At 41.1% G+C, this 243,793-nt stretch overlaps 1 protein-coding gene across 8 annotated transcripts; it reads right to left on the bottom strand.

Annotated features, from left to right (window-relative positions):
• Positions 1–59,890: 59,890 nt before the first annotated feature.
• Positions 59,891–240,210, bottom strand: Sv2b (synaptic vesicle glycoprotein 2B). 8 transcript variants are annotated; one of them, XM_074062050.1, is made up of 14 exons: positions 239,142–239,507; positions 173,927–173,994; positions 126,700–127,549; positions 99,844–100,024; positions 99,343–99,494; positions 93,708–93,841; positions 92,483–92,572; positions 87,502–87,612; positions 86,472–86,560; positions 83,070–83,234; positions 73,884–74,017; positions 71,366–71,566; positions 64,859–65,018; positions 59,891–62,739 (listed from the first exon to the last, which is right to left on the bottom strand). In XM_074062050.1, exons 3-14 carry the CDS (start codon positions 127,238–127,240, stop codon positions 62,556–62,558), a joined length of 2,142 nt encoding a protein of 713 aa, XP_073918151.1. In that variant the 5' UTR covers positions 127,241–127,549; positions 173,927–173,994; positions 239,142–239,507; the 3' UTR covers positions 59,891–62,555. The 8 variants fall into 8 exon arrangements, with proteins under 8 accessions (XP_073918151.1, XP_073918152.1, XP_073918150.1 ...); XM_074062051.1 differs by lacking the exon at positions 173,927–173,994 and adding an exon at positions 225,228–225,286; XM_074062049.1 differs by lacking the exon at positions 173,927–173,994 and adding an exon at positions 225,203–225,286.
• Positions 240,211–243,793: the final 3,583 nt, after the last annotated feature.

A 243,793-nucleotide genomic window follows, 5' to 3' on the forward strand; every position in this document is an offset into this window, starting at 1 on the left:
CTAGAGAGAGAAGAATGAAGAGAGGCTTGTTCTTTTTATGTGCTTTAATATTGTATGTTTTCATGAATAGCTTACATAGTTTTCATAAATATATTTTACTTTTTTAAACATTTTTATTAGCATACATTGGTTATACAGGAGGTTTCATTGTGGCATCTCTGTATATGCTTATAATGTACCTTATGTGTGTTCATCCCCACCATCATTCTCTCTCATCCCCCTCCTCCCTACTTAAAATGATTTTAACAGGTGTCATGGTTCTATTTTCATACAAGTATATAAAGTACCTCAGCTATATTCACCTTCCTTTACCCTCTCCATTCACCCTCCTCCTCCCGCTAGTACCCACTCCCAAACAGGAGCTGTTTTACATTCCTGTCCTTCATTTTTTAAGTGTTTATTCTTTGTTCAAAGGGATTTCCCCGTGGGTATTTCACTTGTAAATATATCATACTTTAATCGGATGAATGCCAGTTATAAATATATTTGAAAACCTGTGTGGTTACTAGGTAAGAAGACGACAGAGGTATTTGATGAAACCCCTCCCATTACTGCAAGATTTCTACAGTGAGAACCTTCCCAGATACTGATGAAGGAAAACCCTGGAAATGGAACACAGGAATGTCCTGATGCAGGAGGGATTGATTTGAAGAAGGCAGCCTGAGGACTGGGATCTATCAGCAGCCTACAGCAGCAACCTCAGGAAACTATTTTGTAAGTGTTGGATTGACAACAAATCCATGACAGTTTGAATTAGAAGTAAAGGCTACGCTTATCATCAGTAATAAGGTAAGTGGAAAATATAAAGATTACCAGAAATCATAAGGCCTAGATTTGCAAAAAATAAGACATTTTAAGTATAAATATACTGTATGTGTATAAGCACAGAGATAGATAGATAGAGGAGAGAGAGAGAGAGAGATGATGATAGACAGCAAAAGCTACACAAGTATTTTAGTGTTGCTTTTGAGAATACAAATTTTTACAACTACTTTAAACAATTTGCTAATTCATAGGAAAATTGAAGACAGGCTTACCCTACAACTTAGCAATCCTGCTTGTAGGTCCAGAATAAGAAACATTCTTCTCAAGAATACAGTAGATCCCCTTATCCATGATTTTGCTTTTCATGGTTTCAATGACCCATAGTCAACTGTGGTCCAAAAATATGCAATGGAAAACTCCAGAAATAAGTAATTCATAAGTTTTAGGTAACTTTTATTGTAGTATATTGTTATAAATTATTATTACTCATTATTGTTTATCTCTTGCTGGGTACAATTTACAAATTAAGCTTTACTATAGATATGTATGATTTGGAAAAACTTAGTATACATAGGGTTTGATGCTAGCCAAGGTTTTAAGCATCCACTGGGGTCTTGGAAAGTATACCCTGATTGGGGATGGGGTCTCCTGTACAGGAATATGTATGGCAATTTTCCTTGTAATAATGCTTTGTTGTACTTCCACATAAAAGAATATTATTCAACAGAGAAATTAAGTAAACCAGAGCAGTACATTCCAATAGGAATAAATCAAAAGATAAAATTGAGCATAGGCAACTTCAACCATATCTATAGAATTTGGTTCTTTAGGGAGAAAAACTAAAGAATCCTACAACTGAGGTTGTCTATGATGTGTGTTGGATGAAAATTTTTTATAAAGTGATTTAATCTCAAGTATATGTAGAAAAAGATCAGCATTTTAAAAGTTTCTATGAAGGTACCTGGATATTTGTTATGTTATTTTCAGTCAATTCCCTATGTTTGAAGTAGTTAATAAAAAAGAAATAGAGAAAAGGCATAGGAAGAATACTCTGAAAAAATACACTAAAATCTTAATGTTTATATTTCTAACTGGTAAGATTCTGAATGACTTTCGTTTTCCTGTTTATACTTTCTTATATGTTCTAGTTGTTCATAATAAACATACTTCATTTATAGCAATTATTATTTAAAAATTAATATAGTTTATCTTAGGGCATGTGATAAGACTATATGAAACATAGACATAGCAAAAAGAACTAGAATATACCAAGATATTGACAGCTGTTGACTTTTGGAATTTAGCTAATGGGTGACTTCCCTCTTCTATTATTTCTAGGCTCCAATTCTCCTATAGTAGTAAGATAAAAATATTTGTGAAAGATGGCCAGAGCTGGGCACCGGTGGCTCACATCTGTAATCCTAGCTACTTAGGAGCCAGAGATCAGGAGGCTCATGGTTCAAAGCCAGCCTGGGCAAATAGTTAGAGAGAACCAATCTTAAAAACACCCATCACAAAAAAACGGCTGGTGGAGTGGCTCAAGGAGTAGACCCTGAGTTCAAATCCCAGAACTGCAAAAAGAAAAAGAAAAGGAAGTTACAGGTTTTAAATGAAACAAAAACAAATAATTTTGCAATATTACAAAATTTTCATATCCTAATGAAAAGTGTTGCAAAAAATCTATACTCTTAAAGAAAAATTAGATAATTTTTAAATGAAATCTCTTATGATATCGCAACTGATATTGATATTTCATGTTCATTAGCTCTGCTAATCAGACTACTAAGTTAAATAGCATGCACTATTCCAGAAATAGATTCTACAAATGGAGATCATTGAGACAGAGGGAAGAGAAAGGTTGAAAATGGCCGAGTGACCTGAGTTGTTTCCAAAGATGGAAACATTGGAGTCATTTAATCAATGCAGTATCTTTTATAAACCTTCAGGAAGTCTCATAGGAAGCCTTTATGGAGATGGATTCCTTATTACTTCTGATATATGTTCCAATTGAATCTTTGACATTGCTCTCATGGGACTGCCCAGTCCAAAGAAAGGATGGAGATGGGATTCCAGACTACTGACGCCCATCTACAAGATTCTTGCACGCTGGGGAGGCATGACCAGCTCATTGACTGAAATCTGTGATGTAAAATGATGGTACTGCAAAGCTCTGAAAACCTTAGAAATTTCTATATGCCTAGGCAGATAGATGTCTTCAAATATAAGAGCAATGTCATTTTCTAGAAAAAAAATAAAAAGGACTTTTACACTTGTCTCCTCTCCATTCCACCCTAGTGTAACAGCCAGGTTCCAGCAGGTAGGTGCGCTAGCCCCTATAATTGAGATTGTCTGTGATGTGCATTGGACGATCCTTTTTATAAAGCACACATACAACTAATTATCTTATGAGATATGAACAGCAACAGCTCAAGGCAGAAAAATCAGGAACTGTTGCCTCAGAGTAGAGCAGGGAGGGGAAAAACAATGAGACAAAGAGAGTTTAAGCAATTTGCCAAGCTCACCCTTGTAATGGGTAAGCCAGAGTTGGCCTTTGGCAGGCTAAGAAAATGTCAGGGTGGTAACAAGAATGTTTCATGGGGAGAAAAGCAAGTGCAAATGAACTTTACAGTTTGCATCTGGTTTAGCCCTTTCTTTTTTTTTTTTTGCACTTTCTTAGGTAAAATAACTCAACCCTACATATACATTCTCACCCACAGTTTTGCCTCCACAGTGCTAAGAACTCATATCTAAATAACAAAAGGAAATCATCAACCCCTTACCTAGCAATTCAATGATATTCTATGCTCTCCTTTCAATTTCCTTACCCAATAAGGCATACAAGTATTATTCTGCAGCTTCAGCTAATTACCCCCAACTGAAAAATGACAGTTCTGTATACTCAGAGATATATGTTAATCAAGCAACTAAATGCCCCTTTTGCTAATGACATGTTTTTTCAATATGTTCAAATGAGAGGTTCATCAGAAATTATTCACTTTCTTCAGAGTTGCAAAGGAAAATGAAAGGCAAATTGTGGCTATATAAGCACGTGTTTGCATGCATCCTTTTCCACTGAATTAATTTGCCATCCACAGAGCTGTTGACAGTGAGCTCCTTCCTCTTGCCTTTTCACTCACCAGGTGGAAATGATTAAGGAATTAATTTCTTGAAGGGGTTATTTAGTTGGAAATGGCACTTTTTTAATACAAGAGTCATAATGTCCACCAGAAAAAGTAAGACAACAGTAACTTCCAGCGTTTTCACCAGTGGAGACAGAGAACCGAGTATCAGATTCAAAAGGAACTCAGAGCAGCAACACCTGGTTTTTCCAGTTGAGGAAACTGAGATCTACAGAAATTAAGGAAGTTGACCAAAGTCAGTCTGTAGCAGCACTGAAATTAGGAGCTAATATTGCAATGTTGTCCTGCTTCTCTCTTCTTCTCCTCCATCCTGCCTCATGCACATTTAAGAAAATGTGTCCTTAGGAAGGGGACCCTCAGACAAAATTCCAATGCACCCTTATTCTCTACACATTTCCTAATTACACAACTTCAATCATGCACAGAGGCTGCTCAACTCCTACATGGCCCAACACACACACACACACACACACACACACACACACTCTAACAGAGATAGACTGTCTTTTTTAAAAAAATATCTTTATTAGTACACAATAGTTATACAGAGGGTTTCATTGTGACATTTCCATATGTACATATATTGTACCCCAGCTCAGTTCATCCCCTCCATTATTCTCCCTCTTCTCCCACTCGCCTTCTCAAAGTGACTTTGACAGGTTTCAGTGTTCCATATTCATACATGTATAGAAAGTACATCAACCATATTCACCCTCCTTTACCCTCTTTATTTGCCCTCCCCTTCCTGATATTACCCTCCCCTTAACATGACCTGTTTAATATTCCTGTCCTTCATTTTTTTAGTGTCTGTTCATTGTTCAGTGGGGTTTTGCCTTGGTATTTTGCCAGTAAATAAATTGTACTTTCATTGCTATCTTAATGTCCCATGGCTACCATTTTAAGCTAAAGTGATGAACAGCAGAGGGTCAAAGGAAGCTTAGAAGGAGCCTCTCTCTCTCTCATTCCCCAGCCCTCTACCCTCCCCTATCATCCCAGGTTTTCATTACATTTCTCCTTGAGAAATTCAGAATCCTTGGTCAGGTATCTCTTATCAATTCTGTTCATAATAATCCATCTTTATCAAACTTCATCTGATGGAACCAAAATATTTGATCTTAGTATAAAGTACGCTTATCAGTCCTACTGCTAAGATGGCATTGCCCAAAAGTGAATGATGTTAAGAGCAAAGCCTTTGGAGTCAGAAAGAAATTACTTTAAGTCCCAAATCTATTCCTCCCTAGCTACCATGCCTTGCCCAATTCACTCATTCATTAAAGGGTGTCTCACCTCTCACCCTACACTATAGGAAGGCAAACAGACACGTGGTCTGCTTCTTCCCTGCTCCACTTTTCCAAAGCAGAGCCAGACAGGAATATTAAACAGGTCATGTTAAGGGGAGGGTAATAGGAGGAGGGGGAGGGCAAATAAAGAGGATAAAAGAGGGTGAATATGGTTGAGGTACTTTCTATACATGTATGAATATGGAACACTTAAACTTGTCAAAGTCACCTCTAGAAGGGGAGTGGGACAAGAGGGAGAATAATGGAGAAAGTAAACCAAACCAGGGTACAATATATGTATACATGGAAACATATCTATTACCAAAGTTAGTGTAAAGTGTTAGTGGTTACAAGTGCTTGCAATAAAGTTTCCTGGAACTATGTGCACATCCAGGAAGAAGGATTCCCCTAGGTACAGAGATCAGGAATGGCTTCCCAAGAAAGGGCAAGGAGAGCTGAGATCAAAAGAATAATAGGCAGTGAGTAGGAGAAGTGGGAGGAGTATGTAATTCTGGTAAGACCATGTCCAGTCCAAGATACCAAGTCTGTTTAGAGAAGAGGGACATAGTGAGCTTGGACACATGGAGAGGGGCTTGTGGCCACAGTCAGGAAGGTTCACCTTCATTCTAAATTGAATTAGAAGATACAGGATATGAGCAGGCCAGAAGACAATGTAGACACAGGTGCACAGGCAGGAGGCCAGGATGACAATGTAGATGGCAAGGGTAAATAGAATCTAGAGATTATTTAAGAGCTAAAATCAGGAGGGCTGAATGATACATTGGATATGGGAAGTAAGAGAAAGGGGCATATCCAAGGGATCTGGTAGGACTGAACTTGTGAAGCTGGATAAGTCATGGTGCCATTCTCTGAGAAATAGAATTCAAGGAGGGCAGACTGGTGACCTTGACCTCTCAGCTTCAGATTTTTGACCTGTAAAATGGAGATAACAACACTCAAATGGTCACATTGTTGAAAGCATTAGAAATGGTTCCTAGCAAGTGACTAGTGTATGGTATCCCCCAAATGAATGGTAGCTATTCTCAGAGGCTATTTCTTTCTTGATCTATTCGTAAATTCAGAATTCTAAGCATTTATTTTTTTTCCCTTTCTTCTCCAACTGCTCTATCAAATTGCCAGTTTACTGATCTAATCACCCTAAATAGACTCTATTACACCACACTAGTAAAATAGGCAAGGTGGCAATTGCTTTTATAAACGTATTATTGAAAATGTCACTGCTACAGTTTAGCTCACAGTGTCTCACTTTGCTGTTCAAGGAAAAACATTGATTGTAAACACAGTTCTCATTAATAGCCAAATGTTCATGCACAAATGCATTTATTAACCAGGAGTGCAGTGCTGGGTCTTTTAAAGTAAGCAGAAAAACACCACTTCCGAATGGAAGAGAGGAAAAAAGTAACACAGTACTTTGGAATTAATAAAACCCCATACACTGTATCAATGGAACACCTTTCTGTTAGGGGTGAGGGGAAGGATAGGTATTTTCATTGCTATTTTTACACATGATACTAACTTAGAACAAGTAACTGACTTGAGCTCACAAAACAAAACAACTGATAGACTTCCATGAATAAAATACAAGTCTTGTGGTCCCTGTTCTATGATACGACTATATAACACACCATATAGACCATACAAATCACGCAGCTACCAAGGGGAGGAAAGAACAAGGTCACCCAGCCTTAGATGGCCAGTTCAGAGGTTCCAGAAAAGTCCAAGTCAGGAATTCAACGGGGTCCTCGCCTCCCTGCAGAATCTCAGCAATGTGCTGGAGAAGGTTGGTTTGAGCATGCTTGCCTACCACCCTGTACATATGGTGACGTCCTACTGTTTGTGAATGTGTTGCAACTCCAGATGTGGCCTGAAAGAGAATGCCGTGAGCAGGGGACTGTTCTGTGATGCTTCCACTTGCTGTGACAGGTGTGAAATTTTGGTGGATATAGCAACAGAGTTTTAAGAAGCTAGTCCAGTGGTTGGCAAGCTATGACCAATAGGTAAAATGTGCTCCCTGGCATGTTTTTGGAAGACCCATGAGCTATGAATGGCTTTTCTATTTTAAATGGCTGGAAATACTCAGAGGATAAGATTTCATGATATGAAAATTATATGAAGTTCAAATGTAGTGTCTATAAAGTTTTATTGGAACACAGCCACAGTCATTCATTTACACGTTGTCTGTGGCTGTTTCTCTGCTTCAATAGCAGAATTCAGTAGTTGCAACAGACTCCATATGGCCCACAAAACCTAAGTTCTGGCCCTCCACAGAAAACCTTTGCCAACACCTGACCTACAGCACATCACAGTGCAAAAACTACAAGTCTCCTTTTCCCCCGATGTGGGTCAACACTAGCCTCCTTTCCTTACAGCCTGACCCACCACCTTAGCCTCCATGAATGTACTATCTCACAGTGGCCTATTTTTATAACACATTTTTCACAACCTTCTCTGTGCCACCTCCCTGTTCAAAAGACTTCTCTAAACCAAGGGTGATGGTTCACTTCTACAATTCCAGCATTCAGAAGTCTGAGTCAGAAGAAATACAAGTTAAGGCTCACCTGGGCTACTTAGTAGGCCCTGTCTCCAAAACAAAAAAAGTGAAAGAAAGAAAGAAATCAGGGTAGTTAGCATTTCTTATCATTTCTTTATGTTTAGAGATTTAAGCTACTTTTTTCTAGTTCTTCCTAAAAAATGTATTTTAAATGTATTTTTAAGGCCAGGCATGGTAGTACACACCTGTAGTCCTAGCACTCAGGAGGCTGAGGCAGGAGTATCATAGTTCAAGGCCAACCTGGGCCTTGAACAGCACAAGCCCCTTTCTCAAAAAACAACTATATATATATATATATATATATATATATATATATATATATATATATTGTATTTGGTTATCTATCTTTTATAGATAAGTCCAACATAATTGTGATATGTATAGCAGGTTGTCCAAATCCATCCCCTGACTCCCCATGACTGCTGGAACAAGCATCCTCCTGCTGCACACCCCACATTGCAGACATACCTGGACCTTCACCTGCCTAACAGCTCCTTCCACCCTGGACCTCAGCCCCATGTCCCTTCCCCTTCCTCACAGCCTCAGTGAGAAGACTGTGCCTTGGTCATCAACTGCCCCCAAACCCATCCTTCTTATAAACTTCTGCTAAAAGACGTATCATACTACCTTGAAATTATTGGCCTATTTTCCGACCTGACCTACCCTCTCCATGCACAAATAAGCTACACAAAGTGAGGAACCACAATTCCTTCATCTCTATGACTCCAGTCTCTGACATAGGAAAGGAGTTTATAGAATTTCATGTTACTAATAGTTTTGATTTGTTTTATTGTCTTTCACCTCAGTATTCTAGAGCACAATTTCTGAAACAAAAAAATCACCATAGACCATAGACATGCCTTTTTATTTTCACCCTAAGTAGATTTCATCCCTTAGATAAGCCACTTATCTTTCTTAAGATGCAAATTCTTCAAGTGTTAAAAGATAAAGATGAAATCTAACCGACTGACTTTACGTCTTTCATGAAAGGGAGTGATAAGCAGTCATGAAAATAACAACCAGCATGAGTATATTTCTAAAAAAGTACTAGTTTAAAAAGTACTTTCATAAACAAGATATTTTATACAGGCAAAAAAAAATGAGGCCTAAATAACATAATGTCAGTAAAAATCTCTTTATAAATTGTAAAGCATGCATGTGAAATAATACTGCTTTTAGTTTCATTATAATAACCACCTGGCAAAGCTCAAAAGATTGCAACCTAGCCTGGCAGATAGAAAATCCTGTGTGGGGGTTCATAATGCATTGCACAGAAACAGGTAATTTTATTTTCATGATAATGGTACTGCCTTCTGACTTTCTTTGCTTCTGTTTCTTTATGGGGAAATAAAATAACATCTTGCAAGGGCACAGAATGTAGATGTGCAAAATACCCTTTAGCTCTTTTAATCCTTAGGACTGACCCTGCCCTCAACAAATCTGAAATCTATCCATCAGAACTGGAAATGACTTGTCTTAAATGTTCCAGCAAATTGAGAGGGAGCTGGACTTGGAACTGAGTTCCTTGGAGTACAGCCTTCCCAACTTTCCTCCATACCAAAAGCCCAGATTATTGGATTTGAGATTATCTATTCTGATATCTTTAGAGATTAAGAAGTTCGGACCTGGTAAGAAGAAAGGAAGGAATCCAGCCAGGACCAGAACTCAAATACCCTTCCTGGTTGCTAGATGGTTATGTTCTGTATTTTGTGATATTCAAACTCCAAGTTGGCCTCCTGATTGTCAAGGGAGATAGATGGCAAGTCCTTGGTCTCAGAGAAGAAAGAATTCAAGGGTGGACACACAGAGGAGTTTTTAGCAGAGAAGACATATTTAAGCAAAAGCTAGATTTTATTAAGGCAGAAATGATTGCAAAAAGTCCACCCCAAAAGGAAACTGAGGACAGGCAGCTTGACCAAGCAGTCAAGTGCCCCAAGCCCCCAGTCTTAGGTACTTTTATGGATAAAGATTAATGATTGTGTCAAGGATCAAGGATATGTACATAATTGTGTCATTTCCTATTAAATGGGAGGACATTTCCAAGAACTGGGGAATGGGAATAGTTTGCCTAATAAAGTGTTCTCAGAGCAAACATGGCGATTTTAGGGGAGGCGTATGTATGAAATTGCGATGAGATGTAAATGAGGCCTCTGACTAACCCCTAGAGTTTGGAAAGTCCCTGTTGGGATGTTGCTGGGGACTGTGGGGCCCTCTGTCAAGAAGTAGCTCCAACTGTAGCCAAACAGTAATTTAGGACAAGGGTGAAGTGGGATGTTTGGCAAAATATACTCAGATATGATGCTGCACCTGTTCCCTGGCACCTTTGTGTTACTTCCCCCTTTCTACCTGCCTACCCCATATCACTGATGCTCCCTGCCTGTGAGTAGTCACACTCTTGTGCAATCCCCTCCACACTGAACAGGACAGGCTTGTATAGCAAGAGAATTTTATAGAAATGACAATAGGTGACTTCTGACGCTAAGCCATAAAAGACTTTTTGTCTTGTGGCTTTTGTCTTGTTCTTTTGGATCATGTGTACTGAGGGAAGCCAACCATCATGTTGTGAGAACACTTGAGAGTCCTTTGCAGATGTACACATGGCAGGGAGCAGCCATCCTGCCAAGAGGCAGCACCAGCTGTCCAACTATGGGAGAAAGCCTTCAGGAAATGGATCCTGCAGCCCCAGTGAAGTCCATATCAATGCCTCGACTTTAGCCTCAGAAAAACCCTTGAACTCAGCTAAATCGCTCAGAATTCCTGACACAGAAATTGTGTGTCATAAATAAAGTTTATTATCCTTTAAGTCACTTAGTTTTGAGGTAATACATAATGAAGTAATAAATACCTAATGTATTTTCCATTCTGGCCAGTAGGTGCTCCAAGGGATAGGCACATTCTCCTTTCTTCTAGATTTCAGGCTTATTTTCCTAAAACATAGTCATAAATCTGTTTTTCAGCAGCTCTTTAACATCACTCTCAAGGGACTTTAATAAAAGGAGAGAAGTTACTTTAATAATCTGATTTTTTTATGACCTTAACCCAGCCGCCTCAGAAGTTTTTTTTATCTTGTCCACAAGCAATTTCCTCAGAGCTACTCATGTCTAAAGTCTAAGATAAGGTTGAGTAAGCGATACAAGTGTCACATGCTCTGTATCCAATCCGTCCTCTGAGGATCACCTAATAGGATCTGAGATGGCTCTGGGTGAAAAATTGGATCCAGAAATGATATTCTCATGGCACTGAAGTATATTCTTGTTTATTTACTCTTGGTCATACGTTTTCCCCTTCTTTAAATCCTTCAGTCACCTTCTTATCTTTTATGATTTATCATCCTTATTACTGAGACACTATAACCATAGAAGCTGGTTATTTATCCTTTCAAAAAGTGTTTATAATACAGAGACACTCATTTTTTCCAGAAAAAATAAGTTGTACAATGGCAAGTCCCCCAATGACTGGTCCACTTGTACAACATCCTTATGAAAAGAAAATAAGGGATGAAAATCCTGAACTCATCTTATCTCTGCCCCAGGAAATCCTATGTTGCCTATCAAGAAGAAGGGAGCAATATGCTATCCTATCAGGGGCTTGCTCCTTATCCTGGCTGCATCAAGTCCTTTGCACTGGGAATGAAGATGAAGTGGAGTCAGCAACACCTGCCAGAAGATTCCTCGGGAGATCCAGGACAAACAGACATCATTCCTTCCAAAGTATAGCCACAATGGACAGCCAAGAATTTAGGAAGAACTCACACTCTCTGGGGTGGACCAACATAAATGCCATGGCAAAAGAGAATCTAGAAATCTGAAAATAACAAACCAAAGAAGAGAAGGAAGAGAGACGCTCACTAGCACACACTTTCTCCTGGGCATCCATGGGCAATTGACTCTGTAGAACTATGCACAATCTCTCATATGCTTTAAATCATTTCTACATGGCTTACCATACCTAATATAATGTAAATGCTACATAAATGTTATACTGTATTATTCAGACAATAATGACAAGGAAAGAAAGTACAAACATGTTCAGGACAGACACTTTGTTCTCAATATTTTTGATCCATGGTTGGTTCTAAGAATGCAGAACCTGTGATTACAGAAGACCAACTGTGTTGTTCATCTGTTGTGAGCCAGGCCCTGCAGTAAGTACTCACCAGGTACTTAGTCTCATTTCAACTTCTCAACTGCACAGTGGTGAAGGGTATTTGCTTCAACGGATGCCTAGGTTCAACCCCCCCTCTTTCTGTTTTTATGACACCAAGTGAGCTGTTTGACCTCTGAGTCCCAGTTTCCCTCTGTGTAAAGCAGGGTAGCTATAGTTTAACCATATATAATGAGTATTACTTAGTATATTGAGGGAGATATTAGGTCATTGCATTTTTCAGACTTTCCAGAATATACTAATTACTGAGGGATTTTGATGAAACACGGATTCTGTTATTTAGGCCTGTGCTATGGCCTGACATTCTGCATTTCCACCAAGCTTCTAGAAAATGCTGGTACTGCTCCTCCGAGGACATTGACCATATTTTGAATAGTGAGGTTCTAAAAGACCCAAAATTCTTAGTGGTTATGTCAGTATCATCTCCATAGCAAGAACAAGAGAGCTAACAGGTGGCAGAGCCAGGATGCAGAACCACGACTCACTCTCCACCTTCCCTCACCCCCATGTCACCTCTTCAAAGGAACAGGATAGTCTTGGAGCAGGGCCAGGCACTGACTTCATAGAGCCATTGTTCTAGTAGTCACCAACCCAATGACTTCTGTGTGATATTCCTTCCCCGACATCACAAAGGCTCCAAGAAACACTTCCAGCAGAGGCATTTTTAATGTGTTACAGCTTCCATCACACTATTTCATGCTGAGGACTTTCCGGGTTGCCCAGAAAACTTCTGTCAGCAAAGATAGATTCAATCAAAAATGAAAATTAAAGCTTAATTCTGCCTGAGGATGAAAACAATTAGCTAGACAATGGGAGATTAACCCCCTGGGCCACATCTCAGGGAAGCTCAGACCTGAAGGTCCCACGTTCATTAGAATTAATTAAGCACTGTCTGCCCCAGGAAACCCTGGGAGAAGTTTCTCTCCTAAGATTGAACAGAGACATGAACATGGAGTTTAATCTCAATGGCTCTCTATGGACGGTTGGACCTGAATAAGCAGATATCTAGCTTTATAGAGGGTACAGTGTGGCTTCCGAGATGAGCCTGGCATGATTATTTTACACATACAGCACTTTTGAGGGAAGGGTGCTTTGCATTTTTATGTTAGTTTATTTTAAATATATCAGAACTCATGGGAAAAGGAAGCAGAGACCAATTCCGAGAAAGAAGTAAGCAATCTGTACATTCTAAAACCTAGACGTAAGATCCTTCAGAAACGGTGTGCACTGGAGCTGGGAGTTGGTACAAATGCATTGCCAACTAGTTGTGGAAGTTTGAAGCCAAGTGATGTAATCACAGCTAGTTTAAAATGGCACCAAGAATAGTTATGACAATTGAGAACTGCATTCTGCCCCAGCACTGTGCTGAGTGTGATAAATGCATCATTGCAGAATTCTCTCCAGCAGTCTTGTGGAGGATGGATCTGTTACCCCTGTTTTACCGAGTCAGAGTGGTATGGCTTGTCTATTTCTCTAGGCAGAGCCAATGCTACAAACAAATCTAATTAAATCATTTGGTACAAGCAAGAAATTCAGCACCAATGACAGCACAGAATTTGAGAGAGACTATGAATAAAAAAGAAAATGGGAAGGCTGTGTTGTTATTGTCTAAAATATAAACCCTATTGCCCAGCATTTTTAGTTATACAAAGAACTTGACATAATTCTTGTGGGGTTATTTATGAACAGCACACTGAAGGTTCAAATTCTCCCCTCCCTCCAGGGCTGGGGATTGAACCATACTAGGCAAACGCTGTACTATGGAGTCCAGTCCCTTTATAGTTATAGTTCTTTTCTCCTTTCTGTGGGACTTGGGTTTGAACTTGTGGCTCTCCACTTGCAAAACAGACACCTTACTTTTTGAGCTACATCTCTAGTCCACTTTTCTCTGGTTAGTTTGGAGATGGGGTCTCACAGACTATTTGCCCAGGCTGGCCTTGAACCACAATCTTCCTGATTTCAGCCTCCCAAGTAGCTAGGATTAAAGGTGTTAGCTCTCTTTATAGTTCTTAGATCCTTAAGAATGGATGCCTCCTGCCCATGGGGGAAGGTGGTGATGATCTCGTAAAATCTTCACTAGGCTTCATCACAAAGCCTGAGTTTCCCCTCAAATCACAAATGTGCCCTGAGAACTTGGGGAAAGCAATTGAAATCAAGCCATAAAATGACAACTTCCCTGTTTGAAAAGGTGTTCCAACTTTTTATCCAGACCAAACACAGAACTTAGAACCTGACCTAAAATTATTTCAAAACCTGGTGGACAAAGGCTCTCCAAGGAGAAGAACATGAGGAAAGAGAACTGAGCCTCATGGACCTAGATTAGAAGTGAAAGATGTGTTCAACAATTTCAGGATTGACCAGAATTATCCACAAATTCCATGTGAACCCAAAGTGCTGGTGTCAAAAGTTTCAGGATAGACTTGAGAGGCAGAGGTAAGAGGATTACAAGTTTGAGGCCAGCCTGGGCTACAGAGGGAGGTCCTGTCTCAAAAGAAATGAAAAAGGATGGACCAGAATTATTCACAAGTTCCACCATGACCAGTGTACCACATGGACTATTCTACCCAGACACCTGAGTACAACCAGTCAGTCTCTATGCCCCTTGCCTTTCAACTCTATCTTAGGGAGACAGAGAAGGAATCTGGTGCCTTATCAGTTGACCTTCAATACACCTCTTTAGCTTTGCAAAACCTGTGCCACAGTATTGACTTCTGCATCCATCAGGAAGCAAGCCTCTGCTTGGTATCACAACTAACTTATATGATTGTGTATCCTCAGCTGTAAAAGGGGACTAATGGTACTTACAGGACCATTGAGATGAACAAACAAAATAATACCTACAAACTTAAACATATTGCTCTCTGTTCTGTCCCCAGAGCAATATGCAGCTCCATCAGTCTTTAGTGCCCAGTTCTCATTCAGAGGGAATTGCTAGGAAAACACAAATTATCAGAACACTGATTTTGCTTGAGCACTCCTTCATTCTTAACCACACATTCTCTTTAGGAAGCAATGTGACATGTCTTCCTCCAGTATCCTGAGAGAGAAAAACTAACATAAAGAGAATCTACAAGCACATGTGGCCCACTTAACACATTTATACCTGACATAGATCTAGAACTGCCCTCAGAAATCTCAGCAGCAAACACAAGCACACATTCATGCGCACTTGCACACAAGACAACATCATCAGTAGGTAAGAATCTTCTGCCATGCATCCTACCTCCTATCAAAGGAGTCTGCACAAACTTCACTAATGGCTAGAGGACAAAAGCTGGAAACAGAAAGTAAGGTCATGGAAGTAACACCTCATCAACTGAGCACAAACAGAATTAAGGATAAGCTGACATTTGCTAAGAGCAGGGCTTCCTAGCTGTGTGAACCAGACCCTGTGCTAAAGCACTCTTGTTTCTGGGCATGTTGATCTCAGCACTCCTGAACATATTCAGGCAAACACTGTAAAGTTACATGATAGGAAAATTTCCAGGAAGGATTGGAATCTTCACTTTTTTATGAATTCTCCAGAACCTTCGAACATTTGTCTTGTTCTCCCTAGAAGAAAACCCAGTAAAGAAAACATGAAACTTGGTTCTACACATGGTTTCTGTTCTCTTCCAACTTGGTAATTGCTTTCTCTTATCTTAATCCTGTTTCTTCTCCCTCTCCTTGACGTTTTTCCTTCCATTCTTTTCCACTCTTATTCTTGGGAGTTGGAGAAGTTGTGCTGATAATTTAAGAAAAAGAAAAACACCAGAGGCATAGTTTTGAATCCTAAATCCTTATGCCAGTAACTTCTTAGCATGTATGCCAGACCTCTTGGACTCTTCTTCTGTGATAAATTTTGATCTGGAGTTATTTTTTAACCTAACAACCATTTCCTTGCCAAGGAATTACAAGGGTGTCTTGAATATGTTAATACTGCATATTACAGGCATTTTCTGTTGTGCAGGGAACAGTCTCTGTAGTAGAATGTCCAAAAGGAAACATGCAGCTTGACAATTCCCATATTTTGTCACTGCTTTGAAAAAGTCTCAGTTATCCTTTATATTTAGCTATGGCAATGTTGAAAAATAAAGATCAAACCCAGAAATTTGAGTATGTGGAGATAAGCAAACATTATTGAAAGGTAAAGGAAGTGAGACTTAGTAAGTAAAGCAATGCTTTCTTCTGAGTTATTGCATGTAGGAATACTCCAAATACCTCCCTCAGTCATGCCCAATCTGAGAACCAATGAGAGGAGAAGGATGGCCCTTTTGCTGACTCAAAAATGCATGTCTTCTCCATGGAATTGTGATTACTAATAATGACAGACAGGGTCCTAGATTGTAGGGGCACATGAAGCCAGAGTTTGAAGTGCTGGGTAGCAGAACGATTTGCCAGTTGTTTTGGTTTATTAGTCCAGTGTAATTTTTAGATTTTTAAATTTAGTGGTATCTATGTATCATCAGCCATTCAGGGGCTGTCTGCAGGAACTCCAACCCTGTCACACAATGCAGCCTCACAGGGTTTCCTTTGACATCTAGGTGGAAGTCTTCTTAACCCTGTCATTCTTGCATTGTGCATGCCTGCAAAGCCAGCACCATGGGGATGCTGCAACAGTCTGCCACCAGCTCAAGCAATAGTTGGGCCTCATTGGACCAGTGACTCGGCAGCTGAAAATGGCAGAATGAATCTTTGGGTGAACACCTTCTTTGGCAGTAAGGTGAGCAAGGTACACCAGTGATGCGCTCCTCATGGGAAAGTCTTTCAAATGAGTTTACTCTTTCAAACCCTTGAACCTGCAATGGGTAAAGTCTGGCCAATTCCTGAGATTGCCTCACGGCATCTTTCCTATTGTTCCAATGCAGAGCACTTTTCTTCTTTTTCATGGTGCTAATCTCTTCAGAAACCGTGCCTCACTGTCCTCATTCACATAGGCATTTTGGTCTTCTGAGTTTCCTATCAGAATAACCCATTAATTTCTGCTTATAGCCTTCTAGGCTTTCTCTAGCCTGGTTTTCTAAACATGTCTCAATTCTTCCCACAAACCAGTTCCAAAAAATTATGAACCACATACTCAGGCCCTGTCACAGCAGTGACCTTGCTCCTGGTACCAATTTCCTGTGTTAGTCATTGTGTCACTATAACCAAATACCTGATAGAAACAACTTAAGAGAATAAAGATTTGTTTGGGCTCATGGATTCAGAGGGCTTAGTCCACAGTCCTTGGCTCTATTAATTGTGAGACGACGTAGTGGCAGAAGCATATGGAAGAGATTACTCACCACATGGCAGACAGGAAGCAGAAAGAGGACCAGACACCAGGTGTAACTATCAAAGGCACCACCCCCTGCTGCCAGCAACCTACTTCCTCCAGTTAGGCCTCACCATCTAAAGTTTCCACCACCTCCCAAATAGTTGCACTAGCTGGGGAACAAGTATTCAGCACAAGAGCCTGTGGGAGACATTTTATATTCAAACCATAACATTCTACATTTAACAACCTGCATGGAATTGCCACCAACAAACCAGAATGGACACAAGTGACAAGAGCAGACGCCAGCTATGAAACATCTGGCATGGCTCAAATGATGCATCCTGGCTGAATGTCAGTCATGAATGGCCAACCATGTGGCAATTAACAAGAACGGGACCTTTCCAGAGGCACAGCTATGCTCCTACTTTTAAAGTTGATTTGAGATCATTGTCAGAAAGTTCAGGCTAAAAGTTCAAACACATTGCCTTCAATTCTCATGGGTAAATTCTATAGCAAAGAATGTTGATGTTCATTTGAAGAAAGTATGGAAGTTTATATCAATATATTAGGCTTATTATACAGTCATTAGTAAGAGGTGGGTTCTTTCCCAGTTCCGATCTCCATTTTATTCTAGACGTTTAATCAGTTGATTGAATTATCATAGGGATGACCAGACCTCACAGAGTTCAACTAATTCCACAGCAGGATGACTTCATCTACAAAACTGATAAATCACACTCAGCAGGGATTTTTCTTCTTCCTTGTAGCTTTTCTCTGAGCTTTAATACTCAAACAAAATCAAATCAGCTGGAGAAAAAAAAGTGTTTGTAACCTGGAAGATTCCTCTATGGGAACCAAGAGCCTAACTAGCTATCTCCAGACCCATCTCAAACACACTTCACCATCTGGTCTCTGCATTCTCCATCTTTGAAGGCAGAAATTACTCACCAGCCCAAACAAGCCATGCTGTACTTTTACATTTCAAGAGGGACTCAACCAGTATCCCATCCCTAGACCCACAGCTGAAATTTGAGGTGAAAATGCAATTCTGGTCCTGGATTGGACTCTCCATGGGAGTTGGTTCACCATGGGGGATCTCCCTTGCATCCACTTATACAGTCACTCCTCTCCTGCCTTCAACTTGCTCCTAGCCATGGGTAGGATGTCAGCATAGTGGGATGCACCAATGAAACCACAATAATTTAGACTGTTAAGGAAGCAAAAAGCAAATCTACCAATAAATCTGACTAATGTCCTATAGTCTTTCCCACTAGGGGAAAATACAAGAAGATAAAAGGTAAAAGCTCCTATATAGGGCTCCATTCCAGAGTGGTGAGAATTCAGCAGACTCTAAGAGGAGTTCTGTCCATTGAAAACCTTTCTTCAACTAGATGTTTTATGAAGGACTGTGAACAACCCACAAAGTGAGTGCATTTGCATTTTTTCTATTCGTAGAATACTGCTTATACACCACAGCTTAAAACAAAGCTATAGTGAGAAAGCTCATTTATCACAGTGACAATGACTACAAGAGAATTTCAAAGAGCTGGACTCCATTTAGTTGTGATCCCACAGACTGAACTTTTGTCTTTAATAGGGATCATGGAGCTCAAGGAGCCAAGGGGAGTCCTGGGGTTGCAAACAGAGGTGAAGAAGTTTATTGGGGGGAATTCGTGTTGTATTAATCTGTCCCCATGACAATTACTCCAAGTTTAGTGTCTGTTTTTCCCACCTATGTCTCTGTACTTTACTTGTATACAAAATATAAAAATATTATTAAACAATAATTAGCATTATTTTGCATGTTTTTAACTTTTAAATACATATATGTATTTTCTTCTGTATTTGATATTTACCCATATGATAAGACTACCTCATTTAATTGAGCTGCCATTTAATAATCCATTTTATGAATCTGCCATAATTACTGATCAGTTCTCTTATGGGTAGATAGTTAAGTAATTTTGTATTTTGTACTCTTAATGATATTGCTACAATACACATCCATGGACATTCTTGGATTTGTCTCTTGTGCACATGTGACATGTTTTTAATAATAAAACAATACATCTTACAGATCTTTTCATACCATTACATGTTACAGCTCGTTCTTTTAACATTTGACAGTATTCTAGCATATGAAAGAACTACAAATGTATTGATCCCAAGTTAGGTATCTTTGTAATATTTCCGCACATATGTACAACGTACTTTGGTGAAATAATCCACTCTACTACTCTTTCTTATCTATCCCCCCTTTAAAACAAGCTCCCTTTGTTTTGTACTGTCAACTGCAATGCTCATCTATCTCCTTGGACACAAGTGAGAGTTGCGCCAGAGTACATAGCTAGAATTGCACATTGCCTAATCAGACAGCGGGTGGCCTTCTTGCCACATCCTACAAAGTTGCTCTTTGGCCTTACTCATTTGCACACCAAGGGTAAGAGTGTCCAAGGGTATCCATTGCTCTACCACCTCACTATCTCTTGGCACTTTCAGTCAAATTTCCTCAAATTGATAGATTTGAGATGATATCCCATAATATTCATTTTGTTCAACATGGTTACTTGTAAGATTAAGCACCTTCTCATGTGCTTATTAACTATTTAATTTCCATTTTCCATCAGTTTTGCGTCCACATTTTTTCCCATTTCATCTTAATAACCATTAGAAGAGTCTGTTTTCAATAATCCCTGTATTGTATTTATTTTAGAAGAAAATTCCATTGAAAGCTGGAATAAGAAAAATTGAGTAAATAAATAACATAAAATAAGTCTAGACAATAAAATAATTTTAAAACCTAGTAGGTAAGTAAAATTAATTTATATCTGCTTCTCAGAGCTTTGGGAACTCAACAATGATAACTGTAACTATAGGTGAGCAATATTTCCAGGGATATGGGTCTTTCTAGTGGGAATCCAACACTACTTCATGTCCTGTTAGCTAAAGGCATAGAAAAGAAGCTAATCTTATTGAATATTGACCTTCTACTCAGAGTTTAATGGAATCATCTCATCTACTCTTGAAACAAAACTGTGAAGTACTATTATTTCCCCCATGAAAATAAGGAGACTCAGAGAAAGTAAATGTCTGGTGTGAAATGATAGAAATTGTAATTGGCAGAGCCAGTATTTGGAGGTTTGTCTCCCTCCAAATCACAACTCTTTCTATCATACAAGAGACTCGTCAACCTTATGAATGAAGTTATTTGAAGAGAAGGTGGCTATTGAGGAAATGTATAAAACTTAAGAGTAGTGGATGGTAGCCATTCTTTCAGATAAATATTTGGGGAGCTAAAGATTGTGCCTAATCTTTCCTGACATCCCACCATTACAGATCTTCAGAGGCACACTCTTCCTACTACATCTCCAGGAGAAAACTCTAGTCATCACCTTATTGTTCAAATTTGTTCATGCTGAGGGGAACTGATATGCATTCTATTCTCTTTCCACTACTTGTCCTCCTGCTAAGAAAAGAGTGGTCAGTTGTTCAGGAAGCAATTTCAACTGCTTCCCTGGGGAGGTTGATGATTTGACAAGGCATGGTAAGGGTAAGCGATGAGTCAGACTTTGAGATACAATAAAGCATGGTTTCATTTTTTAAAGTGCTACAATTTATTCTGGAAATTGTTAAATAAAACATACCCTCAATGAATACGTTATACTTTATGTTACCAGTGTTTATTTCCCACGTACAATTGTTGGGTAATTACAGAAGGAACACAAACTGAGCTCTGACAATTTGCAGTTATAGGAACTTGAAGGAATTTCTGGTGTGGTTTTCAAAGCTCTTAATATGCTTTTAATCCTAGCAGCCTTCCCATGAGTTTCAGGGCAAAGCATTTTTGCTAAACTCCAATGGGGAGATGGCCACACCCCTCTGCATTGTACATTATTACCTTGGATGTGGTTTCAGTTGAAGCTCCGCTGGACAGCTCCCATTGCACCCTCCCATTTCCCCATGTTCTGCTTTTGACTCTGAAGCCAAGGCAGCTTTGCTCAGCCTTCATACAGAGCCAGAAATGCTAGAGAGTGAATGCCTCTGGAGACAACCCTCATCCCATAGCAGAGTAAGTCAACAGGCAAATGCCCCAGCCTCTGCTGGTACTTCAAGTACCCTAAAGGGTGCTGTATATCCTGCCCATAGCAATACCCAGCTCAATAATGCACCCTTTCTTGGCATTTCTTCCTTTGCTCCCTCACTTTCCTTACTCTGTTTCCTGGGAGCAACTTCCAAATAAACAGATATAGAGGTCCTTATTCAGATTCACTGTAAATCAGCCCTCAAAATCTCCCAAGAGTTTAGTGTGCAACGATACACACACACACACACAAACACACACACACACACACATACAGATGATGCACCAAAGATGTCTATACTGATTTCCATAACGATCAGATTAATTTACATTCCCACTAACCAACTAATAATGTATAAGAGTTCCTCTATTCCCACATCCTGGCCAGAATTTATTGTTTTTTGTATTCTTAATGATAGCCATTTTGAATAGAGTGAGATGAAATCTCTATGAAATTTTGACTTGTGTTTCCCTGATGACTAAAGATGCTGAAGTTTTTTTTCATGTACTTATTGACATTTGCAAGAAAATGGATGGAATTAGAGACTATCCTGCTAAGGGAAATTGCCAGGAAATTCAGAAAGGTAATTATTGCATGTTTTCTTTCATATGTAGAATCTAAGAGAGAGAGAATGAAAGTAAAGAATGGACTATAAGAGAAGAGGAAGGGGATCAGAAAAAGGAGAAGGAAGGACAAGGAAGAGTAATGGGGAATAAAAACAACCAAAACATGGGTTTGTGTGCATGTATAAAATTGTCATGATGTAATCCACTACTCTGCATAATTAATATATGCTAATAAAAACAACAAAGATCTCCAACAAACACCTGGTCTACACATATGAGGAATTACGTGAAAGACTATTCAGTAATTAGAAGATAACACAAAATATTTCAAGACTGAACTTCCAAATCAAGACTTCAAATATCCTCTCAAAATACGACAAAATCTGCTATAGAAACAGAGTGTCTCTGTTTCATTCTCAATAGAGCGAGACTACTACTGTGAAAATTTCATTTTCCTTCAAATGAAATTGGTGATGTCTGCTTATCAAACACTGAGTTAATGACCTATTATGTAAGCCATTTTGTAAAGGTGAGAAGGAAGGGAGGGAAGAAAGGAGAGAAAGGGAAAGGTGGGTGGGAGGGGCACAAGGGAGGGTAGAAGAGAAGGAAAGAGGAAAAGGGAAAAGAAGAGATGTTTATCTTCTAATGAGAACAAGTGTAGCTGCAGAACATGAATAAATAAATAAAGTCAATGGTAGGGAAATAACATTCACTTTCCATGAAAAGGAAAAAGGAAATTTCTGACATTACCTCTGCCCTGCAGGACACCAGACAGGAGAGAAAACACCAGAGAAGAAAAAAAATATCTTTACACTTATCTGAAACACAGCGCAGATAGGTGAAAAACTGGGATCTTCTACTGGCCCAGATACAGCATAATTGATTAAGCACTGAAACTGGAATGAAATGAGAAACTCTGCTTTATACTATGCTATACATAAATGAGAAACTCTGCTTTATATTCTTAAAAAGAATAGACCTAATATGGAAGATAGCAGATAGCAGATAGGACTGACAGGAAGTTATTGATGCCTTACCAAAGGTCTGTTAACAGGATCTTAGAATGAGAATCGGGCTTTGAGTTTGTTTAGCAGAAGACCATAAGAACCTCTTCCAGTAAGACCCTAATGCCCATGGGATCAAAGACAGTGACCACACCATATAAAACACAACCCATATTTTATGGAATGCTTTCTGACAAAGATCTCAGGCATCCCCTGAGGGGTCAACAAAGCTGTGATTCCACATTACTTGATACAAGGATTCTGTTTTCCAGATGACCTCACATCTAATTGAATGAGGCAGACACACGTACCTCAGTAATCACGTTTATTGCATGCATTATCATCACTTAGCGTTTTTCACTGTTTACTAGCAGTGTATGACAGTTAAGAGGGCGAACTCTGAAATCTAACAGGCCCGTGCCTATTAAAATTAAGCCATGTAAGTTTAATCATGTTTAAAATGATGACAAAAAATTGTACCCATCTTGAAACATTATTGTAAGAGGCTAAAGCATGAGAAATCTAGTATTTGGCACACAGTAAACATTTATAAACACTTGCATTTTCTGAAAGAATTGTGGATGGGTTTATTAGCTAGACTTTAGGCAAATTCAACTAATATTCTTTCAATCACCTATTTTGTGCACAATACTAAATTCTTTCACAAATGCTTTTGGTTCCTCACAGCATTTCAGTGAGGTAGATATTATTATTCCTATTTAAAAGCTAAGAAAACCAAAGCCCAAATAAAATACAATAATTTCCTCTCATCCCTTGACCAAAAAGTTATTAAGTTTTTTATTTAAGGTTTCTCTAACTCCACAACACTATACATAAATTTTATAGTTGATGTTCTGATAAATTAGCTCTCAAAAAAAAACAAGTCAAGACTTGTCACATTTGCCTGTTTCTGTGGTCAGGACTTCCACCATGGCCAATTTCAAGCTACCAACCACAGTTGGTAGAATTTATTTACACTTAACCATCAGCTTACATTGACCATTATTCTTGAAACGGTCATGAAGACCATTCCTGGGCAATTTCAAAATGCCTGTGACTGAGGAAGTAAAGGCTGAACCTATTCCTCTTCCTGCATAATGTTGGCTTCCTGCCTATTTTGGATGCTGACTTTCTCAGGCCTTGTGGATACAACCTTGGAGACTTCTGTGCGAACATAAGCAAGTTGGAACCACCACTTAGAAGGGCCAAGCTACAAACCAAAACTAGGAAAAGAGCAGAATGCAAGGCAGGGTTGCAAGAGCAGTGATTGAGAAGCAAGACTGGCATCCATGGGTAAGGGGAATTCAGATCCCAGACACAAATGGCAGGCCTGAGCAACTGAAGAGACATAGATTAAAGAGATATCCACAAAGTGAGCGCAAATCTTTGCTAGCTACACACCTGGCAAGGGATTAATAACCAGACTATGCAGGGAGCTTAAAAAACTGCACTCCCCACATTCCCCCAAAATCAATGGCCCAATGAAGAAAGGTACAAATGAACTGAACAAAGGAAGAAGTCCAAATGGCTAAAAATCAGTGAAGAAATGCTCAACATCCCTGACCATAAAGGAAATGCAAATCAAAATCACATTAAAATTCCACCTCACTCCTATTATAACGGCTACCATCAAGAACACAAGCAACAACAAATGTTAGCAAGGATGTAGGGAAAAAGGAACCCTCATACACTGCTGGTTAGAATGTAAGGTTTTACAACCACTATGGAAAACAGTATAGCGGCTCCTCAAAAAACTAAAAATAGAACTGCCATATGATCCAGAAGTACCACTCCCAGGGATACACCAGAAAGAATCTAAGTCAGGTTACATTAAAGGCACCTGCACCCCCATGGTTTTTTGCAGCACTATTCACAATAGCTAAGCTATGGAAATAGCCAAGATGCTCCACAACTAATGAATGCATTAAGAAAAATGTGGTATTTATATACAGTGGAATTTTATTCAGCCATAAAAGAGTGAAATTTTATCATTTGCAGGTAAATGGATTGAACTGGAGAACATTACCTTAAATGAAGTTAGCCAGGTTCAGAAAGCATGTTTTCCCTCATCTGTGGAATACAGACCTAATACAAATACAAGCAATAGTATGAAAAACAAGACTGGCTAAGGGAAAGTCAGTTATGAGAGGAGAGTAAAAGAAGGAAGTTAAGAAGGTGAATATGGCTGATATACTCTCTATACAAGAATAAATATAGAATTTTTAAACCTACTGAAATCACCAAAAGAAAGGGACTAAGGTAGAAAGGAGAAAAATGGAGGGGATGAACTAATTTGGACTATAATACATATATACTTGGAAATGTCACAATAAAACACCCTGTATAGCTATCTTAAACAAACAAAAATGTCTTTTTTTTTTAATAAAAATAGATAACAAGAAGGTAAAATAGGCCCTGTCTGGGGGGATGGTACCAGTGAGAGGGGAGAGGAGGATATAAGGAAAGGGTGTAGGAAGTGAATATGGTAGAAATATTACGTGCTCATGTATGTAAATGGAAAAATAAGATGAAACTATTCCAGGAGTGGGGGGAGGGGGATAAAGGAGAATGAAGGAGGGGGTGAATTCAACTATGATATATTGTAAGAACTTTTGTAAATGCCACAATGTACCACCAGTACAACAATAATTTTAAAATAGATAAAAAAGAATGATCTAACGGAGTTGCCAAAGTGCATCCTGGAGGTAGTCAGATTGGGATTCCTCTGCCCAACCCCTTCCTGACTGAGCACTGGTTGAAGTTTATTGACATTCTTTTTGCCTCAGTTTTCCTTCCTATACATGGACCAGTGGTATCTTCATATAAAGGATTAAATGATATGAGAATTTATCAAATGGCTTCATTTAATAATATTAGGTTTTTAAAATAGATATCATTACTGGTAAGAAAGTCAACCCTATCTCAACCAGGAAAGATCATTTTTCTTTTACTTTATCCTATATTTAGAGCTTGAGTACAAGTTTGAATTGATTGCCTTCCTCATAATGTAGGATGTATATCATCTGTCCATCTGTTCATACCCCTCTCTTTAAATTGTTGTCCATTTTACTTCTGAGTTCTCACAAACATCTGTACTCCAGGAGCCAGTATGCACATTTCTCAGCCGCACATATATTTACTTGGTTATCTTTGTGTCTATGGAAAATACACACTATAGCTTCCAAGTGAACTTCTTACTTTCATGTAAATAGTTTCATAGTAGTTTTTTAGGACTACCATAACAAAATAGCACAGACTGAGAAACTTAAGCAACATAAATTTATTTTCTTGTAATCAAAGATCAAAGTGTTGGCAGGGTTGATTTCTTCCAAGGCCTCTCTCTTTTGTTTGTAGATGGATGTCTTCCTGAATCCTCACAGCCTTTCCTCTTGTATATACAACCCTGGTGATTCTGTGTGTGATTTTCTCTTCTTATAAGAACACCCACCACACTGAATTAAAACCTAATATTTAATAGTTCAGCCTAAAGTTCTAATTGTAACAAGATTACCTTTTTTTAAAGACCTTTTCTTCAAATATGATTATATCCTGAGATGCTGGGGGTTATGGGTACAACATATAAATTTGTGCATGGGGGTTGGGAAGACTGAACACAGTTTAGCCCATAGTAAGTATTGTGCTATTGTGGTAGACTGCTGCAATCATGGCAGCCAATGAACTACACACTTCCTTGAACCATGGCCCTCAGACCCCTCTGTCACTGACTTCAAACTTGGCAAATAACTTACTCTCAACAATGGGAAATTAGAGAACATGATCCATGCAAAAGCTTAAAAATATCCATACATTGAGGCAACCCATCTACCAGAGACAACCTGAGCTAGACTACCAGTTACTACAGGCATGATGTCCCCTCAAACAGGAGGAGAAAAATGCCAATAGCTAAGTGAGTGGATGAAGCCATTTTAGACAATCCCTAGCAGTTATCACACTGTCAAACATCTTCAGGGCCATACATGAGGCCAAGAGAGACCAGCAGAATTTCCTTGCTAAGCCCAGTGTAATTAGCTCAAAATGTTGAGCTAAAAACAGTTGTTGTAAGCCAGTTAGCTTAAGATGGCTTAGTAGCAACAATAAATATGATAAAGCTACAGATCTCATTCTGTTTCTTACTTTTTCCACCTAATGTTATTATATATTTGAGATATTACTATTTATAGATCTGTTTTACTCCTCTAGCTGCTATATCCCATTCTGTCGTATGCACATGTCATATTTCACGTATCCATTCTTGCAGGAATGAACAGTTGGGCTGCCTCCAGTTTTTTTGCTCTACAAACATCTCACATATCTCACGCCTATGTGAGCATTTCTCTGAAAACACTATTCAGAAGTGAAATTGCCGTGTTGCAGGGCATATGCACAATCTAATTGCACTAACTGGCATTGAATTGCTCTTTGAAATAGTTGTAATAATTTACACTCCTTCTAGAATGAAGGAAGGTTGGCCAGGGGACTTTTATATGCCTCTTCTTCTTTTTTTTCTTTTTTTTTTTGCAGTACTCTCAGGCTTGAACTCAGGGCCTTCACCTTGAGCTACTCTACCAACCCTATTTTTGTGAAGGGTTTTTCAAGATAGGGTCTTGCAAACTCTTTCCCAGGCTGGCTTCAAACCATGATTCTCCTGATCTCTGCCCCCTGAGTAACTAGGATTACAGGCATGAGCCCCTGGCACCTGGCTATATGTCTCTTCTTAGAGCAAGAATTATTCCCTCATAGTTGCTAGCATTAGGCTTGAAAAAAGTAAGTAGCAGTACCAAGCCAGAATAGAAAGGGGCGGTACAAAACTCAAAACCCAGCTACTGACTTGTGCACATCTTAACATTCTGTCTATTTCTCTTCTTCACTGCCTTACCTGGAATTGACATACTGGTTTTATATATATATATATATATATATATATATATATATATACATATATTCAGCTGTTATATCAGTTGAATTTGGCTTTATGTTCTCCATTCCTAAGTGAAAATTTGTGTTTTTTAATATTTTTATTGCTCCATTATACAAGATCCAAAGAATAACCAGAACTTACTGGTGCTAGAAGAATTGTTTAGAAAACTTTGTAAAAGTTATCAATGTGCTTGAAAACATGGTAAGATAAGGAATAGTTTTTATAAAATTTGAAAATAATTATATTATGAAAGAATATCAGGATATTTTGCAATACATAGGCCAAAACTGTGATGACTGAACATTTGTTCTGAGACTATTTGCCAATGTTGACTGCTTAGACTCTGGTCCTAAGATTTTGCAGAGAAAGAAGGTAAAAGTCCAAGTGCAAAGGTTGCCCAAAATTGATATTCTTTCAAGAGTCCTCTCCCTCAGTAAGCATGATTCCTAAGAATAGGGACACACCACTCTAAAAGCCACCTGCTATCCTCCTATCCACAATCATGCATACCCTGTAATCAGTCAGGAAAACTTAACCTTCCAAGTGCTCTGAGAAAAGCCATAAGATACACTCATCCTTAAGCTCAGAAATCTAAGCAAATAATTTTCCAAGGTAGAGAAGCAAGTTATCAGAGATAACCAACTGTACAAGGAAGCATGACAGCATGTAAAAAAAAAAACAAGCAGAAAAAATAGGTAGATAAATTACAATCTAACTATAAAACAACCATGATCCATGATTATTATATCTACAGAGGTAGTATGATGATAACAGGAAACAAAGTGATATTGTAGATTGAAAGTGATCAACATCCAGGAGGAGAAGAAAGAGAAAATGGAATAAAGGCAATATTTAAAGAAATAATATCTGACATTTTTCAGGATTGATAAATGAAGTCAACCAACATATTCAAAGAATTCAAGCAGGATAAATGAAGATAAAGCTGTAGTTATATGTATTGTGACCAAACTGTGACAAAAGAAAAAAAATGACCAAAAATGGGTAAAAAGGAAGTTTATTTTAAAAACGAATAAATAAAGGTAGATTACCCTTAATGTAGAGTAGTGGACAGACAACTTACTTCAAAAGCAACAATGAAAGTCACAGAGGAGAAAGCTATTTTCAATGTGCTGAAGAAAAATTAGTGACAATCTACAATTCTATATCCAGCAAACCTATCTTTCAAGAATGTGAGTGAAATAAAAACGCATCAAACAAGCCAAAACTGAGATTCATGATAGAAAAACTCTCACTGAAGGAAACACTAAGATAATATATTTCAAGCATAAGGAACATGATCCCAGATGAAAAGCTGAGATTTAAGAAGGAATAGGAAACCGTGGACACAGGCACCAGTCAAAGGCATGGGAAGAGTACCTCCTATGCACGCAGAGTTCAGAGTCAAAATAATGGACTTTAAACATAGTCTAACCTGCCATTTACCACAGAGTTTTGGGAAAAATTACTTAACTACTGAATAGTTAATAGTTTCTTCAGCTATAAAATGGGCCCTATTAAAACCTGATTTTCAGAACTGCTGTGAAGATAACAATATGTGCAAAGCTCCTCACATAGTACTTGGCACATGGAAGACACTCAGTAACTGTTCCTTTTCTATGCCCCCTTCCTAAATGTGAACTCCATTTGGGGAGGGGGTGTCTGTGAAATGCTCTTCTAAGGTGAGCATAATAATGTTAGAATTTCAAAAAGATAGAACTATTTCTCTTACTTTCAGAGAAAAATAATCAGTTGTCAAATCTCAAATATAGTTGAGATATAGTTGCAATAAAATCTTTACAAAAAAGAAAACAAAGTAGCTGGCAGAGTGGCTCAAGTGATAGAATGCCTACCTAGAAAGCATGGGGCCCTATGTTCAAACTCCATTAGCACCAAAAAAATAAGAAAACAAAGTAAGATATGCATAACGTAGCTAAATATAAACTAAACAATGTACAGTGATATACACACATCCACACACCTGAATATGCAAACACAAACACACCTGGAGTTAATATACCATCTAGCAAAAATATGGGAGAAAGATAACTCAAGTTTAAGTATTTTAAGGTTGATCAAGAAGGGAGTTTAAGGATTTTATTAAATTTTGCTTTTTTATATTAGGTATGCATATTGTCCTTTCTATGGCACTACTAACATGGTCAAAGAGAAAACAATGTAATGAAAATCTATTGTCTATGTTAACAATTCTGGAACTGCTACACATGTAAATAGGAATTGAACAATTAGCAAAAGGAATACCAGATGGTGGCAACCAGCTTTCTCTCTACTGGAGTGGGAATTTCAAGATAAGCAAGAGAGGATCCTAGAATGATCCATGTAGTAAAGAAATAAAGTTAGAGACACCAATAAGAACTCATGTTAATCTTGATAAAGACATATATGATGGCATGATATCAATATTTATGGATATGTGTTTACCAGTTAATATGAGCTTATATATTCCTTGGCTTTGCCAGCTAGGAGGGCATAAAACAAATGAAGAGCACAGTTAGAGCCCAGATCATAGTTTCTAAAAACATTTGCCAATAAAAAGAACCAGGGCTCCTTGGAGAAATGGCTGACTCTACAATTGCAGAAGAAGCCAAAAATTAATTTATTTGAGCAATAAAATTAAGAAGCATTGAACTATAACCCAAAATATAAAATAAATATCCACAGGTCAACATTGACATAAGTATTATTGAATACATTAATAAATAGGGAAGAAGAGAGTAGCTTTCTGGGCAGAAGAATTACAAATACTTGATGGAGTTTATCTTCCCTAAAGGAGGGGAGCATTATGTATCCTTTAAGGGTGGGTTGCATGAAGTATCTTCCTTCCAAAGAGTATAGTACAAGAAGGAGAAAAAAAAAAGATTGACCTTACAGTAGAAAAACTCTCAGCCTGGTAGCGGACCTTCAAGGTCAACATCAAAGTCACAGCCATGTTAATGGTATGGTAAGGGGACCCTTTGGATGATGAGATGAAAATAGCACTTTGCCTATATTATTCCCCTCCCCCCAAACTCAGAATTCTGGACTAACCAGGAGGCAAACACCAAATAAATTCCAGTAGAGGAATATCCTACAAAATTCCTGACCAGTAGTCCTGAAAACTGTCAAGGTCATCAAAAACAAGGTGTCCTAGTTACTTTTGCATCACTGTGACCAAATACCTGACATAAACAACTTAAGAAAGAAAGATTTATTTTGGCTCACAGTTTTAGAGGGTACACTTCATGGTCACTTGGCTCTGTTTCTGGGTCCAACACGAGGCAGAACATCATGGCCGGGAGCACATAGAAGAGGAGAGGAGGCTGTCACTTCATGGCAGATAGAAAGCAGAGAACAAGGAAAGGACCAAAGACCAGGTCGAACCTTCAAAGTCAGACCCCAGGTGATTCACTTCCTCCAACGAGGCTCCACCTCCCAAAGTTTCCACCACTTCCCAAAGTAGCACCAGTAGCTGGAGACCCAGAATTCAACACAAGAGCCTGTGGAGGACACTTCATAGTCAGTCATAACACTGGTCAAGAGTTATAAAAACCTCTCACAGCCAAGAGGAGCCAAGGCAGGTAGAGATTAAAAGGAACGTAGTATCCTGAATGGGATCCTGGAGCAGAAATTGTAAGAAATCTGAATGAACTGTGGACTTGAGTAGATAATAATGTATCGATATTGGTTCATGAATTGTAACAAACGTACAATATCAATAGAAGGTGTTAATAATAGTGGAAACACACACACATGTAAAGGTAGTAATGTTATACAGAAAACTTTTAAAACACTGGTTTTCCAAGGGAAAGGGAGGAGTCTATGGTCACAAGAGACAATACTATATTTCCTGACCTGAATGAGAGAAAATTTGATGTTAAAACATGGTTTAACGCAGAGAAACTAAAGCAGATACCTTAAAGCAACTGAGGCCAATAGGAAAAGGGGAACAGGAACTAGAGAAAAGGTTAGATCAAAAAGAATTGACCTAGAAGGTAACACCCACGCACAGGAAATCAATGTGAGTCAATGCCCTGTATAGCTATCCTTATCTCAACCAGCAAAACCCTTGTTCCTTCCTATTATTGCTTATACTCTCTCTACAACAAAATTAGAGATAAGGGCAAAATAGTTTCTGCTGGGTATTGGGGGGGGAGAGGGAGGGGACGGAGTGGGTGGTAAGGGAGGGGGTGGGGGCAGGGGGGAGAAATGAACCAAGCCTTGTATGCACATATGAATAATAAAAGAAAAATGTAAAAAAAAAATTAAAAAAAAAAAAACATGGTTTAACCAGGTGCCAGTTGTTCACATTTGTAATCCTAGCTACTCAGGAGACAGAGATCAAGAGGATTGCAATTTGAAGCCAACCCAAGCAAATAGCTCACAAGACCCTATCTCAAAAATACCCAACACAAAAGAAGGGTTGGTGAAGTGGCTCAAGTGATAGAGCATCTGCCTAGCAAGCATGAGGCCCAGAGTTCAAATACCAGTACCACCCTCCCCAAAAAATAACATTCATTAAGCTTCATTACTATATGCTGTGCCATGTGTATCTGTTTCATACACTGGTGTTACCATAGAAATGTAAAGGGAAAAAGAATGAAGTGAAATAATGAAAAAGAATTTCTCAGAGTGCTGAGATTATGGTCATCCTTATTTCTCCTGCTTCATAAAATATCTTCTATTTTTTCTGTAATGAATAAGAGTGATATTTATAGTCTGGGAAGAATAAGTTCTACCTATTAAAGAAGAGAAGAAAAGCAGACTTGCAAAGACAATTTGCCCAAGAATAGCCTTTCTCTTCCCATTTATAACTTTATGTTCTGCTAAAAGTGACTAGAAATATACCAGTTATGGTAATTTAATTGCACATCAAGTAGAAATATAAGATGTAGTGTAATGTCTGAAAAATCTAGAAGCTATGTTATAGTTTACCAGAAGTGCTTTACAAATCATTTTCATAGCTTCCAGTTTGGATACAAGCTAACCAACAACAAAAAACAGGATGACTTTGGAGGAGGCACAGTGACCCTCAGAAAAGATGGAGAAAGTCACTTATCACCCAGCAGTCTCCACTGGGAAGCAGTTGAGCATCTGGCCTGGTGCTTTGGTTTGTGATGTCAAATTCCAAAGGGGAAATTACACGGGAAATAAGACAACAGCCCCAGCCTGATTTTATGCAGGTATTTCAGGGAAACCACTCCCCGAGTTGTGGATCCTTAGAGAAGTCCAGTACTGGAGAACTTGCTTGATTATATGTGACCTTCTGCAAGTCCCATAAGCGCCCCTGGGCCTCAGTGTCCTTGTCTGTAAAATGAGGGTGTGAGAGAAATGACCTCAAAGGACCCTCACAGCATTAAAATTCTGTGTGTGATCTGGCCACGATGACTCACACCTGTAATCCTAGCTACTCAGGAGACAGAGATTGGGAGGATCTTGGTTGGAGGTCAGCCCAGGCAAGAAATTCATTAGACCCCATCTCAATCAAAGGCTGTGTACAGTAGCACATGCCTGTCAGTCCAGCTATGCAGGGAAGCACAAATAGGAGGCTGGCCTGGACATAAAGCAAGACCCTGTATTATTGGAAGGAGCCAAAGGACTGGCAGAGTGGCTCAAGTGGTAGAACACCTGCCTAGCAAGCACAAAGCCCTAAGGTCAACCTCCAGTGCCACAAAAAAAGAAAAAAAATCCTATGTCTGAGCCTACTCGAGTATACAGGAGGACAGATCTTATGATAAAGTCAATGGAGAAGATAATAGTATTGAATATTCTATAACGTTTTGATCTATAAAAGTACTTTCAATTGATGTGCAATTTATACTCAGAAGGCTGTATTTTAAGTAGGAATATAAATGTCATTAAACCTATTATAAGAATGAGAAAATTGAGGTGAAGTGGATATTGACATGAAACAATAGAAAGTACAAAAATTCAGTGTATCCTGAAATTTTATATAGCTGTGTGTTCTTTAGTCACCAAAGTTTTGTTTTTGTTTCTTTATCTGAAAAGTGAATAGGTCAAACCAGACTAGATGAACTCTTGGATTCTCTTATTTTATGGCTACAATAAATTCATCCTCTGGTAAGTAGAAGTGCCTGGGCTTCCGGATTGCAAAAATGGCTTTTCTCTAATTGATGGTCACTTCATACAGCTTATTTACCTTTGATGCAGGTAGAACAGGGCTGGAGGTCACTCATTTGGACACTTCCCACTGTCCCTCACCAATCAACACAGCACACTTTGCTGTAACAGAATTGAGTCTATGTTTTAATTCCAATTCATGACCTCTGGACCTCAGTTTCTTAATCTGTAAAATGAAGGATGTAAAGCAATGCCTAGGCTGTGGGAGGTCTTGCTGGACAGTATTGCCACACTCTGCCAGTGTTTTATAAGGCAATGTGACGAGGCAGGTGGCATTCTTGGTAACAATATGGGTGCTCTGCCAGAATGTATCCACCATTTCCATTAACTGGACTTCATCCTCCACTGGATGGAGGGTATTGGAGTCCAAGCTCCCAGCACTCACACTGCACTGAAAGCCACGTTGCTTAAAGGCAACCTGACTTAATAGCAAGTTTTTTCCTAACATACTTCAATCTGCCCCCCCCACCCCCCATGGCTTTTCATCCATCCTTGCTGGTTCTGCCCTCTGGTGCAAAATTGAGGAAATTCACCCTCTTCTATGTGAATGCCCTTCAAGTCGTTGTGGCTAATTTTCCTGTCTACCTCCATGACTTTGTAATCACTTCTAACTAAGCAGACTACCATAGAATTTATTTGAAATTTTTTTAACTATTTACTTTTGTATCGTGAGCAGTAGGGATTGGCCATGTCAATAACAGCAATTTTATTTTAAAAAATTAAATAAACACAAAGTAACAAGGCTAATTCATGTGGCTTTTCTCCAAATTCTAGAATGATTAAAAATAGTCATTATATCACATTCTGCATTGTATGATTGCTATATCTGCTAATTTAATTATATAGGTTATAGTCTGAGCTCTATGACTAATTACCTTTTGATACTGGGTGAATTTTCAAACTCTCTGGGTAAATTTGAAAACTCATTTTTCTGTTATGGTGGTTCTGAGGACCAAAATGAGTATACACACACACACACACACACACAGCAGAGAAGAGCAGTAATAACCCCTATATGTGTTTGCTGTTATTGTAAGCTGCATAGGGGAAAGAAGGATGTTAAATGGATATTTTTTCAGTGAACAGTTGTCTGATAAAGGAATTGATTCCTCTACGTAACCAAATTCAATTAATAATAGTGTCTAATAGCTCATAGATTAAAAAGCTACAACTCACTTCCTAAGAAAATGAATTGACTTAGCTTAGTGGAACTGATGAGTTCAGTGTTTGCTTAAGGAATGGTTTGTAAATATATCAACACGTTTCTTGATTTTAAACCTGTTTTTCATCTTCTGAACCCCCCAGCCTTCTTCTGAGGCTCACCTACCATATCTGATGACTGGGGCTGTATTGATGCCATGTGAGTGCTATGAATTTGGCCCCTATCCTAAGGTAGGCCAACTGCAGCACTGTCATGGAAGTGGTGGGGAGGAACCAAGAAAGAAGGCCACTACTTAAGTGTTCACCATGGCATAGGAAGCTCAGATACACATATTCTAATCTTTTGTGACATAGACTAGCAATGAAAGAAGTCTGTATACATAAACAAGAGGAAGAGAGAAGTTGGCATGTACAAAAATTGGAAATAAAAGTAATAATGTGAATTCTAAGACCTTTGGAGTTCCTGGCCACTGAGGTCCTCAGACCCAGCCCTAATTTATTCTTAGGTTCGATGCTACATGACAGAATCATAAACTCAATCTCCCCTTTGCTTAATTTAACTAGTGTTATTTTCTTCCACTTGCACATAGATGATCCTAAATACTAACATGTCCTTATGGCAGTTACCTACTCTGAGATCACCATTCAGTAATGTATAATCTTAGCAGTAACCAGAACTCTCTCTAGTGAACGTTTAGGTTTGTTTGTTTGGTTTTTTTTGGCAACTGTTTGTGTATAGTATAAAATTTCCCTGAGTCAGATTTATTGCCACTAGAAAAAGAAAATTAAAGATTTAGAGGTAGGATTTGCCTGTAAAGATAAATAGAATTTCTATTCTTTTTTAAATTAGCATATATTAATTATACAAAAGGGTTTCATTGTGATACTTCCATACATGTGTATAATGTGCTTTGATCAGAATTATCCTTCTATTATTTTTTTCTTATTCCCTCTCCCCCTTTGTAAACAATTTGTAATTGTTTCATTATTCTTTTCATACATGTATATAGAGTGCCTTGATGATAATCAACCCCCTTTACCCTCTCATTTCACCTTCACTCTGCCCCCTACCCCAAACAGTCCCCATGTTACACTCATGTCACTCATTTTTTTAGGTATGAGTTTCCCATATGAGAGAGAGCATTCAGTATTTGTCTGAGTCTGGCTTATTTTGCTTAACATGATGATCTCCAGTTCCAACTATTTTCCTGCAAATAACATAATTTCATTTTTCTTAATGACTGAATCATACTCCTTTCAACGTAGGTACCCATCAACAGATGAATGGGTAAAGAATATACTAATATAATTTTTAGATTTTAAAGTGACAGGTGAAAAATGTACACACCTTTTATAATACTCATCTGAGATGTAATAGCCAAGAATGTTCAGGCTCAAAAAAGAAAATAAAGTTACATAAAATTGCAACAACTCAAAGTCTGAATTATGTATAAGCTCCCTCCCTTTAGTAGGAAGAGATTAATGCAAGAGACAAATATAGCCAAGACATAACCAGCCTCATTCATCAGCTCTGAGATTCTGACCTCAGCATAAGGAAAAATATCTCAGCCTTTGAGAGGTTCTCCAAATATATGTCTTCAAGTCCTGTCCTATTCACATGGGAACAACCAGACTATAACAAGAGAGAGAGGGGTGATGTGATAGAGAGAGGGAGAGAAGGAGGGAGGAAGAAGAACTCTAAGTTGTGGGGAGATGAATGAAACAGACACTGCTTTTTGGATGCTCTTGGGAAGTCTGCAGGTCCTCTGTCTGGGTAAAGCAGTCAGAAGGCATACCTCAGGGGTGGACAATGATGTTGAGGAAGCTCTGTGGGCCAGGCTTGGAGCTGCTTCTGAGCAGAACAGTGAGCAGTGCCCTTCCATCCCTAGCACTGCCCTGTTTTCTTCATTGTCTAGAACAGTGTTAGATGTTGGCAAAAGAGACCATTCCTGAGCTGACAAGTTAATCTTGGTTTAATGGTTTCCTCCTTATCTTCAAAGAAAATTTACCAAAAATAATCATGAAGGCTAGCCATCCAGGTTGTGGTTACTATCAACTGACGATGATGTGGCCTTGGACTCCAGTTTTCAAAGGACAAAAAGAGGGAATCCCATCTGCTTGGCTGAGACACTCCATCTCTCTGACTCACCTGATCAAAGACCTCAACCCTAAGTGAGCCCGCAGAGGGAAACTCCCAAGGAAGCGCAGGAGCGCAAATCTTTTGCCTCATCGAGTCTCTTAGGCGAGTTCTCACCACTGGGCTCACAGCCTGTAGACAACTACTTAGGCTCTGATAGCCCTTCAGCTTCCCCGTGATGAACGTCACTGCTCATCTAGCTCCCCTTCGTTGGATCACTGCCTTCACAAGTCTGACTTTAATCGATTTCTTTTAATTGTCCTCTGTAGGGTGTGAAAGTGCAAATTCTCCCACAGAGTATGAGGAAAGAGAGAGACAGAGAGAGAGAGAGAGAGTTTACCCAAAGCTATCATATAACTGGAGATGACCAGAGAGGGATGTTAAAATTTTTATAATAAAAGCTTTCCCTTAATGTAAAGTCATCCCAGAAGATATCTGTTTATCTCAATTAATATGAAAAAAAAAATCATGCGATCCCCTTGATAAAATGTTGAAGTGAGTAGGGAATGGGTGGGTCATTTGTAACTAAAACACGTATAATAAGAAGGTTACAGCAACTATTTCTATTCATCCTCTGAGTTCTCTTATTTAAGGTGGGAGTGGTGGCACATGCCTGTAACCCCAGCACTCCATAGGCTGAGGCAGGTGGATAGTGGTTTGAAGGCCAGACTGGGATGCATAGTGAGACCCTATCTCAAAAAAATTTAAAAAAGAGAATTGTCTTATCTACCTGATGAACCCTTCAGGGAAGAGACTGGAGAAAGACTCCATGAACACTTCAGCATTACCATTGTAATTCTAGGTGGGCATTCTTGGGTCCCTGATTCCTAAAATTAAGGTTGAAGCCCCAGATCTACCACTGACCACTTATATGACACGGGCCAAGTCTGTGAACCTCCCCAAGCTCTGCTATCCTCACTTTTAAAAAGTCAACAGAGGATTAACGCCCACCTGAACAATGGTGCTTCTCTGTGTTCATCTATTATCTTTTTAATATGCATTTTATTAGCAAGTATTAATTGCACAAAGGTGTGACCCCATGACATTTCACACATGTGTATATTGGTACATTGATCAGATTCACTCCTTTTGTTGCTCTCTCTTCCCTCTCCCCCCGTTCTACCTATTTTTCAACAACTTTCAGTAGATCGCATGTGCCACCTTCATACATAAACACAATGCATTTCAGCATTGTTCCCTAATCCCATCATTCCCTTTTCCTCTCCCTTATGTCCTCATCCTCCCCGAGACAGTCCCTCAATCACAATCATGTTTATATGTGTGACTATATATACATTTTATATTATGTGTAATCTAGATTCCACATATGAGAGAGAACATGCACCCTTTGTCCTTCTGAACCTGGCTTGCTTAACGTGATGATCTCCAGTCCCATCCATTTTCCTGCAAACTCCATAATCTCATTCTTCTTTACTACCTGATAATTCTCCACTGCATACATGTACCACAGTTTCTTTATCCACACACCAGTCGAAGGTGAAGTAGGCTAACTCCAAAGCCACTGTGGACAGTGCTGCATTGAGCATGGCAAGGAAGTTCTCCATTGTATCCTGACTTATGCCCAAGTCATCCATTCTGTCTTACACCAAACAATTATAACTCAATGTGATAACTTCAACAAGTGAGTTTGAATAAAATTCTGTGGCAAGAGAAGCAATGATTGACTTGGGAGAAGTTGGGAAGCCTCAGGAAAGACAAACTTGAACTTGTAAGACTCGTCAAGTGAACTCTGAAAATGATTCAGCATGAGAAAAGGCAGGACATCCCAAAAACAGAGTGAGTTGGGAAGGAGGTGGGGACAAGAGGAGAACCAAGGCACAGACGCTGGAGGGAGTTAGCCTGGACTATACACATTTAGAATCAGATAAGAAAGTGCATGGGAAGCACTTTCTAAACTACAGCACGAATGTAAACATTTGCTATCAACTGTTACTTCTTTTCATGTTTTCTTCCCTAATTTCCGTAAATGCTGCTGACAGTGCTATATTCCCCCATCACAGATTCACAAAGTGATGTTTTGAAGCCCTCAGACCTGAGCTTGAACCTAGGCTCTGCAGACTTACTCATCTCAGAACCTCAATTTCCCCACCTCGAAGCTGGGGATAGTCATACCTGCTCTGCAAAAATTTTATGAAAGTTAGAAATAATTCATACAAAATGTCTAGCATGCTCAAGTGGTCAATAAATGGCAGCTATTAATATATTTTTATTAGAGTTAGTATATCTGAAGTGCCAGGATCAATGGCTGGCACAAGGAAATAATAAATCCCATCACTTCTCTTGGGGAAGAGAAGGGCAGCTTCTTGATTAGCATTGAGAAGGGTTCAAAATTCTCCCTTCTCCAATGATTCTCCACATCTGAAACTCCAACCCTCCGTCATTCAGTGCATTATAGGAAAACTTCCAAAGCAAGTTTTTATAGGCAAAATGATCTGAATGTGTATTAGAGGAGAGAGAGAGAAAGAGCACCAGCTATGCAGCCCTGTCAGAACATATTTCATCACAGAACACTTTCCTCTGCAGAGCCAAACTTAATAGGGAAAAAAGGCAGGTTAGGGTTTTATCTACAAGATACCTCTGTTATACTCAGACATTTTATTCATGAGGAGATAACTGTAGTGGTGGTGATAATAATGTATGATGTTATAGAGATTGTGTATTACCTATAATACTATCTATAATTCATGGTCCTCAATACACTACAATGTTACATGCATTATCTCATTTAATCATTGTTCATTAAAATCTTCAGGTCTTAAATAAGAGCTCCATTTACACACTACTATGTGCCAGAAACTCCTCCAAGCACTTTACATAACCCTTCTGATTCTTGTGACAATCCTATGAGGTATGTGCCTTCATTGTTCCCATGTTAAAAATGAGGAAAGGAACGCACAGTGATTTGCCAAAGGTGACAATATCTGAGTAACAAAGCCAGATGTCAAATCCAGACAGTGTGCCTCCAGAGTCCATGCTCTTAACCATGGCTTTGTTTATCCATTCTTCCAGGATGCCTTGCTAGGCATAAGAATAGAAGAGAAAGACATTTCACAAGGAAACAAAGATGCATACAAAAATATGAATAAATACTCAGATCATCCTCTGAGACTCTTCCAACCACGGAATTTCTAGACACACCTACCATATAATTCTTTCTGGAGAGTTGGTTATTATGTGGTACAGAATGAATGACTCACATTAATTAGTGAGCCATTGTCATCTTCAGAGGACCACAGCAAGTTACAAAGATTTTATTAGTCAACCCTAAACAAAAGAATTTCCTTTTCCTGCCTAAACTGAACTCCTAGCTTGACACAGATCCTCATAAGTCTAGTCACGAAACGTATCTCAACAAATAGTTCCTTACCTTATGGGCCCCAGAGAGACCAGAAGCTTGATGATAAATCCACCCAGGGACCCAGAGGTCAGAGCCTACCTGGTCCCCACTGGCCTTATTTAGCCACATCTTCATTAAGTCAATTCTAAATCCACTGCACTTACTATTTTTAAACTTAACAACTGATCTGATAAGGCTCCTTTATCACATTTACAAAGCGACAAGATTCAGTTCTGTCTGGCTAAAGTATTTTAGACCACAGTCAGGTGAGTGGAGTGAGAGCATGTTATTGACACCGACAGCACCTGCAGATGGCTTTGTTCTTCCTCCCACGGGCAACAGTCACACTAATATAACATAGAGGACTTTATTACTTTTCCAGTACACTTGCTTGTCTTCTCAGAGAAGGGATGATTTATACACGCTTGAGAGCTTTCATGCCCCAGCATCCTCCCTACCATCACTCAGCAGGTGTCAATGCTCTGAAACCAACCAGACACCAGCTGAAGGTTTCGGAATCTCTCTGTGAAATTATGAAGTCTCATCATGGCCCAGTGAGATGACAAACAACCACACGACAGAAAGAAGGGCTTAGTGGGAAAAAGATATGGAAGTATGCAGTGTAAGGCAGTGTTTTGATAGAAGAAAATTTTTAAATTAAAAAAAATCAGAATAGTCATCCCGTTGATAACAACCGTGCAAAAGTGTTTATGCAAGTGGGACCTAACAGTGGGGATGTGCTAGGCTTAATAGACAAAAATCTATTTTGTACTAGTGTGTTAGGGAAAGAATTTTTTTAATTATTGCATACTCTTCTATTGTATCTATTCAATAACATTAAAAGTTTGAATATCAACAATTCACATTTCCATGATAGCTTGTATAAAGGAAATTAGTAGTAGATTATTATGAGATATTGAGGGATGAGTGTACAATATTACAATTAATCCTCACAGCAAAATTACAAGGTGGATCACACTATCTTGGTCTTTCAGATAACACAAAGTGGCTTGCTAGCAAATAACTACAATCAAACAAGTTGTGGTTTCAAATCTTTATTCCCTCTCCAGTAATAAGCTCACACACCCATAACTTTTGCCACAAGACTTTGTAGTGCCCTTTGACTCCATTTACAGAGGGTAGCTTGTTTGGCTCCTGGGATAATAGCAGATAGAACATAAACAGAGCCCTAGAACATCCTTTTGTAGTTGAACTCACTCTCTTATCCTTCTGACATCACCAGTCCAGTCTTCTGGTCCCAAAAAGATACCTTTAACAGCTGAGTCAGTCGACACTACCCTCTCAATCCCTAAACTAATCCTTATGATGTTGGGGGAGTAAATTAGGTTTTTTGTCTTTTAACTGACACCCAATAACTGTACATATTTATGGCATGATGTAATGATCAGATCATGGTAATTATTATCTATATTTATCATGTTTTTGTGATAAATATGTTCAAAATCCTCCCTTCCAGTTATTTTGAAATATACAAAGCAGAATTGTTGACTGTATTCAACCTACTGTGCAATAAAACAGCAAGGCTTAGTTCTTCTAACTGTAACTTTGCACCCTCTGACCAACCTCTCCCTCGATTCTCTCCCAACCTCCAGTCTCTGGTAACCACTCTTTTATTCCCTACTTCTGTAAGATCACCTTCTTTAGACTGCACATACGATTGTGTGCCACTGAAATTTTATGACCTGTTGTTACTCAGCTATACTGTGACCAAGCTTAACTAAAATAGTGACTCAGTCAGACTGCCAAAATCCATACTTTCTTTCTGTGTCATCTTATCACAGAATCTAAAACCTTTTCACATTCACACGTGACTTATGGGAAATTGAGCTGAACTAAACAGAAAACTGAGCAAGTTAATCTTTGTCATTCTTTCTCTTTTCCCACTATGACTTCTCACACCTACGTATCCAAAATGGGCTGATCCATGCCTTACAAATGACAATAAGTTTGTAAGCTCTAGTCCAATACAAGTTTTGCCCTGGACATCTAAAATTAGATTCAATGTGTTTGGGAATAAGTTTTACATAGTAATGTCTGCTATTAGAGAAACTTGATCATAGTTGTTAAAGATCTTAGCAGGGAAATAATTTAATAGGGAAATCACTAAATAAATAAATGTGTCACATCCAAACAAAAGAATATTATTCCTCTATTTTATACATAAAAACTTAGTATGTTTGCTTCTTTTTGCATAAGAGTGAAAAATTACAGAAGAATACATACTAAACTCCACATTGATTCCCTCAAGTTGGGTGGAGAGCACAGTTGTGGGCTGCAGGAACCCAGCTTGACCTAATCACAGCCATCTTGAGTTGCTACCACCATGATTGCCTGGTTAGTTTTCTCCACATCATTTCCCAGAATACTGTAAATAAACAACACCATTACTGTGGTGTGTGGTGCTTTATGACTGGACCCAAGTGTCATCATCTCCAGGATTGTGCCTGATATTCACTTGAGATAAACCAAGCACGCTCCTGCTTAGATGATAATCACTTTTGTCCTGATCACTTATAAACTCGAATCCCAACCCAAATGACCTGGGGATCCACTGGTCTTGCGACTGCTCTCAACCACACTTTTGTCAGTAAATTTCCTATAAATTTCATTATGTGCAATCCTGGATCCATCTGCCTCTTCCTTTAGTCTCAGGACACCTTACAACCAGTACTCATACAATGGGACCGGAGTTTTTTTCCAGAACATAGTTGAAAGATTACCAGCATTTGCTTTCTACATCACTTTCTACATCAATGTTTCTTACATCACTTTTCAGCTTTGCAGCCATTATTTCTTTGAACACTTTTCTCACTTCTTCTCTGTTCCCTTGCTGGTACTCCTGGTAATGTGTATGTTGGTGAACATGGTTTCCTATAGTTTCTGTTCATTTTTCTTTGTTCCTTTTTCTTTTAAGTCTCTTGAATGGTATCTATTAATATATCCTCAATTTGGGCCATTCTTTTGTCTACCACTTCAAATCAACTTTCAAGCCAATGCTGGTAAAGGTTTTATTTCAGTTATGTACTTTTCAACTCCAGAATTTCCATTTGGTTCTATTTTACAGCTCCTGTTTTTTATTAATATTCTTTTTGTAATGCTACATTGCCATTCTACCTTCTTTTACTTTTGAAATCATATTTTCTTTAGTTCTGTGAACAAATTTATATAATAGCTATTTTGAAGTCTTGCATCTGGTCACTCTCAGAAGCAGTTTGGATTACTTTCTTTATTCCAGTGCATGGTTCATATTTTCTTGGTTTTTTTTATATACCTCATAATTTTTGATTGGAAGCTAGAAATTCCAGATAGTATATTGTAGCAACTCTGGGTACTATTTGTCCCTCTAAGGCTTGTGTCGTTATTTGCTGGTTTGTTATCTAGGGTCTGACCTGATTTTGGTGAAGTCTTCCCCCAAGTCCCTCAGTGTCAAACTTCTGACATTTGTCCCCAGGGATGCACAGATATGAGTGTGTCCACAGCTACCCAGATATTGATAGGGTGCTCTCTCTTTCCCAGCTGTCCAACTGTACTAGTTGTCTTTGATTATTCTATTGTTTTCAACAATTCCCTAAGGTATAAATTGTCCTATAAATCAATCCAAATTGGAACTCCATTGGAACCTGAGGTTTATGGTTGAGATTTAGCCCATTTCCAGGAGGGCTCTTCCCAGATATCTTATTCATCCCCCAGTTCTCTTCTGCAAAGTAGCTGGCCAGCAGCCTAGGCCATATCAGCATTAAATCCATGAATCTATTGCCTTTCATCACAACCTCCCCTGCTCTTGAGAAGGTTCTTACATTTGAACTTGTCCACACTCCACTGCAAATGAAGTCAGTTTCTTTTGGAAGATATTGGAAACTATCTGTTTTATGGCTGGCTTTTCTCCAGACAAGATCTCTGAGACCTGGCTCTGGAGCATGAGACAAGGATGATGTCAAGCTTCACTCTGCTCTAGAAGTTGATGCTTGGTGAAGAGGAGCACAGTAGACTAAAGTTTTCATGGCTTGCCTCTCCTGACATGGAAACATCACCTCACAAGCTGGGGCAAGGGGCATCAGGACCCTAATATCATCAACCTACCCTGTTCCACAGTGCTGGCTGAGCATAAGGAAGCCTTTACCTCTCACCTGCACTTGGCTTGGACTCAACTCCAAGTGGGCAGATGGCAACAAGGTGAGAAATGCTGGTTTCCTGCTTCTCCCAGGAAGAAAGTGCTCTGTCTGGGAGCAGAGAGGAGAGGGAGCCCATGGTTTTCCCTTTCTGGAGCAGAGCCCTTACTTTGCTGGGCAGAATTGACAAGTAATGGGGCTTCACTAGGCTGGGAGGGAACAAGAAGGGAGAGCCTTGGTTCACACACCACAGACTCTCCATTTTCCAGATGAATTTGCTTAGGTTTTCTTAAATAGATTTATTCATTTGCTGTTGTCTCTTAGGACCACTTCCAAAGGCTTTCAGATTTTTGCCACTGGTGAATGGGTCCCTGGAGTTTCTCGTGCCATCACCAGAAGTTGATCTCCAGTCACTTAGCTTTATGTAACTTTTGTAATTAATTAATGTGTAAAATTATTATCAAAAGTCCTCAAAGATTGTTTTTACTCTAAACCTACTCATGTACAGATGTAGAATCTGAGGGCCAAAAAGTCATCAATTCAAGGTCATCCCCATTAGTTAGTAGCAGGGCTTAGACCTATGTCCGTTTATATTCAAACTTGTGTTCTTTTTCTTAGATCACCATCATATTACATGACTATCTGTTTGCCACACGCAAGTTCTTATACCGTCTTGACCCTCTTCCAGTACCCAAATTCCCCCTCTGGTACTCATCACACCTCTCTTACCATTGGATAACATGTCCCAAGGTTTCCTGTTACTCTTTTACCTAATCCAGGGAACTACAACAATTTAATAAACTCAACAATAGTACCAGTCCATACCCAGTCCTACCTGTACTCAACAGATAACAAGGTATTAAAATCAATAAACTTCCATGTACAAGAAAATTCATGCCTGCTCATAATAAAAGGAGATGTGATCACCATAAAGAGTGCTTACAGAGCCTAGAGGGTTTTTAGGCCAGTGGAAAAGCTCTGTGTGGTACAATGATGATGAAACATCCATTTCAATGGACATTTATCCAAGCCCCATTGAAGGTATAACACCAAGAAAAACCATAGATCCTTTTGGGTAATAACCATGTGTCAATGTAGGTTCATCACTGTGCCACTCTGGTTCGGGGATGTTTATGAGAGTGGCTGTGCACATGTGAGGCAGAGTATGTGGGGAAAATCTCTATCTTTCCTTCCAATTTTGCTGTAAACCTGGAGTTGACCCCAAAAATTTAAATCTTAGAAAAAAATGAGTATCTTCCTAATGACACAAGAACAACACCTCAAATGTATGCAGGCTGAAATTAAAATTAAAATTATACTGAGATATCATGACATCCCTATTAAAGTAGCATATAAAACAGAAGCAGTGCCAAGTGTTGGTGAGGATGTGGAGCAATCAGGACTGACACTTTGGAAGTCTGTTTGGTATCTGTCAGACCTGAGTGCATGCTGGTTCTGCAACCCAGCAATTCCGCTCTGAGACAGAGACCCCCACTGAAATGTGAATGCATATTCACCAGAAGACCTCTTCAAGAACATTCACAGCAGCAACACCTGCAAAAGCTGAAAGTCTGAAATGACCAAAGCCCACTGCTCTCTGGAAGCAGTGCTAGTGTGCTGGGCATTTATCCAGGAGCTCTCAGAATCATCACCTCAAGGGCAAGAAGTGAATGTCATGAGGCAAAAAGGGAGAGAGACTGCAGTCAAAACAAAGCCTCAGCAGATCCCATGAGAGCTCTGAGGCTGGGATTGCACATTGGGGTGAGAGGCCAAGACTTCCTGACCCTATATTAACCAGAGTTGAATATGGCTGTCTCAGCCAAGATTTGTGACCTTGGGCAAGGCAGCTCTCCTTAGACTACAGAGCAGGGGAAATTGTTCTTCTATTCTGAAAAGGGAAACTGGTCATGGCAAAATAACAGAATAGATAAAATGAAGTGTATTCACCCAACAAACAAACCAAGGTAAATTCACCTCAGGAAATCCAAGATAGTAATGAGAATAAGTGAACCACACAAACCATACATACTGAAGAGGATATGAACCCAGAGCCAAAGGGAAATAAATGATAGGATTCCATATGTATAAAGCTCAAAAAGAGATATGACAAATCTGTGAGTAGAATGGTGGTTACTCTGATAGGGGCTTGGAAGCAGAGGGACCCCAGGCAAAGCTGTGAATAGCTCATTTTGATCTGAGGTCTGGGGCTACCTGGTGAAAGTCTGTATGACTTGTATTCTTTTCTATACCTCAATTAAAAGTTTTTTAAAAACAGGAAAAAAAAGGGGAAGAAGATTCATATGAGTTGGGGAAAGATGGAGCAATGGAAGAAGAGGAAAAAAGAGTGAATTAACCAAAAACAGCATTGAGTTATAAGCAAGAAATTATTTAGATTTGTGACGACAAGAAATTCACTTGCTTCTCTCTTCTCCCCTGTCAGGTTCTCATGTGTGGGAGGACAAAGAAAAGTGAAGTAAGAATTAAAGTGGTCAAGGTGGCCTTTATCCCAGCATCCATCCTTTTGTTATCTTGGGGACCCAGGCAGGGAAGGAAGAGATACAGCAGGTGCAGTTTTGGAGGCAGACTAAGGGAGAATGATAAAGCAAATCTTCCAGTGTCACACATCCACTCTTCTCCAACCAAGTAGCTCTCATTAAAGGGACATTTTATTTAGGTGGCACATGCTAGTTAAATCAAACATTACTGTGAAGTCAAGTCTTTAGAATTTAGGTTTCTTTAGAATTGTTCCCTTAACTCCTGGCTCTTTTAATCTTATTTGACTAAAAATGACTCTGCTTTGTTGGATAAAGATGCATCTAGAGTACAGAAGCTTACAAGAAATTATGCCCAGATGGTAAAGGTATTTAAGGAAATACAGTTTTCCAATTTGGGAATTTGTAAACCCCACCCCTCTGATTTCATTTGTGTGATTTACTACCCCTCCCCTGCTTTGGCCTTTACACGCTGCTCAAGAAGCAAGGGAGTTGTGTGATGTAGTCATGGTAACTCTATGCTAGGAGTACACACACACTCACTCCAACACTTCACCCACCAGCCACCACTCACTCAAACTCCAATCATTTATATCCTGAAAGTGAGCTCAAAATAACAAATGCCAAAGTTGTATGAACTTCCACATGTTGTGTTTTAGTCACTGTCTAATTACTATTCACCCAAAGGTAAAAGCTAAAAATGGGATTCAGTGGCAGATTGCTTGTAGTTGAAGACTTCCTTTTTAATAGAGAATGGGGAATGCATCCATACCCCCTCTCTGCTAGAAGGAAATTTGAAATTGAAGGTGCTTTAAAGATGTCCTCTTTCCTGATTGTTTTCACTTTCCTTGCAGTAATAATTATTCTTGGCTAATAATGTCGGTCTTTAAGGCAGGTAATTAGTGCTTTCCACATTGTAATTGAATTTCCTGAAAGCAAAGACCCTCGTTCTACAATCCAGGCCTGTGAATATAAATGAGGGGAGGTAGAAATTCCTGTGTGTGCCTTGTTAGGACACAGCTGGGTAGAGGTGGCCAGGTCACAGGAAACGGGTCTCCGGAGAACATTAAAGAATAAATCCACATTCAGGGACAGGAGATCAAGTCAGTGGGAAGGTCTGCAAACCTTGTCTTAAAACAAAGATCTTTAAACTAGGCACCAGTGACCCATGCCTGTCATCCCAGCTACTTGGAAGGCTGAGATTGGGAGTATCATGGTTCCAGGTCAGCCCAGACAAAGAGTTCACAAGACCCCATCTCAACGGAAAAAAACTGGACATGGATGGTGGTATGCACCTGTCATCCCAGTGACAGCAGGAAGCATAAAATAGGAGGGTCATGGTCCAGGTTGGCCCAGTCAAAAAATGACACCCTACCTCCAAAATAACCAAAGGCTGGAGGCATGGCTAAGTGTAGAGCACCTGCCTAGCAAGTGTGAAGCTGTAAGTTCAAACCCCAGTGCCATCAAAATTTTTTAAAAGCTCTACAGAAATGAGGAGTGTTTGGTCTACAGAAGTGAGGCATTTGCCACCCTCCAAAGTAAAGAATGGAGAAAACACCAGTATCACACTATTTGTCCTGTTTGCTCACTGCTTGTTCCCTGTAGTGACATGGTAAATTTAAGACACCTCCGAGGATTCGAATCCCACTGTTAGGCTGTCGTTTTTCTAGCTTGTGTTACTGGGGTAGATCCTGCACTGAAGTTTTGTGTAAGAATAGTATCTCTGAGAGAGTGATTCCAGGGATCAGGAAATATAGAGAAAGGAAAGCCAATACCAGGATGCATTTGTATTATCTAAGTGGTTCTCATTCTGGGGCCACTCCATTTCATAGACTCACCTGAGTTCCCACTGTGTCATCATCTGCTTGAGTGAGGAAGAGGAAGCCATTGATCCATTGCCTCTGGTCCCCTGTGGGTCCAGGGTCCCTCATGGGCCATGAACTTTCATCCAGTTTACAGGTGAGTATTGGTGAATGCAGAGCAGTCTTCAGGTGTGCCGTGCTGTGGATACACAAGTCCCCAAGGCAGGAAGCAAGAAGTCTATGCTGCAGAAAGCTTGTCAAATCCTGTGCAGATTGACTGCATCAGCAGCACCCATGGGAACAAAGGTAAGGCCAAGAGAATTTGAACTGGTGTAAGGAGGCATTTATGCCCACAGAAGGTAACTTACAGTCTAGGCAGAGAGCAGGTAGACACTCCTGGACTTCTCTGTCATCTCTTACCGGGTAAGTAGTAAAGGCCTGACTGTCCATTTCTGACCCAGGGATACAAGTTCCCATTTCCTTCTCTAGTATCTTCTCTGACCATTGCACTGTGCGTGACTTACATCCAGCTAAAACTTGGCCTGCCTCCTTGGGATCACCTTCTGTCCACTGTCCTGTTGGGATGCTTGGTGCCAGCACTGGCCCATCACCTAACATTCTGCACCTTTTCTGTTTCCTGTTGCAGGAAGCGGGATCTCTGAACACACTCCTCTATATTCGTAGAATTTCTCATGATGACCTCTTTTTCGCTTCTGTGTGTACTACTTTGCTGTCTCCTGCTGACCTGGTCTTGCTTCATGTTCTGGCCTTCTTGCCTTCTGTCTCCTGTCTCTTGATGTGAGCCATTTTCTCTTTTCCTCTCCTCTCCTCTCTCTCTCTCTCTGTCTCTCTCACTCTTACTCTCTCTCTCTCTCTCTCTCTCTCTCTCTCTCTCTCTCTCTCTCTCTCTGTCTTTCCTCTCTTTATCATCTCTTTTTCAGACTTGGCTTCCCTGGGGGAAAATCCTATATGCAGTGTAAATTAGATCTGAGAACTTGATGCAAATACATTATTGATTTTATAAGCAAGTTTATATAAATTACTGATCATCTATTATTTTGTGTGCTGAAATTCCTTTACCAAAATTATGAAGTAGAAGTTCTTTAATATGAGGCAACTGAAAACAGTAAATACACAATGACCAAACCACAAACACGTGATTTTTCAACCATTCTTTTGGTATTTCAGGCATTATATTCAGACTCAGTGAAACCTTAATGCCATAATTTTGGAAATAATGTAATTTCTGCAAAATTTTTTCCTTGTTCCCCCTTCTTCCACGGCCTACAACTATTCATTTCTTATATATTTCATTTTTGGCAGTACTAGGGTTTGAACTCAGAGCCTCATGCTTGCTAGGCAGGTGCTCTACTACTTGAGCCACTCTGCCAGCCCTCATTTCTTATATATTTCTGAGTCTCCCTAAACTAGATCACAATTGCAATTTTCTCCCATGATTCTTAGGATTTCCTTCAGGCTGTTAATACAGGTGGTCCTCAACTTACAATGAGGTTGCATCCAATAAACCCATTGTAAGTTAAAAATATCCTAAATAGAAAATACATTTAATACACCTAACCCGTGGCTGACTGGGAACTGTAGCTCACTGTCAATTCCAACATGATAAGAAAGTAATCATACCACATATCACCAGACCAGAAAAAAGGTCAAAATCAAAGTTCAGTTACTACTGCTTCCTGCAGTGTGCACCAAAGTATATAACATGTATCGCTTTTACACCACCAAAAGTTTGAAAAATTTTAAGTCAAACTATCTTAATTTGAACCATTGTAATTCAGAGGACATCTGCATAGGATTCCCATTAAAGAGTTTTTCCTGGTTATTTCCAAAGCCCACAAGGGGTGCCACACAGTTTGTTTTCTCCCTGTTCTTCTGCCTATTTGGTTCCCCATATTGATGTCAGTGCACCCCCACAAAATCCCAGGAAGGTGACCTTCCCCGCTGTCACCATTGCTAGGATGGCTGCCTCACAGAGTCTGCAGCTCACCTGCAGACTCGTCTTTTACAGGGTTTCCCTGACTCAGGTCCAGAGAGGCAGCCCAGTGTCTGATCTCCAAGATGGTATTGACTGCTCCACTCCTCTTTCCCCAGGCACACATTTCGTCTCTGCTCTTCTCCGGCCAATAAGAATTCTGCCTTGTAAAAGATACACCAGGAAGGCCCATTTAGGGAAACACAGAAGAACTCACACTCAGGTAACTTCCATGCCCCTCCTCCATCTGTCTTTTCTGGTCTCCTTTCTCTGTGTGCTCATCTCCTTCTGCAGAATATTCTGGAAATAGTGTTATCTCCTTTTGGCCAGACTTAGGGTACCCTAATTCTTTTGGCATCCTTTCAACTTGTTTGGATCCAGGGAGAAGTATTCGTACTGAGTTTATAAAACATGGAGATATTTTTTCCCTTTGAACTTCAGATTCAAAGAATGACAAAGAAGGGAATAGCAACTAATATTTATAGATATTGGATGAGAGAAAGCATTTCAGAGTGGTCCCTTACTTAACAAAGGTTAGCCATAAATGACGGAGCCGGAGCCAGGAACCAGGATGTGACTACAAATCAAATCTTTCTCTCTCTCTGTCTCTCTCTCTCCCCCCTCTTCTCACCCTCTCTCTCTCCTCTCTTCTCTCCCCCTCCCCCTCTCCCTCTTCCACCCTTTCTCTTCTACCCCCTTCTCTCTCTCCCTCCCCCACTCTCTCTCTCCTCTTTCTCTCTCTCTCTCTCTCTCTCTCTCTCTCTCTCCCCCCTCCTCTCTCCGATAGCAGGCCATTTCCTCTTCTCCCTCTTTTTCAGTCTCCACTGATGTAAGTAAATGCAAGTGTCCATCACCACTTTGCTGGTATCTCAGTTATGATTTGAATATAAATTAAACTCCATTTCTCTGGGGACATTTTATTTTCCTCTTTTCTTTAAGTTAATCCTGAGCCCACATTTCCTCTTCCAGGTTACACTTTCAGATCACCTGCTACTTGCTCCATCTGCAGAAGTCACTGGTGGCATATCTCATGATAAAACTTAGGTAACACTGCATTCTCTCTCTCTCTCTCTCTCTCTCTCTCTCTCTCTCTCTCTCTCTCTCTCTCTCGTATCCTAGAAGACTCACACACAGGAAATTCAATGTCTGCGTTTTGCTTTACATTTCATTCCTGAGTGGATATTGTTCTTATTGTAGACAGCCAAAACCCAAAGGGATCCTGCAGCCATTTTGCCTGTCTCTTCTATGTTAAAGATGAGAAAATTGAGGTTAAGCAACCAGCCCAGGATCTCAAGGCCTTTCTCTAGGTCACACAGGTTAGGGGTAAAGCCAAGAACCTCACAGGTTTCCAAATTGAACTTGTCCTAGTATAGTTCTTTGTCTTTATGTGAAACTCAGTGGTGCTGAAAAGATCCCCTCTCATGACCTCCACTCGGTCAGTTACTGTACATTTTTATACAATCAATGCCAGGAGCCCCTCCCATATGTGGAAGAGTTCAGCATCTCAGTAAATGAATACTCACTTCTGCATTCTACTTTATAATACATTATCCTCAAAAAATTCCCAGGTACATCCAGAAGTTTTTGTCTATATGAAATTAACCAGCAACAGTTAATAGTGAAGGACTGTTAAAAATAAGCTGAGTTAATAGACGACTCTCTGCTAAACTGGTGCAGGGCATTCCCACACATATGCTTAATAAGTGGTTGCTGAATGTGCAATTCCCCCAAAGTCAAAAGAAGCAGATCTCCCAATTATTCCAAACCTGAGCATATTATGACCCTGAAGGAAACCCTAGGCCTTTCAACAAATATCTTCTGGAATCATCTCCACATTCAGATACATTCTAAAGAACAGAGGGAGAACTACTAGACACTTCCCACAAGTTGTGTTATTCCCTGGACAGGGAACAGAATACAGAGCTAATTAACTAAGTTTAAAGTAGAAACCTATTTTGCATCCACAATGTAGCTACTGCCCTCTAGTGTTGATATGGTGGTAAAGCAATCAGCATGCCTCATGTAATCTAAAGGCAACTTCACAAAGTTTGCCAATTGGCCGCCTTGGTAAGTAACTTGGAAACCAATCCTAGAACAGGCTCCTGCCCTGCGGTTCACCTCCCAGTGGCTCCCAAGACTTCTGTTCAGCCAATTCACAATGGTACTTCCATGCCAGTTAGCAAGAGTTCTCCACCCTTAGCCCCCTGGGTAACAAAACCAGAACCCGGCCCCTCCTCTGGACTCCCAGTTCTCTCTAAGACCAATAAACTAAAGTCTTAAAGTTCAGAAAAGCCCTTGCTTTTCTGGATCACCCTGACGCAGAGCTACAGCTGCACTGCGTTAGGTCAGGTGTTTAAATCAATCTATTGATTAAATATTTTGAAAGTGACTCTTAAAAAAAAAAGAAACCATGGAAATGATTTATTTCTTCTAGAATGAAATTTCCTTTAAAATATCTTGTTTTATCATTTCAGTTAGAGTAGGTATTTTATTTTACAGTTTTTACATTTACTTACATGTGTATACATTATATGGGCCCTGCTCCACCATTTTGTTCTCCGATTTTATTGAAGAGAAAACATAAGAAATAGTAGCATTTTTGCTAGTTTGAGATAAAGATAGTTATACAGAGAGATTCCTAGCATTGCTTCCATGCACTTACGTATTACAACCCATACTGGTTCATCCCTACTGACCTCTTCACTACTTCCTGGTCCCCTGCCCATAGTGACCTCTGCCAGTTTAAGATTACTTTATTCACTCCTCTACAGTGAGCACATCAACCACATTCAACTTTTAGGTTTCCTTCCTTTCCTTATTCCTCCAGTGCACATTCTCCCCTTAGTGTGTGACCTGTGTCCAAAGTTACTGCATTTGTTTTAGGTCTAAAATCCGCATATGAGGGAGACCATGCAATTTTTGGCCTTCTGAGCCTGGCTAACTTCGCTTAAGATGATGTTCTCCAGTTCCATCCATTTATTGCGAATGACAAAATTTCATTCTTCTTTGTGGCAGAATAAAATTCCATTGTGTATAAATACCACATTTTCTTGATCCATTCATCAGTAGTGGGGCATCTTGGCTGTTTCCATAGCTTGGCTATTGCTGAATAATGCTGCATAAAACATAGGTGTGCAGGTGTCTTTAATGTAACCTGACTTATATTCTTTCTGGTATATCCCTAGGAGTGGTATTGCTGGATCATATGGCAGATCTATACTTAATTTTTTTAAGAAGGTCTCCATATTGTTTTCCAAAGTGGTTGTACCAGCTTACATTCCCACCAGCAGTGTATGAGGGTTCCTTTTTCCCCACAGCCTCACCAACATTTGTTGTTGGGGGTGTTCTTGATGCTAGCTATTCTAACAGGGGTGAGGTAGAATCTTAGTGTGGTTTTGATTTGCATTTCCTTTATGGCCAGGGATGGTGTGCATTTTTCCATGTTTTTTTAGCCATTTGGATTTCTTCCTTTGAAAAAGTTCTATTTAGTTCAGTTGCCCACTTCTTTATTGGTTCATTGATTTTTGGGGAGTTTAGCTTTTTGAGCTCCCTGTATATTCTGGTTACCAGTCCCTTCTTGAATGTGACTCTTTAATTGGCCTTTAGCCTTCAACCTGTGTGTTCCTTCACCTTTCCATTGATCATTTATTGACACCTACTGTGTACCAAACACCATATTAATCAATGCATAAGGAAATGAGGAAGATTCCTATTAGGTCACAGTTTTGTGGAGTCTTCTGCCCAAGATGGTTTCTAATTTGGTGAACATTGGCCTGATGGCTCAGAAAGAGCTGCAACTGATGACCAACCTACACTCAAGCTTCTTTGGGAAAAAGGCCAGTGGAATTATTACACTGTGCCCAGTGATGAGGGTTCTGACCTAGTCTCCAACTCTTCATAGCTGTTTGACCTTTGGCAAGTTACTTTACTTATGTTTCAAGTTTCCCCACTTTTCTAAAGGAGTAATCCTTTCATCATTGGGTTATTGCAAAGACTAAATGAGATAGTCTATAAGGTTGCACAGTCCTTGCATACAGTAAGTTTTCAGTGTTTGCTAATTCCTGGATCACAAAGATTTAAAGATTAAACATTTATTCACCAGTCACCAAGTCCCATATTTCTACTACTTTGGTGTAGCAAAGAACAAAAAAGCTTAGATCAACTTTCCAGCATCAGTTGGAACAGAAAAGCGAAATAAGAGCATGGGGACTATGAAGAGGAATCCAACATGGCTCTGGTTGTACATGCAGCATTGGTTTAATCCTTCAGTAGCTGCATTCACTATACCTGGTGTTATTTACCAGGTGATATGAATAACTCTAGACAGACATATGGTCAAACCCATCCAGTTAGTTGTAAAGTCCTTGCAAACTAGTTCATGGATCCCTTTTGTCCATCACTTGAAGACTTCTTCATGGCTCCCAGAATGTAGCTCAGTGTCTCCCCTCTTCACCATGGGGCCACAGGACTGGTCAGGATGACAGGAAACTAAGATAAAACCATCTTTTAATCATCTTAACTGGAAGATGCTTTATAGAAAGATGGCAGGCTTCCAAAGGAACGTCACCTTCCTTCTCTGGCTATGAGTCAGCACATTTCATCTAGCAATAGCATTCCAACAAATTATTCTTTGCATTCTTAGAACACTTCACAGAGCCGCATATCTGGAGATGCCTGGATTCTTGGAGAAACTTTCGTCATTAACTCTGTCCTAGGTACCTCCATTCCAGAAGCACACTGCTATAAAAGACACTGCCACTCAACAGCTCACAGGTAAAAGGCTAAAGGTAGAGTCCCACCTAATCAAAGGACTAAGATGGTCACTCTTGCAGCAATTGCAGGAGGAATGACTCCAGCAGTCACTGCTATGGCTTGGATATGGTTCAGATAGTAGAGCACTTGAGGTCCTGAGTTCAAATCCCAGTCCTGGGCATCTTTTCAAAATCATCTACTAAACCTACTGGATAAGCATCTGTACATCCAAGGATACCTGAAAAATATCCTTTTTTCTGGTTCATTTGTCACAGTTTATCAATGTATTACTGAAATTCTTTGCAAATCTTCAGTATGTTATAAGGTTGATAGTCCCACCATAAAATATGTAGAACAGAGGTTTCTGAAAACTCTCCTTAAAACCATGACTACTAACACCAGTAAATATACCACAAAATACTTTTTAAAGAAGCATAGTTTTATAGCTCTCAGAATTTTGGAGGTCAGCAGAATTTACTTGGCAATTTTGGGGGTGAGATGCTTTAATATATACTTCATTTTAAACTTTTTCATCAATTGCTTACCAATTATTTTTCTAAGTATTTTAAAGCAAGTCTTTTGTGATAGTCAAAAATATAATATTCCTGAAAGCTATATTTTATTTTTAGTTATTAAAATTATATATATATATATATATATATATATATATACAAACACATATATATGGCAAGCAACATGGTGTTTTGATATATAGTCATGCACTGCATAAAGATATATATTTATTCACATATCTAAATTTTTATTTATTTATATAGACATAAATATATATATTTATATAAATATAAATATATTTATATGTACTTTTTATATATTTCTATATCAATTTATATAATTTATATATATAAATAAGCATAATATGTCATCTGATCATGGAAGTAACTTTGTATTAGCACACTCTACGATGTTTGCACAATGACAAAACACCTAACACGGTTTTTCTCAGAATATCCCTCCCTTCCTGCTGCACAAGCCTGTATGTATACATTGCGGAGTGACTAAATCAAACTATTTAATATGTGCGCATCATTTTTTTCTTTTTGTGATGAGATGGAAAGCTATTTTTATAGGCCTCTACTGAAATGATCACAAATGCTGATCTAGAAAAATCTGAATTAACTGAGGTTATATATTGTAGGCAAGAAGTGAAGGTCAGAACTGTCATTTTTGAATGGCTCACTCTCCTGAGTGACAATAACTGAGATTCAATAACCCTCCCTCCTTACCTAGCAAAATTATCAAAAGCAGTGACCACATTAACTGGAAGAGGACAGCTCCTGAAAGACCTTTGCTTTCTGAAGGGATACATGTTTATAGCCTCTGAGATTTTCAAATATTTTCAGTCGTGGGAATATTGTGTGTTCAAGGTGAGGTGATGTTGACTCCTTGCTCTCCACATATGAACTGAACTTTCTGGAGAGGGTGGGATGGGCCTGGTAAATAAATCCCCTGCCCATTCAGTAACTAGCAATGGCCACCAACTTTTTTTTCATGAAACATCTGTGGATAGCTTCGGTCTGTTTCATTATTAATCTTTTGGGAACCCTTGATGCCATCATACAAGTCATGCATATAAATTCCCTACCATAAAGTATGCTTAAAGCTGGCCTCATATTCAAAGGGTCTTGCAATTGATTTCCACACTATTCTCAGAGCTGAGTCTTAACATGACTGAGCTACCCACAGTAAAACAAGTTTTGAATGGGGGAAATCCACTTAGGATCAGGTACCCAGCACAGCACAGTATCCATGGTAGGCATTCAGTGAGGTCTACATGTCAGGATTTACCCCAACCTTCCTTTTCCTTCTCTAAAGGAAAAGCTTTTTACCTTCTTCAAGAGGCAAGAAAATGACACAGTGACTGTCACCAGATCAGGTATACATCTGATCAGATGTGTATCCCTAGGTAGGGGAAAGCTTTCATGATCAAAAGCAATTTGGAAGGAGACTGGCTCAACTAGAAGATGCAATCCCTTTGATCCTTGTCCCTCCTTCTGCTCCCTGACTGTATAGTGGATATGAATACTGGCACTTCAGCAGCCATCTCAGCCTAGGAGGCAGCCTCAAAGATGGAAACTGTGTACTAGAGTCTGAAGTCAAAACAGGCAGTGATCACATCACAAAGCATCCATGACTGTCTTTCTTCCACAATGGTCACAAGTTTATTTCTTTATGAAATTTGATGTTGGGTAGAAATAGCCAAAACTGAGATCACTAGCCCCAGGTGGAAGGGCTCACCCTCTGCTGGGCCTTGGAAAGTGGTTAGTGCCCTGCAAAAAGAAAGGGGCCCATGGACAAGGCCTGAGGGAAGCCACATGGTCCCTAGGGCAGGACATCCCATCCCTGACACTTTTGAGTTACTGACATACTGCTGCTAGTTGGTATCTTTGAACTCTTGGAAGATGATTTTTGTTTTTCATAGCTTTCATGAGTTTCTGTTTGTTTGGGGTGATTTTAAGTTATCAGAACAATGGAACTTACTCCAAAACTCCATGTACTTGCCTATTGGCAGGTTGTCAGTGCTACTAAAACATAGTTCTGAATAAACACCATACACATCAACTTGAAGTTTGACAAAAAGGCAAGTTTCATTCCCCATCCAAGATTCACTGAATCAGATTCTGAATCAGACTCAGGAATCAGGTCTCAGTGTGAGTTTTAACACACTGCCAAGTTATTCTTCTGTGCCCAAAAGTTTAATAAGCACCGATTTTCCAGTCCTTTCTCCCTTCTACCAGGATCAACTTGGAGAAGTAAGGGCTATGTTCCCAGTAAACACCACATTTCCCTCCCTCCAGGCAACATGGGGAGAGCAATGACGTCCATTTCAATACAACTAGGAGGGGTTTCAGAAAAGCAATTTTGAGGAAGGCTGGTTCAACTAGGGGGTGCAGCCCTTTTGCTCTGTCCTTCCTTCTGCTCCCTGTCTGAACAGACAACTCAGCCAATGAGGCAGTCTCAAAGATGAAAACTATATACTAGAGTCTGAAGTCAGAAGGAGCAGTTTCCCAATGATCATATCACAGAGAAGCCATGGTCACCTTTCCTCTATGTTCCCTTCATACAAGATAGAAATAAACCTTTAATTTATTATACTATTTGGGAGTTTGATTATATCCCATCCCATCTAATCTTCACTAAATCCCAATTGCTACATCAGTATAATCTCAGTTAGCAAAGATGCCAAGTAGAAAAGCCAGATGTGTAGATAGATACATCTTTTCCAGGGGTACTGGGAGCCTCACCTCATTAACCAATGTCCCACTCACATTCCTGAACCCTGTCCTTTCTTCCCTGCAAAGTTTGTGCAAAATCCCTTAAGTAAAAACCAATTAAGTCTGCAGAAAATTCATCTTTTCCCTTACCTGGTTCATAAGGACAAAAAACTGGCACATTCCTACATCAAAAGAGAACCTGGAGAGAGCAGGAGCCCACAGTCAGCTGGCCGGGAGTGGAGGGAGGTGGACAGGCCTCACAAGCAGGAGGTGCATTCTGCCCACTGAAGGCCTGCACTGTGCTATGACAATAGCCATCTCACCACCCATGTATGTGGAACAAGGCAAGGGAATGACCAGGTTTTTCACCACCGTAACCCTGCGGTCTAGCACAGACAGTGGTGTGCAGTAGTAGCTCAATGAGGAGTTGCAGAAGGAAGGGAGGGAGGGAGGAAGGGAGGGATGGGGGAAGAGAGAGAATGAGAGAAAAAACAATAGAAAAAAGAAAGAAGGAAGGAAGGAAGGAAGGAAAAGAAAGAAGGAAAGACGGAAGGGGGGGGCAGGGAGAGGTGGCTAGGTAGATAGATGAATTCTCATTGCTTCATGATTTTGCTGATCCTTCCAACTAGTTTTAGTTAAAGCAATGATGTGAATTTTCAGTGAATGGTCCAGGAGAACAGAGGGCAACTATTGGTTGCCCCATTCCACGTAGACATGTGGCCTTGGTCACATCATTTGACCTCTCAAATTCCCCATATGCAAAATAAGAAGATAGAAGGAACTGAGTCAGTCAATTTAGGAATAAGTCCTTAGGGCCTGAAAAAAAAAAAACCCTCTAATCCCAGTTCTTAGAGATTTGCTTACAGTCATTTTTAGTCTTATTTTTATGGGCTAACATCAGGTATCAGAGAACCTTATTTATCATGCAACCTCAAGCTAATGTGCTACAAACTTCACACACAGGCACACCTTTTTCAAGAATTATTTTTAATAAAACAAACGATCAGAAATCAGCATCAGAAGATGACATGATACAGCTGAGACTATGGAAAGCAACTACCCCCAAACTGGGCATCACAAAATACATCACAAACAGTGAACAGATTTGCTCTCATCCCTTTCACCCTCCATGGATGCCGTTAGGAGTTTCTCAAGATAGAATATGAACTGAAAAAGAAATAGATGCCCAAGAACACTGGTGATCCCCCTGGTGATCTGCCACAGAGACTATTTTTAAAGACACATTTATCTCAGCAGGAGTGACAGCATTTAGGCAGTGGCTAGGTACCAGTGCCAGACAGTCCTTCATGAGAAAGGCGCTGGCCATAGCTGTACCCGTCACATGTGCCCTCATGATGGATGACAAGGAATGGCCCTTGGTTGATTAGGTAGTTAGTTTAAGGAACCATAAAGACAATGAAGAAATTAGAGCTTAGATACCAAATGGAACTAACTCACCAATTATTGCAGCCACCTCTGCACTCAAATATTAATCACATTTTAAATTTACCAAGATCTATCAAACTAGAAATGCAGGCTCTGTCTTGTGAGTTTCTTCAAAGGCAGCTGCTCGCTGACTCATTGAATTGCATTATTCCACTGAAGAAAAATGTTATAAGGAATATGGCAATCCCAAATTCACCGAATTCTCTTTGATGATCCTACCCATTGCATTTCATATCACGGGAATATGGAAAGTATCTTACAGTATATTACATAGTCTCTCGTTATCAACATAGTATTACGCTAGCTAATACCTATAAAACAGTCAGAGACATATTAATACGCAGTGATATATTTATATATATTTATATTGGGGGGAACCATGAATTGATGTGTCCTCCTTCCCTGCACAGAAAAAAAAAGGTGGTTTAAATAAAGAATTTGGGAAAACAGAAGAGTAAACATTTGAACCACTCAGATTGAGGGTAGAAAGGTGTTGTGAAAATTTTCTCTTTTCCCTGCTCACCTGTTAATGAAGAGGACTGCAAGGGTGGCTCGAGGTATCACAGGACCTAAGCATTATCTCCAGAACTGAAAACACTTAATGGAGCCAGTTTTATTCTGTTTTAAGTTTCTGGAGCTTTCTGATAAAGTGTAGCACTTTACAGTCTTTAAGCTTGCTGTGAATCAACTCAGTGAGCTAGTTCTTGCAGACGATTTTCTCCTGGTCTGCAAGTTCACCTCCAATGGTGGGAACTTCCAGTTCCCTGTCACTTCTGCTGCTAGACAGATGGAAACCCTGCTCCTTTTTCCCTGAAGTCAAAATTTAAATCTATTCCTTACCCTTGCCAGGGTGGTTTGCCCCGGCTTCCTCCCCCCATCCACTGTCCTGTTCATATTCCAATCTAGATGTCAGGTAAGAGCTTTCCTAGAACATTGAAGAAAGATTTATTGAACTACCATTTTATTCTCTAACTCCCATGTTAATGGCCTGCGTTTCAAAAGCCCTGAACCAGGACCCATAGCAGAGATGCTCATGGGTCCTGACCATCATAACAAATATGCATTATGTTTTACTGCTAAAACAAGTAACAAGAATAGACACTTTGAAGAACAGTAGCTACACATCCCATCCCCCACCCCCAATTCCTGCTGTTTTATTCTCACCTACAAAGAGCCTTTCAGAGGTCATAGAACACTTTTGTATTGTTTCTGGTAAACAGCAAAATCAAATGCCTGTACTGAAGCCCAGGAACTTGAGCTTCATAAGTGACCTGTGTCCAAGAGAAGAGTGACCATTCCACCTACACAAAGAAAAGGGCCGGAATTAAAGGAAACTCCCTGCAGCAAGTTCAATGGCTATAAGAAATTTTGCTTGCATCTCACTTAATCAGACCAAATTTCTTGAGAACTCAGACACCAAGTTCACCCAAAATGTGGCTGAAATTCTGGCAATATTTGCAGTACCACTTGTGGAAATAAAACCCAAAGAAAGTTATGTACAAACTTAGTTTACAGAATACCTAGCCCATTAAATTTCTTTGAATAGAGCAAAACAGGAATAAATATCATTCTTAAATGTATCACCTCATCATCATGGAAAAGTGAGGACACTCAGGGAGCAGAGTGGTTCTCTCTATATATTGTTTATTTGGTTTTCTATATCAGAATATCTTCAGTGCTATTGTGCCAGATTTCAAATGGAAAATATGATAAGTGATACTTTGAAATGCAAAAATATATGGGTACTATTTTTCAATAATTGTGTGATGATGCTAACTTCTAGCCAAGTTGATTTGTTAAGTCATTGGGCTCCTTGATGAATGAACTTAGATGTTTCTTACCCTCAAACTCATTCTGAAATGCAAATAAGTCCTTGCATCTCAGGAAAACACACAGTCCTTGCTCAGTGTGTGTCCTCACTCGAGGCTCCACCCCCTGCCTTGAGCTAGGAAGACCTGAAGCCAAGCACACAGCTTTGGCATCTTAAGGGTGGCAATGGCACCCCCAAATCAGTCACCTGAGTTACAAACATATTGACAGCTGAAGTATGTCCTAAACTAGGAATCACAAAATCAACTTCTCCTGCTGGGCTGTCCAAGGTGTCTTGTGGACAGTGGTAGGCAGGAAGTATGGCTGTGTTAAGTTTCCTGGACAAGATCCTTTCCATCTTTCCTTTGCCTGTAGGTCGTTCACATCAGAACCTGTTCACGAGTCTCTGGCAATCGAAGGGCAATCAGGCCACCTCCAACCAGAGAAGCAGCAGCCAGAAGGATGGGGACCACTTTGGTTATCCCAACGAAAGAAGCAAAGATAGTGTTTCCCAAGATGGCGCCAAATTTGCATAATCCATTGAGGATGCCAAAGGCTGTTGCCCTGCAAAAGAAGAGGAAAGTAAATAATCCTGAAATTCTAGACCTGATTAGATGAATAAGGCTGGGTTATTTCCTTGTTGCAAGAGGAGGAAGTGTGGGAGAGAATTGTTTCCTAAATATAAAAGCAACACATTCTCATTTTCATCAAAACAGGAAATACAGAATAATATGAAGTTGTAAGGGATGTCTAATGAAATCACTACTTGGAGTATTGCCTTCGAGCTCTTATTATCTTCTCAAATATATCATGTCTTAAAATGTTTACAGGCAAATTTTGCTAATTTTGAAATACTGAAAGAATAAAAGCTATATCCAAAGCAGAAAGTGCAAGTGTTCCCCCTTCATAACACCTTCTTGTAGCAAAAACTGCTAGTTGTTCCTACATGTTCTTTCTTCAAATGTAAGATTACATTTCCCAGACTCCTTTGCTGCTGCTGCTGGCCATGTTACTTAGTTTTGGACAATGAGATGTAAATTCAAGTGGCAGCTACTGAAAAACTTCCTAAGAGAGGTCATGAGTAGGCCTTTGGTCTGCCTTCCCTCGTGTTTTTTTCTTTCTATCCTGCTTCCTAGAACAAAGATGGTCTCATCCTGGAGAAACCAAGCAAGAGAGAACAACAACCTAAGATTCTGAACTGCCTGTTGTATAGTTCTATAGAAGAGAAGACCATGGTTATTTGGGATCCTGATTACTATCCCTCAATGACACTCTCTTAATTATTATTAACCACTCATCCTGTCATGACCCCATCTTCTACAGGCACCATATTCCACATTATCACTTTCTAACTAAAGTCAAATGTTTCTTTTCCATACCAAAAGTTTAATAATGTCGGTATGTTTTTATACTTCAAATTCTTTACATATTTCTATCTTTAACTAGACCAAACTGTAGCTTTATAGTTAGCAGCACCCAATCCTACTCGCTTTGATTTTAGCATTTTCTTATATTTTTCACATGCATGTTTTTCCAAATAAATGTTAGAATAATTTTTCCAAGTTCCCAGGGGGAAAACATTTCATTGAATTTTGAATACACTCTTGTAAGTTAGAGGAAACTAAATGAAATTTGGCATTTTATATGACTGAATCATCCAAAATGAAGTGTATCTTGATATATATTTAAATCTTTTATATCTTCAAAGACATTTATGGTTTTATTAGTTGTGTTTCAAATTTATCCCTAGGTATTTTATGATCTCAGCTATTATCCACTGGACTATCAAAAGTTAAAAATTGCATTTGTAACTCTTTCAATCTTTTTAAAAACCTATGTTATTAAATTGGTTTATTAATGACAATGTATGCAAACTGTTATTGTTTCTAATTGTCTCTTTACTTCATTCTCTTATATTTCCTAGATATAAGATAACATCCCATTCAAATAATCATTTTTCCTCCTGTTATTTTTTTTAAAAACTTAATGGTTTTTCGTTCAGGATAGTGGGGCTCCAAATTTGGTATGCCATAATATTCTATAGCAACCCAAATCCCAGTACTGCTATCACTAACTTTGGGAACATCATTCAGACATTTTTCAGACTTTCATTTGCTCAACTTTCACATGACTTCACATTTCTTTTTGGCTACAGAACCACTTAAGTGCTGTCCTTAAAGTTCACAATTCCCTCTCCATGCAGAGAAACAACTACAAGGAATGGCCTTGACCCTATGCCTTTAAACCAGGCTCTTTCCCATATGGCTTGCAGAAAATAGAAGTAGACCCTGGGCATCCAAATTTCCTGAACCCTCATGCCTTGTTCCCACCTGTTCTTCTCTTGACCTCTACCCTGAATTATTCTAGTTCACCTTTTCCCTTTATCCCAGTGGCAAGCCCATTCTTACTTCTCTTGAGGAGTACAAGGCACAGAAGGTTTTTTCACTGTTATCCCCTCTTTCTTGAGCATAGTTTTCTCTTGTACTTTGCCATCTACCCCAACTATCAATCCCCTGACCTCCACCATCCCTCATGCAGGGAAACTGAATAACCCGAGATGCTTGGTGCATGAAACACCAGGGAAACCAAGATGGCTGTGCCTGGTTCAGGAGTTAGTGGGAAGCAGCCTTCTGGCCAAAGAAGTCTGAACAAGTCCTAGAGGGGAGCCAAAGGAAGAACTGACCTCTGGTTAGTGGGATACAGCTCTACTGTGATCACATCTAGGGCATTCCAGGCTGCAATGCTGGTCCCACAGAACAGGCATTGCCAGCCAATCATTGCAGACTCACTATTGCCAAAAAACAGGAAGAAGCAGCAGACAGCTGAGATTAGCATGGAGCCACCTGTGGAGGAAGGTCAAGGACAGAAGAAGCATGAAGATCATGTCTTGAACAAGGCCATCACCCACAAGAATAGCCCCATCTCATATCCTCATAGCCACACCAGATGAGTTACCTGAGGAATGAGGTCCATCCCACACACAGAGAGAGCACAGTCTCAACCACACATGGCATCCCAGCCATGGGACTGGAGCCCTTTGCATGGATCAGCTCACTGCAGTTTACCCCCAGGAAGGACTGTGGACTTGCCTCTCTATGGCCCTCCCCAGCCCAAAACACTGGGAATGGGGCTGATGGAGGGGGTTGTTGACAATCTGTTATGTGTCAGGTATTATTCTAGTTGCTTGAGAGATAAATATCAGTCAAAAAAACCCACTGTATGTTTGAAATAAGTAGGTCAAAGAGATAGCTTCCCTCCTGTGTTCATCAGCACTATTCACAATAGCCAAGACAAAGAATAAATTTTGAGGCCATAAAAGATGTGCAGGGTGAAATTTACATTACCACAGCATAATTCACCAACACTCCAGGTTTCCTATGAAAATGTCCATCAGCGGATGAAAAGAAAAAGAAAATGTGGTATATAGAGAGAGAGACAGTGAATATTATTCAGTCCCAAAGAAGAATGGAATATCCTTTGAAGCAAAATAGATGGAACTGGCGGATACTACCTCTGTTAAGTGAAATAAGCCAGATGCAGAGAGACAAATACTACATGATCTCACCTATATGTAGAATTTTTAAAAAGTGGAACCCAAAGTGGAAAGTATAACTGGGATTTACCATGGACTAAGGGAGTGGGGCTGGAACAGGGAGATGTTGGTCAAAGGATACAAAGTTTCAGTTAGATAGAGGAAGAAGTCTTTGAGCTCCTTTGCTCAGTAGAGTGATTACGGTTAGTAACACTGTGTTACCTACTTCAGAACTGCTGACAGTGGAAACTTCAAATGCCTCCCCACGAAAGGGAAGAATGTGAGGTGATGGATAACATGCATTCATTTGATTTAATCACTTCTCTTGTATATATCATAACAACACTTTGTACGCCGCTGTAGATGCAAATATAATTTTTAATTAAAAAATTTTAATATGATTTTTAATTTTTAAAGAAATGTCAAAAATAAATTTAAGAAAAAACTACATTCCGGTAGGAATACCTGTGAACATGCTACCCAAAAGAAACCTCCAGAAGGTTCATGCTGTTCCTTTCCCACTTACCCCTGCTACAGTTTGAATTTTATTTTATTATTTTATTTTATTTCATTTTAGTGGTACTGGGTTTTGAACTCAGGGCCTCATCCTTGCCAGGCAGGCAGTCTATCATCTGAACCACACCCCCAGACATTTTTACTTTAGTTACTTTTCAAAGAGTCCTGCATTCTTTACCCAGGGCCAGCCTCAATCCGTGATCCTTCCTCCTTAATGTCTCCTTCATAGCCGAGATTACAAGTACATGACACCACATTCAGCCTGTGTGTTGAAAAAGTGTGTATTACTCACTTTTTGCCCAGGCTGGCCTCAAACAATCATCCTATGATCTCTACCTCTTAAGTAGTTGGGATTACAGGCATGAACTATATGCCTAGCCTGGTTTGAATTTTAAACATCCACTGAGGGAATGCAAACTAGTACAACCACTCTGGAAAAAAATTTGGAGGCTTTAAAAACCTAAACATAGATCTGCCATATGATCAAGCAATACCACTCTTGGGGATATACCCAAAAGACTGTGACACAGGTTACTCCCGAGGCACCTGCACACCCATGTTTATTGCAGCACTATTCACAATAGCCAAGTTATGGAAATAGCCAAGATGCCCCACTACAGACAAGTGGATTAAGAAAATGTGGTATTTATACACAATGGAATACTATTCAGCCATGAAGAAGAATGAAATCTTATCATTTGCAGGTAAATGGATGGAACTGGAGAACATCATCCTGAATGAGGTTAGCCTGGCCCAGAAGACCAAAAATCATATGTTCTCCCTCATATGCGGACATTAGATCAAGGGCAAACACAACAATGGGATTGGACTTTGAGCTCATGATGAGGCGAGAGCATACAAGGGAGGGGTGAGGATAGTCAAGAAACCCCCAAAAAACAAGATAGCATTTGATGTCCTCAAAGCAAAGGAACTAATGCAGAAACTTTAAAGCGACAGAGGCCAATAGGAGAAGGGGACCAGGAACTACAGAAAAGGTTAGTTCGAGAAGAATTAATGTAGAATGTAACACATATGCACAAGAAAGCAATGTGAATAAACTCCCTGTATCCTTATCTCAACTAGCAAAAACCCTTGGTCCTTCCTATTATTGCTTATACTCTCTCTTCAACAAAACTAGAAATAAGGGCAAAATACTTTCTGCCTGGTAGTAAGGGATGGGGGGAATGGGGAGCGGGGTGGGAGGAAGGGAAGAGAAATGACCCAAACATTGTATGCACATATGCATAGAAGAAATTTTTTAAATAATTAAAAAATAATAAATGTTCACCAAAAGCTCATGTCTAGAAGGCTTGGTCCCCAGTGCAGCAGTGTTCAGACACACATTATCAGTTGAGAGAAAGGGGGTCTGGGGTACTTCTCCCCAGCCCCTACCCTGCTTCAACAGCCCCTTTTCTGGCAGTGGCTGCACCCGTCCGGGACCCCAGCTCTTGTCCAAGCCCCATTCAGTTCTGTTAGTACTACTGTCTCCCCCCTACTGTGTCACCCTGCCACTATGGTGTATGGACTGCCTCCCACTGTTGCTAGTATCCGAGTCTCTCAGCTCCCTTATTTGTTCTCAGAAACCTTCCAACACCTTAAAGATAACCCATCATTACAGTCTCTTTACTGGATCATCTGGAGAGAATTCTTCTCCTACCAGGACTCCAGCTGATGGAGTTAATGATAAGAGATCCTATCAAAAAAGAAAAGAAAGACCATGCTAGGTGCAGTGGGTCACCCTGGCAATCCCAGCCACTCAGGAGGCAGAGATCAGGAGGGTCACAGTCCAAGGCCATCTCAACAAACAAGCCAGGCGTGGTGATATGCACCTGCAATAGGAGGCATACCTGTGTGACCTTGACTGAGCCACTTAGCCTCTCCATGCTATCTCACTTTTCCCATCTGTAAAATGTTGATTAAAAATAGTTCCTGCATCATAGGGTTGCAGAGGGAGTTCAATGTGTTGAGATTTATGAAATGCCTGGACCACAGCCTGGCTCATATTAAGCATTTCAGTGTTTGTTAAGTGAAATCTCTAACTTATGTCTGCCTCTTATGATCTATCATTTGCCTTTTGAGCATGGGGATGTTGACATTCTCAGTGACTGCTGTGTCCCACTCCTTCTTGCAAAGTCACACACAGAATGGCTATTGCATAAATAAGTGTTTATTGAATGAATAAGCGAGTGAGTAACAGCCTCATTCAAAAAACTACTGTGCCACTGTTAATAAGAAATGACTTCCACCCAGCCAAGAGCCCAGCAGCAGAGTGAGCAGGACAAACCTGCTCCAGCAGGTTCCACAGTGATCTGACGGCCATGGGAAATGCCACATCCCATAGTGACAATGTGCAGTGGATATTTATTGAGCATCTAGGATTTACTGAATGCCGAGAATATCACTGCTGACCCACAGGATGCCAGGATTTACTGAATGCCGAGAATATCACTGCTGACCCACAGGATGCCAGGCCCTCCCCTAAACACTGATAGTCACAGAGACAAAGAAGATACTGTCTGAGCGGTTAATGAGCTTACGACCAGCTCAGAACACAGCAGAGACATCAGTTAGGATCAGGCAGTGGCTCACACCTGTAATCCTAGCTAATCAGGAGGCAGAGATCAGCGGGATTGCAGTTCAAAACCAACCCAGGCAAAAAGTTTATAAGACCCCATCTCAACAAATGCAGGTGCAGTGGTGCACACCTGTCATCCAAGCTACATGGGAAGCATGCATAAGAGTATCACAGACCGGGCCAGCCTGGACAAAAAGTGAGACTCCCCCACCATCTCAAAAATAATCAATACAAAAAGAACTAGTGGAGCAGCTCAAGTGCTAGAGTGCCTGTTTAGCAAGTGTGAGGCCCTGAGTTCAAACCCCAGTACCATCAAGAAAGAAAGAAAGAAGGAAGGAAGGAAGAGGGAGGGAGGAAGGGAAGGAAAGAGAGAGAAAGAAGGAAGAAAGAGGGAGAAAGAAAGAGGGAGGGAGGGAAGAAGAAAGGAGGGAAGGGGAGGAGGAAGGACAGAAAGAAGGAAGGAAGGAAGAAAGGGAGGGAGGGAAGAAGGGAAGGAAAGAGAGAGAAAGAAGGAAAGAAAGAGAGAGAGAAAGAAAGAAAGAGAGAGAGAAAAAGAAAGAAAGAAAGAAAGAAAGAAAGAAAGAAAAGAAAAGATAAATTACTAAGTGATAGTCCTAGGCCTCTAATTTAAATAGTGGGCAGGCTTTTATTAGGCAGACAAAAATCAGTTGTGACTGGGATGCGTGCAGATGACAAGAGGTGCTTCACAACAAGAAAGATATCCTCTCTGCCCAGCCTTGCCTGGGATCGTGTGGCTTGTCATACACACACTCCACCCCAACCTGCAGACCCTGCCTCTCCCAGGCTTTCCTCAGCTATATCAAGACTTGGCCATAGACTCTGGACTCAGGAAGCTAGTGACAACATGGCAGAAGTGTCACCCCTCTGCTGTCTTTATCTCATTTGTGCAAATAGAGATGTTATTTTAATAGCGATAGAGTGGAAGCTGAGAGAAGGAAAAGAAGCTGTACACACTTAAAAGCTCAGCCTGGCAGAGACGACCCCCTGGGTCTTCCAGGGCACCATCCCACAGTGCCTTCTGGTGACAGCCTAGCACTTCCAGCCATTGTAGCACCAGGGCCATCTTACTGGCTCTGATGAGTCCAGCATCATTACCAAAGTCAGCTCTATGGTGGTCACGGAGCTTGGCCTTGAGGTTACAGAAATTAGTGTGCCCCTGTCCCTTTTCTCCTGTGACTTCAGGACTGATGAGTGCCCTGCTTCTAACAGAGATAGAGCTTAGTCAGCCACACCTGCAAGATCACTCTTCACCCTCCCCAAGAGATTAAAAGGCTGAAATCACAGGCATTTCTTGTGCCCTCCATTCTGAATATTCACGCTCCTTTTTATAATAATAATATTCAACATGAGTCAAATGCCAGGAAAAGATTTCCTCCCCATGAAGACCTGATCAGTTTTCTCTTCTCCAACAAAGTGACTGTGATTTCTTTGTTTCCTTTTGGGTTTTGCTACTAGAAAACTTGGTATTAATTGTTCTGATCTACAACACCCCTAAGACAGACCCTTACTGACATTTTTATTAATATGCCTCCTGCTTGCCCACCCCTGGCTTTTACTCATATTCTAACACACATTCTCCCTCGCCCTCAGTGTAGACGTTTTGCCTCTGTAACAAATGGCTGCAAATCCTGATAGAATGAAGCTAGGCACATATGGATATAGCCACCATTTTTAAAGAACCTCATAAAACCCTTCCAGCTGTCTATAGGTATCCTCATAAACAAGTAAGTCAAGTCCAGATGCAGTGATTCACACCTGCAATCCCAGCTACTTGGGAGGCAGGGATAGGAGAACCACAGTTTGAGGCCAGCCTGGGTAAAAAGTTAATGAGACACTATCTCAAAGAACAAGCCAGGATTCGTGGTGGCATGCCCTGCAATGCCAGCTACGTGGTAGGAATAGGTAGGAGGATCAAGGTCCATGGTCAGTTCTGAGCAAAAGTGAGAGTTACTATCTAAAAAAATCAAATAAGTGGGGGGGAGGATCGTTGCTCAAGTGGTAGAGCATCTGCCTAGCAAGTACAAGGCCCTGAGGTCAAATCCCAGTGCTGCAAATAAATGAAAGAAAGAAGGAAGGAAGGAAGGAAAGAAGGAAGGAGGGAAGGAAGAAAAACCTAGAGAAGTAAAGAACATGTTCAAAGTCAAACAGCAGTTAGGTGAGATTTCAGCATGGGTCTGTCCAACTCCAAAGCCCAAAGTGTTATTAACTATTAAATAACAAAAGTAATATCTATGTTAAATCATCAAACTTCCAAGAACATTTTCTATTTTTTTCATAGTAATCTTACACAGCAAATAGAGTGGATAGATTTTAATATCCTTATGGAAACGCTAATAAAACAAGACTGGAAATGACAGAGTCACTCCCCAGACCAGAGCTATCCAGAAGCCTCCCAGGCTCTGGTAACAGTAGACTCCATCTTTCCTGGTAGGTTTCTCATGCATGATTTCTTTAAGAAAAAAAAAAATCATTCTACTACTTCGATGCCCTTAAGAGCCACTGTCCTAGCTCAGGGAAGCCCAGTTGCCCCATCTCCAGCAACTCACCCATCATCTTGAGTCTTCCAACTCTATCCATGAGCAGGGCAGAAACGATATTCCCAGGCAACACAGACAGGCTGCCCAGGAAGCTGACGAGGTAAATCAGGAAGTCATTGTCCTCCTCAAAGTCCATGTGGCAGCCCTCCTTCTGCTCCAGAAAGGTGGAGTTGATGAACCGACAGTTGATGAACTTGTGTTTGTAGAGATCTGGGGAGAGAAGGAAACTTTTGGTTCATGAGTGGGCGGGGCATAGGCAGGAATAAAGTCATGCCCCTTCCATGGACAGGCTATGACCTCAAAGTCAGGATGACATATGTCTAAGAATGGATGAATAGAAATACTCCCAAAAATGTAATGACCTATTGAAGCTCCCATAACAAGAAGAAATAAAGCTAACAATGTAAGGGACATTTTTAGATACATCATCTCTCCAGTTGGATAACAGTCCTATTTGTACCAATCAGGTGACACTGAAGGCCATAGTGACTGGGCTGCTCAGCTACCCAGTGTAGGGAAGCAAAACACCGAAGAGTTGGGTCCAGGCTAAGCCATCCACTGCAGAGCCCAGGTTACAGTCTGCAGAAACCCGAACAATCTTAAAAATAACATTTGCTATAGAAACAGTCCACATCTTCTCACACCTTCAAAGACCAGCTGTCCTTGCAGAAAAGATCTACATAGAGAAAGGTGGGTTTGGAGAGCTGACTCTGCCACTAACCTTTTAAAATTTTCCTGTGACTCTGTCTATAAAATTAAAGCCATACACCTGATTACCTCCATTACTTCTCTGAGCTCTGACATTACCTGACTACAATTGTTTGCAAAAATCTCAGGTTCAGAGTTCGCAAATGAAGAGGCATCATTAAAACTTAAAAGAATAAAAGGATATGCCAGTTTTCACTGACAAATAGTCAATTTCTTAGACTCATTATTTTTTAAGGTCAAGCTAACAAGAAATTCAGGAAGGCAAGTCTCTGAAAGGATTATTAATGAGGGATATTTAGAGACAGTATTAAAAGTGTTGAAGCTGAGATCAAGGAGGAAAAAGACGTTCTTATATATATAAACTATCTCTCGGTGCTGATGCCAGGGAGAAGGCCTAAATCAGGAAATAATGCAAGCCATTGAGGAATGGATCCTAGCTCTGTCGCCTTGCTAGCTGTGACCTTGGTAAGTTGTTGTAGTTTGTTTCCTTAGCTTAAGATGGGTATAATAATAGTACTTGTCTCAAATGAGACAAAGTGAGTGACACCCTGCTAAAGCTCGGTTAGTTTCCTTATGTCCAACTGCACTTGGCACGATGTTAATCTATGATGAAAGGAGGAGGAGTAACAAGGAGTGGTGGAGTAGGGAAATGTTGTGGGTTTTGTTTTCTTTTTTTAATCATGTAATCAGAAATAGTCTGATTGTAAGATACTCTTAGCATCTGGCTTTATGCATAAAGTCTAAACAGGGGTAATTTTCCTTTTTCATTTATCATCCCAAAAGCACAGTTTTGGATTGTGCAAGGTTCAAATTATACATCATATGCAACCACAGATCATCATGTTAAGTGAAATCACTAACCCAGACTGAGAAAGACAAATGTCACATGTTCTTTCTTCAATGCAGAATCTAGACCTTTAAAAAATGGATGAGAGAAGTGTAGAATGGGGACTACTCAGCAGTGGGGATTAGTGCACTAGAGTGAAAAGAGAGGATGAAGATGGGGGGTGAATATGACCAAAGTACTTTATATACATGTATGAAAATAAAATAATGAACTGGTCTCTAGTGGCTCATGCTTGCAATCCTAGCTACTTGAGAGGCTGAGATCAGGAGGATCGTGGTTCAAGGTCAGTCCAGACAAATAATGTGAGAGACTCCATTTCCAAAATAACTGGAGCAAAATGGGCTGGAGGTATAGCTCAAGCAGTAGAGTGCCTGCTTTGCAACATGAAACCCCAAGTTCAAACCCCAGTCCCACCAATAAATAGAATAATGAAACCTGTTAAATTTGTTTAAAAAGTGGTTGGGGGGAAATAAGAAAGAGTAATACAATGAGTGAATTTGATCAAAGTACATTATATACATGTATGGAAATATCACAATGAAACCCCTTTGTACAATTAATACATCCTAATAAAAACTAGAAAAATAAATAAATAAATGTCAAAAAAAAGAATAGCCATACGTAAAATGCAGCCCTGTTAGGATGCTGGTTTTTACTGGTGTCATGCATTGTTCCTACCAAAGACCCTTAAGCATATAGCATCAGTTTCATTCAGATGAGAACACGTGGTCAGAACTTGGGCTTCTATTTTCTATGTGATAAAAAGCTGAGATGCAAATAAATTAAATGCTTGGGTGAACGCTCTGCATCTAACTTATGCCATCCCTGGGGCTGGAATCCATTTCTGTACGCTGAGCCTTGGCACTGGTATCTATGAATACCGCCCTCCTCCTGAAGCTCCTGACTGTGTGTATTGGTTCTTAAGACACCAGCCCACCCTGTTGCATTCTACCCAATCTCCTGTGTTCTTACCTGTGTTATAAAAAAAGGTTGATTCAATGGTGCAGTTTTTAAAATAGGTATCAGTAGATGTAACGTCTTCAAAGTAGCACTTGTCAAAGTACGTATCCTCAAAGAGTACATGTTTAAAGTACATCTTTGTGAACCTGTGGAGAAAGACATTATCACTAGGTGATTCATCCAAGGCAAAAAAAAGGAGAATTGAGCTGAAGTGGAAAAGACAAAAGCAAAAACAAGAAGAGCTGCCCAAGAAAAGGCTCCAGACCATCATTTTCAAGGCAGACCAGTTTCCCATCACTTCGCTGTTTATTCACAGGACTGGCTTCAGGTCCGTGGACAATGGTGTCTAGTCCAGGTACGTAAGGAGGACTATGTGCCAACCTGATGGTCCCCAAGTGAAAGTCCATGCGCCTTCTGCCTCAAAATGACAGAAATGTAAACTAGTATGCAATGAAAGTCTGGACATGTCACTTTCTCAGGAGCCTTAAAAACATGCAGGTACCTAGATTGACCCTATAAGGTCTGAAAGCAATAGATTTGTAAAGGCCTTTGAATTTTCAGTTTTAAATTTACTCATCAAAGATGTTGAGAAATGGGCACTGTCAATCACCCCAATGGTAGAATTTAAACAATGCAGCCTCTTCAGAGAGCAATTCTGCAAAATTTAAAATACACATTCCAAGGAATGGTGGTGCACACCTGTAATACCAGCACTTAGGAGACTGAGGCAGAAGGATTGCAAGTTTAAGGCCAGCCTGGGGTACATAGAGAATTTGAAACCAGTTTGGTCTTGAATTTTGAGACCCTGTCTCAAAAAATAAATAAATAAATAAATAAAATGAATAAAATACACATTCTCTTTGACCTAAGAATACCAGCTGAAATACCAGTAGAAATTTTGTCCTACATACATTTGCTCATTTATTCAAAGAGATACATTTATGGCCTTCAATGCATTATTGTTTATAATGGCAATGGATTACTACATACATACATATATACATGCATGCAAACATAAATAATAGATGGTCAGACAGATGATAGATACATACATATATATATATATATACATATATATACGTATATATACATATATATATGTATATATACATATATATATGTATATATACGTATATATATGTATATATATATATATATATGATAGATAGATGTGATGAGGACAGAAATGAGATAAACGTAATGGTCACTTCATACCAAGTGCATCTGTTACTTTTTCACTTACAATCATTTAGTCAATGAGTGGGGAAGGCACCTAGATAATTATGAGGAACAGATGCACTTTGGAGACACTTGCAGTGCTCTGATTCTTGCATTAATTTAGGGGATAGAACAATAATACATTTACAAATCTATCTCACATCTGTTAACATTACTCTGTTGCTTAGTCAAATTTTTAGGCTGGAAGCCATTGGATAAATCTTCTTTTATGAATAATTACAACCCTTTTATTCATTTATCTATTTGTTAATTTACATATTCAATTTAATTCATTAATTTTTTTCATTTATTTTCATATTCAGTCTTCAGAAAACACCCAGCATGGTTCTTCGTGCTGTAGGTACAGAGAAGAAATCATGGTCCCTGTCCTCCTGTCTATGTGGAAAAAACAAACAAGTAGTCAGACAACTGTAATACAGTGGAAATTATAGGGATAGAGTAGTGCCAGGCATTCTGGGCATTATTCTTCTCCAGGCCCTGAGATAATTCACTCCCTGTCCACATATATTGGCCATTACCCAGCATCCTTTATGCTACACCCTATACCACGTTCTGCTCAGAGCCTCCTAGAGCCACATATCATTAGCTTCTACAAAAAGACCTCCCACCCAATAAGACCTGGGCAAGTGCTTGTCAAAGAGATCCCCAGACCACCTGCCACAGAGTGAATAGGTGTTGTTAAAGAACCCAGGTACTACTTTCCAACCTTGCCTCTTGAGCCATAATCACCTAGACAGAGACCAGATTTTTATACTTGCAAAAATTTGAGAATTGCTGGTCTAGAAAAATCAAATTATTTTAAATAATCTTTCCTAAGAGCAAACTTGCTATAGACAGTTAAACTGGGGCCTCCAAAAACTGTCCTAAGTTCTTCAAGTTTCCATAGAAAAACTAATTAGTAATCATTTTATTACAGGAAGATGCCTGTGATTTCAAAATTTGCATGTCAGATGTGTTTATTCAAAATGGCTATTCCTGGGGACTGTCTCGGGCCATTTTCTTAATTTATCCTTCTCTTTAATATAATAATAGGCTGGTAATGTGGCCTTTGGTGATATTTTAATATTCTTCTAAGGGTAGGTAAGAAAACAGCCATAAATCACAAATGAGTCTGACACAGGCAGACCTTAAAAATGTATCTCCAAATGGGCTATAAAAAGCCAAAGTTATAAGGGAAGAGGTAAAAGGAGAAAGGATCAACACATATTTTATGAGTCCTTTGATAAATCATCTCTAATCTCTAATTCATATACTGAATGTGACCAATGCTATTCATTCAAGAGAGTTCAGAGGCTGAAAGAAAAGTTAGCAAAAGTCTGAGTATCTACTTATCCTTTAAAAAAAAAGGAAGCCACTGGTGACCCTGAGGTTCTATGACAGGATTATCATTACAAATATTTCATGTCAGCTCTACCTGGTGATCTAAACCACTCCAAAGTCACTTATCTGGTCACCATGTTTAGGTTTAGTGGTATCACCCCCAACAAACTCAGTCTAATGGAAGAGGTAATGAGAAGCTGGTGATTAAAATCTAGTGTGGTAATTACCAAGATAAGCACCAGGTGACATCCTGAGAGACAGAAAAGCTCTCCAAGAGGAGGAAGTGCAATCCAGGCAGAAGGAACAGCAGGTATAAGGTAGAGTACAATCCCAAAACCCTGGCTTGCCTTCTTTTTAAAGTAGAAATTCTCTTTCACATAAATTACAACTGCCACCCCATCTACCACATGGTCACGTATATCAGCTCCTACTCTGAAGGAAAGCAAACCAGAGGGTCCTTTACTTCACAAAACATGTTCTTGGGCCCAATTTGCTTAAAGAACAGGGGAAGCAAATTCTTGCCTGATGCGCTACATAGCTTGTTACCTTCTCCAAATGTAGACACCAGGTCTTTACCCCAACTTTGATGCCATTCTCCCAAAGCTGAAGAGCCCAGCTTTCAGGACTTAACCACCAACAGATCTCAAGCAAGTCTGCTCTCCTGCCTAGGCCAGCATTTAAAGATTTGGAAAACAGGTGTGAAAAGGAGCTAGCCTTTTCCAGCTTTAGGATACAGTTCTACACTCAGGCATGCCTAAACTGTGTGTATCCCTGAGGAAGAAATCAGTAAATGGACTTAGGCAATGGCTGACTTCTGCAAATTCTGAAATATTATTTCATAGAGAACGAGAAAATGTTTATGATGGGAAATCCTAGTGCCAATGTCAATCAGATATGCTGCTGAAGGACATATATTTTTGTATCTCAGTGGATCTGGCAGTAAATCCAACTTCCTCTCCCCTTCTCTTACAAGTGCTAAAATCATCATCTTTACACTTTCCCTTTTCAAAGACCCTCGCACATGTACTGCCTTTGGGACTAATAACTGAGGCAGAATCCAAAAGCTGGAACATAAGAAAAAAAGGAAATAATGAAAATAAAAGCAATTGCTAAATTAGCATCAGTAGAACAAGTTCATATATAAATATTGTTGCATGTGTCCTAAGTAAAAAAACAAAACAAAAAACTAATTATTGCAAACTCTAGAAATAACCCAAAATCCCTTCAACTGTTAAATGGATAAGTAAAATGAGTGGTTCATTCATATCATGGAATACTACTCCATAATACCAATAAACAAACTGCTATCCATGCAGCAACGTGGACAAATCCAAAATTTATTATGCCAAGTAAACAAGGCAAGTCCCAACAGTTTCATAAGATAGGGTTTCATTTATATAACATAAACTAGTTACCAAGAGTTAGGGGTCAGAGAAGGAATAACTACAAAATGGCAGGAGAAAATGTGGGGAGCAATGGAATTCAGCTACTGACTGGATTGACTCAACATCCCACACACTATAAAAGCTGGCAAAGGATGGGTACCCATTTCTTGGGCTCTATTGTCCTATGCAAGATATTTGGCTTGCAACCCAAAATTAAAAGATACACAAAGAACCAAGAATAAACCACCATGAAGGCTAAGACATAGTAATTGATAAAACAAAACTCAGGTATGACATAAATACTGGAGCTTTCAGGGGGAAATTTAGTATGATTATTACTAACATATTAAATCCTTGAAGGAAAATGTGGATAATAGGCATGAACAGTTAGGTAATTACATCAGAACAATGCAAACTGTAATAAGAAGAAAACTAGAAATGCTAGAATTTATTTATTTATTTATTTTGTGGGACTGGGATTTGAACTCAGGTCTTAGTGCTGGCAAAGCAGGCACTCTACAGCTTGAGCCACACCTCCAGTCCATTTTGCTCTGGTTATTTTGGAGATGGGGGCGGCTCTCATGAACTATTTGCCCAAGCTGGCCTCGAACCATGATCCACTGTGAATCACCGGTGCCTGGCAAATTTAATGCAATACCAGACATTAAGAATATGTTGGATGGACTCATCAGGAGATGAATCATGGCAAAGAAAGGAATTACTGAAATTATATATAACTAAGAAATGAAACACAAAGAGAAAAATAGAAGGAGACAGAAAAGAGTATCTAAGAGGTATGGGAAAATACCAGTCTAACCATGCAACTGGAATGCAGCAGGAAAAAGAGAGAATTTGGGGGAAAACACAGTTGAAGATATGATGATAAATAATTTCCCTAAAGTAATGAGAAAGACCAAGCCATAAGTCCAAGAAACTCAGAGAACCTCAAATACAGTAAACACCAAAAGAAGAAGAGGAAGAGGAAGCCAAACATACTATGTGCAAACAGATGACTAGCAACTGTAAAAGGAAAATATTGAAAGAAGTAAGATCTTTAAAATTACATTACATACAGAAAAACAAAGATGGAAACACAAAAGACTTCTCGTGAGAATGCGTCCAAGACAAAAGACTCTTTCCACTCAGCGATTCGACATCTAGGAATATAGGCTAGAAAAACTTTCCTAAAAAGTTCTTTGGGCAGCACTATTTGTAATAGGAAAAAAAAGTCAGCTATTTAAATGTCCATCAAAAGGAGAATAAAAAAATACATTGTGGAATATGAATGTCACGAAATTTAAATTAAATGAAATGAGTTACATAGCTACAATAACCAACACACAGATTTCTCAAAACCCTAATTTCATACAAAAAACAATTTGCAAGATGTATAGTATGATAATTAACATGAAAATAATTAACATACACATATATAACATAGTATGATGTTTATCTAAAATTTGAAGCATATAAGATTATTTTGTGATATTTCCACTTACACATAAATATGTTAAATATATAATAACTCTTTATATTTATATAGGAAAAGTACAAAAGCATGCATGAGCGTAAAGTCTCTCCCTCCAGAGAGAGAAAGGAATAGAACTAAGAATGTTAACACAAGGGCTGGAAGGCAGAGCACGTGCTTAGCGTGCTTAAGACCCTGGGCTCAATCCTCGGCACCAAAAAAAAGGAAAGAAGATTAACATAAGGATTTTAACCTATTTTCAAATGGGAAGTAAATGTACCATGGTTTACGATTTTATAAAGCCAGGTGTTCTGAATAGAGTTGTTTGTGTTACTTTCTAGTCTTCACAAATTTGAAATATTTAATAGCAAAAAAAGAAGAAAGGAAACAAAGCAATAGTAATTTGCAGGTGATGAGATTATATAACAATAACAAGAGAGAAACCATTAGAATCATAAAAAAAGATCAGTAAGACATGAAATAGACACATAAAAGTCAATGGGATTCCAATTTTTTGCAATAACATGCAAACATTTGACAGGAGGAAAGAAATCCTATTTTGTGTGGCCAAAGTACAAAATATCTGACTCTCCACAAGAACTATGTAGGACCTATATTGAGTGACTATGAACTGTGGTACACATCCTATATTAATATCATCAGTTTCCAATGTGGAGTCTGATCCTTGCACAGTTCAGGCATGTGCCCAGGATGGCTCAGCTAGCAACTGATCATCAAGGCTGGAACCCAGTCCTGGCTACTTTCTCAAACCTAGAAGCCAGAAAATGCCTTGCTCACTGGCCACCACTGGCATTTCCAAGGAACTTTACTGTACTGAAATTGGCCCCACTGTAGCTGAAAAAAAATTTATTCATGCCCCACTAAAAAGAGCCTCAGCAGTGAAGGTGACATTTCAGTGCAGTGTGTGAGGTCAACCTTCTCTTTGCTGCTTGTTCATTGCTGTCTTGTGCTCTCTTGCTCTCGCTCTCTCTCTCCCTCCCCACCCCCACACACCATGGGTACTGTACTATGGCCTCATTTTAGAGGTGAATCTTGCAGGCTTCCTTTTAATCCTCAGCTACTCACTTTTGACGTTTAATCAAAACTCAGGAAAGCGTTTCTGTTCTCCACCTGTAAATCATCTGCGAGGATCCAACCCTGGGTGCTCAAAACACAGAACTGACTTTCCTTTCTGTGATGAGGAAACCCAAGGATTAGGACATTGCTTCCAGGGTCATGACCCATCACACACACAGAATTCAGGCTCATCTGCCTGATATCCAAGGAGTTTAAGTCAAGAGAATGTCTTTCCCCTCCTATTCCTCACAGAAGTCAGCCCTATGAAACAGAGATTTCTCCCCAACAGGAGAGGATAAGGTAACTAATTAATTAGTTAATACATACTTAAGAATGAGAGTGATCCTGTTTTTAATTAATAATAATAAGGGAGATTTGCCCTGACATTTTTGACTCAGGATATAAAACATGAACTTATTCTTTTGCTTTTCTTCCAAAAATAAACCTGAAGCAAAGGGTATTTGGAAACTCATTGCTAACAGGTCCCATAAGATGCCCCAAGGGGGCAGAAACTGGCCAAAACCAGTCTGTAGCCTCTCATTTCTCCATGGGACCAAAGAGATTACTTTCACAGCAGAATGAGGTTTAGATTTCAATAGGATTTCCTGTATTGACAAATACACAGATGAAGTCTGAAGCCCTATTTACACAGAGGCCATTTCCCCCTATGTGTGATAGTCAATAAAATAAATAATTTTCACCCAAGTTTTAAAACAGCAAAGTGTGGGTAGTGTAAAAAGGGAATACTCCCCCAAAGGAAAGAAAGCCCATCCCCCAAAGAAGCTAGAGACCAACTAGTTATTCATATTTAACTTCTCAGGCTTGGGGTTTTCAAAAATGAGGTGTCTTCCACCTCATCACCAGCAGATGGCTGCACATGGCAAGAAAAGTGTATTTCTTAAATCAGTTTCAAAGGTTCCTAATCACCCCAAGGAGAAAAATACGTTTTGTATCAAACAATTTTCTAGGAGGAAAAATTACAGACTCCAAGCAATAGTGGATTTACTTTTATATTGGCTGGTTTAAAAACATAGAACCTACAATGAACTCATTAAAAGTTTTGAAGGAATTTATATTTCAATAATTACACAAAACATCTATGTGCATTAGAAACACAGAAGCCTGGTGAAATATGTGTATGAAGAGTATTTACGTCTACACTCAGACACTTCTTGCAATATCTGTGCATTCTGAGCCCTTGACACTTAACTCCATGGTCCCCAGGCATCCTAATCTGCAAAGTGAAATCACTGCTTTTATCAGATCTCACTTCCTTCTCACCTCCACCCAGCCACTTGCTAAAAGCCTAGGAAATCTGAGAGAAGTTTTGGCAATACTGGGATTTGAACTCGGGGTCTTGCACTTGTTAGGCAAGTGTTCTATCATTTGAGCCAAGCACCCAGCCCTTTTTACTTCATTTTTTTTCAGAGAGGGTTTCTTGCTTTTGCCCAGGACCAGCATTCAGATCCGTCTCCCAAATAGCTAGTGTGCACCACCATACCTGACCCCTGAAACTGAGAAAAGCCAAAAAGACAGAGTGGACCCAAAGTCCCACTTCTGCAGACCTAAGTCTTAGAACTCCAAGACCTGGCACTGTGGTTAATTTTTGGTTTGGTTGGTTGGTTTCTAGAGACAGAGTCTCACTATGTAGCCCAGGCTGGCCTTGAACTGGAGATTCTCCTGCCTCAGCCTCCCAAACACTGGGATTAGAGGCATACACCACCACGCCTGGCCAGTTAATTTTTTAAGGCAGAAGGTGTATGAATCAGGACCCTGTGGGAATGGAGGGTTCCCCAGCGAGACAATATTTGTAGTTGATGGTATTCTTATAAAATCTAGAATCTGAACACCTGGCTGGGGTGGGAGAGAGAGCTTCTTATTTACATAAGCTATGTGACCTTGAGAAAGTTACTCAGCTCTTTCGGTTTCTGCTTCCTCACCTGTAAAACAAAGAGCATATTTCTGATCTCTTGGAGTTTTTTGAGGATTAAATGAGAATTTTGGTCGGGCAGCTATGACAGTTGACTGTCACAGAGAAGTAAGTGCTCAGTGACGTTGGCTTCCATAGTTATTGTAATTGGCATTATTGTCATTACTCTCGTTTCACTATCAAAACAGAGCATGACTCAACTTTGGGAGCTTCATAAATGAATTCACTGAGCTCATCTCTGCAGAGAATGACATCATATCATGTGACCTCATGGTGGTATCTACTCACCCATGATGTCTGTTAGTTTTCAACATTTCCAAAGTGTTCTCATAAAGCCAGAACAACATTTCTTCCTTGGTGTGTAACAGTGGCTCTCTGGACTTGTATGACAGTGCTCAGAGGGTGAAGCATCTTAAGGAAACAGCCCCTTAACCCCAACCAGCCCTGGACCTTCCACCCTAAAGTATCCATTCTCTGCATGTGATAGTGACTCCTTTTAATGAAAGGATCAGGTTCTCAGGAAAGATGGCTTGAATACCTCAGTCAAATGGCTCCACCTTGGATGAATTACCTACAGCCAGGGGATGACTAGGGTCAGCATAATACTGACTTCACCACCAGAATTATTGTGCCTCTAGCCACCATGATGGGTAGTGATGAATGCAACACTTTCGGAGCTCATTCCCTCCCTTACTGAACTCTTATCTTTCCCATGGCTCTCCCGCAAGGGCAGCCCAAGGGACTGTCACACTGAGGAAAGCCTATGGTCACACACTTACTTATCATTCACAAGTTTCCCATGTTGGTGAATCTGATTTTCCATCGTGAAGTTGATGGTGGCACCATACACATGCTCACCAAAAAACACCTTCATTTTAGATTTGTATTCTTCATCTTGAAAATACCGGATCATATCAGGGAACCAAACCGTCAGCCCATAGTAACTGTAACAGAGAAGACAGAATGTCTAAGCAATAAATGATTAATTCCTTCCGGGTCACAGTCTGCATTCCTGACTTGATGTAGATCAGAGGTAGTGATTTGGTTCCTAATTAGAAAATCTAATAATATAAAACTCATCACATTAGTAGGGCAAAGGAAAAAATCATTACAGTCTTCACAGATGTTGAAAGGGCATTGATTGGAAAAAAATCCTTCCTGATTAAAAAAACACACACTAATAGATTATGGGCTGATAGACACTTCCTTAACACAAAGGAAAAAACAAATCTCAGCTCAAAAACTAGAATCTTAACGAACAAGCAAACACTACAGACCTTCCCTCAAATGTCAGGAACGAGAGGAGACGCCCATCAGAACTACGGCTATTTAACACTATACTGTAGATCTTAGCCAACTCTATTAGACCTGAAAAGAACAAAGGAATATAAAATTGCAAAGCAAGAGGTAAAACCATCCTTACTGACAAATTATATGATTTTATGCCTGAAAAATCCAAGATAACCAACTCCAAAAACATATAAAAAAAGATGCTCAATTCTATTGATGATAAGAAAAATACAAATTAAAAGCACACTATTGCTATTCACAGCTACCAGATTGTAAAAACCCCAAATTTTGCTAAAACACTCTGTTGGTGAGATTGTAGGTTGACAGGTGCTTTCCTAAATTTCTAAGAAAAGGACCTAATTATACAATACCATATGGAGGAGAACTAGTCAATGCCTAAAATATTACTGATGGATTTACCCCTTTTTGGCCCTTAATTTCACTTCTAGGAATCTATTCTAGGCTGATGAACCAGCCCAAATACAAAGTGGCTTGCAAACATGGCTATTCATTGTAGCATTGCTTGCAATAACAAAAATCTGGAAACTTCCTAAGGGTCTAGCAGGGAGGCCATGGGTGAATAAAGTGTGATAGTGTACCGTGGGGTGGTATCGGAGGGACTATGCCACTGTAAAGAAGGAGCCAGGTGCCACACCTATAATCCTAGCTATTTGGGAGGCTCGATAGGGAGGATTGCTGTTTGAGGCCAGCCCAGGCAGTGTTCACAAGACCCCATCTCAATCAATAGCTGGGTGCAGCACCACACACCTGTCATTCCAAACTAGGTGGGAGACTAAGATCAGGTGGATTGAAGTCCCAGGCCAGCCCAGGCCAAAAAAAAAAAAAAATTGCAAGGCCCCCATCCCAGTGGAAAAAACCTAGACATGGTGGCATGTGCCTGTCATCCCAGCAATGGTGGGAAGAATAAAACAGAATGGCAATCAAAGCTAGGCAAACAGCAAGAGCCTATCTCCAAAATAACCACAGCAAAAAGGACTGTAGGTGGGGCTCCAGAGATGGAGTGCCTGCCTCACAAGCAGAGTCCTGAGTTCAAACCCCAGTACCACCAAAAGAAAAAAAGAAAAGAAGAACGAAAACCTTGATTTACTAATAGGGATAGATTTCCAGAACATACCATTGAATGCAAAAGGCAAATGTAAAATGTGTTCCTTTGAATAAATATATATAATTATTTGCTTACATCTGCCCAAAGAATCACTGGAATGATAAACAGGAAAACAAAAGGTGATCACATACAGGAGGCAGAAGGGAGTGGGTGGAGAGAAAAGGAATAGATGAAAGATTTCTTTGTTGTTTCAATATTTGAAATGCATTACCTTTTCAAACAAAAATTAAATTAAACATAAATATAAATAAAACATATTTAAAAAAACTGTCAGTGAACTAATTCCTAGTGCCCATCATATTTGGCTTTTCAAATGTTCTCTCCTAGTTGGGATTTGAGTGGACAAGGGTCCAATTAGTACCAGCACCTTTTCTGAGGGTTGACACCTGAACAGAATAATTTACTTCTTGGGTCCAGAAGGACAGATCTCCACGATTAAGTGTGAGATAACATTAGGCCTCCCACATTTCTCCCTATAAGCAAAGAAGTCATCAGAGCTCACTTGCTCTTCTGGGTTGAGGGAATGTGTTTTGGGGGCACAAGCAATTTTATAGATGGAACTTCAAAATCTTGCTAATAGTTCCTAGTTAATGATAACAATCTATTGAGCACTTATTACATGCCAGAAACAACTGCAAGTACTTTATCTAAGAGAACAGCCCCAAAATGCTGTAAATGTGCTCCAAAACTCATAATGTAAGAAGGTGGTATTATTGAGAGGTTAGTGAAATGACTAGAGTGGAAGTCTGTAGTTTAAGAGAGGAGCCAGCTACTCACTTATTTTATTTTGACTTTCTTTAAAATAAAAGAAAGAGAAGTTTTTTGGGTTTGGTTTTTTGTTTTGTTTTGTTTTGTTTTTCCAAGGGCACAGAATCACAGAGTTTCATTGCTTTATTTAGCTCATATTCTCAGCAACACTGATGGGTTGCCTGCTTCTCTGCTTCCTTCTCACGAACTGAACCTTTATTCTGTTCAGGTGTCAACCCTCAGGAACAGCGCTGGTGTCCTCAGCTCAGAGGCAAACCCTGAGTCATCTAAAACCATTGGGAAATTGCATCCCGTAAGCAGTGAGTACTTTAGCCATAGGCATGTGAGCCCATCTGGCTAATGGAACAGGAGGAAAAGATGGCTGGAGGGCAGCTGAGAAATTTTCTGTTAGTGTTATTAAAAAAAAAAAAAAAGGAAGCACAGTAATTAACAATTAGCTAACAGTAGCAATTCCCAATACTGTGCTTTTTACTTGAAATTTGCTAAGGGGGAAGACCTAAGGTGTTCTCAACACACATGTGCGTGCATACACACATGCACACACACAGATACTAGAAAATAGTAACTTTATGACGTGAGAGACTAGTTCATTGGGTTGACTGTGGTCATTACATACACATATACATTTCACAGTGTATATCAAGACATGAAGTTGTATACTTTAAACATATGCAATTTCTATTAGTTAATTACACATCAGCGTAGATGGAGGAGGGAGCTCAGGGAAGGCAGCTTCCTCTTTGAGACATTTTCCCTTTCAACAGGGTGCTCAGGTGATCCCCAGTCATGAGAACTACCATGAGGCTGAAATGCCTCTTATTAAGAGAAGAGGTTTCCTCTCATAGAAGCCACTAGAGCGTGTACCTGTTACTGGCAGCCCAAGCACCCACCCTGATTAAAAAAAAATGTGAGTTCAGCCAGTTATAACCCTCAATGTATAAATGATGCAACCAAAGAATGGGGAGATTAAGGAACATTCAAGTAAGACAGAACTTACCTTACAGCCATGGTGAACCAGACCACAGCCAGAATCAGGGTGTTCATTCTGTAGGGCCCCAATACACAGTACAGAGCGTTATCCCAGACCTAAAAACCATATCAGAAAAGGACAGTTAAAGGAAGGAACATGGGATATGGACAAGCTCATTTGTCAGATTTTCTAATAAATTGCCTGGGGCCTCATAGAAAGAATGGGCAACCCCGTGTCTCCCAGAAGGGGCAGTTCCAAACAAATCATAACAAAATAGGATTTTCTCTTCTCTTCTCTTCTCTTCTCTTCTCTTCTCTTCTCTTCTCTTCTTCTCTTCTCTTCTCTTCTCTTCTCTTCTCTTCTCTTCTCTTCTCTTCTCTTCTCTTCTCTTCTCTTTCTTCTCTTCTCTTCTCTTCTCTTCTCTTTCTTCTCTTCTCTTCTCCTCTCACTGGCTGGCCTCATACTCATTTGCCCTGGAAACATGGTGCTCCAGGAATGTGACTGAAAGCACACTGAGCTAGGATTCCCAAGCATTGAGTAACCTGAGTAGCAAGTTCTACTCCCTGCTTATGGGCAGGGGTCAGGAGCACCATCCAGTCTAAACAGACTCAATAGGCTGGCCAGCTGCCTCAGTGCCTGACAGATGACTCATTTCCTGCCTGTAGGACCAGTACCCTGGAAAAATACCCTGCCACTGATGAAGAATCCTTCTCAAAAAATCACTGAAAATTCTCAGGGAGCAATTGATTTCACTCACTTCTTCCTACCTAAGGACTGCTTAAAGAGAAGTCGCTAGAGAGAAGGCTATTTATTCAGGTTAGCCAAAATCCTGGCCTTGAAAAACAAGAACAGAGAAAAGACACGAGCAAAAAACAGTGCACACGGCAAGTTTGAGACAGACATGGGCAGGACCCAAACATCCCCAACCAGGACTCCTTCCTCTCCATCATGCTACCTTGCTTGCTGCTGGTGATGACAGTCTTTATTCTTTACTCAGTAAGGTTTTAGACTCCCATAGAGTCACCCTCTCATTCAACACAGGGTCCCTAAATCATACCTGCTTGAAAGTGGTCGTGAATCTGACCAGCCAGCGCTGGTACCAAGTTCCTGTTGAACTTTGGATCTCAATGAATTCATCCATTTGCTTGGGAGTTTTGATGTGGGAAACCTGGAAAGCAAAGACAGGCATGTCTTTTCAATGTTTAGTTTAATGTAGTTGACTTTATTGACTTATCTAAGCAAGCTAAAGGAGTGTTTGGTGACCCTCTAGTTCTGTGATTTGGCCACAAGTTAACCAAAGGTGGACCTGGCGTCTTCCAGGGATCCTTCTCAGGTGGATATGAACCACTGCAGACAAACTGGAACCTTTTAATTAACTCATGCCTTTGAGAAATTCATATTAGTGGGTCCCTAATATGTTGAATTCCCATTTGCATCTGCTTTGCCCACAATGAAGTTGACATCACCTTAAAATTTACAACTCTAGCTCTTTCTGTAAGGGACCTGAAGTAACCTGTGTGGTTGGTTATTCTCTTTACCCAGAAAACATCATAAAATCATGCAAATCTGGACAGCTCACTCATGCTTGAGCATGAGGTCTGTGAGAGCTTGGTTATGCTACTTTGAACCCTGGTCATTAGGCTCTTAAACTTTTGGGAGTGCAAGAGTTGGGCTAAAGCCAAACTTTCAGGAAGTTCCCAGTCTACAAACCCACCATGAACTCCCTGGGCTCGCCCTACCATTCCCAGATAAACAGCCTCTGTAAATGCTCTTTTGTCTGGGGTCAGCCAGGAAACTGGAGAACTTACAATAGACTATGCAGTAGAAAGCTTGGCTGGAGCTCAGCTTTAAGTAACCCTCTCTCCCAAGGATATCATGAACCCCAGCTCCTGCCATAGGATGCCAGCGGGAAAGACTGACACCAAATCAGAAAGTGCCTTGTAAGCCAGCTCATTAAGACACTCAGATGGAAATTTTTCTTTGCTTTGCTCCTTAGGAAAATAACACCCCATACCCTAAGGATTTGGGAGTGGGTGTGTTGATGACTTCAAGCACAGCTACACTAATTTACAATTAATTAGAATACTTGTTTTTAATTCTGTCTAGATTAGCATATGGCCTTTACCACCACCATCACCCATCCCTTCAAAACACAGGTTCTCAATGAAATGTGTCAACTCCCTCCCCTGCAAAAGTTTCTCTGGGGACACCTTCCAGGTGTGGTTATTCAGAAGCTCGTGAGGCAGAGAATGGAGTTTGTGAAACCTGGGGCTCATAGGAGAAGTGAGGAGGAAAGCACCAGCCTTAGCCTCGAGCACTAACTGGAACTCTGAGCTGCCCTGGGCTCGGCCACTTAGGCTACTGAGTATATTTATGAGAGATACATGTGAGAAGGAGCACAAAGGGACCAAGCAGCTTACTCCATCAAGTTGGGCTGATAGAGCTACCTGAGGTCAGTCAACACTTTCTGGTTCTTTCTTCTCTCCTTCTTTTCTTCCCTCCCTCCCTTCTTCCCCACCCTCCCTCCCTTCTTCCTTCCATCCTTTATTCCTTCCTTCTGTTGGGTCTGGAGGATCAGAAGACAAAAATGAGCCCGTGTTCCCACCCCCCATGAGAGCACTGTGAGCCCTACATCCTGTAAAGGGACATGCAGTGTCACAAGTCATGGCCCCCTGGGGACGCCTCAAAATGCCACAAGGCCGAGAAACAGGAGGCTTTCGCAGGACTGAGTACATGTTCCTACAGAGATGTGTTAAAAGACCACTCCACCCCGACTCCTGACTCCCTCCCAAGCAGAAAGAACCAAATAAAAAACCTCTCTATGTAAACAACAGAGAGCTACCGATTTCTGGGTTCCCTGTCCATCTCTAGGGGCAGCTTGTCCTTTCTCTCTAATAAATCCTACTTTGTGTGCAGTCTTGTTGTCTCATGAGCCAGTCCGCTGCCTCACAAACCAATTCTTTGACCCATGGAAGCATGAACTCTTGACATCAGCCCACAACACTTCCTTTCCTCCCTCTTTCCTTCCCTCCCTCCATCCTTCCTTCCTTTCCTCCCCACCTTCTTCCTTCTTTCCTTCATCCCTGGCCCATGCAGTCACCCACTTCTACACAAGTCATGTGATCATCAAGTTAGTATGGATTACTGTACTTAACAACGTTTTTAGTTCCATTTTCCTGTTGGGTAAAGAACTACTAAAAGCAACAGTTATGCTCAGGACCTTAGAACCGATGTGTATGCTGAGATCACACACAATCCTAACATTTCATAACCCTCAGCTCATTAATTTCTCCCTGAACTTTCTTCTCTGGGATGTACTCCAATCCCTGATGTGAGGAACTCTCCTCTTGGAGTGAAGGCTTACCTTTGCATTTGGAAATTGGAGTTTTTATTGGTTTGCAAGCTGAGATCCCATTCCTCAACATCAGTCTGCTTGCATTTATTAAAATAATTAAACAGGAGGCCATTAGACCGAGGTGACTCTAATGTCCATAGCTCCACAGATGGAGTCTAACTCAGAATTCCAAAGAAAATGATACTTAAAACCCAGTCAACCACAGGCATCCAACTGGCACTGATTATATCACTTCAGCTTCCCACCAAGATAGTCCAAATAAGGCAACTGTTCAGATGTCAACCGATCTGTTTCCACTGTCACCCTATAAAAGGGTGAGCTCTTTCAGTGGACCCAGAACCATTTGTGACTTGGAGTTGCTGATTCATAAATCACTTCCTGCTCAGATAAACTTTTAAAAATTTTAACATGTCAGAAAAAGTTGTCAAGAGAGAATGTGGCATCACTTTTTTTAGAAAGGATTCCCTGGAGGGCAAGGCGAGTTGGTTGATCTGGAAGTGGTCCTTCCAGATGCAATAAGCAGGAAGTGTAGGAGAACACCTCTGTAAAGCAGCTGCAACACAAGGTGATGAAGGACAAAATGAAGGTCAAGAAGAGGTTATAGTTTACTTGGGAAAGACAATGGCAAACACACAGAATGGGTATGGAGGAATTTTCTACCAAGACTCCTTTAGGAGAATCTCTGTTAGTTTTGAATAAATCTGTTTGGTAAACTACTTGAGGTACTGAGGAATCACAGGGGAGACTCGCTCAGTCTTGAAGGACCATTAATTCATAAATGTTTGTATGGGTGATGTGTGTCTCTGTACCTGTATGTGTATTTCATATGAGGCTGATGTGTTATAAAAAATATCCAGCTGATGTGGACTCAGAGGCTGCAGGCAGAGAAAGAATGCCTATAAAAATGTTTCCCAGGAATAAGGAGGAGCTCAGAGAGAAAGTTGGACTTCTCCCAGCTGTGGAATGGGGCGGGGAGGAGGGCTGCTGGAATAACAAAAGTGTATCCGGATCCCAGTGGGCAAGGGGCTCCTACCAACATCTGGTTTCTGCGCCTGCTGTTGCACCACAATCCATTACAGAGAGCGCTGGGAGTGAATGAATTGGGAGAACCATTTTTACCCATGACATCTTTCACCTGGAGTGGTTCTGTTAATTGTACTTCTTAAATTTGTGTAATAAAAGTATTGATCTCTTATTTTAGATATTTTAGGAGCATTGGATTTGGGAAAAATATGATCAGGTTTCTATGAAGTTTATAATGAGATAATTTATGAAAATGTCATAACTTTAAATAGTTAACATCTTATAACACTCTAAGTCAGGCACTGTTTGGATGCTCTATTTAATCTTCACAATAACTGTACTCATAGATACTGTTATGCTGCCTTTCCCAATGTAGAAACTGAGGCACAGAGAGCACCTTGCTGAATTCCATACAATGAGAGAGAGTATCAAATTACGATTTGAACCCAGACTGCCACCATATGATCCTGCCTAAGATTCAGGGGTCTTTTGGATAGGCTAACAAGGGCAAATATTTCACTATAGACTGTGATTATGTTAGCTAAAGAATCAAAAGCATTGAATCATAGTTAGGTGGGAGTTAATCCCGGGAGACTTCCCAGAGGAGATGGATTTGAAGTGAGTGTTAAAGGAAATTATGGAAACAGGTGCACAGAGCTGCTGTTCCTTGGGGTTGGTCACAGAGCATGGCAGGTAGGAACACTGATTTCTGTAACAGGACATCTTCATGGAAATTGCCACTTAGTGGTTTCCTACTTTTTAAACAAATAAGAAACAAAAGTTGGGCTAACAGCCAATGCTGGTAAGAGTATTGCTGTGACATTGAAAAGTGACAGAACGCCAATGAGATGCAATTAGGTGATATAGTTCAAGAACTCTAAAAATATCCAAGTTCCTTGAGCCAGTAATTTTATTTCTAAGAGACTACTCAGAAAATAAACTCGGAACATGAAGGGGAAGGAGCCATGTGCCTGAGAAAGTTATTGCAATAATGTTTATAGAAACAAGGTAATAAAACAATTAAATAAGACTCTAACATTAGAAACATATTGAAGAAAATGTGCTAATGTTCCTAATATTAATGTTGATTAAAATGATGGTTAGGAGAGGGTAACGAGGGAAATGATGGGTATGAATACAAAATGCTTATAAGTGCTGTGGAATATGCAGATGTAAATATATATATATATACTTATGCCCATTTGAATATAGCTAGTTCTTTGGGGGCTTTTTTGTTTTGTTTTTGGTAGTACTGGGGTTTGAACTCAGGGCTTCATGCTTGCTAGAAAGGCACTCTACCACTTGAGCCACTCCACCATCCCTGTTTTGCACTGCATATTTTTCAAGATAGGGTCTCGTGAACTATTTGCCCAGGCTGGCTTCCTCCTGATCTCTATATCCTGAGTAGCTAGGATTACAGCCGTGAGCTACCAGTGCCCAACTGCTAGTTTTTTCTATTGTCATTTTCTAACAATTCTACCTAAGGAAAAACCTAGACAGATATCCATCAAAACGTAAAGAATAATTATGACAAAATGATATGAATATAAGGTATGAAGGTGATATAAATATTAAAAGAATAATTATCTCTTGACAAAACTGCTGTTTCATGAAACCAAACAGCAGAGAAGCCCCCTTGCTGACATAGGCACACACTCACCGTGAACACCTTCTCCGGGGCCCCTTTGGCTCTCATGTTGGTGTCGTGAACTTGCTTGAGAATCATCCAGGCTTCGTCATGTTTGCCCATCTGGTAAAACCAAAGAACGATGCATGAAAACCCATTGCTGAATATGCTATGTGATCATTAGGGGTGGAAAATCCCACAAAACCAAAAGAGGATGCTGAAGCCTGGGTCTGGGGAGATTGGACCCATTCCTTCCTAGGGTTTGTGAAAGACTAGGTCAAGTTTTCAACTCCAGCCATCTTGGAAGGATAATGAGGCTGTACCATCAAGATGTAGGTGCCAGATATTACTATTGTTATCCACTATGAACTACTGACAGTTAATAAGGTCAAATGGATGGAGGGATGGGAGCCGTGCTCCTCTCAGATTGGTATGTTATGGGTTGAAGTCCTAACCCCAACAACCTCAGAAGGTGACCTAATTTGGAAAGAACATTACTACAGATGTAATTAGTTAACATGAGGTCATCCTGGGGAGGGATGGGCCTCTAATCCAACTTGACTGGTGTCCTTATAAGACAGCATTATGAAGACCCACAGACACACAGGGAGAACACTACAAATTGAGTGATGCTGCTATAAACAGGGAACAGCAAAAATTGCCTACAATCCACCAGGATCTGCAAAAGGGAAGGAAGGACTCTCCCCTGCCTGTATCAGAGGGAGGATTTTCTTGCTGATACCTTGGTTTGGAAATTCTAGCTCTCAAACTGTGAAATCAATTTGTTATTTAAAGTCCATCCATTTGTGGTACTGTGTTACAGTGTCCCTAAGAAACGAATATACAACAAAAGGTAAATTTTGAGGTGGCCAGGTTAGAAAGCTCCCTGTGTGTGTCTGATCAATAGGACGTTCAACATGGAGGATACTCTGCAGAAAGCTCGGGAAGGAAGCAGTGCAGTGGACTCTGTGGACTTGGGCTGTGAGAGCCTAACCTACCCTGCCAGCTCCTATCTTCTCTGACCACTGCATGCATTAGAGTCCTCCAGGATGGAAAGGGCTGGCAGGATCATCTCTTGGGCCCTGGGGCAGCTTTCTAGTGAATAGGTAGCACTGCACCGCTAAGAGTGCTGAATGCCCTGGGAGCAGTGACAAGTTTTACCATACAGCTCAATGCCACTCATCTGAAAAAACAGCATGAAGATTAGAGGGCCTACCAACCAGGACCTCTTGGCGGGGGGGTGGGGGGGCAGACTCACCTCCAGCAGAAACCTGGGGCTCTCTGGCATGAACTTCAGAGCTACCATGGACACGGTGCAGGGCAGAGCACAGACGATGACAAACACTCTCCAGCTGTGGAAATGGTAATTGGTGCCCATGCTGAAGCCCCAGCCTGTGAAGAAGCAGAGGGTTTGTAGCACTCGGTGTTTCCTGCTGCAAAAGCCACAGCACCAGCTCTTAAGCTTAAGGGCATTGAGCATCGCCCAGGGAGCTGGTCACAATGAATACTCCCAAGCTGCACCCCCAAAGTTGTGCTGCATAGTCTGGGATAGGAGCTGGGAATCTGCATGTGCAAAACCCCAGGTCCAGGCCTGACCTGACATTTACAGAGCCTTGGATAAGAGTACAAATAGAACATCACATATATCTATATAAGCATTAAATTTTAAGTAAATGAACTAAATGCTAAATAAAAGATGTTCTTGACATATTTTGACAAATGACAGCCTAGAATTATACCCATCATAGTCAGATGCCCTTTTCCTTTCCCAGCTCCTCCTGCAGAGCAAAGACCCCATGTTGACATGTGTGGACACTCTGTACACTGCCAAGATAAGAGGTGCTCTTGCTTCAGTCCACTTAGTGGGAATTTTGGGGTCCTGAGCATGATCTGGTTGGGAGGTGGGTCAGGGCTTCAGGAATCCCTTTGTCTCATCAGAAGGACAGGGCAGGCCCAGAACTAGGGGAGGCCTCCCACTTAAGTCAAAAGATGATACATCTCCAGATGACTACAATGCAAAGGACCACAGGACCACACCTTAAAAAATATAAGTCTCAATAGGACTGCATAAATTCTTTTCTGAGAAACTGAACAGCTCCATTCAAAGGAATCTCACCATCATTGAAACAGGAAGCCACTAAGTCCCTATTCAGCTGTCATTATGAAAAGCATTGCTAAACTTCGTTTTCAAAAGTTACACTCAAGCACTATTTTTTAATACCCTCGTGGGTGGCCAGCTTCCCTTTGTTAAGGGGCAGTAACACGCTGGGAAGAGCCTGGGCTTTTACAGTCCTAAAATCAGAGTTGAAATCCTGGCTTTATCACATCAGCATCATAGCAGGTAGAATGCAAACAGTGAGAGCTCCACAGATGTGCTATGTGTGAAAGATCCTGGAAACCATAACAACTCACCTGCCTTTGCAGGTAGATCTGATTTTTTTTTTTCTCTTCAGAAATAGATACAGGACATTTAGTGTCAAGGATGTTGAATAAAATGGATGGATTTCAGCAGAGATCAGCAAAAGAATTATTTTCAAAAAGAAAAAAGTCAGACTGAGGTTATAAAATAAATTGATGTAACTCAATGTATCTTTGAAAACAATTCCAACAGCATTTTTAAAAGGCAAAACTATATAAGTAAATACATTGATTGCTAAAATTTAGAGGGTAATAATTATTTGGATATAAAATTTCTAGTTCCTTTACTTGATAATATACCCTATGGCTGACTCCAGTGGTGGGAAGCTTATGTCGAATTTTCTATGACTCCCCATTATGGTACAACTTGTTCTACCTGCAGTTGACCCCTAACCAATGCCTGCTGTACCTACAGATGTTTTTTTCCCTCTACCTTCACTGTTAAAGGACCAGGCAGAAGGAATCCAGGTGGTGAGATGTAGGACTGTGTGTGGCCACAGCAGTGGAACACACACCTCATCCAACACTCAACCAGAGTCAAATCTCTTTCTGTACGCTTGGTCTCGTCTCATCTCACTGGATTTTGTTTGTTCATTTTAATTTTAATCAAAAACCCTTTCCTTCTTCCTGGGAGTAACACTAGAAAGAGGAACATAAAACCATAGCAATATTCATACATTTTTCAGGCATCATTAAAAGTAAAGTTGATCAAAACAACACAGCAAACTCAGGATAGCCAGGAAATAGGGACAGAAGTGAGGATATTTATAAAAATCTGCCTTGGAAAGATTTTTCTCTTTATGATTATATGTATAAATGATCCAAAATCAATTTTTCCCTCATGTTTCCATGGTTTTTATGGTGATTTCAGTAATCTGCATGTATTGCATTCGTTAGGCACATCTTTCAGGTTATAAATTGAATAAAATTAAATGGTGAACTGCTTCCAAATATTTGGAACAATATTAATTTCGAGGCAGGCATTGTTCTGTTCACTGACCTTTTCGCTTGCCCTACTTTTCTTTGTCAGGATTTCACAAACATCTGGTGATCTGGCTACAATGAAAATTAATCTTCTATACTGTATCCATTTTTTTTCTGGGCTGTGCCCATGAATTCCTAGGCAAACATTCTGAATTTTGTAATTTTCTGTCTCAATGAGTCAGTCATTTAAATTTCTGATGCCAAGACCCTCCATCATTCATTTTTGCAAAAGGAACTAAACTGTTTACACAAGCCATCCTTGAACAAACATTAGTCTCCTTTCTACAGTTACCCTTGCATTTGTTAGAGGATTAATGTCTTAGACATATTGAGAAATATCATCACATGTCTGGCTTCTTGTGGACAAAACATCTGGTCCTGATAAAATGGAACTTAAAATAAATAATCACTCTTGTTATTCTGTGACTCCAGTTTACCATATTTCTAGAATGGGTTTCCACCCAGCTGATGCCAGTTTTGATTAAGTCTCTATTTCAAAACAGAGTGGTTTCTTACAGACATATAAATAAGAAAATGCCCTGTCCATTTGGTATAAATTATTTAACCACAAGCGCTATTGTTGGTCAGCAGTGATCAGCCAACAGCCATGTGGCCCTTCTGCCATGGGCTCTCATTTGGTCTCCATGCTGTTCTTGCTTTCTTAGAAACCAGACACTTAGATATTGCAGTGTGTGTCTGTGTATGTGTGTGTAAAGTGAGGCTAAAAATAATGCACTTAGTAGTGACTACTGGATATCTACCCTCACAACTTCCTTCCTTCCCTTCTTCCATACTTATGTGGCCGTCATATGGTTTGGGTGAGACTGATCAGTACCAGGGATAAGGAAGAAAGTTTATGTAAACCATTCAGGACCTGCATCCTGTGGAATATAGTGATTGGTTGAGATGGGCACACAACCTAACTGACCCAGTCATAGGGAAGTCAAAGACCTCTGGTCATTGGATGAGTGTGAGGACATGTTTTTTTGTGTGTAGCAAGCACCAAAACCTAGAATCGCTACTGCTTAATGGAGGGAAGCTAGCCTGAGTACTAGAACCATCTTAAAAATGTTCTCAACAGTTTATGCATACTGGGAATTGGCTGAATGCATAGGCTGGCAGGGACTGTGCAGTTAGTTGCTATTGCTTCCTCTTCTCCATTGTATAGGTGAAGGAGCCAAGGCTCCTCTCCTTCACCTATACAAATGAAGTCAGTCATTTGCCTCTCATCACACAGCAGCACAAATTTGATTCAGCTTTTATTCAGATTATATTATGTCTTCCCCCATATGAATGAAGTTTTTCATTCACTTCATTTAAATGTGGAAATAGTTTCTTGGTGTTAACACAGTTGGATAGATTAAGAGAGGAAATAACACATCAAGAATTGTGGGGAATAAAAGCAATTTCTCAGAACAAAGTGACCCACAGCATAGTACATGAGAAATTAAAATGTGCATTTGTGTGAAGTATGGAATGCAGAACCTATACTAGAAGGGCACAATTTTGTATCTAAAATTATGGACAGCTGACTAGTGACAGAATTAGTGGCAAACTCCTCAACTCTATTTCACTATTCCTATGCATAATTCTCTGTTTCTGATACAAAATCCAGCAGGTTCTCAAATACCAGACTACTAGACATGGCAAAGACTACTTGATGTTCCAAAACTCTTTTTCTACTTTCAGGACACAGTTGGACTATACTTCCCAGCATCCATTGCAGTAGCGTGTGTCGTATCACAGAGGTGGGGCCATTGTAACATGAGCAGAAATGATGTCCTCCACCTCCTGACCTGCCCTTTAAAACACCAACACAGAAAGGCCCATGCTCTTTTCTCAAGCTACAGAACTGTGAAGTTAAAGATGGTGTGATCAGCCAGGCATGGTGGCTCACACTTTTAATCCTAGCTATTCAGGAGGTAAAGATGGGGAGGATCATGGTCCAAAGCCAGCCCAGGCAAAAAGTTCACAAAACCACACCTCAACCAGTAAAAAGCCAGGCATGGTAGTGCATGCCTTCAACTCAGCTACTCAAGAAGTACAAATAAGAGAATCACAGTCCATGCTGGCCTGGATATAAACTCGAGACCCTATCTCAAAAATAACCAAAGCAATAAAGGACTAGGGTGTGGGTCAGGTGGTAGAGAACCTGCTTAGCAAGTTTGAAGCCCTGAGTTCAACCCCACACTATCCCTCCCCACCAAAAAAGACAGTGAAATCAGCTGATGGAAGGAATTTGAGCTCCAGCATTACTGAAGGAGCAGAACCATCTGCAGACCAGAAATACCAGTGAGAATTTACAGCAGAGAAACTTCTATTGTGTTTAACCACTGAGATTTTAGCATCTATCAATTGATCACAGTAATATACCAATATACCAGGTACTGTCCACATCCAAGCTTTTTCTTATAAAGATATACGTACAGCTTCCATTAGCATACAGTAGAGAGAGTCAGATTTAAAATGAAGAGGTAAACGGACAGAGAAATATTGGTAATCTTCAGGGAAAGTTGTCTGCTACTCCCTAGGGATCTGCAGGATTCTAAATCAGGACTCATAATCAGTGGCTTACCAAAAATGCTTTTGACGGATTTGATGGTACTACCAGTATTCTCAAAAGGCATAACGAAATTCAAAACCACTGTCTTCTCTTCACTACTCTCAACAAAACCAACAGTAACCGTTCATCTTCCCAGGTCTCTGTCCAGAGATTACAGTTTTCACGACTGTCTAGGATAAATAAGATTGTCCCAGCTGAAACCAAGACATCATCTACAAGGGCTGCCCCACTTCAGTAGCTACACAAGAGTGACATTAGGCACAAGAATGGAAGGTGTGCAAGTGTGCCACACCTGGAGGGACACCAAGATGCTAGATCCTGCCCACCACATGCTAGAGACAAGTCATCGACTTCTCTTGACTTTTTGTTACATCTATCATCTATAAAATGGAGTTATCAAAGCCTGGCTTGCTAGAGGGAGGAAGACTGGAGGAGATAAAGGATAAAAAACTTTCAAGGTGAACATGGTGCAAACATTGTGTAGATTATGTTTCTAAATGGAAAAATGAGAATTGTTGAAACTATTCCAGGAATGGGGGATGGAGAGGAATAAAGGATGATGATGAAAGGGATGAATCCAATTATGATATATTGTAAGAATTTTGTAAATGTCACAATGTACCCCCAGTACAACAATAATAAAAAAATAAAATTAAATTAAAAAAAACCTTTCAAATAAAAGGAAGAAAAAGGGAAAGGGAGAGAAGGGAAGGGAAGGGGAGAGGACAGACCATATTATTTCTAAAAAGGCATGTGTACTGAAATTAATAACATGTCTGAAATGTGAAACACTCTTTAGGAAGATCAAGGTCATAAAGGAGCTATGTGTGAATACAGGGAGTAAGGCTGAGATCACACATTTGTGTGGATACAGGTACCAGGCTGTATAGAAACCAGGGCCCAGAGTTATTTTAAGACCAAGGCTCACCGTAGTGCGGAATGATGCTCCAGGCCATTGCAGATGCATAGATTCCCCCGGCCATCCAGAAGATGCCCAGCCAGCTGACGTGTTCTCCTCGTTTCTCCCGAGATAAAAATTCAGAAAAATAGGTAAAAACAATTGGCAGAGAGCCCCCAATCCTGCAGATAGAAAATGCCAGAAAGAAAGAATCAAGGCACATACTAAAAGTGATCATAGCAAAATCAAAGTTGCCTTATACTCCACCCTTAGATTCTGTAGTGAAATAACCCAAGAATTTGAAAGAGCAGCCAAGGAAGTTCCCTCTGTGTATGGCTATTGGGTTATTTTGACTTTATATTCTGACATTACAGCATAATTGTGCTGCTCACCTAAGGTTCAACTCTACTACAGAATTGTTAAAATAAAAAAACTCAGTTCAAGGTTTTCAGGAGGTACCAACAGAGCTAGAGTGCCAGAACAGATGGATCCTTGTTCTGGAAAGGCCAAGTCAAGGTCTTTGAGTCATACCCTATGCCTGAGATGAGTCGGCAGAAGAGAAAGGCGCCATAACCCTGCACGAAGGAGGAGAGAGAGGCGAAGGAGGCATTGATGGCGAGGGACATACTGAGGACTCTCTTTCTTCCCAGCTTATCGGCCAGACCCCCCAGGATGAAGGCCCCTGCCATCATCCCTAAGTAGACTATCAGCCCTGTGAAGAGAGGAGAGAGAGAGAGAGAGAGAGAGAGAGAGAGAGAGAGAGAGAGAGGATGGAGAGAAAAGACAAGACATTAGTGACTGTTTGATGTTTAGAAAATCTAATGATCCAAATTTTAACCCAGCCTAGAAATTCCATATCATAGACATAAAAAATGGGGTGTGTCAAGTTATCTATGGCAAATTAGAAGCTATAAAGTTGAGTTTTTACAAATGTTATTTCAAAAAAAATAGAATCACCAGTTTTCCATATATGTACACATGCCAACATAGGTTAACTGAAATCAGGATAGCTGTACCATTCTTAAAGAAAGATAATTCTTTTAGATGCATAATCCACAAAAGAGGGAAATGCTGTAATTTTACTTTTAAGCAAGAAAAGTGTTTGAACTAAAAAGTCCTCACCTGAGGGGTGATGTTTAAGTAGAAAATTTGGGAAGGAAGATAGCAGTGCAAGCGAAAACCACAATGGCCAACAGATCATTACCATCTTATTATCTTATTACACAACCATGAGTGGCCATTTCCAAGCCACAACCAATGCTCAGACCTCTTAGAGGAATATAGCATAAATGTACAGGATGTGAGATAAGCATCCAGTTTTTTATTCTTTTGTGTATGGATATTCAGTGTTCCCATTTATTGAAGAAACTGACCTTTCCCCATTCTGTTTTCTTGGCACCTTTGTCAAAGATCAAGTGACCATAAATTTGTGGACTTATTTCTAGATTCTCTATTCTGTTCCATTTGTCTATATATTTTATGCCAGTACCTTGACAGATTTATTGCTGGTGTTTATTTGGTTTTTTAATTTATTTCTATTTTGGAGGCTTTTTGGTTCTTTTGTGGGTTTTCATTTATTTATTATTTTTTATTAGTATATATGAATTTCACAAGGGGTTTCATTCTGATATTTCCATACATGCATAAAATGTTCTTTGATCAAATTCACCCCTCTACTGCTCTCCCTTATCCCCCCCCTTTTTTTACAATTTTAGTGCATTTCATTATTCTATTTTCATACATGCATTTAATGTACCTTGATCATATCGACCCTCCTCCCACCCTTTCCTTTCACACTCTACAGCTTTGAAGTGCATTTGAAATCAGATTGTGTATTGACATCAACTTTGTTCTTTTAGCTCAAGATTTTTTTTTTTTTTTTAGCTATTTGGTGTCTCCTGTGCTCCATAAAAAATTTAGGATTCTTTTTCTATTTCTGTGAAAAATTCCATTGGAAACTTGATTAGTATTGCATTTTAGGTCATTCTGGGTATTTTGGACATTTTAAGTACTAATTCTTCCAATCTATCAATTGTGTCTTCTTCAATTTCCTTCATCCATGTTTTATGGTTCTCAATGTACAGATCATTCACATCCATGGTTGAATTTATTCCTAAGTATTGTATGCTACTGTAAATGGCATCATTCTCTTAATTTCTTCTTCAGATAGCTTATGTTTGGGTACAGAAATCCTACTGAATTCTGCACATTGGTTTCTTATTCTGTTACTTCACTGGATTTGTTCACTAATTCTAACAGTTTTTTTCGTGGACTTTAGGATTTTCTGCATATAAAATCATGTTAAGCTGTCCTTGAAGGACAAATAAAACTTGGATTTCCATTTGGTGACTTCAGGAGTGCATTAAAGACAGTGGCTGCTGATATACAAAAGTCAGAAAAGGAAAAAGGAAGCCCAATGTGTTTGAGCAACTACTGGCCAGGAGTTTGGTGTATTCAGAGCATAGTAAGTGTGGGAGACACTGACGAGGGTTTGAGATTGAAGTATACAGCAGAACCCAGATCATAAACAACTCTGTGTGTGTGTGTGTGTGAGAGAGAGAGAGAGAGAGAGAGAGAGAGAACGTGCACGTATGAGTGTGTGTATGTGTGGGATATGGATGCTTGCTTGTATGTGCGTGAGTCCATAAATCTGAGAGAGAGAAAAGAGAGACGGAGTTAGATGAGTGATCCAGAGATTGGCTGAGAACGAGTCTCTACACTGGCCCCACCTGAAGAAAAACACTAGTATTAAAAGTTCATTTTTCTTTTACTTCAATAAAGGCATCTTCAGCACTTCTCAAACTTTACTGTGCACCAAATCACCTGGGAAATCGCTTAAACTGTGTTTAAGTCATATTCGGAATCAGCAGGTCTGGGTGGGGCCTCAGATTCTGCAGCTCCTAAAAGCTCCCAGGTGAGGCTGGAGCTACTAGTCCAGGGACCAGACTTGCAGTAGAAAGAGGGTGGGGCTCACCTGTCCCCATTTAACCACAGTAAGGGATGATGATGATTGAGGATGCCAGCCTTGGGAACCAGAAATCTCATTTACAAGTTGTATGATTTGAGAGAAAAACCTCAAATGCACCTCATTCATAGACTGGTTACTGACCTCTAAGTTGCCTTCCCATTCTTCTAATATATATATATATATATATAAATCATAACAGATGAAAGTCTGTGGATTTCCTGGTTAGAAGATCTTCTGATTTAAAAACCTAAGTCCACATAGAAATGTCTAATTAAACTACGAGGGCCACACAAGATGTGTTTTGAATTGCTAAGCTACCCATTTGCAATTCCCACCATGAACAATGTGCTAAGAATTCAGTTATTGTCTCTCAGTTCCAAAGCCACCCTTCTAGATCCTATTTCTGAACCCTGGCTTTGTCAAGCCCTTCTCTGCTAGGCTCTTCTAGTAGGGGGCACTAGAAGGATGATTCTTTCTAGAAAAAGGAAGGCAGGACCTGAGTTTCCTTTCCTGTTAAGCTTCATGGAGAATTACTTCTCCCTGGCAGCTGCAATTCCTTCCATGGCAGTAGCTGAATCCAGTTAGCAGAAGCCACATCAGGCCCTACTCTCCCCTCCCACAACAGAACGAGCCAGCCAGGATCCCCTCTTCTGAGATCTGCAATACAGCTCCAGGAGACCCCTTCTCTGAGCTGCTAACTTACAATAAATCCAATCCCTCTGGTTATTTCTGCAGTCCTGCAGGTGGTAACTGCTCTCTGCTTTCACTCCCTCAGTGATGCTTTTTCAAAACATTTCAATTACCCAGTTAATAATTTTTATACCAAAGTCTCCCTTTCGAATAACAGGCATGCTTTCTGTCTCCTGTATTCTCTTTCTGAATTAGACACTTAGGTAAATTGACAAATCTTAGCAATTAGATATTGAATCCAATATCTGAGCCCCAAGAAGGCCCAGAACCTCCACGATGTCCCAGCATCTGCTGTCACTGCATTACTGGTCTCCTGGCGCAAAGGCTGGTGCTTTCACCAGCAAACCTTCCTGTCCAGGGCAACAAAGGTACCAGGGAGAACAAGAAGAGCTTCATAGATGTTCTCTTTGGAGGCCAAGGAAGGAGGGATGGAAGAAAAACGAGTCTACCCACAAGGGAAGAGAAATATGAAATTAATGATGCCTCTGAACTGGCTGTGCTATTAAACTCATTTAAAATCTGTCTTTAGCAAAGAAATTAAGATAATAAATTTGGGAAATCGGAGTGCAATAGAGTTATCAAAAATTACTTTTGCATGAAGGAGATGAGGGACTAGTGAGAAAGCTGGAACTTCTCTCACACTTCAATTCCACTCAACAAGCTGAGTGCTGTATTAGGGAAACACCCCCCAGTGTGCAGAAATGAAAAACTATGATTGCTACTTGCAGAGTAGAGGCAATGATGTCAAAGGAAGGAAGGATGTGGAGGGATGGGAAAGGTTGGGTTCTCTGCCAACCCCCTCCACCCAACCCCAGTGGTGGGAATCAAACCCGCTGATCTACATCTCTGCCCCTTTTTCTTTTTTAAATGGGGTCTTGCTATGCAGCTCAGGCTGGCTTTGAACCTTCCTCCTTCTTCCAAGTGTTGGGAGGAAAGGTTTTTAATCAGTGATAATGCAGCTAAGGAAATAGAACCTCTGTCCCTGGAGGACAGGGGAGCTTGCTCTGACAAGCACCATAAAAAGAAGAGCCCAGTCTTGAGACTGGGACAATCGAGTTGGGATCCTGACTCCATGACTGCCAGTAGTATGACCACAGGTACCCCATTCAATTTCCCTGACCGTTGTTGCCTCTTTGTAAAATACAGGCAATAATAGTCCTTTTGCAGAGTTGTTAGGATGACATAGGAGAGGGGCCTGAATGTATTGAGCAGGATGCCCGGCACAGTAAAAAGCAAATGCACAATCCATAAAAGACACTCTTGTTATTAGTAGTGCAGCTAAGAATTGTCTGTGCCGCTAGAAAACCACAGGCTCAGACAAATGGATATAAGACAGTAGCATTTTAAAACCAAACCAACTATGTATTAAACAGATTTGAAGAAAGGGAATAGAGAACAGCAGAAGGACTTATTTATAGCAGCGTGCCCTTTAAATACCTCCCTCTCTCTGTACCTGGAGAAGAAGCCAGGTTCCAATTAAATGCTTTCATGGACTAAAATGTTTTTCAAGTTTTCTCTAATAAAGCTTTAAGGGAGAAACTATTTCCCCTTAATCCTTATATTCCTAAATTCCAGACTAAATATAATCTCTTTAGAGAGACAACTCTGGTGCTCCAAATTGGAGCCATAAAATTAAAGGACCAGAGAATAAATACTTTACTTGTAAAATCTCCTATGGTCTCTTGTCACATCACTTTTTTTTTTTTTTTTTGGTGGAACTAGGGGACTGGAGTTTGAACTCAGGGCTTCATGCTTGCAAAGCAGGCACACTACAATTTCAGCCACACCAACAGTCCATTTTGCTCTGGTTATTTTGAAGATGGGATCTTATGAACTATTTGCTCTGGCTAGCCTTGAACCGTGAGCCTTCCAATCTCAGCCTAGCAAGTAGTTAAGGAACAGGTGTGAGCCACTGGCACCCAGCTTACTTTCTTCTTCTTTCTAAATTCTCTGTATAGATATCTTAAACAAAAATGTCTTTTTTTGCAAAAATGGAGGCCAGGAAAGTAGAACAGGTCCTGTCTAGGGTTTGATACCAGTGGGGGTAGGGGTATAAGGAAAGGATGTAGGAGGGTGAATATGGTGGACAATTTTGTACTCATGTATGAAAATGGAAAAATGAGACCTGTCCAAACTGTTCTAAGAATGGGGAGGGATAAAGGAGAGGGTGAACTATGATATACTGCAAAGACTTTTCCAAATATCACCATGTACCCACAGTACAACAATGATACAATAATAAAAATAAAAATAAATAAGTGCGTAGCCCTCCTAACTAAATTACACTTAGATAGGAGGAATAAGAGCTAGTGCTTGACAGCACAGAAAGGTATTGTTTATTTTACAAGGAACCAGAGGAGAGCAATCTGAAGATTCCACCACAACAAAGTGACAAATATTTAAGGAGATAACAGATGCTAATTATCCTGATTTGATCTTTATATGTTGTTTACATGTATTAAATTATTACACTGCACCCCATAAATATGTACAATTATTATGTATCCCAATTAAAAATTTAAAAAGGAAAAAAATTGTGCAGCACTTTAAATATATAAAAAATAAAAGCAGGCCACAGGCCTGAGGCCATAGTTTGTTGATCCCTGTTTCAAACAAAATTTGGTTGTCCTGCTCAACGTTCTGTGGCATGCTGTCCTTTCCTTCATATCACATATCTCTATTCGCTGTTAGCTATCTTTTTCCAATACTTGTCCAATTCCTTGAACTGTCAACTCCTGGAGGAGGGTTGGTGTCGGCTCTGTCTGACAGAGTTCCCTCCTTTGTGTCTTGCACTTAGCACAGAATAGGCACATACAGGGTGCTAAATTAATATTAATTTAATAAATAAATAAAATGGTATGAAATAATTCATAGCCACTATAGAAAAACCTGCAAAACATCCAAAAGTACATAAAAGATAAAGCAAAAGCTATGTGCCACCACTCAAAGACTATTAGCATGTTTTACTTGTGAATTTGTGTGTGTGGTGTGTGTGTACACCTTCACACTGTATTTACATTTGCATTGAACGCCTCACAGTCTTGTTTTCCTAACTGACCCAGGAAAGGGTACCTTTATGCACCTGTCCTTGTCTTCATTGCTCATTCTGCTCAAAATAGATTCTAAGAAAAGGAATCAAATTCATGTTGCTGTTTTCCCTTTATTGTTGTGCTGGGTGGGGGTACGTTGTGGCATTTACACAGGTTCATACAATGTGTCAAATATGTCATACATGACATATTTCACCTCCTCTACCATTCTCCTTATCCACTCCCCCCCAATTCCCGGAACAGTTTCAACAGGTATCATTTTTGCATTTATTTACATGTGCACACATTTTTTTTGCACCATATTCCCGTTCCTACCCCTTTCTCCAACACCTCTTCCTTCCTACTGGTGCCAGCCCTTTCTCCCCGAGCAGGACTTGTTCTGCCTTCCTGCTCTCCAATTTTGGAGAAAAAAGAGAAAAGATAAAACAAAAAACATGACATTTTAGCTTGTTTGAGATACAGGTAGCTACACAGGGAGTTTCCTTGTGATATTTCCATGTATGTATATGTATTACAGCTCCAATTGGTCCATCTCTAATTTTCTTCATTCTACCTTAGTCCCTTTCTAATGGTATTGTCAGGCAGTTTAAGATTTCTTTTTTTTTTTTTTTTTTTTTCATTTTTCTTTTATTATTCATATGTGCATACAAGACTTGGTTTATTTCTCCCCCCTGCCCCCACCCCCTCCCTTACCACCCACTCCACCCCCTCCCGCTCCCCCCCTCAATACCCAGCAGAAACTATTTTGCCCTTATCTCTAATTTTGTTGTAGAGAGAGAATAAGCAATAATAGGAAGGAACAAGGGGTTTTGCTGGTTGAGATAAGGATAGCTATACAGGGAGTTGACTCACATTGATTTCCTGTGCGTGGGTGTTACCTTCTAGGTTAATTCTTTTTGATCTAACCTTTTCTCTAGTTCCTGGTCTCCTTTTCCTATTGGCCTCAGTTGCTTTAAGGTATCTGCTTTAGTTTCTCTGCATCCCAAGCACTGAGATTACAGGCATGACCCAGCATACCCGGCTCCTTTTGTTTTAATAGGATATGCCACTGATTTTAACCCAAAAAAGATCATCACTGTGTATTTCCAATTACTTTTTAATTTGAAGAGTGTTCTCGTTTGATTTTTAAAAAATGAATTGAGGGGGAAATCAGAAGTATAGTCTGTTTTTCTCCTTATTTCTTAGCTCTCATCATTGAGCACTACTTTTGCAGTCTGAGTCAAAATACTTATCACCTTTATTTTGCATTTTTATTTGTATTCTTAATTCTAAATTTTTCTTTAAGAAAACCAATAAAATCTCATGTAAAATAAAAGATTTTACAAATTACATACCACTTAAAAAAAAAAAAGGAAAGGGAATCATGAGATCATGAGGTAGGTCAAAGGGGATAAAGAGATTTGTGGTTCCTAAGCTGTGATGCCCGATTTCCTTGCAGAGAGCTGGCACACATCCCAAACCTCTCCCTGGCTCTCGGTAATCTTCATTCACACAGAGAGGATATTTTCTCTCAGCACCGGGGCCAGCGGGATGAGATGTGCAGTCACACCGTATAAGCAGTGACCCTGCATAAGCAATGACCATCTTTATTCCTGGCTTCTTCGACATACATGCACAGACATTAAGTCAGCTAATTATCCTGGGAGGAGCATGAGCTCCCATTTCTTGCAAACACCTCAATATTTCTTTGACAGTGTGCATATACTTCACAAGAATAAAAATCAGTATCTCCCACCTAAACTCTCTCCATTCCAGCTCCCATTTCTAACAGGTAGTTCCTGACAACTCCCTGACATTTCTTCAATCCATTGCAACGTGGTCTTTTGTTTTTTTGTGGTATTGGGGGTTGAACCCAGGGTTTCACCCATGCCAGGCAAGCACCCTGCCTCTTGTGCCATGCCCTGAGCCCTAAAGTGTACCTTCTTGAAGGATAGTATTCTCTTGAACTGTAGGATTCACAGGGCTTACCCTATCCTCCAGAGCAGGACAGCATCTGGCATATCCCTTGGGCTGAAAACAAGAGGCATTAAGAGCCACCAGAGCCAGGTGCTGGTGGCTCACACCTAAAATCCTAGCTACTCAGGAAGCAGAGATCAGGAAGATCAAAGCCAGCTCAGGCAAATAGTTCTTGAGACACTATATCAAAAAAACCCCACAAAAACAGGGCTGTTGGAGTGGCTTACGTGGTTGAATGCCTGCCTAGCAGCTCAAAGCCCTGAGTTCAAACCCCAGTACTGCTAAAAAATAAATAATAATAATCCCTGGAAATACTGTAAGATCATGGAAGTTGCTTGTTCACTTACAACCATGACAGTGATATTTTAGAAAAGCAGTTTCCCTTTTGGTACATCATTTTCAGAATAACTGCAGGTGAGAGGTGTCAACTGGGCCAGTGGACATGTGACATCTCTGATAGCTGTCCTGGGCATCTCAGCTATGATCATTCCCCAGTGAGACTCAGCAATGCCTCTGTCATTTCACTTAAAGCTATGTTGTGACTGCACTTGTGGTCTATGCTACAGGGTAGAACCCTGTATCTGATGAGATATAAAAAACAGTCCAAGGGCCAAGTGCAGTGGCTCATACCTGCAATCCCAGCTACTTAAGAAGCAAAGTTTGAAGTGACTGTGGTTTGAGACCAGCCCTGGCAAAAATGTTCACAAGACCCCATCTCAACCAATGTCCAGGTGCCATGGCATATGCCTATCATCCCAGCTGTGCAAAGGAACACAAATAGGAGGAATGAACTCAAAAATAACCAACACAAAAAAAGGCTGCAGGAGTGACTCAGGTGGTAGAGCGCCTGCCTAGCAAGAGTGAGATCCTGAGTTCAAACCCCAGGACCACCCCCCCCTCAAAAAAAGTTCAGGGAATCACAACAGAGCCAATTATAGAGTACAGCTGAGAGCTTGCAGCTAAGGCAGGGATATATAAGAGATAGTGTGGAATTTGCTAAGCCCTGTTCCTTCTCAGTGAGTCGCAACAGGGATGTGGAGATAAATAGGTCTTAATCCTCTGCTTTCTGGAAACTCACAACGTAGCAGAATTTTTTTTTTTTTTAAGTAGAAAAAAGGGAAATTGCAAGGGCCAGAGAAGGGACACAAGAGCTCTGGCAAGTTGGTGACCAGAAAGAGGGTGGAAGGGCAGCTTGGCTGCCTTAGAATAAGCAAATGGTTGTGGGGAGAAGAGGATGGCAGGACTGTCACAGCAAGGGATCAGAAAGTGACAAGGATGGTTAAATCTATGATCCGGGTCATATCAGTCCTTCTAGAACTTAGATGCTTTTTTTGGTACAGTGGCTCTAAATAAGCTGCCTTATCTCCTGTGTTAAGTAGAACTGATTTACAGCTGGGAAAGGCCTACCTTTATCTCTGGGGTCACATGGATATCTGACTCTGGCTCTTGACCAAGATAAGGGTAGTGAGGTGTGTGATGTACCATTTGAAGTCTGAAATCCCCCTACGGTCCCTAGGGTGAGTTTGTTTACTAATGCTTTTCAGTGGAGTAACTGGTGAGTCAGACCACCTGGCATGAGGTGAAAACACCCCTGGGCACCTCTGCCTCAGCTCTTCCGAAGTTAAGTTAAGATTTCTCACACGGACTGGAGACAGGTGCGTGCACAAATAAGACACTGAGAAACTTGTGCCTGGATGTCTCTTGAATGGCTAGGGTTTACCCACATTCTCTTTCTCGTGTCCCACTGTATTCTTTGCCTTTAAATAAAAGCCTTCTGGGAATATACTTGATGGAGTCTTGTGAATCCTTTCAAATATTGGATTTGATGAACTCTTATACCCCTGATCTTAGGGTTACAAAGTCGGATGCCCACAGAAGCAAGACGAGTAACACAGTGGGTGAAGTAAGCCGGGCACATATTAGGGAGTGGTGGCAACAGTGGAAAACTGGGGAGTATAAGCCCCATCTAAAGGAACCAGCCAGTGCTGCACTATAGAAGACAGACAATATTTTATTTTCAGTGCTGAGGATGGAACCCAGGACCTCATATAAACTAGGCAAGCAATCTATGCATTTAGCCACATCCCCAGCCTGAGATCCTGTTGTTATAGCTTCATAAATTCAAAAATTCAAATTGCTAAATAAATTTCTCAGCTTTTAAAATACTCTGCTAACCAAACAACTATTTTCATCCACTTTTTGAGATTCCTGTTTGATTTATGCAGGCTTTCATAGTATTTTAGGAAAGTGACTATTCATATTTTTCAAATAAAATGTATCTCTTGTTCTTCCATACCTATGACAATTCCTCTGAATTTGCTATTTCCCCTTTTCTTAACGAGGTATTGAGCAGTCCCTGGATGTTCTATGCGGGTTCCTTCCTCTGAGACGTCAAATCTCTCATCCACATGCCGTGTGGTGTTCTCTGTTCGGATCTTTGCGTGGCTGGCTCCCTCTTATATTTCAGGACTAAGCTCTGAGAGGCCCTCCCTGACCTTCCTTCTACAATACCTCTCCTCCAACGAAAGGAATCAGAAAGCCCAGTTAGAAAGCCATTTCATATTCCAAGTGACTGAGGTTGACATCTTGGGCCAGGGTGGTAGCAGCAGAAGTGGTATGAAGTGGCTGGATTCTGGATATATGTTAAGGGTAACACCAAAAAGAATAGTATTTAAAGGAGATCTGAATGAGTTGTCTAAAGGAGGTGTGGCAATAGGAGGGGATTTGGGGACTGAGCCCTAAAATATACCAATATTTAAAGGGCAGGATGATGAAGAACCCAGCAGTAGACCATGAAAAGGAGCACCCAGCGGGCCAAGCAGGAAAGTGGACACAGCAATGGCTGAGAAGTCCAACAGAGAAAGTGTGTCAAGGAAGCAGGAGTGGCCACTTGCCACAGGTTAGAACATCTGAGAACTGACATCTGACCATTGGATTGAGCGAGTAGAGGTCACTAGTGGCCTTGGTCAAGAACACGTTCATAACCAGGTAGTGTGGTGCATGTCTATAATTCCAGCTATTCAGGAGCAGGCAGGAAGATCATGAGTTTGAGGCCAGCCCTAGCAAAATGCCTCTCCCAAAAACAAAATACAAAGAAAAGAGGTAGGGGCATCGCTCAAGTAGTAGAGCCCTTGTCTAGCATGCACAGGCCCTGGGCTCAATACCTACTACTGCAAGAAAAGAACAGGCTTTTAAAGAGATGAGGACTAAATCCTGAAAGAGGAACTGAGTTCCTAGCCTGAGAGGCTAGGAAGTGGAGAATAGTGGATGAGTTGTTAAACAGCCATCAATGACGGTGAAAGAAAAAGGAAGGATGGTGGCTGGCAGTACAAGTACTTCTGGAAGTTCCTGCTCATGAATTTAGTTCTTGATCATGACTCACGGGGCCATTGGTTAACGCTGTGTGTTTCTCACCAGCCACACTCAGCGAAAAGGCACAGGGACTGACTGATGCAGATAGATGACACTAGGGCTGGATAACTCAGTAAGAAGTGAGGCACAAAGAAATCAGGGGTGTGTTCAGAGAGCGACTACAGTTCTGGACCATGAAATTTAAGTCCGTGAAGATAAGAGGGCAATAAGAGAGAGTTTCATCGAAATGCTCTTGGATGGAAGGTAAAGCAATTGAGGGGCCAGGATATTGGAAAAATAATTATTGAAATCAACAAGACTTATAACAGAACTCTGTTGGAATGTGGCAGTGAACTTGGGATTCAAATTTTCCAGGAATGAGAGGGTTTAGTAAATGACTGTTACATGAATTTGTAGGAAAAGATACACTCTGATGACAAGGGATGCAAATATGGTATTTTTTTAGTGAGGAGAGAGAAAGGAGAGAGAGAGAGAATAGTCTGGCCGTGTCAGTGAGGAGCAATAGTACTGGGACTGCATCGCTAAATAATATCCTCAGAGGAGAACAAGTTTCATTCCCAATCAGAAGGTACATGGCATCAGAGAGAAGCTTAAGGGGGAAAAAGTCATGGGACTCTCATGGTGACTAACAAAGACAAGCAAAATAAATTAGTCCTGATTTTGGTGACAAGGCTATAGGACTGTAGAGAAAGAAATGTTGCAGGGTGGGGTCCTATCAAGAATACATTGACCTGGGCATCGTGATGCATCCCTGTAATCCCAGATACGCTGGAGGTGGAGATAGGAGGATTGTGGTTTAAAGCCAGCCAGGGTAAAACAGTTAGCAAGACCCTGTCTAAGAAAAGAAAAAAACTGGATATGGGAGGCACATGATCGTAACCTCAGTTACTTGGGAGGCAGAGGTAGAAGAATCATGAGTTTGAGGCCAGTCCAGTTTGTTTGAAAAACAAACTAAATAAAGCAAAAAGAGCTAGCGACATGGCTCAAGTGACAGAGTGCTTGAGGCCCTGAGTTCAAACCCCATACCATCTAAAAAAAAAAATGAGTTCAAGAATTCCCATCACTCCTATCAGTGAAGGAATGAAAGATGGAGGAGGTCATCTTGTTTATTATGTTTCTGTATTAAAATGTTTGCTCCATCAGGGGAGGGACTTGTGTATCTTGTTTATCAAGAAGCTAGTGAAGAAAGAGTTGATTCCTTGAAGAGTTATTGAATAAAATAGATAAATAAAAAATTACAAGCATGAACTCACTTTATGTGATGAGTCTTTTATGTGCATAATTTAATCCTCACAATAGTTTTATGAGGTAGGCACTGATAATATCTTAATTTTATAGATTAAAAAACTAAGTTTCAGAGAGCTGAAATGACTTGTCTAGGATGGTAAAAACAGCTGTGTAGCCAAGCTATTAATTCAAGTCTATTTTTTTTTTTTGGCAGCACTGGGGTTTGAACTCAGGGCCTCACACTTACTAGGCAGGTGGTCTTACAACTTGAGTTACTCCACCAGCCCTTTCTTTGTGATGGATTTTTTTCAAAACAGAGTCTCACAAACTGACCAGGCTGGCTTCGAACTGTGATCCTCCTGATCTCTGCTTCCTGAGTAGCTAGGACTACTAGTGTGAGCCACCTGCCCCCCGGATAAGTCCATCTTTAATAAACTCTTGAATGTGGTAGATACTGTTGATCAAATTCCCAGAAGCTTTTTTCTCTCTTCTTCTTTGTTAGGGAAGCCATGTTTCTTACTCAGATACTAAAATGTGTTCAGAAAAATTGCCCTACGAACCCACTCAACCCTAGGGGATGAGTCATAGTTCATTTAAGATGGTCATCTTCAACCAGTTCTTCTGGTCAGTGATTAATCCAGAAAGAGTAATAAGACATGGGATGACCTCTTCCAGAGAGGATTCTGGGAAATATTTTCAAACCTACTTAAAGAGAGAACATTGCAGAAGAGCACTTTCTTGTCACCATCCCTCTCCCTCCCTTCTGAGAAAGCCATTATTGGGGAGGGACAGAAAACTTAAAGTGGCAATCTTGTAACCTTAATAAAAAGGGAAAGAGAAGCACCAGTGATGCCAGCCTCACACCCTGACATCAGCAGGTCATTGAACCAACCCTGGAATCACCTACATTTAGGATTCTTGACCAGAAAATAAAATACATCTTTATAATTCAAAGCCATTGTTAACAGAAATCCAATTCATCCCCTGGACAAACTGCCTCCTAGAAAAAATAAAAGATCATATGATTGATTTATGTAGTCCATCCTTAAAAGACAAAGGCAAGATGACTTGGTATAAAAAGTTCTGTGCCAGTAGCTAGGAGATCCAAGTCCTAATCTCAGAACATATGACCTTGACCAAGTTGCTTCCTCTGGAGCTCAGTTTCCTCAAGCCAGAAATAAAGGGCTTGCCTAAAGTTCTCCATCCCTTTTACTTCTAATGGTTCTATAGTATTGTAACTCAGGCCATAAATCTTATAATCTGCTGTCATATCTCCTTTCAAGGATAAGATTGCCCTATCTAAAGACCTAAGTAGAGGTGAGACAGAGAGGCCAAGGAAAGGATATGCCTTCTTTGCGTTATTATCTGCACACACCCAGCAGAGATTAATGTGTGCCTCTGAGTCAGCAAAATCTCCAGCAGAAGCAGAAAACGCTCACTCTGCACTTTTGGGCAGCTAGGGGCCAGCCCACATGCAGACAGGGTGCCCATATTCAGTTTGTTCAGTGGAGGCAAGTCAGAGGCTGTTACATTTCCAGAACTATCGACTGCCCTTTCCCTCGTCCCCTGCTCTTATCTCTCACTTGCCAGTCTCCTTCCCTGGAAACTAGATCAATCTTCTGCAAGGTGAAAATCAGCTCATCTGGGTTTGTCCTGCTCTACGTTTCTAAATAAAGAGGGAGTTTACACCCATCAGCCGACACGGGGCCATTTTAGCGGTGTGATCATGGAACTCTACCCAGGACCTGAGGGCTCTCTATCTGACATGATTGCTGGAGGAGGGAGTGTGGAGGAGTCTTTTGTGCCTCTGCTGCTCTGGTCTACACTGGCGACAGATGGGGCCTTGGGACACTATTCACAGCCCAACTCAGCAGGATGGCAGTGTTACTCTTCCCCTTACCAGGCAGTCTATTCTGGGCTGACACTCTATGTCTCAGGGATTACTGAAGATCTTGGCAGTGTCCCTGGTCCCCTTGTGACTGCCACACCCTCTAGTCTATAGAGATGGTCTGTCATGAATTCCAGTGCTCTGCTGGAGGGCCAGCACCAGTTTACACATGTTACTTATCGGAACAATGCATTTTTGCACAAAAGGTTGTTCAAGACGAGATATGTTATGGCACCTGGAAAGTCTTGTATGAATGGTACAGCAAGGTAAAAGAGAAATAAAAGGCACATATATAAGATCTGTCACCAACATGTCTTAACAATTGAACTGAATCTTTTTCTCTACTGAAATGATACTTTCATACTTATAAAGAGGTTATTAGTATTTATTTTAAAGGTGCTACATTTAATTTTCTTTGCTATACAATTGAGATGCTTGTGCCCCACTTAAGAACAGCAAGGATTTTTTTAAACAACCTGCACTTAATGTGAAATTAACAGATAAGGGATATTGGGACTATTTGATATAAGAATTTTGTGTGCAACTTTTGTGTGCAGCCATTAAAATATTCTCTGTTCTGTGAAAAATAAAAATTACTTTGACCTCTTAGGGCTTACATTTTCTCACCTGTAAAATAGTGAAGACCTTGCAGGTTTTAATAAGGTTTAGAAATGCCATGTACAAAATACCAAGATGCAGAATGGATGCAATGAAAGAAACCATCAAATAATAAGTCTTGGTGGTTGTGTTACACTTTCTATAATTTGCTTTTAAGTTAAAAGAAAGATAACAGAGGTTGTCCCACACACTGGAAAATCGTGGACTCTTTAGCATCAGTTCCTTTTCTCTTGAATAAGAACTCTGCACATGATAAAATAAACCTTCTCACTTCATTAGTATGAAGCAACCCATGGTGAAAACGTATAGCAATGAACAGAGCACAGGGCAAGAAAACTTCATTAGGGACCAGAGCTAAGCATTCATCACTAAGGTCTCCAAGCAACACTGCCCATCATGGAAACTGTGGATTAATACTCTGTTCATCTTACTGGATTATTTAAAGATCAAATAACAATGTCCAGGAAAACTGACAATCTGTAAAGCTCTGTACATAATTTTCAGGGGCAACTCCAATTGATCATGCCAGTCATGATATGTAAATATAAAAACCGTCACTGAAAACAAGAAGCAAGCCACGTGAGAACAGTTCCTAAGCTTATATGGCACATAAGCAAACACCCTGGCTTCTCTGTGCTTCTACCGCCAGAGTCTCTGTGTGAACTTCTGACTCTCTATGTGACTGCACAGCAGACTCCCCATTATGCCCACAACCAGCCTGTAGTTTTCTGACTTAACTCTTCTGAAGCCGGCTCTGCACAGCTTCTCAGGTAATTCTAATGGGAAGTCATGGCTGAGAATACTCCTCGCCAGCAGTGGTTCTCAATTGGAAGTGATTTTTGTCCCCCTCTTCCCTTGGGGACATTTGTCAACGTCTGGAGACATTTTTGATTGTCACAACTGGGAGCAGAGTATCATGGTCACCTAGTTGGTAGAGACTGGAGACGCTGCTAAGTACCCCCAGTGAACAAGACAAACCCCCAGAACAAGGAATTTTCCAACCCCAAAGTCAGAAGACAGCCAGGAGATAACTCAACTACACAAAATGACTCTCCTGTCATCAGGAGATGGAATCTATTGTCCTATCCTTGAAATTGAACATGCTTTCATGACTGCCAAAACAAACAGAATGCAGGGAAATGACCGTACTTGACTTCTGAGGCTAGGTCACTAAGGCGATATGGCCTCTTCGTGTGTTTTTCTCTTGGGAGCTGCACCACGGAAGCCTTGAACTGACAAGTGTGAAATCTAGCTACCTTGAAGCTGGCACACAGGAAAGATCACCTGTAGAGGTCACACAGACACAGAGAGAGATGCCTAAAAGGAGTCCCAGCGGTCTGCACTTTCCCAGTGTGGGCAGCAAAGTCAGAACGAACCTTCTGAGGATTCCAGCTGCCACCTTCCAGCTGCTCCAAGTAGAGCAGAGGCCATGTGTCCACCCAGACTGTGGACACATGAGCCATGTAAATGGTGTGGGGGTTTTGATTCTATAGGGACAATATGTTTATTTGTTTGTTTGCTATGGTGAAGGCCCTGAGTTCAAGCCCCAGTACTGCAAAAAAAAAAAAAGAATCATACTGGGCCACCAAGTGCAATGCTTGCATATACTCATTCAAAGAGTGAGGAGCGATATTCACAACCCCCACCCAACACTACAGCCTTCTGTCCACACCCAGTAACTATGCCAGTTCACTTATCATTCTTCCCATTCATGCTTGTTGAGTTTTCATGATCTGAAGGTCGTATTTTCAAACATGCAGATTAAAAGCATTCTGGGTCTTTTTTCTCTTTTTTGGGGGGGGGTTTGAACTCAGGGCTCCACCACTTGAGCCACATCCAAGCTCTTTTTGCTTTATCTTATTCTTCATATAAGGTCTTGCTTTTTGCCCAAGCTGGCCTGGAAGACAATTCTTCCATATAGCTGGGATGACAGGTGCACACCCCAACACCTAGCTTTTTATTGGTTGAAATGGGATCACTTGAACTTTTTTGCTGACCTCGAAACATGATCCTCTCAATCTCTACCTCCTGAGCAGGATTATTGTCTGGAGCCACCAGGCCCAGACCCTCTGAGTCTTGGGTTTTTTTTTAATGCCTGATGAAATTTTCTAAGGTGAGACTAAATATAAAAATGTAGATGAATCCACATAAATAAATAAAATATTTTATTCCAACAATTAGTAAATCAATGGTCACTAAACATCTTTTATTTACAAGGCCTTCTAGGAGTGTGTATATAACTGTGGAGAAAACCAAAAATCCTTAAGTTTTTCAACTTAAAGATGTCTTAAGTTGATATCCTTGCCCAAATATAAAACTAAAACATAGTGAAACCAAAGCATTAGGTCTCACCGTTAGCTCAGAGGAGCAGGATGAATGATGGCTGAGTACCTACTGCATGCAAATCCTGAGTTGGATGGTTAGCATGGGTATCTTCATTTAATTCTCCTCAAAATTCTGGGAGCCAAAAATCACCCTCTTTACCCACATGGCTCTCTCCTCTCCCCTCCTCCACTCCCCTCCCCTCTCTTCTCGTTTCTCCTCTCCTTTTCTTATTGTTCTTCTTCTTCTTCCTCTTCTTCATCATGTTCTCCTCCTCCTCTCCTTCTCTCTCTCTATTACTCTATCTCTCTCTCCCTCCCTCTCTCTCTCTCTCCTCTCTTTCTCTCTCTTTGCTCCCTCCCTCTCCAGACAATGCCCTTTACTCCCAGTAAGACTAAATCTACAAACACAAGCTTCAAGCTTCAAGTATCTTCTTCAATCTTTTTCAAAATCTAAGAAATTACCCAGAAACTGTAAGCTTTAACAAGAATTTAATAATTTGAAGTTATTGACACAGCACTTTTGAGACTGTGGTAATGGGCTCTGTCCTTCAATATAGGAATAAATAAAAAGGCACAAAAAATAGCTGTAGACAAGTGGGAAAGCATCTCACTCAAAACTAAATCCACACTTAATCTGTATCCTATATCATAAAAATTGAGTGTTTTGTTTGTAAAATCTCTTACATTTCTTTAAAACCCCAATGGTTAATTGTGAAATAACCCTTAATCTTGAGACCAACATTCTTGGGTTTCGCTTGTTGGTTTTTTTTGGTTGTTTCGTTTGGTGGTTGGTTGAATAAGAAATCATTTCTGTTCATCTTATGTTAGTTACGGAAAACTGAATTGACTCATCAGCTTTGTAACAGTCAACTCTCTGACCATGAATTCACTGAGTTTTTTTAGTGTTTTGTTTTTGTGGGACTGGAGTTTTGAACTCAGGGATTTGCACTTGCACAGCAGGCAATCTACCACTTGAGCCACACCTCCAGTTTGTGAGAAAGGGTCTCACAAACTATTTGCCCTGGCCAGCCTTGATCCACAATCTTCCCAATCTTAGCCTCACAAGTAGCTAGGATTACAGGCAGGAGCCACCAGTGCCCTGCAAATTCACCAATTTTGTAAGAAACAATAAAAATTTTCAATTTCTTGAAGTTAAGAAGGGTTTTCTTCCTTGCATAAATTGTACAAGAAAATAATGTCACGTATAGATGAATTATTGCAAGTCCTGTATTAAAGTCTCAATTTTTCAGAACATTCAAACAGTGTCTCAAATAACCTTCTTTCAGGTCTCCCACAGCTATGAAGAATGGACAACCCATTCTTCACAAATGTGAGGATTCTGCCAGTCACTAGAATGTCTGTGCATATTGTGCACTACAGAACTGGAGAATAAAAAAAAAATCACAGGTCACCAAACCCACTTGCACCCACAGTGATTCAGGTTTGAGCTAAACCTCCACTGATGACCATCTGACCTCCACAAGTCCCTCTTGGTCTAGTGTACCACAGTGAAGCTTTGGCTCTCCCCAAATTATTAGTCTTAGTTCAACCCAACATCAATAATTCCTCCAAAGGCTCCATTATTTCCTTTCTGTCAATGCACAGTCACCCTCATAAAAAGTTGTAGGTCCCTTTGTGACACATTGGAGGAAAGATTAACAGCATAAATTTTTGGTAATTCACTGAGATCATTTTTCAAGGGAACCCAGTGTCCCCTTTATTCAAGGCGTCCTGGGTCTATAAACTGGCTCAAATCTGGGAAAGGGCTGAGGGATCCTGATACTACTTTTATGACTCAAGTTAGACTTGTCCACTTACCTAGGACTTTTCTGCTTACTCAGAGCCAGTAAGAACTTAGTAGACCTCCTACTTATTTCACTCCGAGGAATGTCATAATCCATCAGCCAGTGTCATAGTTCTCTGCAAGTGACAGGATTCTGGTTGTGGCTTTGACTCTGTTGTGCACTACAGTAACCACAACTGCCTTACCTTTGGTGGTTGAGTGCCACCAGTGGGTTCCTGCACTCCAGGATCTAATTACTCCCATTGCACTGAAGTTTTTTATAGTTCTCAGTACAAGGTGTGGAGTAGCAATCACAGAGCCCTTCAAGGTTGCAGGGCTCCCCTCACAAAACTATTTCTCAAACTGTTGGACATCCCAGGATATGTGAGCAGGTGTTACATGACAAGTCCTCTTGAACATTCCAATATCCCTATGCTTTGGAATCTCTTCCGCTATGGTAAACTGGGGGATGTCTGGCATTTCAAGTTCATATACCATAAACATTTTGTTCTGTATTTCAGCCAAACAAACTCTTAGAGCCCTTTCTAACTCCACAAAATACAACATGCAGAATTGCTGTTTAGTAACCCATGCCAATAAATCTGGACTGATCCAACTTTGTGTCCTCCACATTTATCCCATTCCCACCTATGTTCCCCAGGTGTGTAAGTGTGTGTAAATTAGTAAAATCAAGTAGTTCTTTTGCAGTGTAGTATGGGTCATACTTTGTGCCTCATTTGTAGGGAAGCACCTGCTTCAGGGGAGGCCATTACCACTTCCTTTGACAATGTAGGGTCGATCAGATGAGGTGGAGAGACTGCTGATATTGTGTAAGAAGCTTCATCTGAATTTAGGGGCTCAGCACTCCCAATTTCATCAGGGTCTTCCCACAAATCACCATGCCAACTTTCAGGATCCCAATTCCTTCTCAATGCCCTCAGTTCCACAGCAGGCATTCTGCAAGGCTTGGCATTCAGTTTTCATCATAATTCAGCCACTTCCACTCAGAGGACAAGATTTTGGGTTTGGTTTCAGAAATTTCAAGATAGAGAGAAGTGTTCAAATCATTTACACAGCACTTGAGTGGGGAATTCAAAGCTCTGAATTCATCATTTTCCTTCCCAAGTCCAGAACACCTGGAACGAACAGCCAATCTCAACTCGGTATACTCATTAGTCAGGCAGAAATGTTTAACGGTATCATATGCACAGCCACCCAGACCCTTTCCTCTCATAAGTGTGTGATTAGGAATATCCAGTCATTATTCACAATAGCCAAGCTATGAAAATAAGCCAGGTGCCCTACAACTGATGAGTGTATCAAGAAATTGTGGTACATATACACAATGGAGTTTTACTCAATGGCATATCGTTTGAAGGGAATGGAGGCAATTGGAGGACTTCAGGTTAAGTGAAGTAAAGCAGGCTCAGAAACACAAAGGCCACATGTTTTCTCTCATACATGGATGATAGAGCCAAAAGAGAAACATATACACAACAAATAAGCATGATCTATACAAACTCAGATGTAGAACATGTTTGTATTGTTGGAACTATTTTATGGAACTCAGGGAAGGAGGGAAAGGAAAAGAGAATGACAGAGCATCAGTAATATTGTAAAACATAGCATCTGTGAAGGTAGAGGATATAAGGTGTATTGAAATCTGTTGAAAAAGGGACGGGGGAGGTAAAGGAGTAAGGGAGTTTTGGAAAGGGTTGAACAGACCAAAGTAAAGTACACCTACAGTGGGATACATGGAGAAACCCCTTTGAACATCAACTTAAATATTAATAATGAAAGACAGGACTATAAAATAGGTATAGTGTGGTGGGTACTAGTGGAAAGGGGAAAGTGAATAAAGCAGATTAATGTGAGCGTATATGGTTGATGGACTTCACAAACTTATATGAAATAGAACAAAGAAACCTCTTGCAATTGCTTTTTGTGGGGCAAGGAGAGGATTGAGGGGGAGAGAAGATGGGGGTGACCTAACCAACGTACAATGTAAGCCTAATTGGAATTGTCACTATGCATCCCCCCATATAACAAATACGTCCTAATAAAAATTATTTTAAAATAGGAATATCCAGTCATGATATTTTGCATCACCTCTCTAGCATACCACACTAGGGACTATCAGTGTTCTCTTTGCTACTAAAAATAATATCAATAGTGTCTTTAAATCTAATCAGATTAGACAGCCAATTCCAGAAACCCCAGAACCAATTAAAAAAACTGGTCTGTTAGACTCTGTTCCTCTAAAAGCACTCCCAGTACCAGGGTCCCAGGCACAGAGTGATCATCCTAACCACAGGTCTCACGTTACTATTGCTTCCTCAAGGACATTAAATAACGTCATTCAACAGCTTCCATTGCCCGTGGCATGAAGTCCACATTCCTATATACGGAGGTCAGTAAGGGAGCCCTTAGTTTCATTCTACTCTTAAAAAACCCTATGATCTAAAAATGAGAAATAAGAACAACTGAAATAAATCAACCACAAAAGGAATATATGAAAAATACTGGTCATAGATTTCCGCATCAGGTAACTATTGAATATACATTTTCTGCCACATTTTGGGACACAGTGTGGTTCCCCTCCTTTTAGGAGCTGACACACTGAATTTAAGACAAAGGAAAAAGTAGCTAATAAACTAAACGGTCTTCCCTGACTTTCAGCTATCATTTGCATATAAAACAATTAAAAGATAATCTTTCAAGACAAAAGGGTAACACATCCATCTTTGAGATGCTAGGAAAATTCAGTCCACAATTTATGCCAATGAATTCACCCCATCTGACATTGGTTTATGCCCTCTATATAGTTGGCATAGACCCCAGACCCCAAGATCCCGTTAGGCTTTAAATCACTGTCTGAAGCACAGAACTCCCCACATCTTCCCACTGCAGATGGTAAAATAAAGTAGCAGCCAATAAACTACATGCCAAGAGAGGAAACCTGCCAGGAAACCAAAACTCTTCAGACGAACATGGATCTCTTGCCTGTACATGGGGTTCTCTTTCCTTAGGTCATCATGACAGTAGGGAGTAGCCCATTTATAGGGTAAGGAGTAATTTTACAACTTTGGGGAAATATTGGTGTCATTTTACCAAATCCAGGCAGAGGAGGATGTCATTGGTTGGTTTTAAATGTCATCCACGTGAAGTGTCAACCTAGCTGAAGGATGCTGGCTCCAAGTTACCAATAATTCGATGGCATTTGAAAGAACCAAATGGTTTAGCATACCAGGCAGCCAGGCAGCCGTGTACTAAATTCACTTCTTTGAGTGTTTTTTTCCACAAATATCAAAAAATGTAAAAATATCACCTTAAAGGAGATTTTTAGAATGTTGATTCAATCATCAGCCACCTAAAATCATGGTGATTCAGAAGGAAGACTTCAGATTAGTCCAAGGTCACACAGCCATTCAACAGTGGGGCCTCTAACTTGAAAGCCTCCCCTTCTCAGATTCTGTCTCTTACACTTCTTTATTTCTTTCCTATCTGAATAAAAGCAATGCCATTGGATATTGCATTGTCCCGCTTTTATAGTTCATGTGTTAGCCCTATTTCTGCCATTAGAACTAAGCTCTCTGAGTGCCAGGACTTGGTCTGCCTTGCATTGTTATAACTAGAGTCACCCTGAGAACCTAATAATGTTCAATAATGTTTAAAAAAAAAAAAGAATGAAGAAGTGGGCTAGGGATGTAGCTCAGTGGAAGAGCACTCAGTGACAGAGTATGAGGGAGACCTGGGTTCCCTTCCCAGCATGGCAAAAAGAGAAGAAAATGACTGAAGAAGAGTTTGGGGATCAATGGCTGGATTCTAAGCAGGGCTGAGACTTCAGGGCTAGCGATGGGCTCACAAGTCCTTTTTACTCCCCAGGTGAGACAGTTCAAGGTCAGGAATCCACTAAAGCATGATGCCTGACAGAAATACTTACATCTTCTCCAAAACTCAGAAAAATGGGCCAGTAACACCCAAGTATCTTTGCTGCCTGGCCAAGGGACACTTCTTTTATTTTATGAACTGATTCATTCTTTTCCAGGAAGAAAGCCAAGCATCCTATGATTTGAGGCCTAAATTTGAGGGTGAGGAGTCCTCATACTGTGTTCTTTTCCTGGACCATTGACTGGGGATTGACCCTCACAGCATCAGCTCAGAGAATTTTTAAACAAAGAGATAGGAAAGGGGAAAAGAGACTGCACTCGGTTAGTTAGTGTTGAAATACAAAGCATCTTTTCTACAGCTAAGGTAGAGCAGCTTGACCTTCAAAGTTTCCAATACATAATTTTGGCTGAAAGAAATGTGCAAAGTCATCAGAGAAAATCCGGTCCTGAGCTTGGGTGGTTCATTGTGATCAAACAGTCAGATTACTACTAATAGCAACTTCAGTCAACAATAATAATGATGAAATATCTTGAACCCCTCTGACATGCAGGCACTAATTCAGCCAAGTTAGTAAGCTCAGTGATTCCTCACAAAACCTCTGGGAAACAGATATCACCATCATCCCTAAGTTTCAGATGAGGAAACTAAGGCACAGAGAAGAACTTTCCTGCAGTCACCATACCCAAGTCTTCAAATCCAACCAACCGGCTCCAGCATCCATATCACCCCATTATCTCACTGCAGTTCTAATTCCCTGTAAATGCTAGAATGGAGATTGTCATAATACTAAATAAATTAATAAATAAGCTGGTTACTCGGAAGGCAAAGATTAGGAGACTCAAGGTTCGAGACCAGCTCGGGTAAGAAGTTAATGAGAGTCCATCTCAACCAAGAAAGCTGGGCATGAAAACATGTGCCTGTACTCCCAGCTATGTAAAAAGCTGAAGTATATCCAGGTCAAGTCTAGCCCAAGTAAAAATGTGAGACCCTACCCAAAAACTAACCAAAGCGAAAAAGGATGGGGGCATGGCTTGAGTGATAACCTGCTTAGCAAGAGTAAGGTCCTGAGTTCAAAACCCCAGTACTGCCAAAACAAAATTAAGTTGTTTAGAAAGCACTGGGTACTGTTGTTTTATTTGCATTATCTTAATTATCACAACAAATGTATTAATGCCCTTAATTATTCCAAAGATGGGAAAACTGAGAGTTAGAGGAATTGTAACTATCTCAAAGTCACTGGCTGATCAATGACAGAGACAGTTGTTAAACTCTAGTGGTTAAATTCCAGTACCCAAAAACTGCTATTCATTGTACCAGGCTCCATTTCTGTCACAAGCAATCTGTGGTGCACCAGCAATCTATGGAGAGAAGTCTGCATGTGGCCTGACCTCTTTTCTATAGACCATACATAGATAAAGACAGTATGACATAGAATAAGGAGCACAGGCTTCAATATCAGACAGACCTGGCATCACACCCCTGCTGAGCACCTCCTATCTGTTGGGTGCTAGATAAGACTCTCTGAATCTATTTCATGATAAGTCTAACCACCAAGGTGATCCTGCAGCTTAGGTGTAGCCTCATGTGGAAATTCTGGCCTCAGAGATACTTGATCCTCCAACTCCCCAGATCCACTTACACACACATTTTCTTGACCACAAAGAAGTCCCACAAGTGCACAGAAGTCCATATTTACTTAAGAGTTATGTCTATCCCTTTTGGACTGAGTCAAAGCATCTTCTAACACTAAGAGCAAAATTGTACAAATGTGAGCTTTTCAGTTCAAAACTATATTCCCTTAACTCCCACCCAACATTCGCCCTGGGAGCTGGCAGGAGCTATAACCATTCTGCAGTTCTGTTAATGAGGTGGCCAGGCACTGTGCTGCCAGAGAGACCAGCAGGGCATGAAATTGTTACTGACATTGCCAGCTAGGACTAACAGGGACCCAGGTTTCAGTTGGGAATACAGCAAAATGAATTAACCTCTTAGAAATGCTCAGATCAGTTGGGAATGGTTTGGTTTGGTTTGGTTTTGAATTTTTGCTTATTTGTTAGTCTTTTTAAGATATCTACTATTCAACAAAAAATGCACCTTACAGAATATATATATTTAAGCTGTACTAAAATTCTGCTGCTTTTTAAAAACTCAATGATATCCTTGCTTGTTAAGTCACTGCTTTTGTTTGTATATACTCAGTCTCTTTTGGTTTCCTAATGGACACGTCTGACTCAGTTCTAATCATTTTAAGTGGCACTATAGTTAAACAGAAATGTATAAAAACAATTTTAAAGCCCCCAGTGACAATATTTTTTGCAAATGCTTGCTTAATATCCTATCCCAATCTTATTTATAGTGACTCTAGATCAGAGGCTGGCAGACTACAACCCACAAGCTATACCTGGCTTACTGCCTATTTTTGTCAATAAAGTTTTATTGAAACACAGTCACATCCATTTGTTTACATGTTGTCTATGGATACTTTTATGCTATAGCAGAAGACTTAAACAGTTGTGACAAAAGCCATCTGGGCCCACAAAATCTAAAATATTTACCATCCAGACCTTTCCAATTTCTTCTCTAATGCAGATGCCGAGGACCAGATGACACAAGGCATTTCATAGTGCTTATCCCTATGGCAATTAAATAATTCATGAAGGCCTTCTTGTCCTGTGATATGTAAATTCTTTGAGAGACAGGGGCTATTTTCTCCCCAGGCCTTATCACAGAGACTCACACAGTGTAGACCAGAACTGTGTACCAATAAGTTGGATAAATGAGCTACAATGTTAGATAGATTTTGAGCTCCCAAGAACCATTAAGTGTTCTTGGTCTTGAATGCTAGCTGAACTCTAAATTGCATAGACTCTAAATTTAGAGAGTGGATATGTTTTAGAGGATGTGTGGTGACCAAGACAAATCCATGAGCAATCATAATATGATGAATTTCTTCCATGTGTCCCCATCCTTTCTCTGACTTTACAAAATCCTCTCTGCCTTAAGCCCTGATATCTGAGTCTTGGCTCTGATGGTGTTAGTCTCCTAACTGACTTGCAAAGCTGGTCCTCTATCCTGCAGAATCCATCTGTGCTTCACAGCATGGTTCCCAGCAGCCTGCAGGGCCCCCGCTGCTGTGTTCAAGTTCATCACTCGTTCCCAAGGCACACAGGAACTCAGCCACTAACACTTAGATACAAGAGAACCTGGAGTACATGCCATTGGACTCTGGAAAGACACAGAAAGATGGACTGGATAGAAAAGACTTCTGTCCAGCTCCTCCCAAAAATGTACTTATCATTTGGACATGGAAGAAAGTTCAATATGAAGAGAGAAATCTGCTCTCAAAGAAGCAACAAGATTTGGGAAACAAAGAGCTCAAGAGTCAAACAGACCTGGGAAGCTCCTGTACTTTCTAGCTGTGTTGACTTGATCCACTTGATTTCTGAGACCCCCCCCAAAAAAAAGATCTTAATGGCAAAATGAGTATAAAATGATAACTTTGCAGGGACACTGATAAATTTAAGGTGTCTAATACTGGCAGGCATTTGTATATATCCTATTTATCCTTCCCTTTCATATTTTTAATGGCACAAGAATGATCTTTGGAAATTTCCACTTACCCAGCATTCCTTTCTTGGAACTGGACAGGCACATGTCCTTCTCTGCACTGGGCAGGGCAAAACTCACCACGAACACCTCCACTCCATCAGCCATCAGGGCCAAACCCAAAACAAAAAAGAGGATCCACTGGAAGCGCCCATGGCCACACTCCTCAATGATGGTCTCATATTGGTGGGCCAACTGCTCCTCATCTTCCATCCTCTCCGCCATCAGGTCTGACTGGCCCCGAAGGCCATCTGCCCTGGAGGGTGCCATCTTGGTCTGCTTGGCTTTGACATCATCCGGATGGGGGATGCCCTGGTACTCGCCCTCATAGATCTCATCCTCCTCATCATGGCCTTCTGTGACATCACTCTGTGCGTCTTCTTCCTGGTTGGATTCATTGCCTCTGTAATAGCCATCACTGGGGGAATAACCCTCATAGTTGTCCTGATACTTGTAGTCACCCATTCCTTGGTTCCTGGACTGCCTAGCTGCCTCTCCAGCTATATCTCTTGCTCCGTGGTAGATGTTTGGGCTGTTCCAATAATGACCATCCATTTATGGTTTAAATGTGGAATATGTTCATGTGACTTCTTGAAAGTCACACCTGTTTTTCTCCTCCTTTGTTTCTCAAATCAAGCAAATTCATGCAAAGACAACCTAAGTTTCCTTTTCCACTCAATGTCTATTAGAGGTCTCTGGAAAGTTTCTAACTCTGGCCTGGTCTCCTTCAATGACCCAGAGGCATTGTTTTGGGAAGTGCTGATTAAAAATGAGTTCAGGTGCTGTCCTTGACAAGGTGCAAACAGTACTTGGCAGCTTGTTTGCTGTCTGATCTGTTCTTCCACTGAAGGTTAAAGTTATCCCCTGAGAAGAGAGATGGGGAACAAAAAAGAAAGTTATGGAAGGCTGAAATTCTGATAAAATGATCTCAGAATTATACCAATATATTTAGCAATATCAATGCTTCATGTACAAGATGGAGGTAACTTTGATTAGACATTTCAATTCATATAAGTTGAATGAGGATTGAATCAGTGGAACTGAAGGGAGAGGGAGGAGGGACCATGGTCAGGGAGGTCCTTTAAGCTCTGATTAATGCATGAAAGGGGTCAAACTGTATGCATGGATGAAGTATAAAGGGGTCGACAGACTTTCAGTACAAGACAATTTTGTGTTACAGATTTCCTCTTTGAGGCTTTAGCAATAGTGGAGGTTATTATAGCTCAATTTCTGTTGTGAAAATGCCAGCCTTTCTAATGCTGGAATGAAATGGCTGGGCAACTTTTCATCTAGAAATGCAGAGCCCAGAAATACCCAGGAGCATTTTCCCTGAGGCCCAGCTTGCTTTTGAGACTCAGCATTATGATTCAAGGGCCACTCTGACCATACATTTGACTTAAGTGGGCAGGAACAGGGGGTCAAAGGCCCATAGCCAAGCAATTTGGGTCTAAAATATGATTCTACAGTGTAATAGGTCTTTCCCAGTCTCAATTTTTTCATCTGTAAAGGGGGGATAACGATAGTGTTCAACTCACAAGGTTATATACAAAGTGCCCCCTTACATATAAACAATATTGACATTCTTGTTGCTTTTTTCTAGTTCTAATCCTGGGAACCAGAAGCCCGTATTACCCAGAGCTAAGGTCCTGTCTTATATTTCAGTTGCAAACACTGGGTCCCTCTGTTGAGTCCAACACCCAATGAACTGTTGCCCTTCCCTAATTATCACCTTAGAATCTCAAGTATCACAGGCTTTGGAACCTTTTTGTAAGGATGCCTATCCTGTCCCAAAATGTGTGGTAAAAATGTGCTACATCCTTATCTTATCCCTAGCTCTGAGAATAAGAGAGAGAGAGAGAGAGAGAGAGAGAGAGAGAGAGAGAGAGAGAGGGAGAGGAAGAGAAAGAGAAGGAGAAAAAGAGAAAGAGAAAGAGGAAGAGGAAGAGGAAGAGAAAGAGAAAGAGGAAGGAAGGAAGGGAGGGAGGAAGAAAAGAAAGAGAGAGGAAGGAAGGAAGGAAGGAAATGTCTTTGTCCAAAGATAACTTGGAATGGGTTAGTAACTCACGATGAAGTCCACTGATGAAGGCCACTGAACTAGGATTAACACAAGGTCCACTGATTCTGAAACTCGTTCTTTCCAGACCCTTATACTTCCAAAAGACTGTTCAGAGGGACTGTAACATTAGAACACCAGGAAGCTTTAAAAATAGATTCCCAGAGCTTGAAGAAGGTCTGGTAGGAGCTCAGATATCTGAGTTTTCACACAGACACCCAGATGGCCCTGAGGCCCCACCTCGCTGAGCATCTCCACAGGGTAAAGGCTGGGCCCCTCCCTCATCTGTTACTCTAATCCAACTTTGCCCAGGTGCCAGACCTCTGATAAGAATTGATGCCAACTTCTCTACACACTTGAACTGCCAGAAACCCACTCCCCACTTCAAACCACAAGCCATCAATCCTTTCAGGCCTCCCTATCACTCCTGAAATCCACTGTCCATTTCCCATGCTTAGAAGATGTCACCTCACAAAGAACCAGACACACTTGGACAAGTCATGGATGCTGAATTCCTCTCCCTGCCTACAGCTATTCACAGATCTTTAGTCCCACACCTGCCTCTTGGTGTTCTTTCCTTGCCCTCAACCTTGGATAGAATCCAGCTCTACAAATCATCCGACCCCCAAAATACAATGCATTCCTCCTGGAAGGATGCCAGAGATCTCAGACTCAGGATGGGCCAGACCACTCAGAGTACAGGGTAGGGACCCATTAGAAATGCAACTCCCAGGGCCCCTCCCCCAAAGACACTGCACCTGGAGAGTGGGACTGGGACCTGGACATTTGCACTTTCCATCAACACCACAGAGAATCCAGGAGACTGCACTTTGAGAAACAGTGCTGAAGAAGCCAGCAAGAAATATTTACCAAGAATAATTCTCACTCTACCCTTTCAGAATTTTCACCTTCCCCAGTAAACAAACTAATATTAGACCATGCTAGCTTGGATCATGTCAGATTAATATTCTAAATCTATTCGTATTACCTGCATTTAGAGACCACAGGAGGAATACGAATCATATGCAAACAGCCTGAGAGTTTGCAGAGTGCTATGAAACGGAGAAGGAAAGCTAGCTGCCTGAGGTCTGGTGTGTCATTTCCATTCTGGGCGCCCTACTAAAATGTCAGGAGCCAGAAACGATAAATTTGCAATTCCAAAAGCACATGCGAGAAGCACCACGTTGGACAAAGTTTCTAGGACAGGGTCTTCACAAAGGTTAAGATGAGGTCACTCAGGTGGTCCTAATTCAGTATGACTGTGTCCTTATAAAAAGGGGAAATTTGATTTGGTGTGGTGGGGCATGCCTGTAATCCTAACTACGCAGCTGCCTGGAAGGCAGAAATAGGAGGAATGCAGTCTGAGACCAGCCCAGGCAAAAAACAGGAGCCATATCTAAAAAACAACTAAAGCAAAAAGGGCTGGGGAGTAGCTTAAGTGGTAGAGAGCCTGCCTAGCAAGCACAGGCCCTGAGTTCAAACTTCAGTACCACCCCCCAAAAGAAGGAAGGGCTGGGGGAATCTGGACATTGAGATGGATATTCATGGTGGGAAGGCGATGTGCAGAGCCAGGCAGAGTATCATCTACAACCCAAAGAAGGTCTGAGGCCACCAGCAGCTGGAAGACAGGCCTGGAACAGATCCTCCCTCATAGCGCTCAAAAGGAAGCAACCTGGTAACACCTTGACTGTGGACCCCTAAGCACCTCCAGACCTGCAAAACTACCAAACTCTCTTGTTCAAGCCACCTGATTTGTAGCATTTGTCACGGCAGCTCTAGGAACAAACACCTTCAACAACCCTAAACAGCAATGGAGAAACACCCATAAGAGCCACTGTAACTAATTAATCACTAAGGCAAGTGCTTTGCAAGCACACCTCAATTACGCTCATGTTTCACCAATAGTGAAATAAAATTCTTCTCTCCATTTCACAGATAGAGAAACTGAGGACTGGGAGAATTAAAGAATGGAGGTAAGTCAAGGTCACATGCTGAGTTGCCAGCAGAGCTAAGTTTGGAATCTGGCTCTAGTCTCCTAAGTTAGGGTTTGTCGGCTCATCCTCAACAAGTGTTTTCCAAAGTCTTTGGTGCTTGGGTAGTAGAGTAAATATGGCATGACTTGATCCTCATTCTCAAGAGGTCTACCATTTGTGAGAAAATCAGATTAAAATAACATAAAGTAGAAAGCAGTAATAAAACTTAAATCTTAATTATTAATAATTCATGTATTCAAAATTTGCCTTGTGGCTCTATTCTGCACTACATTTATTATACATTTTATCTCTTTCAGCCACACAACAACCCTATCCGGCAGAACTATTATTACCTCACTTTACAGGAAATAAAAAGGTAGGTAGGTGACCAGAGCTGCAGAAATAGGTCCTTTAAGAGGCTGCAGAGGAGAGAGTGGTTACTGTGGGCTGGGATCTACTGACATAGCACCCTGGAGGTAGGAGGCACGTTCAAGGGCAGGGAAGGACTCAGAGAAGCAGCTAATGGGCAGGAAGGCACCACAAGCTGAAGAAGGACAAGGATGAGCAAAGGCTTGGAAGTGGGAAGGGCTTTGCTTGCTTTGGAAGCAGTGACAAGCCAGTTGGCCAACAGCAGATGAACCAGCAGGGGAAGTGTGGGAGGTTGGAGGGGAAATAAATCCAGGTCAGTCTGAATGCCCCACTCAGGATTCTGAGTTTCCTTCCAGCAAGGGAAGCCAGTGAAGGCAGTTAAAGAAGTGAGAGAAGTGTGCAGAGCTGGGACACTTCTCTGGTAGAGATGTGAGTCCCCAGAAAACCTTGGGACTGTGAAACCAGAGAGAAGTGTGGTGTGTGTGTGTGTGTTAATAGTCAAGAGGTGAGATGATGCTGGACAAAGGTACAAGCCATGGGACTGGAAGGACAGACACAAGAGGAAGAAGTGGGACACTTCCCATCAGGTGAGAGGAGCCAGGATGACTAGAACAATGACAGCTCTAAACAGTCACATCGTAGACTGGGAATTTCTCCAGCACCCTATAATTTCTGTGTAATTAAGAAAAACAAAATCTTTCCTCAGATGGATCTGCCCTTTTGGTGATGGTGAGGTATGTAACAAAGACTCTGGTGTCAGAGGGTCCCAGTTCAAATCCTGACTCTGCCACTTCCAGCTACTAGTATACAAACTGCTAACCACTCTGTGCCTCTGTTCCCTTATCTGTTAAAATGGTTATAGTAACAGTACCTGGGAAGTAGAGTCCTTGTGAGGATTCACTGAGAAAATGAGCATGGTACCTGATAGACACTGTGTAATCCACACAATTTGATCACATTGTCATTGCTGTCATTATGATTATTATCTGACTCAGTTATTGATAATTAAAATGTTGCTAGAATCTCAGCTTGAGCCCAGCCTTGTTCCCCATGAGATTTGGGGTCCATCTGGGCTGGGCGAGGGAACCAAGGACTCAAAAGAACAAAGTGAAATTTAGTTATTCATGAAAACAGCTGCCTCTCAAGTATATCCTAGTGCTAATCTCTTACATGTCTTCCTTTAATTCTTATAGTCTATTAACCTCTGCGTCTCTGCTGCTCAATTCAAAATCACTGAGCAGTAAATACCTGTTCATAATTAAATATCACAGGGAACAAAGTTAAAACTATTAAGATCAAATGATGTGATGTTACCCTTACCTGTTCTGTACAACATTAGGCCTTAAATGTGTTTATTTAAAAGGAAAAAAAAGAAGATTCCAAGCGCAAATAAATTTGGGAGACTTTACATACTTTACTTGGTACTTCACAATGAGTATCGCTATACTAAAGACAGTGAGAAGACCTGAACAAACATCTGTTTAACACTACAATGAGAGAACAGCCATAACCAACAAGTGCTGGCGTGGATGTGATCAACTAGAACACTTGCGTGGGAGTGTGAAATGGATCCACCACTTTGGAAGACATTTGGGCTGGTTCTTAAAATGTTAAACATACATTTAACAAATAATCCAGCAATCCTAGCCAAGTAAAACCATATGCCTCCTCTAAGACTTGGACGTGAATGTTAATAATGTCATCTGTAACAGTTCCAAACTATAGACAAATCGTGTGTACATCAGCCAATGAATGCAGGAACCAGAAGTGGTATATCATATCCATACAATGGAATACCAATTGACAATAAAAGAAACCAAATTAGACATGCATACATACTCAACTTGGATAAGCTAAATAGCTAATCACAAAAGGTGACATATTACATCATCCCATTTATATGAAATGTCTCCAATAAGCAAATTAGAAGTGAAAGAAAATAGATGAGTGGTTGCCAGGGCCTGTGGTGGGAGTGGATATTGACTGGAAATTAACTTGAGGGAACTTGAAAGGGCAGGAGTGGTGGGAATGACCTACAATTAAATTATAGTGATGACTGTACTTTCACTAAAAACCACTTAAGGGTCGGCAGAGTGGCTCAAGCAATAGAACATCTACCTTCCAAAGCCCTGAGTTCAATTTTCAGTACTGCCCCCCCAAAAAAACTTCAATCGTACCCTTCAATGATTAGATTCCATAGTGTATAATTGAACCTCAATATAGCCGCTGCCACCACCACCACCACCACCAAAAAAAAAAACATTTTTGAACTTGTTGACATCAGTCTTTCCCACAATCATGGACCTCTTTTTTCCCTTGCAACTCTTGTTAACAGCTGCTAAATAACTAAGTTTTGTACCTGGATGCTGTAATCATTCTAGGATTTTGTCCTGTCTTGAAAGACCATTTGGCAAGCACCCTGGAGTCTACCTCTTCCAATAGGAAGAGACAGGGAGCACAGCCTGGTCATGGTCCAGTAGGTCACAGCTGGGGAGAGGAATAATGCTGTAGTCATTCTTCACATCCAGGTAAATCCTGGTGGTGCATCAAGGCTCAGAATGCAGCAGTTTTGGTGTGAGGAAGAGCAGATGGTCCCCCTTAGCAAAGAGAGCAGCATCCGTGGTATCCACTCTGAAAAGTCCAGCACTTGATGGCCACCTCAGCAGGAGTAAGTAGCAACTGTGCCTTCAGCTGCAACCATCCTTGACAAAGATATTCACCCCAATGAGTCAAGGCAGAGGAAGAAAATGCTGGGTACCTTCTAGACACTCTCAGAACTCTTGAAACTTTGGTGGAAATTTTTGAGGGGGGAACTAAGGCACATAGAGGCAAAGTCTGAGAAAATGTTCTTTGAAACCTCACTGTAATCCATTTTACATGAGCAAGAAAAAGGCATATTCAGCAAACTCAGATGGTACTAAAGAGATGCTCACATGTGCCAGTTAGCTTAGTTCAGGATACCCTGCCCAGAATATGGCACCTTGACAGATGAAAAAACAAAATAAGCAAGAAGACATCTGACCTTCCCTCGTCCTGTCTCCCCTGAAGTGAGTCATAAGAGAATTTTCTGACTTTCCTCTACAGTGGGCCATAAAACCTTCATTCCATAGGTACCCACCCTATGCAAGGAGGAAAGGATGCCCTGATCTCTGAAGACAGAAGGACACAGAAGAATCTGAGCAAACAGACCTCATGTTGAGTCCCCCACACACACTTAAAACCATTAGTGCACACCATTTCGTCCTCCAACCACACTCTGCACAGCTCTCCATAGAGCTCCCCTTTCATCTCCATCGCTGAAGGAGTTCCAGAGGTGGCTCCATTTTGGATGAGACAGACATTTTAGAAGCAGACTTGTAAAGAAGCATGAGAAACAACAGGGTTCTTAGAGAGATAATGAATCTCTCACCAAAATAACAAAACGCAGCTGCAAGATGTGGGTCCCAAGGCCAGGACAAGCTGACCAGACAGTCTTGAAATGTTCTGGTCAATAGGAGGGGGACTGGTAAGTAGCCAGGTTCAGCAAGAAATTGACTAGGCACCAACCAATGCCAAGTATAGTTTCAATTTTGGGCCTAAATCAAGCGGAGCCCTATATTACTCTTAGATTCCAGCTTTTCTATGACTTTAGCTTTCCTAAACCCCTCCCATGCTAAGGAGCTTTGCTCTCCTTTCAGTAAACTTTGTGCTTGCTTTACTCTTAACTCCTGGTCCTGTCTTCAATCATCGACTTCATCCAGACATGAATTCAGGATCAACAACCTGGTATAAAAGCCACAGTGTGACCCTGGATGAGTCACTCACCTTCTGAGACCCCCACTCCCCACCTCTCAAGTGAGGACTGGGCTTTAGGATAGTCAAGACCCTCTCCAGCCACCACCTGACTCAATATTTTCTTGTGTATTTGTGAAAATGCTTTGAACCATCTGAGAAATATACAATAACATAAGTATTCTTATTTTAATAGCTAGGATAGTATCTCTTTGGGATTAAGAGCAACATTTACAAACTAAGTAACCTTTTATAGTAATTTGATAGGTCTTTATTCTTCAACATTTAGAATTACACTAAAAGGTCCCCTGGCATTGTGTATATTTCTGTATTACCATATTGTGCTACAATCATCGATGTCTCTTTTTTATGTGTTGCTCTCTGCCAAGAGATTGTGAGAAAGTCCTGAATAGACAAAGCACTGAATTTTTACTTATTTTTTAATCTCTTCCACCAAATACAGGTCCTTAAAAATGTCATTTAGTGCCTAGCTAAAAGCAAGTCAAAAAGATAGCCCATGAGGGCTAGATGTGATGGTGCACACCTGTAATCTCAGCTACTCAGGAAGCATACATAGGAGGATCAAGGTCCAAGACCAGCCCTGTCCAAAAAATGACTAAAGCCCAAAGGGTCGGGGGCATGGCTCAAGTGGTAAAGCACTTGCCTAGAAAGGTTGAGGCCCTGAGTGCAAACCCTAATACTGCCAAAAAAGAAAAGAAAAAAAATGACCCATAAGCCAGCCCTGCCTTTCATTGGATAGATCAGCTGGCTTAACGCTGTGCTTTATTTTATTGAAAAACTAAAACAAAAAGTTCACATCAGCAATGTCCTGAAGAAGCCACCATTACTCAGAACATTTTCTCTCTTTCTTTCTGCTAAAGCCAGCAAGTTCCCAGCTGAGAGGCTGGGGGCCCAGTGTTCTTAGACTGAGATGGCTGAGTTATTTGTTACCAACTTTCTGAGCATAAAATATGTTTTAACCACCTGCGATGCTTCCTGAAATACACTGCTTGATGTTTCTGGGGTAGGTTACATCAACCGTGGGCTGAAATGGGAGCCGGTGTTCTTTGAAGTCTCCAACAATCACTTTTATACTTGCTCCACTTTTTTGTGTGTGTGACGGTGTTGGTTCATTAGCATTATGTTAAAAGAACTTCTCTTGGTGCACTGTGCACAGCAAAACTCACCAAAAAGCTAAATAGGAAGGAAGAGGAGAAAGTATGTTTAATAAGGAGTCATCTAGCTGGGGTGGATTTGGTCAAACGCCATTAGATGCATATTGTAAATATTACAATGAAACCCCTTTGTGTAATTAATTTGTGCTAATAGAAAGTTTAAATAAGTAAAGTATTTCTTTCTTCTTAGCTGAATCACCCATCTATTTTCTACCATGTTGAAACAGAAAGTTACTTTCCAAAGTATGAGAAACAATTATTTATTAAAGAAGAACCAAACCATGCGATTTTTTTTCTGAAGAAAAATAAACAACTACTTTAAAGTAATACTGAATCCTTTATTTAAAGTAATGCCAGAAAATAGTTTCTGCTGGGTATTGGGTGGGGGGAGAGGGAAGGGGCGGAGTGGGTGGTAAGGGAGGGGGTGGGGGCAGTGGGGAGAAATGAACCAATCCTTGTATGCACATATGAATAATAAAAGAAAAATGAAAATAAATAAATAAATAAATAAAGTAATGCCAGACTTAGTTTGAATGTTTCTGAATTTCAAAATACAAAAGCAGTTTGTGGAGAATCACAGCATCAATTTTTTTTCTTTTTCTTTTTTTTGGTGGTACTAGGGGATATTGCCATCACGTCATTTATACTTTTAAACATTGAAACAACATACCTGTTAAACAATAGGGAGTAGGTTAACAAATCTTGACATAAGTATACATTTGTTAACATTGTGGTAGTAAAAAATCATGTTTTGAAGGACTTTTTAAAGAAAAAAATGGAAACAGTCACACCACAATACTGGCTGAAAATGCTAGCTAAATCATATATTCATATCCTTGTATCAATTGGACCCATAATGTTATATAACTATGTATTTAGTTAATGCAAATATCTCTAACATGGTGATCTAAGATATCAGTGTTTGCCTCTTACGTCCTAAAAAATTGGTTTTCTCCCTGTCTGCTCCCTTGTGTTCTACAGCCAGGTCAGTGTTTTCTGCTGTATAGTGCTCAAACCTCCACAGGAGAGTAACCTGATGAACTCAAAAGGGAACTCCCAGACCCAGTTGCAACCCTATTGCAACAGAAGGAAGACAGACATAGTTGGGTTAGCAACCTCCTCAGGTAATTCTTATGCTCACTTAGAGTCAAGACTCTGTGACCTAAGTTCTATTACCCCAGGAAGAAGTTCATAGTTTCTCTGTGACTCAAAGTCAAGGTCAAGAGGCACCCAAGTCATTAAATAGTTAGAATCAAGCTAGAAGGGAAGGGTAGAGATGGTGGTGATGGACTTTCTGCCACTAGGAGAAAGTCTTAAAGGAGGGAAGTGAGTTCCCTGAGAGGACATGGAACCTGCACTCTTGCAGGCCATAGGAGAGCTATGGGATGCTGTGAAGGCCATTTGTCCTGTACACCTAGGATCAGCAAGAAAGTTCCCAGACCACAGCACACTCCATAGAGAGGATCAAGAGTCATTGAGCAGTGTGACTTTGGTTCAGCCAAAGAAGAACTGTCAGCAGATGTCAGAAACCAGCTTCGAGTAGCAGAAAGATCAAGAACCACTGTAGCTACAGCCATGAACCATGGGGCCAGGCACCCCACTTCAATAAGTGGGGAACCACTTCAATAAGTATACAAATAGAATTGGGAAGGAAGCTCTAAGAAAGATCCATTATGAATATCTTACCAACCCTACTTTGATTTGATTTCATCAAGAAAAATTCCTTATGTAATTTCTGCCTTGGAACAAGTTTTGTAAAGCACATTCTTTTTCATTTTATGTATTTACAGACACCAGCTCTGCACTTACAAGCTCTGTGACTCAGAACAGGTTGTTGACTCCTTGAAGCTTCAGTTCCTTCATGTGTGAAATGGGGAGGGTGTGGGTTCCTAGTCATTGAGTTGCTGCAAGAATTAAACAAGTTAACATTTTCAAAAAACTTGGCACGGTAACTATCAACTAGAAGGAGATCAACAAAAATAGCTGTTGTTCTGTAAATGTGCACGTGGAAATAGGCTTTTCTGAGTAGTTGCTAACTTCCAATGCACACCTGAGCCAAAAGGACAGTAAGAAGTTGCAGGTGTGAAACTTCAGACTACTCAGGGGAGACCCTTTGGATTTTTGGCACCCCTACTCTGCTGAAGCCCCACCCTGAATCTCCATCTCGACTTGCATTAGGTTTCTGACCGTCTTCCTCTACCAGGGCCAGCAGGTTGGCCCTTCATCTAGTGACCACAACCTTTAGTCATCTGCTGACAGTTTGTTCCCAAATGACAGATTCCCAAGGTGACTGTTTCCCAAAGCAAAGATGCTGCCTTTTATGGTACCTGACATGATTTCAAAGGGTGTTCAAACATGCCATTAGATAACATCTAATCACACTGAGAAAAGGTGATTCCCTATTTGGCAGTCTTTCAGTACTTTTTGACTTAAGGAAAAAGTCTCTTTTGGGGTGGCAGCTCAGCTCTACCACCTCCTTGCTAACTTGCAAACTGTCCTTTATAGTGAAGTGGGAACACACCTCAAGTTCAAAGCCTTTAAAAAGAGGTCAGTGTGTAGCTTATGGTCAGAAATATAACACTGTTTTGTGTTTGTGCTCATTGTGTTTGCTTTGTGCTTCCTTCTATCCTGACAGGAGGAAATGTATTATTTCTTTCCCCAGTAAATACATTCTGTTAAAAAAAAAAAAGTTGCTTGATATTTTTAAATGAAGTAGTTAAGAAGAATGCAGGTGATAGATGATTTTGTGAGATAAAGTGAAAATCTTGAAGATCATGCATGGAGAATGGAAGTTTGCAAACAATACCTAGACAGAAAATGCTGCTTGTAAGGTAGAAACAAAGTGACATTTTCTAAGCTGAGTAATCTCATTTTTATCATCTCACTTCAACAACATTAGATCGATAACTTTACTTTCCTGTTCAGTAGAAGATGTAAGACTCAGGAACACGAAGTCACTTGCCAAGGTCAAATTTACTAGCATTACAAGTCAGCAAATTTGAGACTCAGGATTCAAAATATCTCCCATACCAAGCTGCCTCCCCACCATGGCACACATCCTGAAGCATCTACTATGAGCAAGAACTGAATGCATCCCTGTGTGACCACCTAGGAACATCTGCACCCTAAGCAAACTCCAAGCATGACAGCGAATCTTAGCAGACAAGAGTAATATCAAATTATCTGATGAAAGGGTCCTTGCGATGGGCAGTGAGACTGTTAAGAGACATTCAAACTGCTTTTGCTGAAAAGTACTGGCTCCTTCTTGGCCCCACAATTTAACTAGGAGCAGGAGAAAAGATTGGCATCTGTCCTCCATTTCGTATCCGTCTGTGCTCTAAGCATTCTCTTTGCAGTCATTTTGTGATCACCTTGGATTCCAGGAAAGACAAATAATAACACGCTCATGACAAGTGACAGAAACTACCCCCAACAGTAGACCTTCCTCAGGATGGGCCTGGCTCCAGATGACAACTCCAGAACCTCTCCCAGGACAAAGTCTGAGATAATAAGCAACCAGATCACACTTGTGACTGACTGTTTAGCTATGCATACATTTTGTCCCCTGCCCCCAGTTCTTTCTTTTTTTAGGGGAGAGCACAAATGCTTTGTTTTTATTTAGGGGAGAGCATACCCCAAGTTCTTTTTTGTCTACTTAAACCTATAACTTATGTCTGTACCCCAAAGATGGCTGAGAATAAACTCAGTGCTTACTCTGCCTCTTCCCATGGCATGTCCCAAGCCATGTAAAAAACCTCCTTTCTCTGCCTTCACCAGGCCTCCTTATTTGGCATTTAGGGGCCAAGACCTGGCATATGGAATCTCAGGAGTTTGGGCCTTGAGTCCAAAACTCCAGTTTCAAGTCCATCAGGAGCTGAGAAGGACTTTGGGAGGGTAGCTATAGAGAGGTGTGGATGGAAAAGCAGAGCCAAGTTGGAAAGAGTCCTGAGTAACCATGGAGGGTTTTAGCTAATTGACACTTCAAAACTTGAGGAGAGAAACCAACAAAGACAGATTTGGGGGTGGGCCAGAAGAGGTAAGGGGGCAAGTTTTGAGGGATGTGATATTGTCTAGTTTCCTTCCATCCCCAATATTTCTTTAGAAAGAAAAATAAGAGCTATTACAATGGAACCTTCTGCTTCTGCACAAATGCCCACCTGGAGGCTCATGGGATGCAATGCAGAAGTATTTATAAGACAGAGTATTTCTAGCAAGTCATATTTTCTGTGGACTTCAATCTCCCAGAGCAAGGAAGAGATATTATAACCTGCTGGGCATTTCAGACACATTTTTTTTCTTACCAAAACAGAGTTGAATCCAAGACAATTCTACAGATAGAAAACCAGCCTCGGAAAGAAGGAATAAGCAAACTCTGAGCCACTACGCCTCAAGGCAATAGCAAAATTGGGTATGACCTTGAAGAGTAGCATAGGCTTCATCAAAGGACCTTGGAGGAGAGTCCAACACCTATGGTCCTCCTTCTCATGCGGTTGGCACCTTTTGCCTGGTGACCCTTACCTTCTAAATTCTGATACCCGGCCAAAGAAGTAAGGCCTGGGAAAAGACTTCCAGTCCATCCTACCAACGCTACCTTAGCCATCTCTCACCTCAACTACTCTGATACCATCAACATCCTGGTCCCACTGCACGGCCTGGTAAAATCTCTTAGTGGCTTCTCAAACCACTGCCCTTCATTCGACCTTGAAGGACCCTCCCTAAACAACACACACCCCAGCTCTCAGTGTCCTCTTCCCCTTTTCTTGCAGCCCCTCCTTAAGGGAGTGGCCTTACTCAGTTTCATCATTGCCTTACCTCATCCATCTATTCTGTCAGGACTTTGGGAGGCACATGGAGACCTTGTGCCAGGTGCTGGGGACACCCATGAAAATACAAGCTCCCTCGGTCAGGTGCCTTATAGTGCAGTGAATAGCAATTCACTAAACCCACAAGAACAATAGCTTTGTAAAGAGACAGACCTCTCTCCACACTGTCATCTGCGTCATTGGGAACTTTAGAGGCATTAAAGAGACAGACCTCTCTCCACACTGTCATCTGCGTCATTGGGAACTTTAGAGGCATAGCCAAAAAGTAAAAATACAGAGCTAGAATTAAAGTAAGAAGATTTATTGTTCCAATAGGGGAGCACTGACTGAAAATTTGGATTTGGATTTGTTGTTGTTTTGACAAAGGGACTCACTGTCTAGCCCAGGCTAGCCTCAAACTCTCAATTCCCCACCTCAGCCTCCAGAACGCTGAGACTAAGGTGCAAGCCACCACACCCTGCTTGAATTCTCTTTAAAGACTTGAGCAGCTGTGAACGCAGATCCCTGGATTACTGAGGAGAAGGAAGGTTAAGAGATTGTTATAGATGTCAAGGAAGATTCAGGACCATCTCCACATACCCCAAAGTCAAGTCTGAGAGCAGCTGGAGGACACTGGGAACACTCATGTCTTGATTTGCGTCTGCTCTAATCTTAGCTTCCACATACTTTTTCTTTCTTAAAACTAACCTGCCCCTTGCTATATCCTAGCTCTGCCATTACCCAGCCTTGGAAATGCCCCATCTTCTAGGATTGCCTGCAGGGAGCACCCTCTGCTGCTCAGGTCCCCTGATTTAGCACCCCTGTTTGTCAGGGCCTCTGGTCTCTGTTGGCCTGTCTGGCTGTACACCCTCAGCCTGCAGCTCTCCTGGCCTCTGGAAACTGTCCCAGATTTCTCAGCAGGGAATTTGTAAGTAGAGGCCTCATAGCTTATCTTACAGGCCTATGTATCTCCCTGAAATAATAATTTTATTAAACTCACTTCAGTGCATCCCAATCCCTGTCTCTATTGCCTAATTTTCCCAAAATTATGCAGCCCGGAGTGTTGCTGGCCCTGTGGCTCTCTGCCCTGACAGGCACACCCCACTCCACTGTGATCCTTCCCTGTAATTAGTCCCACCCTCTCTCCATGCTCACCCCTAATTGAGCCTTGGCAATGTATAAACATTGTAATTAGAAAGGGCACAAATGTTGCCAGGAATGCAAACGTATTTAGTGCTAGAACATAGCATTTTGTGCCATTCTGGGCTCCACTCCAAATCCCAGAGGAGAAGAGAAAGACAGGAGAAAGGAAGAAGTCCTTGAATAAGCCTGTAGTATATGACGGGAGCTTTCTCACACATGATCTCATTTAATCCTGCCAAAGACCTGAAAGGGCAGCTAGGTAACATGGGTGCAGCGAGTTAAGAGATGTGCTCATGGTCGCAACCCTGGAGAGCGGCAGAGAGAATTCAAACCCTGCTCTATACCTCCATGCCTCTGCTGTGGTCTGAGGGCTTCCCCCGTATGATCACAGAATATCATGAGTGATCTCAGTTCAGCACCTGACGAGCTGGGGTAACTGAGGGATGAAATCTTCCACGTGCCTTTTTGCTGTGCTTGGTCTTCCTGTTCAAATGACTCCTACATACTAGACCAGAAAAGGTTTCCAATGATGTCAACACTTTTGAAGATTTCTGTAAGTCACTGAAAGCATTCCTGCTGGACACTCATTTTTGTGGTGACTCATTTTTGTGGTAAGCACCTTAAGGACAAGGTCGGGCTCCTGCTCTACCATGTAGTAGGTAGCAGGAGTTGGCACCGATAAACACACAATAAATAAGTTATTACAAAAGAAAAGAATGAACGCCCGCCTAAGCAAAGCCCAGTGACATGGAAACCCAAACTATCCATCACAGCATCCTTTAAGCTTGCTTTGGCTATTGAACCAACTGGCATTGCCACATCTTAGAGTCCTGCTGGGGGGAAGAGGCAGAAGATTGAGCTGGAGAGAGCAATCAAGCTGTGGGATCAGAAGCAGATCTTCAAAAAATAAAAAGATGCATCTTCATCATCCTTTTCCTAAATCGCCCTATTTTATACAGGATTGTCTTACACAAAGAGAGGGGAAGTGGAACTTTCAGAAGACCTGGTAAGAATTTTTTGTAGGCTCCTCAACAGATACTAGAGTCATCCTAGAAACAGATGGCACATTGCTGTGACATGCTGCATGAAGGACAATTCCTACACCAGACACCAACAGGGTCCACCCCCAGTGCTGTCTGCTGCTGTCATCAGGAGCCTTAAAACAACCACACGGTGTTTTTCTGTGTTCCTACGAAATCAGCTAACATCAGGTTGGTTTCTTAGCAAGGGGGAAAAAACTTTCCTCTTCATCGTAAGCTGCATAGCAAAGATTCCCTCTAGAACTTACATTAAATAAATTTGTTTCTATCTCTGGCTATAGGGCTTCTCAGCCAGGAACCTTGCAATGAGTGAAGAACCAGATTACTTTTCTCCCCTGTGACATGAAGCCTACCGAACAGATCTGGAGGCCACCTCCCTCTGCATGAATGGGACCAATAATGTACCTGGCGGGTACCATGCACACTGCACAGGCTGTTTTCAGGTCCAGTGACTAGGAAGAGTCCTTCCTGAGTCTGCAATTTGCTCTTAACCCAGGATGCTTTCTACAAAGGTATCCTTCAGTCCAGCTTTTTAAGTATCCTACAGAAGAATGTTTTAAAGAGAACTGCTCATCCTCAATTTCACACCTCTTTAAAGTGATCAGCTTGTCCTCAGTCTTAACCAAATGCTTCTGTCTCACTCTCAGGCCTCTCTGGAAGACACACATCCACAAACTGCTTTCCTATTTGGGGTGATGTCCAAATAAAGGATATTAACATTAGAACATCATCCTACCAAACTTCTGGATTGATCAGAAGATCCACCGCCCTTCCTCTGAAGACTGCTGACTTTGAATGTGCTCTTTTTTCTACTACAGACTACAATCAAGTCAGGAGAAAAGATACCAGCTAGGTACTAGGTCTATCGTTTATATTCTTATGAGCACAGCAGTTGACAAACCAGAAGAAAATGTATTATCCTCTTAAATAAGCATGGACCTTCCCAACTCCCACATGCTCTAAACCTTTTCCTCATCATTTTTTCCTGAGCAGGAATTGCCTACTATGTCCCCAGATGGATGGCTCCTTTCTCAAGTCCCACACAAACTGCCAAATTTTCGACTTAATCCTAATCCAAAGAAATTCCTGCAGAGGTTTTTGTTTCCACTGAACTGAAATGAAAAACAATAACCCTGGCCAGGCCTTCAAGGAGCAGCCTTCTGTGTGCCTTCCATGTATGAAAAGGGGAAATCCTTACAAAATATTAACAGTGATTATTTCCAGGAGAGAGGAAACACATGCATTACACTGTGTCAATAATACTTTCTAGAAAAAAAGGCAAAGGAAGAAAAGCAAGGGTAGAGAGGAGTTGGTGAACTTTCCTTTTCCTTTCCTTTTATATCTCTTTTATCCACAATAGATTTGTAAAAAGTTAGAATTTAGTAAATTCTTCCTCTTACGATTTTTTATTATTCACTTACATATATTAATTGCACGGGTTAATAAGTTTCTCCCTGTCATTTCCACGCATGCATGTATCACTCTTTGTGAACTTTTCTCTAAAGCACAGTGAGCTCAGAACCATTTAGCCTAGGCTTATTTTAGAAAGCAAAAACTTCAGCATCAGACCCACCTGGCTTGCATCCAAGTGAAGATCTGGTTCAAGTCATTTAACCCCTCTCAACTTGTTTTCTTTCCCTCTGCAAAAATGAGCTGTCAGGGTGGTGAGGAGGAATAGAAGAAAGGAAATTGACATGTGCAAGGCTCAATAAATACTACCTAGCATCATCAACTCACAGCACACCACAAATATGTGTTAATTTATTTTTGACAGTATGGAGATTTGAACCTTGTGCTTACCAGGCAGTCTACCACTGGAGCCACACCTCAGCCCTTTTTGCTTTAGTTATTTTTCAAAAAGGGTCTAGTATTTATGCCCAGGCTTGCCTGGCCTGTGATCCTCCTATTTGTGATTTCCCATAGTTAAGACGACAGGCATGTACTACCATGGCCAGGTTTTATTGGTTGAAATGAGGTCTCATGAACTTTTTGCCCAGGCTAGCCTCCAAACTCAATCCTCCCTATCTTCACCACCAGGTAGCTATGATTAGAGGCATGAGCCACTGTGCTCAACAATGCGGATTAATTTTTTTTTTGAACAAATATCCCTGCTCAGAACTTAAAATGCTAGAAATCAAAAGAAATGAAGGCACCATCTTCACATGTTACCCAGTAGAATAAATAAATACTTATATTAAATAAATTTCTGGGTATTTCCTTACAGCAACGCCAGATCCCATGGCATTGAGAATGTGAAATGTGGCTAGTGCAATTGAAAAACTGAACCAAACTTTAATCACTTTAGATTTAAAGCTACGTAGCCACATGTAGCTGGTGTTGGGCAATGCAGATCTCCATCTGGCCTCCTTTACATAGAGGGGGTACTGGGCAGCAGAGATATGCAAGGAACTGGTGGAAGTCCCCAGTTTGTTAGGCAGTAGTTTGTCATACTACACTCCAGGTCTCCAGATGATATCCCAACTATCTGTGAAGAAAATGTCTATGTGAAGAATGCAAATGGATTATTTTTATTTTCACTAACAGTCTGCAAAACTCAAACTAAACCATCATAAACTACCCCACTTGGAATACTTGGAAGTATAAACTCAGTGGTTCTTTTGGATAAAGCTATAAAGGTATTTCATCACAAAAATTCAAGCTCTTAATGTTTACAGTTATTCACATTTAAGTAGAACACTCCTGATGCTTTTTCAAAATGCTTTAATACATAATGTCTTCCTAATGGTAGGTGTGGGAGTGAGGCTCTCCTTTAAATGCCACAGAGACAATGCCAGCTCACCTGGACTACTCTAAAGGCTCACCTCATTTTGTTTGGAATCACCTTGACCACAGAGGAAGGCATTGAACCTGCTGACCTGTAACCCACACAATTGCACAGCCCAGGAAGGTCCCCGTTAGTGGAAGCCTACAGAGAGAAAGGCCTGCTGATCAATCCAAACCAAAGTTTTTACTGCTGGAAAACTGAAATTCTAAAATAATGTACCTGCTCTGCACTTGAGGGACATTAGAATCATGACAGGGAACATGGATGATCCCTTAGGGCACCACCTGCAGTGGGAAGACTGTTGTTCCAAATGTGGTTTTCTCTGGTGGGAGCTGAGGTGGTCTGTGGTAGTCTCCCAGCCCCCCTACCTCCCCATACACACACCCAGGACTGGAGCCTTCACTCCCCAGCTGCTCATAGTAGGACAGCTGACTGTGCTTCCCAAGAGTTGTCACCCAAGGTCACACCCTTCCCTAGAGCAACCTAAAGCCACTGATCACTGTGAGGCTGTAGAGTCCAGGCCTGCTTGTCCCATCGTGGGCTAACTCCACTCGGCCTTTCAAGCTCCATGCTCCCCAGAGTAATGAGTGCTCCCACCTTCTCCCTGTTTCCTCCCCACACCCCACAGGTGTTAACACCAAGAGCACCAATCCTGTGTGCTAATTTTCCAGAAAGAAACAGAACTCCCTGTTCTGTTTCCAGCTTCTCATGTGTAGCTACTCTTACAGGTAAGTACTATGATTATCTTCATTTTACAGATAAAGAAACCGAGGCTAAGGAGCAGGTATGCTTGCACACACCTGAAATTCCAGCTATTCAGGAGGCAGAGTTAGGAGGATTGCAGTCTGAGACCAGCCAAAAACAGGAGACCCTATCTGAAAAGAAAAAAAAAAGTTAAAGGGTTTAAGGCATGGCTCAAGTGGTAGAACACAGGCCATGAGTTCAAACCCCAGTACCAAAACACAAAAACAAAAAAAAACTGAAGCTAAACAGAAATCAAACATTTTTTCAAAGACCCAGGTGGCCTTGGGGGATCGTGAAGACGAAAAGGAGTGATGAATCTAAACATATTTAAAACAGTGACTAGAAGAGAAAATCTTCAACTCAGTTACTAATGGCCTCATTCATTCTTTCAGTATCTACTGAGTATCTACTAAGTGTTAAGTACTATTTTCAGCAGCACAGACACTGCAGTGAGCAAAATAAGCAAACACTTCCTATTCTCTGAATTGGGGATGTGGCTCAGTAGTAATGTGTGAGGCCCCAACACCACAAAAAAAAGAAAAGGAAAGAAGAGGAGAGGAGAAGAGGAAGAAAGGAGAGGAGAAAAGCAGGGAGGGGAGGAGAGGAAGAAAAACAAGCACTGAATCAAGCAGTAGAGCACCTGCTTTACGAACACAAAGCCCTGAGTTCAAATCTCAATCCCATCATAAAAAAGAAAGAAAGAAAAAGCCAACCTTCTAGTGGGAAGAGGGCAAGAAATACACAAGTAAACAAGAAAATATCTACGTCATATGCAGGCTGTGTTGGAAGGGAAGGAGGATAGACGGGACAAGGCTGGGATGGGCCATTTTAGGTAGAGAAATGAGGAGGATCCCAACAAAAGGTGAAATGTGAGTGAAGAATAGAAAGAAGTCATGGTCTGAGTCATGCAGATTTTTTTAAAAAAAAAAGAAAAGACAGACTATAAAGCAAAGATGGCAAGTGCAAAGTCAGAAACTGTGAAGGGTACTGAACAGAGGTATGACATGATTGGACAAACTGAAAGGATTACTTCAGCTGCTGTAGTGAGAACAGACTGGGGAGGGTGCAGCCTGAGACAAGGAAGGAAGTGGGGATGACAAATAGGAGTCTCTTGCCTTGATCCAGACCAGTAAGGGCAGTGGCTTAGACCAAGATGTTGGCCAGGAAGTGGTGGGAATTGTCAGATCGATGCTAGAAGTAGAGTCATCAGATTTGCAAGTGGATCACATATAAAGTGTGACAGTAAGAGAAAGGTTAAAGATGACTCTGAGACTTTGACCTGAGCAGCTGGAAAAATGGAAATGCTGTGAAACTGAGATGCAAAGATTTGCAGGAGGAAGAGCAAGATGGGGCAGGACCAGGAATCATCTGGAGTAAAGTAAATTAGCCCTCACCAACCAGTAGAGTTCAGAGAGACAGTGCAGTATCTCGTTATGGACACAGATCCCACAGCCAGACTATGCAGAGTTCTACTCTGGGTTCTTCCCACACCTCTACACTGTCACCTGTGTGACCCCAAGGTACTATACCTCTCTGGACTTCATTCTTATTTGTCCAATAAAAACATTTGTACCAACCTCATAGAGTTGTTATGAAGGTTAAATAAGTAAATGTATGCATATTACATATATTTATGCATAGAACAGTGACTCTCATACAATAAGCATCATATTAGTATTTAAAAATAAAATGAGGCTCTCAATTAATGTGAAACTTGAGAATTCATACACGGAACAATCAAACATCTAAGAAGGATAAGTCACTGTCTCAAGGACTTGCTTCCCAGATACGAGAAAACTTGAGCTTGGTGAAAGTTGAGTAAGTGGTAGCCAGATGGTCGGGGAAATGGAGGCTGCACAGGGCATCCATGACGGGGAAAAGCATATCTTCTTTCCTGGTAATGTAGCCAACACTCAGAAAAGCCAAACATAAAATGTTTATCTTAAGACACTTGTATTAATTCTTCTTTCCTCATCTCTCTGGGTGTGTCTAGAGACTGAGAATGGCTTTCAGTTCATTTATTCAAAATAAATAAACCCTGGTACACTCTGCCCAATCTTCTCACACACTTGTCTTCACTGAGCTGGACCAGGGCTGCCACCACTGACTATTAACATTGCGAAAACCCATATTGACATATTGGTATTTCCAACAGCTGCCACTCCGTGGCCCCGATCCTATGGATTCCTTTTATCCCTCAAGTAGGTGTGTTCCCAAGGTGGTCAACTACAGGTGTCTGTCCTCTAGTTATTTTTGAACATGTTTCAAGGCCATGTGGCTCAATAAATATCCCTAAATGCACTGTGCCTTCCCATTCCTGTGGATTCTGCTGAAGAAATGACATTTCATAGGTCAAAAGCTTGACGTTGGCAGAGCCATTCTGCCTGGATCTCAGTGAAAGGCTAGACTCAGAGGGAAAGTGTCAGATTCCCTCCACAGACACTGCACCGCTCAGTCAATTACAAGTATCTGAACTTGTACTTGTGTGCTGACCTTCTGAATGCATCTTGGATATGCAAATATGAAAAGTCTGCACCAGAAGTAACAGATGGCGCAGTAACAGCTAGGCCAGAGCCTAGCTGCCTGAGCATACCCCTCTGGCCAGGCCGTGCGCTTAGTCAACCTGATGGCAAAGCTGCTTTCTCCTCATCAGGCAAGCCTGAAATAAACAGCCTCCAGCCCAGAATAACCCGCCAAGCCCTCAGCCCCAGTGTGTGTTTCCAGAAACTTCCATTGGGCCTCCATCCCATTTCCTGGTCCTGCTTCAATGGTGGGAGTTTTAGAAGCAAATTCCAAGGAATGCCACTAGGATTCTCAAAGCATTTGCTCTGCTCCAACCACTTCAGAGCCTAGTATGTACTCAGAGGCACCATGGTTTACACAGAAGTATTTGACAAACAGAAAGCAAGACCTACTCAATCCCACCCCAGGGAGGGGGAAATCTCAGGGAGGAAAAAGACTACCTCATTTGTCAAACCCACCATCATTTCCATTACCACAAAGATTCAGGTCCCCTGAGCACACTGGCATAGAGCAGTGTCACCCAACCCAACCCCTTCAATAAATCTCAAGCCACTCACTCTTCATTCTCATTCTTCCCCCAGGGAGTGACTAATACATTAAGAATCTAATTATTATCCAAAAATTCTTCCCCTAAGATTTGTTGAGGTCAAGTTTAGGAGCTCAGATGGTTAAAAACATTTTTATATTCAAAATAGCATTTTTAATAATGAATAAACCATCTCAAGCTTTTAATTTGCATTTAATACCACAGGAGATCTGCCAGCCCTAAGCAAGACATCTCCATGTAGCCCAGACCCTGTAGTTTGTGCCCTGTATGGGTTCTGACTGTAACAAACAGCAGCACCAGTCCTGGTCAGGTCCAAACCTGCCATATAGCTCTAAAAGTAACAGTAGAGCTCCTTAGCCATTCTCCGGCTGCATTTCCCCCAACATAGTCTGGGCTTACTCCTTCCTTACATTCCCCCTTATTCTTTGAGGCCCAAGCCCAGCTACCCATAGCAGAAGCCCTTCTACTCATGAAGGTAACATATTTTGCATTTCATTTCAAGAAAATATGCTTTTAGATTCCAGCACAAACATAACACTCCATTTTGACCAATGCACTCACTTTCCCCAGCAGACCTCCAAACACACACCTACACACATGTGTGCATCATGGATAAAACCCAAAAACTGTCACAGGGAAGCAAAACCAATCAGAAAATCCATTTCATGTCAAAGACAGTGTCTTTGTGAATAGGGCTTAGTGTCTTATTAAAGCATCTCCTTTGAAATTTTTAGTATATTGTGAAGTACTTCAAATGCAGAAATATGAAAACAATATAACACAATGAACCACCATGAAACCTGCCCAGCTTGCTCTAACCTTAACATTTGCCTTGTTGCCTTTCTGCTTTCAAAACAAAGGAAACACTGAAGATAAAAAGTGGTACCCCTGTGTGGATATATCTTATTTCTACCTCCTCCTCCCCAGAGATTCACCAGTTTTTATGTCTTTCTATAATAACATTAGCAGGTTGTTGTTATATTGGGGTACCTGGTGACATTTACAAAACTTCTTACTATGTATTATAGTTGAATTTTAAACATTGCATCAGTCTTATCCAGGAAATCTATTTGATTTTTAGTCTAACATTATATTTTAGAGATTTAGCCATAACACATAGGTAATTCTAATTTATTTAATTGAATTTGCGTACAGTAGTCCCTTGTAGTCCTCTCTTTACTTAGCCATCTTCGTCTTTTTGATGACTTAGGTTTTTTGCTATAAGAAACAATGACTAGAGCATTCCTTTATTTAATGGATATTTATTCTCTGGGAAGAAATACAGTATTTCAGTAAGGCCAGCCCAACTCCTACATCTATCGGGGCAGGATATACAGGTCACCCTGCCTTGCTTCTGTTTAAGATCAGCATATACGGACTGAAAGCTGCCATAGCCAACAGACTGAGAAAAATATGGGCAAAATCCCCAGGGCCCTGGGGTTAAATATAAACCTGCCCTGCAGTACTGCCATTTGTGAAGGGCCTGCCCCAGGACCCGCCACACCGCTGTCCTCATGTGAACAGTAGCCATAATAGCCAGTGTTAGTATTATTACCATCTGCCTGACCCATGCCTGTCTAGTGCCCTAAGACTCACCCCTCAGTGACCTTTTACTCATCCACAGGCTTACATGGCACACCTCTTAGTGCAATTTCATCCCAATAATCCTATGGAAGAGCATCCCATTCAGTAAGCAAAACCTTTGCTTGTTATATATATAACTTTGCTGGTTTTCTTCCCATCTGTTTTGGTGTTTATCCACACATATGTGCTGAAGCACGTGCCCCTAAAAATCCCTACCTTCCCTGAAGATTTAACTCCAAGTTCCCTACCATGGCACCAAGGGCCCTTCCTACTAACCTCCACCACTCCTTCTGCCATATTTGTAGCCATAACTCACACATTCTGTCTCCCAGGCTGTGTTCCCCCCACTGGGCCCTACGTATCCAAGGGTTGCGCAACTAGCCTAAAACAACCAATTGAAACATCACTTCTTCTCTGAGGATTGGCCAGGACCCACCTAGCCATGAGGTACCACTCCTCCTTCTATATTCCTATCACTTGTTAGGGGGACCAAGGTAATGAACTCAGGGCCTCACACATGTAGACAAGTGTTCTACCACTTGAACCATATCCCAACTCTTTTTGCTTTTTGGTTATTTTTCACACAGGTTGTCCCACTTTTTGCCCTGGCTGGCCTTGGATCATGAGCCTTCTACCTATGCCTCCTATTTGACTGGGATAGCCATGAATCACCACACCCAGCCTATTCTTTGAGATAGGGTCTCATTAACTTTTTTGCCTGGGTCGGCAACCCTTATGGCATTTTATTTTAATCACGCATAGAGATGCTCCTCTCCCCTATAGACTAAGAGCCCCTTAGTGTAGAGTTCTGTCTTATGGAGGTTTTCACCCCATGCTTTTCCCTCCACAGAGTAAAGTAAATAAATGTTTTACAAAGACATCAAATGAGACTTTTTTAAATCTGTGACTAACTTCTAGGAAGAACAGAATTTTATTATGTTGGCCTCTGTGTGAACTATTGATTTATTTTTAAAAGAAGCCTCTTTTAGTAACAAATCTTTAATAAATCGTTATGAGCACAAAATCCAAAACCCTTACACAGCTTCCCTTGCATGGATATTTTCCCTGCCAACACATTTTTTTAAACGATATAGACATATTTTGGTCCAGTTGTAATAGAATAGAACTTCAGGACCCCAGCCCTCCCATGGGTTCTCTGATCCTGGTGCCTAGGTAACTATAACAACAATACCACAACGATGATGACTACGACAGGTGGAACTCATTAAGGAACTGATACAGGCCGGTCACTGTGCTGTGTTTGTGCTGCAGTTGCTCATGTAACCTACCCACCATCCTATCTATCTGTCTGTCTGTCTGTCTATCTCTCTCTATCTCTTTATCTCTCTCTCTCTATATATATATATATATAGATATATATAGATATCTATATATATATATATCTTCTATCATCGATCTATGTATACCTGTTGATCTATATCTCTCTATATATCTATCATCTATCTATCTCTATCTATCATCTATCTATCTATAACAAATGCTCCTCAAATATTGGTGACTTGAAACAATAAATATTTACTTCCCACTCATGTGACATGGCCACCATGGGTGTGCTGTGGCCCTGGTCCATGTTGCCTTCACTCTGAGACCATTTCTATGTAATGTGGTAAACTAAGAGCTCTTGTGCCATCTCATTTTCATGGTGCATAGACTCTCCCCCTCTAGGCTATGGCAAAGGCCTGTCTTATTATTATTTTACCACTCAGCTTTGCCGTGCACATAGGAGAGTGAATAAATGTTTATAAACACATCAAATGTGATTTTTTTCCCATCATTAACTTCTAGCGAGAAAAGAATTTTAAACCAGGCAGCAGTGGCTCATGCTTGTTATTCTAGCTACTTGGGGGGTAAGATCAGGAAGATCGTGGTTGAGGTCAGCCCAGGCAAAAAGTTGGTGAGACCCCATCTTAACCAAAAACTGGACATGGTGGTACACATCCATCATCCCAGCTACAGTGGGAAGTGTAAAATAGAAAGATCACCATCCAGGTGGGCCTGAGTAAAAAGTGAGACTGTCTCCAATAGTAACCAGAGCCAACGGACTGGAAGTATGGCTCGAGTGGTGGAGTGCCTGCCTAGTGAGCTCAAAGCCCTGAGTTCAAACCCCAGTACCACCAAAAGAGAGAGAATGAGAGAGTTTGTGTCTTGGCCCTTGTGCAGACTGTTGATTTGTTCTTGAAAGAAGGCTCAGCACAGAGGGAGCAGCCTTGATCTTGAACACTGAAATCATCACAGCAGATGGGGAGAAGCAAACAATGTGCTGACTCTTAATGACACAGCCCCGTGGACGAAGGCCATTTTCATGTACACTTCATTGGCCAGAGCAAGTCACATGCCGTGCCTGAATTCAACACTGGAAGATGAATCATCCTCCATGATCTTCCCACAGGGAAAGAAAGGCTCCAAGCCGTGCAGCCTACCACAAGGAGTATCAGGACCAAAACCCACACATGCAGCCTCCCTTTAAGCCAGGGGATTGTCAGAGTAGAAAATGTCTTTCCCGCATGCCTGCCTCCCCATGAGTTCCCTGAGTGAGGGAATCCTTCTCTGATGAGTCCTCTACAGCCCCAGGGCGCTGCATCAGAATTTCTGAAATCATCAGAAGTTCATTTCTGGAAAATTCCAGAAAGTTCCAGAGAGAGAGGAAAGCTAGTTAAGTTAAACATCTGCATACCTATTACTCTGCAAAACCATTCCTGGGTATTTATCCAAGAAACCGATGTCTATCAAAAGACATGATCAAGAAAGTTCACAGTAGCACTATTTATAACCATCACTCCAAACGGGAAGCAACCCAAGTGCCCGGGATATTATCCCAACTTGATCAAAAATGGAAGTGAAACTCAAGAAGCCCAGAGATACAGCAGACTGGCCAGGTGACACCTTTACAAGGCAGAGCTGAGTGAGAAGCCAGGCTCATTGCTGTACTCATCCTCCCCATCCTACATCGCAGAGCCAGACCTTCCTGCTGCTCCACCTGTCCAGCCATTTCTGCTTAACTGAAATGCTGTCTCCTTCTCTGCAATCAAAGCTACCCTTCTTCTAGGTTGATATGAGGTCTTGCTAACTTATTTTTTTGCTTACGCTGGTCTCCAACTGCCTGTCATCCCAGCTACATAGTGAGAGGCAAAAATAGGATCGTGGTCCAGGCCAGACTGGGCAAAAATGTAAGACCTTATCCAAAAAACAGCTAAAGCAGAAAGGGCTGGGGGCATGGATCAAGTGGTAGAGCACCTGCCTGTAAGTCCGAGGTCCTAAGTTCAAACCTCACTACCACCACCATCACCAAAAAAAACAAAACAAAAAAAAAAGTCACCATTGGCTGACCTCAGCTGACGTAGCCTAAATTCAGATTTCTTATCCTAGCCATTGAGTAGGTTCCTATGAGATAAAAGTGCTCTGTCATATCAACTTTGATGAATAACCAGAAACACAAACATAGGTTTGCAAATTCCACATTTTCATTATACAAGGAGGGGAAAGTGGTGGGTCCTTGTGGTAAAAACTGAAGTTTGGTACACCACAGCATGCAGAATATGAAGAAAAAATATAAAATATTTTTCTGGACTGCTGTCCCTGAGATGGTCAGCACAACCACTTTATTCCAATAATCTCTTTTGTGATCACTGTGAGTGATCAGTGAGTATAAATGGCATAGTAATGTAAGCCCCAGATAGGAAAGCTGAGTGCTTTCTGGAATGGGGATTTGAGAAGATGAAAGCCACTTTCATTCTGTACTGCAAATGTCCTTGCACTCCTGTCACAGATTCGAATGTCTTCAAAGGCCTTAGAAGTTTAACAATGTGCGGTGTGGGTCCACCCAGAGCTCTACCTCTTCCTTAGCTCTGGCAAGAAGAGTCACCGTCTCTCTGCTCCAAGGAAAGCACTGTGGATCTTCCAGAGGGGGCTCCCTGGCTCTGAGTTTGGTTTTGTTTTTGTTTTTAATATCCAGCTTAAGTCATGCCAAAGCAAGCAAGCCAAAGCAACACTGCTTCATTGGAAATAAGAGGCTAAAGGTATATCAAGTCAACAGGCAATTCTTCAACACCTCTTGTCATGGCCAACGCTGGGTTTGTCTCCTTCTCCCACCAAACTTACAGAGGCTCCTTTCCATCCTGCTGTATCTCAGGATCCCCTTCCTTAATCCCCCCACCCACTCACTTCCAACAGATACCAGGGCAGGACATTAAGCAAACACAGACGCCCAAGGAACAGATGCTGTACTGAGTAAAAGGAACCTCTATGTGCTAGCAGAAAACAAATTAGTAACTAGGTTTGCTAATATCTCTCTCTCTCTCTCTCCCTCCCTCCTTCTCTCTCTCCTTCCCTCTTCCTCCTCCTCCTCATTCCTCCTCCTCCTCCTCCTCCTCCTCCTCCTCCTCCTCCTCCTCTTCTTCTTCTTCTTCTTCTTCTTCTTCTTCTTCTTCTTCTCTCTCTCTCTCTCTCTCTCTCTCTCTCTCTCTCTCTCTCTCTCTCTCTCTTCTCTCTCTCTCTCTCTCATGCTGCAGTTGGTGTGAAGCTATTAGTCACCTCTCAGTCCCTAAGGCACATCTCATAACAAGCTGCTGAAAGTCACTAATCTATCCATGGGAAGAAATACTTTCTGTGATGTTTTTAAAATGGGGGGAAATCAAAATGATTTTCTTGACGTTGTGAACTAGAAGCAAAAGCCACTTTTCTTCTCCATTCTTTTGTAAAAGGAAGAATTTTGTGAAATTTAAACCCATATTGGGAGCAACTAAGTGACTACTCTCTTGTCCGTAAATCCATCAAGACTATCATATTTTCTTATTAATTTTCCTTGTGAAATACATACTGATGTTATTGCATCTTACAGATGAGGAACTGGAAGTCAAAAAAGTCAAAATTCACTTCCAAGACTGACCTCAGACTTCACAACAGAAATGCTAAATTCAAGAAATCACATTTACAAAGGATTACAGGAAGAAACAGAAAACCTGAACAAGAACTAAATTCAGGAAAGTATGGAATTTTCTGTCAGCCAAACTTTCAATTGAATGCAAGATTGAGATAAAAATAGTTTTATTACCTTAAAATGTTTAGTATACACAAAGACCCACATGGAAAATACTTTTTAAGAAAAATAGTGCTACAAAAGTAAAAGAAATTCCAGAAGGGCACTGCTAGATTTGGAAGGAAAAGTTAACAAACACATTGCTAAAGTTTTTTTTTTTTAAATTGAGCAATGACTAAAAAAGCACATGCACAAAAAATCCTAGAACTAAAGATCAATTGTAACTTGGTGGTGGGCAGAAGGGGACTCCACCAGCATGAGGTAACAGACAACACAACAATGTTTGTTTGCTGGATAATGTGGAAAAGCTACATGTAATTTTAATACTCTCCAAGAGTAACCACCAGGGAGGATTAAACTGTAACTTTAAAAATCTATAAGACAAAATTCAACATATCCATTAGAAAATAGGAAGAGAGAAAAAAAATTCCCTAAAGGTGCACAAAATTTTTTAAAATGAGATAGAGCCGTATGTTTTAGTAGAAGAACTAAAATTAATATAAAAAGCTAAGTTATTAAAAGATAATACTGTCAAATTATATTTTGAAAAATTATCCATCAACCTATTGCTGTAAAAGATTGTTTTAAAACAAAAGCACAATAGAAGTCGCAAAGAAGAAAAGTTTTACACCAGACATTTGTTAAAAATGGCAACATGGATTTTATTTGGCTATTGCAGTAGGGGAAGGGGACATTGATATAGAGTCAAACTCAACTCCAAATGCATCCAAGACAGCTTGGGATTTATAGCTGAGCTGCAGAGTGAGGGGGCCGTGGATGGAAAATTACTGAGAGGAACTTGGCTAGACATCATGGCATTATTGCTGCTGCTGGCTTAACATGATCCATGCTAGGCAGGCCAGGAACTCACACATCAAAGGGGAGGAATGAATAACTCGGCGATACATCAAGAGTGGCAGGATCCTCTCTACCCTGACTTAGCAGGATTCTCTGCTAGGACGGAGCTCAGCAGACCAAGGTCAAGAGCTAGTCTAGAAGAAAGCTAAGAGGAACTGGCCAGAGTTTGGTGAAGAAGGGAGTCTTTGTCATTTGAAAATAAAAGGATGGAGAAAACAATGGCTCAAGTGATAGAGCTCCTGCTCAACAAGCATAAGACCCTAAATTCAAACCCAGTACCATCAAAGAAATAGAAAAATATGAGTCAAAAGAAAGCAACATATCCATCTTAATAACTAAATAGAATTTGAGATAAAAATTATCTTCAGGACAAAGGGATATGATATGTTTCTTCTGGTAAAGCAAACACTAGTGAAGAAATTATAATCATTATGAGTATAATCCTCTAAATAATATTGTATAAAAATACATGAAGCATCATTACTAAAACTACAGAGAAAAGAAGATCAATCAATCTTAGTAGCTGGAGATTTTAGCATTCTTTCCCAGAAAAAGACAAAGCAAAAAGTCCTGTTGTAAAACAACTAAAAAAGTTTGTTATATAGATGTATTCACTCATATAGAACCTTTGAAAAAACTTACAATGCACCAGTCACAATGGAAACTTCCTAGAGATTAGGATTTCTCATATTAAAAACATAACTACAGAAATTAATAACATGTGTCTGGAAATTAAGAAATATTCTGTTGCTGGGATAAGGAAGAAATAAAAATGGAAATTTGAAGATATTTAGAAGTGAGTGACAACAAAAAGCACTTCAGGTAAGTATTTATGACTACAGATAAATACTAATTACCAAAGATGTCCAGCGAGCATCATACTTAATGAGGAAATTTAAAATGCATTTGTTTTAAGATTGTGAGCAAAAAATGAACATACACTTTTACTGCAACTGCACAACAAAGTACTGGAGTCCAAGGCAACCGGACAAGTTAAAAAAAAAGGGGGAATTTAAAAAATCACATGAAATGAAAAGTGTATCAGTGTAGTGACCAATGATGTGATCACTCATGTTGATTATTCCTGCAGCTGTAATGAGTAGATGGCTAACAGAGCAATTTTAACAGCATTTCCCTTTGCCAGCAATAACTAATAAGGAAATACATGAAATCAGATAAAATATACCTTACTAATAACATCCTTAAAACATCAAGGAATTATTCTAAAAGGAATGTGCAATACCTTTACAAAGAAAAATCTGAAACTCTGTCAAAGAATTCTTTCAATACCTAAATAGTACTGTACTATGTAGGTAAACAATTTTTACACGGAATCATTTAGGGAATCATGACAAGGAAAAAACAAAGCCTGTGTTTGTCCCACACAGACACAAGCATCGTCGGCCCAACAGCACAGTAAGCAAATGAAACACAAAGTGAACGAGGTCACACAGCAGGTCCTGGAAAGAGACCAAGGATCCGTGAGACGGCAGGAGTCCACGGCGGGTTGTGCCGACTTGTCACTGCATTCAGTGTCGTGCCCACTGCGCAGGAAATCCAAGTTATTGGAACTTTCTGGAATTTTTTTTCAAACATTTTTGCTGCACAGTTGGTCAAATGACTGTTGGTTGAATTGAAATATAATGGAACTCATAGCTATGGAGCACTGCCATGGGATGATCACTAAAAATAGTTTGAAAAAGGAAGAAATGGGACACAGCTATGGTGCAGCTCTGTCTCTGCATATAAAATAAGTATTTAAAAATCAATATATTTTAAATAATTTATATGAATGAACTTATTAAGCATGTTGAAGTGGATGCCTTTGAGAGGAAGTAAATGAGGATAAGGGGAGAAAAATGACTAGAATAACTCAAGACACAGAGCATCGTTCCAAAGACCAATGTGATAGTACACGATAAACTAAATGTGATCCAAAAGAAGTAAACATGGTTGGAAGGGAAATAAAAATATTTGGAGGAAAAAACAAAAAAGCTAAGGTAGGAAAGAGAATGTAGAAAAGCTAGGGCTTAGTACTAAAAGCATTAGATCATGAGGACAATAAGGAAGAAAACCTGTAAAACTTGATGGGCCCAAAAACCAAGTGCTTTCAAATTAATTTGCTTTTCAGAGATGTCTCTGGTCGTGTTACTCACTCGTGTTGAAGGTAAAGAACATTCTTTGGGCTTCCAAACACGCATTGCACAGACAGAGCCCCACCTGTGATCTTTTTTGGCCTCAGTAGCACTCTAATTATATCACCTGGTCTCTCTGTAATCATTTCTTTTAAAGATGAGGTCAGCATAGGAAAATATTGGTAAAAATAAAATAGTTACATAAAAGCTAATGATACAGCTTTAAAACAATATGGTTAGCTTTCAGCCCCAAATTTCTTAGTAATACAGCCTTGGATATTTTATGAGGACAAGATACCTTCAAAATATTTGTTATTTTATATGGCATTGGAGCTTTTAAATTAAGAAATTAAAGTTTTAAATATAAGAAATCAAAGCTAGTTTAACTTCCAAGTTCTTCTTCAAAAGCTCCAAACACCAAAACACTATAATTAAGAGAAATAGAGCCAGTATTCGAAAAGCCACAAACCCCAAATGCTACTTCCTATTAAATGAATGTAGAAAGTTATTAAATTAATTATAATTGGCCCTCAGTAAAAAATTAATGCACCTACTTTGTAGTAAGGACAAAATTGTGTATATGTCACCACAAGAAAAAGTGCAAAATGAAATGATTTTAAGATGAGCCCGATTTTTCTAGGTATTAAAGATTTTTCTGGGTATTAAGTAGTGGACAGATGTTTCCCTATGAGCTATAAGAAGTTTTGCTGCACTGAAGCATTTGAAAATGGTGGATTATATCTTCCTGAAAAGGCCTTCTGGAAAACAAACCCAGGGCTGCTGATTGCACACGCTTTCAGAACATTGGACAGTGACCTTTGCCTGCTGTGATCAGATGCTGGCTGAGGTGTTCTCCTGCCAAGTAGAAAATTATTGATTAAATGTGAGACTCTGAAATTCATCTCTTTCTGAGAAATGTTTAAGAGCATGATAGAATTCATTTTACCTGTGCAATAAATCTATTAAGTAATGAGAAAAAGAATCCACTTGCAAATATGGAGAAATACTTCCTCAAGCAGTCAGAGCAGATAAATTATTCACCTCCTACAATATGCCACAAAATATAGCACCAATAGATATTTTTGAAGTGCAGTGTTCAAGCAACCATGGATGAATGTTCATAAAATGTTAGTGCCTGTCAGTTTTTCTTAAAAGCATGCCTTGTATGTGACTAAAAACTTTGCCTACACTTTGCCTATAAGAATGCAGCATGTTCAATCATCTCTTTATGTGAAAAAAAAATGAGTACTTTATAAAATAAACAAGCCCTGAAAAATAAATTACTTTTGTGAATTTGGCTACATGTTTCTAACTGAATCACCTAAGAAAAATTTGAGAATTCTTCTACTTTTTTTCTTACTTTTTTAAAGTTCATTAAGCATCTGGAATTATCTCACATCTATACAGCTGGTTTAATAACCCTGTTGGTAGATATGATGACCTCCTCTTAAAAATTAGAAAACTGCCAGGCACCAGTGGCCCATGCCTGTAATCCTAGCTGCTTGGGAGACTGAGATTGTAAGGATTGTGGTTGGAGGCCAGGTCTTACAGAGAGTTTGGGAGACCCCATCTCAACCAATATCTAAGCAAGGTGGCGTCTACCACCTTGTCATCCCAAATCTTCTGGGAAGCTGAGATATAGAGGAGTGTGGTTCCAACCCAGCCTGGGAAAGGTGTTCTGAGACCTGCATCTCAATGGAAAAAGGCTGAGCCTCGTAGCTCATGCTTGTCATCCCAGCAATGGAGGAAAGCTTAAAAGAGGAAGTTTATGGTCCAAGCCAGCCTGGGCAAAAAGTGAGAACTTATCTCAAAAATGACCAGAGCAAAAAGGACTGGAAGGAATGGCTCAAGCAGTAGACCACCTGCTTCACGAGAGTTCAAATCTCAGTACAAAAAACAATTAGAAAACCAAATCTCAGAGAGGCCAAGTGACTCCCTGAAGGACGCATGGCACCAAACTGTAGAGCTAAGCTTTGAAACATGTACAGTGCTTTTCCTATTTATCATGATCTAATTCATTACAATAAGTTTTGCATATAACTTTGTTTCATCTCACTTAGGGTAAAACATAAAGAAATACTTTTAAACTGTATCATTGGTTTCATTTACATAAAATAAAGCATGTTTGTCGCCAATGTCCTTGAAGTTATCAGCTTCGGGTGTAGACTAGGACAGTCTTAGCACCTTTTTCATTCCACAGCTCACTGATAAGTACCCAGTTGGGCTTGGGCATATTTTGGTAGGAGGAAGTAAGTGGTTCCATGCCAAACTCACACCCTTGTTCAGAGAAGAAAAAGACCACAGTGAATAATCTGCAAAGAGGCCTCCCCTCTGTGATGATAAAGACAGAAGAGAAAAGGAGCGGGTATCCAGAGACAGCCCCAGACAGCCCATCTTGGGAAGGGTCTAGCCACACCCTCCTGCAGTGTCAGGGCACAGGGGTGATAAAACCAGGGTTGGCCTCATGGACTAGCATGTTTCTGCTGAGCTCACAATATGGAGTCTGGCCACAGCGACACGACCTTGAGCAAGTAACTCAGCCACCTGGTCTTTCAGTTCCCTGATCTGGAAAAAGGTGTGTGAGAGCTGACCAAGTCCCTGGGTACAAGGTGGTGGCCGAAATCAGTGCTTGCCACTATCATCAGCCTAGTCACCAAAACATCAAGTTTCTGGTTCAGCAATTTAACTTTTGAAAATGTTCAGTTCTAAAATTAGAGATAAGGGCAAAATAGTTTCTGCTGGGTATTGAGGGGGTGGGGGGGAGAGGGAGGGGAGGGAGGGGGTGGTAAGGGAGGGGGTGGGGGCAGGGGGGAGAAATGACCCAAGCCTTGTATGCACATATGAATAATAAAATTTAAAAAAATACAAAAAAAAAAAAGAAAATGTTCAGTTCTATTTCCCTCGGGTGGGGGGGGGAAAGCCTGGTGTGCGGGGCCAGAAACATTCCACCCCACTGCTTGAGTTAAGCTCTGCTGGAAGAAACATAGTGCTTGCCTGCTTTAATGCTTGCTCGCTTCCTTCTGTCCTTCCTTCCTCCCTTCTTTTCTTTCCTTCTTTCCTTTCCTCCCTCCTTCCCTCCCTCCCTCCTTCCTGTCCTTCTTTCTTTTTTTTTTTTTCAGTGCTGGGGTTGGAACTCAGGGCCTCCCACTTGCTAGGCAAGCTCTCTACCACTTGTGTCTTTTGTCTGTCTGTTTCTAGTTTGTTTTTCAGATAGGATCTCACTAACTTTGTCTGGACTGGCTTCGAATGGCGATCCTCCTACCTCCACCTCCCACGTGACTGCGATTACAAACAGGTGCCACAGTACATAAGGTTTTCTGATACAGCTATGAGCTCTGGCCCCAAAAGACCAGGATCCTTCTTGTCAGTGTGGAGACAGCTTCACACCTTACAGGAGACACAGAGGACAGTGCCCTGAGGTCATGTCAATGGAAGGAAAGACTTCATCACCCGTAGCATGTCAGGGAAAAAAAAAAAAACAGTCTTTGTGAATTAGAAATAAAAATTAATTTGGTTTTCAAGGGTTAATGGCTTTCTTTAGTGTCCTTTAATTCATAGTCAACTGGGTGGGCAGAACATCTGTTTCAGAAGAAAGCTCTAGTGACAAGATGGAGTAGTGTCCAATACCCTGCCTCTTTAAAAATAAAAGGAACTTTTGTCATTCTCGTTCTCTCCCTAGAAATGACCGTTTTCAGTCTACTGAACATGAATTTCTTTCCTAATAAACTTTATCATCACTCTCACTCTAAAACAATAAAAGATAAAAGAAACTTCTATAAATACTTATCTTGCTTGAGGTAGGTTGATCATAGTCTTATACTAACATTGACAGATTAAGCAGATAAATATTCTATATGTACATTTATGCAAAATAGTCTAAAAATCTTAAACAAAATGTCACATCAGTGGTGACTTTTTGACTTAGAAGGTTTTTTGTTTGTTGGTTTGGCTTTTGTTTTGTTTTTTTTTGGTGGTACCAGGTACTTAGGGCTTCATGCTTGCTAGGCAGGTGCTCTGCCACTCAAACCACATTCCTAGTCTTATTTTTTTTTTAGTTATTTTTCAAGTAAGGTCTCACATGTTCCCCCAGGGCCAGCCTCAGACAGTGATCCTCCTATCTACGCCTCCCACCAGCTGGGACCACAGGCACATATCACCTCACTGGGTTTGTTGGTTGAGATGAGGTCTCACTAACTTTACTGCCTTTTATTTTGGTTTCTTTGGGTTTCTTTGGTTTTTGTCCAGGCTGGCCTCAAACTGAGACCATCCCATCTCTGGCCCCTTGAGTAGCTGGGATTACAGTGGCATGCCTGCTTTTAATTTAGCATGTTTAAAGCAACATTTGAAGAGAGGAGAGACAACTGCATCTGTCTGCTTAAATTCTGAATATAGTGGTGAAGGTCAGATAAATTAAATGCTGGTGATAAATGAAACATATGGCTTGATGTACCAGATAAGTCATGAGTAGGCATTTTTCAACCTCATAAAGGAAGAAGCAACTGACAAGTGATGGAAAGAAACAAGCTGAAAAAGAAAGAAATTGGAGAATAGAAAGGAACCAAGGTGATGAACCAGAAGGCACATGGGCTGCTTTGGGACACTCTAGGGTTATAAAGTTCATTTTAGACAGACAGAATTAACAGAAGCCAAACTAGTCCTCAATAAACTAGTGGTACCCACTCATCAACTTGCACAACATCTGACATCCATTCATGTTGTCCAGGTAAAGGATTGAAAGGTGACATTTATCAAGAGGTTACTACACACCAGGCACTGTGCCAAGCATCTTACAAGCCTTCTCCCATCCTCTGAGATGGAAGTCATTGTTATCTCATGTGCTGTAATGTAAACATGTATATCTCTCTATCTCTCTGCCTCCGTTTTATATGGGGAAAGTGAAGCTCCAAGAAATTGAATGACTTGCCTTAGAATATGACTTGCCTTACAAAATCAATGGTGGTGCCCAAGTGTGACCCAGGTAATGTGATCTAGAGACCATGCACTTCTGTACACATGATGGAAAGAACTGCTAAAGAGTTAGAAAAATATCATATGGCCAAGCTGTATGATGTTGGAACAAAGAAGAAAAATCCCATGTAAATCTCATCAAACTCTAGAGGGTAGAACTGGCATAAGAGAAGAAAGTCGGAGAGTACTGGGGTGAAGAATTCTATAGTACTGGGGACTTTCTTAAGCTACATGGTGGTTTTTTCTTTGCTACTTGTACATGCATCATAATATTATTTCTAAGAGAGTAGAGTGAATATGGTTGAAGGGTATTCTATCCACGTATGTATATGGAACATTGACACCTGTCAATGTCATTTCAAGAAAGGGAGTGGGGTAAGAGGGCGAAAAATGGAGGAGATGAACCAAACTGGGGTACCATATTTGTATATATGGAAATGTCACAATGAAATCCCTTGTGTAACTATCACATACTAATAAAAATGTTTTAAAAAATTATTTCTTACATTCTGAAGCTTTTTAAAATTGATTTTAATTGACACAAAATAATTGTACCTATTTTTGGAGTACAGTGTGACATTTCAATAAATGTATATACAATGTACAATGATCAGGTCCATCTTTAAAGCTTTTTTGCAAAAAATTCTTTTTCAGCTTGCTATCATTAAATAATGACTCACCCAATTACCTAATTAGCTAAACAATGGCCAAATGGAACAGTCAGTGTGACTGTCACTTCTCCAGGTAAAAGGACTGTCATGTGTCAGCCTTTCTAAGTTGGACTTGTAATAAGGCATTTGCAAAGTAATGTAAGAAACTTCATAATATCTAGTCTCTTAGAACTGGAACAATTTTAGTTCAAATGAATTGCATGTCTCTATGTAGTATACATCTAGATAGAGATGAGAGAGAATGATACATATTTATCTTATAGGTGTTTTTAAGAACAAGTCTGAAAGTCAAGGAGGGTGGAACAGGTCCTGTGGGGGGGGGGCGTTGGTACCAGTGAGAAGGGGGAGGAGGTGAGGAAAGGGTGTGGGAGGGTGAATATGGTGCAAATACTGTGTATTTAAATGTATGTAAATGAAAAAATGAGACCTGTTGAAACTATTCCAGGAATGGGGGAGGGGAGGACAAAGGAGAATGTAGGAGGGGGTGAATTCATGTAGGATGTATTTGATATAATGTAAGAACTTTTGCAAATACCACAATGTATCCCAGCACAGCAATAAAATTTTTAAAAAAACATAGCTTCACTTTTATGCCCTTGGTACACTATAATTTTCTCAATAAATCAGTTATTGACTATAGATAAAGGGTTAATAACCTACTTTCTCCTGTTAAATGGGAAGTTGACCTCTCATAGCTCTTCAGCATTTCTCCCCTGGTGGGTTGATAAAGACATGTGGCAATTGTGTAATGAAGTGACATCAAGTATGATTAAAAACTGACCCATGTTGGCAACTTACAGCTAGACTGGGATCATAAATGCTGGTGACAAGCCATCATTTTTGGCTTCATGAGTAAGCACTATGACTCTAGTGGGGATTCTAGAAACTATGTCTATGGAGGAGCTGCAGGAGAAAGAAATATTGGATCTCCTGGTATGCAAAGTTTTTAAGCTGGTGCAACTCCTGGTCTGTTTGCTGTAAAACTCACCTCAGATCTGAGTTGTTACACAGACTGCTTCAAGAATTCCCAGGAAGAATATCTGAACTATGCTTCTAGTAAATGCTGGTTCCTTCCTAAATCCTCTCACTACTGGCACCAGCCTTGAGTCTAAATGTCTAGTTAAACATACTTGTGAATGTTGTTCAATATAAAAGGTGATTGCTACTATGGCAGTGTGGCTGGGAGACTACTTGTGTGTACCACCATACATGACTGCAGAATATCTTGAAGAATCAAGTCTACTGCTTAATGACTCCCCACCATCACTTCCAAAGTGGGAAGAAACTCCCCCTCCTCACCCGAACATACCCCAAATACTTACTTTCTTTGTATGGATTCCCACAGCATACCTGAGTATCTTCATTATATGTGTTCCTAATCTTCTTGTTGCTTCGTTCTCATTGTTAATTGACATTTTAATAAAAAATTGCTAATATTTAAATAAATATTACACTTTCTTTTTTTAAAAATAAGATTGTCTAGAACCACAGTATCACTTGCCTTCTGAGCAAACATGCAGTCAAATTAAAGACATACTGGCATTTCAAGTAGGCTATCCAGGAAAAGCAATGCTTTTCCCATGATTAACTTAAAGAAAGGGTCAGTCCCAGCAGGCAGCACTGCTCTCCAGGCCCAATGCATGACCATCCATCTAACCATCATTGTTCTAGAGTGCAGCTTTGCCTTGGGCCATGCACGAAAGCTAAACCTATCATCATGACTGGTACACAGCAAGTGCTCAACAATTATTTGTTGAATGTATGCATGCATCAATAACTGAATAGAAGGTAGCTCAAAGTACCCAAAATCTAGAAGCTCCTATTTTCAGTCTCTGAAATAACAGTACAGATTTGAATGTGGTTCCAAATGCTGATGATAGTCTGACAACACTACTCAGGGCAAGTTCATGAGCTCAATTCCCCTAGAGGTCAGTTGGCTCTGGCTATTCTGAACTCCCACACTGCCAGAGGCCAGTTAATCACCTCTCAAATTCTGTACCACTGTCCACAAGGGCACCTCATATGGGTCAGCATCGAATCGTATCTTGGAATTGGAGGAAAGAATTCCAAGTACCTGACCTCATGGCACAGGTGAGGAGCACCAGAGTGAGTTCTTCACAGTAAGGGCTTCAACTAAATTCTCTTTTCTCTGAACCTCTGAAAATGCCACTGGTGAGTGGAAAGAAGTGTACAGTTCTTCCGGATATTAGTTAACCACACTCAAATGCACACAGATGTATATAGAACTGTCAAATTTGCAATGCATTGCAGAGAATTTTCATTCATTTGTACATCCAGGGGCTCTAAGATTGGCTTTACCTCTTCATGTTCATAGCCTCTTTTGAGAATCTTCCATGTGCCAGGCACAGTGGGCCACCCAAGATGACAACGCTGGAAAGACCAGCCTCATACCCATTTTGCTAACAGACTGCATATTCTAAGGAAGAGACAGACATTGTGAATATATAATCCTATAAAACAAAAGTATCATTTGGAGTAATTAACATAGGGACTTTACCTAGTCTTAGATCTAGAAAGACTTGACCAAAGAGGCAGCCTTGAGTTGAGAGTTAAATAATTAGTATAATAAAAATTATATGATCACCATCTGATACAGATTACATATAAATTAGGACTAAATTGTTCAGATAATTCTGAGGAAAGTTGACCTTAACTTGCATTTCCCAGATGTTGCCCTTTGACCTTCTAATGTATACTATTGAAATATCTAGTGAAGAATCAGTGATTGACCACAAAATATTTTTGGCCTAATTCAATGGACTCTTCATGAAATGTCACTTAGATAGGAACTGTATAACTTCTTGGGTCGCCACTTCTCTTGCATTTAAATCCACTTATAGTGTCCAGTTTAAGATATATGACTTTTATATGCCAAAACATGGAGGCATATCTCTCTAAAACTGTCCTTATGACTGTCAGATGTCATCATAGGTTATTTCCTTGCTTGTAAGATGTCATCTGACCTTCCCGGTAGACTAAGCTCCAGTGCAGAATCAGATTTATTGAAACTCACAGTCATTTTGCTATGTAATTGTCCAGGCATTCATCAATATGACAAAAGAAATGGAAAAACCCCAGTCCCAAAGCTGTGTGAATGTCAATAAGCAAACAGATTAAAGAAGTAAACAAGCCAGCTCCACATCACTTGTGACTAACAGGAAAACAGGGAGGGAGGGAACTGACTATTTGCCAAGGATAGAATGGAACATAAATTGAATTTTCCTCCTGGCCTTTGAAAATGTTGACATTTTCATCTGCTCATCATGTCTACAAGTCTTATTTTCACAACTTGCTTAACGCCCTAAATAATTGCCTTGAGCCAAAAAGGAAAAAGAAAGACTGCAATACTGCAATACCTTTAGTAGTTATTTAATTCCTATTATTGTTAAGATAATGTATCCACTTTTATCATTTATGAAACATTTGCAACACTTAACACTCACAATATTGTGAATTCGGTGCAGGAGAAAGACTTGAAGAGCATATGTCTGTTTCATCTCTGTAGCCCAGCCCTAGCACAGAACCTGGCATAAAGCCCCATTAAACAGAGTCCCCTAAAGCCCCTACAGCAGGACAGCATTTGCCAAAGTCACCATCATCAGTTGGAAGAGAGAGGACGTTTGTGGGCATTGGAGTCAGATGAATGAAGCTTTTAATTCTGACTTCTCCTTATGAGTTACATAACCCTGGAAAATAACTTAAATTTTCTATCAAGTGGAGATAAAGAATACTTCCATCCTAAGGAATAAGATGAAAAGCAAACCGGATCATTCAGACAAAATGTCGGCACATGCTAGCAACTGAGGAGACATTAGGAAAAAAGACATTTGTTCTCTTTCCTTTACCTTCCCTTAAAACACCCAAGTGGTAGAGAGCCCACCTAGCAAGTGTAGGGCCCTAAGTTCAAACCCCTGTACTGTCAAGAGAGAGAGAGAGAGAGAATAGAAGAAACATACACACATGATTCCCGTCTCTTGCCATGTGAAACTCTGTATGAGTTGAGGCCAAGAAGGTTATTACCAGATGTGACCCCTCAAACTTGCACCAGAATGGTGAGCCAAAATAAACCTCTTTTCTTATAAAGCTGCCCAGCCTTGGGTTTTTCATCATAATAATGCAAGATGGATTCATACAATCTCTCCTCTATGAACCTCAGAATGGGAAAAGTCTCCCCCACCCCCAGATCAAGGTGGCCAGATCTGAACTCAGATTTGCTCTGCTCATGTCCAGGACCCAAACTGAATCCCACAGGGGACACACCTTGAGTCTCAAAGACTGACAGAGTGGCCCATCCAGGATGAGCCTGCACCACCTTTTAATGAACTACATAGAAAGGTCACACATTTTCAGAGCTACTTTAGAAGAGGCTTTGCATCTACTATCACTACCCTTGATTCCATCTGTCCCCAAATTAAAATACCCTTCATGGGCTCTGCCCCAACGTATAAACTGCCTGAGTCAGCCAGCAGCTTCCCCCATTCCAAATCCCATCTAATGAGGAATACCATCCAATGCAAAGATAATGGAAGGGAGGGATGGAGAGACTTAATGAGCCTCTGTCTCTTCAGAAATCAGCTCAGTGTCAACCTTTTTAGACTGGTGATCAGAGGGCCCATGAAGTCAGATACTAAATGATTGGGAAAATGAGGGTTGAGTGTTTTCTCACCAGCATTAGCTGGCTCCACTTTCCCTCTGTGTGCACCACAGCCAAGATCACAGGATGACAGGATCCTCGGGAGGATGAGACAAAGACAAATCCACTTCAAAGTACTAAGATATGATTAAAGGAAGAGACTTCCACATTAAAGGGCTAGCTGGATCTGAGAGAGCCACAAAGAATGGTCCCTTTGCCTAGCTGATTTGCAAGGTGACTTTATTTCTGATGTTGGGAATATTCGCCCATGCATACCTGCGTTTCCTCTGAGGGGCTTCCTGATGAGGAACTTTGGGTCTTTGTGAACAGAGTGGAAACACTCTATCCCAAGCTAGAATTGGGCATTAATTTAGGGTGTGGACACAGGAAGGGAAGGTTTGGATGAGTTGGGGGGAAACAAACAGACTGGAAAGAGTCTGAGGCAAGGCAGGCCTGGGTGGGCCTCTCTCCTGGGGAAGTACTGCCATGTTACAAACCTTGAAGAGCCTTTACAGGCAAGAATCCAGCAGACAGTGCTCCAGGCTGGGCTTCAACTAGAAACTGGCAGTATCAGATTCTGCATAAGGCTCTCTGGGGTCTTTCAGTGGGGTGAGAATCAAATTTTAGCTCTTGTATGTGGATAGGTAAGAAACCCAAAAAACGTGATAGTATTTGAGGTCCTCACTGCAGAGGAACTAATACAGAAACTTTAAAGCAACAGAGGTCAATATGAGAAGGGGAACAGGAACTAGAGAAAAGGTCAGTTAGAGATGAATCAACGTAGAATGTAACACATTTATACATAGAAGCAATGCTAGGAATCTCCCTGTATAGCTATCCTTATCTCAACTAGCAAAAATGCTTTCTCTTTCTTATTATTGTTTATAATCTCTCTTCAACAAAATTAGAGATAAAGGCAGAACAGATTCTGCCTGAAAGCAAGGGGGTGGGGGGGGGAATGGCCCAAACAATGTATGCACATGTGAATAAAGGAGAAATAAATACATACATACATACATACATACATACATACATACATACATAAGACAAGGGGAAAAAAAAAGAGCCTAGTATCAGCCCTGGTCCCAGCTACAGGACCACAAGAACCAAGCTCCTGAGCAGGGCAAAAAAAAAATTCTAGCGCTTGCTTCAGCTGCCAACACTGTGGTGACAAAGCCCTACCAATCCTTCAGCCCTGGCACTGTTCTCTCCTGGAGACATTCTGCTCTTCAGATGCACCATGCTCCTGCATCCTCCCTGCCTCTCCTCCCTTCCACCTCCCTGGAATATCTTTCTGTGCTTCTCACTTCTGGCTCCCCCTAGTACCCAAGCTTCTGTCCAGATGTTCCTTCCTCACTGAGGTCCACTCCCCACCACACCAACCAAGAACTCTATTCTTTTTTTTTTTTTACACATTTTTAAAATTTTTAAATTAGCATAAACTAATTGTACTGGAGGAAACACTGTGATATTTGCATATGTGTGTAATTAGATATTATGTATGTGCTTAATTTTTTAATCAGCATGTAACAGTTGAACAGAAGGTTAAGATATATTTACATATATCTTAATTAGGTGCACTCCCTCCATCCTTCTCCCTTATCCCTCCTCTCTCCTTCTAAGAACAATTTCAACAGGTATCATTATTCTGATTTCATATATTTATAAAATACACCATCATATTCATTCTCGTTCACCCTTTCCTTATGCCCACCCCCCTCCACTGGTACTCACTCTGGGAAAAGACCTGTTTTTACTCTCCTGTCCTTCATTTTCTTAAGTGTATCTTGATAGCCCAAGGGGGTTTTACGTTGGCATTTGACACATGTAAATATCATGCCTTAGTCAAATGAACACCCCCATTACTTACTCTTCCTCTATCACCTTGCTCCCCCATTGTTCAACGCTTACAGTACATTGCATTAGATTATCTTCAGACGCAATGTTTCAGTATTTTTCATTCTCTACATTTCTTTTTTTTGGCTGGCACTGGGGTTTGAACTCAGGGCCTCACACTTGCTGGGCAGGCGCTCTACCACTTGAGCCATCCCACCAGCCCTCAAGATGTCTCATTCTCTAACATTCTCTTTCCCCTCCAGCCTCCCACAGTCCCCTCAGACAGACCCACTAAGACAATCTTGAAGAACCCTCTTCTTTCCTCCAAATTAATCATGCCCTACTGAATTCTCCTCTTTGGAGATATCACATAGCAATGTGATATCACCTTAGTATTGATTTATTCATGTGCTTATTGTCTGAACTTTTCCAGTAGGAAAAAAATACTTTTTAAAAGCTGGCTCTTACTTACCTCAGTAATAATAATGATGATGATAATAAAAATAACAATAGCAATACTTATATAACCCTTTTATGAGTCAGATACTGTTTTTAGTAATTTGCATATATTAATTTATTTAATCCTTTGGGGTGGAAACAATTCTTGTCCCCACTATCATACAGATAGGAAACTGAACTACAGAGATAGTGAACAACTTGCCCAAAGCCACACAGCAGGTAAGAACCAGAGCTACAAACCTAGATATGAAAAAACCCTTGACTGCTCTGCTTTCCTGCTTTTTACTTGTTAAGGGAGAACAGGAAACTTCTAGGAAGGAGGTATAGAGAGGCTTTGGGGGTCTTTTTTACATCACCCTGCTTGTGCCCAGGCCCTGCTACACACTCATGCCTCCCCTCCTTTCCCTCTATTCTGAGGTTCTCGTATTCCAGAAGAAGAAAAAGGAGACTCAGCAGAACAAAAGTAACCTGTGAGGGAAGGAAAAGGACTGCTGCATGTGACCCTGAGGGGCTAAGCTGTGACCCTGGGACTAGCACAGCTTCTGGAACAAAAGAAATCTTGACAGGAAGCAGGAGGGGAGCTTCCTCTCTGGAGAGGGCTAAGGAGAGCTCACAGGGCAGAGAGAAGGCACAGCTCAATGCTGGGGCTATGAAAGGGCCCCCACAGGCAGGGAAGGCTGTGTGGCTACAGTGTGTGACAGGGCAACAGAGCAGGAAGGGGAGAAAGGCTATGGCTAGGCAGAGAGGAGCCCTGAGTTCTCTGCAAGGGAGGCCAGCTCTTCCCTGCTTCTGATCTGTGTGTTTTAGGGAGGTGACATTTCATATACCAATTCTCAGTGTGCAAGTGATGTGTTTGGAGGAGTATGTACAACCACTTAACCACTATTAGGTAGTTAAATGGATAGGATGACCAACATTAATATCACTCTGGAAAACATCCTTACTACTAGAGCTTTGGCCCACAAAGTGTCACCATCACACTGGTGTCTCAAAAAAGTCCATTCTACCGCTACCCTGGAACCGAGATTGGGAGGATCATGGTTAGAGACCATGACCTCCATCTCAAAAATAAGCTAGGTATGGTGATTCATGCCTGCAATCCCATTGGTAGGAGGATCTCTGTCTGAGGCCAGCCCTAGGCAAAAAACACAAGACCCTATGTGAAAAATAAAACAAAAAGGACGGAGGACATAGCTCAAGTGGTAGAGCACTTCTCTTGCAAGCACGAAGCCCTGAGTTCAAACACCAGTACTGCCCTACACACAAAAAAGAAAGAACAATGATTCTACAGATGTCATGGAGGGGAATAGGAAAGGACAGGGGTGTTGATAACATCAGTCATCTCTCTGTGATCCATGGGCCAAGACAAATTCATCCACAGCCAATTCCTTTAAAATACTCCCTGGAACATCATTAATTCACAGACATTGTTAAAATGTCAAGAGAAAAGAGCACAAAGCAGCAAAACTGGTCTTTGTGGGTTAAGCTCAGGGCCTCTCAGAACTGCAAGAGAGACGGCTGCCTAATCAATACAGCTACAGCCATCCATTCTCATCACAAGGAGAGATGGTGACCATCCCAGTGCCCACGTGCTTTATGACTGTGGCACAGCTTCTGAGATCCACTGCACCCAACCGCTCTGGGAAAATTGACTGCCAACTTGACACATGACCCAAACCAACAGACAGAGGCAGAAAATGTGTATGGCCTCAGCAACAGTGTGGCAGACCATACACACCACCCACCACTACTTCTTCCACCCAGGATCAAACACCCAAACTCTCTGTACTCTGAAATAACGGTCATAAGTCACCCTTGTGAACTACTTACTATGTGTCTCATACAAGTTACCTCATTCAGTTATATTAACAATATTCATTAACCAGGCAAGTAACATTCATATCTCCATTTTACAGGTTATGAGACTGAGGCACAGAGAGGTCCAGCCATGTGCCTGAAATCACACAGTAGACCTATGATCCAAGCCCAGGAAATCCAGCTCTGGAGACCCAGACCTTAGAAGCCCAGTGTCCCCAGATTTCCTAGCTCAACTGGTAAGAATGCAGATTTCAGGGCCAGATCAATTGAGACTCACCTTCTAGTTCACTCACTAACCAGCTGTCGGATCTTGACCTCACCTTCCCTGAGCCAAGGTGTTCTCATCTGCAAGATGGACAGAGCTGCTGTAAACATTGAAATATGGAGAAACATTTGGCACAGAGTTAAGTCCACTATGAAGAGAAGATGTGACAGTATTTATCTGGAAGCTCAAATCCTGCTTACTCCAACATGCATATTCAAACCTCACTGTCAAATATCCACTTAAAAAACCAAATGTGGGCTGGCAGAATGGCTTAGGTGGTAAAGTGCCTGCTTAGCAAGCATGAGGCCCTGAGTTCAAACTGCAGTACTGCCAAGAAAAGAAGAAAAACTTGAATGCAGCAAACTTTTGTTGGTTTTAATTAAGCCTTTGTTGTTTGTGAAATCAGAGAGAAAACTTCTCTAGAAGCATTTATTCATGCAACAAAAATGAAGTAGTATGCTTGGCGTCATACTCTGTTCTAATTTCTAAAAATGCAATGGTGAATCCAGAAGGAAAATCCCTGACCTTCAGGTAGGAACAGTAAGATTTTTAATCAAGTTTGTATAAGGTTTAATCAAGTTTGTAAAATCCTAGCAAACCAGCATGTGTGCTTCTAATAAGTCTGCATAAGTAAGAACATCAAGTGCTAACCTGAGTTCCCAATCTCAGTACCACAAAAAAAAAAAAAAAAAAAAGAAGTGTCTTCATCTTTTAACTGGCGTTATACCAACCCATGCACAACACTACAATCCTGTAAGAAATCAATTTAAGGTTATGTAATTTTTTAATGTTTTGACTTTTATGACTAAAAACAAATAAACAAACAAAAAAACCCCACTGAGCTAGAACAAATCATTGAATGATTGGTGAAGTCTCCTTCACCAATAGTAAAGTAACTGATTCTTTTTAATCGATGTTACCTATTTCTTACTGTCTTATTTACAATACTAATTTTAACAGTGAAAACCATGGGCTTGCTAAGCAAGAGGAGAATTTCAAGTTGTCATGTGACCTACAAGTGAATGAATGTCTGACTGGTTCTGTCTTACAATGAACCTAGTTGTGACTTCCTTTTTATTTTTTTTTTATTCTTGTGCTCAGTGGGGATACATTGTGGCATTTACAAGTTCTTACAATATATCATAATTGAATTCCTCCCCCCATCATTCTCTTTTACCTACCCCCTTTCCTGGAATAGTTTCAACAGGTCTCATTTTTCCATTTTCATACACGTGTATACAGTATTTGCACCATGTTCACACTCCTACACCCTTTCCCCACATCCTCCCCCCTCCCACTGTTAACCATCCTCCTAGACAGGACATGTTCTCCAATTTGTAAAAGAAAATAAATGACATTTTTGCTTGTTTAAGATAGCTACACAGGGAGTTTCTTTGTGACATTTCCATGTATATATGTATTATAACCTGAATTAGTTCATCCCTCTATTTTCTCCTTTCTACCTTAGTCGCCTTCTTTTGGTGATTTCAACAGGTTTAAAAATTCTATAATCATTCTTGTATAGAGAGTACATCAACATATTCACCCTCTTAACTTCCTTCTTTTCCCTTCCCTCTCTTGTATGTGACCTCCCTTAGCATGACCTTTTTCTCATACTCTTGTTGTATTTGTATTAGATCTATAGTCTAATTGTGGCTCCTTGAAGAACAACACGACCATCCAAGCTGACGTAGCCCCACCCCAGCCTGATCTACACCTTCCTTCATTCTGCCATATATAGCACTTCTCACCTGAAATTTCCTCATTCATTTACAGTTACTTGTCTGTATCTCACACGTTAGAATTAAGTTCCGTGGAGTGGGATCTGGTCTGCCCTTCCCCATGGTATCCCAGCAATCAGAGTGCTACCTGTGCTCCTGTTTGTTGAGTAAGTAGATAAGTGTGGAGGCTGGTGTGCTTCTCAAAAGAGTCTCGTCCCTCAGCTGCAGTTAGCTTCTCTTAAACAGTTAGTAAAGCAGGGTTGGGTGGGGGCAGTTTTCTCTTGTTCTCAGAACAGATATTAAATGAGCATCTGCTACAGACCAAATGTTGGGCCAGGTGCTGGGTGCATGCTGGGGAGTAAAATAGACCTAATGCAGGTTCTTAAAGACATCATTGTACAAGCCCAAGCCTGGAACCTCTGCAAAGCATGCTGATGGGCATGTTTAAAAGATATATGATGTGTATAAAGCCCTTAGCATGGCTCCTGGAACAAGGGAAGCAATGGGAGGAGGAGGGGAGGGGAGGAGGAAGGGGAGGGAAGAGGAGAGAAGAGAAGAAGGAGGAAGAGGAGGAGGACTACCATGGTGATGATAATGACTACTTCATATGCAAAAAGATAAAGTAACCTCCTACCGACATCAAATAAGCAGTAAATTTTGGCAGGGGTCATTGAGATCATATCAACAATCTGCCCCTAGACTAATTAAGGGAATTCAATCAAGGTTTTCTCTGTAGAGAAGAAGGATTACTGTGTCCCAAACTGATGATGTGTTTCCCTTTAATACCTACAGCTATGGCCTCACTGTCCTTTCCATTGCTAATGTCTACCTGTGGCCTCTGGTTTGGGGAAGATGGAATGACTCCACTCTGCTCCATTCTCCCACTGATTACAACTAAAATCTCTGCCCAAACTAGATAAAGCAAATCTATGAGAATTCTAAAAAGTAAATAATAGATGTGTGGAGAGAAAAATCAAAAGGAGCAACCAACACTGCAGCAAATTCTCTGGTTTAATTTTTTTTAACTCCCTGTTCTCCCGGCTTAGACTCCAGGGTGGCCCAAATCCCAGAACTGCACAGAAGGTGCTAATGGAAAAAATCTCCAAAAGAAAGCTTTTTCTATCCAAAAGACTGTGGGACAGAGAACATGGGTGGTATCCCCACTTTTTCTCTTTTTATCCCTAACTGGCCACATCCTGGGTGAACCACAGTCATGAATCTACACTTCTATACTAGCTACAGCAGGGTTAGCCACACAGGCACCAAAACTTAAAGACAAAATTCTCTTTGACCAAGGGAATGGGCCCCCTGTGGTCTGAAGGATACAGGAGGAATTCTTATGCTTTTCTTTCTCCTTTCTCTCACTGTTTTGCCCCAAGATAGACCCATTCACATAAAGGATGAGATTGTACAGAAAGGCAAACCTCACATTTCTAGCCAGAGGACCAAGAACGTAGGACTCCCAGAGTGTGGGGACAATTACACTTGGAAAGGGCTGGCAGGAGCTATCCTAGATCTAAGTGTGAGGGTTGGGATGTAGTTCAGTGGTAGAGTGCTTGTGCACAATCCACAAGTGTGAAATCCAGGCTCACCCGTAGCTGTGCACGTGTAGTGGTAACCCAAAGCAAAAAGCAAATCCTCTAAAAACTGACTTCAGTAGAGACCATCCCAGATTCCACACTGTCCCGGGGGCATACCAGGGAAGAGACCCCAATAACATTGCAAAGGTTTTGAAAACTAGCTTGCTGTTGGACCACAACCCACAGAGTATATGGCAGGACTTGCCATCTGAACCTTTCTGATTGCCTGTTTTAAAAAAAAGAAAAAAATCAAGCCAGATGCAGGTGACTCACACCTGTAATCCTAGCTACTTGGAAGACTAAGATCAGAAGGATAGCGGTTCGAGGTCAGCACTGGCAAATCGTTTGTGAGACCTCATCTCAACCAGGTGCTGTGCCATGCACCAAGCTAGGCAGGAGGCTTAGACTGGGAGAATCTTGGTTTCATGCCAGCCCAGGCAAAAAAAGTTAGCAAGACCCCATTTCAACAAAAAATGAAAGCTAGGACTGGTGACAATTGCCTGTCATCCCAGTGATGATGGGAAGGGTAGAGTAAGAGGTCACAGTCCAGGCCCATGTAGGTGTATGCTGCATATACACATATGAACACAGCATATTAAAACCTACCAAATGCTGTCTGAAAGAAGAGGAATGGGAATATAATGGAGGGGACAAACTTGTTCAAGGTATACAATCTGCATGTATTGAACTACCACAGCAAAATCCCCTCATATCATTAATGTATAATAAATCAAAAGTAAAATTTAGGAAGATAACCAGAGCAATAAGGGCAAGAGGCAAGGCTCAGACTATAGATTAGCTGCCTAACAAATGCAGAGCCTGGAGTTCAAAGCCCAGTACCATTAAGAAGCCAACATTTGCCAGAGAATTTTAAGAAAGTTTAGTCTTATAATTCAATATTCAAGTCGCAGAAGATGAACAAATAATGATTGCTCAAAGATGACCACTCCCTCATCCCCAGAAACCACGAACATATTAGCTTTCATGGAATAAGGGATTATACAAATGTAACTCAGTTACCGACCCTGAGGTGTGGAGAGTATCTGGATTGTCCAGTGGACCCAATAAAAAGCCAGTGACAATAAAACCAGTCTGTGATGTGCTTTTTAGATGGAGAAAGAGGCCATGAGTCAAGGGATGCAGGCAGAAAGGACAGAAAGTTGATTCTCCTTCAAAAGAAGGAATGCAGCCCTGTCAGCACTTTAATTTTAGACTTCTGACCACCAGGACTAAGTTCATGGTCATTTGTCACATTTGTAATAGAAAACAAATGCACAATTTTAAAGCACTTAAATTAAAAACTTGGAAAATCTAATGAACTCTCAAGGGGAAAGACAGTAGACTTTGAACTTTAAGACAATTCATGGTATGATTTGGATGTGGTTCATGTGCTGGAAGTTTGGTCCCCAGTGTGGTGGTACTGGGAGGTGGTGGGATCTTTAAGAAGTGGTGCCTACATGATTAAGGAGAGCACACAAGGAAGGGGTAAGGATAGGTAAGACACCTAAAAAACTAGCTAGCATTTGTTGCCCTTAACGCAGAGAAACTAAAGCAGATACTTTAAAAGCAACTGAGGCCAATAGGAAAAGGGGACCAGGAACTAGAGAAAAGGTTAGATCAAAAAGAATTCACCTAGAAGGTAACACCCACGCACAGGAAATTAATGTGAGTCAACTCCCTGTATAGCTATCCTTATCTCAACCAGCAAAAACCCTTGTTCCTTCCTATTATTGCTTATACTCTCTCTACAACAAAATTAGAAATAAGGACAAAATAGTTGCTGCTGGGTATTGAGGGAGTGGGGGGGAGAGGGAAGGGGTAGGGGGTAAGCGAGGGGGAAGGGGGAAGGGGGGAAAATGACCCAAACATTGTATGCACGTATGAATAAAATAAAAATTAAAAAAAAAAAGAGGTGGTGCCTAATGGGTAGTCTAAAGACTGGCTCCTCCTCACACTCTGGCTTCCTGTCTCCCTCTGTAGCTATGGATTTGCTGTCACAGGTACTGTTGTCATGACACCATCCATCACGAGGTCTTCCCCAGACCACAGCCAATGCCAGCGCCATCCGCTGATCCCCCAGAATTGTGAGCTAATTTAGTCTTCCTTTCAATAGAAAGTACCCAGCTCTGCTATTTCATTTACAGCAACAGAAAACACATTAGTATAGTCCAGGTGCTGAGATTATCAAAGACTTAAAAGTGGGGACTCTATCTTTCATAAAATAAAGATAAGCATTCTTTAAGTGAACGAAAACAGAGAACTGCTCAATGTGGAAATAAAAACTAAAAAAAAAAAAAAGAATAAAATAAAAATTTAGAACTGAAAGCCTCAATAAATGAAATTTAAAACTCCCTGCATAGGTTCAACAGAATGAAAATGCTTCAGAAAGGAGTAAATGAACTTGATAATAGATCAGTAGACAAGAGCTAATCTGAATAACACAGGAAACAAAAACTGAAGAAAAAAGTGAGCAACTGAGGCACCTGTGGAATAATACCAAAAACTCTAAAATTTATATCATTGGGGTCCCAAAAGGGCAGAAGAAAGAGGCTGGTACAAAAAAAGACAAGAAAAGAAAGATAAACAAATAATTACTGAATATTCCCTAAATTTGCTATAGGACATAAATTTACAGATTCAAGAAATTCAGTGAGCCCCACATAGGATAAGTATGATTAGATGCACTATAAACAAACTGCTGAAAGCCAGAGAAAGAGAGAGATTGATAGATTGATAGATAGACAGATAAATGATGGATGACAGATAAATAGATAGATAAATGATAGATTGATAGATAAATGATAGATTGATAGAAAATAGATAAAATTTTACAAAATTATATTTTTAAAAATCTAAGTGTTACTGTGAAGAATTTTGCAAATATAATTCAGGTCCTAAATGAGTTCCACTAAAAATATACAAACAGTCACATGAACTCTTTCAATTTGAGTCTAGAGGTCAGCAACAAAGAGATTCAAAGAATGAGAAGGATTTAACACTGTTCTGGCTTAAAGATGGAGGAGGGCACATGGCTAGAAATACAGGTGGCTTCAAGGAGCTGAGAGCAGCCCTGATGACAACCAGCAAGGAAATGGGGACCTCAGCCTATAGCCACCAGGAGCTGAGTTCTGCTCATCTCCCAGAGCTTCTGGATGAGGACTCAGGGTGGTTTTGTGATACCTTGAGCAAAGAATACAGCCATGCCATGCCAAACTTCTGAGCTACAGAAGCATAGCCAACTAATCCGGTGTTGTTAAGTTTCCATGTTTGTGAACATTTGTTACACAGGAATAGAAAACTTTAAAAATTATATACAGTTTTCAAAGATAAATGTTTCTACTTTTTGTTTGTGTTTTTGTTTTTTGTTTTGTTTTATTTCATTGTACTGGGGGCTGAACTCAGGGCCTACACCTTGAGCCACTCCACCAGTCATTATTTGTGATGGGTTTTTTTTGAGATAGGGTCTCACAAACTATTTGCCCTGGCTGGCTTCAAAGCACAATCCTCCCAGTCTCTGCCTCCTAGTCTCTGTAGCTAGGATTACAGGTGTGAGCCACCAGCACCCAGCTATCTACTTCTTTTTAAGTCTGCATATTATATTACTTGCTATTATTTTGATGCAACAAAACATATCCTTATTTTAGAAATCAACCTGGTTCCTATGATTTTTTACTTTCAAATAACCCAGCACACATCCTAATGCATTTGCTTTGTTTTATCTTTGCTATTTTCTTCTGGAAGACATGTTGCTAGAAAAGGAATGATTTTACAAAAGGCATACCACATTCTAAATTTTACAAGCTATTATCCAATTAGCCTCCAAAAATGTTGGATTGACTTACATCCCCCAAAACAGACTACCCATCTCCTCATACCTTCATGGTATGTTTTAACAAATGTTACAAATTTTGCTCCCAAAGGGTAATCCACTCTTTCAGGTTGCATTTCCATGGTTACATAAACAAATTTTCTCATGTTTTGTCCATTTTGGGCTAATTTGAGATCAGATTATTTGTCTCCTTTAATTTTTATGAGGATTTTGAAAAATAGATTCTCTCATTATCTTTTATAAATGATTCAAATACCTACTCAAGTCTATTGCTTGCATTTTCACATTTTAAATGTCTTTGACCATGAATTTTTAACATTTATGTTGTCAGATATATATTTTTCTTAATTATTCCCATTTTCCATGGCATGCTAATCAAATCTTCAATATGCTGTTCTAATATTTTATCTCGTACTTTTACTTTTAACATTTTTTTGGTAGGACTGGAGTTTGAACTCAGGACCTCTCACTTTCTAGGCAAGCACTCTAATTCTTAGTATTTTCAGTAGCTTTAGTGAGGTATAACTTAAATTCAAAAAATTCAACCATTTCACTGGCAGAGTGGCTCAAGTTATAAGAGTGCCTGCTTAGCAAACGTGAGGCCCTGAGTTCAAATCCCAAGAAGAATTCACCCATTCCAATTCTAGGTTTGGTAAACTATAAAAAATAAATACAGTTGTGCAGCCATCACCACAATCTAGGTCTCAAACATTCCATCACGCCATCATGCCTGCTACAGTTAAGCCCTGCTCCAAGAAACCACCTTTTTGTCCTTTTCTAGAAATTTCACAGAAATGGAGTCATATACTACATAGTTTTCTCTGTTTGGCTCATTTTGTTTAGCATGTTTTTTGAAGTTCGCCCACACTATTCCATGTTCCACTAGTTTTGTTGGTGGGTTACAATGCCACCTCTTTATCTGTGGGTTCTGCATCAACCAACCACAGATCGAAAATATTTGAGAAAAAATTCATGTGTACTGAACATGCACAGACTTCTTGTTGTTATAGCCTAAGCAATACAGTATAACAACTATTTACATAGCATTTACACTTCATCTTACACAAAAGACCAAGAAGGGATCATAATGTTTACATTGTATAAGGTATAAGTAGCCTAGAGATGAAGGAAGAAAGTAAGGAAAGAAGGAAGGAAAGGAGGGAGGAAGGAAGGGAAAGAAAGAACAGAACAAGGAAAGGCTGTACTCTCTCCATGCCTTAGTCATCCCACCACACACAGAAGCACATGCACACTCATATACACACAGAACCAGGCACTCTATGTAGGTCACTAATGACAAAATCACATCATGTCCCATGTCTGCAACAGCCTCCTAACACATCCCTCACTTCCAAGATTGTTCCCTTCTAGTCCTTCCTTCAGGCAAGCGCAAGGTGACTCTTCCACCAAATAACTCTGACCACTGAGTACCCCACTCAAATCATTTGAGAATTCTGAATCTCCTTGAAACCCCACTGGCCCAGATCAGACTGTGAAATGTGGATTAAGAGAGTTACTAATTAACATGCCTAAAGTCACCAACTAGGAAGGAAAACAAGAGCTCAAGCCTATGTCTCTGACTCAAAGTCTCCACCTTAAATCAGTAGAAAATCTTACCTTACCAGAAATGTACACAATCCAGTTCCTTTTGGGCAGGCTACCAGAAGTGTCTGTGAAATCTCAAGGGACTTCTTAAGAAAAGTGGCATATGTTGGTTCTTGTTCAAGTCCTACCACATGTGCTGGATGCAGCCAGCATGTTTTGCTGACCAGATTGTCTGGACCAAGGATCAAAAGTCCCTTTGCCAGTGACCAGCTTATCTCAGTTGGGTATAAACCAGGTCAACTGCCTCTAAGGAAGTCAGTGTAAAATATCCACTGGGAGCATTTCAGAGACCCCCAGGGAAATATTGAGCTCAGTGCATGCATAGAAACTGGGCCAAGATGTAAGACCCAGAATAGAGAATAATCTCTCATCACCATTCATCTGAACCACATTGGGTTGTTTGGGCCTCACAGAATCCCATAGCAACTGAACTGAACAGGAGCAGAGGGACCACACAGTCCAAACTACCCTTCATGGGTGAAGAAAGCAAGAGCCAAAGAAAGTTGACTCACCCATGGACACATAGAGGTCAGAGTAGAATGAGTCCTCAACCAAGTCCTCTGGCTCCAAGATCGGTGCTCCCCACCTACACTTCCAGAACTAGACAGACCCAGAGGATCAGAGTGGACACTGCAGATGGGGTTAAGGAAGCATCTGGTCTACTGAAGGCTCACAGTGTGCTCTGAAGTCAACCAAACATGGTAGATGTGGCCCAGGTAGTGGAAGACATCATATACCACACTCATGAACTTGTTCTTCATCCATTCTACAAGCAGAATATATGAGAGCTTAAGAGTCCTGATCTACATTATAGGTTCAAATCCTGGCTCTGACACTGAGCTGTTATAAATATACTCGGGGTATGGGTTGTTGGCTCAAGAATGAAGACACAAACTCGAAAGCAACTTGGCAAGGAAAAATTTTACTTCTGCAGAAGGCCATGCTACAGACAAAGAGTCCAGGAAGCAAGCACACCAAGTAGAAAGTCCACTCAATTTTTATCTCTAACACAAGTTTGTCCCTCACCCTGATAGAAGGGTTTGAGTTCACAATTTTCATGATTGGCTAATTTAAAAAGTGGTACATGGGATAAGAGGACATTGGGGCAGGGAGAGCAAGAAAATTCTTTTGGTCAATATTCATCTTAAGCAAGCAGTTTGAGATTAGGTTACCCGGCGATAACAGGAACTTATTCCATTAAGAAAATCAGCTCTTTGTTCAACCACAGGATCCTTGCAAGATCAAGCAACATTTCACAAAGCATGCAGGCAGCAATTTGGGGAGGTTAGCTGGCATCTACACAATGATAGTTAAATTATTCAGTAACTCCTTTGACAGAAAAGACCTAACTTTAGTTGATTCTCACAGCTCCAGGACCTAGTACCAGCTAATTAACCCCTCTGTGACTCAGTTCCCTCTCTCAGAGATTGGAGTGATAATAGCATCTACAATACACTGTTGTTGTGAAGAATAACTGTGTTAGAACAGGCAAAGTGTTTAACACAGTGCCTCTAGCACATTATAAGCATCAAAAAGTATTTGTCTTAATATTTTTAATCAAGAGTCACAAAGATAGCTGTGTTTCATTGCACTTTCATCTTGAAGCCAGGGAGAGATGAGGGAAATGCTAACAATCCCACTCACATAGGATGGGCAGGAAGAGCAGAAAAGGAAAAACAGAAGGTTTCTCCCATGGGTTCTGAACCCAGTCATCTATGTTCTAAAACACCTCCCTTAATGGCATGCCTTCTTCTTGGAACCTCCCAGAAATGAGCTAACAGAGAAACCATTTCTTCTCACACATACCAAGTGATTTTATACCCAGTCCTCTAGGACATGCTTCCCAAAAGGCTTCGTGGACTTTGATGGGGAAGGAAATGGGAAAAAGCAGAAAATCCTCTCTGAATCCAACTCTGCATTTCCAACCTCAGCTGCCCCCTCCCCATCCTGCTCACATGACTTCAGTATATGATATCCAAATGACTTTAACCATCTCCTGACATGGTGAGCCCCCAGCTGGGGTCAACTGCAGCAACAGAGAACTCTGGGCAGCAAGTGATGGGCTTGTGCCTACACCTATTTATCTGAGTTTTTAGTTTACAAATAAAGCATCTGTCCCAATGCCTTATGTAAGCATAAAAGTTGCAATTAGCAGCCCACATAAAGGAATCAGAGTTCTTCAAGTGGCTTATAAACCAGGGGAGATTTCACCTGAGAAAAAGGGCTGACAGAATGTTACACCCTGCAGGGTTTCCAGGCAGTGTTTGAAACAGGTAATATTGAGTTCCTAAGGGGATTTTGGTTTTCATGCTAACTTGGTCATAAGTCTCCATTTAATTGACTTTGTCTTCTACTGGAGATTTCCAGGAGGGGATGAGTGTTGACCTTGTATGTTTCAACCAGGCAGATGGATGTGAAAGATGAATAACACAATGCCACTAGCATCACTCTGCTGTACCTCTTCGCATTGTGAACCTGTTCCCATTCTGTTACAGTTTCTCCCACACTCTTGGCTTTGGCTCTTGATTTGCAGCCTACCATTTTGCTTAAAACTCTGGCTTAATTTTTCTGAGTTTAATGCATCTGATACTTAAAATGTTCTTCACAAATTCAACTCCAAAGCTCATTTCATTTCTAGTCTTGGGTACTGTCCTGTGCCAGAGTTGCAACCCCTGGGAACTAAAATCTCAGCAGGCCTCACACTGGCCCCTAAGAAAGAGTGCTGGGAAAAGAAAGGAGTGAGGCTGTATGCCTTTGGCCCTTATGGCCAACTGAGTCACATTTCTCTGACACTGGAAATCCCCCCAGAAGTCCCCAGGTCTCTCATTAGCCTTTCACAGGTACACACATTCACCAGCTGACCTCACACAAGAGAAGCATCTCAAGAAATACCTAGTGGTCAGAATGGTCTCTCATTCTACTTTAGAGAAGGAAGCAAGGCTGCTCATATACTTATCTTACAGTGCATTGAAGAATGAAACCTTAGTGGGGCCTCTCTCAAATGTTCACTCTTAGTGAACCATATTCCTTATAGCAAAATCCCTCAAGGCATTTCTGCTAAGCCCTAGTCTGGAGTAACCTGGAATTTCCTATGACAGGAACATAAAACATTTCTCCGTTCTTTACTTTCTGTTTGAAGCTTTTTTCTATCCAACCAAACCTATGTTTGAAATTGATATCTGTATTGGTTCATCAGAATGTCAGTATTTGGACCCATCATTTCTTGGAAAAAGAGAAGGTAGCATTGAGAGTTAAGATAAATGTGAATCCCTAGAGAAGACACAGGAGTTTCAAGGACTTCTGAAAATACAACAGAGTCCACTGAGTTGAGATAATATCCTGTCTGGGACAATGACCATCCCACAATATCAAAAAGCTCAGATCTAATCCTTGCAGTCTGGTCAAATAATTGGGATTGTTTTAAACTTTCTCTTTTAATAAAATTCAATTCAACTGAAGGTTTTTGTTTTGTTTCATCTTTTGTAAAGGCTATCACGGGCTGAAAGCGCTGACGCTGGCAAGCAGAGTGCTGGGTTCCCTCAGGCCACCCCCACTGTGAAGAACTCTGTGCTCTGTTTCCTTCCTGACTCTCTGACACAGTCACAGAATACCTTTGGCTTGGGTGTTTGCTGCTTCTGGGTACAAAAACTAGGAGGGGGTGGACCTGTGGCATAAGTGGGAACCTGCCCAACCCTCAGCTTGCAAAGCTTCTGAAGTGACTACCCAACTCCCTCCTAAATCATAGGATTCCAATATTACAAGGCCATGAAAGACATTGCTGCAATGCTTTGTCTTTTTTTCTTATTTTTTGTTTTTACTTTTGTTAGTTTTACTTTTTATTATTTTAAATAGTGCTTTATTTTATTTTAAAGATCTTTGGTGTCATTTTTATTCTATTTTTTAATTTTACTTACATAGCTTTTCTTTATTTTGTAGTTGGATTTTATCTCTTACTCTTTTCCTTTTCCTCATGTTTTCTTTTTTTCTCATTTTTCTTTTCCTTAACTTGCTTTTCTTTCTTTTTTTCCTTTTCCTGTACTCCTCCTTTACATCATTCTTTTATTATTATTATTTTATCTTTATTAACTCTTAGCTACAGTTTTACTCTATCTTCTTTCTGCCCCCTTTCTTTTCTATGGTTGGTGGTGGTATAGTCAAAGTCTGTAATTGTTTTTTCATGTATTCCCAAATCTGGTTTGTTTGGGTATTGTTGCTGTTATAACAGGGCTTTTTTCCCCTCATTTTTGAGTGGTACCAGGGATTGAACCCTCAAAAGAAGGCTGCTCACTAAGAAATACCCCAGATAAAACCAGAAAAGATATCCATTCCAACAGATGTGCAAATCACAACATAGAAACACAAGAAATATGAAAAAACAATCCAATGTGACTCTTCCAAAAGTTCATAACTACAATAACTGAATCCAAAGATTTTGACATAGTTGAAATGCTGGACAGAGAATTCAAAAATCTAGATTTAAAAAATGATCAATTACCTCAAAAAGGATTCAAATAAACAGATGAATGAAGTAAAGAAGTCCACTCAAGAACTGGACAAGAAATTAAACAACTTGAATGAAAAATTCAGCAATGACAAATGAGATTCTGGAAAAAATGGAAATCTTGGAAAAGAACCAAAAAATTGGAATTAAAAACTCACTGAAAAACATCACCAATAAGCCAAATAAGGTAGAAGAAAGAATATCAGGAATTGAAGACAAGGTTGAAGAACTACTGCATTAAGACAGCGATAAAGAAAAAATGAACAATCGTGACCACAACATTCAAGACCTCTGGGACATAATTAAGAGACCAAACCTGTAAATATGTGGTGTAGAAGATGGAACTGAGATACAGACAAATGTCATAGAAAACCTAGTCAGTAAAATTATAGCAGAATATTTCCCAAATCTAGAGAAAGAAATGGGCATCTGAGTACATGAGGCATTTAGAACTCCAAGTCCACATGACCAGAATAGAACATCAAATTATAGTTAAAATGCCAAGAGCACAGAACAAAGAAAAAATACTGAAAGCATTTGGATAGATATGTCAAGTCACTTACAAATGTAAAGCTTTCAGAATAATAGCAGACTTCTCAGCAGAAATGCTAAAAGCCAGAAAGCATGGACTGATGTGGTTCAAGCCCTGAAACAAAAAACAACAAAAAAAGGCTAACCAATATTACTATATCCAGCAAGATTTCCCTTAAAATCAAGGGAAATAGAGATCTTGATAATAAGCAAAAACTGAAACAATTCATCACCACTAGGCCAGCATCAAAGGAGATACTTGAATAATTCACACAGAAGATGAAGAAAGATATGCACAATCATGAGAGCTTAGATAAATCTCACAGAATAGATAAACAAATGAGCATTTGGAAAGAATGAAACATTATCAACTCAATAAGCCAGCAAAACTCTAAAGGAAAAATTAATACACGCCTTCCAATAATAACTCTAAATGTAAATTATCTTAACTCTCTAATTAAAAGATGCAAACCAGCAGAATGAATTAAAGATCAAGATCAATTGTTTTTCTGTTGCAAGAAACTCACCTCAGTGGCAAAGACAAACACACAGAGTGAAAGTGAAAGGATAGAAAATGATATTCCCAAGCAAATGGAATCCAAATGCAAGCAGGAGTAGCTATATTCATATCTGACAAAGCAGACTTCAAGCCAAAATTAGTCAGAAAAGACAAAGTAGGTCACTACATTTTAATAAAGGGAAAATTCCATCAAGAAGTTATAATGATTACAAGTATACATGCACCAACATTTGGTGTACCCAATTTCATAAAACAAATACTACTGGGTACAAAGAACAGACAGGTCCAGATACAGTCATAATGGGTGAGTGACACCCCATTCTGATCAACAGATAAAAATCAACAAAGAAACTTCAAACTTAAACTGTACCATAGAACAAATGGACTTATCAAACATCTACAGAATATTCCATCCAATGGCTGCAGAATACACAATCTTCTCAGGAGCACATGGAACTTTCTACAAAAGAGATCATATTTTAGAGCATGAAGCAACTCTTCACAAACAGAAAAAGTTGAAATAGTTTTTTGTATAACATCAGATCATAATGGAGTAGAACTTGAAATCAATAGCAAGAGAAACTGCAGAAACTTTACAAACAGTTGGACTTGAATGATACACTTTTGAATAACTGGGGGATTTAGGATTAAAAGTTCCTAGAATCAAATGAAAATGAAAACACAACTTACTAGAACCTTTGGGATGCCACAAAGATAGCTAAGAGTGCCTGCATTTAAAAGCATCAGAGAGATCTCAAGTAAATAACTAATGATATAACTCAAGGTCCTAGAAAAACAAGAACAGAGCTTGGTAATGGTGCATGCTGGTAATCCCAGCATTCAGGAGGCTGAGGCAGGACAAATGCAAGTTTTAGGTCAGCCTGAGCTAGACAGCAAGAACTTATCTCAAAATAAAATGTGGGGGAGAAAAGGAAAACAAGAATAAGTCAAATGAGAAGATAGAAAAAAAATAAAGATAAAATAGAAATTAATGAAATAGAGGCTAAAAGAACAGTACAAAGTATCAATGAAACAAAGATTTGGTTCTTTGAAAAGATGAACAAGATTGACAAACCCTTAGTCAAACTAACCAAAAGAAAGAAAAGATCCAAACTAAAAAAATTAGGGTTAAAGGGGGGGGATATTACAACACATAGAATTGAAATACAGAGAATCACTAGGAAATATTTTGAAAACTTCGAAGAATGCATACATTTCTAGACACATACAACCATCAAAATTAAGCCAAGAGTATAGAAACAACCTAAGCAGATTAATAACAAGCACTGAGATTGAAGCAGTAACAAAAGTCACCCAAAAAAGAAAAACACAGAACCAAATGGATTCACTGCTGAATTCTACCAGACCTTTAAAGAAATAAAAACAGTGCTCCCCAAACTATCCCATAAAATAGAAAGGGCAGGAATACTTCCAAACTCATTCTATAAAATAATTCACCAAAATAATTCCAAACCAGATTCAACAGCACATTAAAAAGAACACACAGCGTCATACCATCCTTTGGGCCCTCTGCTGGAAAAGTAGAATCAAGTCTCAAATAATGCCTTTTTAATTGTATCCTCTAGTATTATAGATGTAGGACAGTACTGTATCATACCTCTGTGAATGTAAAGTATCTTGCACCTGCTTTATGATACGTAGTAGTGACTGGGCTTTATCAGAGCTGTTTTTAATGATGTTACTCTAGAATGTTTTCTTTCTAAATGATGATTGAGAAGCTAATAAAAAAAATGGTGCCAGGTACCACAACAGTAACAGAAAATTGCTGTTTTCTGGGGTTTTGTTTTTTTTACTTTTTCACTTTTTTTGTTGTTGTTGTTTTGGTTTGGTTTGGTTTTTTTGTTGTTTTAATGGAGTGTGCTAGATGTCTCTATAATTTTGTTCAGATGACTGCAGAACCTGGAAAAGCTGTTGCTGCTATTGATGCATAACATACTGCTATTATTGGTCTTTTTATATAAATATAAATATATATACATATATATATAATTTGAATTTTTGGAAACTTTAGCTGTGCTGTCAACTTTGGAAAAAAGTATCCCGGTTTACTATGTTGAGTTGGCATTGTACAGAAATTAATAGCCATATTGGTCTAGAAACGTTAAACTTAATTTTTTTTCCATTTGGACAGGGGTAACGCACTGTATTAAATATGTAAGGTCTTATCTATGTGGGTTTGATTACAGAAACTAATAAAGTATTCTCTAAATAATGGAAAAAAAAAAAAAGAACACACAGCATGATCAAATTAGTTTCCTTCCAAGAATGCTTCAACATATGCAAACAAATAAACCTAATACAGCACATAAAGAGAATCGATGCCAAAAAATCACATGATCAACTCAATACATACAGAAGAAGCCTTTGACAAAATTCAACATCCCTTCATGATGAAAGGTCTGATAAAAACAGGAATTGGAGGAGGATATATCTACATAATATAGGCAATGTGTAGCCAACAGTATACTGAGTGGGAAAACTGAAAGAATTTCCTCTAAATCAGGAATGAGACAAGCGTTCCACTCCCTCTACTCTGATTTAATACAGTGTTTGAATTCTTGGACAGAGCAATAAAGCAAAAGAAAGAAAGGGACACAAACGGGGAAGAAAGAGTCAAATTATCCCTACTTGGAGATGATATATGATCCTATACTTAAAAGACAATAACGGGCTGGAGGTGTGGCTCAAGTAATAGAGTAACTGCCTTGAAACCACAAAGCCAAGTTCAAACCCCAGTACTTCCCCCTCCAAAAAAAAGACTCAAAAACGCCCACTAGAAAACTTTTAGATCCAATCAACACTTTCAGTAACTTAGCAGGATACAAAATTAACATCCAAAAATTAGCAACTTTTCTATTCTACACATGAGTAATGAACATGCTGAGGAAGAAATCAGGAAAACAATCCGTCACAACAGCCTTTGGTTAGGAATAAACTTGCCAAAAGAGCTTTAAAATGTCTACAACGAGAGCTATGAAACATTGATTAGAAAGAAATTAAAGAAGATACTAGAAAATGGGAAGACCTCCTGTGTTCATGAATCCACAGAATGAATGTTACTAAACTGGCCATATTACCATAGGCAATCAACAGCTTCCATGTAAACTCCATCAAAATTCCAGTGACATTCTTCACAGAAATAGAAAAAAAAATCTTAAAGTTTATATAGAAGCACAAAGGACCCTGAATAGCCAAAGCAATCCTGAGCAAAAAGAGCAATGCAGAAGGTATCATAATACTTGACTTCAAACTATCCTACGAAGGAATAGTCACGAAAACAGCATGGTACTGGCACAAAAACAGACACATATATCAATGCAATAGACAATAAGCCCAAGCAAGTACTGCCACCTGATTCTTGAAAAATAAGCCATTGGAGGAAAAAAATCTCTTTAACAAGTGGTACTGGGGAAACTGGATATTCACAGACTGAGACTATCTCTTACCCTGTAAAAAAATCAATTCAAAATGTATCAAAAATCTTAATATAAGACTCAAACTTTGAAACTATCACAGGAAAACAGAGAAAACACTTGATGTCAGCACAAGCAAGGACTTTCTAAATAGTGCTTAATAGCTCAGGAAATAACAGCAAAAATTGACAAAAAAGCTTTTGAACAGCAAAAGAAATGATCGACACAGCCTACAGAATGGGAGAAAATCTTTGCCAGTTATTCAGTTGACATGGGATTAATATCCAGAATGTATAAAGAACTAAAAAAAAATTAATAAAACCCAAAAGAACAAATAATCTCGTCAATACATGGGCAAAAGAACTGAACAAACTGTTCTCAAAAGAAGTACAAATGGCTAGTAAATACAAGAAAAAACATTCAACATTTTTAGCCATCAAGGAAATGCAAATCAAAACTACACTGGGATTCCATCTCACCCCAGTCAGAATGATTGTCATCAACGAAACAAAAACCAACAACTGCTACTGAGCCAGAGTGAAGGGGGATCAATGTACAACTTCAATGGGAATATAAATTAGTTCAGTCACTATGGAAATCAGTCAGGAGGTTCTTCAAAAAGCTAAAAATAAACCAGGTGCTGGTGGCTCATGCCTGTAATCCTAGCTACTTGGGAGGCTGAAATTGGGAGGATCATGGTTTGAGACGAGCCCAGGCAAATAGTTTACAAGACACCATCTCCAAAATAATTAGAGCAAAATGGACTAGAAGTGTGGCTCACGAGGTAGAGTGTCTGCTTTGCAAGTGCAAAGCCCTGAGTTCAAACCCCAGTCCAATCCACCAACCCCCAAAAAAACTTAATATAGACCTGCCATATGATCCAGCTATGCCACTCCTAAGTATATACCTGAAGGAATCAAAGTCAACACACAATATGGACACCTGCACATCCATGTTTATTGTGGCAGTATTCACAACGGCCAAGCTATGGATTCAGCCTTGGTGCCCATCAATGGACAAATGGATAAAGAAAATGTGGTATATATACACAATGGAGTTTCACTAAAAACAAAATCATATCATTTGCAGGAAAGTGGATGGAACTGGAGATCATTTAAATGAATCAGAAAGACAAATATCACATGTTTTCTCTAATATGCAGATCTAGATTTTTTTTTTAAGACATGAAAGTAAAAAAGGGACAATTTGGGAAGAGGAAGTAACCAGTGTAGGGGAAAAAGAACAAGAAAGGATAATATGCAGATAGATATGATCAAAGTACACTATTTGAATGCATGAAAATGTCACAATGAAAGCCATTAAAATATACTATTAAAAAGTTGGGGTTTTTTCTAAAGAAAGTGGAAAAGACAGAAAAAGAGGCTGTCATGCAGGAGGAGGACTCCCCTCTGAAACAGGCAGTGGAAAAAGGAATCAGCTCCCAACCCTGACCCTCAGGTGTCAGGTAGAACATTCAGTCACTTTCCCTGAGCCAGGAACCAAGACACAACACACTCTCCTGTATCTAGGGGTCCAGAGGAGGTCAGGGAGGCAAAAAAAAAAAAAAAACCAATGATTATAATTAGCTTAATCTGCACCTTAAACAAGAAGTCTTTCTAAAGACATGTGCTGATTACCCAGCAGAGAAACTGGCAAAACTAGGACAGAGCTGATGAGTTAGTGCCACAGCCCATCTACAGCTGGTACTCACTGCTCGCTGGACCCTGGGAATCCAGCTGTCTCCTCCCAACCTCACCCGCAGTAACTCTGTCTTTTACTATTGTTCTTCCTCCATGCATGATATGCCCTTACCTGAGCCAGTCGCTTCCCTCTCCCTGTTTTGTCCCAATTCTCCAGCTTAACCTCCTTTAATGACTTCTCATAGTGAAAAGTGGGGGCTGGGGAGAGGGTCATAGGTGAGTGGGAAGAATTCAAGTCCTAAGGACTGCTTTAGGGCATTTGGGCACATTGAGGACAGGTGACTCATCAATAATAGATGGCTGGCAATAGCCCTCATCCCATCCATTTACCTCCATCCTATGAACCTGGGTCTGCCCCAGGACCCATGCTCTTGGATAGGAGGTCTATTAGTCTCTCAGGGGTACTATAACAACAGACTTAATCACCACAAGCTGGGCATGTTAAAACCATAGAATCATCCAATAATTCAAGAGGCCAGAAGTCAAAATCAAGGTGTGTGCAGGGCCACTTCCCTCCAAAGGCTCTAGACAATCCTTGGCTCTTCTATCTTCTGGTGGCTGCCATTATTCCTTGGCTGGCAGCTGTACCACTCCAATCTCTGCCTCTGCTATCCCATGGTCTTCTTCCCTCTGCATGTATCTCTGTATTCACTCTTTCCTCCTCTTATAAGGACTTCAGTCATTGAATTTGGCCTGCCCTAATCTAGTACCATCTCATCGTATCTTGGTTACATGTGCAAAGACCTTGCATTTAGGTAACTTCACATCCACAGGTACTGGAGACCAGGATTTGAGCATATCTTCTTGAAAGACACAACTCTTCCCACAATGGGAAGATCTGTACAGACAATGAGACCAATAATCTGATCCTATGTAGCCAAATGAGATCAGGCTTCTGTTCGTGTCCTTGCCAGCTTCTTTGGGCATAATTTGCCTCTTTAGTACTCAGTTTCTGTCACTTGCACTCAGTAGCTCCTGGACCCTGATCCTGAGACTTCCTGGCCAATGATGTCTCTGTACTATCATACCCAGTGCCTGGCAGTGTACCCAGCACATAGTAGACATAAACATGACAGACACACAACCGGTCCCACTCCAAGACAAGACTAGTGGGCCAGACATAATTTTCTCTTGGAAGCTGAAGGTTAGTGAAGCTGTGTTTCCATTAATCAGGATGACAAAGGCTGAGAGCACACTCCAAAGCTGCCTGCCTACATGGGGTGGGGTGCTCACTCTGTCCTGCTTCTAGGCAGATACTCTGTCATTGTCCCCACCCTGGGTTCTTAACTTTCATTCTGATCCTTGTCTCCAGCCCTTCTCTTATTCCCTCAATATGAGTGGAATTAATCCTCAGTAGTCAATTTGCCCTTCCCCCTCCTGGTCACTTTGGATAGACATCCCTGGTGACCCAGGTCTAAACTCTATGACCAACCCAGGCACTGGTCATTTAGCAGGTGTATGACAGAAGCTTGCCTCAGCATCCTAGTTCACATTCATGGGAAACTGTATATAGCACTGATAGTTTTCCATGGATTGGCTCATTAAATCCTCAAAGCAATGATGAGAGGTAATAACCATAATTATCCCCATCATAAAGATGAGGAAACTAAGCCTTGGGGAGTTAAATTCCTGCCCCAGAGTCACACAGCTAAAAAGTAGTGGTACTTACTTGTGACTGTGCAGTCAGAGCTCCTGAAACACAATGCCAATTTCCCAGATAGTGGGACACATAGTCACGTGAACACTAGAGATGGTTTGGGGGCACACAAACATAACCTTAATACCAAATCCTGGTGCTCTAGTTTGAATGGATGTGTCTCTCCAATATTCATATGCTGGAACTTAGCTTCTAAAATGATGGATTTTGAGGGATTAGTGCCCTTTTCTGAATTTTCTGAAGGTAAGGTGAGCCTCAAGCTAAGGCAATGTGACAGGCCTTTACCTAGAAAGAAAAAATTATTCTGGGCATCCTCTTACTTCTTTTCCATGGTTACTTTGAATTTATGGAAGTCATACTGTTTTCCCTTTTATGGTAGGGATTAAAGGCTTCAATTTTTTTTTTTTTTTTTTTTTGGCAGTAGTGGGGTTTGGACTCAGGACCTCACATTTGCTAGGCAGGCACTCTACCACTTGAGCCATTCCACTAGCCCTGTTTTATGTTGGATGCTTTCAAGATAGGATCTCTCAAACTATTTTCCCAGTACTGGCTTCAAACCACAGTCCTCCTGATTTCTGCCTCCTAAGTACATAGGATTACAGGCGCAAGCCCCTGGCACCTGGCTAAGGGTTCATTTTGTAATGTGTTTATAAGTACAAGATGCGCACCCATTTCTTAAAAGTTACATAAATAAGAGTGCACGTTTGCCCTTGTGGAATGGAGAGAAGCACACAGGAGTCACAAAGGTGGGAAGAGCGCTCTGTGTTATGCTGTCTTCTCGGGACTGGAGACTCCCAACTGTGATGACAGAAAAGCTGACATCACCCTTCCAACTTCCCTCCAAACACCAGCAATTGTTCAGGTTCACTTAGAATCACTGCAAGTTTTCATAAGTTTCAGGAAAAAAAAAAATCTAGACTTATTAACCACCATATTCTCCTCCAAAGAGCTCCAAAGTTTAGAGAAAGTAAAATTTAGCTCAGACTGAGAAGGGAAGAATCTGCCCTGCTGTCCATCAGGCTGAGATAATGGATACAGATGGAATCAGCAGCAAAGCAACAGGAAGCACTGTTTTTCCCCAGGACACGCTGCACTTTCAAACCCTCTTTGAGCAGGCTACTGCTCTCCTGCATCTTGAACAGCCTTGATATCTAAAACCAGAGACTATCAGAAACTTCACTGTTGGAAATCATGTCGGTAAGAATGGAATACCTCACTCTTGCCTGGAGGATCTAAGTCACTTTGACACATAGAAACAGCCTCGCTTAGGTGCAGAACTTCAAACAAGGGACACCTGCCTCAGAAGACAACACTCACATATATCTTAACTTCAGCATTTCCAAAGAAACAAGTTCACTTTGCAGCCCAGGCCTGACCTGGTTGACCCCTTTATACCAGCACTGCTTTGCTTTGAAGCTTCACTGTATTTACCTAGGATTTACCCTTCCCCCAAATCCACAATAACTCTGTGCTTCTCTGTGTGGGGGGATTTGCCTCCATAGTCCTGATGTACATTCTCCACCAGGGAAATAGACTGACAAAGCTGACTTGATTGAACCACAGATTTGTCTTGGTGATCCAGACTGACTACGCTACACTAAGGTTGTTTATATTTAACATTCATTATTCCAGGCTTGTTGGTTATTGTTTAGCTTTTAAACAAGCAAATAAATCACAATCCTCCAGAGATGTCAGAGCCAAGTTATCAAGTTGTCGTTTAACTCTTGTATAGGAAGCAACACGTCATGGAGTTCCACTTTTCTGTGTCACCACTAATGCTATGGTTCATCTCTTCTGATGGTTATAGTTTTGTTTTGGTTTGGTTAGGAGTTTTGTTTGGTTAGGAGTTGGGTCCCCTGTTGTAAGGGAACACACAAGCTTGAATTTTCCCAGGCAAATTCAACTGTTAGTATTCCATGTCAGCACTGGCAAAACTCTATGGCAATGGTGAGGCAGCAGCTGTGCTCAAGGCCATAGACTCTTACCAAGTCATCTTGATAAGGTCTGTGTGGATAAAAAGAACACATGCCTCTCCCAAGCTACATGTGTGAGGGGAGGAGGGTCTTCCACCATAACCACATGACTCTCTTAGGGAAGGGGAGGAAAGTCTAGCCCAGGAGTGGAGGGGTGCCTTGCTGGATTCCAAATTCCTTCCCCCACAGAGCCATCTGTTCTCTTGTCTGATTCCCTGCCAGCATTTGTCTTCTCTCTGCTCATTCCAGGCTCCCCTCCTCCCCCAAATCTAAGGCTCAGACATGATTTTGCAGCACAGTTTGACTGTTGCAAAACAAGAGGCTTAGAATTCAATTCCCAGGACAGAAAATAAGATCAGATAGGTCCCTCTCAGCCAAGTGTCCACCCTATGCACACAGAAAGTGATGTTGCTTTGTTGAGTAGGGCTGTGGTTCAGGAGCAGCTCCAAACAAGAGAGAGAGTTATCAGGGGTCAAAAGAGAGTGCACGAGAGAGAAAGAGAGAGAGAGAGAGAGATCAGAGGGTCAACAGAGAGATAGCAAAGACTCAATACAATATATTCCTCCTCCATTGGAAAACCAACTTTCTGCCACTGCCTGGATGTGAATCGGTTCAAAAAGCATAAAATATACCATTATTAATTCACACTGTGCATTTGAAAGGTCATCTCTCTGGGAAGAATCACCAGGTGTCACAGAAACGTTTCATCATCAAGCAGTCCTGGGTCTACTTTGTCACATTTCCAGCTCTGTAACTTGGGAAAATCCCTCTCTAAGCTCAGCATCCCCATTTGAAGATAATGGATAACACCACCATTGCCCAAGGTTGAGCTCAAATCTGACTTCATGTCATGTGATTTGCCCTTCCATCGAGATCCACATCGCATTCCAGATGGAGAAAAAACTAAGAGTTCAGGTTGTAAAATCAACAGTTCGGTCACTAAAGATTCTTCTTGCAGGATCTTTATTCTTTCCTTGGTAGGTTTTCAGAGAAAATACTAGAAGAACACAAGTTCTCACCTGAGATAAAGTCCTTGAGATCACTATATCAGATCTGAGAATTAGAATCCATTTCCAGCTTTAAATTTTTTTAAGATTAAAATAAAACATGATTGAACAACCCAGCACTGTGGCCCTCTGTGTGGCAGACTCTATCAGTGGCACAGCTGATGCTGGCGGCATTCACCTGTATGTCCTCATCTGACTACTGCAGAACACCCAGCAAGCTTCCAGCACCAGCACCTGCATTGTTTTACATGAAGGCCAAAGCCCATCTGCTGGCTTATGGGTAGTGCACAAGTGTCAGGAACTTAAAAGGCCCAGCAGCCCCCAGCCAGTGACTGGTGGAAGAGAGATAGCTCCCAGGTTTATTGAGTTACCTCCAATAGACTAAGCTCCAGTCACCCCAGTGATAACCATCTCGACAATCCCTCTTTCGTGGCCACTGTGACTGGGCTATGGAATAACAATATTTGGTGAAATATTCTAGTTGTGTCTGGAATGGTGTTTCCAGATGAGATTAACATGGTGATCCATGTAAACTGGGTAAAGCAAATTGCCCTTCCCAGGATGGATGGGCTAAAACTCTAAGTGACATCCATGAAAACCAACTCCATTCATCATATCTTATGGAGAATCAGCAGTCTCCAACATGTACCTATTAATTACCTCATTACAATAAGCTACAGTTAATTACAGAGCCTTCCTAGTTCAGAAATGAGCAACTAGCCAGCAGCCAAAGAAGTCTCAGCCCCACAGAACAAGGTGAGAAAAGCGTGTGCCTGTTGGGAAACAGAAGGTTTGGTGGCCAATGCCTCAGAGCTGTTACACCTCCCTTTAAGGAAATCCCCTTAGCCACTAGAAAAAGATGTTCCCATCAATTATTAAGTGGGCTTCTATCAAGGAGAAAGGAAAAATTGCATGTCATATTCCTAGCACTCAATATTTTCATTATTTTTTACCTATACCCATCTATTTGGGGAAGAATGAGCCAATGCTTAAAAACCCGTGTACAACTGAACTCAAGAGCTGGAGAGCAGTATTCTCCAGGCCCAGAAACTATGCACTTACCATAAAATTCCCTGTGAACATCTTTTTCCTCTGCTTCAAGCACACCAAGGGAAAAGATATTTAAATGTGCTACAGTCCCCAAGCCACTCAAATTCTGTCTTTTCCCTCCCATTATTTTAAATAAATGTGATATCAGCTAAAAATCTCATCTCTTCTGGGTTCCCCTAGCTAGTTCCTGCAGGTGTGTAAGCATTCCCCAGCTTCTTCAGTTAAAGCAGGCGCAGTCTGATAGGCTCACCAGCACCTACTACCAGAGTGAACAATGGTTTCCTTTACAAGAAGAGTGTATAACGCAGACATTTTCAGGATAGCTCAGTATTTTTCCTCTAGGAGTGAAATGGAAATAATGTGTGACCAGTTGTCACTGTCCACATGGATAGAACGTGGTGTTTTAAAGGAAGCAAGGCTCTCACTCCCATAACAGAGAACAAAATGCATAGACTTTAAGGGCACTCTATTCCATAGGCCCCCAACCCCAGCTGTGTATTACAATCAACTGGGGAGCTATCATGGACATAGTGAGTCACTTTTACAAGATCCAGGCAACTATACTTTGAACATGCCTTCCCCAAGTGATTCTGATGGACAACCCTTTTTTGGAAGGCTCTCACCTAAATCTGAAAACTCACAACCACATCCCAACCAAGCAGTGCTACAGTGTCTGCTTGAATGCCTCCCGTAAGAGCAAGCCAGTTGAGTCTATGCCTAGGCAGTGCCAACTCTGAGGACATCAGCCTTCCTGGACTGCCCAGCTGCTGGCTCTGTGCCCACACGTCAGTAAGAGGAGCCATATTTGCACTTCTAAGGCAGCAGATTTTTACTGCTGGCTCCTGAGAAACCCTATAAAGATTTACACCAAGATCTAAAATGTAGGCTAAAAGACAAAAAGGGTACACACTAAACTTATTTTTATCAAAAAATGACTTTGTACACAATTAGTTCAAATAAGAAGCAGGAAGTCAAGGTGACCTTTGAATATAAGAAATCTCAGAAGTGTGATCCGGGCCTATCCTGCTTTCCAGGTCCAGTTAACATCTAACCTGTGCTAGGATTCATGGAAAACTGCCTGACACTTCATCTGTCTGCTCTCTGTGCCACTCCTCTGCTCACAAGCTCTCAGGGACCCTTGCTCTGACATTGTGGGGCCCTATGTTCTTCACTGCCAATTGCTACTAGAAAGTGTCAGTTTTAGGGCTGCAATCCCAGCTACTTGGAAGGCAGTAATCAAGAGGATGGTGGTTTAAGGTCAGCCCAGGCAAAAAGTTAGTGAGACCCCATCTAAATCAGTAAGTTGGGTGTGGTGGCTTGTGCTCTGTGGCACCTGGATACTGGAGGGATAGGGTGGGAGGATCAGTATCCAAGACTGACCCCAGGCAAAAACTCAAGACCCAAGTCACAGGACTTTGGTGACCTGCTCCATTCTCTGTGGTGCTAAGCAGCACGGCCAGCCTTCGAAGCAGGATCTGTGTGTTCTATCAATGGGGACACTTGACAGACTAACCTGTCACTTGGATTGAGACTTGGTTGGAATAGCACACTGCAAAGAAAGCCCTGAAAATGTCAAGTCCTCTAAAGAAAAGCGCCTCTGCTCTACAAAAGACCCTGAATGATGACAAAGAAAGATCTGGAAGAGCTTCGAGCCCCGGATAGAACAGCTCAAACTTGACCAACGGCAGTTCCAAACTCAGGCTACACCTCCCAATCCTTTAAGAACACCCACTCCCCCAAACTACTCAGCCCTCAGTGTGGAGCTACAGAAGCCAATTCTTTGGAAGGGGATGCAAAGCACTCTGTGTTTTTTAAAAAGGTCACAATTAATGCAGCCAGTTCCAGATGCAGGATTTAATACACAGTTGATTCTCTGCCACTCTCAGCTACAAATCTTCCCATCGCAGTGCTGGTAGCACTTTTGACTTCCTTCACAGGAATGACTCTATTTTAAGAGAAGGTAGGTGGAGTGTGAGAATCTTGGCGTTAGCATATGTTCTTCTGAGGTGGTACACGTTTCTGGGCAGTGCTTGTGGCCATAAGAGAGCTGCGACTTCCATCTCTCCAGATGTTTACCTACTCCAAGCAAGGCTATAATTAATGAGGGCCCCGTTATGCTTTTTAAAATTAATTTCTTTTTTACTCTACTTTATCTTTTATTTTTATTAGCCTATTATTGTTGTACTGGGGATACATTATGACATTTACAAAAGTGCTTACGATATATCTTACTTTGGTTCACCTGGTCCATCGTTCTCCTTTATCCCCCTTCTCCCCCCGCCCCTTCTTAGAAGTTCCAACAGACCTCACTTTTCCATTTTCATACATGAGTATATAAACATTTCCACCACATTCACCCTCCTACACCCTTTCCTTATATCCTCCCCCTCCACCACTGATGCCAACCCCCAGACAGGACCTGTTTTACCTTCCTGTCCTCCACTTTTGAAAAAACACATTTTTGTTTAAGATAGCTATACAGGAAGTTTAATTATGACATTTCCATGTATATATGTATTGTATCCCGAATTGGTTCATCCCGTCTATTTTTCTCCTTTCTATTTTAGTCCCCTTCTTATGGTGATTTCAACAGGTTTAAATGTTCTATATTCATTCTTATATAGAAAATACATCAACCATATTGTATTCACCTTCTTAACTTCCTTCTTTTATCCTCCCTCTCCCATTAGTGACCTCCCCTTAGCAGGACCTGTTTTCATTCTTATCCTCCATTGTTTAAGGGTCTGTTCAATGTTCAGTGGGATTTCTGCCTTGGTAGTGTACCTGTACATGCATTATGCTTAAGTCAATCTAACCCCCTCCAGTGCACTCTCACCCTTTTCCCTCTCCTTGGTTGTTTAACAGTTTTCAGCGCCTATTATGCTTAATACAGAGTGATAAAACAGCCAACGGAGGCATGCCAGAAACTAGTCAGGATGAAGGTGAGCATATCTTTGGTAGAAGGAGGTGTTTTGGCCACAGAAAGATCTGGTATATGGTCCCAAACCCAGCTTTGGTTGGTCTAGGATGTCCAATGTAGAAAGAGAACCTGATTCCCCACGTTCTTGGAGGAGATGAAAAACAGCAACCAGCTACTCCTCAGATCCCAGGTAAGTGAAAGCAACCCCATACAAGCCAGTACCAGCTGAGGACCAGTTCTAGACACAAGTGTGTGAGAACTTACTCAGGACCTCCACAAATTAACACATGGGAGAAACAAATGCCTAACTAATACCTCCTTTGAGAAGGTGACATTTTCGTCCTATTTCTCTGGGAGAACTGAAAATGCTTTCATAGGATACTAAAAGGCATCTTTATTATTTTTAATTTTTATTATTTAAAAATAATAAAGATTAATGGTTAATTAATGAATGATTTTTGTTAGACCACATATATAGAATTACCAGAAACCATACATACATACATTAATTATTGAGAAAATGTAACTCTTCTCCTATCTGCTATTACTCTTTTTTTTTTGCAGTACCAGTACTTGAACTCAGAGCCTACACCTTGAGCCACTCCACCAGCCCTTTTTGTGATGGGTTTTTGTTGTTGTTGTTGCTTTTTTGAGATAGGGTCTCGAGAACTATTTGCCTAATCTCTGCATCCTGAGTAGCTGGTATTGCAGGGTGAGCCACCGGCACCCAGCTATCTGCTATTTCTCTTAAGAAAATCACCATTAGCACTGTGACTGTGGTGCTCATGGAATGAATATGGCTAGCTGACTGAATGGACACCCATTCTGAAATGCTTTCTGCTGCCTGTTGGTCCACTGGCTGGGATTCTGTGCTTCCAGAAAGATTTCCCTACACCAGTGGTTCTCAAATTCAATGCATCAGAATTACCCAGAGGATTTGTTCCTAAACATCTTACTGGACCCACCATTGAGTTTCTTATTTATTTGATCTGGGGTATGTTCCACAAATTTGAATTTCTAACAAATTTCATCCAAGGGGATTCTGCTACTGGTCCAAGGACCACACTTTGAGTACCTTTGACCCAGAGCATGAGTTCATCCTCCACGTGGGGTGGGATGCAGGTTCTCATTCCCAACAAACTCCAAGAGCAGAAGGAGCCAGAACTTCCTTCCTCCCTGCTTACCAGGGAGACCACCTGGTTGGTTCCTACAGGAATCAATCTTTTGCAATCAATTTACACCTGTTAATTATTTTAACAGCACCTTCACCTTCAAATCACCTACCCTAGTATTTATTCACATTTCCTTAACCTTGACCTCACATCTGAATGGAGGATGCTCTCCTCCATAAAGTCTGTTTGTTTTATTTTTGTTTTTTTTTGTTTTTTTTCTTTCTCCAAGGGTCACAATATGGGTATTCTGGTGTCACTGCAGCTAGGATTGCAGCTAATGGAGAAGTCCTAGCTCCTGTTGCCAGCTGTAACCTTGGTCAAGGCTTCCTCTCCTTACTATAATATTTACTATAGCATTTGACCTTGGAGGACCCCACCTTTTCTTTTTGGTTACCACTGTACCCTCTTCCTTGCCTCACTTCCCAGATCTGACTTCAGCTCCACAGTGGTGATTTTGTCACTGTTGTTATGATGGCTGTTGTTATTTGAGGTTGGAAAGAGGTCCTTTGGACGTTTCCCATACTTCTTTTCTTGTTCACATTTTATCATGGAAATTTTCAAACACCTTCAAAAGTAGTGAGGATAATATAATGAACTCCTATGTATTAACCACCCAACTTCAGCTAGTATCAGTTCATTTCAGTCTTGGATTATCTGTACCTGCACCCAATTTGCCAGCCTCCCATCCTCTTATACAGCCACTGGATGCTTTTGAAGCAAATTCCAACATCCTATTCCATATATAGATCAGTAGTATCTGTAAAAGAACAGGAATGTTTTGAAATAATCCATTTACCATTATCAGACCTAAGAAATTAACACTAATTCTGTAACATATTAAATATGTAGTTAGGATTGAAGGTTTCCAATTGTCTCATTGGCTTTTTCAATTTATTTGTTCAGATCAGCATCCAAATAAGCTCCATAGTTTGATGAGTGAATGTCACTCATCTTTAATGATTTATACGTTTTCCAGACTATCTCCTCTTTATACATTGTGTCTTTTTTTTTTTTTCACTCAGGGCCTTCACCTTGAGCCATTCCACCAGCCCTTTCTTGTGAAGGGCTTGTTCAAGGGTTTCGAAGAACTATTTGGCCAAGCTGGCTTTGAACAGCAATCCTTCTGATCTCTGCCTCCTGAGTAGCTAGGATTACAGGCGTGAGCCACCAGCACCCAGCCGCTGTGTCTTATTTATTGATGAAACCTGATAGTTTGTCCTATAGTTTCCATAGAGTGTGTTCTGATGATGTCATTTAACATGTTCCTCTGTACTCTGCATCGCCCATGAAGTGATTGGTAGGTCTAGAACTATGAGTCCAATAAAGAAGTCCCCAGCTATAAGTGAGTATTCAAATTTAAATTTCAAAAAAAAATAAAATTTAAGACTCAGTTCCTCAGTCATGCAAGTCTTGTTTCAAACGCTCAACATGTGTGTGTGTGCTGGTGGCTACCATGCTGATGGTGTCCACAGACAATGTTTGTATCATCACAGAAAGTTTTCTTGGACATGCTCAGATCTGGGCTAGCTTCACTGATGCTGTTATTGTTGTTTTAGTCAAGGCTGCCTCATAGGTAGTGTTGTGATGCTTGTATCAAGAGACACAAAAACTCTGGATGTCTTTGTTCTCATGTCAACCGTCATTGGTGACCATGGCCTTAACCCTGTAACTCAAATTACCAAAGTCGAATTCTATCACACTTTCTTCATGTATTATCTGAAATGTGTGTAGAAAGAGCAACATACCCTCCTCTACTATTTGGTTGTCTTAAGGTATGGTTTGATAGGAAAGGCAAGGTAGACACCTGCTCCTTCCCCCTTACCAGTTTTCAAAATAAAAGTAGGTTCCCTAACATCTTCGAAAACTGACCAGTGAGGGTTTTATTCTGAGTACCGTTATGCACTCATGGATTTAAACATATTTGATATGTTCCAATCAAGTAATGTTATTGGCAACAATTAATAACCACGTCTGAATGTGTGTGTATTTGTTTTATTTGCCACTGGTTTTTTTGGAATGACATCTTAGAAGTGAAATTTCTGAGTCTAAAAATAAATGCCCGTGTAATTTATCTGCTATCTCATGCCTGACATTCAGCTACTTGCTAGTTATTTGCTGACAGCCTCATCCATTGTAAATCCAATTACAAGTTAAAAATAAATACACATTTGAATAAATGAATAATTTAAAAAATAAAATAAAAAAGCCTTCATTAAAAATAAATAAAATAAAATAAAATAAAAAATAAATAATATAGTTAAAGGCCTCACTGCTACCCTCATCTTCAGTCTTACATTCAGAATTACACAATTTTCAAAATCATGGCATGGGATGGATCTGGTATGAGAAAGGCTTAAACACTCATCAAAAAAACTGCCGTGATCAATAATTGAAGTCTGGAGTCGTGTCCCACTGACATAGTCAAGTTTTAAGATAACATTATCTTAAAAACCCAACAGAACCAAGAAAAAAAATCAGATGGGGTTTGGAGGACCCAACCCATTCATTTCCAGGCTAAGGAAACTGAGGCTCAGTGACTGATTTTTCCTAAATCACACCAACTACTGGTTTCAGTGTTTGGCCACACATACTCTTCCCTGCAAAGTCACACCAGGGTGCTCTGGCTTTGCCTGCAGATTGTCTGGGATCCAATTTCCATTTAAGGACAGAACACTCTTTCTTAATCCACCAAAGCTCTGTAAGCAGGAGAGCAGGAATGAGCAGGCCACTCCCAGCTCTTCTCTAGCCAAAGCCACCGTCCTCTGTTTTGTCACTGCCCACTCTGGATCCTGCATACCAGCCTCCAGATGCCTCCCGGCATGGCAGGAGAGGCAGCCAATCTGGCTGTCACCACCCCCGCCTCTCCCAGGGAAGGGAGAAGTCATTTTTATTCCTGAGAGACAGACATGCTGTCAACTCTAGAGTCTCCTTCCTCCAGGGAATATAGGAAAGGGTGGACCCACGGGGCTGTAGGGTCAGGGCTCAGTGAATTAAGCCATGATGAGATGAAAGCTCTAAGGGGCATGCTGACAGCTGTTCTGAGGTCATTATTCCACTGCAAGTTCTCTGACTAGGACAGAACATCCCAAAGGGCTAGGCCCTCTCCTTGGTGCTCAGCCAGCTGGGATCAGCATACATAGGTAAAGGTTCTCTGCCCAAGAATATGCCAAAGACTGCCGGAAAGCAAGCCACCCACAAACTGACTCCTTAGGTTTTGCCCGTCAGAGGTATTAACCTTGCATCAAACTTCCTAGCAACCTGCAGAGCCAGGCCTGTCTCTTCCTACTCATCTGAGCTTTATATCTAAGCAACTGTGCCCCAAGTGTGACTGCCCAAAAGGCATCCTGCTGTCTGCACATGCTTCATCTTTGGCATTTCAGATGCAAGTGACATCTGACCTGGGATTCCGGTTGCCAAGGAGTCTGTGAAGTCAGTAATTTGTAAAGGTGGTAACACATACAAAATTTTCAAAACACTGTGGTTGATATCTGTCTTCATATATAACTGTGCCCCCCCCCCAAAAAAATTGTGGTACGAAGGTAAGGAGGGTAGTAAAGGGGGCTGCATTTTATCAGTGCATGCTGTATGCACTCACTGAAATATCCCACTGAACCTCATTAATATGTGCAATTAATATACGCTAATCAAAAAAATTTAACAGTTGAATTTTGTGTTGGGAAGCAATGCTAGCACACAAAACCTGGCAGTGGGACAAAGCTACAATTGTGGTGGTTTTCACCCTGAAGGCACCCTGGGATGCCTTCATCCTGGGAGCCATGTTTCCTAATGGGTTTTAGGAGGGGCAGAGGTTATAATCCCACCTTCATTAATTGCTGGCTTTGTGAACGTTAATGAAAGAATCACTGCAAACCCATCTTTTGTTTTCTGAAACTGGGAACATCCCCTGCACCTATCTCTCAGAGCAAATTAAATGTGTTAAGAAGATAAGCACCCAAGAGCATACCAGGAACTTGTAAGAAGGAAGTCAGTAACCATGACTTCCTTCTACACTTGCCTTCTCCCTGACCTTTCTGGATGAAGAGGCAGTAAGTACAGCATCATTGTTTCAATTTTCATATCAGATGGGCGTGGTCTTCAGTTCAATCCCATGGTCATGGCGACTGGCCCTCTCTGAGCCTAGTCTTCTATGGAAGAAAATTTGACTTGTAGGGTTGCTGTGAGAATTAGAGACCTCACACCACGAAGCATTTGCTCAATAACAGGTAGCTCTGATGTTTTCCATGGTTTTTCCCACCCTACCTTGTAGGTAGGTTTATGCTGAGAAGCATGACATCCTCTATGTGGGAGGATCTGACACAGAGTGGGAGGAGGAAAAGATAATGGTGCTGAATGTCATGCAATCTGAAAGGGGAGACATCACTCCCAAAGAAAGAAAAATTGGTTCTCACATCATTCTTGAATCATTCTTCAAGGGGGAAGGTGAAAAATTCTTAGATGGCATAATGGTTAGTGAACCACCATCCATAGCACAAATACAATTATCTGTGGCATTCATTTTTTTTCTGAGACAATGTCTCGTTATGTTGCCCAAGTTGGCCTCAAACCCCTAGGTTCAAACCTCAGCCTCCCCAATAGCTTGGACTACAGGCATGTACACTACACCCTGTTTGGGATTAAAATTTCATGGTGGGAAAGAGTTTAGCACTCTGGGTAGGGACAGCTCAAAAGGCTCCTTGAGAGGTAATAAAAAAGACTGAAAAATTGCCATAGAGAGCCCGGAAACATGTAAGCAGAAAAGGGAAGGGTTGATTGGGAAACTAACATTCCGTCCCCAGAGTAGAAGGAAAGATGCAGGTGGGGCTAGCAGCACAAATTGGAGTTCAATCCTATCTACTGGAAACCTAGGAATGGTTTTTGGCATGGAGATGGTTTCATTATTGCTGTTGTTTTTATTTGTTTTTATTTGCTTTTTAAAGAAAAGGAGCTAATACAGATTGAACACCTTATAGATATTACACAAACATAGTCATGAAAAGTAGGCTTCCACTTAACAGAGCAGCAAGAGAAAACTGAGTTTCTTTGAACTAACAAGCAAAACCCTCCATTCCAAAGCTGTGTTCTTTTTAGACTGGCCATCTTCCCAAATTACACTGGACAATGCTTGATGTCCTGGAACCATGATTAAAGCGCACCCCTTTTTATTCTCTTAGGCGTCCTGGCTTGGATCATAAATAATCATACTGCATTGCAGCTACCTTGCTGCTCTGTCCATCTCTTTGTCCATCATAGGTACTTCCATGAAGTAGCCCTGAATCAGAGCAATTCTGAACAGACATTCTCATCAGAACAGGATAGGATGTGCAATGAAAAGAGAGTCAGGCAGGAATAGAAGGACTCACAATTTAAGAAATTTCAACATGCCTCGCTTTTTAAACCATCCTGCAAAACTCCCTCATGCCCATGTGGACCTTTTGAAGTTCAGAGAATGCAAAACCATACATGTGACCACAACAGATGTGTAGTTCCTGCTTCCTGTGGATAGCACTGACATCCACTGCAGAGGTGAACAAAAGGAACCAGAGGAAACCAGGGACTTTGTTGCCCAATGACCCTGCAGCCTGGGAACTGGAAATTCAGAGGGTGCATCCAGACAGCATCCACCCAGCTCCTGGTTCCTAGGTGGTGGATGTAAACCCACCTACCTGCCTTCTTCCTGACCCAGACATCATTTGCAGACCCTCACAGAGCTCAAAAAATTAACAACTGCAGGTTCAAGCAGGAAGTCGAAGCTTCTAGAGACATTCTATTTGTGCCTGCCTCTGAATAATTTAACACTCCCTCCAAAATAGACTATCATTACTTTGTCAGTTCCTTTGCATTTGAGCAGACAACCTCAAAAACAGAAAAAAAAAGTTCCCACACATATTTCCTCCAAGTAGTGGAAGAGACAGGTGGTGATTCAATTTTGTTCTTTTTTTTTTTTTATCTTTTTCATCAAAGCTCTTTGCTCACTGGTGCATCTGACACAACAAGAAACGCTGTCCTTTCATGTCTAATTAGCCTGGAGACCAAGTCTGCGTGCAGACAAGAGACGTAGGTGAAAATGCTTAATTCTTACAAAAGCACTGGTATCAGTTTCCACCTCCGCCACTCATTCTGTGTGTGATGGTGTTCAAGTCACTCAACCTTTATGATCTCAGTTTCTTCAGCTGCAAAATGTGAATAATATTGTGCCCCTGCCGTGGGTGTTATAGGATTAAATGAGCTAATTGGGCTAATTGGGCTTGTCTTCTATTTCTTCTTATATACTGGCCTTAAGTAAAATGGTGTCTGTTCTATAAAGAACCAGACAGACACAGCTTCCAGCTGTGCAGGAGCCCACTTTGTTTTTTCCCATTACTTATGCTGCCAAACACTAATGGGACGAACAACCTCCACACACACACACACACACACACACACACACACACAACACGTATATGTATACACATGTGTATGTGCGTTCAGCAGTTCAACCCAAATAGAGACGTTGGAATCAATTGAACCTAGTCCTGCTTGGCAACAATTAGATAGCCCTTAGTTTTATTCTGCATAAAAACTGTTTCCATGAACCTCATCCCACTTCCAAAACCCTTCCTCTGACCTCCTACCTTGCCCCCAGTTCATTGGCTACCTTCTCTCCGATCTTGACCCATCTTTGTCCACTCCTCTTCCCTCCCCTCCTCCCTCTACAGCATCTCTACCTGTTTCCAAGGCTACGCTTCTCCCTGGCTCCCAGCCTTACCCATCCTACTGGTTCTGAACTTGCATCTTTAAGCTCTTTCTCTTCATACTCTTAATATTTTACCCTGCAAAAATGCTTCAATAACATTTTACTTCAAACATTTCCTTCAACCCCTCTATCTTAAGACCTCACTCTATTGTCGCTCCTTCCTTTTGGCACCAAACATCCCAAAGACTGTCTGGTAACTGACTTGCTGCCCTTACATGCAAGGGTCTGGGCCCCTGGCCTTGCATCCTTTGTTCTCAGCACTGTGCTGACCTCTTGCCTCTCACCCACGTATGTCCTTGAAGCTCCCACGTATGTCCTTGAAGCTCTTGGCCGTCCAAACTGCCATTTGGAGCTCCCTCTTGGTTACTGCCTCCTTGACCCCTTCTTTGACAGACTTCTCCTGCTTTGGTCATTAGGACACCATTGAGACACCAGCTCTAGCTTTCCTCTTACCCTCCAATCTCTCTCTCTCTCTCTCTCTCTCTCCTCTCTTTTTCTCTCTCTCTTGATGATTTCAGCCACATCTACCACATTACACTTCAGCTCTAGCTTCACACTCCTGCCCTGATCTTCCTCCTGAATTTTCAACAGGCTCAGTCCTGCAGTCCCTGTCCTTCAAACCCACCCAACCCCCACTAGCCACAGCCATCTCTTTTGAGTGGCTTTTAGTATGAGCCCCATCGCTGAGCCCATGGTGAGTAGCAGGCACTGATACCTACCTACCTTATCCTAATTAACCTCACAAAATTCGTTCCATGGCCACCACTCTTTCCTCCATTGTACAGATGAGGAAGCAAAGACTGAGGAAAAGCATACCTGTGGTCACACTGTTAGTGAGCAACAGAACTCAGGTTCTAACCCAGGCTCACTGACTCCAGAGTAGAGGTCAACCATCATGAAGTCATGCTACCTCCATCCATAGACCACATTGGACCAAAGGAATCCCCTCCAAAGTAGACTTTGGTGTCCCCCCACCACACACACACACACACACACACACACAGGCACTCTACTTATCAATTTCCTCCATGGGGTCCCCAAGGCCATTATGGCAGTCACACAGCATAGTTTTACGGGCTCATCACATTAGACATCCACAAGTCACCTCTGCTCTGATTCTGTTCACCTTTGTAGGCACATCCGTGCACTCAATTCACACCACAGTTCTAGAATTCTCCCAAATGAGCTAACTACATCTTTTCTGTGCCTTTCCATCTCACTTGACTCAGTCACCAACAAAGCTCCCTAATTCTGACTCTGGAAAGTTGATTTCTCCTTCTGCAGCACAACGCACCCTTTATCTCTCTACCACCACTGCATTTCTCCTAGCTTATGAGATGGTCATTTGCTCATTTATTACACAAAGTTGACTAGTTTTCTTGAGGGAGGACAGCCTCAATGTAATTTTGGTGATATGTTGTATATCAACCCAAGGGCATGTTGAACGTTTGTTAAAAGGACTTGATTCCAAGGATCTCACACACCCACTGTCACTGTGGTCATTTTCCCAAGAGGAAGATGCTTGCACATGGCAGTGGTACTGATCTCAGATTCAATCTGAAACAGGTTGCAGACCCTGGGTGAGTCCCTGGTTCATTTGCTTTCTTGGATTCTGTGCAGGAATATCACAGTTACAAGCTGCAAAGATAATTTTAAAGAAAAGAACAGAACAGCCTTGGCATTCTGATGCCTCCTCCTGCTCTCCCATCCCACCATCTCAGAGGCCAGCCTCTCGGGATGACTCACTGTGGGCAAGAAGGGAACAGCTCCTGGAGGGGCTAGAAAGCTCTCCTAGACACAGAGTGGGGCTGGTGACGGGCTTTGTCCCTGGAGGGTGGAAATGCAGTTTGTGCACTACCTGGATTTGATTTGCGCCCTGGGGATGAAACTGACAAAGACAAGAGTCTTCAAGATGTATCCTCCTCCCCACCTCCAGTGGAAGAGGCTCAGGCACCCTAGGGAATGCTTTTCTCTGCAGAGAATCAAATATCATTATTCACCACCTTCTCCCCACTCTTCTTCTGGTCCATAAAATCTGTATCACTTTAATGCTTAGAATGAGGAAAAGAAAAAAACAAGCTCAAATAATTCTTTCACGGAGTTGTAGAAATAGCAGGACTCCTAGGACTATTTCTGTGCCCCAATAGGCAGAGGTTAAAACCTTAACACCACCTATGAGGCAGCACATTGGAGCACCAAATGGCATCTCAGCTCCTTACCCACACCAACGTCTTGCTGGGCCATCCCATGACTACTGTGCCTCTGGACTATATCTTTCCTTTCTCATCCAGAGTCAGGAGATGGTGAACAGCCTGCTTTCTAAATGCCTCCCAATTGGAGAACATCATTCTGAGTGAGGTTAGCCTGGCCCAAAACACCAAAAATCATATGTTCTCCCTCATATGTGGACATTAGATCAAGGGCAAACACAACAAGGGGATTGGACTATGAGCACATGATAAAAGCGAGAGCACACAAGGGAGGGGAGAGGATAGGTAAGACACCTAAAAAACTAGCTAGCATTTGTTGCCCTTAACGCAGAGAAACTAAAGCAGATACCTTAAAGCAACTGAGGCCAATAGAAAAAGGGGAACAGGAACTAGAGAAAAGGTTAGATCAAAAAGAATTAACCTAGAAGGTAACACCCACACACAGGAAATCAATGTGAGTCAATGCCCTGTATAGCTATCCTTATCTCAACCAGCAAAACCCCTTGTTCCTTCCTATTATTGCTTATACTCTCTCTACAACAAAATTAGAAATAAGGGCAAAATAGTTTCTGCAGGGTATTGGGGGGGAGAGGGAGGGGGCGGAGTGGGTGGTAAGGGAGGGGGTGGGGGCAGGGGGGAGAAATGAACCAAGCCTTGTATGCACATATGAATAATAAAAGAACAATGAAAAAAATAAAAAAATAAATGCCTCCCAAGGTGAGCCTTCCAGCCAGAGGATAGCTGGGCAGAGCTGTCAGTGCATGGGCATGGAGAGCAGGGCACTCTCCTGGCAGCCTCATGCCAAGGGCACAGCATAATGAGCTAGGCCTGGAACAGCTGCACAATGGTGCAGTCAGTCTGCTGTCCAGCCCGGCCTCTATGATCCTTAATTAGAACATCCTTAATTAGAGGTGCCTGGATTCACCTTCCTTCACTCTGCTCATGCTGTCTCATAGACACCTTTCTCTTCTCTCTAAGATGGCACCCAACACACAGGACAAGAAAGGGTAGAGAACATCTTACAAGCATCTGTGATGCTGCAAGCTTGACATTCATTTTGTCCTCACAAGAGCCCTTCAAGGTAGACACAGTCATCACCCCATTTTACAGAAGAGGAAGCTGAGGCAGGCTCAGAGAGATTAAGTAACTTGCCCAAAAATTGGACAATTGATGGAGCTAGCATTTCGGTCCAAGTTCTTTGATTCTGAAGCCCATGTCATGTACCCTAGGATTTTGAATAGAATAAGTGAGAGTGGGCATCCTTGCCTTGTTTCCTATCTTAAAGGGGAACCACCCCATCTTTCACCACTAGCTGTGATGTTGTTCACTATGAGTTGTTCTTCACAGATGTCCTTTATCAACTTGAGAAAGTTCCCTTCTATATCGAGTTTGAGTATTTGTAATCATAAAAAGGTGTTGGATTTTGTCAACAAAATGTTTTTCTGTATCATTTGACGTGATCATGTGGGTTTTTTCCTTTCATTCCACTAATGTGTTATATTACATTGGTTGACTTTTTCAGTGTTAAACCAATCTTGCATTCCTGGGACGAATGCCATTTGGTTATGGTAGATAATACTGGCTTTGTATGTTGCTGGATTTGGTTTGCTACATTTTCTATACATAAAAGATACTGGTTTGGCTGGGGGTGCAGCTCAAGTAATAGAGCACCTGCCTAGCAAGTGCAAGGTCTTGAATTCAGATGCCAGTACCCCTGAGAGAGAGAGAGAGAGAGAGAGAGAGAGAGGAAGGGGGGGAGGGAGAGATCTACAGTTTTCCTTTCTTATGATGGCTTTGCCTGGTTTTAGCCACTGGAACATTGTAACTATGAGACTGATATAATTAAGTAGTCATGGTAGACAGAATAATGGCTCCCTGAATATTTCCACATCTTAACCCTCAGAACCTGAGAACCTTACCTAGTAAAAGTACTTTGCAGACACGATTAAATTAAGGATCTTGAGATGGACGGATATGTAGGGAGGTCCAACATAATCACAAAAGTCCTTGTAAGTGAAAGAGGGAGGCAGGAAAGTTGAAAACAGAAACTTGAAAATGCTAAGCTACAGTTTCAAAGATAGAGGAGGGGCCACAAGCCAAGGACTGCAGGTGTCTCAAGCAGTGGACAGTGCAAGAGACCAGATTCTCCCATAGCATCCCCAGAAGGAATGTAGCCCTGCTGACTCCTCGATTTTTCACCCAGTGAGACCCATTTCAGACTTACAGACTTCAGACTATAAGATAAACTTCTGTGCTGTTTGAAGTCACTAAAGTTGTGATAATTTGTCACAACAAATGCAATATCCCAGGCCAAGGTTGAGCATTCACTCTAAGCCAATACAAAGGCCTGGTTTGTCAGTCCTGTTGCCACAACTCTCATTCCAGATGGTGAGATCAACCAGAATGCCACCTTATTTACAAGGATGGATCTATGCATAAGACAGAATCATCGTCTTGTCCAGCTCCTCCTCTTCCCTCATCAGGTCAACACTGGAAGTCAGGCCATACTTGGAAGGGTGGTGAGGAGCACAGAATGCGGGCAAACAGGAACCCATGTCTGGGTCTCCAGCCTCAAGCTCCCTGCACCGTCACCCTCAACAGACACAGCCTTGCTAAGGGTGACCTCAGTTCTGAGCTTGTCAGCTGAAAGCTGTCTTCTGTGCAGCAGTTGGAATACACTGTCGATATTGCCTTCTGAGAAAGTCAATTTCTAAGACAACTTGGCTGACCAACTTCTTAAGAGAGTTACGTGTGTTCTTTCTTTAGCGCTGTAACTATTAAATAAGTAATTTTTTTAAAGCATTTCCATTACAGGCACAGCCAAAGCCAGCACTCCACCAAAGTCAGCCAGTATGGTTATTACAGTTACCACTGTTGGTAATATGCCCCATGTTACACACTGTCAGGTACAGTGTGCCCAGGGTTCCTTTTGCTCTTTAAAGTGACTTCATTTCTCCACCCTGTCCCTCTACACTGATCCTAAACCTCCAAGTTCTTGAAGAAAGTTCACCCATGTACTGACCACATGATGGTAACACAGAGGCCGGCTGGGACCACTCCCGAATGACATGTAAGATGCTTTTCAATGAAAAGAAAAGCATATGAAGCCAAGTACAATGCCTGGTACAGAACAGAAACTTAACAATTGTTTATCCTCATTCGTACGTTCTCTCCCTGCTATGGACTGTGTGTTCCCTCAAAATTCCTGTTTGAATTCCTAGCCCCAATACCCACTCAGTGTGACTAAATTTGGACAGAAGGCATTAAAAAGGTAATTAAGTTAAAAATGAGGTTCTCAGATGGCCTCTAATTAAATGGCTACAGTTCTTATAAGAAGTTAGGACACAGACTCATGGAGGGAAGACCACATGAAGACACAGACAGAAGACCATCATCTGTAAGCCTGAGACAGATCTTATAAGAAAATAAATTTCTGTTGTTTAAGCCCTCTTCAGCTGTAGCAGAAGAATATACACTCCTCTTAGAGCTGGGGTTGTAGTTTAGATAAAGAATGCTTGCCTGGTAATTGTAGGGTCCTGGGTTCCATCCAGAAGAGAGAGAATGAGAGAGAGAGAGAGAGAGAGAGAGAGAGAGAGAGAGAGAAATACTCCCCTTTCAAGACCAAATACTTTTTTACATCTTTAGATAGCAAAGAGTTTTAGTGTGACTCATAAGAAGTCCCCAATACCTCAGAGGCCTGAAAATCTGTTTTATGGAGTAAGGAGCACATGTTTTTGCACAGACTCCCTCCCTCACCAGACTTGGCTGCTGTGCCTCGTGCTCCATGGAGGGTTTCTCACTTCCTGGGGAAGGAGGTGCCACTAGCTTCACGATCTGCCCATGAGCCCTGTTTGGAGAGTCGTGTATCACAGCCTCACGGAGGAAACACCGCTGGCATCACAGATACGAAAAACTGTAAAATCACAAATCGCAAATGACAGATTCGTGACTTCCCTGGGAAATAAATAGCTCGAACAGATGGGTGCCGAGGCTGGAAGATTTCATTTAAATCTTAATAGAACTTTGATAATTTAATGAATGTGGTAAGAAGAGAATGGTGAATCAAGACTGCAAGCCAGGACAATTTGCCTACCCTGATATTAACCCCAGGAAAATTTCCTATAATGAAGACCAACAAGGTTACAGGGACAAAATATTTCTCAAGGGGTTTAAAGCCTCCCCTCGAAACACCCCACAGTGGATGAGGTCTGGAGCAACACAGTGCACCTCTGGAAGGCACCTCTGTAGACAACAGTCCTGAAGACACCCATAGATGACTTCCACATCAGGATGAATTTATAGAGAGTCATGCAGAAGACACAGCCAAGTGTGCTCAGAGCTCAAGATGGTCCCTTCTGGAGACCAATTATCCAGTCTTTTCTAGGTTAATCTCTCCTTGCTCATCTCTGGAGAACTTCTATGAAGACATACTCCATAAAGACAGTAGCACAGGAGTCCGAAGACCTTGATCACAACTCTACCACGTATTAACTGTAGACTTGGAAGGAGTGGCTTTGCTTCTCTGTCCAGTGGGAATATACTCCCTTCCTTGCAAGAATTTATTGCAACTGATAACCAGAATATATAGGGAACTTAAAAAACTAAATTCTCCCAAAACTAATGAACCAATAAATGGGCAAGTGAACTAAACAGAACTTTCTCAAAAGAAGAAATTCAAATGGCCAAAAAACACATGAAAAAATGCTCACCATCTCTAGCAATAAAGGAAATGCAAATTAAAACCACACTAAGATTCCACCTCACCCCTGTTAGAATAGCCATCATCAGCAACACCACCAACAACAGGTGTTGGCGAGGATTCGGGGAAAAAGGAACCCTCTTACACTGTTGGTGGGAATGTAAACTAGTACAACCACTCTGGAAAAAAATTTGGAGGCTACTTAAAAAGCTAAACATTGATCTACCATTTGATCCAGCAATACCACTCTTGGGGATATACCCAAAAGACTGTGACACAGGTTACTCCAGAGGCACCTGCACACCCATGTTTATTGCGGCACTATTCACAATAGCCAAGTTATGGAAACAGCCAAGATGCCCCACCACTGATGAATGGATTAAGAAAATGTGGTATCTATACACAATGGAATTTTATACAGCGAAGAAGAATGAAATGTTATCATTCGCTGGTAAATGGATGGAATTGGAGAACATCATTCTGAGTGAGGTTAGCCTGGCCCAAAAGACCAAAAATTGTATGTTCTCCCTCATATGTGGACATTACATCAAGGGCAAACACAACACGGGGATTGGACTTTGAGCACATGATAAAAGCGAGAGCACACAAGGGAGGGGTGAGGATAGGTAAGACACCTAAAAGATTAGCTAGCATTTGTTGCCCTTAACGCAGAGAAACTAAAGCAGATACCTTAAAGCAACTGAGGCCAATAGGAAAAGGGGAACAGGTACTAGAGAAAAGGTTAGATCAAAAAGAATTAACCTAGAAGGTAACACCCACGCACAGGAAATCAATGTGAGTCAATGCCCTGTATAGCTATCCTTATCTCAACCAGCAAAAACCCTTGGTCCTTCCTATTATTGCTTATACTCTCTCAACAAAATTAGAGATAAGGGCAAAATAGTTTCTGCTGGGTATTGAGGGGGTGGAGGGGAGAGGGAGGGGGCGGAGTGGGTGGTAAGGAAGGGGGTGGGGGCAGGGGGGAGAAATGACCCAAGCCTTGTTTGCACATATGAATAATAAAACAATTTAAAAAATTAATGAATAAATAAAAGAAATTAAAAAAAAGAATTTGTTGCAAAAAGCAAAGGAGGTCTGCTCTTAATAAGCAAATAACTGACCTAGAGCAACACAAATCTTTGACCCCCCCAACATTTGTGCCTCACAAATAACAGTATGTGCTGGGACTACTCTGTATTTCATGTATTACTGCATGCAATGAACCACAGATCAACTCTCTTGGTTTTTCCTGAATACACAAATATAGGATCCTATGGTTTTATAGCCTGTCCACACTTAGTGAGATCTATACCCTCCATCATTCTCCCTCCTCCCCTTCCCCACTTCATAGAACAATTTCAACAGGTTTCATTCGTCTAATTTCATATATGAATACAAAATACATCCACAACACTCCCCCTCATTCCCCCTTTCTTATGCCCTGCCCCCCCGCCACTGGTACCCACTCCTGGAAAAGACTCATTTTACCCTCCTGTCCTTCATTTTTTTAAAGTGTATCTTGACAGTCAAAGAGGTTTCACCTTGGCATTTCAGACACATATATATCATGCTTTAGTCAAATCAACCTCCCTATTACTTACTCTTTCTCTATCACCAAGCTCCCCTATTATTCAACCAGCTCTTTAGTTTTTAAATCAACTGACAGACATTGAATACACATTGTTTGGAAATACGTATAATTGTGGATTATAAAGCTAATTACAATAACAGACATTTTTTTTTCTGATGAAAACACTTAAAATCTACTCTCTTTGCAATTTTCATGAATCTCTTGATCTTATTCCTCCTCTAGAACTGAGATTTTTATATCCTTTGACCAAGACCTGATCCCAGCCCCTGGTAACTCTTTTCAGATTCCACATCGAAGTGAGACTGTGCAGTATTTGTCTCTCTGCACCTGGCTTATTTCGTGTAATGCAATAATGTCCAGGTTCAGGTTCTCTTATCTCAAGGATGACTCAGAAAGTACAGGATTAAAAACAGACAAAAGATGGGGAAGATGATCTCCAGGCACAGAGTATGTTAATGAAGACTTCCAGCTTTGTTAAGTCTCTCAGAAAGACAAAACAGGATCCAGAGCTGGGGGAGCAGCTCTGCGTGTGCTAGAAAAAGGGAGCCAGGGAGTGCTGTCCAAGATGGGAGAGCCACCCTGCAAGAGAGAGCTGACTCACCAAAGATGACTCAGACAAGCAGGTCAACCGCAGGCACTCCTGCTTTCCAGACTGAGTCCCCAGGAAACACATCAGAGGAGCCCATTTGTATACACCAAGATTTAATTCTTGATGGAGGGTAAAGAGGGCATCTTTGATAAACCACTCTGAACCTGACCATGTGCTCACCTGATTTGTGGCCACAACATACCTGGATCTATAAGATAAAACTCAACAAGACAACAGAGGACAGGAGGAATTCACCCCCCAAATGGGAGACTGTTTAACACGTTAGGAGTACTTTCAACAGCAAAGCATGACTTTAAAAAATATTTTTAATATAAGTAGAGGTTAGTATTGATTTAAAGAGAGGTTAAAGCTAAAGAAGTAATAATAAGTAAATACATACATAAGTTGAGTGTTCCTTATCCAAAATGCTTAGGACCAGAAGTATTTCAGGTTTCAGGTTTTCTCAGATTTTGGAATATTTGCATATGCATAATGAGATTTCTTGGGGAGGGGACCAAGGTCTAAATGCAAAATTCATTTACGTTTTATGTATACCTCCTACACACAGCCTACAGGTAGTTTTACACAGTATTCTTAGTCCACCTGCATTTTGACTGAAATCCATCACACATGAGGTCAGGGGTGGAATTTTTGTGGCATCATGTTGGAGCGGAAAAAGCTTCAGTGTCTGCACATTTCAAATTCCAGCTTTTCTGGTTGGGAATTGCTCAGTGTGTAGATGCTTTTCTGAAGTGGGTGCAGAGGGGAAGGGAGTGACAGCGACAATTAATCTGCCTGGGCTGAGGACCCATGTGGTTAATGACAACTCAACTTTGACCCTTTAAATGGAGAGTGCTCATGAAATCTCAAGCAAAGACAGCTTTCCCCTAACATCTTTTATTTCCATTTTGCTGTGCTTGTTTCATTTTTCATTTTTACTTTTTCTTTGGGAAATTAAACCCAGACACTCAGGTACACTGACCACATGGGCTACTGAGCTATATACCCTCAGCTACTCTAACACATGTTTTATTTCAAAGAAAAAAAAAACAAGTTTCCAACACAAGAACTAAGCTTAACATGTTCACAGTCTAGCTCCCTGACACTTTAAACCTTGGGACCGAATTTGCAGAGTCTTCAGGGAGGGGTAGATTATAGAGTTTCTTAGCTCCAGTGTCAGAGTCAGAAAGCCTTGAGTGAGTATCCCAGCTTGATCACTTACTATCTGAGTAATCCTGGGTAAAATGGAAGGATTAAATGAGATACAAAATTTAAAGAATGCAAAGCCCAGCACAAAATAAGTTCTCAAAAGCTGTTATTTCCCATTATTTGATTTTCATTCTCTAAAGGCAAAGCTGTACGGTGGGATGAGAATACACAGTGAGTAAGTAAACATTCCTGATTTTACAATGCCAGTTCTCATCAAATTAATTCGTAATATCATTAAACTGTAATGTAATTCCTATTCATATTCCAGCAGGAATTTTTTAACTTGACAACACAATTCAGTAATTCATCCGGAAGAAGAAAAAGGAGAAGATAGCCAAGCAATAGTTTAAAAAAGGACTTGTACTGCTATGTATTAAAACATAACATCAAGTGAAAATAATTATACTGGTTTTGATACAAGAGACAGACCAAATGAAACAAAATTATACAATTCACTGGAGAAAAGGACTACTCATTCCATGCCACTAAGAAAAACAATAGTTAACATGAACTAAAATATAACTCCCTATTTCATACTACAAGTCATAAAAAGTCCAAATAAATTAAAAGGTCATGTGTAAAATTAAAAACAATAATTAAAATAACCAAAATTTACCAATGAATACCTTCTTGATTTGAGAGTAAAAAAGAACTTCCTATGCATTAAAAGGAAGGGGTTTTAACAGAAAATACTGGTAGTATGAATACATAAATACCTAAATTTCTACATGGCAAAAAGACTCTAAGAATACAAAATTAAAGTCAAAATCAACAGGAAAATATTTGCAATAATCCTGAGAGTCACCAATTTAATGTCCTCAGTCTACACTGAGCTTTTACTGAAAAATAGTAACACTCAATTTAAGATGGACATGGAAAGACCAGGGCCAGGCCTGGAAGCTCACGCCTATAATCCTAGCTACTCAAGAGAAAGAGATCAGGAGGATCAAGGTTTAAGGCCAGCCCAGTAGAGTTAGCAAGGAAACCCCCACCCATGTCAACAAATAGCTGGGCATGGTGGTCACACAGCTGTCATCCCAGCTGTGTGAGTAGTGTTAATAACAGGTCCAGGCTGGCCCAGGCAAAAATGCAAGACACTACCCTAAAAATAACTAAAGCAAAAAAAGAATGGGGGAAGGGGCCATGGGTCAAGTGGAGAGCATCTGCCTAGCATATGTGAAGGCCTGAGTGCAAACCCCAATACTGTCTCACCTAAGAATCTGACAGTGTTTGATTTTTCTTTTAATGACCATATTTGCCATAAGCAAAGATGCATCGAGTAGACACTCATCCATTGGTAGCTTTTGGGTGAATTAAAACAAACTGCCCAGAAGTAACACAGAAGGACCTTATCACTTGTAGATTTCCCTAGTTGCCAAACCTTATTCCCTAGCAAGCATCATCTCCTGAGAAAATAATCAGCATAAGGAAACCAACGACTTGGATGGAAAACTTGAAGACTCACTCATTTCAACAATAGTTGAGGGCAATTTCCAACTTCCAATAGCTGGGACAAATCCCACTGGGGATATCAGATCAGTTTATAATAATCAGAGCCAGGAGTGGGATTGGTCACTAGTTCCATTCAGGCAGGTCACTGAATAGCCCAGACACAAGCATGAGACAAGCGAATTGCTCACCATGGCAACATCTCAAATGATAGAGTACCTTGGGTACATCTTAATTTATTCCTTCATCCACTTTAGTCATTTAATCTCTTCTTGAGAGCTGAGAGATTGACAAATTTAAAAAGAGTTTATCTTTTCTTAAAAAATCAGCTCTAATCACTAGGAAAAACCTATCCCCTCACCCCTGGAAATGGCAACGGTAGGCTCCCTACCCCCATTTTTTTATGTGCTCTGGACTCTGCCCGATTCTAAAAAGTGGAGCAACTGGCCAAGCATCCTGCAGGCCGATAGAAGCCATGGATTAAGAGTAAAAGCCGGGAGCCCCGAGCGGATCAACGAGCATGCCCTCAGCCCCCCAGCCCTGCCTCTGCACAGCCAGAGCTCACTAACCAGTGCAGAAAGCAGTGTGAGGCTCCGAACAGAGCCGAAGGGAGGAGGGAGAAAAGCCAGAGGTGGGGAAGCAGCAGCGGCAGCAATACTTAGCGCTGTAACAGGACAGTGTCCCTCCCTGGCATTGCTCTGGTTTGGACCCTTTTCTTGCGACAGTGTTCAGCCTCACCATGGCCATTGAGTGCTGAGGAGCCTCTCAGAAAGGGGCAGCTGGGACCCACTTGAGAATCACCAGCTGGCCACACACCTGGCCACTTCTCCAGGCAGACTTTGCATTTCTGCTCCTCCCCCTAAGCATCAGGCCCTGTCCTGGGAAGCCTCCTGCATCTTTCCAAGCTCTCATCAAATGCAATAGAAAGATATCCTCTTCTTCTCTTGTCACTCATCTGTCTCTGCTGATATGAACCATCCATTAAACCTTCCACCTGTCCACATTTTCATATTAAAACTTGGCTCTATGTCGTCACTTGGCCTATAGTTCAGGGCACATACCACACCCTCTGTGATCTCCATTCCTCTACTACCACAGGTCAGCCAGCACCCAGCCAGGGTGCCAGATGCCCACCTCCCTTCTTGCAAGAATCTCCAGTCCCTAGGAGGGAGTCTGTCCGAGACCCTGCACTTGGCTTCGTGGTAAACCAAACATCTTTCACCTCACTGTAGGGAAAGATTCCAAAGGTCCTACCTTCTCTTTTTATCCCTATATTTCCAGAAACCTGAGGGCTTAGAGCTGAGGGCACCACAGCCAGTTTTGACACCTCTTAGAAAGTTGTTAGGGACACCAGTATTTAAAAGTACAGTGTCTGAGACTTGTTATTTTCAACTTTGCACTCTGAGTGTACATTGAGAGGCAATGTGAAAGTCCCACTCACCATCCTGTTACATGTAACTCGCTTTGGTAGATCAAATTATCAATCCTAACTCTTCCCCGTGTAATATGGTGATCACTCACATTCTTAGACAAAAATTTGCAAGATCTGTCACTGTGAGAAGAATATACTTTCCCTAGTCACTTATGTGGGCTTTGGTTTGGTCACATGATTTGTGCTGCCCAATGAAATGTTAGCAAACCTGACTTGTACAGAGGCTTACAATGTGCTGGGACAATGTGACATCTCTCGTGTCCTCATACCTTCTGCCATGAGAGTAATATATTCCCAGTAGCATCCAGGTAGCAAAACCTGAACTTGACCTGCAGCATCAAAGACAGCACCCCAACTGACTGGAAAACTCATAAGTGAGATTAAACACATTGTATCAGCCGCTGAGATGATCGGGACGGTTTGTTACACAGCACCATTACTACACAGTAAAAACTGACTGATACACTTGCCATTGTTCTGAGCATTGCATCATCACCTCATTTAACTCATTCCTCTTAATAACAACTGTATGAGGTAAAGCACTCATTTTTTTTTTACTCAGTTTTTGTTTTTTTGTGTTTGTTTTTGTTTTTTATTGTTGTGCTGAGGGTACATAATGGCATTTATAAAAGTTCTTACAATAAATCAAATATATCATACTTGAATTTACCCATCCATCATTCTCCTTTATCCTCCCCTTCCCCCCATTCCTAGAATAGTTTCAACAGGTCTTATTTTCCCATTTACACACATGTGTACACAGTATTTGCAGCATTTTCACCTTCCTACACCCTTTCCCTACTCCTCCCCACTCCCATTGATACCAACCCCTAGACAAGACCTGTCCCACCCTCCTGTTCTTTGATTTTGTAAAAGAAAAAAATCACATTTTTGTTTGTTTAAGATAGCAAGACGGGGAATTTCCTTGTGATATTTCCATGTACATATGTATTATAACCCAAATTGGTTCATCTCCTCTACTTTTCTTCTTTCTACCTTAGTCCCCTTCTTATGGTGATTTCAACAGGCTTAAAAATTCTATATTCATTCTTGTATAGAAAGTACATCAACCATATTCACCTTCTTATCTTCCTTCTTTTACCCTCCCTCTCTCATATGTGACCTCCCCTTAGCACGACCTGTTTTTCATTATATTGCTGTATATGTAGTAGGGCTATGTTCCACATATGAGAGAAAACACGCAGAATTTGGTTTCTGAACCTGGTAAAGCATTCTTTAATATTATCCTTGTTTTACAAGCAAGGAAATTGTGTATTTAAGCACAATTAGTAAGTGAAAGAGGTAAGCTTCAAACCCCGAAATCTGACTCCAGAGCCTATATGCTCATGAAACAACAACAACAAAACAAAACAAAAGAAACAAAAGACAGCTCTTTGCCATCCAAGTCTGTCCTCTGGTATTGACCTTGGACTCCAAACCACAACAGCTGCTTAGGAGCTCCCTGTCAGTAAAAGCCTGATCAGATCCCAAGAGGGAAGTCCATTTTCATAACTCTGTCCATGCATGCAAAGAAGCTGAGATAGGCTTCCCTTCCAGAAGGCATGACCCTTCTCTGACCTTTGAAGAAGGGAAGTCCCACTGGGAATTCTAAGCAAGGAACAATCGTGCCATTATGAGGTACAGTCACACAGGGCTCTGCAGAGAAACACAGCACACCTCATGCTCCAACTGTTTTTATTCTAAGCAAATATCTCTAGACTTTTTATTCTCTTGAAAATTGTTATACCATTGCCAGCTGCTGGGATAATACAAATAACTTGATAATAGCAAAGCAATATGCCATCCCGTGTTCAAACACTGGCACACAACAACAAAGCAGCCCACAGTGTCAGTTCTCATTCACAGCCTGCAAACAGAAGCAACACAAATGAAGGCCACCCACTCCCTTCCACCCTCAGGAGGACAGAGCAGCAGGCAGTATGGTCCCAGGATTGATTGATTTTTTTTCTGTTGTTGTTTTTTACTCTTCAGCTTCCAAGATGTTCTAGGCTCAGGAAGGATGTGCAAAGTCACGCTCTTTAGCAAATAACTCAATGTGATTGATTGACAGATGCACCTCTTCTCTAGCCAAGTTAGTACACCTGTGAGCATCAATTGCACTTAAACAAGATAGCAATTCTGAAGTCACAATAGAAAATTGTATACATGTACTTACACATGCATTTTCTTTATATACGTACACAGAGCTTACTTGAGAGCAGGGATCATATCTTCCTTGTCTGCTACTGACTCCAGCTCCCTGGGCAGTCAACAAAAATATATTGATAAGTAAACAGATATAAAAGGGATTTAAGGGAGAAATATCCACCTTTGAGTTTTGGGCATTTTAATTCTTAAAATGCAAGAGTAGGACAAGCAAAATGGTTGTGAAAACTTGAACCTGTTATTTAAAAAGGGGGGGAGATAGAGAAACAGCCCAACTTTCGAAGACTCCAATGCTCACCCCCAAAATTAACACTGTGTGATCTTTATTTGAGCAAGAGAAACCAGTTCAGTGTGTGTGATGGGTATCTGTGTGTTTTGTCTGCCCATCAACCGTGTTTCTTCTAACAGTAACTCCCTATTTCTCCTTTAAGGAACTCCCCTCCCCTCACTGCAAGGAATTTTGGGACTTACAGTTATGGGCCCTTGGGTATAGCCATGACCCCACCTGGGCCTGGCAGAGTTCTCTCATCTCAGAGTGTGACTCTTGTAACTCAGTGGTAAAGCATTTGCCTAGTATACACAAGGCCCTGGGTTTGATCCCCAGTACCCTCCCCCCCCCACACACACACAAATCCATATCATCGATCTTGAGCTGAATACACAAAGCCAGAAAACTGTTGGGGGACTCAGCCCTTTGGGGGTGTTTCCAAATAGCTCATTTATTGGCAAGGGAGCATGCTGCACTTTTCAGGCAGACTGGAGATTCCCCAGAACACAATCTGGAATTTGCATCAGCACATGAGGCCTCTCCCAGATTCACTGCTTTGCTCTTTAAAGAAGGCCCTTTCCCCAAATCCTTCACTGGAGACCAGCAATGACAGAGAACTCCAAGCCAGAAACAGGGGTTTGAATCACAAATCTGTCACAAGAAGTAAGTCATCTCCTCTCTCAAGGCCGTAGTCTCTCTCTCTATAGTATTAAAGTGCCACAAAGAAGCTTTGTGTGTTGGTTCAATAGAAATTGACTGCTTGGATCCTGGGCCTCAACAACACAAAGTTAACATTGTCAGAGCCAGCAGGGCCTGGAGTTTAAAGCAGTTAATCCCTAGGCTGGATGACTCGGACAAAGAAGATTAACCTCAGACGAGAGAGCCACCATCCAAATATAGAACAACCCCAAGCACACATATTAGAAAAAGGATGAACCTCCCCACACACACCCTCTCTTGTACAGTTTTGTTCTCAAACCCTTTCAGTCAACTGATAGATTAGCCCTTCAGCACCTCAAGATTAAAGCACTGGATGGCTGGGACCCTCTCTGTGTTTCTTCTGCTGCCTTTCTCAGTTCTCCAATCCATGCCCATCATTTCTCCTTTGAAATTTGCAGATTGCTTTACGGTTCTCTAAACGTGCTAGGTAGTAACTATGTTTGAGGTCCGAGCTACAGTACTAGCCAAATGGCACAGTCATGGGTCCCAGGGAGTCTTCTGTTCACGCCATGTACCCTGCTAAGCTCTTGACAATCATTATCTCCTTCAATGCCCTTCAACCATCCCAGAAAGCAGGTCTTAACAATGACCGTTTTACAGATGAGGAAACTGAAACTCTCAGAAGTTAAGGCCTTGCTCAAATCACACAACTTGTTAAGTATCAGAGCGAGCCTCCTGGCTTCAAACTGATATGCAGTTCTAGAAGTACTCCCATCATTTTGGGGAAGTCAGAACAATGGGAGAATATTGAACTTCCATCTCAAGAGAGCATGTGTTTCTGAAAAATGGGATGATTAATACGATTTTTCTGCATTGAGAGAGCTCCTGATAAGAAACTCCACAGTCATCCCCGTCATAATTTTTTCATCTTTGAATTATTCAGAAAGGTTCTTCTGGCAGTCTATTGTACTGCCAGCAGTTTGTGAGAAATCACACAATGAAACTTCAGCTCTGTTGACATTGTAGAGTATCAATCTGTTGACACTGATATTGTAGAGGCTAACCTCTACAATAAACTCGAAGACATCAGCAGTTTAACATAAAGTTTATTTCTTGCACTTGAAACAGCTCTGTACAGGGCCAGTCTGCAGGTGGGGAAAGAGCCTGCAAGAGGTTCCATGAGTCCATCTCACCCCTTCTCAACCCATCAGGGAAAACTACATGTGGCCACACCCACCCGCAAGGGAGGCTGGGAGATGTACTCTGTAGAAAACGGAAGAAAAAGTTTTGATGAACAGCTTGCCAGGCTCTGCCACAGCTCTAAGAAAACATACTTAATGTGGCTATTTCTAAATCAAGAAAATAATTAAAAATACTTACATGGAGAGTGGCAGACTGTGGGTAGGTTTTTTATCTTCTTTTCCCAATTATCTGGATTACCTATAGGGTGGTTTTAATATAGTCAGAAAGACAGGGAAGGGAGAACCGGTGGCAGAATTCCCTGATCAGTAAGTCTCTGAGCATTATGGACGGAACCACGGGAACCAGATAGAAATGCTGCTTCTCTGAGCCCTTTCCTCTCTCTTCCACGCCACTTATTCTGGGCAACTCAGGGTCTAACAGCTTCCTTTCTTTGTTAAATCTTTTCCGTGCCTCTGTGGGTCCTTCTGTGCCTTACAGCACCACCAAGATATCAATCACACTTCCAAAACTGTTGGTTTCTATTTGGATGGATGTCTGTGGTCAAGGCCAAATCAAATATCCGATCTACTCAAGTCCCACAGCCAAGGCTGTGGCTGAAGCACAGGACAGTGGTGACCTCACACTCACAGAACCATTTCAAGGAGCCAAGACACTCAGCTTCTCTGCATAGCACAGCAGTTCTTTGACTATTTCCTCCTTGACACACCTGACAATAGTTTTAAACCCACAAGAGAGTTCAGTGAGTGCCCAGACATTTTCCACCTAACTTCTCCTCCCCAGATCCCCTTTCTTCATTCCCATCCCCTGGCCATACCACCTCAAACCTTGTGTTTTAGCCACAGCATGCCACTTATTAGTCCAAAATCAACCTTGCACTTTCGGATCTGCATACTTCTCTCCAAGCTACTCCCTCTGTCAAGAATACTATTCTCCTCTCCACTGCCCACCTAGAAAACTCCTATTCACCATGCAAGGCTCAGTGAACAACACCCCTACTCTATGCAATAGCTTTGCCTAGGCTTCAGTCTTCTCTCCTCATGCAGCAGTAGGAATTGCTTCTAGCATTGTGCTCCCATAAACAATCAATCTGTATATTTCTCTGTGGTGTCACCTTCTCATGTTCTATTCTAATTATTAATTAATGAGCTTTCCTATGGTGGAACCCAGGCAGTACAGACCCTGTAGGACCTAGCCAATAAAGGAAGCTTGGCCCCCACCCAAGTCCAGCTTCTCTGATGAGTCAAAAGTGTGGGGCCAAGAGTATGTGGCCATGTGAGCTCCTGAGCTGAGAAAAAAATGGTCTGGGGAGGTTATTACCTGTGCCCTGCTTTTACTATGCTTACAGGTAACCTAGGCATCTTGTTAAAAAATTTGACTCAGCTGGTTTAGAGTGAGGTCGGAAATTCTGCTTTGCAAACAGTCTCCCAACTGATATGGATGCTACTGATCCAGGACCGACACTGGAAGTGGCAAGGCCCTGGGGTTTGTTGCATGCACCTGGGGCAGGAAGAGTGGCAAATCTCAAAGACCTCTACTTCCAGAAGATGACAGCTTTTGGAGAGAGGAAACAGGTGCCCTTCTGATAAGGTTAAAGCTTCAGAGACAAGGCCTAGAATGTAGCACTGGTAACATAAATGTCTGCAGAATCATATGGTTCAGGTGTGGACCCAACTCAAACTTAGAGTCCAGAATAAATGAAGTCAGGTTATGCAGAGGAACACAAGCAAATTTTTCTCCTTTTGTCCTTGCAGAATCCAGGGAATTGGTCTCAAAGTTGTAAAAGATACTTGGTTGTGGAATATGCGTTCTGTTAGAGCCTGTCACCATCAAAGACACATGAAGTTGGGCCCTTTGTGTACCTACTTAAGTGTCTCCAGTTTCAGGTGAATATTGGCGCTCAGAGGGAGCCTAGGGGTAGGGCAGGTAGCCAGGCATCAGCAAGCTCCCTCTGGAAGGCAGAGGTCATAGCAGCAAGGGTGGGAAAGACCACAGAGATTCTGAATTGAAGCCCAGCACCTGCGATGTGACAGCTGCAGCCCAGCACAGCTTCTCTGCCACACATGTGGCTGGCACCACCGAAAAACAAACAAAACAAAAAAAGGCATCCATCAAGGGAGTGATGGAAAATGGCCCAGAGCCCTACCCTGTTTTCTCATTGCCTCTCACCCTTCCTCATCTACTTCTTCAGGGTTCCACTGGAGTTTATCTTCCATTGCTTTAAGCTACTGGTGTGCCATTGCTTACAGAAAGATTCCCTATGGTAAAGCTTAATGTTTATACTTGCTTTAAACAGAGGAAAAGTGGCTTTAAGCAACCAGTATGGGGTGGACCTTGAGTTCTCCAGGGTCAAGGTCAGGAACTTCTGACATTGATGTCAGAAGTTCTTCAGCCCCATCTCCCAGGCCCAGGACTCTGCCCAGAGCAGACCCCCCAGGACGCCTTTTCCTTCCCCTTGAACCCCACATTGCAGCTGGACTCCACGCTCAGTGCCATCTGCTGCATCCCTGATCAGGAGAGAAGCCACAATCAGATTCCGTGTCTGGTCAGAGAACAGGGGCTGCTGGCAAAAGAACTGCAGCCCTCTCTGGGCCTGGGTGCTGGGAGCCAGGCAGGGGACATCCCAGAGGATTAAAGCATTTGGAGGAAGCTGCTGAGGTGCCTACCCACCTCTCACCTGCCTGGAAAAACTAGTGGGTTTCTACATAGAGGGTTTACAGGCATAGCAAAGAAGGGGACCCAAACCCCATTTTCCTGGACTGTCATATGAGCTTATATTGCTGCAGCCCCAACGTGGGCTCTGGTCCTCTCTCTTTCATCAGTGTACTATGAGGCCTTAAATAATTTCCTTCTCCAAGTGTAGCTTTCTCCATGGCTTAAGAAAGAGCTTAAATGTCCTGCTTGCTAAGCAAACTTCCACTCTGAAACACTAAGATCCTATAGTTCACTAAGGCATCCCACTGTCTTGAATTTACTGTGCACCTGAACAGAAACCTGACTGTGAACTTTTCATTTAAACAAAGCCTACCCACACTTGAAGGATGATGCACAGCTCAGTTAACCACAGACATGTCCTTTCCTTCTTCTCCTTATCAAGTTCATTTGCAGGCCTCTGTCACAGAAAGACCATGAAAACAAAGTATAAATCACATGCATCCCTGCCTACATAAGTTCTGGAAGCACAGAGCTTTTGCCAACACATACGCAACACCCAGGCATCAGCAAACTCCCTCTGGAAGACAGAGGTCATAGCAGCAAGAGTGGGAGAGACCACAGGACACAGGGTGGACACAGGGCATACTTAATAGCACCCAGCTCTCAGCTTGATCCCTGTAATTCAAGAAAGCCCAAATCACCTTCTCTTGCATCTATGCAGAGGTGGCAAAGAAAGAAATAGGGTCATGCATCCACCTCTGCAAAGGGTATGTTCGTCTGTGAGTTCTTTTCTCTAGGCCTTCTATGTCTATGTAAAATGGACATAGAAGAAAAGGTTTACATGATCTGCCTACAATCTCTGCTTTTGCTTCTGGATCAAAGATCATATACTCAGTTTTCCCTCTGAACTCCTAGATATATCATCAGCAAAACCCAAACCTCCACTGATGTCCTGAGCATTGATTGCAGTTCACCTAACAGTGGTTCCTGTCCTACTGTCTTAGTCTGTTATGTGTATCACAAAATACCCAAGTCTGGGTATCTTATAAAGAAAATAGGTTTTTTGAGCTTCCATTTCTGGAGGTCCAAGAGCATGGTACCTACATCAGCCAAACTTTTTTTTTTTTTTTTTTGCCAGGGAGAAACAGCTACTGCCTGGAATAGGGAGAAACAGAGTCTCCAATCTGATAGGGAGGTCTGTGTCTACATATTCCAAGCAACTCAGAAACTTTCATCACAAAATTCCAACAAACTGTGGGGCATTTCAGAACTGAGTTGAGTGAGTTGGCTTGCTATGACAAACAGAAGGTTGGCTTGCGTCTGAGTCATAGGGTTCATTATTACCTACTGGTCTAATTTTGAACATGATGGGCCTCGGGCAAATAATCTTGTGAGCAGCACTGCCAAGTTAAATGACAGGTTCTCAAGTCTCCCTTCACGTGGAATCTTTAAGTCTTTCAACTGACATAGGTATCATTGAGTCAACATTTGGACCAACCTAGTTCAAAGCCCAAGAATAAGAAGGGATTGCAGAACACCTATCATCCCTCTCACCATCATCATCACCACCACCATCACCTTAATTTCATAACTGAGGAAACCAAGGCTTCACAGAAATCAGTGAATCTGCTCAAGTTTACACAGCTAGACAGTAACAAAACTTGAGTCCAAACTCAGTTCTGTCGGAATCCAAAACCCATGGCTCCATCCTGTGCCCCATGTGGTCACACCTAGTATCTACACATTAAGAAAAAAGGCCAACTTGCTCTTTCACACAGTTCCTTCTAGGCGTTGTATTTGTCTGTCTTCTGTTGCTATAATAACCTACCTGAGGCTAGATACTTTCTAGCATGTACTCTAAAAGGATAAAAGTCCAAGACTGAGTGGCCCCATCTGTTCACCATCTGGTGAGGGCTCGATTGACCTCATTGCAACATGGCAGAGGAGCAGAAGAGGAGCCAGCCATGTGCTGAAGATCTCACTTCATAACAACTGCTCTCACAAGGACTAACGCACTCCCTAAGGCTGGCCTTCATTTCTTTTGAGGAATGCTCCCATGACTTAATTTCCTTGCACTAGACCCCACCTCTTAAAAGTTCCACCACCTCAACACTACCACACCAGGGTAGTGTGGGATATGAACCTTTGACACACTCAATCCAGGTCCAAACCATACCATAGCAGTCTTCAATCCTTTCTTTTCAACAATTCTTTCTCTCTCTCTCAATCTCTCTCTCTCTCTCTCTCTCTCTCTCTCTCTCTCTCTCTCTCTCACACACACACATAGACATACAAAAACTACTTTCAATTGCAGTGTCTGATTTTTCTTATTTCAGTCTCTCCTACCCTCAAATATCACTGCAAACAAAGCCCGCACTCACACAAAATCAGTCACATAGTGAGGAGTAAATGAATAGCAGCTACAGTGTGAGAGTGCAGTCACTCAGCTCTCTCATTTTCCAAAAAGGCTATTGGCTATTTCTCTCATTTTATAAACAGAAACATATTATACAAGATACTGTAGAAGTGGGATTTCTTTTTTTTTTTTTTTTGAGCAAGATGCTCACATTTTTTTCACTCGGCATAAATTGATTTAAATAAATTTCTCCCTTTTCAGGATTCTTTCTTGCTTCTGCTTCATCTTAAATTAAAAGCAGTACAATAATAACCCAAGAACATCACACCCCTGAATTTCAGCCACTTCGCTCTGAAGGAGCTTATCTCCTTTTTTTCTAAGTAGAAGCTATTTTGTTTGTTTGTCTCCATGTGTTCTTCTCTGACTTTTCATCACATATTGCTTTCTATAAGTCAGAAGCAATTGGAGTCTTCACATTTAAAGTCTGTTTCAAGGATCTTAATATCAGACCCCAAACTCTTAAGTTGATACAAGAAAGAGTAGGAAATACTCTGGAGTTAGTAGGTATAGGTAAGAACTTTCTCAATGAAACCCCAGCAGCACAGCAACTAAGAGATAGCATAGATAAATGGGACCTCATAAAACTAAAAAGCTTCTGTTCATCAAAAGAAATGGTCTCTAAACTGAAGAGAACACCCACAGAGTGGGAGAAAATATTTGCCAATTATACATCAGACAAAGGACTGATAACCAGAATATACAGGGAACTTAAAAAACTAAATTCTCCCAAAACTAATGAACCAATAAAGAAATGGGCATGTGAACTAAACAGAACTTTCTCAAAAGAAGAAATTCAAATGGCCAGAAAACACATGAAAAAATGCTCACCATCTCTAGCAATAAAGGAAATGCAAATTAAAACCACACTAAGATTCCACCTCACCCCTGTTAGAACAGCCATCATCAGCAACACCACCAACAACAGGTGTTGGCGAGGATGCGGGGAAAAAGGAACCCTCTTACACTGTTGGTGGGAATGTAGACTAGTACAACCACTCTGGAAAAAAATTTGGAGGCTACTTAAAAAGCTGGACATCGATCTACCATTTGATCTAGCAATACCACTCTTGGGGATATACCCAAAAGACTGTTACTCCAGAGGCACCTGCACATCCATGTTTATTGCGGCACTATTCACAATAGCCAAGTTATGGAAACAGCCAAGATGCCCCACCACTGACGAATGGATTAAGAAAATGTGGTATCTATACACAATGGAATTTTATGCAGCCATGAAGAAGAACGAAATGTTATCATTCGCTGGTAAATGGATGGAATTGGAGAACATCATTCTGAGTGAGGTTAGCCTGGCTCAAAAAACCAAAAATCGTATGTTCTCCCTCATATGTGGACATTAGATCAAGGGCAAACACAACAAGGGGATTGGACTATGAGCACATGATAAAAGCGAGAGCACACAAGGGAGGGGTGAGGATAGGTAAGACACCTAAAAAACTAGCTAGCATTTGTTGCCCTTAATGCAGAGAAACTAAAGCAGATACCTTAAAGCAACTGAGGCCAATAGAAAAAGGGGACCAGGTACTAGAGAAAAGGTTAGATCAAAAAGAATTAACCTAGAAGGTAACACCCACGCACAGGAAATCAATGTGAGTCAATGCCCTGTATAGCTATCCTTATCTCAACCAGCAAAACCCCTTGTTCCTTCCTATTATTGCTTATACTCTCTCTACAACAAAATTAGAGATAAGGGCAAAATAGTTTCTGCTGGGTATTGAGGGGGGGAGCAGGAGGGGGTGGAGTGGGTGGTAAGGGAGGGGGTGGGGGCAGGGGGAAGAAATAAACCAAGCCTTGTATGCACATATGAATAATAAAAGAAAAATGAAAAAAAAAAATAAAGTCTGTTTTCATTCTACAAGATCCACAATAAGGCTCCCGTGAGACCTTGGAATGAAAGAGAGTAACTTCAGGGAATTACACATCAAAATCCACCAAAGCAAAGACTTGCAGCTACCTCTAGTAATTAAATTATTACATTTCTTCACTCAGTAAATATTCAGTGAACACATACTATGTGCCAGGCAATATTCTGGGCACTGATAATATAGTAGTGACTTGGCTCATTGAGGGAACACTTAAACAACATGCTAGTGTTATCCAACCTTAGGTCTCTTTCCTGGACTTCTTCAGTGAACTCTAAAGTCTTATGCACAGCTATGTACTTAACACATCCTGTAGGCTCTCTGATTGAACTCCAAAACAGTTCATTCTCCATCTCAGTAAAAGGCTACTGCATGCAGTTACTCAAGTCAAAATACACACTTGACTCTTTTCTTTATCTCATGCCCTAAATCTAACTCATTAGCAAATCCTGTCCAGTCCTCCATCAAATAGATGCTGAATTTGACCACTTCTTGCCATCCTAACCACTATCCCACCTGGATCACTGAAGTCACATCCTGACTGATCTCCCTGTGTGCACCTGTGCCCCACCCCACACAAGTCTATTGTTAAGTTCCAAGACCCTAGTGATCACTGTAAAACATGACTCAGATCAGGGCATCCTTCACTCAAACTAAAAGCCAGAGTCCATCCAAAGTCAGACAAGACCCTGATTACCTGGCTGCCTGCTACCTTTCTGGGTCTATCTTCCACCATATTCACCACCTTCATTCAGTTCCTTCTGCATAAGCCTCCTGATGTTCCTGGAACACGCTGGTACTCTTGCTTCAGGGCCTTTGTACTTGCTCCTCTCCCAACCTGGAAAGGTCTTTCCCCAGATATCATGAGGTTCACTCCTTCTTTTCCTTCATGTCTCCACAACCACCCCTTACCTTGTCCTACCCTCCCAACCCCCTCAACCAGCTGCTCCCCATCCTCCGTTCCCTGCTTCTTGTTCCTTGATCACCTGATACACTGCACATTTACTTATTTGCTTACATATCATTTCTCTCCCCAACTCGAATGAATGCCTCATGAAATGAATCTTGGGTTTGTTTCTGTTTTTAAACTGTTCTGTCTCTTTCCTATAACATACCTGGCACACACAGAGAGCAGTAGAATGACTACCTAACAGTACATGGGGAAAGGGAGTCACAAGAGCAAGTACAGGCACTACCCATTCAAACAGAGTCCAGGAGTAAAGGGGGTTTGTTCAAGGGAACTTTAAATATTAAGATCCTTATGGTAACTGGGCATGGTAGCTCATGCCTCTAATCTCAGCTATTAGTGAGACGCTTAGATAACAGGCATCGCCATCCAAAGCAGAAATGGGCAAGAAATGTAAGACCTTTTCTGAAAAATAACTTAAGTAAAAAGAATTGGGAGCTGGGCACCAGTGGCTCCCACCTGTAATCCAAACTACTTAGGAGGCTGAGATCAGGAGGATCAGAGTTCAAGGCCAGCCCCGGTAAATAGTTCACAAGACCCCAACTCCAAAATAACCAGAGCAAAATGGACTGAAGTTGTGGCTCAAGCAGTAGAATGCCTGCTTTGCAAACACAAAGTCTTGAATTTAAACCCCAGTCCCATCAAAAAAAAAAAGGGGGGCTGGACAAAAAAGTGCCTAAAAAGCACAAGACCTTGAGTTCAAGCCCAAGCACTGAAAAAAAAAAAGATACTTACATTAAACTCAAAAATGTTCACATTCTTCCCTTCCTTGCATCTTGCTTTTTTGCAATGTGACTACCTAGCTTCTTCCAACAAAAAGTAGAGTTTATTTCTTTCCCCTTCGCTCTGAGCTACCTTGAGTCTTTCTTTTGATAAGCAAGGACAGAATGATGGTGTGGTAATTTTAAAGCAAGCTTGCACCTTCTTGTTGCCCCCACGTGAACATGCTGGGCTAGCCTTCAGTAAGATGCAGGAACACACAGATCAAGGCCAACTCATCCCAGCTCAGGCCAGCCTAGAGCAGGTCTCCCAGGCACCCCAGAGACATGGGAGAAAATAAAAAATGGCTGTTGACTCAAGCCACTAAGTTGAGGAGGGGTCTCGTCTGCAGTCCCATGGGTAAGAGAGGCTCTAATGTGTGTGTTGAGTCCCTAGGGTACATGTCTAAGCTGCTTTGCTCTGAATAAATGTGCTTCCATGAGAAACCTTCTTTTTGTGGTTTGGATCTCATAACAAGGGCTCTGTAGGACTAAGACCTGCTAGCCATACCTCACACTGCTTCAGCCACTGCAAATCAATAGGCTGGCGTGCAGGTAACAAAGTCACTGTGATGTAGCCTGGAGTGAGAGATCGGGTTTCTAGGCAGCACAACTAAAAGCCACTCCTTGGAGGAGAGAAATGCACAGAAGCAAATGTTCCCTTCTGAGGTTGACTTAGGGACACCCAGCCAGACATCCTGACCTTGACCCAGTATCACCATATCCTATTTCACAGATAAGGTTCTCAAGCACGCAGCCCCATTTCTGTTGATGGAACACACTGCAGTGTACAGAGAGGAGCAGATGGCACTCCCAAATCCCGGACAATGCTTTCTCTAGACTATTCCTCAGTCTCAGAAGGGTGGAGCGGCACACTGTGATTTTTATATTAAGCCGATGAGATGGAAGTTTGCAATAAATTCCCCATGTGGTCATAGGTAAATTCATTCCATTGTACACCAAAGGTCAGCGTATTTCCTAGAGATTCCAACACCTTCCCTTAAACATAGAAATACTTCTCATTCTTGAAGAAAAAAGAATGGATAGCAAGGACAATACCTGCTGGACTGTTTGCTAAAGAGGACCTTTCTTTCACGGGAGAAAGGAAAAAAGCACAAATCCTCCATCTGGATGAAAGAAATCTGAACACTGTGTCACACCCTCTTCATACATCTCCCCAACCCTAGTGCCTGGCAAAAACTGAAGCCTCCAGCTTGCCACATGAGTTTATCCTTAGAGTGACCATGGGTACCTGTATCTACTCGCCAACCTTCTTCTAAGCATGGAGTTTAGATCTCAGGCAATTCCTTAAACAAGAACTCAGCACCTGTATTTTAGTGACCAACATGAATCATAAGCAGCAAGACCACAATGACCTTGACAAGCTACCCTCTGACCTCAACTCCTGCGTCCTCCTCATTCATGCAACTCAACCTCCTTGGCCTCTTTCTGGTTCTATCAATGTACCTCTCTCCTCCCTCGGGATTTTGTAGGTGCTGATACTCTGCCCAACTTCCTCCCTCTCTTTCTCTAAGTCTGGCCAAGTCTCAGTGACCAGCAAAGCCTCCCCTGACCAGTGTCATAAAAATGTAGAAATAAACAGCAAGAGAGTTCTGCTCTCTGGTAACACTCCCCATTTCTCTTACCCTGCTTTATTTTTCTCCATTACAACGTCTCCTCAGCTAACATGCTATGTCTTTACTTATTTATTTATCCATTATCACACACACACACATACACTAGCTGAAGCTCCTTCACAGGATGGGACTTTATTTTGTTCAATTCTGAATTCCCCATGCATAGAGCAGTGCCTGACACACAGTAGGAACTCAGTGAATAAACTACCATTGCTTAGGCACCTAGTTTGTGTCAGACTATATATATATGACAATCATTCAACAACAAATTTTTAAGTATCTGCTATGTAATTATCATAACAACCTTATCATCTCCATTTTACAGATCAGAAAACCAAAGCTCCAAGAGAGACTAAGAAACTTGCCCAAGACCCTCGCTAGAGCCACTTGGACATCCTAGCCCATGACCCATGCAGTGGACCAGGCTGTTTTTCAAACACCTTCATGATGCTTTCAGTTACAAAGAGCACGTAACACATCTGGCCAACATTCTTAACACAAGAGCTCTTTGTTCCATCATTTTTCATCCCCACCACATCTTTTGTTCAGGAAGAAACAACCTTGAGACTGGATTTTCTTCTCCCAGTGCAAATTGGTGGTGACAGCTCACTTCCTTTAGTCCATTATTTGGGGACAATCATCTCAGAGTTTTCCTTTTGAACTGGGCAGAAACAGGTAAGTCAGGGACCCGTGAGTAAGAAGACACAAGTCCATAGACTCTGAAACGTCTTCGGAATTTTCCATTGCCCCTCCCTTTTAAAAGTACTGCTACAAACCTCCCTACGCCTGGAATTTAGGAAAACCACTTATTAAAGAGTAAAAATAAGAAGCCTAACCTGCATTGGGTGTGCTCCTCCCTCCTGGCCAGTCTGTGTCTACTGGGTTCTGGTCAGGTACTCTAAAGGCTGTCGCTGAAGCTCAGCCTACCCAGTGGCAGTGATGGTGATGGAGAGATAGAGGAACGTGGGCCACTCACAAGAGACCAAGAGAGGGACCCAGCCTCTGCTGAAGTCCATGAAGGCTACACTTTTAAATTCATTCCCTTCCCCTCTCTGCAACTATCCCTCTATTTTCACCACCATCACTGAACATGTCACACCTGGTTACTACAGGTGTTTCTGCTCCACCAGGTGTGAGCTGGTGGGATGCCAGGACTTTGTTTTCATCTTTGCACTCCCTAAGGGTTAATCCCACCTCTGACACATGGAGGTGCTGCGACAATTTGCTGACTCAGGAAAGATGCAGAATGCGCTTTCCCGCACACAGCGAGCAGGACAAGTCGCCTCTTCTGGAACGGGCAGGAAGCAGAAACACAAAAGAGACCAACGAGCTAGCTACCATGCCTAAGTCTCCCCCACACCTCTCTTCCTTCACCTGCCCCTCCCTGATCCCCAGAGCCACTCACATTCACCTCCCAAATAGCCTTAGAAAGCGACCAAGTATCCCCAGTGCCCCACCCCACCTCGCCCGAGCTGCTCTCATCAAAGCCCCACACGGATGCAAGTTACCTTTCAACCGAGCAGGTTTGCATCTGCGATTTCTGGATGAAGGGTAGAGTTGCTGCAGCCTCCTGCACCCTGGACAGCAGGGCTAGCTACCATCCGTCTGCGGAAGAAGCGGCCGCGGCTGGCTCCTCCCTGGCTAAATGCATTTGCTCACCCATCCCTTGCCAAACAAATCATGTTCTTTTTCCTTGCGCTCAAACCCATCCATAAAAGAAATCCTCTGAGTCCCTAAGAAACGCCTCAGAGGGCGCCTTCCACTTGCAAAAAAGCACACTCACAAACCCCAACCCAGAGTCGCCGGGTTAATCTGTTAAGAACGCACACCAGCACCAAGAACAAAATCCATCCAATAGGACAAGAATTGAAACTAAAAGCTCATGCAAACGGAGCTCAAGTTGCAAAAGAAATTATGGCGCTCACAATTCAAACGCTTTAACAAGCAACCCTTGGGGACGCCACGTTCAAAGGAGCGCGCAAGCCAGGGACAGAGGCAAGTCTTTGCTTTTCTGTGCCCTTTCCTCCTGACTGTGTCTTTCGTGCCATTTCGAACGACACTCAGCTGTACCCGCGCGTAGGTTTCAGCCCAGGCAACCAAGCCCGGGAGTCCTTGCGCGCGCGGGGGTCCGTGCCCTGGCCGGGTCTGCAGCGCGCCGCGAGGAACGCGGTCCCCTACCTGGAAGAGCAATCGCGCAATGCAGCCTCGGGTCCGAGTCGAGCGGCGTCCGCCTGGACAGCCTGGCTGGCAGCTCGGGCTAACGTGGAGCTGGGACGATCCTGGAGGAAGCAGGCGTCCCGCCGTGTCACACCTGCATCGCCGCGCCCACGCCGCCGCCGCTGCCACCCGCCCGGAAGCAGAGCGCAGTGCGCCTCCGCTCCACACAGCGCCAGGTCGGGAAGCTCCTGGGTCCTCTATTGAGCTGGATCAGATCCTAACCCAGACATTAAAGGTGCTCCCTGCAAGCAGCTCTTCCTTTCTAAATCCTCTTCTGATTGGGGCGACGCGTTTGGGGCAAACTTGTTTCCCTAGGTTTGTCCCCAACGGATTGTAATAGTCATTGCTACCCAGTGGCAATGATGATGGTGGGGAGAGAAGGATGGGTCACTCACAGACCAAAGGAAAAAGAGAGACCCACTCCAGGAAGAGCGATAGGGAGCTTGACTCCACCTGCCCTGACACCAGTTCCAAACTAGGACGTGTCAGAGGACTCCTGGGAAGAGGAGTCTTCTAGTTTTATGCCAACTCCAAATTGTCTTAGATGTGGATGTTGTTAAATTTCTCTGTCCCTCTTATCTCCTCGGGAACTGAAAAGAGCTTATTTGGCGGGGGAGGGGGGTCGGGGGAAGGGGGACAACTTGGAGGGCTACGTGTATTCCACAAAGCTTCCATCTCTGTCTCCCTCCTTCCAACGCCGCCCACCCCCACCTTCACACAAGGGTTCAGAAAAATAAACTACCAGGCATTGAGAGAGCCCTTTTAGGAGCACAGAGCTCCTCCTGTGGAAGATAAAAGGGGACCGCCACAAAGTCACACTGGAAATTCAGGGGCAGAACTCCTCTAGAGTCTGGAACTAAGTTCGTTCCCTAATCATGCTGACATGGAGGAAATACTGAAGGGTCTTCCCTCTTCCAGCATTGCTACCATCCTCACTCTGGCTCCTTCTCTTCCCTGGCCCAGACCTTCCCCTGGACTTTACCTACTCAGTCACCTAGAATTGTGTCCTAAAGTCTAAGTCTGATCTTCACTCCTTCCTACCTAAAACCATGCCTTGACAATCCTATATCTTTGCAAACCCAAACCCTTTTGAACCATCACACTTGTGACCAAAGAGCCCTGCCTCTCCATCCTCATCTTTTCCCCTGGCCTCCAGCCATATCAAATATTCAATTCCCTGAATGTTCTCGCCCTCTCACCTCCAGGCCTTTGCACATACTGTTCCCTCTGCCTGGAATGTTCTCTTCCTCAAAGTCCTCTTGTCCTTGCCTAATGCCTTCTGGTTCCCAGCTGAGCCAACCTTTCCTCAAGGAAGTCTTCTCTCATCTCAGGAATACCTGAGTTTTCCCTGTTCCATGTCCCCAAAGTCACCGTGGCTCAAGTGCTAGAGTGCCTGCTTAGCAAGTATGAGGCCGTGAGCTCAAACCCCAGCACCACCAAAAATAGATAAATAAGTTAGTTGTCTACCATGTATCTTCCTCATTAGAATGTAGGCTGTAGAAAATATGTCTCTGTTGTTTGCAACACATAAACAGAGCACTTAGCATATGGCATCTGCTAATATGTACTACCTACCATAGCCACTGTCTAGATTGAGACTGTGGAGTTCTGGCATCCAGAGGTTTCTTTATGCCCCTTCCCACTCACCCCCCAGATGTAGCCACTATTCTGATCCCTCTGGGTACCAACCCCTACTACCTGTTCTTGAACTATGCGTGAGTAGAATTATATAGTCTGTATTCTTTTGTGCATGACTTCTTTTAAGCCAAATACTGCCTGTGAGACTCATCCATGTAATATACACATGGGTAGGGCACGCTTTAATGTTGTACACCACTCCGTTGCCTGAATATAAACAATTTATTTATCCCTCTCCTGGGAGTGGACATTTGCATTTACTCCCAGTTGTTAGCTGTATAAACAGTTAATAAACAACTGTTTTCTTTTGAGTATGTCAATAACAATGGAATTGTTGGGTCAGAGGGTAAGTTTTTCCCTTAGTGAGTGGGTCCTACCAACCAGCTTTCCAAAGTGATTGTGCCAACCCCCCTGAATACCTGAAAATTCCACATGCTCTCCATTCTTACTGTCATAACTTCACATGGTCAGTCTTTGTAATCTGAGCCATTGGGCATTCAGTGTAGTTCTAATTTGCATTTCCTTGCTGATTAATGATGTCGGGCATTTGGATACCTTTTTTGTGAACAGTCATTTGAGGTCTTTTGTCAACCCTTGAGTTTGTCTGATTCATCTGCAGGCATTCTATTTACTTTAGATATGAATCCTTGGTTGGATATATATGACTTTAATATCTTCTCCCGGTTTGGGGCTTACTATTTGTTTTAATTTAATTTTACCTAAATTCACTTATTGGGTTTTTCTTTTGTAATAAGATTAAATGTGAATTTTTTTTTTTTGCGTGTCCTGTTTAAGAAGTCTTTATTTACCTCAGAATTGGGTGCCTATTAGCCAGTGTTTCCTTTTACAAGCCTCTTTCCTTTATCTAGCTTATATTCATTATGGGGTGAGATAGATTCAAAGGTGTTTGGGCCTACTTCCCCTTCCCCCAAACCCCTGCTTCCAGGCAGAACCTGTTCCACACTCTTGTTCTCTGATTTTGTTGAAGAGAAAGCATAAGAGATGATAAGAAAGACAGGATTTTTGCTAGTTTGAGATAAAGATAGCTACACAGAGAGATTCCTAGTGCTGCTTCCATGCACTTGTGTATTACAACCCACCTTGGTTCATCTCTACCAGACCTCTTCACTACTTCCTAGACCCTGTCCCATAATGGCTTCTGTCAGTTTAATATTACTTTATTTGCTCCTCTACAGTGAGTACATCAACCACATTCAAGTTTTAGGTTTCTTTCCCTTTCCCTATTCCACCCATGTGCAGTCTCCCCTTAGTGTGTGACCCAAGTCCCATAATATCACTGCATTTGTTTTGGGTCTATAATCCACATATGAGGGAGAACATGTGATTTTTGGCCTTCTGAGCCTGGCTAACTTCACTTAAGATGATGTTCTCCAGTTCCACCCATTTACTTGCGAATGACAAGATTTCATTCTTCTTCATGGCTGAGTAAAATTCCATTGTGTATAAATACCACATTTTCTTAATCCATTCATCGATAGTGGGGCATCTTGGCTGTTTCCGTAACTTGGCTATTGTGAATATCACTGCAATAAACATGGGTGTGCAGGTGCCTCTGGAGTAACCTGAGTTGCATTCCTTTGGGTATATCCCCAGGAGTGGGATTGCTGGGTCATATGGCAGATCTATGTTTAGTTTTTTAAGAAGCCTCCATGTTGTTTTCCAAAGTGGTTGTACTAGTTTACATTCCCACCACCAGTGTATGAGGGTTCCTTTTTTCCCGAATGCTCGCCAACATTTGTTGGTGGTGGTGTTCTTGATGCTAGTTATTCTAACAGGAGTGAAGTGGAATCTTAGTGTGGTTTTGATTTGCGTTTCCTTTATGGCCAGGGATGGTGAGCATTTTTTTCATGTGATTTTTGACTATTTGGAATTCTTCCTTTGAAAAAGTTCTGTTTTAATTGAGTTGCCCATTTCTTTATTGCTTCATTGATTTTGGGGGAGTTTAGTTTTTTGAGCTCCCTGTATATTCTGGTTATCAGTCCTTTGTCTCATGTATAGTTAGCAAATATTTCCTCTCACTCTGTGGGTGGTCTGTTCAGTTTAGCGACCATTTCTTTTGTTGTGCAGAAGCTTTTTAATTTCATGTAGTGCCATTTGTCCATCCTTTCTCTTAGTTGCTGGGCTGCTGGAGTCCTATTGAGGAAGTCCTTGCCTATACCTATTGCTTCCAGAGTGTTCCCTGCTCTTTCATATACTAACTGCAAGGTTTTGGGTCTGATATTAGGGTCCTTAATCCACTTTGAGTTGATACTAGTACAGGGTGATAAACATGGATCTAGTTTCA

The sequence above is a fragment of the Castor canadensis genome, chromosome 19 (assembly GCF_047511655.1).
Source record: "Castor canadensis chromosome 19, mCasCan1.hap1v2, whole genome shotgun sequence".
NCBI classification, from domain to species: domain Eukaryota; kingdom Metazoa; phylum Chordata; class Mammalia; order Rodentia; family Castoridae; genus Castor; species Castor canadensis.

Coding starts and splice junctions, on each gene's coding strand:
- Sv2b (XM_020154402.2), bottom strand. CDS start 127,240: ATGGATGGTCATTATTGGAACAGCCCAAACATCTACCACGGAGCAAGA. Junction 93,842..99,342: donor GAGCATCATTCCGCACTACG/GTGAGCCTTGGT, acceptor GCTTCTTCACAG/GCTGGGGCTTCAGCATGGGC. Junction 86,561..87,501: donor TCACGACCACTTTCAAGCAG/GTATGATTTAGG, acceptor TATGGTTTTTAG/GTCTGGGATAACGCTCTGTA.